Raw genomic sequence first — 269,952 nt, forward strand, 5'->3', positions numbered from 1 at the left:
AGAAATTAACTCTTGAGCTACAAAGACTGAAGATGGTGGGCATGAGAGAATGGACAACATACCCACGTTCATTCTAGGGACAGGATCATGAATATTAGGATGCTGATTCACTGTAACAGAACCATAATATTTCAAGTACATTACAGAATTCTCAATTAGATTTTTAAAATTTCAAGTAGAAAAAAGTAATTTCAAAATATGATGTTCAGATTAACTCAAATATTCAAAAAGTTCAGCCAGTCCCCATTCAGAAACAGATAAACAGTATATTTATTAAATGAGTTAAGACAAATAAACTTTACAAATAGACAAATAATAAAAGGCTCAGTGGCTAAAATAGATGGTAAGCGTCATCGAAAGAAATCAACAGCATCACGGTATCTCAGTTGGCTTACACGTGTAAAAAGAAATTTTCAAAGAGCAGTTTCACAGAAATGAAGCCAGTTTTTTTTCTTATAAACAAATTGCCATTTCTTGGTTCAAAACTGACATCTGTTATGAAAATTACCATATCACATATTTATAAGATGACAAGGAGTAACTCATCTTCAAAGTGCAAGTAAGTCTATTTACAACCACAAAAAAGGCAATGATGAGGAGAAAAAGATTTTTAAAAAATATACAAAGATTAAAAACATTTGGGATGCAAAATTAAACAATTTTTTGGTTAGAGGATAAGAGAGAAAAAGTGATTGAATTACAGAGGCTGATTTCAGCTATACATCCTATATAATGGGATCCAAGATCTTTAACAGCTTGCTTGCATTTTTTCCTACTTACATAATGCTCTGGAAATTTCTGGTAGAAATTACAGTGTCTCAAAGAGAGAAATACACACTAAGCATGTCTTGCTACTACTTCATGGATGTCATAAGACCCGTTTATGGATTAGAGTTGGTGTAAAAAGCCATTGCCTTGAGTTGAAAAATGAATACTGTAAAAGCTCAATACAAACCCTCCAAAGCACATGCACGTCTATATCTTTTGGTAATTACATTCATATTTAAGCGTAACCAAAATAAAAAATAAAACTGAAAACGCTTCCCTTTTCTCTATTCCCTATGCCTTGTAGGCTCTCCAGTTGATAGGATAAATTTTTAGAGTTGAAAAGGGTTCGTCAAGATAGTCTAGTCCACCACCCTCATGTAGGGGAGACGATTTTCCCAAGGTCATGCAGCACATTAATAGCAAAACCCAGACTAGAAACCAGGTCTTGATTCCTAGCCTAGTACGCTTTCCAGCATATCATGCTACCTCTTTTTACAGTATGATTCACTCTAAATACCTGATGAGTAATGTACAATTACAAATGCTGACAGAGCCAATGTGTTTCTAAGTCTTGCAGAGGATAACTGCGAAGGATTGATGGAGAGAAAAAGATTCTCCCCCACCCACCAAAAATATCAAGCACCATCAACTAAATGTTTCTTTGCTGGGTCAGCATTTTCAAATGTTGTAGTAGTCCTCGTAAACTTTATGTCAGCCTGAGGATTGTGTATCTGGTGAAATCTGGGCCCTAAACAGTGCCAGTTCCTAAATGGTAAAGACAGAGGCCAAAGGCGGGAGAAGGCAGACAAAAATAAAGACTTAAAAAAAATCCAACTGGCTTAGAGACAGGCATTCCAGCATATGGTTAAGTAATATATCTAAATATATATTTTTAGGGCCTTTCCCATCTTTTCACATTATCATTTTAACTAATTTGTTATTTGGCCACTTAAGAATGAAAACAAATGTATCAAAGACAACGGCGGTCGCTATTATTATTTTTTTAAACTCTGAGACTATTTTAGGCCAACTAAATAAACTCTATGAAGAACATGTCAAACTGCAATGATTTTCTTAATCTGGTTCTAGTAGATTGCCACCAAGGAATTAAAGAGGGTACCTCATGGGGCTGTTACCATCTTGAAATTTATTCCAATTGCAGTTAAAGAGAACAGACCGATGTATCACATAGGCAGAATTGAGTAAAGAAGCTGAAAGTTCTTTTTAAAAAAAATTGCTGTGTATTTATTTAATAAAAGGGCATATTTATTTATGTTTACAAACAAGTTTCAAAAACAAAAGGAAAACATGTATGCTTCTACTTATTAACCTTTTTCAAAATGCCAACAGCCCTCATGCTCTATGAAGATTTCTAAGGATTTATTAGAAAAAAATAAAATCAATACAGTTCACTCACAGTTCACCAAGACATCACTGAACTAACATGTTTAGACAAAAACAAAAAGGACTAAAATTCTCTTGTAGTTTGATAGTTTGATTTAATTTGATTTGCCTGAAATAACAAAAGCATTTCAAGCATCTTTCATTATGTCATTGATGTCCTGCATTAAACAATCTACTAAATTCTGAACAAAGGTTATTAGCAAGTTTTCAAAAATTTTAAAAATTAAACAGTTGTTTCAAAACCATTAAGTAGTAAATGTATTTAAGAAACTAATTAAGACAGATGCCATAACTTCATTAGAACACCACTGCTCATGTTTTTTTTGTTTTGTTTTTTTTTGTTGTTTTTTTTTAAACAAAGCATTAGTGTTATCTATTTGGCTATTAGTATTAGCAATTTATCTACAGTATTTAACAAGGTAAATTGTAGGCAAAAATTTAGTACAGTTTCAATAGAAACACCCCTCCCCCCCTTTTTTTCCTGAAAATACAGCAGTATTTGAAGGACTAATTTTATCTCTGCGTCAGTTATAAGGAAGCGTCCCATCTATGAACAGGAACAAAAAAAGTATCTACAAACCTTGTAAACAGATCTGCATCATTTATAAACATAAATAATCCAAATTATTAACAGCCAACAGCAGAAATTAAAGCATCAATTCAATGATCCAGGGCTCTTTGCTTGCTTGCCCAGCTTTACTCCTCCCTCTCTCCCATCAAGGATTGAGATCAACTAAAATTTTGCTAATATACTGTTCAGGACCATTCTTAGGTTCTACTGATGATCCACAGGTCGACTTATGCTGAGTTACTGTTCATCTGTCAGTTCATTTCTCCCACCCCCCAAAAAGCACCCTCAGTCTGGCAGAAAGCTTTGCTTTTTTTTTTTAAAAAAATAAATCTACATTCGTACAAGTGTGTCTTCTGTTGAAGTCCAGAGACAAGAATACTATCTTGTCTGTCACAATATGTGAAAAGACCCAGTTTCAATTTGTTTCTTTACAATGCAGCTAGTGTGTTAACATTCAGCTTACAATCAGAGTGACGTTTCCAAACTATGTAGTGGGCTTCCTGGGGATGAAGAGGTAGCAGACTTGTTCATTTCTATTGTAAGGTAAACCCCGCTGTCAACAGCATTGTTATTTTTGTTGGGAGAGGGCGGAGGACTGGAGTTACGTTTTGTAGGAGCATCATCTTCAGCATCAGTGTCATCGATAAGGGGAATATGAGGCTCTGAATCTTCTATCCTAAACTCAGGATGTGTCATAAAGTTGTGAATTGAACTTCTTGATTCCGGTTTTTCTAACCCTTCATATAAAGAACTACGAAATGCATTCACCACTCGAATCTGTAAATATCAGAAAACACAGAAACATATCAGTACGCTGTTTCCTTAATTTAAAAATGGTTCATTTATGAGTCTGAATCCACAAACAGCTAGGGATGAGTGAATCATATTTGCATGTAATGCAGTGGAACTTGCAATACACTGTAAAAAAAATGAATATTTTAGTAGGACACTACAGAACAACAAAACCACATACTCTAAGAATTAAAGGGTATAGAATTCAAAGTAATACTAAGAATATCTCATTGTCAACTGGCTAAGAATTTAATAGCCATTTTATAGGATATTTTTCCCTAAGAAAACAAAATCAAAGAGAAAACAAACATAAAATTAACCATACACAAGCGTTAGCTGATTTTTTAAATAAAAGAAATATAATTTTAAAAAACAATTCAAATAAGTTAAACGAAGTCAAGCACAGAGGGTTACTACTCATCATGCTAGGAATTAGGGAGTCACCGACTATGAAAAAGCCAAGCAAATATAAGCTGAATGCCACAATGAACTCACATCTACCCCACTACGCCCTTAATTAAAAAAATAAAAATAAAAGACAAAACCCAAATAAATATCTATGAAATGCCATTAAACAGCTATAAATATTTGAGTATATGCCATTTGTCTATAAAGTGTTAGTGTTTTTCTCTATAATAATAAAACTTAAATAACTTTATGTACTATACTCCACTGGAAAGAACAGATTTAAAATAAAACAAAAAACTTGGAGGTTCTTCCGTGAAAAATTTCCCAAGGAGAAGACATAAAGTATTCTAGCATTTTCACCCTTAAACATGCAGCCCAACAATTCATCTTCCTCCTCAGAATTCTGCTACATGGGAGAAAAGAGGACAGTGAGTAATCAACTTAAACACATCACTGCACATGCAGACTCGGGTCTCGTCAATCCAGTACCATTAACACTTAAAGAAAAAAAGACAAAATCCAAATAACTGGATTATCATTATTTATTATAAACGTCAGTTATCCAGATGTAACTGACATCGACACTTCAGGAAGAAAGATCGCTAAAGTCATAAGTCACCAAAATCACCTCATAAAACAACGGTATTCAAAAAATAAATTTCTTCACAGGGATATTTCAATTTATTAAAAAAAAATGCAAAAATTTATGCCTACTTTTTTACTGCATAATTTAAGGCATACAAGACTATTTGATAGACATCTACAGCATGAAATAGTCGCTACAATCCAGGTAATTAACATATTCACTACCCCACATAGTTATCATCTGTGTGTGTGTTGAGAACACTTGAGGTTGGACTCTCCTAGCAAATTTCAAGTATACAGTACAGTACTGTTAGCTAGAGTCACCATGCTATATATTAGACTTCCAGAACTCATTCATCTCGCATAACTGAAACTCTGTACCCCTTGAACAACATCTTGCAATTCCCCCTCCCCCTGGTAATCCCCAGTCTACTCATATGCATCTGACTATTCCAGATCCCACTTCTGAGACTTTAACTAAAGGAACTGAAATCAAGATTTTGGAGCGATTCCTGCACTCCCATGTCACTGCTGTCAGTGGCCAGTAGGCACGAGAACACGAACTGGAGGACCAGCCAGCCTATCCGGCGCGCGGTGAACTGCTTAATGCGACTCTGAGGTTGCTGCTTATTGGACTTGTTTGCTGGTATTGCTAATGGAGCTGGAGAAGCAGTTGAGGTCTCTCTTTTGTTCTGACCAGTCTGGGTAGAAGACAGTACAAGAATCATGGGGAAAATAAATCAATTTTTGAAACATGGGGGCTACGGAATAACCGAAGTGAAAATATTCAGAGTTCAGAAGAAAGTTATGGCTGTAAATGAGCGACCTGGGAGCTTAGCAAAGCTCCAGGAGGAGCAGAGTGTAAAAAGTAATAAGCAGAAATGCTCCAAAGCAATACAATTTTCAAAAAAACAGTTCTCATATTAAGTACACAAAATAACATCTAGATTAACTAGGGGGTCACTGGAACAGATTTGTTTTACTTCCTACTCATTAAATAAGAAAGCACCCGATCTAAGGCATGCCACTGAGCTAGTTATATTTGCTCTCATCTCTATAACTTTCTATAGGTAAAATTCTCACAGTACAACAGTAATTTTGAGTAATGAAAAAGCACAATTGCATGCATTATACTGTAGGTAGATAGAAAATTATTTTAATACCAGAAATCAGTTTAAGCAGAAACTGATTACCTATTTGTGGCAATCCAACCCCTACTGTTTATTTAATCCAGTCTTTAAATGCTATTCTTTTAATAGCAATTAAGACCTACTATGTACAACACTATTTAAGGAAAATTCAACAATTCCTATGTTAAGAAAAATTTTTAAAGAATAAATTACTGAGAGGAAAAAATTCAAGGCATGAGGCACATATGGCAAACAATACATTGAAATGGTTATTAATAATAAAGTAATTTTAGGAAACTGAAAATGATTACTAAGGTAAATACTACATTAAATCTAGCAATAAGATCATGTACCATGCTAAACCACCCATTTTCTTAAATATAATCCTAACTTTTGATAGGAGAAAAGAATATTACTGACCAAAACATGGTACACAGGAGACAGTTCTATTTTACCTTCTACAACAGACTGATTTTTTCCGAAATTTGTCATCATACTTTTACTATGTGCACCATAAATTAAAGAATTTCAGTAGTAAAGTAAAAGATACTTTGCAACAGGAAAGAAAATTCTAGGTTGCTTTTCAAAGTTGTGTCTTTGTACATAGAATTTTCTCAAAGTGAGACCTGTGTAATAGCTAATGTTTTAATTATCTGGAATAGGAGTTGAAAAATATTTTCTGTCAAGTGCCAAAGAGTACCTACTGCATAGCACAGAGGACTATATTCAATATCTTGTAAAATCTATAATGGAAAAGAATTTGAAAAAGAATGGATGTATATGTATAACCACCACTCTGCTGTACCCTTGAAACTAACACAACATTGTAAATTAACTATACTCCAATTAATAAAAGAAGTTAAACGGAAGAGTCAAAGAAGTTTGACATAGATGTTCCTAAGATTATTCTCTACTAGGGCAGGAAGCCAGTGATAAAATTAAACCTTCCTTGAAATGTATTAACACCAATACTCTGGCTACCTGTACCCAGCAACCCAGAGGTTTCACACACAGCTGTGATCAGAAAAGAGTCTGCAGGAGGTGTGGGTGTGTAAGACTTAAAACAGAGCTTGTGATTGATTTGATATTTAATATAAAGCCTGGGACACAATTATACAGAGAAATACAGTTCATATGATACCACATCTAGTGAAAAAAGCAAACTATTTAAAATTTTGCTGAAATAAAAATCAACAGAATATATACCACCTAGTAGATAAAACCTGTCAAAAGAAGTTTAACATAAAGCTAATCAGGAGGAAACAATCAAATTCAGAATGTAGGACACTTTATAAAACAATCTGCCTGGATTTTTAAAAAAGAAAATCAATGTTATGAAAAATAAAGGTAGAGAAAATGGATCCAGGTTAAAGGAGAGAGACTCATAACATACACTATTGAATGTCCTTTCTTGGATCCAGGATCAAAAAAGCTGTAATATATGACATTTTGGGGGCAACTGAAGAAATCTAAATATGGACTGTTATTAGATAAAATGGTATATATTTATATTATAAAGATAAAGCAGACATCATAAAACATTAAGAAGTGGTAAATCCAGGCAAAGAGATTTTGTATGGATTAAACATTTCAACTTCTATCAGTTTGAAATTTTTCAGTTTTGAGGGGAGGAAATATATCAAGGTTAAGTCTCAGTTTGGCTCCTTCTTGTGGATATAAATGGAAGCTTACTTTCCATTCCAGCCTCATCAACTCCTTCATTTCATTACTTTTTTAGTTTTAAACTACATCAGCTGGGATCTGCTTTCCTCAACCAACAAATTCTACCAAGGGGTCAGCTTGCGAGTCATTTCCTTAGGTAATTTTCCCTGACTTCTCAGGGAGGGGTGAAGACCCTGTTATAACACTGTTTCATCACCATGTCAAAACTCCTATCTCCTCATCTGCTTCTCTCCCTAGACAACAAAGGCGGGAGGTTCCAGAGCATGTGGTAGGCCTTGCAGTGTTTATGAAATACAACAAAGTGAACAGCAAGAGCAGGAGGTGAAGGCATGAGTGGTAACATGCCCCTGAAAGCCAGGAATCATGTGAAATCCAGAAGAGGGAGGGATGCAAGTGACATCAGCCGTCCCAGGCATAAGGCATAAGGCTGCCTATTCCATGTCATTCAGGCAGGTGGCATGGTAACTTCTAAGAGGAAGATTCCCATCTGTCCACCTATATAAATGTAACAGCCTAAAGTCAGTCACCCTAAAGATACAACATATCTAAAGTTTCAGGGTCAGTTTGTCTTTTCAGCACCTGGCTGCCCTTTGTCCTACATCATGCTGCCTCTGCTTATTAGCTATGGACACATCATGTAAACTCTAAGTCAGCTTTCACACCTGTAAAATGGGGATAGTTCCTATTCTGCCTGTTGTGCAACACTGTCAAAAATAATAAATGAAACTTACTTAAGCAAACAAGGAATAGGTAGACTCTTGAGTGAATAGTTTTTTGTTTTTTTTTTTAAGACAGCATTGTTTTCTCCCTTAATTTATCCTCTCCCCAGTTTCCCAATGGATGCGAGCTTGAGCCAACGCTGGAAGATGGTGAAGGACAGGGAAGCCTGGTGTACTGAAGTCCATAGGGTTGCAAAGACTTGGACACAAGTGAGCGACTGAACAACAACGTTTCCTTAGATTCCTCTTTAGTCTTTTACTGACTAAAGAGCAAATGGAAAAGATAAGTCACTGCCCAAATCAGGTATCTCAATTGAGTTGGAGGGTACGGATGAGGGGTGGGTGTGTTTATATCTTTAATGTTTCCAATATACTAAGAATCCACCATGGAATCAACAAGCTAATTCAGAGTAAGGATGATAAAGGTTATAAGACTTCTGGAGAGTTTACTAAAATGCAACAATCTGTTATATTTCTTTACACTAATAACTACATGAAAGGGAAATTAAGAAAACAAACCTCATTTACAATTGCATTAAAAATAATAAAATATCTAGGAATAAATTTAACCAAGGAAGTGAAAGACCTGTATATTGAAAACTACAAAACATTAATGAAAGAAACTGAAGACACAAATAAATGAAAAGATACTCCATATTCATAGGCTGAAAAGATTAATAGTGTTAAAATGTGCATGTTACCCAAAGCAATACAGATTCAATGTAATCCTGAGCAAAATTCCAATGGCATTTTTCACAGAAACAGAACAAACAATCCTAAAATTTGTATGGAATCACGAAGACCCTGAATAGCCAAGGCAATCTTGAGAAATAAAAACAAAGCTGGAGTCATCACACTCCCTGATTTCAACTGCATTACAAAGATATAGTAATTAAAACAGTATGATATTGGCATGAGTTTGTATAAATAGATCAACAGACAAGAACAGAGACCCCAGAAATAAACCCATGCATATGTGATCAATTAATTTATAACAAAGGAATCAAGAATATACAATGGGGAAAGTCAGTCTCTTCAGTAGATGGTATTAGGAAAGCAGGACAACCACATGCAAAAGAATGAAACTGGACCACTATCTTACATCATACACAAAAATGAACTCAGAATTATAACGACTTTTACATAACACATGAAACCATAAAGCTCCTAGAAAAAACATAGATGGTAAGCTTCTTGACATGGGTTTTGATGACAGTTTTTTGAATCTGACACCAAAAGCATAAAAGGAAAAATAAACAAGTGGGATTACATCAAACTGAAAAGTTTCTATGCATCAATGAAAACCATGACCAAAATGAAAAGGCAATATTTTGTTCTCACAGAATGTGAGAAAATATTTGCAAATCTATGTACCTGATATGGGGCAAATAATAAAAAAAAATATATAAAAATCTATACAAATCAATAACATAACTCCCAAATAATCCAATTAAAATATGACCAAAAGATCTGAACAGCCATTTTCCCCAAAAAAATATATATAAATGGCCAAGTGGTACATAAAAAGCTGCTCAATATTGCTAATCATCACAGAAATGCAAGTCAAAATCACAGTGAGGTATCACTTCACATCTATGAGGATGAAATGGAAACAACTATGTTAGCTGATGAATGAATGGATAAACGAAGTATGGTGGACACACACAGGAAGAGTATTTAACCATAAAAAAGAAGGGATTCTTGACATTTGTGAAAACACAGATGAACCCTGAGAGCATTATTATCCTAATGAAATAAATCAGACAGAGAAAGACACATATGATTTCTCTTACATGTATATGTGACATCTAAAAAAAAAACCCCACAAAACCAAGCTCACAGATATTAAAAAAACAAATGGTTGCTGCAAGAGGTAGGAGGTGGGCAGTGGTGGGAGATCTGAGTAAACTTAAAAAAAAAAAATGAATAAAAAAAACTTTTAATGCATTTTCCCTACTTCTTTGGAAAACTCAATAGAATATCTTATCTAGGAAGCAATTTTACATTGATTGTATAAATGAAACAAAACAAAACAAAAAAACACCAACCTCACATAAATACCAAAGAACTTAGACGCTTCTACAGGGTATCCACCTCAAAACAAAATAAATAAAAAATTCACAGCAAGCCCACAAAGTCCAGGCTAAGGAGGCAAGTGAGTGAAGTGAAGTCGCTCAGTCGTGCCTGACTCTTTGCAACCCCATGGACTGTAGCCTACCACGCTCCTCCATCCATGGGATTTTCCAGCCAAGAGTACTGGAGTGGGGTGCCCGCCATTTCCTTCTCCAGAGGATCTTCCCGACCCCAGGGATCAAACCCGGGTCTCCCACACTGGAGGCAGACGCTTTACCATCTGAGCCACCAGAGAAGTCTGAGAAGGCAAAAACACCTGGGTGTGTGCTCAGAACCCCTCTTCAGCACATCAACTTACTCTCTAAACCGAGCAAGACACAAGTCAAGGCACCAGCTTCACTTTCAGCTTTAAAAACACAATTTCTTGGTTCTGTTAGATCGGTTTCAAATCACATGCTTTTGGGAATCATGCAGAATGGAACATGTTTAAAGGCATATACTCAAAAATTTATAGTAGTTTCACAAATTCTAAGCTACAGTTTTATTCCCCATATTAACTATCAGAGTTAGCGCAGAGACAAAGATTTCATGTCTGATCTTTGGTTGCAATTGTTCCGCCTGTCATCTAGCCCTCTAAGAAATAAAACGACAACAACGACAACACTTTGAGGTCTCAATCCACTTTACGAAAAGAAAGCTTTATGAAAAGCCTGAACAATGAATTTAAACATTAAGGAGAAAATGAGAAACGTTAGGTGTGTGGAGTAGGAAATGTTAATTTCATGCACTTAGGAACACACACTCACACCCCACAGTAGTAGAAGCAGTAGAAGAGGAAAACACTACATGTGTAGGGGTAGAAATATTTGTTACATCATGATGCTGGCTGGCGATGGAGGGTTGCCGCCTTAGTGCCCCCTGAATGGAACTTCCACTCTGGAAAGCATTCACTACATCCATCTGCAAGGAATCAGAGATTGTGACAGCTTGCTCAGCAAGAGAGAGAGAGAACAAGAGAAAGGACCATTCCATCTATCAACATATAAAAAGTAAAGAAAAAGGCACTTTTTACAGAGCAGATAAATAGGCAAGAGGAGCATTTGGAGATGAAGGGGGTGGAAAAAAAGCTAGGAGAAAAGGAGCTTAGGGGCATACGGACACATTCTTTCGTGGTCAGTTAAAACTTGCACTCATTCCAGGCACCAGGACTATTTTTCAAAAGAGTAAGTTCTGTGGGTTGGGGAGGCTAGAAAGGAAGCGAAGGAGCACATTCAAACCTCCTCCCCAGCCCCAAAGGCCCTTGGCTCCCGCTCGCATCGTCTCTCCTACCTCTCCACCAGGCCCATACCTGTGTCTGGATTCTGTTCAGACCTCTAAACCACAAGATCTGGCCACGCCGTAACTCCCGCTCAGCGTGATCAATCTCTTCCACATCCTCTGCTAACTCCTCCTCAGGTATTTCCTCCTTCTGTGTGCCATGACCAGCTTCTTTGAGGAATTTTAAACGGCTAGTTGGAATTGTTGAAATAAGCTACAACACAGGGGAGAGAACTTAGAAACAAACCATATCAAAATACAATGAAACTGATCAACTTCAACACAGAAAAGGAATGAAAAGCTGCACTCAAGAGCCAACTATCTTTACCAATGAAGCAATGGAATCTTGTCCATCATAGGCCTTCTTTCTCAGAACAAAAAACATTCTTCTGTTAGCTACACAAAAGATTTAAGTTTGAAGGGCAAACGTTTCCCTGAATGAAATAACCTGATTATATTTGCAAATTTTATTTAAGACATTCAAGACCATGAATTATACAACCATGCTTTGATATACATATACATACAGACTTACTTAAACTCATATTGATTATATTTATTTCAAATAAAATGAAAATTGGTGATCTAATATGATGCAAAAGTAGTTTACATTTCATTAGCGCTTTAAGAATTCAATGAGGAAAAAACACACTAAAGTTCAGAAAACCTTCAAGGCTGCCCTGAAAATAGATCTTATTAAATGTATTTATTTTCATAAAGTATAACTATTTAAAATTGGATTAAAACTGATTGAGAATGATACCAAACAGGAACAAATGCTCCAGAAGACACAAAAGATAGAACACCACCAACATGTATTAACTTATAAGTGTTAACAGCCATTTCTTAAGGAAGTTAGGAGAAACAGGCATGCAGTGAGTATCAGAACTGCTCCGAGAACTTCTAGTTCAACCACCTCACTTGAGAGATGAAACAGGTTCAGAGACACAGAAAGTGACTTGTTCACAGAGTGACTAAGACCCTAGGTTTCCTGACTTAACAAATCAGTGCTTTCTACCATGGCACCTAAAAATCAATAGACAATGTCAACCAAAGACAGTTACTGATGCCTATTAGGCATGTACACTATACTGAATTTCCTCTTCTTGAAAATAGCCAGACGTAGGGGGAGGTTGGGGGGGTTGGCTTTGCCTGTGAGGGAACATTATAAAGTAACTAGAACAGTTAAAAAAAAAAAAAAAGAAAGAAAAAAAAATGTGGACCTAGTACAGATCCTACTTAAAACAAGATCTCAGTTAAAAAAGGTCTTTACAATGAGTAAGAAGAGAACCCTCAGGCCCTAGAAACACAAGAAAAAGATAAAAAACACATAAAGATTGAGTTAAGTACAATCTGAATGTTTAGTCTGACTTGCAAGATGACCATAAATTAGTCCACATCAATTACATACATGTGCTAGCTTGCATTTATGAAAACGTTAGTAGATTCTCTATCAGTTTTCTAGTGATTAGACTTAAAATGAACAAACACACTGTTATCATTTATCTTTTAAGAAACAATGACATACATATGCAAGTCAGCTACCCATAGTGAAGATGAAGAACATCTCTTTTGAGGCACTGTATTTTATATGTATACTGTTAAAGTCATTCAATCCAAATCATCTAAAATGTCATTTTGTGGCCTATTTTTCCAGACACCAGGAGTTTTATGGAAACATTCGTCATATCAACTGAAACTCAAGATTTTTTTAATGCTACATTTTTATGAAAGTATATAACAGAATGATAAAAAGGCTAAAGCATATAATATTTTTATTAAAATATTAATTCTGAAAATGCAAAGTAGGTCATAGAGCAAAAGATACAGATATTAGCATTCTGACCAGTTATAAATGTATCATTTTAATAACAGTTGTAAAACTTGTTCTAAAAAACAAGTTAAAAGACTGTATAAGAAATTAAGTGTTTTATTGCATAGGCATAATCATAATTAATACCAAGTGACATACTAGAGCAAATATTACATTAAAAAGAATCTCTGAATGTCCTTTCTTGACCCAGAACCAAGTTATAGAATTGATTAAAAGAATACACACACTAAAAATTAAAAAAAAAAATTTTAGGTTTGAACAAAAAGTGATGAGATTTTTTTTTTTACCTGGCCCCAGAGTAACGTTCCCATTCCTAGGAATATTGACCATAGCCACTGTTCTATTGAAAGTTCTGAACAACTGAAAGGTTTTCCACCAAACTGCACAATTATTATCTGGAGGAATAATCAAGAATAAATTTATTTAGTGAAGTTGTTGACTTACACTCTGACCCGTGCTCCTTATATCTCATTGTGGACTTGTAATGAACAAACAAAATAGCTGATCCAGACCATGCTTTGAGTCACACGAAAGCAATGAAGAATGGTACCTTACTTACATCAACTGTACTGGGTGTATCAGTCTATGCCAGCAACTAAGTTTTATCAGACTTGCTTGATAGAGAGACAAGAAGTTATGTTTTTGCAATCCCCATATATTAAAAACAGATAAAATAAACCTAACTTTGATAATAAGTAGGAACTAAAATTTTAGTGTATCAAGAATAATAGTTTTTTTCTAATAAAATTCTTCCAGAAACTATACAATAACTAAGCAAGCAACAGTTCCTCTCAAGTTGACAGAAAAATTGAAAGCTAAAAGAGAAACAGTTTGCACAGACATAAATGAGTTTGGGGTTTCAGAATCCACAGTGCCCAAGGTGGAGAATGAATAAACGATTCAAAATGATTAGACCTTTATTTTGAAACTAGCACCATCACGGTCTGATTTTATTCTTGAAAAGCTCACTTTTCAAACCTTCCTGTGCTTACTGACCTCCTGATGTGATCAGGCACCACTCACCTACCTGCTCTGATTCCAGATTCTGCTATTAACAGTCATTTGCATAGAAGAGTACCACAGAATCCAAGATGACATAAAACATAGGTATAACACATAATTACATAAAATTTACCATACGTAAAGTGATACTTAGTTTGCCCTTATTATGGTCTTTATAAAAATGGCAAAATTCGGTCCTTTCTATTCCTTCTCAACCTCACTGTTCATACCCCATCCTCCACTCCTCTTCTGCCTTGTTTTGACAATATTACAAAATATAAAATTGGCACATACCAACTCAGGATGCAGTCATTTAGAATCATGTAGATTTTAAAATACTTATTTCAAAACCTTTTATTACTTAATAATGAATTCAACTGTAGAAATACAACTGCTATTAATTGTTAGAAGCAATTAAGGGATCGCTCTAGGCAGACTAAGTGGTTAACTGTAAGACTGGCCTTAAATAAGATCAACATTATAACAGTTTTCATAAAAGCAATGTAGAATAAATAATCAGAAACAGAGTAAGCGTGAGCAAACACTGCTGTGAGCAGGGTCACAGCCACAGAACCAGTAGTGCAACTGAAGGAGTCCTAGTTTAATATACTCATTCACATGTAGAACTTCAGGATGGGGCAGATTTTCACTTGAGTTGTGATATTTAAAATTCTTCTTTGATGTCATCAAGGCAATACATAAAAGGCCGACACATTCAGGTCAAGTAATTTCTCGAATAAATCACCTGCTCACCTAAGATCTCCACACAATAATCATATTTGAAACTCTCTTTTACAATTACCCACCTGTACCACAAAAGTGCCTAAAACAATCGTGCAGAAGATGGCATTATTAAAGATTCCTTCAAACACATTTCTTTCACCGTGAATTTTCCGTGCATTTATTTCGTTGAAAAGTTGCATCAGTACAAAGGTATTAAAAACGATAGTATAATGTTCCGATGGAGGAGCATGCAAAGGAGCATTTCTTCCACTATCAATATCAAAAAACTTTTCTCCTGAAAGAATGAAAAATTATTGCTTTGTAATTATCATACAACATAACTGAACATTTCAAGGAAGCATGCAATAAAACCTAGCCAGACCTTTCTTTGCTCTCAAACAGCACCACAAAAAGAGTTGTGAGGGACCTGGGATCCTCCAGTATCACCCTCTCATCTTACATGGAAGGAGTCGGAAGCCCCCCTGAACTATGGTGACATGTTCAAGATCACATCTAAATTAGTGGTAGGGCCAAAGATAAGAAATCAGGACTCTCTTTACTTCCCGCTACTATCACACTGCCTCTCAAAATGCACTAAGCATCCACTGACAGAAGAAATTAAAGATAAATGTGGAGCCAGAAAGAAAAACAACATACATTCTTGAAAAATCTGCAATGTAAGCTCAGAACTAAAACAACTGAAGCTTTATGGGGCATTGAATTCTTACCAGCAAACAAGAGTGTAAAGACAACCACAAGCTGATAGAATGCATGACCCAAAATATTCTTCATCATTGTGCGCGAGATGAGAGGCTTATTTCTCCCATAAGGTTTCCGAAGCAAGAGAGATTCAGTGGGGGGTTCGGTCGCCAGAGCCAGTGAAGCAAGCGTGTCCATGATGAGGTTTACCCACAGCATCTGCACAGCCTTAAGCGGCGAGTCCTAGAAAAGACAGGTTTCTTAACAGACACTCAAACTTTCCAGGGATTCAGCAATTCCCAGGAAGCCATTTCTATTTAAAAACTTAAAGTACAGGAGTTAAAAATTATATTTCTATATTAATTAACACAAAATGCAAAGCTTGAATTCATTTAAATACTTAAATATTTAAAAAAGGCAGGTTATATATGTTTGTGCTCTAAAATAAGCAAGTTTTAATAAACAAACTGTCAACCTACTTGAGTAATACAGGCTCCCGTGAAAGCAACAATCACTGCTACTACATTAACGGTAAGCTGGAACTGAAGGAATTTTGAGATGCTGTCATAGACGTTTCGTCCCCACATAACTGCTTTAACAATGCTTGTAAAATTGTCATCCGTGAGAATAATATCAGATGCTTCTTTAGCTACATCAGTTCCAGCGATACCCTAATTAAAGAAAATTTCTGTGAATTAGACCGAATGTTTAAAATACAACTTTTAAATATTTGAAAGGATATGTATTTTACAAACAAAAATTTACTATTATACTTAATAATTATTGACTTACATTTACTGTAAAAGGAGGTAATATAGTTAAGTCTAAGATACTGTCTCTCAGAAAGACATTCATCTCAGTAGAAACTGAAAATAATAAATGAGACATTTACAATAAAGTTCAACGTGGGTTAAGAGAGAGAAATGGACACAGGCACTACCCCATGTTCCTTCCAAAAGTCACAGAAAAGATTTTTTTTTAATGAAAAAATAAAAACTCACAAAGGCTAAAAGTTAGTGGGAAAAGAGATACATCGTAAGAGGTTGGAAAGCAGATAACTAACTAGTTAAGAAACTTGCAGACCCAGAAAGCTGAACCCTAAACCAACAGTAGGGAGAGCAGAGGAGCAGCCTTTCTGCACCCCAGGACTTGCAGCACCGGATGAAGAGGTGAAGGCATGATTAAAAACAGGAGAAAGCCTGCTGAAGACACCGGAGAAGTACTTAGAAGGTCCAAACTGTAACAACACTGTCTCTCAGCAGGGGAACGGGATGGATGACCAAGTTGCAGATTAATAAAAATGAATGAACTGCAGCTATATGCAACCACACAGATGAATCTCACGGTAATGATGCATAAAAGAAGATGGACTCAAAAATAACATGTAATATATAATCCTAATGTACAAAGTATAAAAACAAAGGGAATCTTCAGCATACTGGTTTTCTCTATGGAGAGACACGGCAGTAATTAGGAGAGAGTGTGGGTGAGGAATATGGGAATATAGAACATATATTTCTTGCCTTGCATATAACAGGTCTGTTTAATTGGGGTAACCCATTCATTGCATACTTATGACAGAGAGACTTTTCTGTATGTGTTACATTTTAATAACAAAAGTAAAAGAAAAGGCAGCTGGAGCCTCAGAGGCCCTCCCCAAGGCCACACCACTGGGCAGTCTGCTACTCCCTCTGACCTGGCGGGAGACTGCCTGCTAACGGACTACAGAGGGTCCAACAGAGAACTTCAGACTGAAGGGCACCACGTGCTGCTGAGTCCCGTGTTCTTCTTCTGCTTGCTTCCCAGTGATCAAGACTGCCCCGGAGGCAGCAGATTTGAAAACTCTTTCCTGAAAATCTGGTCATCATAGGAGACAAGACCTAAAGATACTGCAAGATTCACGGTACCCTAAGCAAGTGAAATGGCCAAGCCAGATCACCTTACTGGGAAGTTTGTGGTTGATAAATCCTACGTAGAGGCCTCAGGCTTTCCAGCTTTTCAGCTTTCTACTGGTAAAAATATGCTGAAACAACCTACCATCACTTTGACATCTGATGAAAGCACTAAAGTAAAAGACACAGACTAAATTAAAGGGAGACAGAGACACAGACTCTACAGAGGGACAAAAGCTGATTTAAAAAAAAAAAAAAATCTGGGTTTCCCAGGTGGTGCTGGTGGTAAAGAAACCACCAGTGAATGCAGAAGACATAAAAAAAAAAAAAAAAGAATCAAATCCTTAGAATGACAAAAGGCACAGCAATGAAACAAGAACTCAGAGATCCAAAACCAACTCTTGGACATTAAATATATGATCACAGACATGAAAATACAACAGAAGCTGAGAAAATCACTCCTGTACTCCTGCAAGATGATAAAAGTACGGCAGACAGGGGAAAAAAAAGACAAAATAAGGCAAGCCCATGAGGTTAAAAAATCAGGGGGACAAATCCACAAAGAATACACACGGAGAAGAAATAAGACGACTATAAGGGACTTTCACAAAATTAAAGACAATGAGTTTTCACAGTAAAAGGCTGCCCTAAGACAAAACATCATGACATTTCAGAGGACTGAGAACAAAGGAAAGACTTAACATACCAACAAAACGGAAAGAAAAACAAAGAGAAGTTCAAATTTCAAAATGATACATAATGAAGGTACAAATCCAAAATTCTGAGTGAAAGTAATTTTCGATCTATATTTTTATACCAAGTCGGACTAAGTATCAAGGAGGAGTCTTTGAAGAAAGAAGAGATTTCACTCATAAAAGTTATGAAAAAGTTTAACTTTCATGAATCCTTTTTCTCAGGAGTCCACTGGAGATGGCTTTACTACATGAGAGAGTAAACCAAAAAAGATGATGATATCACACGACTTTGTTAATCAACTATACTCCAATAAAGTTTTTTTAAAAAGATAATTACACCAAATCTAAGAAATTCAAATGCAACATAATAGAGGGAAATGCAACATAATAAATGCAACATAATAAAGGAAATTCTTAGGTATGAAGAAAGAAGAGACAGCGGTGCAAAGAGCTCCGATGAAAGCATGTCAAAAGATCTGGGAGAGGTACTTGTGAGAAGGCAGGACTATAAAAGTGCCTGACATCTCTGACATAAGGAAAGGAGAAGATGGAGATGAATTAGTGTTAAGAACATTAAAAAAAAAAAACCTAAGGAAATAAACAGATAAATAAAGATTAAAAGGTGACTTGAAAATGTACAGAGAATACAAAACGTCACGCAAGGAAGTAACAGTAGCTATGAGACCACATGGCTCACCTTGGAACAGCATTTCCAATCACTATAACCAATCACAATAAGGATGGTATACTGGCTGATCTCTAACTCTGATGGAAGAAGACAGGCTCGAAAGTGTGCATGAATGTTTATAGATGTCTCTGTGTGTGCCTATCAAAGTGCTAAATCCTTACCTTCCTAAATGAAAAGTCATCAACAGATGCTGTTTATTAAACAAATTTTAAAAATCCTTGTTATTGTGCCACTTAGATACATGGAGGCAAACAGCTAAGGAAAAGAAACAGCAAAAATAGTTGGTTTTCTTTAGTCAAAAAATGAGCTGTAAGAAATGGTATGTGGTAGGGGATGTAGTTTATCAAGTCTTATACAACTGTCTGACTTTTTAAAAGCTATGTAATATTGTTTTGATAAACACAAAAACAAAGTCCAAATCAAGCTTTTCTTGAAATAGTTCACGAAGGAGCAACCTTAATGTAAAATTTTGGTCTCTAGCTCCTAATCTGAATATTTTACTTTCAATGTACAACATACTTAACACATCTAAACCCAACACAATTCTCTGCCTCTAATCGTTCTCCATCTTTAGCAAATGATCTTTTGAAATTTAAAAAGCAACTTTAAGATGTTAATTGGTGTCCAAATAAAAACTAGTCCCATCGTGAAACAAACTTGGGAAACTTTCTATCAGAGAGTTTAAAATAGCTTTTTCATGAGCTTCTTAGGGCTGTATGCTGGGCCTTTCCAGGTGGCTCAGTGGTAAAGAACCCGCCTGCCAATGCAGGAGATCTGGGTTCAATCCCTAGGTTGGGAAGATTCCCTGGAGAGGGTTGCCAATATCAAGAATACTACCGGCAACCTACTCCAGTATTCTTGCCTGGAGAATCCCATGGACAGAGGAGCCTGGCAGGCTGCCGTCCACGGGGCTGCAAAAAGTCAGACATCCGAAGTCTGCTTGGGAACTGCTGATCTACAGGATAAAAGAACAAACTGCTCAGATTCATAGTCAAGGCCCTCCTGATCCTCACATCTAGCACCCATCAACACCACACCCTATTCGAGTCAAGTTAGGCTACCTGTAATTCTTGGGAGTCTCTTAGCAGTACTTTCCTCCCTCCCTCAGCTCAAAGGGCGCCTCTCTCAGAAAACCTTTCTGCGCCTCTAGAGACAGAGTCTAGGACTTCCTCCTGGAGGCATGCCCAGTGCTGTTTTTAGTCCTTCACTGATTTACTCCCTTATGTGCTGAACCTTTAGGAGGCAGCAACTACTCACCTCTGGACCAGAATACTGGAAACAGCTTCTTGATGTTTGGAGAAGAAACAAATGTTTATTAACCCAAAGTTTGAAAGTATTTTAAATTAAGATATTTTAACTACCTTAGGGAAGATTTTATTACCACAGATGCATACCTGGTTATAGAAATATTAATACATCATGGCATTCAGGCTTCTGTAACAGAAATATCTGTAGATGTGTGGTTAACTGAATTTTGGTAAGAATGCGTGGATGCTAAGTTGCTTCAGTCACGTCCGACTCTTTGCGACCCCATGAACTGTAGCCCACCAGGCTCCTCTGTCCAAGGGATTCTCCAGGCAAGAATGCTGGAGTGGGTTGCCACGCCCTCCTCCAGGGGATGGTCTCAACCCAGGGATCCTGCATTGGCAGTGGGTTCTTTACCACTAGTGCCACCTGGGAAGCCCCTCGGTAAGAATAATGCAATATAATTTTTAAAATAATGTAATCATATTTTAAACTTGCCATCTAAAGGAATTCTAAAAGGAGTGGCTAAGTAGGGGGAAATGCCAGGTCTCTTTGTAAGCTAATGATGTACTCACATTAGAGTCCCTTTATTTTATTGCTGTAAATTTTAATGTTGAAATTGCTAAATATACATAGATACAGACACAGAGAGAGAAAAAGGGAGAGAGAGAAAAAAGGAGAGAAAGAGAATAGAGTGTTTTAAAATACTATTTCTGTCTGAAATATAAGAGACAGGTTTAGAAAGATCTAATTGATAGCAACTTTTGTGGGTCTCTAATAAAACCCCAAGATAATTTTGTCTTTCAGTTTTAAAATACGAAATTGAAGACATGAACAAACATACAAAGTAAATTTAAGCTTGAGCAAGAATGCTTTTCAAGTCCAAGCCACCAAGCACTTATTCTTTCTTCATACAGAAAAAAAAAACCCACTAAAATATATTTAGACTTTTTTTTTTTTGGCGTGCTACCGTTAAAAAAAAAGTTGGTAAAATGGGCTTAAAACTTTCATGGCTTAAAAATCAAATAAGATAAGTGGCTGTATGTGCTTTTGTTCAAAATACTGTATTTACCTGCCGTTATTTAAAGCCCTTAGCATCTGCCTTAAACACTTAAATTTTAGGAAGAAGGTTTTTTTGTTTTTAAATTTTAAAATGCATTGTACATAAATACATTCCTGGTCAGCTGTCCAGATGAGAGCAGAAGTATGGATCCTGTCTGTTTCCAAAGTGAACCTGTTTTGCTCACAGCCAAAGCAATGGCCCTGCATTATTCCTTATCCTCTCAGCTACTTTTCTCCACTCTTCAGAGGTTCACACCAACGTGCTGCTTACCATAATGACTTTGGGACAGGGCAGGATGGGAAACTCTGGGTTCACAGCTATTGGTTGAGGGTACTTTACTCATATCATTTCCTTCCTCCATCTCCCTAACATTTGCTGAAAGGCAGCCACCATGGTGATGGTTCATGCTAAACCTCTATTTTAGCAGCAAAATATCAGGGGGATAAATTATGCAAATAAACACTGGTACACATAAATATTCTTTTATCTGAAACACCTGGGGCCTGACTGTATTTCAGAATTCAAAGCCTGATCATACTTCAGAAGCACATACCTTCTATCACAAATTCTCCCAGACAAGGTTAGCATCCCATAAAAACACATTAATATTTCTATTTCTACAATGACTGTTCATATTAAATGTGATAAATAACATCCTCACATCATCCAGAATATTTTTTTACAATAAATGAGTGTGCTGCAAATTTAGGGGAAAAAATCCAGTTTTGTATTTTTGGATTTGAGAATTATGATTACGGACTTGTATATTCCAAAAGTTAAATCAATCAAATTAAAATTAAATAAAATACTTAAAGTTTCTATGGCATGGTAAGTACAAAGATTCATTCCAACACTGAAATATTAGGATTGGATTCAAAGATTCCACAGTCTAATTTTAATCACTAAATATTGATGTAGCATGTGTATTTCATGATATCTATTTTATAGTAAACACTTCATCAGTACTATGGCTATAGTATAAAGAAAATAATATTGAAAGGCTGATATTTCTGTGCACTTTTAAATAATCAAATATAAATTGAGAACTTGGGTGGGGTGAAGCAGATTTTTTTCAATCAAACAAGATTAGATTATATATGAAATGATTATTCTTAAAAGTTACTCAAGACATTTTCAGTTGAGTGCAAGATTCCTAATTTTATTCTTAATTTAAATACACATAACTGGACTAAGCCTGTCCCCTACAGGACCACTATAAGGTTCTGCTGACATATAGACACTTATGTACTTTACAGAGTACAACGTAAATGTATGATCTTATTATAACTGTTCAAAAGGAGTCTTCTTCCAGCATCATAAACAAGTTATTATATGAACTAATTAGACTTATAAACCAATTTCGGCTTATACACTGCTCCTCAAAGGTAGATGGACAGTGCTTAAAATCAATAGCAATTTAGCAACAAAGAAACCAAACAAACAGAAAACCCAGCCAGTAAATCACATCTGAATATTTGAATCAGGTGAGTCCCTACCATTGCAAATCCAACATCAGCTTTCTTTAATGCCGGGCCATCATTTGTACCATCACCAGTGACAGCTACAACCTGGCGTTGTTCGGAAACAGTGCTGTCAATTATACCTGGAATAAAAGTATTTGTGCTGTAAAAACAATTCGTTTCATTTAATAGTGATTCTGTAGGATACACCTTGGCTGACCAGTTTTACAGACTCAAAGTTCAAAATAATTAAACATAGAGAAATGGAAAATGCTGAGATGCTGGGCATGGAACAACTCCCGAAACTGTTGTATTAGCAATTATAACCTGTTTTACTCACGGAGAATAAACACAATCCACCCAAGGTATCAACAGGAAATGTATTTAGATTTTATTGGCAAAGATGACATCCATGATTCAATCTAATACTCAGTTTCTGTTACTATTTTAGGAAACAGTGCATTTCTGTATCAAGAAATTGTGGGAAAATTGCAAAACCTACTCACCTTTAACCAGTGTATGTTTGTCAGTAGGAGATGATCTTGCAAGCACTCGAAGCTTTGGCCAAATCTTGTCTATCCGCTCTTGCTCAATCTATAAATTTTCGTCAAAGTTAAAACATGCCCAAGCCTAATTTTCTAATTCCAAATTAGCTATCTAGCATTTGTATCAGTGGTTCTCAAAAGATGGTTACCAGACCAGCAGTATCAGCAACTCCTGGGAACTTGTTAGAAACGGAAATTGCTGAGCAAGATCCAAGGCCTAGCTGATAAAGATACTGTGAGGTGGGGCCTAGTAATCCAGTTATTACACAAAGCTCTCTAGGTCACTCTGATGCAGACTCAAGTTTGAGAACAATGTTATACACAAATTTTAACCATCTCCCCACTGCCTATGAACATGAAAACTCCTTAGCATAAGTAGTGCAGTTTGGGGCCTCCTAAAATATGGTCCACAGCAACCTGTCCAAAATCATATCCCCTTATTGGCTTACACATACTGTATTTCTTGGGCGTGGACTGAAAAAAAGAACCACTCATTCCCTTCAAGGCAAATTTCTTTATCACTTGTTCCCTCTACTTCCTAAAATGTTTTGCTTCTTGGGGTGAGGGCTGCACCTTTCCAGGTGTGATGCCTAACACGCAGTGCATATGCAAAGTGTATTTGTTAAATGAAATCCCTAATATACTAAAAATATAGCAGCTTAAAAAATAAAAACACCCTTACCTCTCCTTTTTCATTTCGTATTCTCCTGTTGAAATCTTTACCTTCTAGGCAAAGAAAATCTTCCCCAGGATGTAAAATACCACATTTGGTGGCAATAGCCCGAGCAGTATTAATATTATCACCAGTGACCATCCGCACAGTGATTCCAGCCCTCTGACATTTCTTTATTGCATCTGGCACCTGGTTAATGTGGAAAAAATTCATATCATGGAAGAAAATTAGAGTATTTCCAGGATGGGGAAAAAAAAATCCCACTAAACAAATATAGATGCCTCAAAGTCCCACAAATGACAACCTTCATTTCATCTCAAGATATTAAATATTTCTCGCAGTATGCCCAATAACCTCTTCTTTCCTCTTCCACTGCTACAGGCCTAGTTTAGGTTTCACTTTCAGTTATCATTTGACTTAACTTGCCTGCATTATTCATTTGCCGAAGGCCTTTCCCAGCACCTTCCCCCCTGGCAACCATTAGACAATTCTTTCCTGGTTGGCTTTCTACCTTTCAGGTTCTACTGCCCAGACACCAGGCGTATACTGTTGGTGTCCTTGGGGTAAAGAGAGACTCACTTTCCACCCAACCCTTCATCTTTTAAGGGTCATCTCTCCTATTCTAGAACCTCCAACCACCATCTACATGATTACTTTCAGAGCTACATGTTTTTCCCAGCTCATTGTGAGAGATGGATTCTTAGTCATACCAGAAAAGCAGACATCAGAATGTGGGTGTCTAAAAGGGAAACTATGCTTTCTATCTAATAGGAACCGAACGATGATCTGACCTCCTCCATCTCCCTTACCGTCTACATCCTTAAGGGCCAAAGAATCCTGCAGATTGGACCTCAAACCTTCCCTGACTTCCCGTCATCATGCTTGTTCCCCGAGCTATTGCAAAAGCTTTTTTTTTTTTTTTTTTAAATTGGCATCCCTGTGTTTATGTTTGTCTTCCCTTTAAAACATCTGATATACCTGACAATAGAGTTCTTTCTCTAATACACTTTCTTAAAAATACATGATGATTCCTCAACTGTTATACTATAAACCACAAAGTTCTCAGTATAATAGAGTATCACACTTGAGCTTCAGAATAGTTTCCTAGTAGATAAACAAGGATTTACTGTATAGCACAGGGAACTATATTCAATATCTTGTAATAACCTATAATGGAAAAGAATAAAAAAGAAAAAATTGTATAACTGAATCACTTGGTTGTACACCTGAAACTAACACAATATTGTAAGTTGGCTACATTTCAATTAAAAAAAAAAAAGATGACTAAACACTGTACTACTGGACACTCTTATATTAAAAAAAAACTGTTTAGATAAAATTGAAAATTTAGTTGGGTGTACTGTATTTTATCTGGAAACCCTACTCTAGATCTAACTTCCAGTTTACAGGAAACAGAAGGAAAGCACTCAGCAAAATCTGGAATGTAGAAAACTCTCCAGGATACATGTCCTTCTACAGATAATTTGCAAAAATATGGCAGTTTACTTGCTGATGAGAAGAAAATAAAACAATTTTCTTTGACAGGTAATCTGAAAGAATGGAAAAGAGAGGAAACTTATAGATCCTCTAGATTAAGACTTTGAGGGGCATGGCAATAAATTTAATGTGTGCCCTGGGTGATTCTGATTTGAATACATATTTGTGGTACAATTTAGGAAATTTTAAAAATAATGAATATTTAGGAATTATTGTTAAAAGTCTTAAGTATCATGACTGTGTTTCAGAAAAGAATTAGGAAAAAAATAGCTTCCAAGACCTAAATTTTCTCCTATTAAACACTTAATCTGTGTATAATTTTGGGATCTCTGCTTCTGCAGTTCCCTTTGCCGAGAAAATCCTTTCCTGTTCTTCTCTAACCAGAAAATCCAAGACGATCCTTCGAGAACAGAGGCTGCAAATGCCAATACCCAGCGGGCCATGCAGGTAACAGGAATGAGGAAAGCAGGCTAAGAGAGTGACAACTGGTCTTGGCTAAAGCTATGTGGCAAATGGTATTTAAGAGAGCAAACAATTATTAATAGCCCACTAATCACCAAATACATCCACTTACAACTCACAAGTTACCTCCAATTTTACAGAGAAACTGAAGAGAAGCTAAATCTTTTTTTAAAGCATCTATGCATATGCAATAAAGCTGGATTTAGTCCAGGTATCTAATTAATCAAGATTCTCTACATGAGGACTGCATGGTCCAGAAGATGAATTCTGGAAAGCTACCTCCTATTACACTGTCTCACTTTACTGCAAGCACTCATCTCGTTTTGCGATAATGAAGAAATCAATTGCCACTTCTGTGTTAAAAAAAAAAAATAAACCTATCAACCTCAGTGCCAAGAACACAAAATGAGCAATACATCTTCCAAAGGACAGAAGTTGAAGGAATCCTGATTTAACATTGTATTTAGATAAGATTTAAGCCATAAATCAATGTATAAAACTTGGAATGGTTTTCCTTTGACCAAAGGTTGGCAAACATGATCTGGATGTCTCACAAGCATCTGAAACTCTTGAACTCCAAACTGAATTTACCTTGACCTCTAAATAGGCAGCTTTGTCTGACTCTCTTATTATATTGGTAATACCATCTACTAGCCACTCAGCTTTGCAAGCTGAAGAGTGATTCCTACTCCTCTAGAACAGTTACTAGGAGATAGCTCTGTCCTAAGTCTCTAGCTACACATTTTCAAGAGATTCTCTTGCCTACTTCACCTTCAGGCCTCTAGTTCCAAATGTCTACTTGAAATATAACTGGCTGTTTCGGACACCTCCACAATGTCAGATATATATATCCAAATCCAACACATGAATATCTAGTGGTTCTACCTCCATTTCCTTTGAAATCAAACTTTTCCTTCCAACTTCCCTGGCACAACTGACTAAGCCATGATCATCTCTTGTTTGAGATTACTGCAATCATCTCATTGGGTTCTCTGTGTCGACTTCTCTATTTCTTACAGAGTACTCCACGTACAATTTTAACATGAATCATGTCACTTTCCAGCCTGAATTTCTTCAATGACTTTCCACGGCATTTCAGAATAAAATTCAGAGCCCTCACTGCCTGGTAAGGCCAAAGATAACCTCGTCTGCTCTTTCTTGGTCAGGCTTACAGCCACACTGCCCTCCTTTCTATCTTTGAAAAGCTAAATACTTCCTGCATAGCTCAGTCAGTAAAGCATTGGCCTGCAATGCGGGAGACCTGGGTTCAATTCCTGGGTCAGAAGTTCCTCTGGAGAAGGGAATGGCAACCCACCCCAGTATTCTTGCCTGGAGAATCCCACGGACAGAGGAACCTGGCAGGCTCCAGTTCATGGTATCACAAGAGCCGGACACGTCTTAGTGCTATCTTTCTTTTTTCTTGCCTTAAGGCTCCTGTATTTTTTGTCCCATTCTCCTGTAATACTGTTCTTGCAGCTACTTAACAAGGCTGACTCACTTCCAGCCATCAGAGCTCAACTGAAATGTTAAATCCTCAGAAGTCTTTAACATGGGGTCTCTGTTATCTTTATCACTCTTGTGCATATCCTTTATGGCCCTGATTTCACTTGTACTATCATAGCTGATGCCCCCTCATGCCCCATGCCAACTAGATTAGAAGGCCTATGATGGCAGGGAGCAAGTCTTAGTCCTTACAGAATGTGTTTTCACTTGGTAGGTACACCAAGTACTTTATCTGCTGTGTTACCTCTCTAGAGTGTAAGTTTCCTAATTACTGTGTTCACTGCAGTCTCCAGTTCCTAGATGGGTGCCTGGTACTACACATTGGGTGTTGAAGCAATTAGTTGATGATAGTCACTGAACAAAAGCTATTTTTGCCTTTGTGCTTTTTATTCATGGTGTTTCTTTGCTCAAATGTGCTTTCCTCTCTCTCTCTCGGTCTAGGTAATACCTCTTCATCCTGTAAGACTCACATCAGGTAATCTCTGGGAAGTCCGTTACTTAACACCTCTCGGGGTTAATACAGCACAGTCGTTTTTTAAGCACACATATCTTAAGGAGAGCTAGGTTTGAACATACTAGCTCTATGGTTTACAGCTAGCTTCTATAAATCTCAATTTTTTCTTCATCTTTCTGTAAGTAATAATACTTACAACTCAGAGGTGAATATTAGGTAAAATAATACACATAAAGCTCTAAGCATAAAAGCTGGCACACAGTAAGAAGGCATTAAAAATGTTATTACTTTAAAAGGTTGGGGGCTCATATTCTGTGCTCATGTAACATGCTTTCCATATGTATCTATGTACTAACATGCTGGTTATAACTATGTATTTGTCCACTCCCACCTAGGACAGTAACTTCTTTGAGGCTAGGAACCAGATCTCAAAAATCTTTATGTCTCCAGTATCCTAGTATAGTCTCAATAACTTTAAAAAAGTTTTTGCTCAATAAACTTAAGAAAAAAAAAAAGAAACTAAGGGAAAAAAAAAAGCAAAGTCTACAGCTGTGGACTGTCCAGTATGATAGCAAGATGCTAAAATTGAAAACAAAATTTTCTAATTCAGTTTTTCAGTTGAACTAGCCACACCTCAAAAGCTCAGTAGTCACATGTGGCTAGTGGCTGTGATATGGAACAACACAGAACAATTCCATGGCTGCAGACGGTCCTACTGGACAGTGCTGGACCAAAGAGCATGAAAACACAACTTAATGGTATTTACTATATAATATAAATATCAATGGAAAAAACCCTACCCAGTTCAAGGCACTGGTTATGGTGCTATATAAACATGGAGGGTCCCAAAGAGGAGTTATTGAATTTAAAACCATAAACAGGTAGCACATGCATCCCAAGCACTATTATTTCACTCATCTTGGATTCACACTGGAAAGAAAATCACAAACGCTAAGAATTTTACTAGAAAACCGGTTATAGTTAGTGCCTTCTGCACATGCAGAACACAGAATGTTTCACCACCTCAGGTCTCACAGGATCTTCAATGCCCACAACAGCAATGCATGTAAGGCCGGTGACAATATCATTTTCATTATCCCACTCTGGTTCTGGTTCTCCTGCTGGGAAATCTCTGAATGCAAGACATATGGTTCTCAAGCCTTCTGATGCCATCGGTTCAATCACAGTTTTTACAATATCATCACGGTCCCTTGGTCTGAATACTTTTGCCTCACCATTAGCACTCAAGATTTTGAAACACCTATAAGGAAATGTTGAATCCAAACATCAATAATTAACAAAGATAATAGTTAATGCCATTTAAGTGACTTGGACGGGCTAGAAATCATGTAATCTGATTATCTGGAATTCAGAGAACTATGTATGTTGCATTTTTACAGGCTTCAACCATATTTACTTTTCTCTCTCCACTTTAAAAAACAGTTCTCTTTTAATGGTTCTCATTTGATCATTCCTCATTGAATCAGCTACTCAAAATATTCTTAAAACTTCTCTTTAGGAAATGCAGGGCTTTAAAATTTTCACAAAAAACCCCTAGTGGCAAAGAAGAATAAACTATGTACCTGTACATTTTGGTATAGATTTAGATATTAGTCTTAAGTAACACAAAATTTCCAAATATTTCCTTCTTTTAAAGTACAGGAGAATGGGACTAAAAATACAGGAGCCTTAAGGCAAGAAAAAAGAAAGATAGCACTAAATTTCAATGCTTGTAATAACAGATAAGCATTAGGAAAATTATATTTAAACATGTTATGTCAAAACTAGGGCCACTGGTCTGTATATGGACAGTACAAAAAAAAAAGATTACCATCCAAAATGACAGCAGGTATTTAAATACAACAATACAGTAGCATAAGTATGATAAAACCTCACTCTGATATAAAAGGAGGAGCCTCAAGATCAAGTTTTAATGCTTTGTTATTCTAAAAACTAATGCGTAATTCATTCACCACTATCTACAATGTGGTATAGAAAACATGACCATTAATTTTTCTTCCCAGGAGGCTTTTATTTTTCGTGATCCTATACAGCAGTGGACTCAACACACCTAAGAACAAGTATCAATGTTCACTTTGTTAAACCATACAGATTGAACATAATGGGCTTATTTCCCTGTAACAAAACATTAAGAAATAAAAGAAGCTGGAGTATGAGAATGGCAGAACACCCTGGACAAAAGATCAATACCATTAAATAACACTAATAAAAAAACTCTGAAGGTCCTAGCTAACGCCTGAAGTTCACAAAAAGAAAGTATCAACAATAACGACAGAGTAGGTATTCCATAAAGCGACCATAGTGAGCAATTTATTCATCTAAGCATTTTACTCTTACTTTTTCAGTATTATCTCAGATGCACCCTTGCTGAATATTCGGTAACTTCCATCTGAATTTTTCAGGACAGTGCTCATGGACTTTCTGACAGAATTGAAGGTGTAGACTTTGTACAGTGCTTCTTCCGGTATTTCATTTCTAACATCCTGATAATCCCTCTTTAAATCCAAAAGAAGTCCCAACAAGGCACATTCAGTTTTATTACCAACATGACGAGGTAATCCACCCTCTTTCTCTGGTGGCTATAAGAGAAAAAGGTTTAGAAGCTAGTACCATACTGTTTCTCTATGACAGTTTAATTTAGAATCAAAACAGAGCAAGACATTCTAAACAAAATCATATAGGAAACTTCTATTAGTATCAGCATTTCAAAGTGGAACATAGAAAAAGAAAGGCTGAAAAAAGCTCTGGGGCAAAAATGACATGGATTCCACTCTCAGCCCTGCCAAATACTAGCTATGTGAATTTTTGGCAAGTAACTCAACTGCTGCGGTTTTTGGCTTCAACATCAGGACAACAGGAGCACCCAAGAATTAAATGAGGTAAGACGTGTAGAGCTTAAAGCTGGTTCCTGACACATGTTGCTGTTGCTTCGTCACTAAGTCATGTTTGACTCTTTGCAACCCCGTGGACTATAGCATGCCAGGCTTCCCTGTCTTTTACACTCTCTCCCAGACTTTGCTCAAACTCATGTCTATTGAGTTGGTGATGCTATCTAACCATCTCATCCTCTTCCTTCCTCTTCCCCTTTTGCCTTCCATCTTTCCCAGCATCAGGGTCTTTTCCAGTGAGTTGGCTCTTTACATCAGGTGGCCAAAATATTGGAGATTCAGCTTCAGCATCAGTCCTTCCAATGAATATTCAGGGTTGATTTCCTTTAGGATTGATTGGTTTGGTCTCCTTGCAGTCCAAGGGACTCTTAAGAGTCCTCTCCAACACCACAATTCAAAATCATCAATTCTTACAGTGCTCAGCTTTCTTTATAGTCCAATTTTCACATCCATACATGACTACTGGAAAAACCGCAGCTTTGACTATATGGACCTTTATCAGCAATGTGATGTCTCTGCTTTTTAATACACTGTCTAGGTTTGTCATAACTTTCCTTCCAAGTAGCCAGTGTGTATTAATTTCAGGGCTGTAGTCACCATCTGCAGTGATTCTGGAGTTGAAGAAAATAAAATCTGTCACTGCTTCTACTTTTTCCCTTTCTATTTGACATGAAGTGATGGGACCATATACTGTATCTTAGTTTTGCACATTTGAGTTTTAAGCCAGCTTTTTCACTCTCCTCTTTCACCTTCATCAAGAGGCTCTTTAGTCCCTCTTCCCTTTCTGCCATTACAGTGATATCATCAGCATATTTGAAGTTGTTACATTTCTCCCAGAAATTTTGATTCTGGCTTGTGATTCATGTAGCCTGACACATATAGGACTTAATAACTTTTAATTCCCTTCCTTTTCTCTTGTTTTCATAAGCATTTATATTAAATAGTTCAAAATTGAATCTACTTTACCATTTTTTATGGCTTAAAATAAAAGTATAGTCATTAAAATATAGTTGCCTTAAATACATATAAAACCTTTATTTCCTTCAGTGTATCTTCACAAATAGCTCCTTCTGTAATCATCACAACAGTATGAAGGGCAGATGAAACCATCTTTACTTAACAACTGAAGAAAGTAAAACTCAGGCTTTCAGCTAGTAAAAGACAAAGCTAGATGTAGAACCAAGATCTCATAACTTTCCAGTCCAATAATCCAATTCATGCAATATTAACTGCATTTACGGTCTTCATCCATAAGTCACTAGAACACATATCAGCCAAACAATCTCATGGTTTATGTTATAAAAAAAATTTTTTAATGTGCAAAGTTAAAAATATTTTATTCTAAGGTACCACAAGTCTAGAGTTACTTTATCCAGTTAGTCCCAAAGATTTAAGAAGCACCTTATAGGTACGATCTACTAAGAAACCAAACAGAGCCAACAGCAAGCATATATGACACATAGTAAGTTAAAATCTGGTTTCAAAATTTGCTCCTGGAGATTGAAAGTTGACTTGCTACAGTAAGATAGCCTAGTCTTTAAAGAAATGAATGAAGCAGAAATTTTAAATTGAGGACTTATTCTGGTTATGTGGCTCTAAAGTTTCTAAACACAAAAAATTCAAAATATAGGAGGAAAATACAAGTAAACATATATATATATGCTGATCAACAGATCTTATTTAAAAACTTAACTCATTTCTTCAATTTATAAATAACAGTCATAGAGCTTAAGAACTACATATAGTCAAATCATCACAAGTGGAAAAATTCATTTTTAACCATAAATTATTAAAGAGACCTTACCAATATTTTTGATGTATAAGCACAATTCACAGAAATTCCTGTTACAAGATAGGACAAAATATTTGGTGGAATGGCTTCAGGGTCAGGAATCTTTTTATAATGTTTCTCATTTATGTAAGCTTGAACGACTGTCATTCGGTTCATTGTCAACGTTCCTGTCTTATCTGAACAAATAGCTGTAGCATTCCCCATGGTTTCACAAGCATCCAGATGCCTTACTAAATTATTATCTTTCATCATTTTCTACAGTGACAGAAAAAAGAGGTAGTTAAGCTACACACAAAACCCATGACCTCATTATATCAAAATGATTGCAAACTGCTTTAAAATCAGAACTATAACTTTACCTGGATACATAGTATAAAGCACTGATTTAATACTGGAAGAATTTAATATAAATGGCCTATTCAAATAAGCTAAAGAAAGTACTAGCTTCCTGTGGCTTCAATAAGTTTCCCACTACATAACATAATCTAGTAAATGAAGGCAGATACCAACATGCAAATCATGCTGACATGCCTCCAAAAGCTTCTAGGAAGCAGCCTCAAATTGCAAGAGCAATGAGAACTTGTACTCACAGCCACGGAACAGTGTATTTACATGTAAGGTTTAAGTCTCCTTGTTAAGTGGAAAACAAAAGATTCTTGAATCAGCTAAGAAAAAAGTAGCTTTTGTCAGTTAAAATATAGAATTTGTGGGCATGTAGTTGCCTGAATTTTTTTTTCTTTTTGACTCTGACAGATTGAGGTAACATATCAAAACCAGCAAGGGTCACTTTTATCTTCTCCCTATGGTGGTACACTGGCATTCTCATCCTGAGGATCATCCCTTCCTCTTATTTACAAGAAAAAGACAGTTTCTAAAGAAAATAAGAGTTTTATTGCAGTTCCAAAGGGCATTTAGGTTAAAATGCTTAATAATTGATTCCTCAAACATGAACTGGAATGGGTTAAAAACTGCAGTTATTTTACAAAGTATGTTCTGTGTCTACTAATGTGCAAGATATTGCAAGAAGCTGGTTCCTTGAAGAAACAAGTTTGGGGAAGGAAGATTACTGCGATCTGCATTAATACTAAAGATTAAAAGAGTTCTGCAGTAAAAACAAAAAGGTGTTCAGTTTTGTGAAACACTAACGGAGGAGCCATAAGGAGGACACCTCAGTGGAAAGAAAAGTGGTAACGTTTGGGCTAAATAAACATTTAATGAAAGCTTAAAGAACAACAGTCAAAATGCTTCCACTCATTTTGTCAAAGAAATGCAGATCAATTCTGCCTATATCTTTTTGATTAACTGAAAAATCAGTATCATTAATGACTACTCAAAATAATCTAATTTCAGTACTAATAAAATGATTTTACCTATGTGTCTAAAACTTACATTTACCCTCAATTGTTTTCTAATTATTTTAAGACATCAAGTAGATGAACAGATTGTACCTCACTATTACTTTGATATATTTACTTCATTTTTGAAACAAAAGATGTGAAATGCCTGAAAATAAACTTAAACAGGAAGCCAAAAAATATTCTTATCAAGACAAATCTGCTGAAAATTCTTGGGAACACTGAAGATGAGAGTGCTAGAGCAGGAACTATGATTAATTACTTTGTATGGTTTCTGTCACCAATACTACTTAGGAAGAAATACTAATTAATAATAAAAAATTGACAAAAGCAGCATTCTTTCATTAGGTATAATTTTATATGTGAAGCCATTTTGAAAAAAAAGATCAAAACTATCCAGGCTGAAGACAAACTAGATGTCCATCAACTAGTAAGCAAACTAGATGTCCATCAACAGATGAATGGATAAGGAAGACGTGGTACATACATCCAAAGCAATATTACTCAGCCATTAAAAAGAACAAATTTGAGTTAGTTCCAGTGAAGTGGATGAGCCTAGAGCCTGTTATACAGAGTGACGTAAGTCAGAAAGAGAAAAACAAATATAGTATATTAATGCACATATTTAGAATCTAGAAAAATGGTATTGATGAACCTATTTGCAGGGAAAGAACAGAGAGGCAGATGTAGAGAATGAACTTGTAGACACAGTAGGGGAGAGAGCAAGTGGAATGAGTGGAAAAAGTAGTATCAACAAATACACACTACTGTGCGTAAAGTGGACAGCTGGGAAGAAACTGCTATATAACACAGGGAGCCATCTGGTGCTCTGTGATGACCTAGAGGGGTAGGATGGGTGGAAGGGACAGAGGCCCAAGAAGAAAGGGATCTATGTATAAATACGGCTGATTTGTGCTGTTGTATGGCAGAAATGAACACAATGGTACTGTAAAAATTTAAAAAAATAAAAAAACTGTCCAGGCTAAGTCTTTCAAAATCCAATTCGCTTTTACCATTTAAGATATAAAACTGGTAAAAAAAGGAAATTAATAATCTTCAAACAGAATATTCCTTTAAGTAAAACAGCAGTCAGCAAACACATCAAAGCTCATTTTTCCAGCACTCTGCTTTGAGAACTGGAGGACGGTGCCACTGCAGGCGGCGTGGTCAGAGACAGTGACACGTGAAGAGAGCTGAGCAAAGTCAGAGAGCTGAGGATTCAAAGGAAGGCGCACACGAGTGAGAAGGTCCAAGAGTGAGGGGGGCTAGAGCTTGTGAGAATCAGCAGGAAGGCTGCTGAGCTGGACCAGGGCGGTGGGAGATGAGCCGAGAGAGAGAGACTGGGCAGGCCCTGCAGGCCACGGTGAGGAACCCTGGATCTCATTCTGATGAGAAGCCACTGGAGGGTTTTTACACACGAGACAAAAACGATCTGAATTAGTTTTTAGAAACATGAACCTGCCCACCGTGTGAAGGCAGGACCGTGGGTCAAGAGGGCCAGGAAGGAGGCCTTAGAGTGCTGGAGTCAACCACTCTGCTCTTGTACCACAGGCAAACGACAAACACGCTGACTTCAATTTTACAGAGGGGAAATAGAAGGGGACCGGACATCTCAACCATCACATGAGGAAAAGTGAGCTGGAACTTCCCAGTGGAGTTCTGCAGAGCTCCGTGTCAAGGCTGCCCTTTCAGGCATGTACAGGACTCGGGGCAGAGATCGTCAACTGGGGAGAGGAGGGGGGGGCCAACGACAGAATTTCTAAAGGAAATAGTATAAATTTATGGATGTCCCCTACTTTCAGAACCAGAAAGGAAAAGGGTAGGCAGTTGTGCATGTCTTTTCTGCTTACCTTGACTGAGTAAGCTAGTGAGATAGTGACCGCAAGGGGCAGACCTTCTGGAACTGCCACCACCAAAACCGTAACTCCAATAATGAAGAACTTCACAAAATACTGTATGTAAATTGGCGTGCACTCAGCGAGCCATGGTCTCTTCTGAACCCAGAAGGTATCAATTACAAAATATAAGACAAGAATGATAACTGTGATGGCAGACATCAACAAACCTTTCAGCACACAAAAAGAAGGAAAATGTAATCATTAAATATTCCAGACAGGACTCATTGTCAGTTACATATTAGCTACAAGAAGAATCATAACGACTTGGGTGGTATTTAATTTCTCTGAGAAACTGTTACCTACTTTTTTGCACTAACTCATCCCTTGACATTGTTAGATTTAAAAGTTCTGCTTCTGACCAGGAGAACTGGAAAAAAGTGTTTATGACTCTTTTCTAGACTTAACTGCATCTTCGGTCTTTCACTAAAGCTGAGACAAAATAACAAGCAATGACAAGGAAATACAAAAGCTTAGCATAAGCTGCTTAATGACAAAAGAGAAGTTGGTAAGAATCTGATCAATGGGGAGACCTGCAATTAAATATTCAACCATATGTTTTTTAATGAAAAAACACACATTACTGAAATTAATTTTTTCATCTATCCTTACTGCTTTATTAACTAAGAAAACCAAGAGTCAATCACGTATTACAAATCATTTACCTTTCTATTCTGTGGTGTGTTTAATCTCCTTATAAATGAATATTACAAAATAAGGCATGTCCACATATGTGGGACTAATCCAATCTGATGTTTACTAAAACACCATCACCACCTTAAATCCATCCATTTCTTTATGATTTAGTATTACCATTTGGCTATTACAGAAAGCAAATATCTCCTAGATAATAAGCTTTCTGAGGACAGAGGTAAAATCTTAACTTTTTCTGAGATAATCCCAGGAAGTAACAGAATGATGCAATGTAAGTGACTTGAATTGTTGTTTAGTCGCTAAGTTATGTCTGACTCTTTTGTGACTCCATAGACTATAGTCCAACAGGCTCCTCTGTCCATGAGATTTCCCAGGCAAGAATACTGGAGTAGGTTGCCATTTTCTTCTCCAGGGTATCTTCATGACCAAGGGATGGAACCCGAGTCTCCTGCATCGCAGGTGAATCCTTCATCACCAACCCAGCAGGGAAGTCCCTATGTGACTTGAATAGTATATGCTGATTTAGCCACCTGTGTTCTTTCATAAAGATGATACAGTTGAAGGGCATGCTCTGATTTTAGCTACAGCACTGTTTTATTTTCCCCTGAAGAGTGGTTCTATTAACAGGTGTTTTCTAATGATGGTTCTAATTTATAACTTCAGTCTCACCAGGGCAATGCTCTAACTAATCCACTCAATTTAAGTAAACTGTAATTTTTGGAAAAACATGTACTTATTTTTTTTTCATAGTCAATAAAAAGATGAGAAGATGTGTGGTGAAATTTCTTTTTATTAAAATATAGCTGGGTAATTTGTATGGAGTAAGCCCTCTCCCTATTGCTCCCAGAAACTCAGATACAAGCTCATGGGCTTGTGAATTGGGTAGACTTAAGCACTAATCCTAAACTGACCATTTATTTATTAGCAAGTTGACAGAGGACACTCCCTCTACATAAAATGATGATAACCGTTCCCAAGTTTCAAAATATTATGAGGATCTCTAATAACTCAAAAGGTACATGTAGATAAAACTGAAAATACCGTTAACTCCCCTTCCACTCACAAAGCAATGATTTCCAGTCCTAAGTATCTCAAAAGATAATTTAAAATAGCAAGTCAGCATACTTTAAAACAAAACATCTTATTTTCTTATATATATCATACCTGCTTTGCCAATCTGAACAGCTAGTTTTGTCAGTTTCCCCTGTAAAACAGATTTTTCCTTTTTTGGCAAATTTGCTTTCTTTTTGTCTTTTTCATCACCATCTCCACCTTCTTCACTCTTCAAAGGCTGCATTTCCATGGCTGCACCATCCTGGGCTTTTGCTATATTGAAGTGCACACATAGCTGTTAACATTTTCAAGCAATTTGGTGTGTGTGTGGGGGGAAATCAATTTCTTACAGAAAGACAAAGATGTAAACATTTACCTTAGTGTGTATGTCTGTGCCTACCCAGAGAAAATAAGACAACAGTGACACTAAGCTTTTGAAACTTTGTACCTAATTTGAGAATGCTGTGCTACGAAAGAGATGAGGCATAAGAAGAAATACAGAGTCCTAAAAGAGCTAAATACCAAATCATTTCTCCTCCTGGATGTTGTATCATTCCCAACACCATAAATTCCTCCCAATAAGTTATAACCATAATGTAGAACATCATGTGAGAAACATACAGAGAAATGTACATATGCTTTCAGACTCTTAAATAGACGCCAACAAATCTACATTATATATTTTGTTGCTTATGCATTTCTGCCAGCAATGACATAGTGACCAGTGGTAAAAATGCCTGAAATGTCTAAGTTGAAAGTCACCTGCATCTGGAGCTTCCGAAGTTTACTACCACAGGCCATAATTCAGACCTTATCAAAATGTTAAGGCAACAGGAAGTCAGGCGCTGACCAGACAGACATATACCCAAGTAATACAGGTTGCTGATTTTCTCTGCTACAAGTATCCTACTTTTGGATGGATACAGTACACAAGAGATATAGTTTTGGATATAATAAGAATAAGCTAAGCGTACTTTTAACTTCCTGAATTTACCTTTGTTGCGATTCTCAATAGCTCCATCTTGTTTCTTATCTGTAGGAACAAAATGGGAATTAAAGCTTTCCAAAAGAAATGAATACAGCCATGCTAAATTATGCAAAGCTAGTTCACATTTCTATAACAGAAATGTTACACAATGGGGTGTGTGTGTACCGATTACAAAGCATTTGGCCTGTAATGGCCTGCTGGCTCAATCTCTCCCTAGGTCTTAACCATGGGGGAACACTACAAAATAATTTGGGGCATCACACTTGGGTTGATTTCTCCATAAAGCTTTACTCGTTTTTTATGCTGCAATATATCCAAATATGGTGCAAGAGGTTTTCAAACTAAATATAGATTCAAGCCTAAAAATGTAGGAAAGAGACAGGGAGAGAGGGAAGGAGAGTCCTAGGAGACCAGAGGCACACAGGGCAGCTTTGATGGGAAAGAGAAGCAAATCGGTGCGTGTAACAGAGAGGAGAGGCAAGCAGGTACACCTGGAACATGGAAATACAAGGTCAGTCTGACTGCTAGGTAAGGCAATTCCTAAATTAGCTTAGCTTAGAAGAACGCAGAAAGATGAGACCATCTGAAGTAAAAAGAAATCAGGGAAGGAATGGGTCTATTGTCTGGAGCAGGTAATATCATATTAATAATAAAAAAGAGGAAAGTGAACTTATCCATCAAGGAGTGCTACCTTCAAACTTGAAAACATGGAGCAAATATGGTCAAAGAGGAACAGATACTCAAGACAGGTAAGGGAGACAGAATACCTGCTACTCTGATGAGGTCAAGTCTGGAGTGAGACCAAACATTCACATTTCAGATTATGAAACAGATTACCCTGGACTATACTAACATATAATATTAATTTACTCAAGGGAATGTGAGAAGAGCTGAAAGTCCACAGAAGAAAAAATGGTCTCTGCAATTTACACACACACACACCTCCTAAGAATCAAAAATGGTAGACAGTCAGATGCTAATTCCTGGGAATACTCTTAACTGCATTAAAATAAATAGGTGTATAACAGATCTTAGAAAAATGGTGCTTACTGGAAAAGAAACTGGAGTCAATAAGAACAAGGTCATGATATGAACTTCCCTTTCTTTTTTAATAAGGTCTGTTGACTTTAGTCTCCTGAAAATTGGGATGCAATATAATATATGGTTAAGAATACAGACTCTTGAGTTTGACAAGTGGGTTTGGTCTGCCACTAACTAAGATCTTTAATCTGGAGCAAGTTACGCAACCTGCATAAACCTCAATCTACTCATCGTTAGAAAAAGGTAAATCTTAGATTATTGAGATAATGCATATAAAGCACTCAGTAAATGGTATCACCACTACAGTTTCTAAACTGACTTCTACTATGCCTTAAGAAACCTTAAGGTGGCATATGGAGGACTGTTGTGAGTGGGACAGGAAAACACCTAGAGTGTGGAGCCTGCCACCCTTGCCTGCAGGCAGAGCTTTTCAAACATGCTTCTGTTTGAAATAAAGATTTCATAGCTAAAGATAAAACTCAAAGAATAAAACCTAAAGATTTAACCTAAATATTAAAAGCAATGATGTAGATATAGCAAACCATTTATTTTAGAAGATTTCAGAATACTTATGTGTGTGAGAAAAATATGGGCTTACTAGCCTAAGTAAAATTAAATAAATCTGAGTGGTTAAACCTCAGTAAACTGCTATTGCCCTAAAAGGAGAAACTGGAGTAAACAGTGGTACAGTAAATATTAAAAGCAGAGTAGGGAAGGCTTTTTAAAAAAAGTGACATACTCCCCAGTGAGGATTCTGATAACTATTTCCCTATATAATAAAGCTTCTTATAAGATCCTTGTGGATAAACTATGGTTATCCAGCTTACTGATAATAGATCCCATGTAGGGACAGTAGATACAATGGATCAAGATTAAAATTTTAACACCTTGATAAGCTAGTGATGGGCTGAATATAACAAGACAAACATACCAGGTGTCAAAGTGAAGTCTTGATCGTGTGTCTAAGAGCCAACAAGTATCTTATGTAGTAAGATACTACATAAGTAGCAGGAAACTTGAAAAAGATGAAAAAGTTCAATAAGGCCAAAATGTGACATGTCTGACATATCACAGTTGATATGAAAGTAGTAAAAAAAAAGTAAATAGGAACTGGGAGTTTAATTCATTTTGCTGGTCAAATGCAAATGACAGATTTTTTAAAGTGTTCAAGGAGGTGCTGAATTTGTCTGACTATGGTAAAGGGGATGATGTCTTCATAAAGCCTTTCATGAACTCTTAAGTCTTAAAACAAAAAAATCCCTTCTATCAATTCTAACACCTGAAAGTACTACTTTGGGTAATGAACCTTCTGTAGAACTCTTCACAGCAAAACCTGATGAAAGACTGTATTTATTGGGTGAGCTACTACAATCCAGCTGCTGTATTTCTGATCATCAGTTCGTTCGGCACACTGCTATTCTTACTTTTCTTTTCCTTTTTCTTCTCATCTTTCTTCTCTTCCTCTTCACCTCCAGCTCCAAGTAAGGTGAAGATAATTCCAGTTTGAGAATTGACACCTACAGCAGTAACTACCATTCTTCCAGAGCCTTCCATTACGTGAGTACCTAAAACAATAAAAACTTTGGTTTTAAAATCCAGTAAGATATTAAATGAAGCCTAAGTTCTTGTGCTTAAGGTTTTATGTTCGTAATATGTCATCTGAGTTGAAAACTCACTCTTACCACTCATTTATCCTGTGATACGGGGCAAAGTGTAACATCTCAATGCCCAGTCCACAGATGGGGATAACAGTACATGTGCACTTTCTAAAAATGAGAATCAAGTATAATCTAGGGTTCAGTGAATGGTCAGTATTTAAATTATAACTGTGTTTTTATCATTAGGGACATTTCTCTGAGAAACCCGTCACTTAGAAAGAAATCTGCTTAGAACCAAAAGGATTACACAGCAACAACCGCCGTATCCCTAAGACAACCCCACAACCTCTCCCTAACCCAGGATGTCATGCCAGCCCACCTCGATCACTGCAGCAGCTTCCTAGCAAGTTTCTGTCTTTTCGGTTCATCCTGAAAAAGGTTTAACCTTCCTCAAACGTGATTTTATCCAAGCCTCCTGTGGCTCCAAACGGGAGCCTACACGGCCTACTCTATATAGGCTGACTGTACATGGCCTACTCCATAAATTCCAAAATTTCCACACGGAGACCAATCCACCTTCCAAATTTTCCCATCTATTGCTCTCACATAAAACTCCATTACAAAAAGCTAGCGGGCAGAGACGGGACGCGGACCGAATTCTGACTCTGTCCCTCACAATAATCTTGCAAGCTGGCAAGGCAGCTTCAATCCAGGAGGACAGCGGGCATATTCTCCTCATAATGCTGCTGATCTTGCTCACAGCTCTTCAACCTGCACATCCACGCCTCTGCATCTCTGCTTTCCTCACTACAAGGCTTCCCACCTCTCTGTTCTAATATTTTTGTGAATTTTAAGTAGCTTTCTAAACTGAAACTCTTGTTTAAATACTGCAAATCTTTATAGTTATCACTTATTTTATCTCCTACTTCACAACCATCAGGACGACAGGTCTGAAGCACCTACTAACATCCTGTGTAATAAATCAACCTTCAGTTGTTATTTGCAAAGTAAGATTGTGAAGCATGTGTACTTACTCTAGAACGTAAGGATTTGTATTTGGCTATTAATTACTGAGTGATTTATCCCATATAAATTTTAAAATCTTTGATTTTCTTGCTTTAAAAAAAATCTATATTCTGACTACTTCACTAATTATTAGCTCCTATGCCAGCAAAAATGCAAGAGAAACAAGAAATGAAGGACAATGAAACAATATTTACTGAGTAAGTTCAGTTCAGTCGCTCAGTCATGTCCTACTCTTTGAGACCCCATGAATCGCAGCACGCCAGGCCTCCTTGTCCATCACCAACTCCCGGAGTTTACTCAAACTCATGTCCATTGAGTTGGTGATGCCATCCAATCATCTCATCCACTGTTGTCCCCTTCTCCTCCTGCCCTCAATCTTTCCCAGCATCAGGGTCTTTTCAAATGAGTCAGCTCTTCACATGAGGTGGCCAAAGTATTGGAGTTTCAGCTTCAGCATCAGTCCTTCCGATGAACACCCAGGACTGATCACCTTTAGGATGGACTGGTTGGATCTCCTTGCAGTCCAAGGGACTCTCAAGAGTTGTCTCCAACACCACAGTTCAAAAGCATTAATTCTTCTATGCTCAGATTTCTTTATAGTCCAACTCTCACACCCATACATGACTACTGGAAAAACCACAGCCTTGACTAGATGGACCTTTGTTGGCAAAGTAATGTCTCTGCTTTTTAATATGCTGAGCAAGGACTAAGTATAAAAGACAGTTTCTTTTAACAATTCTAGCTTTTAGCAAATTTCAATTTATGCTATGTTTGTCTTTACCACAGGTAATCGAATGCTGACTGCTAACAGGCTCAGGCAAAGTAAACAGTGTCTGTTCTGGTTATATCCTCACTGCTAACTGAATAACTGCTTTTAACCATCTAAATTTAAAAAGCCAAGAACAGCAGTGAGAGATGGCATCATGAGAATAAATTTAAAAATAAATGCATTTCATGTTTTCAGTACATTTTTGGAAGAGGGAAATAAACGTAGAAAAACTTTCCCACCCATACAGTGATAAGCAACTCCAGAAAGTTATTTCAGTCTTTTCTTAAACATGGAAAATTTATCGAGTCCCTCTTGGTATATACTTGGTGTGTTGAGAACCTGAGTCTCCAAAAACTTAGCAGTCATCTCTGTTAAAACAGAAAAGGACCAAGGCTCCGTAACAGGATGTCAACCTAAGACACTAAGAACTAAGCACTGTGTGAATAAACTAGAAGTACCACCAGCAAAGTCCATGAGGTACATGTGGCAAAAACACCAGAGGAGATGGCCTCAGTTCACCAAACACTATGGCCTGGTCAGTCTATGGCTTAGGTCTGACCAGCAAGCTTCCCTCTCCTCTGGAAAGATCACAGATTTTACTTGGTTAACATGAACTGCAGTTTCTTAGAAGTATGGCAAGGAATAAGTAAAACAAGGAACATTAAACTTAACATATGGGCTTCCCTGGTGACGCAGATGGTAAAGAATCTGCCTGTAATGCAGGAGACCCAGGTTTGATCCCTGGGTCAGGAAGATCTTCTAGAGAAGGGAATGGTAATCCACTCCAGTATTCCTTCCTGGAGAATTCCATGGACAGAGGATATTACATAGCCAAGATATTTCTATCTGGAATGAATTCCAAGCACACCAAGATAAAGAAAAACTTAAAGGGTATAAATGGTCTTAGTAGTGCAGGACACTGAAGGTGTTTCACAGAAGAGAAAGTCTATATTACAAGTGAAACCTCCCCCCATACATAATGGTGTTTATAAATGTACATACATGAAATTACTCTGATCTTTAATGGCGGCATGTTTTGCAATAAGCCTTTTGGCACATATTTACAAATCTTAAAAAGGTAATGGTTAAACTTAGGTATATGCTCCACAGCTGTGATTCTAACGTAACTGACCCTTGTCACAGGTTTGACTTTGGGTTGAGTAAAACCATGTCTGACTAATTAGAATATAAAGTTCACACAGAAGACGTGAAAAAGCATAGCTGCCAAGTTATTAAACGGTTAAATAAGCAGAATCTCCTTACAATGTAGGAAATGTTAGCATTCCATTAACATCTGAAAATGATAATTAAAGACAAATAGGCAGCATTTTCTTACTCTAAATGCTAGTGTAACTCAATCTAAATCTATACCTAATCTAATCTATACCTAAAACAAATGTTTTACAAGCAATTTTGCAAATTCTACAAAGAATACTAGAAAATTAAGATAGGAAACTGGAAAACAAAAGTTAAGGAACTGGCATACTTCTGGAGACAAGTTGTGGTACTTTGGTTTCTTTTCATTTTAGAAGGTAGCTCGTAATTTTTTTCATCATCCTTTCCATTTCAATTTCAATTAACCTCAGGTCAAGTTATCAACAGCAAGTTGTTACAAAAGCCTTCTAAGTAGACACCTACTCCCCCCTTTCAGACAGTACCCTCACCTATACACACCCTTCCATTTTCAGAACATGTCTTAACCATGTACAAATTCAGGTCTGTTTGGCAGATGTGGTACTGCTCCTGGATCTATTTACTATTAACCATATTACCTTAGGTAAATAGTTAATGTCTCAGACTCATTCCTCAGCAGTTAAAATGAGGAAGTGAGATTAGGCTAATTTTAAGGAATTTACGAGCTTTTTTTTTTTTAAAGAGCTTTTTAAAAACAGAAAACTTGTCCTATGTAGATCATCACAGAAAATGCACTAATTTGCTTTAAACACATAATCATTCTTTAATTTTATATTTCACTAGGCCTGAAGAATAAATATGAACACAGAGAAAATGATCAATTCAGCAGAGATCATTAAGTTTATACTTTTAACTTTGTCATTATACAACATTAACACTGACTCTCAAATCTTCTGTGTTTTGGACTCGAGCTTCTCATTTATAAAAAACAGTTTTAGATTTAAAGATCTCTAAAGTCTCTGCCAGCTTACAAAAAAAAGTCTCTAAGGATTACAAGGATAGAAGCTAACACAAACTACAGAATCCTCTTCGCATTACTGGCTCTTAGGGAAACTACCGATAGGGGTGTACAGTTGTGAAGGAGGAAACAGTTAAAAGTTCTAAAGAAAACTCATACCTGATAAAAGTAAGGGATCTTTATCTAAAGACTTCTTAACATGATCAGATTCACCAGTCAATGAGCTTTCATCAATCTTAAGATCATTGCCTTGAATAAGTATGCCATCAGCAGGAAGAAGATCACCTAAAACAAAATAATAAAGGTAAGCCAAGCTGTGAACAAGATTACAATAAAATCACATCACATGTCACATGGACTGCCCTGTTTTACTTACCATATTTCACTTGAGCAATATCTCCAACAGTAATGTCAGCTACGGGTATCTGAATGACCTGACCACCCCTGATGACTGTGAACTTCTGTTCTTGTTCAATTCGACTCTGCAAACCTCTAAACTGCTTTTCCTTACTCCAGTCATTAAAAGCTGTTACTAACACCACACACACTACTGACAAGAGGATTGCAGCTCCTTCAATCCAACCAGTTTCACCTTCACCTTCTTCTTCTCCAACAGAAACGTCTCCACAAACTATTTGGAAAGAAAGAAAATGCTTATCAAAAAAGATTCTGAATTGATGGCAACAGACATGTAATTATGATGTTTATATGTTCCGTTAATTTTACTTAGAGCTCTAAACACCTTATTGACTCAAAGCATTCCACAGTGAGGATGTTGCTAACTCTGTTAATTTCAAGTTCTCTGCCTCCAAAGATTCTCATCTGCAGGCTAGGGAGGCAGTCCAAGGTGCTAGTTAAGAGGGAGGAAACTGGAAAGATTAAATCTCAACCTAAGGCAAGTTACTTATTTTTGAGACTCAGTTTCTTCATCTGTCAAGTTTGGAGACCACCACTTACTGCAGAGTTGTTGCAAGGATTACATGAGAAGACATTTATAAAGAAGGTTGAGCAGTTGACTGAAGCTTGTTCATCCTCGACCAATGGTTAATGCTATTAATTATAACATACAGTAGGCAAGCCACATATAGAAACGTTAAGTATTATGTGTTACCCATGAATCATGCTTATTTGACATATCAATACCACTGAAGTATGATAAAAGCTTAACTTTCATAAGATAAAATTTTAAGCCAAGTGCTACTCATTAATTCAACTATTTAAGCACCTACCCTCGGTGCCAGACACTGTTTTCAAAGCTAAGGATGTGATGATGAGTAAGACATATAAGCTCTCTCTCCTCAGGGAACCTATATTCAGACTGGCAGGTGAGGATAGTATATGAAGAATTCAGTTAATAAAACACAAATAGTTAATTTCAGATATTGTAAATGGCACAAAGAAAATAAAACATGATGATGTGCTATCAAATGAAAAAGAAGGCTAATCATGGTTAAGTGAACAGAGGCCCTTCTAAAGGGTCCATGACATTTGATCCAGGAGCCAAATGATACAAGGGAGCTAGCTGTGTAGATTTAAGGGATGAGAACTGCAGGGAGAGATTAAAGTCAGCATAAAAGGGTTTAGAAGAAGACAAGAGGAGGGAAAAAGGAAAGCTCAAAACTGCAAGGTCAGTAATGGTGAAGAAAGAACAAGGACAGTGCTCTTTTTGGATCTTGGGCTGTAGTCTATTTGTGAGTGTAAAATCAGTTCAGTGGCTTATGACCAAACTTTGAGAAATAAAACAGAACAAAACAGAGAAAATATACATGTAATAAAGATAAGTATTGTTTTCTGAAAGCTTACTTTGGTCATTTATAAACTCAGATGATAGAACATGTTCTGTGTTCCTATGTAAAGTTAATTCTTACTGAGGGTTGAGTTAAATTCTCTGAAAGTCAATGGTTCTCTTAGGACATTCAGAACAGGAAAAGGATTATTCACAAGGAAATAAGAAGGAAACATTAACACTAGAAATCATTAACGCATATTCCAGAATAGTGAGAATAACTGAAGAGAGGACTTGAGGTGCAAGGGTGCTGAATAAAGATGAATTGGTGAGAGGTATGTAGGACAGATGAAGAAAGAGAAGACAGAAATTGGAGGAAAATCAACTGGGGTGAAACGGAAGGGATGATGTGAACAATCATTAAAAATAGTCCTGTGAACATCAGTAGGATTCAGTGATCAATGGGTATAAAGTATGTTCTCCAAAAGAGATTGGCAGGATGATCTACTGAATGTGCCAGCCTAGACATTCAAATACTAAAACTTCTATTTTTATTATTTTCAAGCTGAACAAATAACCATGTATCATTGCATAAAATAACTAGTTAAGTGAATCTATGGTTGATATCATTTTAAATAGCAGAAGCTGTAAAGACAGCTGATCCTTACCTATACCCCTGCCCAGAAGACAGGAGATCTGTTTTCTGAGTCAGATAAAGCAAATCTGAATTCAAGAACAGGGAAAGGCTGAAATACCATATTGACCGCTTTACTGATCACTTTCACCCACTTGGAGGCAGTGCGAAAATGTAATCTTCCAAATAAAGCACTGCCGTGGGCTTTGCTCTTACTAGTTAAAAACATAACGATGCAGGACTTTACAAGAGTGTGTAAAAACAACAATCTGATATCAGAAGATGAAATTTACCAGTCATATTTCAACAAAAACTTTTACATAACTGGTGGAAGTATCATGGTGTAAGTATCACGATTCAGTGAGTGCACTAAAATATTCTACTTGGATTTGCCTAACATTATGAGTTTTTTCCTACCTATGAGAGACATTAAAACCAAGTTCTGAAAGAAAACAAACTTAAGACCCAAATCAGGCCAAATCAAGATTATAAAATATAATAATGTACATTCAATCATGCTATCAATAACGATGTCTTATGGCTACTAAATATAAAAATTTAAAACTTTCATCTTTTAAATCTATTTTTGTATATGTTTTAAAGTGCTCACATTATACATAGCTTTAAATATATATAAAACATAAATGTATCATTGGGAGACATGTACTCAGATCTTTTCTTTATAGGGTAAATAACCAAAAAAGTTTAAAGACAGAGAAACTGAGGTTAAAGAAAAGGAATTGTGAGAGAATTATTTAATTTTCAGTTTTAAATCTCACAAGCACATGTATTTATAACTAAACTATTGAGTATTTCTAAAGAGAGCAGTTAGTGACATATTTCATTTATATATAGTTCCACTTTATATCACACAAAGTTAGAATGATCTAGAAGTAGACAGTAGTAAAGTATTTCTAGAAATTAAATACTTCTCCTACTGATGACCATTATAAAGTTTTAAGGGAGCTGCAGGGAAAGATTAATCTCTAAAATCAAAGTCAGGAAAGGATTGTGGTTTACCGGTTACACATGGAAAAAAGAAAAGTAATAATGTTTTCAGTAAAGTCCGAGTATAAATAAAGTAATAAAAACCGATTTTACTGAAGATGCTCCCTTGTAAATATGTTCACCTGAGAGGTACTTACCATCTGAATTCAGCCTATGCTATATCACAGGGCAAATATGCCATTCTCAAATCCCCTATGTGATTCTTGGGTCATATGTGAAGTGTACATATGACTAGCGCAAAAAAGCAGTTCTCAAAGTATTGTTCAGGAACTCCAGGGGGATCCTCAAGGTCAAAACTGTTTTTACAATAATACTAAGATGCTCTTTGTCTCGTATTTCATGAATGTACAGTGAAACTTTCCAAAAACTCCATGAGCTAAAAACAACACAATGACTGCAGAAGCTGATGAGAATCCAGTTATCTTCAATTAAGCCAAACATTAACTAGACACAATGAAATTAAAAATACCACTACACTTCATTGTCTCATTTTATAACTTCATTCATTAATTATAATAAGTATAATTATATGATAACAATGTTTATTATTTTAAAATGCTCTGGTATTTTTTAATTTCTCAGTTTTAATTTAGAATATAGTAAATACCTACTGCTGTAACTCACATGATCAAAACCTCTTTGGAGTTCTCAGTACTTTGAGAGTGTAAAAGGGTTCCGAGACCAAGAGTCTGAGAACCACTAGTTGTATGGACTGAAGATTTCTGGGTTATAGTGCTTATTTTCATACCTAACAGCACTAGTAAGAAATTTTGATAATCTAGAGTTCTATGACTATAGATTCATAATTACTGGATTTCCTTTTAGGCAAGTGACCACTTCTTAAGTGTTAAATATGATGAAAAGATACATGAAATACATTGAAAGGCGTATTTTTTTTAAGTGCAAACACTAAATAACTTTTGCCACAGAGCAAAAACATCTTTATATTGTTTATCAAGACCTTCTGGTAGATCTTGAGTCTCTTTAAATGGCCCTAAAACACCAACAACTCTAGATTATCTTCTCAGTTGGATTAACACCAGTTATCTCCTTAAGCAAATTTGAAAAAGGGCCTGTCACTACATTGTACAAATGAAGTAGGCTGAATTCCAAGATGTGTCCAGATTCTGTGAATTAAAAAAACCCACTCCCACTGAAAACATTTTTCTTCAGTTTTCTTATAGTCCTGCGGAAAAAATTTTACAAGTAAAAAGTTTTTGATCATCTGCTAACTCACCTAAGGCTAGAACACCAATTCCCAGTATTCTATGACGAAAGCTGGGTAAACCAAGCAGTGAAGAATTTAGCTGTATGTTGCTAAACACGGTATCACCTCCTTTTCCAGATAAACAGACACACACATTCACACATCCTCAAGCCTATCCACTTGGGCACACACGCACATACATGAGCACCATCAGTGACAACTAAAAAATTCTTTTAATCTCAGAGGATACATATATCTCAAAACGGTACAGCAGTAATCTCTAAACAGTGGGAATTTCAGTAAACATGATTTACTTTGAAATGTCATTTTCCCTCTAATTTTTCAACAGCAAAGTATGTACCATTTATTCAACAAATAAAAGTTTTAAAAAATAATCTGGCTCAATATTGCCCAGAATATTGCCTAAATCCTCTTTTATCTACATCAGAGATTCTCACCCAGAGGCACTTCTGCCCCCTTAAAGGATACTGGCTATCTTTGGAGATATTTTGGCTTGCCTCAACTGGGCGATGGTACAATGAACAGGTGACAATGAATGTTCCAGTGCAAAATGTCAACAGTGCCGCTCTGAGAAACCCTGATCTACACAGACTTCAGCCTCAGGTAAATTTGCTTATTCTGTGACCAGCTGTCTCCTCCCACTCCCCCCGCCTCCCAACCCCCAAGAAGTTCTCTCTCACTTGAGCTCTAGACATACCTTTGAAGAATTAATTTAAATGATTACCTAAGCCAAGTTAGCAAATACTTATTAAAATTCTTCACAACTTGTAAGACAGAAGAATGAAGCTTTTGCAAACCAACATATTTTGGTGAATCCTTCTCCTGATATGTAAAATACCACTGGTTTACTCTATAGCTCCTTAAATATAGTGACCAAAACCCAAGCTAGATCTCCTGTCAGATATAGAAAGTACTGTCAGGAAAATCCACGTAAAATAATTTGCTCCAAAGAAAAAGAAGAAATTTTAAAAAGAAATGAAGGACAGAAAAGATAGGAGAAAAACAAAAACATCTGCAGCTACAGGTTAAAGCCAAGTTACCTAAAGTAGAATATTGTGTAGCATAAACATTTCTAAGATGGTAAAGAAAGTATCCAGATCATACACATAACAATAAAATATATACAATATTTAAAAAACTTGGAAAATAATAGCCTGGGAAAAAGAATAAATTTTGCTTTTATAATGATTTTCCAAAAGGTTTTTTTAAAAACCCCAAATTAAAAAATAATTATTTCACATTAGTGTTCTAAAGAACTTAAAAACCACCATGACACATAACACATCATACACATGCTTACCTCCTGGCCAGACACAGAGGATGCATATGCGGGCAAGTTATTTAACCTCTGTGTCTCACTTGTAAAATGCAGATGACACTATCTATCTTACAGGGCTATTGGGAAAACTATCTGAGGTAATACATTTAAAGAACTATTAAAAAGCACTATTAGAATGATACCTAGCATACAGCAAACTTAATAAATGCTGGCCTGCTATTTTTATTATGTACTAAGTAAGCAAATGAGCTGAACTTCACATCACACATAAGTCTTTTTTCCCCTACCAATTTACTTACGTGCATTATCCCCTTCTGGAGGTTGATAAAAAGAAAGGCCCAATGATACTATGGCTGCAATTTCTAATATAATTAAAGTGACATCTTGTAATGCTTCCCATACTAGCTGAAGAAAGGTTTTTGGCTTTTTAGGAGGTATAAAATTCTTTCCAAATACTGCTTCTCTTCTTTCTATATCTGCAGGGTTTCCACTTAAACCTAGTAAAAAAGAAAGAAATTTTAGTGAATGGTTTTACTACTTACAAATGAAAATATTTTATTCAAAACACAGTCATTCTCTACACTTTAGATTCATTACATTTAGACACAGTGCATAAGATCCTACCACAATGGTTTATTCCTGTGAGTTAGACTAACTGTACATAATTTAAATCACCAAAAAACATGCACAGTACTTGAAGAAAATATTTTAAGAAGACGACACAAGACTGAATTAAGAAATTCCACTTTCCCCAACTGCTGGTTTTTGGTCATACTATCTATACCATCCACTAGACTGACAGAAAACCAGAAATGATATGTTTGATAGTTTTAGATTGGGATTAAACATTTCTCCAATCTTTCCTTGTATTTTTCTTCCACAGAAAGATGTTTACTTGATTTACTTACATCTTAGTTAACAAGTGAAAGCTTTTTATTTTCACTCTTATTTGCTGAACAATGAAAAGTTCACCTATCACAAGTCTGAAAACTTCTAAAAGTTCTAATTCAAGTGATAAAAGATTTTTAAGTCACAAAAAACGGGAGACTTAGGATGACCTTTCCTTCAAGCTTGACTTTTAGGATTTATTTCCAATTGGAGAAATAGGTAGTGCTATTGACTGACTGTCACTGTTAAGGAAAAGATACATTTTGTAGGAAATATGATCTACTGCCTAGAGCATGAAATTAGCAAGCTATGAAGGTTAAGAGAAAGCTGCAGGATCAAATTCGCCTTTTCTTCACCTACCAAGTTACTCCTCTAATTTCATCCTGATGATCCCGTCAAGCCTAGGTCCATCCCAATGAGCTACTGCAAAGGCTGTCAACACAGATTATTAGGGAGGCAGGAAAACAAAAGCAGCAGTGACAAAGGACATTTCCCCAGTTTAAGAGCAATGAAGAAGGGGACAGAGATCCCGGGATGACATGCCTTTTATCATTATATATTTAAATCTATAATGAAGTAACCTCAACTCTTTGTTTTTTGGCAAGAACCCCTTCTAGGAGGACAGCCAGGGAGGAAGACGGGGGCAGCAGATCACTGGAAAGCTCTCGGCTTGCTTGAGCTACGATTCTGGATGTGAGGCAGGCAGAGAGAAGAAAGGAGAGAACAAAGCAAGCTCACTGTTAGAATAAACCATGACAAGTGTATATACAGATCCTTAAAGATTTACTTCGGTTTATCATTAATCATTTACTTACTTGTTAAAGAAACCAAAAAGCTTCCAGAGATGGTTGTCACTAGCAACTGTAACAAAGTCAGGTCCAGCCTGGGCAGTGTGCAAAGCACTTCTGATGACAAAAGTCAGCAACTGAAACTTCCACAGGGCCCAAGGCTGAGTCAGAGTCAATGGAAAGGCAGGCAGTGGAGGACCGCACTGACAGTGACGGGGGAAGGCAGTATGAGAGAGCAATCTCGCAAAGTGCGACTCAGATTTCACAAGCTGTTTCTACAGGTGAGAGCAATCCCTTCACCAGTCCTGGCTGCAGACAGTTAACAGCCATCCACGGTTTAACTGGGGGTTAACGGAATCAATGCAGTGAGGTTTTCCACAAAACAAAATGTATTTGTTTTAAAGAACTCTACTTTGAGATGTCCTGAAATTATGTGCTTACTGCTTTTCAAATTAAGCAGCCTTTCTTTTATGAAGCGATGATTACTAGACAGTGGGTAGGTTTGTTGTGTCTTCTATTTTAATGCCATTATAGCAAAAATAAAAGATGCTTGTTCCTCCCTATGTCAGTCTCCTTTTTTTTTTTCTTAAGAAATATGTTTGAAGATATTAGTTCCATCAGTTTAACTCACCCTTAAGAGTCAACCATCAATTACATACAACACCTCAGTTTTAAATATCATCACTGTAACTATAAAAATAATTAAATCTTAACTTATGTTGGTTGTTAACACGGGCTGATATTTTATGTTAATGCTGAAAAGAACAGCCACAGAGCTAAAGATTGCTTTCAAATGTTATTTTGGAGGGAATACAGGAAGTAAAAAAGCAACTGATCCAAAGATCAGCATAATTCTTCTATGCTCCCAGCACACATCTAGAACACTGCACTGCCAAAGCTGTCTGGTTTAGGAATCAGAAGACCTAGGTTCCAGTTTAACCTACTGAAATCTTGTGCAAGTCACTTACTCCTTTTGGGGCTGGGGCTTGGAGGGGCAGAATTAATATTTATTGGTATAACCTAGATTGTTTGGAAGGACCAAAGAAGGTACCGAGTATATAAATCATAAACTACAGGGCAACAGTTAATTAAGTAAGGAGGAAGACAAGTTACAAACTGAACACTATAGGTTTTAAGTCTATTTTGGGGACAACTGATTTCTAGTAATTTAAAATAACAAACTTACGGGACCTAGTTAAGAGTTTTGCAACAACAGTCTGTCCCGCTCTCCGATATTTACTGAATATCTACTATGCCCAGGTACTGCTTTACTTTGTTGAGAAGTCAGGGTGAACAAAAAAGTCTTACATTCAGCAAGCTTATACTGTACTGGAGGGAAAGAGAGTTAAAATAATAGAGAGAGAGGACTGGCATTTATTCTAAGTGCAATGGAAACCACTAGAAGGCTTTATAGGAGGGTAGCGGTAACTAATCTCACTTAAACTGACTGAAGGACAAACTGAGAAGTATGTATGGGAGCAGAGGAAAAGACCAGCTGGGAGACCACTGGTCTCTCCAGCACAAAAGGAGAGATGGTGGTGGCTGGCTCTGGGTTCCAAAAACGGAGGCAGAGCCCCTAAACCTTCCAGGCATCTTGTAAGGAAATCAGATAGAACTTGCTGAAGGACTGGATGAGGATGAAAGAAAAAAAAAAAAAAAGAAGGGTAAAGCACGATACCTAGATTCTTTTTTGCCCATGCACCTAAATGGATGGAAGATAGAGACATTTACCAAGGTAAGGCAGGCTTTGGGAACAGTAGAACTGGGTGGAAAAAGGGAGGCAGGAGTTCACAGTTCTGCTTTACAGGTTTAAACACGGCATGCCCATTAAACAAACAGGGGGAAATGTCTAGTAGATAGCTGGTTATCCATATTCAGAACTCGGAGAGATCTGAGCCAGAGAATCTCACTATACAGGTGATTCTGGAGCCATGGGCCTAATGGCAGCCCCTGGAAAGCTAGAATACATTGACAAGAAGGAATCCAGACTGAGGTTGGCGCCTTGGAGCACTCCAACATTTGATGGTCACAGAGGGTTGTGCAAACAACCAAAAGCAACTGAGAAGAAATCGGGGGACACAGACACAGGTTCATGGAGTACTACAGAAAGGCAGTTTTTAAAAAGATGATGCGGCCGATCATATCAAATGGTGTCACAAAGGTAGAATAAAATGAAGAAAGACTGGACAACTGGCCTTCACTAGATGGGGGCTGATGACTTTGATAAGGAAGCTTCAAGAGGTGGTATGGAAGCAAGTCTGGGAAAGAGGTAAGTGGAAACAATGAGCATAGGTAACCTCCAGGCGTGTGATGCAATAACAAGAAATAAAGCAGTCAAGGTAAAACATAGTAAAGGTAAAATAAAATGGCAACCCACCTCTGTAGTCTTGCCTGGAAAATCCCATGGGCAGAGGAGCCTGGCGGGCTACACAGCTCATGGGGCTGCAAAGAGCTGGACACGACTGAGCCCACACGCACACAAAGGCAAAATACAGCACGACGGCCTTTAGTGTTATATTTACCTTTACTGCTCTACTTCTTTATTTTGCTCCTTAATTCAAAATGGATAAATAAAACCATTCTGCTTTTTTAAAGATGAGCGACAGATATTAAGGCAAGCTATTTAGCAGCGGAAATGACCGTCCACACTGGTGACACAGGAGACACAGATTAGTTCATCTAGAGCTCCCCTCTGAAGAAGCCAGGGGAGATGGGATCCAGGGCATGGGAGTCAGGCTGCTACGGGTGTAGGAAGACAGTTCCCCTGGGAGGAGGGAGAAAAGCAATGTTTGTGGGCAAGAGAAAGGTAAGCCCTGTTGAGACGGGTAATGAGACTACACGGTCCTAGCTTTAAAAACAGATGAGATATGGTATCAATCATTTAGAAAAAATTACAGATAAACAGAATGAGAACTGTTTTGCCTGGACCTATTGGCTCCATAGATCGTAGTGGAGCAAGGAGGCCAAGGCATTGATCTTTCAATGGCCCAGTTAGCTTCACAAAGAGGAGACAGATTTGAAAACAGATTAAAAAACCATCAAAAGTAGCCTCAGACTTAATGCTTTTGGGGTCTGGACCCACCATTCTATGAATAGATAATGGCTCAAGAATACTGTCTTTATATCTGAAAGAGACAGCTTATGGGAAAAAATGCAAATGCTATCAAGATACTGATGTTTTACCAAAAAATGTAGCATTCCAACTGAGGCTAATAAAACTATGTCTCAATTTAGAAAATGAAGAGGAAAGAACACTGAAATGGTGGATTTAACTGAAAATCACGGCTAATACACAGCACATCCTAATCTCAAATTTTCTACTTGAGATTATGTCAGCATTTGTGAGCGTGTTCTGTCTGTGGACACCTTCTTTTGAGTGAGGGTCACAGGAAAACACAGCTTCCCAAGTGGGGCAGTGGTCAAGAATCCGCCTGCCAATGCAAGAGACGCAGGTTAGATTCCTGGGTCGGGAAGATCCCCTGGAGGAGGAAATGGCAACCCACTCCGGTCTTCTTGCTGGGAAATCCCATGGACACGGCAGCCTGGTGTGCTGCAGTCCACGGGGTCACAGAGTTGGGCACAACTCGGTGACTGAACAGCAGCAACAGAGGAAGAGATGCGGATCAAGAAAGCATGTGAAGGCCTGTGTCAATTCTTTTTGAAAAAAGGATCAATCATCATATTCTCATCACATTCTCCATTTCAAAAAAGGAGACGCCCCTCAAATTTAAGTGAATCACTATCTGAAGTCAAACTCAGGCTTTGTTCCTGAATGCCAACCGCAGGCCAGATAACGAGAGGCACAAACATCCCCAGGGAAATGAGTCAGGCGGGATGCCTTTCTCCGGCACTTGCCTTCAAGGAACTCGCAGTTTGGTGGGGCAGACCAACAAGCAATCAGTTAATCAAAACCCAGAGTGTTAAGCAGTAATGATGGGGGTGGTGAGGTTGCTTACGGAAGCCAGCAAAAGGAACTGGAATCCAAATTTAGGGAGTTGGGGTGGATAAGGGAAATATAAGATACCAAACCCGAGATCTCAGGAATGATTAAGAGACAGTCACAGGAAGGGTGAGGTAGCATGTTTAAGGTGAAGAGATCACAAGACCGGGAATAAGAATGAGCTTGGCACAACAGTATTTCAGAAAACTGAAAATTTTGCTATGCCTCAAACACTGAGGAGGAGACGAGATGAGATGAAGCAAGCAGGAGCCAGACCCCAGAGAAATTTGTTAATCTACGTGAGAAGTCTGAACTTCCTTCTAAGAGCAAGTGCAAAACCACTGCCAGCTTTCAGCAGGAAAGTAACAGGCAGTGTGAAGGGAGACAGGAAAAAACACTGGTTAGTATGTTGTTACCTGAATTATGCAAGAGAAAGGCAGCAGCCTCAACCAGGGTGGGGGGGAGATACAGAAGCAGACACCCTTGAGTTTAGAGGCAGGAGTCATGGAATTTGCATGTCGTGTCGACCCAATGAGTAAGAAGAGGTGAAAGATTCCTTTCAAAGTCAAGTCTACCTAGCAAGGTGAGTGACAGTTTCATCAGAGAGGGGGAATGGGGAAGTATGCTTTCTGAAGGGAAAGTCTGGAGAGGCTGGGAAAATGAAGCTGTCTACTAGCAACTGAGCTTTTGGCCCCAAAGCCTGTGAGAAAAGCCTGGACTGGAGCCACAGATGCCGGAATCAGATGGGAAGTCTTAGAAGCAGAGAGCATCACCCAAGGAGAAGGCAGAGATGAAGAGGCGAGTGCCCCATGATGGGAAACCCAAGGCCTGCCAACATAGGAAGGAAATCACAGGAGGCGGACGAAACCGGTCAGACAGGGAAAGGCAAACCTCAAGAGTATAATGTTATGAAAGAAGGAGAGAAGGCGTTGAGAAGGAAATATTCTATTCAAAAAATTGAACCCGAAAAAACAACACGATGCTGCCTCAGACTCTATCGAGTACAACTTTACAAAATCATGTATATGCTACAAGATTTGAGGAGTCAGTATTGCAATTATCTTCAACAAACTCATAAGCAATGAAAACTGATAACCAGAGCAAGTATTAAATGTATAATTCTCTATATTTTTTAACTGGGGTATGCAATTATCAGAGCAGGAATAAATTTCTAGGGCAAGGTCACACAGAGTCATCAATAGAACCCCCTCACCGGTAACCGTATGCAAGTATCAGAACATACATGGCTGGCATGTCACCACCATGCAAATCCTTGTCAAACATCTAAAATTGCTGTGCTGACTGCGTATCACCAAATACACACATCAGGGAATCACTGTGTTCTTGCAGCAGCCTGTGAGTCAATAATGACTTATTCTGGGCAAAGGCTGCCTTCTTAAGAGTTAAAACACATTTCCATGTGTGAATGCCCGCTTTGTTACATTACATCCTGAAGACATGGCCCAAGCACAAGGTGACCAACAGGCTCATTACCAGCACCTGCACACAGAAACTGCCATCTGAAACATTATGGAGACATCAGTCAGCCAGGGACAACTGCTGCTGGCTATCCTGCTTCCTACCGAACGCTACTTCTGTTTCTCTCTACCACTGTTTCCTTTCCTTATTTCCTCCCCCACCCTCTTTGTTCTCTTCTAATTTTAGCAACTACCACGAGAAAGCTTGGTGTCTCTTCTTGCTTTCCTACCCTTTATAAATTCACAAAGCCATGCCTCTTACAGAATACCATTCAGTACCTAATTTTTATGAATTCATTTTTATCCTTTGCTTAATACAGTGCTATGAATAAGAAATGATACCAAGGGCTGAGATCTGCATTCTGTAAATCTTACTACTAGAGTCTATTCTACCATCCAATAAAAAAATATACTATAAAGATAACACAAGGAACACACTAAAATGGAAAAGATACCAAAAGCTAGTGCAAAAATAAAAAGATCATGAGAGAAGGTTTAGAATAGGAAATGAGAAAGTTAATGTAAGGAAACAGTAATGTAAGGAAACAGAAGAGCAAAACTGTAATGACAATACAACTGTCATTAGGTTATTTTGTTATAAGGTTGTTTTGGCATAAAAGTTCTTTCTTGGAGTCTGGGGACTGTAAGCTAGGTGCTTGGTAACAGATTAAACTAAAAATATGAATAAGTCACAATTCCAGTTTACCTTGAAATTTATAGTTCTAATTCTTGTAAGAGTGACGATGATCAATAAGAACCACTAGTCCATGGGGTGGCAGAGTCGTACACAACTGAGCGACTGAACTGAACTCAACTGAGGAAATTTTTAATATGAAAATCACATCTGGCTTCAAACACTTCCTACTGATCAGTACATGAACGGTAAGGTTCAAACTGAGTCAAGCACTAGTCTGCTAGAAACCAAGCAGTGAGTTAGCAGGCCAAATGAGAAAGCACAGAAATGCAACTTCCTAAGTAGGGCATATTTTAAACACTAACTGATAAACCCCCCCCTTTTTTTTCATTATGCAATTCTTGTCATCAAAAAAATACTATTGTGAAGAGAGAACACAGACACTCCATTCTCAGTATCTCAACTCTTTTGCACGCTGAATGAGATAAGCTTTTATAACAGGCAGTACACTATAGCAGTTAAAAGCATGTTCTCTGTAGCTAGAATGTCTAGGTTTGAGTCCTTCCTCTGGGCTTAAAGGCTGTAAGACTTCAGCAAAGCTGTGTAACCCTTCTGTGCTGTGGGTTCTTGGGCTGTAAATTGGATAGGGTCGTTGTGAGGATAGGTTAATGTTTCTTAGTGCTAACTACCAGTGTGGCACAAAAAGCACTGTGTTGTTCTCAACATCTTTAACTGTTCCTCCAGACTTTCGAACAATCTAAGATCTACATCCCTACTGTTTCTGATTTTTCTTCTCCATTTTTCTCTTACGCATAAGTCACCAACATACCACACATCTCATTCCCCACCCCCACCCCCACATCTCATTTATTTGTCCTGTGAATTTGTCTCCCAAGTGGAAAATTAAGCCAGGCAGTTTTGTTTTATTCATTGATGTATGCCCAGAGGGCTTCCCAAGTAGTGTCAGTAGTAAAGAACTGTACTGGTTCGATCCCTGAGTTGGGAAGATCCTCTGGAGAAAGAAACAGCAAGCTACTCCAGTATTCTTGCCTGGAGAATCCCATGCACAGAGGAGCCTGGCCAGCTACAGTCCACAGTGTCACAAAGAGTTTGACAAGACTGAAGTGACTTAGCATGCATGCACATGCCCAGAGCCTAGAAAAGTGACAATCAGATAAAAGATACCCAATGAACACAATAAATCAATTCTAAAACACACATATTCTTACCTTTTTTAACATCTCTGAAATTGGAATGCAATTTAATTATACACTTACACCTCCCAACACTAATTCTTTTTTTAGGGATTACATAAAATATATGACAATTACTTAGATTTGATGAAAGACTGTATGTGTCAATGAAGAAATTAATGAATGAAAGAACTAAAGGGACAAATAAACATTTTTACCTATACACAATTACTGTACTCTGAAGAAGTGTGTTTCTATCTCACTTTCCATGATCATAAGCAGATCATACTAACAAAAGGCTCCTTATTGTCTAGATCATTTTACTCAGGCATAAAATCTCCCCAATGATGAGTCACTTGTTATCATTTGCCTAGTTGATCAGTGACAAATATTCATTAGCATTCTGAGTGAATTATTTCTAAATTAAACTATAACTATTCCTTTGGAAATGACATTCCTGTGAAAGCTGCTGTTGTTTATATTTATTCTTATAAGGAGTGTAAATACAAATATGCTTACAAAATTCTTTGAAAGAATATTTCACAATGACAAGCTATATATAAAGAGTAGAAGACAAAAGTTTGTACAGATTTTGACAAAAATTAAATTCACTATATTAGGAGAAAGCTGAGCAAGTTTTCTAGTAAATGAGGGGGAAATGGCATTCGCTTGTTTAATAGCACAAAACAGCAATAAAACATACACAAATTTGAGTGTTGAATACTTCTACAGATTATCCACAACTTCCACCACGTCGTAAAAGAGGTACATAATCATTCCCTTCCCCTAAATTTAGAAACTAATGTATTAGGTGTAACTTTTCAGTTAATTTAAGAAACTTCACTAATTAAACCAAAATCAATGTAAGGAGCACTGCCTGAAATAAGAGAAGAAAAGAAATTGCAGTGCAAACTAAACAGAAACTAAGTCCATTAAAAATAAGAACACACCATGGAGGGATTTTTAGTTATGAGAAGACAAAAGCTCTGATTAACTAATAGCAGGGAAACACAGAGCTGTGATTGGGGGAAGCGCAGTTACAGGTGGATTTCAAAGTAAAGTTCAGTATCACTTTCAGTCATATTGAGGTTTTTTTTTTAATGTTAATGCTTTTGATCAATTTGGTGATACTAAAACATCCAATGATTAGGTTTTAGACTAAATGTAGTTGAGTACAGGTGGCTGAATTACTGAATCTACCAACTGAGAATAGCAAAAGTAATGTACAAATCTCTAAAGTCATATGAAGGTAGCTAAAACTTTAAAGTAAGACTTGCATAATGAACAAGCTCTAATTTTGTCATATTATATCGATTCAAGTCCACGTGTCTGTTCCTGATTCCTTGAGGCAGCTCTTAAAATGGTACAGCATATTTAAGGTGTAACTGAGAAGTCCATGTTTCCAGTGGTTCTGATCTGAGGAAAAGATCCAGACCATCTGGAAGACTTTACAGAAAAAACAACATACTCCATGTGACCTGAGGAAGCCCTTTAAGGAAATGGGAATATTGACATCAGCTTCCTCAGAAAAATTAAAGTAACTAACTACCCATCATTAAAACAATGAGCAATTCACATAGAATTGTATAAAGGTTTCAAAGAATCTTTTGGTATGATTTAAAATTCTTTAACAATTTTGGAAATAACTTTTTGCTATTACCCCAAAATTTACCACAAGTAGTGGCATGGCATAAGATGCTTCCGGAAAAATGATTTCTCTAGAACTGGCTTTGGACAGATACTCCTTTCTACATATAAAGGATATATACTAATATCCTTAACTTTTAACATTACTAATCACCTATTCTTACTAAAATAAACTGTAACCACCAAACAACTCACCTTCATATATTTGCCTGCCGCTTCCTTTGCAGTGTGCAGAAATGCCTTCCTGAAACTCCCTAACCTTAATTTCATGTTTAACATGATCAGTGTATAAAAAAAGGTCATCCTTTGAAAACACTTCAAAGATCATAATGTAATGAAGTTATAATGAATTCTTCTGCTTCTCAAAAAGAAATTTACTACAAATCAAGAATTATGAAACCAAAGACTTCTTTGAACACGGAAATTGAATATAATTCTAAGATTGAAAACTATTTTTAATCAAAGGAAATGTCTGCTAAATAAAAAATTGCCATCTAATCTATTCCATTTGCTCTGGTACCTTCTGAACAAATTGCTTAAGTTTTAGGTTTTTTTTTTTTAAAAAAAAATACAACAACTCAGTCAGCTACAGGCAGTGAAAACTATTTTAAGCTGCCTGGCAAAATGAAGGATAGTGAGCAGGGTTTATTTCCACAGAATCTCCTGGGAACTACCAAGCCTGGTTCCACCCTCCAAAAGCTCAAGTGGCAAGACAACCATGCTCTTTAATAAACAAGCAGCAACATGTGTGACAGTACAAAATCCTTCCTCCCACCAACTTAAATTACTGTGCAATACTATTTTTTGATCTAAAGTTACTTTACACCAATCTGATAGCCAACCCATCTTAAATGTTAATGAAAGTATGGCATCATCAAACAGCAGCTAGGACAATTTAAGCATGCTTCTTCATGAGCCCGTCACAGCACTTGCTGAACAAAGCACTGAGAAGGGACGTAATACAGCTCACCTTCATTGGGAGATGTTTTTAACCTGGCGCAGATTCCATAGACGTCTCCATAGCTTTCCTGTATCTTCCGTAACGCGTCAGTGGACCTGAGCTCCATGAGGGCCCGCAGCTCTGCGAGCGTAATTCCAAAGTCTCCATCGTGATTAGCTTCCTTCAAAGAGTTTTTTACTCCACCATATGCAACCGAGTTGTTTGCCATGTCGCCCATTACAGGTATAATTTATTAGGAGGAAAATGTTTCCCAAAAGACTCTGTAATTTTCACTTGATTTATTTCCAAGATGAAAATCTCTTAAATAGGAAAATCTTTCTTAAACCAAACATTCATTGTATGACTTTGTAAAGGAGCATCAGCAGCATTTCCCAGGGAAGTATCTTGACCTTTGGCCCATGACTAGTTTCTTCCTATCAGTCATGAGAGGTACATATCTGTAAGAAGAAAATATTTAAAGTGAGTAAAATCCATCTGAGAGTGTTATGCATATAAGCATACTTTAAGTGTCATTAGGTACCTAATCAAAATATATCATTTAACTGCAAAAATAATAGTCTCGCACCCCTTAAAATGTTGTGCATGATCAAAGTTCAAAGTATAACTCCTAAATAAAACTGTGTATCAAGAGACATGATATTTCACCATTATTAAATACAACTGTATTTCACATGACTGATTGAGATTATTAATAGTTATCATTAAGCACATGTTGCAAGCAATACATTAGGTGCTTTAAATTCATTCTCTCACTTAATCATCACAATTTAATCCCATGAGGTGTTATTACTCCTTACTCTACTGAGAAGAATGGGCCTCAGATAAATTAAGGAGTTTCTACACAGCCAACAAATGACTGACATGAATGACCTAGGATGCTCTAAGCTCATGTTCCTTCAAATCCTCTCTCTCCAAACCTTTCATATAGAAGAGTACCTGAAAAGGCAAAATGCACCAGGAACCTTCTCACATGCTTTTCTGCAGTTCTCCTTGGCCACTGTGATGCCAGCACCTCTTGGCTTCCTTATACTATCTTTCACCTGTTTTACAGTTTTCAACTGATTTCTGTCACATGTTGCCTGCTCAGGTCTTCACTGACTAACTATCTAAAGAAATCCTCTACCCCTTAGTCACTCTTCACTGTTACTTTATTTTCTTTGCTGGCCCTTAGTATTACCTGTAATTGTCTTTTTCATTTATTTACTTATTTGTTGTCTCCCTCCACCCACAACATTAGTTCTGAAGGCTGGGCACGGGTTGGTCCATTTTTATATCCTGAGAACCTAGAACTGTGCCGGACCCATGGTAGACATTCAGTAAGCATTTCAAGAATGACTGAATGCATCACTGTAATTTTCTTCACAATACCGGTTGGTTGAATGGGCAAATGTGGAACCCATAGATAGACGGCCCACACGAGCATCTGCAGATTTTGGTATTGGGGAGTTGGGGGGCCGTTCTGGCCTAGAACCAATCTCCTGCCAATACCAAGGGACAAATGTACTTTCAAGTTCTCCTCTTACTCTAAACCAACTAAAAATGAGCCCTCAACTTTTCCTTCTCAATATATGTCCTTTTAAACTATGACCACGAAGTTAACACCCCTGACAATGGATTCATCTTATTCCCTAATTAGAAAGCTCCTTCCCAACTATCATTATCTTAATCATCTGGGCTTCAGCTCTTAAATCATCTTTGATTCTGTCCACCTCAGCTTCAGTGAGTTAACTGAGCTCAGTTAATCGTTCTTTTGAAAAGCCTCTTCTGTACGTCCCCATTTCTCCCCCATCTTCAAGTGCTCCACATAGATTATAATTACTACCCTCTACTTCTTTCTCATTCTATTATCTCCTATACAATCCCTTCTACATTTTGAGGCTATATTTAGTCTTTTAAATAACCATCGTGCCACTCTATCGAAACCTATAGGATGAAAATACAGTCTTAATGTTAATATCTGTTGGGCATTCAAGACTAAGGTCAATTTTACATACTCAATTTCTTTTGCTCCCCAGAATGCCCCATATTTAAGTAAGTAAGCGTTAAGTCACTCAGTCATGTCAACTCTTTGTGACCCCATAGACAGCAGCCCACCAGGCTCCTCTGTCCATGAGATTTTCCAGGCAAGGATACTGGAGTGGGTAGTCATTTCCTTCTCCAGGGGATCTTCCCGACCCAGGAATCAAACCCAGGTCTCCTGCACTGCAGACCGAGTCTTTACCAACTGAGGTACAAGGGAAGCCCATATTTAATAAATGCTTAGTGACTGGGCTTCCCTTGTGGCTCAGCCGGTAAAGAATCTGCCTGCAATGCAGGAAACCTGGGTTTGATCCCTGGGTCGGGAAGATACCTGGAAAAGGAAAAGGCTACCCACTCCAGTGTTTTGGCCTGGAGAATTTCACGGACTCTATAGTCCACGGGGTCGCAAAGAGTTGGACACGACTGAGTGACTTTGACTTTCACTAATGATGAGGACTCGAAAAGATTACTTGCAAGTGCAATTAATCTTCAGCTATGGAATTGTTACAGGGATGTTTGCAAACATGGAATGTGTTTCTCACAGTTCAATATCCATCAAAATTGGCTAGAGGACTTGTTAAACTACAGATTGCCAGCTCCACTTCCAGAGTTCAGCATGGTTAGGGTGGGCTCCACAGTTTCTTTTTCCAACAAATTCTCAGGTGACATCAACACTACTAGTTCAGAGAGCACAATGTGAGAACCGCAGGACAGGAGAACGGACAAGAACTTTGAACTTTTACCCGCTGGTGAGGGATGGTTGGTGGGGACGGCTGGCGGGGGACGGTGAGGGACAGCTGGTTGGGGACGGCTGGTGGGGGAAAAGTCCGCTTGCCTTGGTTTAAATTTACAAGGAAGTGCTAGTTATGAATTCTGTAAGACATTTTCTTTCGTTGCCTGCTTCCACCCAAATACTTCACTTCACAATTCCACTTCACAAATCCTTATGCTTGCCCAATTATTACTAATTTTACTCATCCCCTAGGCAAAGTGGGTTCATACTCACACATCAATTATTATAATAAGTCAACTTCAAAAGCTGGAGAGGGTGGTTATTTTATGATCTCTGAGTTTTCCTTCCTAAAATTTCTTGGCATCTGAACATCACACCAATCCTAAAGTAAATCATTATTTATTTAAGAAATAAACAATTAAGATTCATTAGTCTACGTGTTGGAAGCAGGTATGTCACCATTCCTCCGGTTTCCAGAAAGAGAAATTTTCAACAAGCTCTGGTCTCCTACCCCATTCATCACCATCGAGCTGAAATGAACTGCTTGACTGATTTTCAAAGAACAAGGAGGTTACTCACCAGCTTGCCTTCTTTGTAAACAAGATGTCTGTAAGACTCACGCAATCTGGTCTGAATTATTGGGGGAAGACCCCCCAGGTAAAAAATCCTATCATCCTTCAAAATGCCTGGGGTGGAGGTAAGTAACTGTTTAGTTCTGGATTCAATAGTAGACTCTCAGTTATCACACAAAACCTAAGTCATTCATTTCAGCTCTTGTCATTAATAAAACTAGTATTTTTATTCCTATGTGCCAACATTTGCCTTTTCTCTTGACAGAATTCAAGCAGGAGAGAAGGGTGTTATTTACTGGGTGGCCCTTAAATTTCTCAACAATAAGGATACATAACAGAGCTAGAATCTGAAACCTCTATTTGCAAATCAAAAGTCATGTTTCTTATACTATCTCTGCCTCTGCTTTAAGTCTTCATGTTTATCAGGTTGAAATGGAAATTTTTGTAGGTTAAACAGTCAAACAACACCAAATGTACCAATTTATATGATAAAATGAGAATTCAATAGACATTAGAGTGGTTATTTGTTATCTGCTATCTCTGCCCCTCCATCCCCATCCCCAGATACCGCCCTGACCATAAGGATGATGGGCTCGGTCATGTGCACGTGACTCAACAAAGGCCAACAGGTGGCAAGGAGGCTTCTGCTGTGACTCTGGAATACAGACTTGTGTCTTCTTACTGAACTTAAAACTGAGCTTTAAATGTGTTTTATGAGCTTTAAATGCATTAAATGAGTTTTAAATGCGTTTAAAAGGAAGGGAAGGAGAAAATATGAGTGTCAGTGCTGGATCATTTGGGCTCTTGGGTCAGTCAATACCTAAAGTCTGTGTCCTAACCATGATCTTTTCATTATTTGCCAATAAACTCCTTTTGGGGGTTCTTCTATCACTTTGCAAACCGCAGGGCTTTGATAAGTACGTGATCACCATGTTCTGGTCCCCCTACTGTTTAAAGAAAGAGAAGTCCAGAGACAACTACCAAATGCAAATAACCACTTTCCAAAAGTGGACAATATATCTGAACTACTAATTAACCCACAAATGATAAACAGATCTGTTGTCTATTTCTAGATTGTCTATAACCTCTTCTATTTTCCTCTCTTCCCTACTATTCACTCTTCTAGTCACCTAACTAGTAAACTGACAAAAATGCCAGGGACAACAGAAAAGCTTTGCTCTTTATTTGTCAGCTACACCATGACAATCAGGAGAGAGGTACACCATTTAGGACTGAGATACAACAACGTAGTATTTGCTTTGCTTCTCATTGTTCATGAAGAGATTCTGATCTTCCATTTGAAAAGTTTTAAGAAGAAATCTTGGAAGCTGAGGCTCCACAAGAGGGGGTTTTAAAGAAAACACCTATCTCCATACATAATTTTCCCAGAATCCCTAGATGATGTCTCTGATCCAAGCACTGTTGGTAATCTTTGAGTTATTACATAAAAAGACAGATGGTTTAAGACTAGAGTTGGGCAAAAATAGCCACAGTCTTCAAAAAGAATGAGATGGATTCCAACTGACACATACGCTTTACTGTGAATGGGCAGGCAGGACCCCAGAAGAAAACAAAAGGATGACTATGAAGTCTTAGGACTGAGTGAAGCTCATAAAGAGACAGTTTTGTTAATGTTACAAATCAATGCTTTCTTTCACAAGGTCACCTGATTCTGGATCATGGAATGGCTGTATGGATATTATTTAGACTCAACAATGATGAGGACAACAAAAATATCACACATTAGAAAAACTAAAAGAAATAGCTGGACAGTTAAATAAATTTGGTGATGAAATATGGAGTTGGATGAAACACTGAACTCTAGTGATTATTAATATTATACAGTAAAATAAAGATTCCTGCTGGCAAGAAAATATATGCTACTAGAACTAAGTGTATTAGCATAAGAGGAACAACCTGAAAGGTGTTATTTAATGCATTATTGGGTTCCAAATTCCTGACTGTTCTAAACTTCTATTAGTGATGTGAAAACACAGAAATTATATTTCTCCAATCTATAGATGACTTGAAGCTAGGTAACTCAGCAAGTAAATCAGATGACAGAATCTGGAAAGACAGGTAGGAATGGGAAGTTAACTATAATTAGTACAAAGGTATGATCTCTTATATTTAATTTCAAAAACATAACTGTACAAACATGACATACAAGGAACCCAACAGTATACATTCAAAGACAAAGGTTCAGTTTACTCAAAGCACTGGCTTGATGTTAATTAATTAACATGATGCAAGTGCTTTCCCCTCCCATTCCCAAGCTGTCTTAGGTGGCCCTGACAGGAGTATTAAAAACGAACAGAGGGAGTTAACAGAGCCTTTCTACCTTGCCTTGCACAAACACACTTACAATGTTACAGGCTCATACAACACAGACACAACCTAACATACCCCCCTAAATGTGTGACTGTGCATAAAACAGTGTGAACTCAGCCTGGCACACAGTAAATTGTGAGTGCATGTTAGCTATTTTTATTGTTGGGCTTCCCTGGTGGCTGAGTGGTAAAGAATCTGCCTGCCAATGCACAAGATGCAGTTCTACCCCTGGGTCAGAAAGACCCCTTGGAGAAGGAAATGGTAACCCACTCCAGTATTCTTGCCTGAGAAACCCCATGGACAGAGGAACCTGGTGGGTTAGTCCATACAGTCACAAAAGAGTTGACCATGATGGAGCAACTAAACAACAAAAACAAATTTTATTGTTAAGATTTCTAAACTTAAACAGAATTCTGATGATAAGTCTAATATAGGTGAAGCTCTGCTATACAGATAAAGCATATGATGACTGAATACATCAAGAAGACTAATGAACAGAAGAGAGGCACCAACTTTTATGTACTATAGACAACAGGCCAACTAGATTTTGCATTGGTCAGGTATGAATTACCATGAGATGCACAGTGTAAAAAATAATAAAGAGAATGCTGAAGACGTCAGAAAACCAGTCCATTACCGATATGGAAAGAATTTAGTCTAGGAGAGGAATATCTCAAGATGGCTATTTTCAAACATTTGAAATTTTTAAAAAACTTTCACTGAAGTATTGATTTAGAGTGCTGTGCTAATTCCTGCTATATAGCAAAGGGAATCAGTTATACATACATATATATATACATATATATATATTCTTTTTCACCAAATTCATTTATTCTGTTTTATCACAGGATACTGAATAAAGTCCCCTGTCCTACACAGTAGGACCTTGTTGCTTATCCATCCTGTGTGTAATAGTTCACATCTGCTAATCCCAGACTCCGAATCCTCTTCTCTCCCGATCCACTCTTCCACTTGTGTGTAGGCAACCACAAACCTGTTTGCTATGTCTGTGAGTCTATCAGTTTCATAGATGTGTGCATCTGTGTTGAATTGTAGATTTCTCATATAAGCGACAGCATAAAACATTTGAAAATTTAGAGTGCAGAACAGTGACTAGATATATTCTGTGGAGTAGTGGAGGTCACAACTAGTATGAAATGAAAGAAAGTTACAGAGAGGTAGATTTTGGCTGAGGCAGAACTTACTAGTAACAAGTTGTCCCAAATTGGAACGGATCTGTAACAGTTATTAATTTCATGTCAACTTGACTGGATCCCATGGTGCTCAGATATTTGGCCAAACATTATTTATGGGTATGCCTACAAGGGTGTTTCTGGACGAGATCAGCATGTGAATGAGTAGCCTACGTCAAGCAGACCACTCTGAGATGCAGGGGGGCATCACCCAAGCCAGTGAGCACCGAAACGAAACATAAAATGGTAACTCGCACCCCACTCCCTGCCTGACTGTCCAGTCTTTGGCTGTCAGACTGGGAATTTCCCATCGACTTCCTTGGCTCTCAGGCTTTCAAACTGAATGAAACCACAAGCTTCCCCGAGTCTTTACTTTGTAGATGGCAGATTGTGGGACTTCTCAGTCACTGTAACGGCCTGAGCAAATTCCTCCTGATAAATTACTACATAGGTTGATGATAAATCACTATACAGATGAAATCTTTTCTCTGGAGATGGAGAACTCTGACCAATAAAGGGTCCCTTGGTCAATCAGACTCTCTACCCTTGGAGTTGATAAAGCTATACTGAAAGAATGTATGGAGGAGAGTTCAATACTTGAAGACAGCCCACGCTGTTTTGGTGATGACTCGAGTCCTTCCCTACTGGCTCACTCGGTAGAGAATCCGTCTGCAATTCGGGAGACCTGGGTTTGATCTCTACGTTAGGAAGATCCCCTGGAGGAGGGCATGGCAACCCACTCCAGTGTTCTTGCCTGGAGAATCCCCGTGGACAGAGAAGCCTGGCAGGCTATACAGTCCATGCGGTCACAAAGAGTTGGACATGGCTGAGTGACTAAGCACATACACACACTAGTCTTGAAAGTCTGTCCATGTTTTAAAAGATAACACCATCAGTCCTGATGCAGTAAGTATGCTTTAAACATGTACACAATTTCTATTCAGCACTCCATTCCCATGATCCTAAACTGCTTAGCTTTTAAAAATCAAGATTCCTTTTAGACAAGATTAGGTCAAAGACAACATAACCCAGATAAGAAAACTTACTCCTTTTTGTATACAGTGTATGAAACATAACATCTAATTTGAAGATCTGCTAATTGTGGTCATCAGCTTAGGAAAGACATTTGATTAATTTCAACTTTAGGTTTATGCAAACTGGTTATAAATCAAAATTTGTTAGAAACCAATCTTTTCATTTAAACTTTTATTAATCTCTTAATGTGTCCTTCAAGTCAACCAAAGATTCCCAAGTAATTTTGATTTTTTCCAAAATCACTCCCAACTCAGTATGAAATTCCAAAACTAACAGAAAAAGTTACAGTCCTAAATTTTAGTCTTTAATTTTTTAATGCTTACAGATTCTGTAATTAATTCAGTACATTAAGTTACTTCTGATTTCATATATTCTTTCTCAAGAAAATTCCAACATTTCTCTTAAGGTATCTACACTGAAATAATTCAGTGTCTTCAAATTTTCATTCATATACCAAAGTAGTTTAAGTGTTAGGTCAAATTTCTATTTACTAGATCTATCACATGTCTCAGTAAACATGAAAGTAAAAAAAAAAAAAAGTATAAAGGTTCTTAGTCCATGACTCCTATAGGAATACAAATTATGGATCTGGGGTTTGGCAGGGGGCCTCTAAAGATAAAGACAGCTTATTTTCATTCACTTAATGATAAAACTTGTAAGTTTCTAAATCAATATACCAATAATGAACAAAATTTAGAAAGCCAGTATTCTGCTAAAAAGATTACATAACAAAGAATCAGAATTTAACAACTGAAAGGGATGTTGAAGATCAAACCCATGGTCCATTTTATAGCAGTGAAACCAAATACTCATCATCATCTACTGCCAAAAAGAAGAAAAGAAAGCAAGCATTAAATGCTCACAAAAACCATTAAAAGGGTAAAAAGATAAAAATTTAAAACATGGGATAAATCATAACAACATATAAGTTCTACGGCGCCTACTACGGAGAAAATAACTGGCAGTGTACCTCAGATGGGTACTGCTCCCTAAGCTGGTACACACCATTTGATTGACAAAAGTTTCTGACTGCAGCCCTTTCAAAAAAGAAGACTCAAGTTATCTCCATTTTCGTATTTTTTTAAAAACATAAATATTGATTCAAATCCTTTGTAGACAAGTAGCTATGAGAAGAGGGATACTATCTTTATAGCTGTTTCTCACTGTGGCTCCTATTGGCATTTTATTGACTGTGAGCACTATTTCATAAACTCAGAAATCCAGCCTCACCCAGCCCCTTCCTGCCCCACCCCATCAAGATACTAGCAGTAATGCTCAGCCAAGGTGAGCAATCTGAAACTCCCCACCTTACATGTTCCCTAAGGGAAGCAGACTGTGTACCTATGATTCAACTTAAGAGGAAATGGCAATCCACTCCAGTACTCTTGCCTGAAAAAAGCCATGGACAGAGGAGCCTGGCAGGCTACAGACCATGGGGTGGCAAAGTGTCGGACACGAATGAGTGAGTGACTAAGCATCCTTTCCGCATACTGAACATTTATTTAAAGACAAGAACCCTAGCTTATTTATCTTTGATCTTCATATCTTAAACAAGAGGTACTACCCTCTTCAAGTTCCTTATATAGTCACCTTCTGCAGAAAAAAACATTATACCTGACTCATATCCTATAATGGAGTTTTTAAAAACTTAAAACAATTTTAATAAGAAATAAAAATTTACTGTAAATTGCTGAACAGGTTTAGCAACTACTGTTAATATATGACTGCAATGGAGGAAAGAGCAGCTGATCTAGTCTCATACATAGGAAGGAACAGACATCACGAGCCCATGAGTGGCGGGAAGCTTCTTTTACAGGATTTTGTTATACTCATATTATTCCATTTAAACACTGTGAAGAACCAAGGGACTGTTCACTTTTAATATTACTCTGAACTGACTTTAATCGCATTTTAAGGGGCTTAGAGAAAACATACATACTTGCATAAAATATTAAGTTTGTTTAGAAAAGTAATTTACCTCAGGTGTGTAAAGAATGATACGCATATACAAGATAAAATCCACCGAACAGGATTTGTTTCATAAGAACTGACAAGCAGAAAATAAGCACTGTCTACAAGGCCTGATTTATAAGCCTCAAAAAATTCATGAATATCATTGCTGCGTCTGTGTTGACAAAAAAACTAGCCCTACTCCTCTCAGCAAGTTACTTATCCACCAGAGTCTTTGAGAGACAGACTAAATACAATACTTGGAAGGGCAAGTTACAGATGCTGCCAGTGATAAATTCAGCATGACCACTTTAGCAAATCTCTGTGTGGGAAGCAAGTAGATTAGAATAGTGGAGGCGCTAATTTGTTCTTCTAGTACAGCTTTTAACACACGGCTGCAATGATTTGTTTACCACTCTGTCTTCCCCAATGATCTGTGAACTCAAGGCAGGATCTGTGCCATTTATTTTCAACCCCCAGCACTCTCAGGAATATAGTAGGTGCTCAATGTTTACTGAATAGAGACATTCTTTTTTGAACCTTAGCTAAAAATCTATTTGAAAAGTAATCAATGCCAGTTCAACAGCAGAGCAAAACAAAACCTTCTAAACTTATGCTTAGAATAATATGCTAGGTGTTTAGTTTGTTAAGAGAAAGTTATAAGATTCAGAGTTTTCAAACCAGTTTAGTATGGAAATACACAAACTTTCCTTTAAATTCTTTCAGACAAAGTAAGTTCAGATTTGCAAGTAAATTATACAATGACTGCTACAAGGCAGTGGTTCTTAACCAGGTGCTAGACTCTACGCAAAGTAATAATGCTGAGTTTCAATACTTCACGAAGTCTAGAAGAAATGATGCATTTATTTGAGAAATAATTTTTTAGGATTACTCATGCTAAAATGATGCCAAATCAATATGGTAAGAAAGTTAGCGATTAGATCTAAATAATAAAGAAATAATCTTACCCATAAAAGTCCATGGGGAAGATGATCTCAATCCCACATCTAGCTATCGTCCTCTTAAACCGGCCATTTCTGTTTCATCTCCAGCTCACAGTTCACCCCATTTCTATCTAGCTGCTGCTCCTATGCCGCACTGAAACAACTCTTCAAGGGGGTCACTGACTTCTCCTTTCTAAATCTAATGGATACGTTTAGTCTCTTTTATCTGACCTAGTGGCAACCTCTGTTATTATTAACCACTACTTCGCTCTTGAAATGTTGCCTCCATACCTCTGATGTTTCACTCCCCTTCCCACCATGGTGCCATCTCTGGTGGCCAATTCTTTTTTCAGTGCTTGCTCCTCTTCTTGAATTAACTGTCAAGGGAATCAGTGGAGAGAGACTGGGCGGCACTGCAATCCTGACCATAGTTGTTTCCATCTATTTTCAGTTAGCGAGCGTGAGATCGGTTTGTAGGTAACAGCAAAAATTTATTTGCATGTGCATTTACAAGATTCATTTTTTTCCTTGCACAGCTCACAATTTCACTGTTCAGTTAAAATGATGAACCCACACTATAGCACTCTGGCTTAGTAAAAGTGTGGAAAAAACACCCAGTTTCCTTATCCTAGTTCCCAATACAGCTCCCATTCCTCTTAGTCTTTAGTTTATGAAGAAATGACTTTGTCAGCCCAAAGCAGAACACTTCCCCTTAAACTGGGGCTTTACCGCCGTCCTGGGGCTGTAAGACAATTACTCTTTTGATATCTGTCATTGCCAGCACCGTTGATTTGTTTATGACATCAAAGTCCTTAATTAAGCAGAATATATGATAAAACTGTAATGTGAATGATCCCCAACACAGGGATCTTCAGGTTCACTATAGATATTTTTGCTTTAGGTCAAATCAGTTGGAATCATCTTGCCCCAAACACCGATGATGCCTGTGTCTCTGGAAAGGTTGTCCTGACCACAGGTGAGTGCTTCTCAAACCTCAGCCTGCATCGGAATCACCCGAGGGGCTCCTTAATCCACAGACCACTGGCGGTTCAGTGGATCAGATTCCAGTTCAGCAGATCGAGGTATAGGACATAAGAAGAATTTACGTTTCGAAAAACTTCTCTGGCGACGGTGACGCTACTGGTTTGGACAACCACTGTTAAAGATACTAAATATTCCCTGAAACTGGATTAAGGAACAAACTGCTGGATTACCATCTTAACCCCAAATTTCCCGACAACAATATAAACAAATTACTCACAGTTCTTTATCATGCTATTCTTAATCTGCATGAATATTTAAAAGTAGACCATACTTTAAAAATAGCTGTTACTCTGATTTTTATTTATTTATTTTTTTGGCATTTTTTTTTAAAATTAGTTGGAGGCCAATTACTTTACAATATTGTAGTGGTTTTTGTCATACATTGACATGAATCAGCCATGGATATACATGTATTCCCCATCCCGCTCTGATTTTTAATACTAAATATACTGATGTATTACACAAATACTGCAAATAATTTCCTCCAAAGAAACATGAAGACATACTGCTTTATTCTGAATTTACGTACAATGATTTTAAACAACTAAAAATATAAAACTTTAACAAATTTAACAGAGAACTAACTACAATTCAGAGATCTACGTTCTCCTACCTGCCCCCACCCCTCTGAGCCTTTGAAAAGCTCAGAAGTAATTTTATATAATCCAGCGCTGCTTACCAACAAATATAAGAACATATTATATCTACAGTTAAATATGAGAACGAAATGTTCTATCATTTTCTAGCTTCCCTGGCTTGGAGCATTTCAGCTACAGTCAAGAAAGCGATTTCTAAATTAAAACAGTGTTTTTCCCCTTCTGTTCAGGAGCTCGAAGGCAACATGAACACTTGAATGTCACACCAGCTGCTCTCCCAGCCTACTCAGTTCTTAAGAGCTTCTCTCCTGTCAGTTCACAAGAACCTACACTTAACTGCTTAAGGAGGCAGGATGCTCATTATGTCACAGAACAAACTCACAAAAATAAAGTTGGCAATATTTAAGGAAGCATAACTCTTATCTGTAAATTTAACATGAGCTGTCTGTTTTCTTAATTAAAATTTCTAGATTTCAAGGACTATTGCAATATTTAAACAATGGCACACAGAACAAAGGGCAGAAGACCCTTTTCCACTCCTTTCTCTCCTTTTTTTCTTTAAACCGTTGTGATAGTAGCTGCCAGTCTTTTGCATTTTCCAGCCATGGATACTAAAGAATGGTCCGGTATATCAATACTCACTTCTGCAATGCGATCAAAGCATCTGGCTAAAATAGAAGATATTTTATGACGATGTGAGGCAAGAAGCTGATTTATACTTCACTCACCAAAATGCAAAGAATAAGGACATCAGTGGATGTGTTGAATCATGACCACCCCATCACATCACACGGATGATCCTTTAAGCTCTGGATTCACACATTCCTGACCTTCCAAGACTCCGGCTTGTACTCTGGGACTGCTATTCCAGGGTAGAGCTGCACATTACAAGTCAAGCTCACTGGGAGCTGTTCTATATTCAAGATTTTCCCTCTGGTACAACTTCTCTTTATTTCTCTTATACACAATGGGATCTCTGTAGACATGCTGACCTCCAGGCTCAAAGGCGATCAAGACCCTTTCTGCTCACACTTGCCTTCCTAAGAGAGCTAACTTCCCAGTGGTCAGTGACTGGGGCTTCGCTCTTCCGTCCCCTTCGCTTTGATTCTCATGCTACAGCCATCTAGGTCCTTAGCGAGCTCTGCAAAGACATGCCGACTGGCTGAGCAATGGTGGTTGAAATTTTAAAAACTGAGTTCTTGGTTCCATTAGAAGCTTGTTTTTCTCAGTCACATATGATCCACTGACACATCTCCAACGTCCGAGCCTGTTCCTTTTTCTATTCGGGGCTCCTATACTCACTCCTGCTCCTGCCTCTCCAGGCTACTCAAGTCTACTCCCAGACCTCATTTCCTGAACTGCCACTGCGAGCCCCAACCACCACTTTATACTCGCTCCTCCAACTTCCATATTCAGATACACTCTACCCCACAAGACTGTTCTCTCCTCCTCTTCCCAAAACGAGCCTCTCCTGGATTTCGTTAGCCAAACAAGATCTCCTCTTCCGCCTTTCCTTTTGTGCTTAGTCGCTCTGCTCAGCCATGTCCGACTCTCTGTGGCCCCATGCAGTGTATGTAGCCTGCCAGGCTCCTCTGTCCATGGGAGTCTACAGGCAAGAATACTGCATAGAGCGGGTTGCCATTTCCTACCCCTGGGGATCTTCCAGACCCAGGATTGAACCCACGCCTCTTGCATCTCCTGCACTGGCAAGTGGGTTCTTTACCCTGGTGGCTCAGCTGTTAAAGAATCCACCTGCAATGTGGGCGACCTGAGTTCAATCTGCAGGTTGGGAAGATGCCCTGGAGAAGGAAACGGCTACCCAGTCCAGTATTCTGGCCTGGAGCATTCCATGGACAGAGGAAGAGAAGACTGGCAGGCTACAGTCCATGGGGCCACAGAGAGTTGGACAGGGCTGAGTGACTTTCACTTTCTTTACCGTAAGTGCCAGCTGGTAAGTCCCTTCTTTACTGCCTCTGAATAAGGTCGATCTTCAGTTCTTCTTCCTGGATCATCACTCACCATGATGAGCAAACTGGAGCCATCCTCACTCCTGAGTTGGCTGCTTGTGGTGATTAGCAATCTTGGGCTTCTTCTCAGTCCTCATTCTCCTATATATTTTTGTGACATTTGACAGTATTCTTCCCTCCTCTCCATTATCTGGCTTACTTAGTTCTCCCAGGTCTCTAGGCAATTCTCAGCCCACGTATTTCCTGGCTTTTTACATTTTTACCATATCTTAAATGAGTTTCTCACCCAGGGATATCTTCACAGGCCTCTCAGAACAGCAAATACCACATCATAATCTATATCACAGTTTTTGACCAAGCCCCAGGCCAATGTTTTCAACTGCTTCACCATTTGAATGTCTTGCAGCAAATCAAACTCACTCACCAATATTATCCTTATCTTCCTGAATCTGTTTTCTCTGCAGTTCCTATTAGTCCCAAACAAGTTCCTAAAGTCCCCGAGCAAGGGCTTCCCTGGCGACTCAGATGGTAAAGAAGCTGTCTCCAATGCAGACTGGAGGATCAAACCGGGATTGATCCCAAAGAAAAGCAATGCCAAAGAATGCTCAAACTACTGCACAACTGCACTCATCTCACATGCTAGTAAAGTATTCTTTACTATTCTTTATTATTCACAATTCTCCAAGCCAGGCTTCAATAGTATGTGAACCACGGACTTCCAGATGTTCAAGCTGTATTTTAAAAAGGCAGAGGAACAAGAGATCAAATTGTCAACATCTGTTGGATCATCGAAAAAGCAAGAGAGTTCCAGAAAAACATCTATTTCTGCTTTATTGACTATGCCAAAGCCTTTGACTGTGTGGATCACAACACACTGTGGAAAATTCTTAAAGAGGTGGGAATACCAGACCATCTGACCTACCTCTTGAGAAATCTGCATGCAGTTCAGGAAGCAACAATTAGAACTGGACATGGAACAACAGACTGCTTCCAAATTGGAAAAGGAGTACGTCAAGGCTGTATACTGTCACCTTGCTTCTTTAATTTACATGTAGAGTACATCACGAGAAATGTGCGCTGGATGGAGCACAGGCTGGAATCAAGATTGCCAGGAGAAATATCAATAACCTCAGATGATACTACCCTTATGGCAGAAAGTGAAGAAGAAATAAAAGAGCCTCTTGATGAAAGAGGAGAATGAAAAAGTTGGCTTAAAACTCAAAACATTCAGAAAACTAAGATCATGGCACCTGGTCCCATCACTTCATGGCAAAAAGATGGGGAAACAGTGGCTGACTTTATTTTTCTGAGCTCCAAAATCACTATAGATGATAACTGCAGCCATGAAATTAAGAGACGCTTGCTCCTTGGGAAAAAAGTTATGACCAACCTAGACAGCATATTAAAAAGCAGAGACATTACTCTGCCAACAAAGGTCTGCCTAGTCAAAGCTATGGTTTTTCCAGCAGTCATGTATGAACATGAGAGTTGAACTATAAAGAAAGATGAGCACTGAAGAATTGATGATTTTGAGTTGTGATGTTGGAGAAGGCTCTTGAGAGGCCCTTGGACTGCAAGGAGATTCAACCAGTCCATCCTAAAGGAAATCAGTCCTGAATATTCATTGGGAGGATTGATGCTGAAGCTGAAAGTCCAATACTCTGGTCACCTGTTGTGAAGAACTGACTCATTTGAAAATACCCTGATGCTGGGAAAGATTGAAGGCGGGAGGAGAAGGGGATGACAGAGGATGAGATGGTTGGACGGCATCACTGACTCAATGGACGTTAGTTTGCGTAAACTCCAAGAGTTGGTGATGGACAGGGAGGCCTGGCGTGCTGTGGTTCATGGGGTCTCAAAGAGTCAGACACAACTGAGCGACTGAACTAAACTGGTGCCTGAGTAAAGCCCTACATCCAGGGTAATTTCTCCAAGAAGTTTACAGCTTAAATGAGGGAGAAAGACAAGTAAACAAGCTGGAATCAAGACTGCCAGGAGAAATATCAACAATCTCAGATATGCAGATGATATCACTTTAATGGCAGAAAGCGAAGAGGAACTAAAGAGCCTCTTGATGAAGGTGAAAGAGGAGAGTGAGAAAGCTGGCTTAAAATTCAACATTCAAAAAATGAAGATCTTGGCATCCAGTCCCATCACTTCATGGCAAATAGATGGGCAAACAATGGAAACAGTGACAGGCTTTACTTTCCTGGGCTCCAAAACCACGGCAGAGAGTGACTGCAACCATGAAGTTAAAAGACGCTTGCTCCTTAGAAGAAAAGCTATGACCAACCCAGACAGTGTTTGAGAGACAGAGATATCACTTTGCTGACAAAGGTCCGTCTAGTCAAAAGTATGGTTTTTCCAGTAGTCATGTATGGATGTGAGAGTTGGACCATGAAGAAGGGTGAGAGCCGAAGAATTGATGCTTTTGAACTGTGGTACAGAAGGCGACGCTTGAGAGTCCCTTGGACTGCAAGGGGGATAAGCCAGTCAATGCTAAAGGAAATCAACCCTGAATATTCACTGGAAGGACTGATGCTGAAACTGAAGCTCCAATACTTTGGCCACTGCAAAGAGCTGACTCACTGGAAAAGACCCTGATGCTGGGAAAAACAGGGCAAGAGAAGAAGGGGGCAGCAGTGGATGGGATGGTTGGATGGCATCACTGATTTAATGGATATGGCTTTGAGCAAACTCTGGGAGTTGGTGAAGGACAGGGAAGCCTGCTGTGCTGCAGTTTATGGAGCTGCAGAGTCAGACATGACTCAGTGATTAAACAACAAGCAAACACAAGTGGCTGTTGTAGAGAGCATGAGGAATGGTTTGGTGAGCACATAAAGTGTCAAGTGTTAATGCGGAAGTGGATCAGAGAAAGGCTTCAGAGAAAGGGACACACCCGGACTGAGGTGGGATGGGGCAGAGTGGATGACGGGGTTGAACACAGAGGGGTGGATACATCTGAGCAAAGGACAATAAAGAGGTAGCTTTATTAAAGGGTTGATACCATGTTAAAAAAAAAAAAAAACCACCACTATCTACTTGTATCTTTGGAAGGCTTCTTGAAAGAAACCTTATCTTTTCTTCTTAAATACAACTAAAGCTTTCTGAAGGAACCCCAACTACTGTTCTTTTTATAGTTCTTACAGAGGCTAATAAATCGCTTAACTATTCACTAGAATAAAAATGGTTAAGAGTCAATCTAAATTGTGGACGATCAATGCACTTAGAATCTTCAAACTCTCCTAGCAGAGTATTTAAACAAACAAGAATACACATGATAACCAAAACTTCAGGTTATTATAGTACTCAGGGAGAAAACATGCAGATTTCAAAAGCTCTTGGCTTTTTATTTCTTTGTGATAATTTCTTAATACAAATGATTTTAAATCATCTTATAAAACTAATGAGAGATTTTTATCACCTTTTGAGAAGGTCAGAATGTGTTTAATTTCCTTTCTTCTGTGCTCAGTCGCGAAGTCGTCTCCCGACTTCTTTGCGATCTCGTGGACTGTAGCCCACCAGGCTCCTCTGGCCAAGGAATTTTCCAGGCAAGAATACTGGAGTGGGTTGTCATTTCTTCCTCTGGGGGATCCCAGACACAGGGATGGAAGCCACATCTCCTATGACTCCTGCATTGGCAGGCAGATTCTTTATCACTGAGCCGTGTGGGAAATTTCCTTCCTCAGCACTAGCAAAAAGTAAAAGGAAGGAACCAGGAAGGGGATGAGAAGGAAGGGGGTCTTTGAAGATGGTGGTAAGACACTAGGCAGCATTCAGCCTGTGGGCATCTCCCCTGGGCAGAGGTCTTCAAAAGAAGAAACGGGGATGCCGAAGGCCTCAGCGTAGTATCATGTACCCAATCAACATCCCTTCTCTCATCTGTTTGTTTCGGTATTGCTCTCAGACTCCCTAACTCCTTTGTCTTTGCACATGTTTCAAATAAGTCTCTGAGCATCATCTTTCCTAATGAAACCTGGCCTATTTCCTTCACCTTTCTCCTAACCTCTCCTTCAAGGTAAAATTAACATGCCTGACTTTTTCGACCCCATGGACTGTAGCCCACCAGGCTCCTCTGTCCACAGATTCTCCAGGCAAGAATATTGGAGTGGGTTGCCAGTATGGGATTGCCCTCTACCAGGGGATCCTGCCCACCCAGGGATGGAACCCCCATCACTTAAGTCTCCTGCATTGGCAGGTGGGTTCTCCACCACTAGTGCTGCTTGGGAAGCCATACCTACTTAATTGTTAAATTAATAATTAGTAGTAACACTGACACTATAACACATTTTTAGTTTCCAATAAACTGTCACATGCAGTATACACTGTTTAATACTTAAGCCAGCCTATCAATATAGAAGGCACATAATATATACTTGTTAAATAAATGAAGACATTAAATTCAATATTTGAATGTGATGCCCTCATATATAATGACATATAATAGCATTTAAAAATTAAAAAGTGAGAGGCCTGGATCACATTCAGAATTTTCTAATAGTTGATCTACTTTAGAAAAACAGGGAGAGTTACACCCAGAGGGAGAAAAAGGTTTTCTTGCCACAATTAAAATTAGACAATTAACCATTAAGATTCTTCAAAACTTAAACATAATGATTAGGAAATCTAAACACCAATCTGGAAAACTCTTTGTGACACAATATTCAGGCAATAAACACAGATCTATGTCTGTATGATGATTATCACCATTTAGAATTCATATTGTAAATGGGCAAGAAGCAGAAACCACAAGGGAGAAATAGCCAATTTGTCAAAGCAGCCTTTAGATCCTTTTCTTTTCCTAAAAGCCAGTGGATGCTAGTTAAGTATTATAAAAGTGATGTATTTGCCTTCAATGATCAGGCCTTCTGACTTTGATCTAGTCAGCATTATGCTGAAATTCTAGTGCAATGAAGGAATCTGCCAACTTTGGTACTGATCCACAATAGGCTCACCAGAACTGTCAACATTTTAAAGTTAACGACCACAATCTAGGATATAAAACCAGCAGTCATGTACAGATGTGAGAGCTGGACCATAAAGAAAGCTGAGAGCTGAAGAAATGATGCTTTTGAATGGTGGTGCTGAAGAAGACTATTGAGAGTCCCTTGGACCGCAAGGAGATCAAACCAGTCCATCCTAAAGGAAATCAGCCCTGAATATTTATTGGAAGGACTGATGTTGAAGCTGAAGCTCCAATACTTTGGCCACCTGATGTGAAGAGCCAACTCACTGGAAAAGACCCTAGTGCTGGGAAAGACTGAAGGCAGGAGGAGAAGGGGATGACAGAGGATGAGATAGTTGAATGGCATCACTGACTCAATGGACATGAGTTTGAGCAAGCTCCGGGAGATGGCAAGGGACAGGGAAGCCTGGTGTGCTGCAGTCTATGGGGTCACAAAGAGTTGACGAGTCAGAGCAACTGAACAACACAAGGAATGTACAATGAGCAGCAAACAGTGGTTTAATAACTTCAACAGAAAATGTACCATGTAAAACTATCAATCAAGGGATTCATATAATCATTCACACGTTGGATGCTGGCCTGAGGAGGTAAAGAGTAAATGTAAAAAGAGGAGGAAAACTGGTATTACAACAGAAAGGACACAAGCAGACATACAACAGAAGAATCTTCTCAGAACCTAGTTACAGGAAGAGAAGTATACCGGTATACACACAGCTCTCTGCATTTAAAGGAAAGACTTCTGAATTCATCAACAGACTTAGCTTCTCATAAAAGAAACTACTGGGACCTCTTGGAATGAATTAACTTTAAAAATCAAGGTATTCTATTAAGCCATATGACACTGCTGTTTTTGTATATGAAAAGCAACAGAAAATCTGAAATTTCATATGGTTCAACCTAATATGATCAATTGAGCAGAGTATCCGTATCAAGCATACTAAAAAGGTTAAAATGGATCCCAAGACTCAAGATCAGACATCATCTAAATTGAATGAGTTAATTTAATGGGTGGGGGGTGAGGGGAGGGAAAGGGAGAGAGTAAGAGTCAGAAATGGGTTGGTCAACCGTAAAAGAACAAGGAAAGAACAGCTGTCAGAACAGCAAAAGAAAACTTGGTCTTTATCATTTAAGCAGGGTTTAGGGGAGTAGCCTCTGGAGAGGGCACGGCAACCCACTCCAGTACTCTTACCTGGAGAACCCCACGGACAGAGAAGCCTGAAAGATTATAGTCTGCAGGGCTGCAAAGAGCTGGGCACAACTGAAGCGACTTAGCACGCACGTAGGGAGTATTCTAAGCCACAGAGAGGTTCCAGGAGTAGCTGTATCCTAGCTGGGAGACGGGGAGACAGGGAAGCCTGGCATGCTGCAGTCCATGAGGCCACAAAGAGTTGAACACAACTTAGCGACTAAACAACAACTGCGAAGAACTATAAGACTGATGGTTACACGTGGCAAGAATTATGCTAAACAATGACAGTATGCCCCACTTAATCCTTTCAGCACCCTATGAACAAGGTGCTACTATTATTATCCCAACTGCCAGATGAGGTAACTGGTCTTTGAGAGCGTAAGAGAAGCCTGACTCCATGACACATTCCAAACATCGTACCACTTGTTCTGCCTACATACTCACTAAGCAACCTTCTAATTGTAATGTGGATTCCCATGTGGCAGCATCTATGGGAAGGAGAATGTGCTAGCCAGAACTTGAGAGTCTGTTTCCCAAGGCAGTTATTTTTTCCCAACTGTAAATTAATAAACTGACATTCTAATATATGAATCTTATGAGGCTTTGATAACATGAGCCTGATCCCAAAAAATCGATTATTAGGAGTACAGATCAACTGGGTTTCAGAACCTGCAAGTTCTCAAGTGCCTCTTTATCATGGTAAACTTACTACGGGATATAATAAACCCTATCCTGTGAGGGCCCCCGGGGGGACAGCCAGTCCTCATTCTCCCAAAAGACAGAGATACAGCAACATCATCATTAGCATTTCCTTCCCTTCTGACATCTCTAGAGGACAAAGAGGTAACAGAAGCGACCAGATTCTAATCCTGACTGTGCTGTGCTAACATAACTGGAGCCAGTTCCTCTCCTTCCTCGTTCTCAGTCCTTCATGGATAAAATGGAGGAGCTGGGCTCAATGATCTGCTATCCCTTTCTTATCTACACCACTGGCTGTCTATCCTGTTCAATACGCCTCCCTTGCCCTCCACGAGCACTCTCCAGTTTAACATTTCTTTCCCTTCGCATTGCTTCTGTTTCTCTGGCACCCCCATCCACTTTGTCTCCCCACCTATCCCAGTAGTCCGGGGTCCTCTACTCCTGCCTCCGCAACGCTCACTTATGAGTCTAGATCTGTACTCATCGACACTACCTATGATCCCCATTCTACTGAGCCTAGCATGGCATCTGTATATGCTTGTGGGAATGAAACACTGTGCCTTTATCTGAAAGACCCACATGCAATTCAACGGTCTTAGGTTCAGGATTTCAACTGGATATTAGGATTTCCTTTTCCAAGTTTTGTCTCTTGTTTTCACTTCATTTACCTACAAGCCTCTATTTCAGACCTCATTTCTCACTCATCTCCAAAATCCTGATAGTAATTTAAGGTTTAGTCCCAGCCTCAAGCTCAAACCTCACAATCCATTCCTATTACCAATCCCCAAACTCCTCTAGACCAGACTTCTGAACTTGTGTCCTAGAGAAGGCTAATAGCTATGATATGAAAAGGTCAGCACAGCAAACAAGCTTCTTTAGTCAGACTTCAAATAACCTTGCAATTGTGTGAAACTACAAGAGGGGAATAATGTATGTAGCATTTCCTGAACTTATTTTTAACTACTATTCCCCCCTCCCTCTCCATGGAGCACCTATTAATATCTCCTGGAACCAGTGTTTCACAGAATATTTTAGGAAACGGTGTTCTATTCTTTCCTAGTTTAGTCAGAGTATCCACCACTTAGGTTCAGAAGTGCCTCTGATCTCTCACTCTCTCCCCAATATCCAGTCATTAGCTAAATTCCTTTACCTTCTCAACCTAATCATTTCCATCCTTTCTATTCCCTCCTAAACATTGAATTCCAGACCCTGTCATAAAAGTGATAGATCATGTCTACAAAATAAATATTAGATATGTTGCTCTCAACCCCTCAAGGCTGTCATGAGGATTAAAAAGAGAATAAAAGTGACATCTTGAATAATGTGTCTCTCATAAGCATCCACCATTTCTCCCTTAGACTTAGGCAGAATCTGCGCTTTATAATGACAAATTTTAACTCGAAGCTCAAGGATACCATCTTCCTAAAAAAGGCAGCACTGGCCTTATACCTACCAGCCATGACTGGGAACTTTTAAACAGGTAAAGGAGAAATGTGAATAGTATGAATATGGCACGAATAACAACAGTGGTGGAGTGAATGTCACACCTAATAGGTCGTCACTCCCTTCAAAATCCAATCAGGAGGTACAGAATAGGTAACAGCTCACAGCTAGCAAGCATTTAAAGTCTGGCTTTTCTAACTCCACATCGTGTGCCTCCTCCACTACCCCATCAAGTCTCAGAAGAGGTGAAGATCTTCATTCACGTGCACTGATGTGCAGTACCTCAGTGACGTCAGCATGAGAAGAACAGGCAGGCGGACATTTCCCCTCACCCAAGGTGCATTTGAGTGCTAGGTGTCGAGGCCACAGTGGGGAACAAGAGAGAATCATCTCCATCTCCACAGATCTCACATTCTTCTGGAGAAGATACAGATGTGAAACTACTACAACTACTTAAATACAACTACTAGCTGTATGCATTAAACTACATATAGCTATTTAAGTACAACTGTGATAGGTATACATCAGTTGATTCTTTTTTAACCTTTAGTTATTCATAGTTCGGGAAGGAGAAGAGAGTGGGCATTAAGCTCTAAGAGGGTTCAGAACAGTATGCCTCATTAGAACCTTTTAAAAACTGCCAGAAAGCAAAAAAGGAACCTGGGATATTCCAGGGAACACAGGGGTGGCTAAGGGGGAAAGCTCTGGCCACAAGGTAAAATGAAAAGCAGGTTCCCTGTGACAGCAAAAACAGTAAGAGAAAAACCACCCAATCTTGAGTGTTTACTATACCGAGAGCACTGCGACAGTTTCACATGAAATTCAATGATGAGGATGATAGTAACAACAATAATTAACATTTCCATAGTGCTGTATGGAACACTATGGCCCTATGAGACTGGCACTATTACTTTCCATTTCACAGCTGAGGAAACTGAAGTGAAACAGGTTAAATAATTTGTCCAAGGTCACAAGGTTGTCATGGAGAGCTGGGATTCCCGCCCCGGCAGTGTGGTCTGCTCCTCCCCACTCTGCCCTGCATTCACAAACACACTGAGGCATGGTACAGACCTGAGATGTTCATCTGTTCAGAAATTCAGCACATCACTAAAATTTTCTGGGAATTTTAATTCTGAATGGTCATATGTTAAAGAGATCGGGAATTTTCATTATCATCAATATTTCCTGAAGCTCATTATGTGAAAAGAATTACACTACATTATGAAAAAACAAAGAAGCTAAAAAAAGGAAAAGGTGTTATCTATACAAACCATGAAGAGAATTCTTCAATAAAAACAGAGAGGAAAACCTCAACTTGTTCTACTAGTTAAGCTTATGCTCAATGCTTTTTACAGTTAAGACATACATGTAACAGTATACAGGGAATCATATTACATAAACGTCAACAAATCTCTTTCAGAGCCCAAATACTCATCCATTATGAACCATTACATACTTGTATCTGAAAGCAGCATTACTATTCATCCTTTTACATATTTTATTCTGAACTCTGAGAGTATTTGTGTTCTTTCTTTATTAACAATGAGCCGAAGCGGTACATCTTTTACCCATAGAGAGGAGTATGTGGTTTGGAACAAGGCAGGCACGTGAATGTTTGATAAATGAACAAATGGCACTATTTAATTATAGTGCTAGAAAAGCCATGCAAATATAACATGTGTACCTGCCCCAATATTACTTTTACATAACTTAAACTGAAGCAATGAGGTGTTTACTACATTCCAGAAAGGTGGCCCTTACAACTTAAGATCATAACCATGAAAATATTTCACCTGATTCAACCTGAGTGAGGGAAAGTCGCTCAGTTGTGTCCGACTCTTTGCCACTGCATGGACTATACAGTCCATAGAATTTTACAGGCCAAAATACTGGAGTGGGTAGCCTTTCCCTCCTCCAGGGGCTCTTCCCAACCCAGGGATCGAACCCAGGTCTCCCGTACTGTTGGCAGATTCTTTACTAGCTGAGCCAGCAGGGAAGCCCCTGATTCAACCATTAGTTACCACTATAATAAAACGGGTAAGAAAAGAGTCCTTCCCAAACTGCCCCAGAATCCAATTGGGTTCCAGTGACTGATGTACTATTGCTTTTTTACCTTAAAGCCCTAACTACCTAGAACTTATTTTTATGTGTAATTATTTCCCCTCAAAATGATAAAAGGTTCTCAGAAAACAGTACTACTTAAGGAATACCTAACAGATCTAGTTTAGGCCAGAGAACCTTTTTTACAACCTCAGAGACTTGTTGTCATCAAAATGTTACCTGAGTGGAGAGAGAGGGTAAGTAGTAAAGAGGAGTCTGCTTTGAAAGCAGTTGAAAACCTGTTGTTTGTGGGTGACCAGCATGTAAAACAGAAACTCCACGCGGGGGGGTGGGCACTGTGAGAGGGAAGCAGTGCAGGAATGGAGAGAACCTTCCAACCCCCCCGCCCCACAGGTTCTGCAAGGACAAATTCAAGGGAAGAACCCAAAGGTCTTCAATTTATTTTCAACACTATTTCACCCTGGATGTACAGAAACACCTAAGGCTCTCTCTGCACAAGAGTTACAGACATGGTTTATCCAGCTGATGGCTGGCAGAATTACTGGGCAGTGCCAGCTATAACTGCATTTAAAAATTATAATGTTCTCTTAGAAAAGATCTGAAAAATAAGCATTTACTATATTTCAGTTTTTAAGTGAAACTACTGCTGCAGTTTCTGCAGGTATTATTTACATTAAAAGGACAACAAAGTGTGTATGCAAAGATTGGGCACTACTTTACTATGTGAAGACACCACTGATACTTATCCAAGGGTATAAAACTTGCCAATAGTTGCAGCTTTTATAGCTGTGGCCACTTCTTATAATACAAAATAAAATTTTCTGGCTCCCACAGTCTTACAAGATAAGTACCCTTCTAAATTCACATTTTTAAAGCAATGATAATTCCCAGATTCACAAAGCAGTCCTTTTTATTATTACTACTACAATATTATTACTATTATTACTACAGAACACAAACAAAAGAAAAAAGTATCCTTTTTTTTTTACAGCTTCAAACCACCTTCTCTCCTTAGAAGAAAACCCTGTAGGAAAACAGTATCCATTATGGATCAAAAATTTTTTCATCTCTCTCAAAAACAAAAAATAACCACTATCGCTCCAAAAAACCAGTCACAGTCCTCGTCTGAAAAGGAATTCACAATTCTGACTATTAACGATGCCGCATACGATCAGCAGTGCCAGGAAAGCCACATAAGGATGGGCACAGACGCCTTCTCTATCACTGCCAAATGATACTGAGTACATACCCTGCAGGATATTAAACACCTTGTATTTTTCAGGGATCCAGGGCCCAGCTTTTGAGACACTCCTATGCAAAGCCCAGCTGTTTTGAGTGATTTATCCACAGGAGTTTAATTTCGATTGTGTGCTAGTAAGTGGGAGGCAGTGATTATACCCTCCCCAAATCTTTCTGGCACACTAATGAACATTTTAAAGAATAGTTTCCAACTGAGATTAATTTGTCCTTCAAATACTCTCCTCCTAACTCACTAATGGCACTATCTGATTCACCATCCTCTAAATGGAAGAACACAGGACCAAGTTTCTAATGAAACTGATGCTTTCTTCATTTGAAGACTTAAAATGACACAGAACAAGTATACTCTCTTGTGTCCTCCCTACTAACTTCAAAAGAAAAGTGAACTGGGACAAATACCACTTACACTTCCTTGAAAATACATCACCAGGTTCCTTCACCACTTTCTGCTCTTGCTGATTTCTCCTGGTATTAGACTGCAGCAATGTTCATTTCTTCTTCTCTATAGGACCAGAAAATCAGGTGTGGCTATTCCTAAGCTTACCAGTAGTAGTCTATCACATCAATTAAAATATATATTCATTCTGTCCAATGCTTTTAATCAAAAACCTAAAGGCAGATGTAAAAGATGTATGATTTTCAAATGCTACAACCATGGGAGATCTCATATACCAGATGGCAGGCTACATGTTCAATAAAAGGGACAGAAAAAGACAGACATGAAATATTATAAATACTAAATCCAGCATTTAGATTTTCAGGAGGGGGGGGAGCCTTAAGTACAGAATGGAGAAATCTTCAAACAATATTAGGAGTTTTAGTTTGTTATACCCAAAGCCTGCCTGCATTAACATTATACTACAAAAGAAGGTTATAATGCAACATGGGAGACCAGGGTTCGATCCCTGGGTTGGGAAAATCCCCTGGAGAAGGGAATGGCTACCTACTCCAGTATTGTTGCCTGGGAAATCCCATGGACAGAGGAGCCTGGTGGGTTGCAGTCCACGGGGTCACCAAGAGTCAGATATGACTGAGCGACTCAACACGCTGACTAATGCTTTTGGGGGCTTCGCTGACGGCTCAGTCGATAAGGAATCTGCCTGCAATGGTTTAATCCCCGGGTCAGGAAGAGTCCCAGAGGAGGAAAGAGCAACCTGTTCCAGTGAGCTTGCCTGGAGAATTCCATGGACAGAGAAGCCTGGCTGGCTACAGTTCATGGGATTTCAAAGTGTCTGACATGACTGAGTGACTAACACTTTCACATAAGAGGAGAGGCCAGCAGTGATCTTCAAAGTCTCCTGAGCATTCCCTAAATAGGTCTTAGATACTGAGGACACCTGGCCCGTTAGTTTTAAAAGCACTTGACCACACATTCATGGCGGATGGGGTAGGCGTGGTGCTGAGTGTAAGACTTGACAGTACCGATTCCTGGGTCAGGAAGATCCCCTGGAGAAGGGACAGGCTGCCCACTCCAGTATTCCTGGACTTCCCTGGCGGCTCCACTGGTAAAGAATCCACCTGCAACTCGGGAGACCTGGGTTCAATCCCCGGGCGGGGAATATCCCCTGGAGGAAGGAAAGGCTCCCCACACTCCAGTATTCTGGCCTGGAGAATTCCATGGCTGGAGGAGCCTGGCAGGCTACAGTCCACGGGGTCACAAAGAGTTGGACACGACTGAGTGACTTTCACTTTCAACAGAGACAAGGAAGAAGCCTCAAGAACATGGGAGGGAAGAGGCAGTCCTGTGGAGGGAACAGTAAGGTCCGAAGGTAGAAACAAAGTTGAGATTTCGCCCCAGAGGGACAGGAGGGAGCCCAGCGCAGCCAGCGCACAGCCTGTGAGCAGGCAGAGGCCGGCTGGCATGAACGGGAGAGCTGGAGGGGGCCAGATACGGAGGGCCTTGCAGGCCATGGCAAGGCGTTTGAACATTAATTACAAGGTGATCTGATCTGATCTGTGCTTTACGACTATGCTGGCTTCCATGAAAAATGGACCACAGCATCAGGGTAGCAAACTGCTTTTGTCCATTTTTCTTGTTTGGCCAGGAAATGAAAATCATAACACCTCCAAAAAAGTGGAGGAGTGAAGGACAATGCACCAAGCAAAATCACTAACCTCCCACTGTCCCTTCCTCCTGCACAAAGTAAGAGTCTGTGTGAAAGGCTTCCACACACTAACTGCGGCAGTGAATAATGAAGATAAACAGGATGACTTGTCACCAAAAATAAAGGTGACTAACATCGTGCCTTTTTTTTTAACTCCATGCTTCAAACCACAGCGATTTCACAATGGAAATCCATCTCCTCATGGATTACAGAAAGATTAAGCTATGTGACTCCTGAAGTTTAAAAATGACCTTCCTTTTATGGGGCCACTTTGACCTCCATTTCATGTTTTCTTGGGCTTCCCTGGCGGCTCAGTTGGTAAAGGATCACCTGCAATGCAGGAGACCTGGCTTCAAACCCGGGGTTGGAAAGATCCCCTGGAGAAGGAAATGGCTACCCACTCCAGTATCCTAGCCTGGAAAATTCCAAGGACAGAGGAAGAGGAGCCTGGAGGACTATAGTCCATGGGGCCACAGAGTCAGACACAACGAGCAACCAAGACTTTCACTCTTCTTTCACGTTTTCTTACAGTAGGGGAAAGAGAACCTGTCAGTGAATGGCTTTCAGAGATGGCTAAAGACTAGTAACGAGTCTGCTAATTAAGCCTTATTCTTTCGTACCTCTGTATCTCCACAACACTGTTATTCATGTTACTTCACCTTCCAGAATGATCTCTCTGCTCCTCGTGTTAAAATCGTGCTGTAAAAGCCTGTTTAAAACTACTGCTGGAGAATCAGAAGCGGTAAGGGCGGTTGTCGACACAGTACTAGTTCATGCACTTTCTCCAATACATTTACAGACAATAGAATAACAGCTTTACGACTAAGAACATGGCCTCTGGTCCTGGGAAATATAAAGCTATTTTGCGCCTGCCTTACTAACAGAAATCAAGAGTTGCCTTAAGAAGCAACTGAATCTGTACGTGGTCAGAAAAGTTCATTGTCAGCTGTGCAAAAAGTCAAAGTAAATTTGGTATAAATCCTTAAAATTTAAACAAATAACTCGAGGGATAATTGTGACTCTGAGGCTCCTGATCCCATATTAATACACACTGTGCTGGTCAACGTGCTAGGCATCTACCCAAGCGCAGTATTCTGTGAAATGAGCTGGTTTACGGGAGTCATATAAAGTGCTTTTGTTCTGGAAGCAGTTAGCCAGCAACACCTACATTTACCTTTTCCATTTCACATCATTCCTTCCGTGCTTTCTGGCTTGTACCTCAACCCATCTCTTGGTTTACACACCTGAGGAGATCCAAAGCTGCTTAAGGCACCGAACGGCACTGAAAACATTCACTGTTCCAGGCTCTCAGAAAATAGTAAACATTAGTTAGTAAATGCTGGCTTTCAAGCCAAATTCATAAAGAGGCAATTGAAGATGTTCTGTGGCAGGTTATTGGCCAAACCTGCCTTTACCCTGTTTTTGTAAGGCCTAAAGCTAAGATTGAATTTTTAAATAGTTTGAAAAGGTTAAAAAAAAACACAAAAAACAGAATATGCCGCAAAGCCTGCAAGGGCTCTTGAAAGCCTAAAATATTAATATCCATCCCTTACAGAAAAAGCTTGCTAATCCTTGGTCTAAGGCAAGCAGTTCCCCAAACTAGCTCTGTATCTAATCCAGATAGCTTTCACTTCACCCTACACCAACAGAATCAGAGTCTCCAGACCTAGGATCTGAGAATCTTCATTTTAAAAAGCTTACTGGAGTGCTGGAGAAGACTCTCGAAAGCCCTTGGACTGCAAGGAGATCAAATCAGTCAATCCTAAAGGAAATCAATCCTGAATATTCATTGGAAGGACTGATGCTGAAGCTGAAACTCCAATACTTTGGCTACCTGATGTGAAGAGCCGACTCATTGGAAAAGACCCTGATGCTGGGAAAGACTGAAGGCAGGAGGAGAAGGGGACGACAGAGGATGAGATGGTTGGATGGCATCACTGACTCGATGGACATGAGTTTGAGCGAGCTCCAGCAGACAGTGAAGGACAGGAAAGCGTGGCGTGCTGCGGTCCATGGGCCACAAAGAGTCAGACACGACTGAGCGGCTGAACAAGCACCACCGCCTCTGGGACTGCTGCGCCAGGAGGGTAATGCCAACAGCCCGAATCCCAATCTCTCTCTTCCCAAAATACATAAAAACATGAAGAGCGCAATTACGACCACACAGGACCTCCAGTATTAACAAGGAGACAGAACACCACAAACTTCAAATTACCTGGAAGTGGAAAAACCCACACCTAAATCCAAGAGAGTGCCCACTGGCCTGGCAAACCTATGGGAACATAACACAGGCACCTGAGACTCTGCAAAAAGGGAAGGGACCTCAGGACACAGATGAAGCACAGACCAAACCACCCAGTGAAGAAGGAAGTCCAACATCAAATGCTGGAATGACATGGGGTTCTGTAGTCTGCATCGCTGGCTACACATAAAGACAACAGCAACAAAAAATGCAAGCTCAAACAAGTAGCACTTCTGAGGAAGAAGCAGACTGAAAGAGAAGAGAGGTGCCCCTTAGAGAGAAAATAGTGAAGAAAGAAAATTTAAGGACACTGAAGAAACCAAAGAGGGGAAAAAAAAAACAAATTCCTGCTTAATTCTCTTCACTATTGCCATTATTCATTAAAAAAAAAAAGTCCTTTACTATTTTGATGGAAGGCACTTACAAACCAAGAATCTTGTCCAAAAAAAAATGTCTATGAAGAGATGGGGAAAATCACATCAATTCCATAAAGAGCTACTGAAAGAAGCAGAAAATGCAAATAACATTGTAGCCAATGAACACTCTCCCCACAAAACATGATAACATACAACAAAACCCATGAAACATTAGAAAATTACAAAGTGATATTTCAAGCTGAATTAAAGACCCTCAAGCAAGTACCTGAAGATATTGAAAACAAAACCAAAAATCACCTAGAATAAAACATTCAAAAATTAAAAAACAGAGATGAACAAAATTCTAGGAAGAAATGCAACGGGAACTAATCGATCTCAAAGAAGAAAAGATAAAACCATTTCTGAAATTAAGAATAAATTATAAAGTGATCTGGAGAGAATGGATTTGAGTAAAAATCTAATAAGAGACGTTTGAAGAAAAGGCAGGAAAATAAGAGAATGAAAATAAGAAAGGAATAAAAAGGGTCAGAAAAGAGTGTATGAAATATAAGACATGCAAGAGATCCAATACTGTACAATTGGAGTCCTTTAAGAAAAAGAGACTCAGATGTATAGAACAGACTTGTGGACTCTGGGAGAAGGCGAGGGTGGGATGTTTCAAGAGAACAGCATTGAAACATGTATATTATCTAGGGTGAAACAGATAACCAGCCCAGGTTGGGTACATGAGACAAGTGCTAGGGCCTGGTGCACTGGGAAGACCCAGAGGGATCGGGTGGAAAGGGAGGTGGGAGGGGGGACTGGGATGGGGAATACATGTAAATCCATGGCTAATTCATTTCAATGTATAACAAAAACTACTGTAATGATGTAAAGTAATTAGCCTCCAACTAATAAAAAAAAAAAATAAAAGAAACCAAAAAAAAAAAAAAAAAAAAAAGAAAAGAAAAGAAAAAGGGAACAGAAAATATTTAAAACTATTGTTCAAGAAATCTTTCCAGAAATAAGAGAAAATCTGAACTTGAACCTTGAAAGGGTCCACTGTATACCTGAGAAAGGTGATCTGGAACAATCTACTTCAAGATATTTCTTAGTAAAACGACAAAAACAAACACCACCAACAAAAGCACCAAACACTAAGAAACATTAGTGGAGCAGAGAAGCATTTTTGAGACATTTAAGAATGTGGGAGCCAAGCCTCCCTTCAAATATTAAGTCTACCAAAGAGAACAGTTGTGGATTCACAAAAACTCAGAAATATTAATATGCACATGCCCTTCCTGAAGAATTTACTAGACGATGAACTTCATCAAATCAAAGGATCCTTTGGGAATTTTCAGTGAAAAGTTCAAGGGTGAGCATTTTAACATGCTTAACAACAGATCTAAGAGAAAGATGGGAACGTGTTTAAAAGAAGAAAATGAACGTCATACAAGCTGACAAAGTAGAAAGAATGCACAAATATACTAAAGTGACGACAGGAAAAAACCATGCATAAGAAATTTCAAAAAACAGATTAAAGACCTCTATAAAGATAAATCTTAAAACCTAGAGGATATGGATAATTTCTTAAGAAAATACAGCTTATCAAAACTGACCACAGCAAAGATAAAGAGAAAACATTACCAAAGAAAAACCTCTACAGAAGAGCACCAGGTTTGAAGGTTTCACAGAGTAATTCTACCAAAACTTTGGAAGCCAGAGTCCCAACGATAATTTTCCTTAATCACTGAAGGTATTTTTTAGGTTGATGGGAAAAAGATCAAATATCCTATAAAAAAGTCAGACAATTCACTAAAATATAAAAACAGACCTTAAAAACAGGGAAAGATGCTCAATGTCATTTATAAGAGAAATGTAAATTAAATCTACAGTGAAACACCATCTTTCACCATGTGTGCTAATAAAAATTCAAAAGCTGGAACCTGTATTGTTTAGTAAGGCTTTGAGGAAACAAACTATGCACCAGCAATGTATGTAAAACATCAGGCCCAGTAGTAAAACACAGTTGCAAATTTTTGGAGACTACTCCCATGGAGAGGTGAAGTTGGAGTCCCTACCCTTGAATCTGGACAGCCCACTCAACAGAGGACCGGAGAAGCACCCTTAGGAGACCTGAAGCTTGGTCACAAATGGCCACTGTGCTGCTTCTGTCTGGCTGTCGTGGAATGCCTAGTCTCCTCACATGCATGCCCTCTCAGAATCCAGGCTGCCAACACTGGGAAGAAGCCCAGGGTCACTGTGAGAGCATGGGCACATATTCTGGTTGACCATCTGAACTGAGCCCAATTTCAGTCCAGGCAAAGAAGTATGGTCCCTAACAGTTCTAGTCACTTCCCACCATCTGAGACTTCCTGGTGGAAGCTCCAGACACCGTGGAGCAAGGGACGAGTTATTTTAAAGTCTCCTACCTGTATTTCTGACCTAGAATCTAGAAGCTTAATAAAGGAAAGTTACACAATTAGGTTTGGGGTAGTATATTAAGCAGAGAGATAACCAGAGCATGGCATATCCTTAACTAGACAATACTAATAAAATTACTGTTAACTGATGCTTCACATCAGCCCATAAATTTTACTTTGAAGTATATCTTAACAATTTAAAAATACATATGCATACTCATTACAGCATTATTTTTAACTTCAAAATGCTAGAAACTACCTAAAATGTCCAAACACAGGAGAGTGGTTACAGAAAATATATGGCAAAATTCTAGGAAGCTATAAAAAACAAAAAACCAAAGAAGCCTTCTACAAGCCTGTATGAAGGGATGTGCACAGAATGCAGAGTAGGGGAAAAAGCAGACTGTGTACACCACTTTCTGTGTAAGAAAAGAGAAATAACAAATGATATAGAAGTCTGTTTATTTTTCAGAGAAGAAACAGAAAGAATAAAGCAGAAAACAAAACAACTGGTTACTTGCAAAAAGAGCAGGGACAGAAGGGAAAAGGAAAAGAACCAACTATTTTGAGTACACTTCCCTGATAGCTCAGTTAGTAAAGAATCCGCCTGTGATGCAGGAGATCCCGGTCTGATTCCTGGGTCTGGAAGATCCCCTGGAGAAGGAATAGCTATCCCTCCAATATTCCAGGGCTTCCCTTGTGGCTCAGCTGGTGAAGAATCTGCCTGCAATGCTAGAGACTTGGGTTGGGAAGATCCCATGGAGAAGGGAAAGGCTACCCATTCCAGTATTCCGGCCTGGAGAATTCCATGGACTATATAGTCCATAGGGTCGTAAAGAGTCAGACAGAGTTGAGCGACTTTCATTTTGAGTACACATTTTTCATGTGTAGTTTTGGAAGCACATTAGATTTCTACATACTCAAAATATACAACTGAAATGAAAATGGTTGGGGGAGTTGAAAGAGGACACAACATAAATAAATAAGCCCAACTATATTTCAAATGAATAAAACAACTCTGAAAGTGTCTTTGAGGACACAATGCAAGTTAACTTTCAGACACACTATTATTTTTATTTCATAGCTTCTGTCTAAAAGAAAGGGGACTATAAACAAGTCTTAAATTGCTTAGTACCTCTGTCTGGCATAGCGGCATGGATGCAGATGTTCCCAAAAGAAGTGTTCATGTGAGGAGCTATATTTCTCCCTGTACAAGCAGAGAGAGAAAAAGATGGAAAAAGGGAAGGCAAAGAAGAGTCCTGTGGGCTGGACTGATATGGAAGCTATCAGTATGAATTCACTATTTCATAATATATATGTATGTATACGTATATGTACATATGTATGTATACATGTATATGTATATGAAACATACATACACACATATGTATGTCTATACACATCTTAAAATATAAGAACTTCTAAGGACGAGGAAAAAAATGATTTAGGACTATTTCAATATCCAGCCAAAATCAGCCGCACCAAGAGTCATACTTTAAAAGAAAAGTTGGCTATTTTGGAGTATCTAATACAGAGCTTTATGGTCACACTGTGAAACTCACTGTTCTCTCGCTCCCTCTGAGACGGGGTGAGAAAAGGGAAGTGGCCTCTCTCCCTTACCTGCTCCTCAGTTAATGAAATGGGGACTCCCAGATCTCAGGCCAGTACAGCACTAGTGACTGAGCTTCATTTTTGGATCTTCCTGACATACTGTTACAGTTCTGTTTCTATGAAAAAATTTTGTTTCAAGTTCTAAATCAACAAAATTGAACTTCTGAAGTACAACCCAATTTTAGTCACTGCCTATATTTCAACCCAAAAGTCTGTTTAAACTAGCAAATATTAAATGCTAAAGCATCAGTGACCACTCTATCTAATTTGTGTTTTTCACTTTAGCACCTACCTCTGCCCTCTTTTCTTGGGATAAAATCTGTAAATTCATAGATACAATTTAATAGGATGGTCAGGGAATGCCTGACCCAAGAGGGGGACATTTCAGGAAAGATTTCAAGGATGTGATAAATATTCTAGAAATTAAACTCTTTAATAACCAAGTCTAGAGTCCACTCTCCTTCCGTAACAGACAACATAAATAAGTGCTTGCTTTCCACACCCAATCAAATGTCTCTTGAACTTCCTGAGGGTAAACTTGATGACCAGCGAGCAGTATCGCCTCCACATTCCCACCAAGCCTTCTATTTCACACTGCAGCCCATTTGTCACTCTCACCCCAAGAACTCTCAGGGGTATTCTTCTCCAACTTCTCTCCATTCAGATGACAGCTAGAACCTCAGAGATCTCAGAGCAAGGTCTGCCGACCAGCAGCATCAGCATACCCCGGAGCTCGCTGTAAATGCAAATTCTCAGACCCACTCCAGACCCATTAAGTCAAGGCGCGGGACCCAAGAATGAGTTCTGACGAGCATCCGGGTGATTCTGATGCACGCTACAATTTGAGAACCATTTTCTGACTAAACTCACACTTCAAAGAGTGAACTTCTTTGGTTTTCCTGTTACCACTGGACTGGATCACCTCAAAATTCTTATGTGTAAGCCCTATCCCAAAAGGGGACTGTCTTTGGAGAAAGGGCTTTTTAAAGAGGTAATTATTGTTAAATGTGGTCATAAAGTAAGTGAAAATCGACTGTGTTCCACTTTTGGCAACCCCACAGACTGCAGCCCACCAGGCTCCTCTGTCCATGGAATTCTCCAGGCAAGAATACTGGAGTGCACCAGTTCAGTTCAATCGCTCAATCATGTCTGACTCTTTGAGATTCCATGAACTGCAGCACTCCAGACCTCCTTGTCCATCACCAACTCCCAGAGTTTACTCAAACTCACATCCATTGAGTCGGTGATGCCATCCAACCTTCTCATCCTGTCACCCCCTTTTCCTCCCACCTCCAATCTTTCCCAGCATCAGGGTCTTTTACAATGAGTCAGTTCTTCACATCAAGTGGTCAAAGTATTGGAGTTTCAGCTTCAGCATCAGTCCTTCCAACCAATATTCAGGACTGATTTCCTTTAGGATGGACTGGTTGGATCTCCTCGCGGTCCAAGGGACTCTCAAGTCTTCTTCAACACCACAGTTCAAAAGCATCAATTCTTCGGCACTCAGCTTTCTTTATAGTCCAACTATCACATCCATTCATGACTACTGGAAAAACCATAGCTTTGACTAGGAGGACCTTTCCTGGCAAAGTAATGCCTCTGCTTTTTAATATGCTGTCTAGGTTGGTCATAAGTTTTCTTCCAAGGAGCAAGTGTCTTTTAATTTCATGGTTGCAGTCACCATCTGCAGTGATTTTGGAGTCCCCCAAAATAAAGTTTGCCACTGTTTCCCCATCTGTGTGCCATGAAGTGATGGGACCAGAGGCCATGATCTTAGTTTTCTGAATGTTGAGTTTTAAGCCAACTTTTTCACTCTCCACTTTCTTTAGTTCTTCGCTTTCTGCCATAAGGGTGGTGTCATCTGCGTATCTGAGGTTACTGATATTTCTCCCGGCATAGCCATTCTTTCTCCACAGGATCTTTCCAACCCAGGGATCAAAGCCTGGTCTCCCACATTGCAGGTGGATTCTTTACTGTCTAAGCCATGAAGGAAGCCCTGCCATCATAAAGGTGGGGCCCAATCCAAGAGACTGGCTGTTCTCACGAGAAGAGAAGTCAGAGAGGAAGGCAGAGAGAAAAGGCCAGAGAAGGGCACAGCAAGACAGCCACCTACACGCCTCGAAGAGAGGCCTCAGGAGAAAATGCAACTTGCCGACACGTCCACCTGTGAGACTTCCAGTATCTAGAAGTGTGAGAAACACTAACTTCTGTTGTTTAATCCACGCAGTCTGTGGTTATTTTGTCATGGCAGCTCAAGCAGACTCTTACATTCCGTTTTACCTCAAGCACTACATAATTTGATGCTCTTTTTCTTTAGATATGAACTGGAAACACTGGCCATTGTTAAAATAAAATTGTCTGAAGCTTCCCTGGGCATCTGTAAAACTCCTTCTCCCAGTCACTCTTTCACCTTTCTTAGATGATAAAGGAAGGGTTACCTTTTACCCCACTTCCCTGGGAAGATCAGAAGCATAGGCAGCTTAATCTGCTAGAAATCTAGCTTCAAATACAAAATGATGCTGCTCCAAATATCTGTGATCCATACTGATTTGACTTTGGTCTACTCTTTACTTGTCTAAGCAAAGACTAGACCCCTTTCTCGAATTCTCATCCCCTATCTTCCCCTCACTACAAGAACCAGATAAGGAATATGCTTTTGAGCACACTCCCTTTTCTTTCAGTTTGCAGTTAAGGATTTTAAAAATCACAGCTGTATTTCCCACTTTATCCAGTTTACCTTGAATAAAATGTGATGTGGAGCACACCACTAAACCTTCCATAAATCCTAAGAGGAAATTTTAGCAAAAATAATGCAACATTGAGTGCACGCTTCATTAAGGAATACAAACATGCATTTCGTATACATGTTAATCAAATGAACATCAGCCAACCAACCAGATTCATCAGCAGCCTAAGAGCACTCTCCAGGCACAGGCCACTTCCACCATGTATACATCAGGGCACAACATAGTCATGTATACATCAGGGCACAACATAGTCCTTCTCAATCTCAGCATGAAACTACATGACTGGGAAGAGTTTCAGACTTCAAGTGGTGTGTGTGTGCATGCACAGACACTAAGAGAAAACTGGGTTCAGTTCAGTCACTCGATCGTGTCCGACTCTGCAACCCCATGGACTGCAGCACTCCAGGCTTCCCTGTCCATCACCAACTCGCGGAGCTTGCTTGAAAACTGGGTATTAAGCCAGATATAAGTATGATCCTGTCCCTACCATCCATAAATGATTAGCCACGGCCAACTTACCAGACAGGGAGGTCAAGAAAGTGGCCAATCTAACCCTCTAGTCCCTTCCCCACTTAAATAATACTGACAGTATCGTGTGTGCTCACTCGAGTCCAACTCTTTGCGACCCCATACACAGTTGCCCGCCAGGCTCCTCTGTCCACGGGATTCTCCAGATAAGAATACTGGAGTGGCTAGCCACTTCCTATTCCAAGGGGTCTTCCTGACCCAGGAACTGAACCTGAGTCTCCTTTATTGGCAGGTGGATTCTTTACTACTGAGCCACCAGGGAAGCCCTGACCTCTCACTAGCCAGCCCCATCTCACCCTCCGCTGCCCACTCCTCCTCCTGCCCTCAATCTTTCCCGGCTCCAGGGTCTTTTCCAATGAGTCGGCTCTTCGCATCAAGTGACCAAAGTATTGGAGCTTCAGCACCAGTCCTTCCAATGAATACTCTGGGTTGATTTCCTTGAGGATTGACTGGTTTATTTGCAATCCAAAGCATTCTCAAGAGTTCTCTTGCCCACAATTCAACAAGTTTTATTTTTTTAGATTCCACACATAAGTGAGACCCTACACTATCTGTCTTCCTCGTGTGACTTATTCAGCATAATGACCTTGAAGTTGATCCATGCTATCATAAAAGGCAAGGTATCCTTTTTTATGGCTGAATAACATTCCATTGTGAATAAATGCATGCCACATTTTATATAAATCATCAATATGGCTTCTTAATCCTCATTTATTCTCTAATTTGAAATTATAAATACTTATATTCATCTATCATACCCAATGTATCATAAACCAATTAAGGAGACACTTCTTTTGAATCCAAACCTTCATCTCTTATCCTACACCATACACACAGTACACACAGCATCATGGACGTTTAGCAAGTATTTTCTATATATTGAAATATGGTTGAACAGTATAGACACAGAAACTGTAATTGTCAGTACTAACTGCGTATTGATTCCACGACAAACCTGGAACTCACTTTTTGAATTAAATTTACATTGACTGCTTGACTCTGTAGTTTAAAAATAAAATGTATAGAAATTCCAATTATGAGCTTTCTGGAGAGTTGGATTCTTTTCAATAAGCATTTACTAAGCATCTAATAAATCTAGATTCTGTCCTAGATCCTTATTATGACTGTGTAGCATGACTATAAAAAAAATAGCTGATATATAAAAATATATAGCCTAAAAATATCTATTTTTACATTAAGAATTAATTATTAATACCTTAGTTCATCCTAGTAAGGCTGTCATTGCTAAAAACATTATAAGGACTCCTATTTTGAAATTTCTTTTACAGTCTGGGGCACTTTTAAAAGAAAATACTCTCAGTGACAGGCAAACTTCATTATTTTGAAGGATATGTCATTAGAAATAATTTTATAAGTTTCATTAACAAGTGAATTGTTCACACACTGTAAATTATAGGGACATGGTTTAAAAAAATCGTATCACAGAAACTGTTTTTTATCAGAGCTAAATGTCTATGAAAGGCAGAGTTTCATAACATAGAATCACTTCAATCAATTCAGAATGTCAACATCCTAAACCCAAATGAATTGTTCAACCTTATGGAATGAATTCAACAGAATTATGGTTTTTAAAATTAATAAACATCTGCTTTACCATTTACTATTTATCTCATTAATTTTGACATGAATGCTTTCTTGAATCTCCAGTGTTGTTTTCCTATTAAAGATCTTATCGTCAGACATACCACATTTGATTAACAACTACTACTTCCTAATATCTCTGGTAAGATAAATTTTCCTCTTAAGATCAAGATAATAGCAAATCTTTGTTGTCACTTCAAACTTTTTTTAAAAGTTAAAAAAAACTTCCTTCAACTTAAGCAGAACTACATGTAAATTTAGCTTTTCATAGACGATATTTAATCAGAATACTCCAAATCTCTAGCTTCCTGTACATTTTTTGTCAAACCCTAGGGAAACAGGTAAGCATGTCAAAAATCATCCAAAAACATTTTAATTCCAAAAAGAGAAAAAGGAAAAAAATTTAACCCTTGGTATTACTTTAAACTTCTGGTGACATGTCAGAGGCTCAAGAGTATAGGGCAGAAAGAAGAGCAGAGTGGAGAATTAGAGGGCTGGGTTCACAGGTCTTCTCTGCCACTGAGATCTGGACAGGTGAGCTGACTCATTTCTCTAGCTTCAGAGAAAGGAACCATCATCCCATCTTCGTATCTGGAGGGCTGCCATGAAGAATAAATGATACCGTTGCAACAAGTTTCTGACACGATCAATCCTCTTCGATCAAAGAAAATCAGATTCTTTAACCTCATGACCTCGAGTATTAAAGCCAGTAAGCCAAACCTATTTTCTTTAACTAAAGCAATGGTCCAAAGTCTGTGATTGTTTCCAGTATAATATTCAAACTCTTCATGATAAAAGCACTTATTTAAATGCAGCAGAATTGGGTTGTGAGATTATGTGCCATAAACTGAAGCTTCTCCTTATAAAGAAAAGTTTATTTCAAATATTTTTACATAAAAATCTTTCAACAACATACCATACCACAAAATTATCTTGGACAATTTGAAAAATTCAAACATAATTAAACCAGCAGGTAATCACTGAAGATTATTACTTAAAAAAAAAAAAAAAAACCTATAATGTGCTAGGTATTATCCTAGGTCCTGGAGACAAAGACAACCACCAACTTAAACCTAGCCCTTGAAGAACTCTGCTTATCTAGGAGTATGAACTTGACAGATAAACAGAAGATAATAAAAGATATTTTAGAAATGCCATATTTCTCTGGTTTAAATATATTTCAGAAATCATCCTCTCCACTTCCCAGCATTTAAAGCCCATAAAAAAGGAAATTCCACCCTTGTCGAGTTGATGAGAATTTGAATCCCAGTTTTCGCTTAAAATGTCTTTTAGAAGTTTATAATTAAGAAGCAACACCGAAACCCAAAGCTAGTTTATACAGACTCTTTGTTTTTAGGCAAAGTAATTAAAGGAAACAAAATTTGCCACCTCTCAGAAAAAACACAGAATTATCAAACTAAGAGAGGGCAGCGGTGCCTTCTCATGCATTAGCTCTCAGAGTTACGTTAAAGACAAAATTAAAACAAATTATCAAGAAGTCCATTTTCAATTTTGAGGGTACTATTTCTGCCTTCTTCTGAACAACCTTCCCAGTTTCTCTAAATCTGCTCTCATTTGTAGTGTGGTGGAAAGCCAGTTAGCAAAATGCTACAGAAATGTATCTAAAATACTAGTAAAAACACCAAGTAAATACCTAAAGTGGAATGAGGCACTGAGAGATTTGCTGCCTGGACTCCTGGCTTCTAAGAGGAGCTATCTGTCAATTTCCTGCTTTTCTACATGTTTTACATGGTTCAGGAAGTCAGATAAACAACAGCCTTCAGGCTAGCAGAGAAACTATCCCACACTTCTCATTCTCCTAATCTCCTTCCTCTTTCATCCTCTCCCTTCAGAGGCATTTCAGATGGCAATTAGTCTACTAAAAAGCATTCCACGACAAGACCACCATTATTTACCGACTCCAACATTAGAAGTATGTCATTACAGTTTAACTCTTTTACACCTTTAACTTTTCTAAGTAATTAAGAGGCAGGACTTAAGAGGAAAAAAGCCTGCTTTGAATATTCAAATATATATGATGTCTATCTACTAAGTTAGATTCAATGAACTACATATCTGTCCTATTTTTCCTCTGGTCATATCCCACTTCTGTAGCTGTCATCTTTAAAGTCCTCAACAATGCTACAATGTAGTGACTTCTGATGACTCTAATCTCTCTGCTTTAAGTTAAACTATAAACTCTCTAGATCCCAAAAACCACTCAAAATTTGTTGCTATCAACTCCCTGCAGCACCTGCCTTTTGGGGTTACCAGGCATTGAAGACTTTGGAGGGACGGAGCCAAAGAAGCTCCTTAAAGGAGGAGTTTTCTCTCTCTCTCTTTTTTTTTTTTTGGCAAAAAGACCTTCACCAACACAGCCTGGGCTTGGAGAAACATTCAATTTGAATCTATGGGCACACATCAAAAAAGGAGACTGACTACAGGGGCAAGTCCAAGATTATGACGCAACTGCGAACTGACAGGCTGGCTCTCTACCATGGCTGAATGAAGAATACAAGCAGAGCTCACTGCAACTTAAAAAACATCCTTTAAGAGTAATAGCAACAGGAGAGAGACCACCATCAAGCGTTCCAAGGACAGGAAATGATGGAAGCAAAACTACTGAGATGAAGGTTGGACAGCTGACTTCAAAATGTCTCTCTTCTAGAATAGTTGGAGACAATATATTCCTACTCATTATAGGAAGAGATCAAAGACTAGGAAAGCGACATGTGCATACACTTAACACTGGTTTCCTGGAAGCATAGGACACCTGATGAATCACCGCCCAAAAAAAGAAACCAAGAAGGAGCGCTGGCCACACCAAGTGTGACGGGCCGCAAGCTGTGCCTGATCACCTCTTTCTGGGAGGCCACAGGTGCTATTGTGTAGCACAGTGATCAGGTAACTATTTTTTGAAGGAAATTATTCATCCAAAATCATAAGTTTTCCAGTCAAAGACTGAGCATTAAAAAAAAAAAAGAAATCAGCCACGATGTCACAAGAGGAACCTACGAAGACACCTTCCTAAACCTTTATTAAAGTTTTATTTCATATGCAAACACAGAACCTCCACTTTTTTGGATTAACTCAGCATACACATGCACTTAAAAGCTTAATGCCAAACTTTTGTAGGATTTTCTCCTCTGTTAAAAAAAAAGATACATTAATCTGTAAGGAGCATTCTAGGAAAACTTTATCAAAATTATGAAATAAATAACAATAAAGGTAACATCCATTTCTGTGGGCTTCTTAATATTCTACTCCTTAGTAAAGTCTATCTTACTCTAAAAAAAAAAGCAGGCAGGGTGAAAAATTTCAGAAAGAATTAAACCTATATAGCACAGCTATGACAAGCTATTTCTCATCTTCAGTAGTATGATTCAGCTGTCATATTAGTTAGCTTAAAACGAGTGCCTTCTGATAAATTCTCAGAGCAAGCGTATTAGTTTCTAAAGAAAGACAAACATTTCACAGGAGTTCAATGTCAGTGCACTTAAGACCGAACACAAGATGCTCGTTCAAGAGTCATTAAGATCACTGCAGGTAAAAGGCACTGTGCCAGAGGGGAAAGAGAGAAAGATTAAGAAGACCGAACATGTGATACTCATTTGAGAGTCATTAAGAACATCACAGGTAAAAGGCATTGTGCCAGAGGGGAGATAGAAAGATGAACAGTCCGTGCCCTCAAACTGAACATCTCATGGAGGTGTCAAACTTGTAGAACAACAAATAATTTATGACATTGTAAGAGGGCTATGTGAATTTGAAGAAAATAAATGAAAGACCTAGAACTTGAATGGCACAAACTATACACACAGTGGAAAATGACATAGAATCCCAAATACTTAATCAGTCTCTCAGCAATGAGGCTAGCAGAAAATGCTAATCAAATGATAACTACCGAAATCTCTTAAACCTAATAATTACAAAATAAGCAATCATAAATGAAGATAAAATATACCAAAAAAACCCCCCAAAACCCAGATGTCCGCTGGAGGATTATTTAACATAAAAGAAAAATTTTAAAACCCAAACATCCAGTAACAAGGGACTAGCCATGGGATGGATTATCACTTCACTAAAATGATGTTAGTGAAAAAAAATTTGAAGACAGGAGAAAATGATGTAAACTTTTTTAAATCAAAAAATTACCCCTACATTATCTCAAGCATGCTAACAGGTGTACAGATTTTTTTTAAAGCTCAAAAATAAATCAAAATGTTAAAGCTGGCTATTTCTCAGAGGCAGTGATTTTGTTTCACTTTTAATTCTTCTGTATTTTCCCAAAATTATAGTGTTGTTACATTTTAAATTGGTCGAAAAGTTATGTAAGTCACTGTATTCCAGGACTCTCTTTTAAAACCATTAATAAGCCTTTTCATCTTTTTCGGCAGAGACTATCTCACCCCAAATTCCACAGAGCGTACTCACTGAGACAGGTTAATATCTGCAAGCTGCTTGGAACAGCATCTGGCAGATAGAGAGCAGCTACATCAGGACTCCCCGGATGGCTCAGTGGTAAAAAAAAAAAAAAAAAATCTGCCTGCCAATACAGGGGACGCAAGTTCAAGCCCTGCGCTGGGAAGTTCCCACATGCTGCACACCATACTAAGCCAGCGAGCCACGACCACTGAGCCTGCGCGCTGGAACTGCTGAAGCCCACGTGCCCCGCGGCCTGAGCTCCACGCAACAGAAGCCACTGCAAGGAGAAGCCCATGCACCAGAACCAGAAAGCGGCACCCAGAGAAGGCCTGCGGGCAGCAAGAGACCCGGCAGAGCCAAAGTAAGTAAATAAACCCTAAAAAAAAAGAAAGGAGCTATACCAGTGTTCACTTTATCCAGTATTTGTAAATTCCCTTTATCCAATACAAGTAATTAGTGTGTTTTAGAGCTGGTCTATTTTTCACGGCACTTTGACAACAGAACCATAGGCTTTTTTGTTTTTCCCCTATGAATTCCAGCATCTTTCAAGGATGTCAGCTGTCTCCCTTTTGAGAGTTCTCCCTCAAAGAAAGAGCAGGAGGAAGGAATTCTGTCAAATATCAAATTCTTCAAAGAGAAGATGGGAAATTAATGAAGGGGCTGGAATTTTAAAATATGGTAAACTGTTAAGACACGTGCACAGAATGGTATCCTTAACATATTAATAAAGAAGTCTCTCACAAATCAACATTTCGTAGGATGAAAGCTTAACATTAAGAATATATACTTATCCAGATGAAGAAATGGAGAAATCACATACTAAACTCTTAGTTTGGGACAGGGCTCTATTATTTGGAAGCAATGTCTTCATATGTTTTTATGAGCTGCGTGGAGAGCCTGTGGAGCAGTGGTGGTGCTGAGCGACAACCCAGGGGAAACTCAATCGAAGAAGGCAACCAGCTGCTCTACGTAATAAAGGAGGGGAAATGTGAGCTAGGAAAGCAGAGGAGGACTTGAGGGGGAAATCAAGGAACTTAAGTGGACTTGTGTTCCCGAAACAAGTATTCAATCAAGTCTGTAACATTTACTTATATGCTTTAGTAAAAAGGAATTCTTTTATCCAAAGTAGTACTGAATTCTGCATCTCAGTTGCCCCAGACTTCATGCAGACTCAAAAACAACAAGAGACATACCTAGTGGTAAAGAGCCTGTCTGAAATGCAAGAGACCTGAGTTCAATCCCTGGGTCAGGAAGATCCCCTGCAGGAGAGGGTATGGCAACCCTCTCCATATTCTTGCCTGGAGAATCCTACAGACAGAGGAGCCTGGAGGGTTACAGTCCACAGCGTTGCCGAGTTGGACACAACTGAAGCGACTTAGCGCACACACATGCATGCAGACTCAAGAACTGAACAAGAGGGGACATACCTGTCTTATCCACACACACAAACATTCCACTCATGTTTTCCTTTTCAGTTTCAACAAACTTATACATGCATAAAGTTTGTGTGAAACAGGTCTACAAGGCTTCTTAAAAATATCAGCCCCCTTAACCCATTCTCCATTCAGAAGCAACAAGGAACAGGTGACTTTTGTTTAAGTGTCTACTTCCACTTCTACAAAAAATACTTGAAGCGCTCCCATTTGCTTTTCCAGTTTGAGGTGATATATATCTGTATCGATAGATATAGACATCTTTTAACATCATTCCTGCCCCCACCCCTAGCACAAGTACACATGCTTTCCAAAGTACTTTTATTTAAGAGTATACAAAGAAATGACAACTCAATAATAACACAATCTAATGAAAAAGCAGACTGAAGATCTGAACAGACACCATAAGTTCCTGGAACACAAAAGGTCCATCAATGGCTAAGTGGATAAACAAATTGCCATGTATACATGCAATCAATGAAGGGAGTGGGATTTTACAACAGGGTAAAATTCTTGTTTTACCATAAACAGTATCAGCAGCAGTAAGAGTTGAAATATTAATATATGTAGCGTGGATGAATTTCCAGTAATTATGCTGAATGAGAGCCAGACCAGGAGCACATACCTTGTGATTCCATGTACATAAACCTTAGAAAGTTCAAATTAATCTAGAATGACAGAAAGCAGATTAGTGGTTGCTTTTAGAAAGAAGGTGGTGGGAGAGGAAGAGGGAGGGAAGCTGATTACAAAAAGGTACAAGGAAATGTTTAGGGGAATGGCTGTGTTCATGAATGAGACTGTGGAAGGAGTTTCACTGCAATACACATACAACAAAACTCAACTTTTTCATTTTAAATATAAGCACTGGACTATATATCAATTATGCCTCAAAAAGGCTGTAAGAAAATTTTTTTTTTTTAATTATGAGGGAAAACAATAGGACACAAATAAGTTAAATAGGAGTTCCTGACTCCATGTGGGGTTCTGACCAGGGACACTACCATAGCGCGGTCTGCAGGGGACAGGCTCTTTGGATAGCCCCTCCCTCAAACACAGAGTTGATTCAGGACTCTTTCGGTCCTTTCTCTTGAGCGTATCAGAGTCTCTGGTCAGCATCTTGAAAGCCAAGTGAGGGAAGGGGGCTGAGGATCTTCACAGATACTGAAAGCACACACTCACTCTCACTTCAGGGCACTTTGGCAGGGAGAGGGTTAAATGCCAGCGACAAGTCACTTCTGTAACTGGAAGTCTCAGATAAATATACTTATTGCAAAGCTAAACTGTCCCCATGAATGAAACAGCGTTATCACCGATGAAACATCACAAGATGAGTTAAAGGCAAAATTAGGTGGCAGACTCTGAAATAAGGCAGAGGGAGAAGACCTCCGAGTGTAGACATACATATTGTTTTAAAAGCCAACGGTTCCAGGAAAGAAAATTAACAGAACTCTGATTTTGCATTTTGTACTTCTGTGGGAGGTAACAAATAAACCAAGTGATGAACCCATGGTCACTTGGCTTTTTAGTGGCAACGATGAAACTCAACTTCAAATGTGGAGAGATCTTAGGAACAACATCACCGAATTAAAAACCAAAATCAGAAGTTTTAGGTCTGGTCACACATAGGAATACCACAAAGATACATAGGCTCAAGGACCTACTATATAGCACAGAAAACTATACTATTTTGTGACAACCTATAAGGGCAAAGAACCTGAAATTCAGTCATAACTATCAATCACTACATATATGTACACACACATATATATACACATACACACACACACATATATAGGGCTTCCTTGGTAACTCAGCTGGTAAAGAATCCAGCTGCAAGGCAGGAGACCCCAGTTAAAGTCCTGGGTCAGAAAGATCTGTTGAAAAAGGACAGGCTGCCCACTCCAGTATTCTTGGCCTTCCCTGCTGGCTCAGCTGATAAATAATCCGCATGCAATGTGGGAGACCTGGGTTTGATCCCTGGGTTGGGAAGATCCTCTGGAGGATCTACACTCACTATTTTGTAAGTATAGATCACTGGGAAGTATACTATTTTGTAACAACCTATAAGGGGGAAAGAATCTGAAACTCAGTCATATCTATGTATCACTATAAATACATATATAGATAAGATAGATATCTGAATCACTGTGCTTTACACCTGAAACTAACACAACACTGTAAAACAACTATAATTCAATTAAAAAAAAAATAAAGATATACATGCTCTGAGAAAGGTAGGCATTCCTGGCAAAAGGAATAAAGTAGCAAGAGAGTCCAGAGGCAAAAGAGAATCAGGTGAGTTCCAATGTTCGATATATATCAGTTCAGTTCAGTTGCTCAGTCGTGTCCTACTCTTTGAGACCCCATGGACTACAGCATGCCAGGCCTCCCTGTCCATCACCAACTCCCTGAATTTACTCCAACTATGCCCATTGAGTCAGTGATGCCATCCAACCATCTCATCCTCTGTTGTCCCCTTATCCTCCCGCCTCTGATCTTTCTCAGCATCAGGGCCTTTTCAAATGAGTCAGCTCTTCGCATCAGGTGGTCAAAGTATTGGAGTTTCAGTTTCAATATCAGTCCTTCCAATTTCCTTTAGGATGATTTCCTTTAGGACGGACTGGTTGGATCTCCTTGCAGTCCAATGGACTCTCAAGCATCCTCTCCAGCACCACAGTTCAAAACCATCAATTCTTCAGCACTCAGCTTTCTTTATAGTCCAACTCTCACATCCATACATGACTACTGGAAACACCACAGCTTTGACTAGACAGACCTTTGTCAGCAAAGTAATATCTCTGCTTTTTAATATGCTGTCTAGGTTGGTTGTTAACTTTTCTTTCAAGGAGCAAGTGTCCTTTAATTTCATGGCTGCAGTCACCATCTGCAGTGATTTTGGAGCCCCCCAAAATAAAGTCTGCCACTGTTTCCCCATTTATTTGCCATGAAGTGATGGGACCAGATGCCATGATCTTAGTTTTCTGAATGTTGAGCTTTAAGCCAACTTTTTTACTCTCCTCTTTCACTTTCATCGAGAGGGTCTCTAGTTCTTCTTTGCTTTCTGCCATAAGGGTAGTGTCATCTGCATATCTGAAGTTATTGATATTTGTCCCAGCAATCTTGATTCCAGCTTGGGCTTCATCCAGTGCAGCATTTCTCATGATGTACTCTGCATATAAGTTAAATAAGCAGGGTAACAATATACAGAGTTGATGTACTCCTTTTCCTATTTGGAACCAGTCTGTTGTTCCATGTCCAGTTCTAGCTGTTGCTTCTTGACCTGCATACAGATTTCTCAAGAGGCAGGTCAGGTATTCCCAACTCTTTAGGAATTTTCTACAGTTTGTAATTATCCACACAGCCAAAGGCTTTGGTATAGTCAATAAAGCAGATGTTTTTCTGAAACTCTCTTGCTTTTTCGATGATCCAGAGGATATTGACCATTTGATCTCTGGTTCCTCTGCCTTTTCTAAATCCAGCTTGAACACCTGGAAGTTCACAGTTCAGGAACTGTTGAAGCCTGGCTCGGAGAATTTTGAGCATTACTTTGCTAGCTTGTGAGATGAGTGCAATTGTGCGGTAGTCTGAACATTCTTTGGCATTGCCTTTTTTGGGGATTGGAATGAAAACTGACCTTTTCTATTCCTGTGGCCACTGTTGAGTTTTCCAAATTTGCTGACATACTGAGTGCAGCACTTTCATAGCATCATCTTTTAGGATTTGAAATAGCTCAATTGGAATTCCATCACCTCCACTAGCTTTGTTCATAGTGATGCTTCCTAAGGCCCAATGGACTTCGCATTCCAGGATGTCTGATCACACCATGGTGATTATCTGGGTCGTGAAGATCTTTTTTGTATAGTTCTGTGTATTCCTGCCATCTCTTCTTAATGTCTTCTGCTTCTGTTAGGTCCATGCTATTTCTGTCCTTTATTGTCCCCATCTTTGCATGAAAATTTCCCTTGGTATCCCTGATAATCTTGAAGAGATTTCTAGTCTTTCCCATTGTATTGTTTTCCTCTATTTCTTTGCATTGATCACTGAGGAAGGCTTTCTTATCTCTCCTTGCTATTCTTTGGAACTCCGCATTCAAATGAGTTTATCTTGCCTTTTCTCCTTTGCCATTCGCTTCTCTTCTTTTCACAGCTATTTTTAAGACCTCCTGAGACAACCATTTTGCCTTTTTGCATTTCTTTTCTTGGGGATTGTCTTGATCACTGCCTCCTGTACAATGTCACAAACTTCTGTCCATAGTTCTTCAGGCCATCTATCAGATCTAATCCCTTGAATCTATTTGTCACTTCCATCATATAATCGTAAGGGATTTGATTTAGGTCATACCTGAATGGTCTAGTGATTTTCCCTACTTTCTTCAATTTAAGTCTGAATTTGACAATAAGGAGTTCATGACCTGAGCCACAGTCAGCTCCCGGTCTTGTTTTTGTTGACTGTATAGAACTTCTCTATCTTTGGCTGCAAAGAATATAATCAATCAGATTTCAGTATTGACCATCTGGTGATGTCCATGTGTAGAGTCTTCTCTTGTGTTGTTGGAAAGGGGTGTTTTCTATGACCAGTGGGTTCTCTTGGCAAAATTCTATACGCCTCTGTCCTGCTTCATTCTGTACTCCAAGGCCAAATCTGCCTGTTACTCCAGGTATCTCCTGACTTCCTACTTTTGCATTCCAGTCTCCTACAATGAAAAGGACATCTTTCTGGGGTGTTAGGTTAGTTCTAGAAGGTTAGTTGTAGAAGGTTATAGTGCAGTTTAAGCTTAAGGGCAGGTGAATTTAAACTTTAATCTAAATCCACTCTTCATGCAAAAAAGGGCTGGTTGACTGACTGACGTTTGTTTTTCTCATACCTGACATTCAGAGGGTCTGAGATTGGAGGAGCTCCTTTTCCTAGACTTTGCCAGCGTCTCTTCCCCATTTCACTGACTGATCTTCCTTGTTCTCAGCCCCCTATATCTGCCCTTGAATTGAGCAGTTCTCCACTATAGTACTAATTATCTGGAATGTGCAAAGTAAAGTTCCTCAAGTTTGTGATTCACTTTTTAAACAAAAAAGGGTAACTAAGGCATTACTCACTTAATTTGGGGTAAAAGTAGAAGAAAAAAGGACAGTATTACAGTAGAGGAACTGAAACTTTAGCACAGACTTCTGCATAACTATAAGCAAAGCAGCATGGAGTCAATGGCAATGCCATCCATGTCTGTCCCAGGAGGAAAAGATCCTGCTCTAAGGATCACTTATTCCACTTCTGCAGATTCCACTGATGACTTGCCTTCACAGAACTTTAATTTTATTCACTACTAAAACCGTCTACACCTCTGTATGATTAAGAATTAATTCCTTCTACCATACTTTTTTGGAAAAAGTGAATAACCTATGAAGCGCAACTTTTTTAAGCATTTAAAGCTACAATAGCTTACACACCAAAACTACCTCGATTGTTAATTGCTTAGGTGTTTGAAATTATGACTCCATGTACTACATGAGCATTCAACAGAAATGACAAAGTCAAGGACAGGCTTTCCTGCCTTGACCTAAGGAAGGTACTTAGAAGAAAAACCACACTGCTGTGCTCCAACACTTAACAGAAAACACGTATCTACACATCCTCCTAATGCCACAGTGATACTGCACCAGGTCATGGGCCAAAAGTTCACTCTCCATTCATGAAAAAGAACTCTCAGAAAGTAAGAACCTGCAATAAATTGACATTTAAAAACTTGGCTCCAAGGGTATTCCTATCAATAAAGAGTAACTACAAGGGTATCATATTTTAAACTTTAGACCATAATATACGCTTTGAATTATGGCATTTTGCATCACACAATATGCTAATGGATAACAGATGCAAAAACATCTTAAGAACATCAACGCTGATGAAAGGAAAAGATGTCACAAGCTAAAAGAAAAGTGAAACTGGTCATTTTAGAACAAATTTTAGCTAAGAAAGGGGAAAGACTTCCTACATAGAAGCTAAATTCTACTGTCCTAGCAACATTCTATGAAATGTAGCTGCTCTCAAGAAGTAAAACAAGTTGTCCTATATGAATTCACCTGAGCAACGTTAAAATTTCAAAGTAAAAAGCCTTCAGAAATTCCCCAAGAAAAATTCCTCCATCTTATCTACTTTACCTTCATGTCAGCTACACAATGTCTAAGTTCTAATCAATATATACACACACAAAAAATACTGATGGAATGTTTGTGGGATAAAACTCTATATATCCTCAAGAACTCATGTTCTTATCTGAAGTCCCATATTATCCCCAAGACAAAAAGGATATACAATATGGAAAATATATGAACCAGATCTACCAACATAGTGAAATTCACACAAGAAAATTACTGAGCGATGACTGGAAACGGTCAACGAATGCTTGAGTTTTAAAGGATGGGAGCATTTTATAGGTAAGATCAAGGGTCCTATCAGGGAGAGGAAAAACAGGATGAAGTCACAGCAAAAGGAGGGACAGAGTACATGCAGTCAGTATCTACGGAGAGACTGCCAGACGTGACTGGCCCGCAGCAGGCAGCAGGACAGGACTGAAGCAGTGCTTGCAACTCCCGGAAACATGATTCACACTGTGAACAGCATCCCCCAGAGCTGTGCAAAGTGGTGATCCTGGTGAAGTAATCCAGAAAAGTAACAGGTGGAGGCTTCACTAAAAGGGATAAGGGAGCCAAATACTAAACACATTTAGACAGGTTCAGCCCATATTACCGTATCACAGTATGGGAGAAGTCCCAAACAGGAAACTGCATCAACCAGCCTAACTCAAATTTCAGTTTTGCCTCTCTCTCTCCATTACCCCGTCCTATTAATATTTCTTAGAATCAGTGTCCTAAAACCCACTGTAGAAAATTCCGAGCTACTTTATAAAAGGCCTTCAGAGCCAAGTTCCATCTTGATAAAGAGAAAAATGAGAAACCACTGAGAGTTTTAGTCAAGAAATGACAGCAGGCAAACTATTTAAAAAACAAAAGGAAACAAAAATTCCTGGCACAAATATCAAAGGTAGTTAAAGCAGCATAAAGCAGCAGATCTAAGAATTTTGAGAGTAAAAGACTGCTTAAGATCCTTCTGGGATCAAACTAACTCACTGAGTTAATACAATGGACAATCAATCTACATTGCTAATAATCAAGTTATTTAAAAAGCATCTTTTGAACAGTCAAATCCTTTTTAAGATCTACTTTTCAGAGCACACAACTTTTAGTCCTATATTTGTCAGATCTTTACAGTAGTCATACCAGTTTACAATGTATAATCTCAGATTTCACAATGTAAGCAAGCACTGGTCCATTCAAAACCATCATTTTTTCCTTCAGAGGCCCAAGTGACAAAAATATTAATATAAAGCAGGTATCCCACATATTGAGATGCCAATATTGTTGAAAGTTACCCAACTCAGAAATACTAAATAATATTCTTACCAAAGAGGTAACTGCATACTAATGTTTAGAATAATTAACACAGCCCTAGGAAAATTTTTAATAAAAATAGCTTTAAAAGAATAAAAGAAATAGCTTTAAAAGTGTTACCTACAATTTATCTGGATCTCCCTGCCAGAAACCTTTATTAGTTTAAATTTCCACAATCATTAGTAAATTATAGCTCATGATTCCTAAATATATTCTAAAGCATAGCCAATAAGCCTAAGTTTTTGGAACAAATGAACAAAAAAATGTTCAGCAGTCTTGAGATAGACCTGCTTTGAAATTAAGTTCAATATAAAATGTATTTTAGAAATAGATATACAGGCTATTTACTATAGTGTCATAAATGAAGCAAAAGTAATTGCATTTTAAATCTGGTCTTCAATAGTAATCTATATGGGATATATAGTATTAGACAAGATTAATTTAAAAGTCAGGTCAGTGAACTACATAAATTGTTATATAACATTTAAGTAAAGCAGCAGTAACTTTTGTTTTCATTCACAGAATGATAAATTATTATTTAGTCTTATGTCATTAATATTCTTGAAAGATCATAAAGGACTAACACTGTTTCTGAAGGAATAGCTACTTGTTAACTGAGATTAATAAGGACCACTACTTATCCACCAATTTATGTCCTTTTAGTTTGAAGGAACATTTGATATAAATGTTCCTTTCAACATAGAATCAGAGATAGACTAAAGCATAAATACACAGTACTGTACTGACACAGCATTCAATATTTTTACATAAATAGGCCCCCATTTTCAACTCATTTGGAAATGGCAGATACTGGGGCATGAAAACAAAGAGAAGAACATTCTCCACTTAGGACTTTTACAGTGCTTAATAAGTAACTTAATAACTGTAGATGGATCTTCTGCAAGAAGACAGTGCACACAGATATCACAAATATTTTCAATTTACCGGTTTTACAATCATCACAAAACCCACCAAGCCCACAAATCAAACTTGGCTACAACAGTCAAAACTACTTGAAAGCCCGATGTTCAAAGTCAAATAAATCAATAACACTCTTCTAATTTATAAAGGCATCTCTACCACACAATATAATTTTAACCTAGATGTAAATTCAACATCAGTGTTTCTCAAAATGCTGACTACTGGGCCCCACTCAGATCTGCTGAATCAGATGGGCAGGGGCAATGCCAGGGAATCTGCACTTTCAATAACTCTCCCAGGTGATCCTCCTGCACACATTTTAGAGAACCACCACCTTTCTTGTGAGATTTCCAACAAAGTTTTGGATTTCGAGAATGAAAATCTCTTCATTTGGGACCTTTTAAAACTAAGCTCCGTTATGTACCAAGTTAATATTTCAAAAAGCTTTAGGTAAAAAACATGCAGTGGCAGGAAAAAAAAATGCATGAAAAACCTTACAGCAGTAATTGAAAGAAATTTTCAGTATAGGCTGCTTTAGTTTTAACTCATGATTTAAGACATCCCTGATCATTTCAAGGACTAACAGGTCTTTGAGAACAAAATTCCTAACTTAAAAATAATCCAATTCACAACATTAAAAATACAGTATTTCAAACACGGTCAAATTCATTTACTCAGCTGTTAAGCAAATCAGGGTATGAACTGCTTACTTACATTATACCAAATACAAGCAGAGATTAAATTTATAAAGTTAAACCCAAACAAATCTGTTTATATTCCACTATTAAATTTACTCTGGTCGGAAACTGATTTTCATAAACTTATATAACTTTCACAAACTTACATAAACATTTATAATGGAAAGAGCAATGAAGCAAAAACTAGAAGCCACCCAGAGTCCAGTTCTAGTTAATCTAGCTGCTGACTATATTATATGACCTTAGGGCCTAGAGAAATCATTTTACCTATCTAAAAAACAAGGGAAGTACAGCTGTCTACTTTGCTCATTTCACAGAATTACTGACTGTGAGAATCAGATGAAATAGTATGTAATACATTCCAAAATACTGTAAAGCATTTTATAACTCAAAGGCATTACCATTAAGAGTGAAATTTAAGAGACACTATCTTTAGGTGTCTGCTATAAAAGACTATTACAGAAACAAGGAACATAAAAACTGACCTTTTAGATTCAATTAGATACTGTACATTATTGTATATATCCTAGAAATTATAAATAAAAAATGTAAGAATTTAATTCAGTCATCTGTCTTATGTCCCCACTTATATTTCTTGTTTAAAAATAGAAATGAAATTAGATGTGCCATGAATTGGTAACTGTCAAAACTGAACAGTAATTATATTATTCTACTTTCACATTCTGGACAATTTCCAGAATAAAAAATTTTAACAATACAACTGCGTATGTGTGTGTATAAAATATTTATAAAAACTAAAAAACCTTTAAGTTTTTCTTTGAAAATTATTTCCATATCTATTTTATCATTTTCCTTACATGTTACCTCAGAGTCTATATATTCCAAAATAAGCTACTCTCACAGTACCCTTCTACATATCATGACACCTATTAGAAAATATTCCCCACAACAGGGCAAGTAAATACTCTTACCTAAGCTGCAAAAACTTAATTCTTAAGTTTCTGCATCCTGATCTTACTCCTTAAATTTTTTGGTCATTCATTACAAAATTTCACAATTAAAAAGTGGAAATGACCAGTTTCAAATGCATGTATGTGTAAAAACATAAAGAAAAAAAGGAGTCTCACATACTTTTTGGTTAGTATTGCAAAAGACCACCAATAGTTGTAACTGGACATTCCTCTTAAAACCTATGAACCAATACAACTCAACTCATATGGCAAGAGAACGCTGCACCCAAAATGAAGTTAACATATCTGTCAGACAAAAGAAATCGGTATATTTTAGCCCCCAAATCAGGATTCTATCAAGATATGCGTAACACTCTATAATTACTCTACATACATCAACCTAATTGCTCAAATGATGTCCTTTAACCTGGGGCCATATTCCACAGACTTACAAGCATAAACTACTTTTCACCTCAAGCAGATTTTTCTACCTTAATAAAACTATCTGCAGCTCAATAGCATACCCTTTACAGTAGTCTATGAAGAAACTGCAAGCATTGAATTAAAAAGTAAACGCAGATAAGAATGCTGACAACCTTGTGGCTTGTGATTAAAACTATATTTAGTAATATTCACACATTTATTCATTCACTACTTGAAAGCTAAATCTTTTTTCTGTTACATCTGCAGTCACAATCATCAGAAGCTATCCCTGTCTGAAGAGACAGTGTACCTGAAGTTTTTGATTTGCGAGGGAGGGGGACAGGAAGGAGCAAGTGGTTGGGAAGGAAAGTCCATCCATTCAGCTGTCACTACAGCATTTGTTTCCTAAGCATTACAAACTCCATTTTTTAAAATAAGATATACATTTGAAAAAAGGCACACACAGAAACCACTTTTTCCAATAAGGTCTTCAATAACTCTGAGTGTTAAGTAGGCCTGCTGAAGTCCTTGTTTGCATTATCTAAAAACAAGTAATTGGACAACTCGCAAACCATAAAAGGCAAGCTGTTGGAAGATGAAAAACAAGAAAAGAATTACTACACCTTATTCAATTTTGCATATTTACTTTACAATTTGTTAATAGCACAGACGCTAAAAAAAATTTATAAAACCACTGTCATGCTAGTGAGTACTCTTATTTGTGGCAACACCTAGTTTTAAATATTTACAATGAAGCTGTTAGTTTCCTTCTTTTCCTAAACAGATCCAAACTATTATTGTCCATGTTATTTTATAAGCACAAATCAAATCTAGTTTCTCATCTCATCTCAGAGTTCTACATTAAATCCCAAGCTTCAATGAAAAAAACCACGATTTCCCATACAATTGCAGAAACCTCCTTAACGGAGTGAGGAATTACAAAATACAGAAAAATGAAGACAGTTTCATCGTACATATCTAAATGGGGATGCCAGTAATGACAACAACTCCAACAAAAATCAAGAAGGCGTAATCTGAATATTCACCATTTTAATAAACGAATATATCAAAATCTTAAAATTAAAGGTGGCGCTCTGTCCTCAACTCACCCGATTGTGACTCACTTTTGCAGACTGTATGGTAGGAAATAACTGTTACTTTTCAAAGATCTTTGCAGTTACACCCAAGCCAAAATCAGGACAGAGATCCACCCTTAATTACAGCAATTTAACTGTCTCATGCAAAGCAAGGTAGAAACTAAAACGTCCCCCTGAAATCATGGCTAAATAAGCCCATTTCATATACAAGTTCTCAAAGGCTCCCTTTAAGGAACATGTTTCTATTTACTTCAAATCTAAACTCACCAGGACAAAAAAAGAAAAAAAAAGGGGGGGGGGGAGGGGAAGAGCAGGGGGACCAAATGAAACGCTCAAGTATAAAAAGCAGATTCTCCTCCAATCCCTTTAATTCCCCTCAATCCGCCTCTGCCACACACAAGGGCAGGGAGTCTGGGGAAGAAGGCTGGCTGCAGGGCGAGCGGTGAAGGCCCTTCATTCACTCACGTGGGCCACTATCCAAAGGGTTACACACCCTCTGCCCGACGAGAGCCTCATACAAAGCAGAGCCTCACAAGTACTTCTTATTATAAAACACGCCCACGCTGAACAAGAGCTTTATTTTAAAATAAGACTGTCCTCAGGTGGGGGAGGTTAAACACAACAATGCCTTCCATGTTGAAAGGCAGACAGTCCAAATAGATGCATATACCTACACTCCGAGGAAGAAAAATCCATAGAACTAATTTATCATGAACAGCAATCGATACCAACTGGGGCCATTAGATTATTAATAAACCCAGAAAAGTAGTGTGCACAGCGGCCCGAGGTGGCTATCTGCTGCGCTCCCACCCCAGGAAGGGCACAATTACGCCTGCAGAGAAGGATCAAGGCTTCCGCTGGTTCAAAGACCCCCCTGGCACCTCTGGCCCGCCCGGGCACCGCTGCACCGCACTGGATTCGGGCACTCCCGGCGTTGCCAGTCCCGAGACGCACTCCTGGCATCTGCCAGGTGCCAGAAAGCTGGTGAATGAAATGCGCACAGACACCAACCTGGCCAGGGACCGCGGCGCAGAACCAGGGGTCGCTAACCAGCCTAAGCCAGAGGATTCTCCTACAGGATGGAATCAAGGGAGCACACCACCTCCCACCCCCGCGAATGCGGTTCCTACTGACCCTTCCAAAAAAAGAGTGGAGGACCCCAAGATTTTTTTTTTCTTTTAAACTAAGTCTAAGAACGCGAATCGGGCGGAAGCAACCATGAATATCCTGGGGGGCCAGACTGGAGACGCCGGGAGAAAGGCGAGGCGGTTCTCCAACTCCCGGGGAATCATCGTCCGGTGTGACACACATCAATCAGCTAGCCCTAGTCGGGGGTCCGCTCTCCGCCCGCGGAGCGCTAGAGGGGCCGAAGCCAGGGATTAGAGGGGTGACCCTCCTGGGGCGCGGGGAAAGAGTGCCGGGCACCGCTGCCCTCAAGGTCACCAGGCGCCGGGGCGGGGGCGGCCGGCCGCAGGATGGGCTACGGCGCGGCAGAGGCGGCTCGGAGAAGCCATAAAAAGCTGCGGGTGTAGACGCGAAGTCCCACCGAGCCCCGTCCCTCGAGCCCTAGGCGGGGACTCTCAGTCAGACACGGCGCTGAGGTGCACGCCGAGAAACCGGCTCACCTTTACGATCTGCAGGGGCGGGCGCGGCGGGAGACCACCTGCAAGAGGCCCCGCGGTCCGCCCCCGCCAACTTCTCTCGACATCGGCGCTATCCGCGGAGCACCCAGCTGTCAGGATCCCCGCCGCGACGCCCGGACCTCCGCGTTCCGCCCGGCCTCCCCCGCAGGTGACCTGCCCAGCCGCCCCCGCCGCTGGCGGGCGGCGGCCGCGACTCACCTCTCCCGGCAGCAGGAACCATTTTCCGAAGGGGAAAGAAAGGGGAGGCTGCAGGAGGGTCGGGGCAGAGAGCGGTGAGAGCTGCGGGAAGCGCGGAGATCGAGGGCTCGGTCCTCGGCTCCGTCCGCAGGAAGCTTGGAGGACTCGGGGCGCCACGCGGAGGATCGGCTGCACCTCGAGGATGAGGTGACCGCGCAGCCGAGAGGCTCGGCGTCCACCAGCCTGGGCTCCCTACTCACGCTGCACTGCGAGGAGGCGGCAGCGGCGGAGGAGGAGGCGGCGCCCGGGCCGGCCCCCGCCCAGAGCCCGGCAGCCGCCGAGTGGCCGCCCGCGTCCCCGCAGGACCCGCCTCCCGGGCTCCGCAGAGCCGCACATAGGGCGCGCCGCGCTCAGCACGGGCAGCTCCGCCGGCCTCACGCCGCCGTCCGCAAAGGCAGCGGCGGGCGGGGGTGCAAGCCCCCTCGGTGAACAACGCAGCCCGACCCGGTCGGGGCGGGACCCGCAGCCCCCGGAGAGCCGACCACCGAGCGCGAGGGGGGCTGCGCGAAGCTTCAGGCAGGGGCCCCGTTTGCACCGGGTGGCCCACAGGATTGCCGGGGGAGGCAAGGGGAGGAGGACGCTCACCCGTTCCGGTCTGGCGCTCCCTTCTCTCCACACCCTCTTGCCTCCCGCTCCACGCTGGCGGCGCAGCTGCTGCCGCTGCCACTGCCGCCGCCGCCGCCGCCGCCGAAGCTCGAGCCGCCGCCGCTGCCGCCTTGGCTAGGCGCGGTCACGTGACGCGGCCCGCGGGGAGCCTGGGGGCGGGCAGGCGCGCGCGCGCGCGGGAGGAAGCGCGACTCGGACGGAGACTGGGAGTCGAGCGTCGCGGAGAGGGCGTTTAAGGGGAGGACCCGGCGAGCGCGTTCCCGGCTAACGAGCACGCGCCCGGCGATTAGAACTTGCCGCGCGGCGGGGAAAGGGTGGCCGGAGTGAGGGGCGGGGGACTCGCGCCTCCGCGCGCCTCTCCCTCTCTTCCTCCGCTGAGCGCCCGGACCGGCCGCTGCCCCCGCCCCCTCCTGCTAGCCCCTTTCCTCCAGTCGCTGCCGGCGATTGGCTGAGAGGCTCTGACGTTCGTGTTTCCATGACGTATCGGGCCGGGGTGGGGGGCGGGGGGGAGGGGGTGGCTTGGGCCCGGGGGGCGGTGACTCCGTCAGTCACAGCCGCTGTTTCAGCGCGGCTCCGGGCGGCTCCCGCGACTTTGGAGGCTGGAAAGCGATGACTGCCGCAGGCAGACTTGGTCACCCTTCACCTTGGGGCCACCCCAGGGCCTGCGCCCCTCCGAGCTCGAGAGCCAGGCGGGCTGGCAGGCGGGCGACACAGGGTGAGCCCTCCATGAGAAGACAGGTTAACATTGACCCCCGCGTCCGCGGACATTAGAGCGGCTTCCTCGCCGCTCTCTGCTCCACTCACTGCTGGTCTCGGTGCCTGTCTAGGGCCGTGACTCTCGCGCCGGACGACAAAAGTGCCACCCAGCTCGGTCCCTCCTTGTGGAACGATAGCCCATACCCTGCACAGGCTCGGGGCGCACCATCTCTGTTCCTGCAGATCGGGCCCGTAGACTCCGGGGATCCCCGCTGCAGCGCCCAAAGGGTTAACCCAGTTGTTTGGTGGGTGCACACAGGTCCGAGATGGTCTGCGTTCAGAATCCCCGCGTTTTTGTTTGGGGTTTGCTTTTTCTACCTATGCCAAGCTGTTGGCTCTTTTAGTTCACTGTAGCATCTCGACCCAGCACTCTTCTTTGAGGGGGGTGTGTGTGGGGGGGGGGGGGGCAAGTTACACGGAGTAACTTGCGATAATTGAGATGCTGAAAGGTAACCTGTTTTTCGCCAACCTTCAAGAGATTTTGCAAGTTAATAAAAAACCACCGTAGTGACATCTTTAAGAATAAAACGGTTTGTCTTTCCTACACAACACATACACACGTGTAAAGACTTGTACCTTACCTAAGACATCCTGCTCCATCTTTGTCTCATCGCCTCTGACCTGTCGTCGCTGCTTTAGAGACCATGTCAGTGTTATTTTCAGTGCCACTTAGAGCAGAAAGATAAGCTCATCAGAGTCTCCTTTCTCCTCACTCCAGGGTTGGAAAAAGTAATGTTTGTAAGTCTTCCTGAAAAACAAATAGATGATAGGAAGGACTTTATTCTGTTCACGCTGATAGTGTTTAAAATAATTTTGAAGGATTAAAAACTAAATATGTGAAAAGTTAAAAAAAGAACCCAAGTTAACCTTGTTGAAAAATTTTTATCAATTTACCTATCTTTCCAGGTCAAACAGTGGAAACATTTTGCGCTGTGCCCTAGACATGCAAAATAAGCACTGGACAGGATGATACTTTTTTTTTTCTCTCTGTCTTTATTTAATCACTGTTAAGACATTGGTGGTGGGTACAACAGCCAGTCCTGACACTATTTCTAAACTTCTTAACAGAAGAACAGATTAACTTTTCTAAACGGCTTAGAGACATTTAAGAATCACTGGCTTTTGTCCAACTTTTCTTCCAATAGAAAATTGAATTATGTATTCTACTTTAATCAAGAATTTGACATTAAAGTAATATATGGTTCATTACTATAGTGCACTAGCAAAATGGGTAATAGATTAAACTATGATCTGTTCACTTTGTGGGTTTGTTGCAGTCCCTGATAATAAAATATATGCTGTTAAAGTGTTGTGGTTATGAAAAGTTACTCAACATCTTCACTTTAGGACATGATTTCAATAGAGTTTTCATGTATGGTGCTCATATATATATATGGCTGGTGGCTTAGTTGCTAAGTCCTGTCTGACTCTTGTGACCCCATGGGCTGCAGCCTGTCAGGCTCCTCTGTCCATAGGATTTTCTTATACAAGAACATATTTATATGCATTTTAATGATATGTGTGTTACATACAATAGTATATTTTTACTGTCATAGTTAAGATGATTATACTGTGTCATTTGGTTTTTATATTTTCATTCAAGTAGAAAGCGATATATAAATAATTGTACACATTAAATTAGGAAATTCATCTTTTTCTCCCAAAGGTTTAGCAATGAAACCTTCTGAATGGCATATTTTTTATTGTTAAAAGTCAAGAGTTTTGGTTTGCTTAATTAGCATTTATGTAAAAAATGGAGCTACTTACAAGATGCCACTGTGTTTGGTATAATCATATCCTTTTAATCTTATACTTCACTTATTTTATGGGTTTAATTGATCCGGAGATACATCACTGCATAAGAACAATATAATGATGCAATTTATTGTTGAAATACTTAATTTTGCAAAATTATTTGAATACAATTTAAATATCTTTTTTAGTTACAATGAAAACAGTATATAAAGATATTTAAATCCTATGGCAAGTTACCATTTGAAATGTTAACATTGTTTGAAGACAGACTGTGTATTCAAAATGATGTATTTTGCAAACTGTTAAAAGTATGTTCCATTTTGTTGTTCAGTCGCCAAGTCGTGTCCAACTCATGGCGACCCCGTGGATTGCAGCATGCCAGGCTTCCATGTTCCTCACCATTTCCCAGAGTTTGCCCAAGTTCATGTTCATTGAATTGGTTATGCCATCCAACCATCTCATCCTGTGTCGCCCTCTTCTGCTTTCAGTCTTTCCCAACGTCAGAGTGTTTTCCAAATGTTCCATTTAGTGTCATAAATCTAAACTATTGACATCTTTTCTGAAAAGTTGATCAATTCAATATGAACTATTTTGTATAACTCATGGAGAGAGTTTTCTAAAACCCTCAATGTAATTAAGTGTAAATGGAAGCATTTGAATTGTTATTCCCTCAAAAATTCTGTCACATGCATCTAGCAAGGGGACAAAATAAAGACATACCAACAGCAGCATATTTTTAAAACCATATCATTTCCCAAAATACACATTTATACATATGCGGATGTCACTTCTAATCACTGCAGACTGTTAAAGAAAGCTGACAGGTGTACGGAGGCAGGAGAGGAAAAATATTCAATGCTTCATAGAAAGTAGTTGTATGTGTTCTCAAATTCCCATTAACCTGGATCACCAGAGACAGATATGAAGAGAAACATTACTTAGCTGAAAACAACAGAGAACTGTTATCTATTAGTTCTGAATTAAATGATGGATGATTACAGGTAACCCTAGAATAAGAATTTTCAAGTCACAGAATGGAAAATTTTTATAGATGAAAAATGTGAATAGTTAGATGTCATAATTTGATGGAATTATTTAACATCCTGTACTCTTCAAGGTATAAGGCTTTTTTTTTTTCTACCCCATATGCAATATCTAGGTCATGGGTTATGATACTAAATCTAAATTTCAGAGAATCAAAAAAAAGGGGGGGAGCTCTTACTTAAATGTTGTTGAGGAAGATTTCCTACAGGAGGATTTGGATCTGATTTGTGCCACAAAACGTCTAGGAGATTCAAATTAATGCAAAAGAAGATGGGCAATAGAAATGCCAGGAAATGTACTGAGAATAAACATGTTTACCATGTCCATCGTCCTATCCTTGTATTATCTATGGGCTTCCCTCCTGGCTCAGGTAGTGAATAATCTGCCTGCAATCCAGGAGACCCAGGTTTGATCTCTGGGTTGGCAAGATCCCCTGGAGAAGTAAATGGCAACCCACTCCAGTAATTCTTGCCTGGAGAATTTCGTGGACAGAGGAGCCTGGTGGGTTACAGTCCATGGGTAAAAAGAAAAATTGGACACGACTGAGCGACTAACACTTTATTATCTATGAAACAGATTTCTACCTTTGTTATATTTCACCTCCTTGAGTAACTCATTTATTTTTCCATTAGTAGTGGTGAGTTATGGTGCATCTAGGCTTGTTGTGAGGTTTGGTGAGTTGTTTATGTACAGTTCTTAGATTATTTGGTGTGTACTAAATGCTCAATAAATGTCATTATTATTAGTAAGCGGGTAGTCTTTATCCCTTATCACAAAGTGAATGTGCTATAAACAAGAAAATATATTTTATTTCATTAATAAGTAGGGACTTATTCTCACATTAAAAGTTCAGGGGTAGTTCATAACATGATTGATTCAGCTGTTGAAGACAGACATCAAGGATCCAGACTCACAGCTTTCTGCTCCACCCTCCCTGATCTGTACTTCCTTCAGTATCTTTTTATGCTAAAATAGGAAAATCAGAAGGATTTTCTCACATCTGTGGTACATTTTACATTTTTCAGATTATTTAGTGCTTATGTTGTTATTGTTGTTGTTCAGTCGCTAAGTTGTGTCTGATTCTTTGTGACCCCCATGAACTGCAGCACACCAGTCTTCCTTGTCCTTCACTATCTCCCGGAGTTTGCTCAAGCTCACATCCACTGAGTCGGTGATGCCATCCCACCGTCTCATCCTCTGTCGCCCCCTTCTCTTCCTGCCCTCAATCATTCTCATCATTAGAGTCTTTTCCAGTGAGTCGTCTCTTCCCATCAGGTGGCCAAAGCACTGGAGCTTCAGCATCAGTCCTTCCAATGAATATTCAAGGTTGATTTCCTTTTGGTTGACTGGTTTGACCTCCTTGCTGTCCAAGGGACTCCCAAGAATCTTCTCCAGCACCACAGTGGTTATATATAATTTTTCTTTATTGCCTACCTTTCCTTTGAAACTCCTTTGCTTCTCAAGATATTGGAATGTGGGCAGAATCACCTGTGTGAACTTGGCAGTGCAGATTCCTGGAGCCAGAGTGGCAGAGCTTCTGATTCAGACTGTGTGGAGTAGAACAACAGGATCTACATTCTTTGGCAGTTCCTTTAGGTGACTTTGATGCACCTCACAGTCTCTGTTTCCCCACTTTGTCATGACATTCTCTTATTGTGTTTTTCATTAGTTCTTCTTTGTCTTTCCCTATTTCCAACAGTAAGTTCTTATACTTGAGCATTTCTACCCTAACTTTCATAAAATTTACCCATTTGCATGACTTCAGACCCTTGAGGATAAGGATAATGTTAATCATTAATTTATTCATTAATCATTTGCTGATCTTGACAGTTATCCTCCCAGCTTACTAAGGAAGAAAAACATGGAAGATACCTACTTAGGAGGCATTAGCATCAACATAGTAATTCATCTATCCTTTTATACAAAGAAACTTTTAGTAAATATTTATTACATGCCAGGCTTAATAAGATCTGGCACATAATAAGTGATTAAAATAAAATTAGTTTGAAATGAATAAGCAAATGAACTATCACCTCTCCAATGATGAATTCTAAATGTTTATTCACTGCCTTGTTCTTTTATTCTGGTGACCTGGAGGAACTCCTTTCAGGGTCTTTTTTTTTTTCTTCCAGGTAGAAATAAAGTTGAACCTGAACAACACAGCTATTAAGGGGCACCCACACTCCCAGAAGTTGAAAATTTGCCTATAACTTTAAAGTCAGCTCTCCCTCTGTGCCAGAGGTTCTGAATCCTCAGATTCAGTCAGCTGCAAATGGAGCGGTACTATAGTATATATGTACCAAAAAAATCCACGTGCAAGTGAACCCAAACCCATGTGTTCAAGGGTGAGCTATGTTGGAGGAAAAAAAAAAAAGTCAATTTACCAATCATCAAAAACCAGGTCAGAGAAAGTCAGTTTGTTGACTTAACGTGGTTTTGATGGTGAGGAAAGCTGATAATGCTGGGGAGTATGCAGATCAGAATAAGGTAGGTTCTAAAACAGAGGGGAGTCACCTTGGAAAGGAAAAGGAACATCTCTTTCTCTGATGTAGAAGAAAAAGGCAAGAAGGAAACAATGTGAGAAAAGTAAAACTTGAAGTTTATTTAGACGGGTGACACAGGCGCACAAATGCCATCCTACTTTTCATTATACAATCACAGGTGTTTATGGTCATCAGCCAGAACTGGCAAAGGTTAAGGAAGGGCTGGAATGGGCTGATGAAAGAAACTGAAGGGTGAGCAAAGGATAAATATTCCCCAAGGCCCAGGCAAATTTAGCATACAATTTTATAGCAATATAGTTTTGCACAACATTCTCTGGTGACTCAGCTGGGGATTCCCATTGTGGTTACAGTTGTTAAGAGTTCAAGAGAGTCTGGTGCAGTTCTTCTCAGTAGGGATGGTCATGGGCACTGATAATTGGACTGTATTAGTCAGCCAGGGCTGCCAGAATAACAGACCACATGCTGGATGGACAACTTAAGGTACTTACGTTTACTTTCTTAGAATTCTGCGGGCTAGAAGTCCAGTGAGTGAAAGTGTTAGTCACTCAACTGTGTCCGACTCTTCTGACCCCCATGGACTGTAGCCTGCCAAGCTCCTCTGTCTGTGGAATTCTCCAGGCAAGAATACTGGAATGAGTTGCCATTTCCTTCTCCAGGGGATCTTCCTGACACAGGGATTGAACCCAGGTCTCCTGCATTGCAGGCAGACGCTTTATGATCTGAGCCACCAGGGAAGCCCCTAGGAGTCCAAGATCTGACTCTTTGCTTTGCCTTTCTCTTTTGGAACCTATGGCTTTCAGGTTCTCACACTCTGCCAGTAACCGTGCTGGTAAATACTCTTTTCAGTAGCTCTTTAAACTCCAGTGACCGCGTCCTCATAATCTTCTGCTTGCCTCTCCAGTTTCTGACCCAGTGAGCAGACTTACTTCTCACATCTATTTATACTCACTTCTGCTTGCTTATTGCTTAGTTTCTGACCTCCCTGGTTCATCTTTAATTTTACTTACGCCTGTTTCTTAAAAAAATGTTCTGATGGCTGATTACCTTGTCTTCTCAAGATTTTCACTTGCTATGCCTCTCTGGCTTTCCCAGTTCCAAACTCTAGCCGCCCTTTAATGTTCTGCTACCATCACACACAGTCCCGGAATTGAGTTGTATGTCTGGCCACTGTCATTTCATTTCTTATATAATTCACCTAACTTTTTATATTTAAATTTTAAAATATTTCTTACATTCCTTGTTTCAGAGTAAGCCAGATGAAGCCACTTTACCACGGAACAAAGAGTTTATCACAGCAAAGTTATTTTCCCCAAGTAATAGTGCCTCGTTTCTAGGACTTCAACAATACTTCAACACTAAATAATCTACCAAAACGGATGAGAATTTTATTATTTTGGTTTGGGGTGTTAAATTCTCTTTGAGCTGTCATTATTCTACTGATATAGCATGCATACATGGCCTTCTATATTCCTGGGAACGTTTTTTGAGGTTGTCCAGTCACCAAGTCATGTCTGACTCTTTGTGACACCATGGACTGTAGCATGCTAGGCTTCCCTTTCCTTCACTATCTCCCAGACTTTGCTCAAACTCATGTCCGTTAAGTTGATGATGCCGACCAATTATCTCATTCTCTGATGCCCCCTTCTCCTCCTGTCAATTTTTCCCAGTACCAGGTGTTTTCCAATGAGTCAGCTCTTTGCATTAGGTGGCCAAATTATTGGAGCTTCAGCTTCAGCCTCAGTCCTTCCAATGAAGATTCAGGGTTGATTTCCTTTAGGATGGACTGGTTGGATCTCCTTGCAGTCCAAGGGACTCTCAAGAGCCTTCTCCAGCACCACAATTCGAAAGCATCTATTCTTTGGCACTTAGCCTTCTTCATTGAGGTAGTCCTATTCTGACTAAAGATCTCTGTAATCATACCCTTATAAAATCAGTGTAAAAGGTTGTATCATTTGTCCAAGTAGTTCTTGCTGGGAGGCATAAAAGGAAGTAGAACAGTATCTGGACCCCGGGAATATGTACATCTATTAGCCTCAACAAGTCATGAAGTAACAGTAAAAATAATTCCAAAGAAATACCTCAATATGTGACAGTATAGTACACATTTCATAAACTCATGCCAAGAGAATTAAATTGAATATTATGTGAAAGATGAATCTTAAACTTGGGTTTGAGGAGGAGGCAATATGACATTTAGAAACAGCTTGAGTTTTGATGGAAATCAGGCCTGGATTCAAATCCCAGTTCTGAAATTTGCCAGTTATGTGACTTTGAACAAGTGCCTTAACTATTCTGATTCTTTGGTTCTCCCCTGTGTAAATGGAGACAGTCTTCTAGTGTGGCTGCAAGTATAAAATTAAATCATGTAATTTTTTTCTAGTAAACACTAAATGAATAGGTATTTATATTCAACTCCCATTTAATCTGCCACATTTTATATTGTCTTCATATTTTGTAGTGTATATGCAAATAATACAATTCACTGGAAAATTTAGAAAATATAGTTAAATTGAATACAGCTTAAAAGGGATTTTATTAAAATATTATAATCTATATTCATCATCACCAGTAGTCATGTATAGATGTGAGAGTTGGACCATAAAGAACGCTGAGCACCAGAGAATTGATGCTCTCAAACTGTGGTTTTGGAGTAGACTCTTGAGAGTGTTTTGGACTGAAAGGAGATCCAACCAGTCCATCCTAAAGGAAATCAATCCTGAATATTCATTGGAAGGACTGATGCTGAAGTTGAAGCTCTAATACTGTGACCACCTGATGTGAAGAGTTGACTCTTAGAAAAGACCCTGATTCTGGGAAAGATTGAAGGCAGGAGGAGAAGGGGATGACAGAGGACAAGATGGTTAGATGGCATCACCAACTCAATGGACATGAGTTTGAGCAAGCTCTGGGAGTTGGTGAAGGACAGGGAAGCCTGGTATGCAGTAGTCTATGGGGTCACAAAGAGTTAGACACGATTGAGGGACTGAACAACAAATATTCATCATTAAAAAGGAGATTTTAAAAGCTTAGTGAATTTTGAAATAGTAAAGTACTTGAGATTTAGGCTCTATCTGTGTGACTTACATACTAGTTAAACTAGTAACTCAGATAATTTTTTTATCCCACAGGCTCCTTCTATGTCTAGAAGATTGCCACCATTTGTTACATTAAGGCCAAATCAACAGCTATACATTAATGATGACAAGATTACTAGTAAGTGTGTCTGAGTAATGATTAAGCATAGAGTATATGGTCTTCCCTAAAAACAAAGACAAGCAATTCTTTAAGAATGCTTAAAATGACCACTGAACTATGAACCAGAGCCCAAATAATGAAAACCAAGCTAACTCCTTAACAAGAAATGTTATCCCAGCAGTGCAGCTGTGAGCTAATTAAACAGCCTAGATCGCTGTGCTGAACTTTAGTACTGCATTTATAGAATTAATTCAGAGGACATGTTATTAAAGTCTGGGGTTTATCAGAAGAAGGCAGCCTCTTTTTTTGAGCAGCATTTAAAAAATTAACATACTGGATAAGCTGCTTATTATAGATGGAGGCTATCAGATCCTCCATATAGATGTGAAAACCACGCAATGAATTTCTAACCAAAACAATCAGGCTATTGCCTCCTGACACTAAACTAGTGCTTTAGATACCTTGAGAGCATGTTCAAAAATAAATTTATATTCTATATGATTGTTTCTAAGATTCTAAAAGACATATTGATAACCACAAATACACTAGAATCTAACAGTTAGATATATATCCAAAATATGTAGCAATTCTCAACTTAGCATAAATCAGTAATTGGAAGAAGTAAGTCAAAAGTAATTTAAATTACTGTGAAGTATAATACTTTCCCTCCTAATTAATCTTAGTAACTGGGCTTTAAAGTTTATCTCTAGAAGTCTAAATAGTAAACAAAAATTATTCTTTCTCAATAAATTCTGAAAGCTGTACTTATTTAAGTTATTATCCATGGGCTGTAGGGCTTCCCAGGTGGCTCAAGAGGTAAAGAATCTGCCTGCTGATGCAGGAGATATGGGGATCGATCCCAGGTCAGGAAAATTCCCTGGAGGAAGAAATGACCACCCATTAGTATTTTTGCTTGGAAAATTCCATGAGCTAGTCCATGGGGCCTCAAAGAGTTGGGCACAACCGAATGACTGAGCATGACACATGGGCAGTAAGGATAGAAGATATGAAGGGTTAATGATGAAACTTTTTGTAGGCCATAAAATGTTACCGTTTCAGGGACCTTGATGCAGTGATTCAGAAAGACACAGAGCCAGACAGTGATGCATTTACAACTACATCCACTCATCTCTAAAATGGAGAGAGCAGCACTTATCCTCCATTTCTTCCAGTGCTGTAAAAAAGGGAAAAAAGGGGACAATAGCTTTTGAAGAGTTAAATAGTTTTAGTACTTACATTGGAAGAGGTAAAAACCATTCTGAAAAAAACAATAGAAGCCTCAGTAGACACTTCATATTGACAAACAAATAAACCTCACATACAGTACATACTCTTATTTATAACTTTAATAGATGGGTAAGGATTTAAGTCAAGCAGTGGGGCAAGGCAAAAGAAAGTTTCTGCATAGCTTTTAAAAGTTATTTTTAGTTTTCATTTTGAAAATTTTAAAAATACAGTTAAGTATAGAAAAATAACGTCACAGGTATTCATGTGCCATATCTACTTTCAAACTGGGAAGGCACAGAAAGTCTGATGGTAATTTTGTTAACAGGTTGACCTTTTCTGAAAAGTAGGTACACGTATCTCTTCTCATTGTTCCATATAGACTTATTCTTCTATGTAGAATGTGGCGCCATTCTCCCAGGTGCCACTAGTGCTAAAGAACTCGCCAGCCAATAAGAGACTCTGGTTCAGTCCCTGGGTGGGGAAGATTCGTTGGGGCAGTGCATAGCAACCCACTCCAGGATTCTTTCCTGGGGAATCCCCATGGACCGAAGAGCCTATGGGCTCTGTGTAGCATATGGGCTACATATGGTCGCAAAGAGTCCAACCCAACTGAATGCACACCCACGCCATAGTTTGGTTAAGTATTTGATTTGCTCTTTAGATCCTGCAAACACCTTCCTAAATAATTCTAAGTAGGAATGAAAGACTTTTGTCAGGATTGGTCTTTCAGAGCTAATTATTAGCTTGGTAGAGTTTTCAGCAGTCTTAACTTTTTAAGCTAAGACATGTGTATGCACGCTAAGTCGCTTCAGTCATGTCGGACTCTTTGCAACCCTAAGGACTGTAGCCAGCCAAGCTCCCCTGTCCATGGGATTCTCCAGGCAAGAATACTGGAGGGATTGTGGTGCCCTTCTTCAAGGGATCTTCCCGACCCAGGGATCCAGCCCGAGTCTCCTATGTCTCCTGATTGGCAGGTGCGTTCTTTACCACTAACGCCACCTGGGAAGCCACTTAGCCGTAATAACTGTCTTCAAATAATTGTTTGCTTAACAGAAAGAATTTCTCATGGTCATTTAAAACTGAGTACCTAGCTATAGTTCGGCTCCTATAATAGTACTAGAGCCAACTCATGGAAAAGACCCTGATGCCGGGAAAGATGGAAAGCAAAAGGAGAAGGGGGTTGCACAGGATGAGACAGTTAGATAGTATCACAGACTCAATGCAGACGAAATTGAACAAACTCCAGGAGATAGTGAAGGACAGAGGAGCTTGGCAAGCTGCAGTCCATGGGGTCACAAAGAGTTGAACATGACTTAACAATGGAAAAAAATAGTAATATAGGTACCATAGGAGATGAGCTACAAGGCTCACAATCTAGTGGGAAAACCAAATAAGAAAAACAATTCTAATTCAGTGTGAGGAGTGCAAGGTATGCCTGTAGGCTGTGAGAGCTTCACAGGGGAAATGATATTAAAGCTGAATATTTGAAAAATTAGCTTGGCCATAAGATGGTTGAGGAGACGTTTCAGATAGAAGGAATCACACAAAGAAAGATAGGGAGGCATGAGGAAATGCTAGCTCTTTACAAGTTATTAGGTTATTCACAATGCTGGAATACAGGATGTAACTGAGGTTAGATATAGACATTCACTTGCCCGTGAGTGTCCAGGAGTTTCCAGTGGAGGCATGTGTCAGTGGTAGCCTGCCGCAGGGTTGGGGGCTCTGAGTATAGCCGTACATGCATCGGACCTTTTGAAGGAGGTCACCATTATCTTCATTACCTCCACCATAGTTTGGCCCCAAGTAAATAGCAGGAAGGAAACACAGCTCCACCCATCAACAGAAAATTGGGTTAAAGATTTACTGAGCATGGCCCTGCCCATCAGAACTAGACCCAGTTTCCCCCTCGGTCAATCTCTCCCATCTGGAAGCTTCCATAAGCCTCTTATTCTTCTCTATCAGAGAGCAGACAGACTGAAAACCACAATAACAGAAAACTAACCAATCTAATCACATGGAGCACAACCTTGTCTAACTTAATGAAACTATGAGCCATGTGTAGGGCCACCCAAGATGGTTGGGTCATGGTGGAGAGGTCTGACAAAATGTGGTCCACTGGAGAAGAGAATGGCAAACCACTCCAGTATTCTTGCCTTGAGAACCCCATGAACAGTATGAAAAGGCAAAAATATAGGACACTGAAAGATGAACTCCCCAGGTTGGTAGGTGCCCAATATGCTACTGGAGATCAGTGGAGAAATAACTCCAGAAAGAATGAAGAGACGGAGCCAAAGCAAAAACAACACCCAGTTGTGGATGTGACTGGTGATAGAAGCAAGGTCCGATGGTGTAAAGAGCAATATTGCATAGGAACCTGGAATGTTAGGTCCATGAATCAAGGCAAACTAGAAGTGGTCTAACAGGAGATGGCAAGAGTGAATGTCAACATTCTAGGAATCAGCAAACTAAAATGGACTGGAATGGGTGAATTTAATTTAGATGACCACTATATCTACTATTGTGGGCAAGAATCCCTTAGAAGAAATGGAGTAGCCATCATAGTCAACAAAAGAGTCCGAAATGCAGTACTTGGATCCAATCTCAAAAACAACAGAATGATCTCTTTTCATTTCCAAGGCAAACCATTCAAAGCACGGTAATCCAAGGCTATGCCCTGACTGTAATGCTGAAGAAGATGAAGTTGAATGGTTCTATGAAGACCTATAAGACCTTCTAGAACTAACACCCAAAAAAGATGTTCTTTTCATTGTAGGAGACTGGAATGAAAAGTAGGAAGTCAAGAAACACCTGGAGTAATAGGCAAATTTGGCTTTGGAGTACAGAATGAAGCAGGGCAAAGGCTAAGAGAGTTTTGCCAAGAGAACGCACTGGTCATAGCAAACACCCGCTTCCAACAACACAAGAGAAGGCTCTACTCATGGACATCACCAGATGGTCAACACTGAAATCAAAATGATTATATTCTTTGCAGACAAAGATGGAGAAGCTCTATACAGTCAGCAAAAACAAGACTGGGAACTGACTGTGGCTCAGACCATGAACTCTTTATTGCCAAATTCAGACTTAAATTGAAGAAAGTAGGGAAAACCACTAGACGATTCAGGTATGACCTAAATCAAATCCCTTACGATTATATAGTGGAAGTGAGAAATAGATTTAAGGGACTAGATCTGATAGACAGAGTGCCTGATGAACTATGGATGGAGGTTCATGACATTGTACAGGAGACAGCGATCAGGACCATCCCCAAGAAAAAGAAATGCAAAAAAGCAAAATGGCTGTTTGAGGAGGCCTTACAAAGAGCTTTGAAAAGAAAAGTGAAAAGCAAAGGAGAAAAGGAAAGATATACCCATTTGAATGCAGAGTTCCAAAGAATAGCAAGGAGAGATAAGAAAGCCTTCCTCAGTGATCAATTAAAGCAAAAGAGGAAAACAATAGAATGGGAAAGACTAGAGATCTCTTCAAGAAAATTAGAGATACCAAGGGAACATTTCACACAGAGATGGACTCAATCAAGGACAGAAATGGTATGGACCTAACAGAAGCAGAAGATATTAAGAAGCGGTGGCAAGAATACACAGAAGAACTATACAAAAAAGATCTTCACGACCCAGGTAATCACAATGGTGTGGTCAATCACCTGGAGCCAGACATCTTGGAATGTGAAGTCAAGTGGGCCTTAGGAAGTATCACTATGAACAAAGCTAGTGGAGGTGATGGAATTTCACTTGAGCTATTTCAAATCCTTAAAGATGATGCTATGAAAGTGCTGCACTCAATATGTCAGCAAATTTGGAAAACTCAACAGTGGCCACGGGACTGGAAAAGGTCAGTTTTCATTCTAATCCCAAAGAAAAGCAATACCAAAGAACGTTCAAACTACCGCACAATTGCTCTCATCTCACACGCTAGTAAAGTAATGCTCAAAATTGTCCAAGCCAGACTCTGGCAATAGGTGAACCATGAGCTTCAAGTGTTCAAGCTGGATTTAGAAAAGGCAGAGGAACCAGAGATCAAGTTGCCAACATCCGCTGGATCATGAAATAAGCAAGAGAGTTCTAGAAAAACATCTGTTTCTGCTTTATTGACTATGCCAAAGCCTTTGACTGTCTTGATCACAATAAACTGTGGAAAATTCTGAAAGAGATGGGAATACCAGACCACCTGACCTGCCTCTTGGGAAACCTGTATGCAGGTCAGGAAGCAACAGTTAGAACTGGACATGGAACAACAGACTGGTTCCAAATAGGAAAAGGAGTATGTCAAGGCTGTATATTGTCACCCTGCTTATTTAACTTACCTGCAGAGTATATCATGAGAAACGCTGGGCTGGATGAAACACAAGATGGAATAAAGATTGCCAGGAGAAATATCAAAAGCCTCAGATATGTAGATGACACTACCCTTATGGCAGAAAGTAAGAAGAACTAAAGAGCCTCTTGATGAAAGTGAAAGAGGAGAGTGAAAAACTTGGCTTAAAACCCAACATTCAGAAAAGAAAGATCATGGCATCTGGTCCCATCACTTCATGGCAAATAGATGGGGAAATAGTGGAAACGGTGGCAGACTTTATTTTTTTGGGCTCCATAATCACTGCAGATGGTGACTGCAGCCATGAAATTAAAAGACACTTACTCCTTGGAAGAAAAGCTATGACCAACCTAGACAAAAGGTCTGTCTAGTCAAGGCTATGGTTTTTCCAGTAGTCATGTATGGATGTGAGAGTTGGACTATAAAGAAAGCTGAGCACCGAAGAATTGATGCTTTTGAACTGTGGTATTGGAGAAGACTCTTGAGAGTCCTTTGAACTGCAAGGAGATCCAACCAGTCCATTCTAAAGGAAATCAGTCCTGAATATTCATTGGAAGGACTGATGCTGAAGCTGAAACTTCAATACTTTGACCAACTGATGCAAAGAAGTGACTCATTTGAAAAGATCCTGATGTTGGGAAACAGTGAATGCGGGAGGATAAGGGGACTACAGAGGATGAGATGGTTGGATGGCATCACTGACTCAATGGGCATGAGTTTGGGTAAACTCTGGGAGTTGGTGATGGACAGGGAAGCCTGGTGTGCTGCAGTCCATGGGGTTGCAAAGAGTTGGACACCACTGAGCAACTGAATTGAACTGAACTCAGATTAGATATAGGAATGAGTTTGGAGAGGAAGGTTGGCTGGGACCAAAGTCTTTACTGTAAATTTAAGAAGTTTGGTTTTAAGCAGCAGATGACAGGATCAGATGTACGTTTTCAAAAGCTACTCTGATAGTATCCTGAATTAATGGTTGCAAGGAGTGGGGACAACTCCTTGGGAAGTTTGGGCTATTTCAGTAATGCAATTGGAAGTGATGAGGGTGTAAAACAGGAAAGTGGTGATGGGCATGGAGATGGAGGAAAATATTAAGGAGCTGGAATCTAAAGGACTCTGAGATAAACTGAATTGGAGGGGTAGAAGGACAATGGAGAGGAAGAATTAAAACTTATCCCAGGTTAAGTTTGGAATTCTATGCTTACAAAGTAGTAAGTTCCTCACCTCTGGAAATGGGAAGGCTTTCAGCAAAATCTGCATTTTTAACTATTGGGGACTTGCATTGAATAGAGGCTTGGAATTCCATTATCTCAAACCCTTTTTATTCAAAGAAAAGTCCTATTTACATTTGTATTACTAGAAGGTTAAACTATCAGAGAGTCATTTTAAATGAACAACTTCTCTAAAGATGAAATCTATAGGTTTTCTTCTGTTTCTTCAGTAACTTACAAAGGACCATAGTGATTTCCCAATAATCATGTAAATAACTCCTCAATATTTCTCAATAGGAATTCCTCCTAATTCCTTGTTGTCCTTCACTCACTCAGTTGTCCCCGACTCTTTTTGACCGTGTGGACTGCAGCATGCCAGACTTCCCTGTCCTTCACTATCTCCTGAAGTTTGCTCAAACTCATGTCCATTGAGTTGGTGATACCACCCAACCATCTCATCCTTTGTCGTCCCCCTCTCCTCCTGCTTTCAATCTTTCTCAGCATCAAGGTCTTTTCCAGTGAGTTGGCTTCTCACATCAGGTGGCCAAAGTACTGGAGCTTCAGCTTCAGCATCAGTCCTCCTAATGAACACCCAGGACTGATCTCCTTTAGGATCGACTGGCTTGATCTCCTTGCAGTCCAAGGGACTCTCAAGAGTCTTCTCCAGCACCACAGTTCAAGGGCATCTGTTCTTCGGCTCTCAGCCTTTTTTATTGCCCAGCTCTCACATCCATACGAGAGTAATTGTCTAGATAGAGTGTCTTAAGATATTAAGTTAATGCTGTAAATGAGCATATACATTTGTTTGTTTCTTTCTCTATATATCTAGATAAAGAAAGTTAGTGATATCATATATATTTGAAAATTCTATCTATACAGAAGTTTCTGTATTATATACCTGTGGTTCCTATAAACATTCTATGTGAACCAAACTCCAAAGATTTAGGTAAAAATGTATTTTGGACTTGATACAAATCTTTGGGCTTCCTTGATGGCTCAGATAGTAGAGTCTACCTGCAATGCGGGAGACCTGGGTTTGATTCTTGGGTCAGGAAGATCCCCAGAAAATGAAATGGGAACCCATTCCAGTATTCTTGCCTGGGAAATCCATGGACAGAGGACCCTGGTGGTCTACAGTCCATGGGGGGGGGGGGTCGCAAAGAGTTAGACACAATTCAACAATTGATTACTTAATACTTAATCTCCATATTAAGACACTTACTCCATCTGAGCTGAAAGTTGTCAAAATCAATAGTCATTAATTGTGATTAAAAAGGAACAATCAGGAATGGAGCAAGTGGCAAAATCAGTTTCCTAAAAAAAAAAAAAAAAAGCTTCCTAATAAATACACAAAACACAACTTAGTAAGTGGCAAAAATAATTGAGGCCAAAATGACCAATTCAGTGAATGAGATAAAAGGATTGAAAATATCACTCTTATTCCCTTTGGACCAAATTTTTGGACAATATTAGTAAGATGTTAAGACTGCCTTTCCTGTCTGCTGCTGACCTTTCTGTGTCTTCCATTGAATACAAAGCACTTTCCTGTTGCCCAGACGCCTTCCTGGTGTTCCATTCTGGCCTCATCCCAACAGACCTAGGTTCTTCCCTTCCTTCTGTAAACCTAAAGTGATAAAGGATGGTGTGAATTTTAGACTCCTCAATAAATAGGAGACATGTTTTTTGTTAGAAAACAGGCACCCCTTCGGGTGAGTCTCAAATCAAAGAACACCCAAGGAAGTGCCGACTTTTATATACATGACACTTTCTTTCCAAAACTGCCCACTGTAATTCTACATCTGAACTGTCATTCACTATCTTCACTGTGTACACTTGACCTCTCTTCTTGCCTTTAAAAAAAAAACAACAACCAGGATGTGTGGCAATCAGCTGATTCATATTCTTGCCACAATGATGACTCAGGACATTGATAAGTTATGTATCTTTCATACTTCCCTCCACCCCTGTCACTTTTCCACTGTATCTCATTTAATGTGCATGCTAATCACAAAAATCCCCAGTGCAATAATACACAAAATTTTCCATGACTATAAAGAAAGATTGAGTTTTACAGGGCTTGAATACTATCCATGAGTCCACTTTCTTCTGATTTTATTTTCTTGCTTGCCTTCCAAATTTGGTGAATAAAAAGGGAACCCTCTTACACTGTTGGTGGGAATGCAAATTAGTACAGCCACTATGGAAAACAGTGTGGAGATTTCTTAAAAAGCTGGAAATAGAACTGCCATATGACCCAGCAATCCCACTTCTGGGCATATACACCAAGGAAACCAGATCTGAAAGAGACACGTGCACCCCAATGTTCATCGCAGCACTGTTTATAATAGCCAGGACATGGAAACAACCCAGATGCCCATCAGCAGACGAATGGATGAGGAAGCTGTGGTACATATACACCATGGAATATTATTCAGCCATTAAAAAGAATTCATTTGAATCAGTTCTAATGAGATGGATGAAACTGGAGTCCATTATACAGAGCGAAGTAAGCCAGAAAGATAAAGACCATTACAGTATACTAACACATATATATGGACTTTAGAAAGATGGTAACGATAACCCTATATGCAAAACAGAAAAAGAGACTCAGATGTATAGAACAGACTTGTGGACTCTGGGAGAAGGTGAGGGTGGGATGTTTCAAGAGAACAGCATTGAAGCATGTATATTATCTAGGGTGAAACAGATCACCAGCCCAGGTTGGGTACATGAGACAAGTGCTCGGGCCTGGTGCACTGGGAAGACCCAGAGGGATCGGGTGGAGAGGGAGGTGGGAGGGGGGACTGGGATGGGGAATACATGTAAATCCATGGCTAATTCATTTCAATGTATGACAAAAACTACTGTAATGATGTAAAGTAATTAGCCTCCAACTAATAAATGGAAAAAAAAAAAATAAAGACAACCCCAGAATTAAAAAAAAAAAAGAAAAAAAACTTAATAGGCAAAGAGTAGACCATTATCCCTTTAACTGACCTCCACTGGCTAATTCATAGGTGGCTTTTAGACATGCACTTATTATACAATTAACAGAGATTTGTGTTCTCCTTTGTAAGTCATTGGCTGTAAAAGCTTTGTTTAATATTAGGTTGGTGCAAACATAATTACAGTTTTGGACCATTAATTTCAAATCATTATAACTAGGCTCAAACACATCTTTATTAATCAAAATAGGAACCATTACAATCAACACATTTTTGCCAACAAGAAATGTTTGTTTATTATTACGGCATAAAAACGAGGCTTTGGGATCAGATGAAATTTTTGGAAAGCATTTTCTGCATCCTGCTGGTTGTGGAAGCATTTTCCCTGCAAAAAGTTGTCAGGATGCTTGAAGAAGTGTGTGTTAGTTGGTGAGCGGTCAGGTGAATGTAGAGGATGAGGCAAAACTTTGTAACCCAGTTTGTTCAACTTTTGAAGGCTTGGTTGTGTGATGTGCAGTCAGGCATTGCAGTAGAGAAGAATTGGGCCCATTCTGTTGACCAATGCTGACTGCAGGCATTGCAGTTTTCAGTGCATCTCAAGAATTTGCTGAGTATAATTCTCAGATATAATAGTTTTGCCAGGATTCATAAAGCTGTAGTGGATCAGACCAGCAGTAGACCACCACTGAACAGTGACCTTGACGTTTTTTTGGTGTAAGTTTGGATTTGGGAAGAACTTTGGAACTTATTCTCAGTCCAGCCACTGAGTTGGTCATTGCTGGTTGTCATGTACAATCCACTTTTTGCTGCACATCACAATCCAATCCAGAAATGGTTCATTGTTGTTGCGTACAAAAACAGAAGATGACACTTCACAATGAATTTTTTTTTTTCAGTCAGTTCACAAGGCACCCATTTATCTAGGTGTTCACCTTCCTGATTTGCTTCAAATGCCAAATCATAGAATGGTCAACGCTGAGTTCTTGGGCAACTTCTCATGTAGTTGTAAGAGGATCACCTTCCTTGCCAACTTCCCATGGCCAGTCACTGCACTCCTCATCTTCAAGGTTCTCGTCTCCTTTGCAAAACTTCTTGAACCACCACTGCTCTATATGTTCATTAGCAGTTCCTGGGCCAAATGCATTGTTGATGTTGTAAGTTGTCTTCATTGCTTAACAACTCATTTTGAACTCAAATAAGAAAATCACTCGAATTTACTTTTTGACTAACGTTATTTTCATAGTCTAAAATAAATATAAAATAAACAGCAAGTAATAAGTCATTAGCAAAAAACATAAAGTGAGACAAGCACATTAAAATGATGTATAACATAACCACATTTATATAGAATGCCTTCCAATATCAAAGGGCAAATTTCAACAATGCAAAAACTGCAATTACTTCTGCACCAAACTAACAATTGCCTATCACATTCAATTCCTGTGTCAACCACAGTTTCCTGCTCAAAGACTGATTTCTCAAAGTCTAGGCAGTCTCCTCGATCTTCTACATTTCTCTTAAGGTTTGCTGTGAAATCTTTCTCTTCAAAATCCCGATGCTTTTGCTGGTCTTATTTGTGACAAAACAAAACAAAACAAAACAAAAAACTTCGTATTTTCAAGAAGATTGGAATAATCCGACTTTGTTTCCCTGCCCATGTCTCTTCTATAATTATCATATCCTGTTGCTTTACAATGATCCTTCTACTCTAAGATTCATACTCTGGTTTTATAATTTAGGTAATTATGAAATATATTCCAGGCAACAATTCTGGTCTTCAAGTGAGGTGCTTGTAAATATAGCATTATTAGAATTCAAGAGTGTTCCATCTTTTTTGTTTGTCATATATTTGTCTTCGCCTCAACACTGAAATATTCTGCACTTGACTTGTATCTACTTTTCCTCCTCCTCCTTCTGATAGTTACAAGCTTTTTCCTTCCCTCACTGCAAGCTGTCCTATTTCTTCCCTAGTCTAATGGTGCCCTTATGTTCCATATACTTGGGCTGCCTGTTTGCTCTTGAGTTTATTTTTCCTCCCTTTTAAGAGAGTACAGAATTTGAGCATGGTAAATGCAATTGATATTCTCTGTTATTTGTCAGGCAAGTAGCTAATTTAAGACTTAAAATAGTAGTGTACATTGTTATACATAATAATTATAAGTGGCCAAGTACCAATTTTGTGCTTTTAGCTGTAGAAAAGAAAGTTTTCTTACAAAACCATGACTATATACTATCAGTAATAAAATATTCATGCTAATCACGGTAGTAAGATTATGAAAGTTAGATATGCTGATATTCTAATACCACCATCTTTCTCCCTGTGATACTTAGTAGAACATGGAACTAGGTACTAAATCTAGAGCATTTTTCTTTACAGTTAAATTTTACAGCTCATTCTAACTAAAAAGCAAGTCTTTTCTAAAACTACTTCTGTTATCACTGAACAATGTTGTTGACAGGCTGTTTCTACTGTGTCAGTGGTAACCTTGCTTTTAATAGAATTGATTCTATCGTCCACACTAGACAGGGCAGAAACTAAACTGGTGAAGGTTGATGTTGTTTAGTCGCTAAGTCGTTTTTGTGACCCCATGGACTGTAGCCCACCAGGCTCCTCTGTCCTTGGGATTCTCCAGGCAAGAATACTGGAGTGGGTTGCCATTTCCTCCTCCAGGGGATCTTCCCTACCCAGGGACTGAACCTGAGTCTTTTGCATCTCCTGCACTGGCAGGTAGGTTCTTTACCACTGAGCCACCAAGGGATAAGTCTAAATTTCTGGAGCATCTTTTTTTTTTTTTCTTTCAGAATAAATATTTAATTATGCCAGGAAAAGTTCTGAAAAAAATTGTGACACGCAATGGGATTGATTTTCCCTACAAGTAGGGCACTCATTATGTATTTGAGAAAGGAACTAACACTTTTTAAGTCTTTCTAAGTGATGGCTCTATTCTAGGCACTTTAAAATATTCACTTTCATCTTCACTGTATCCTCCAAACTAGATACCACCATCCCAGTTTTACAGATGAGTAATTAAGAAATAACTTGCCCATAGTTGCACAGTTATTACTATGAAGAGCCAGGGTTATGACTCTAAAGCTATGGTTCTAAAGCTCACATTCTTTTCACTTTCTTTAACTAGGCCCTTCCTCCTCTTTCTTAAGGAGAAATATCAGCCTTGAAGTATATTATGATGCCTACCTTGAGAGCACTATAGCTTGATGGATAAAAACGTAGGCTCTGGAGTTGAACTGCTTGGGTTCCTACCACTCACTAATTGTGTATCAATATCTTAAACAATGACTTGATGTATCCATGCCTCAGTTTCTTCATCTGTAAAATGGGGGTGACTATAGTTGACACCATAGTGTGGTTTTTGTGTGGACCAAGTCAAAGAATATGTGTCAAGTAGTCACTTGAGTGGCCGACATATAGAGAGTATTTAATAGGTCCTATATTCTAGGAGTTTGCTAAAAATTGGTCTTTCTGTGGGTAGAGAAAAGAAGTCTGGGTTGTAATTTATTTTCTCTTGGCTACTTATGGCTGGCTTATCTAGAAATCAGTGTTTTCTACCCTTACCCAATTTTACATATTAATTATTTTTGTTTCATGCAACATAGAAAATTAAAACATGACCATGTATTCTTTGCTAACCCTCCCATTGAGACATGGAGTCCAATTCTCCTTCTCTTGAATATAGGCTAGACTTGGTGACTTGCTTGATGAATAGATAGAGTGGGATATGGGAAGCTAATTAACAGAAAGTCTTGAATCTTCTGCCTATACCTCTTTGAATGTTCATTTTGTGAGCTCTCAATCACTGAGGAGAAACCTGATTGCCTTGAGGACTCCATCTTGGACAGTCAGATGGAGGCCCTCTGGTCATCAGGCCCATCGAAGCCCAGCTTTAGTCATCTCTGCCAAAGAGTCAGAAATGTGAGCATATCTGTCTGGGATCCTCCAGATTAGCCCATCACCAAGATGAATATCACTGAAGGTCCTCAGTTACTAGAAGAATCTCCCAACTGACCCTTGCCCTAATTCCTGACCCTCAGAAGCGTGAGATATAATAAAATTGTTGTTCTTTTAAGCCACTACATTTTGGGGTAATTTATTATATAACAACATATAACTGAAAATGCATCTATTTATTTAAAAAGAAAGTATTCTGCCAGTAGCTGTTGTAGACACTTGGGGGAAGCATCTGTGAATAACCCAGGCAAAGCCATTGTTCTCATGAAGGTTACATTCTACTGAGGGAGACAGACAATAAAAAATAGATAGCACATACATAATTTCAGATACACATAAATACTATGGAGAAAAAGTAAAGTAAATAAAAACACAGAGACGGACAGGGATAGCTGTGTGTAGATATTTAGGTCACCTGATGGGGAAAGACTTCTTTGAGCCATTTGAGCAGAAATTCAATTATGCTTCACTTACTCACTCACTCATTAATCCACCTACCTATTCAATGAGCAAGCAATTATTAACCACTGCTCTGAGTTGGGCATGGTAGTGAAGAATAAAATAATGATACTCTTGTGAAGTAAACCTACATGTGGTGATAATAACAATATTATATGAATGTGCTATCAAAGAGATAGGCACATAGAGCTTTGGAAGACAATAAAGAGGCATCTGGCCCAACCATGAGAAGCTAGGAAGATATAACACTTCTTTAAGTAATATACCTTTCAAAGGAATCAACTGGGGAACCCTAATATTTATTCAAATAATGCTTCTTACTCACATGCTATGGCTCAAAACATCAGCAGCTTCCTTTTTGCTACTGTGCACAGTGCTTAGCCGATAGACACTGCAGAAATATTTATTGAATTAAAATTGCTTTAAAATTCAGTTATAAATCGTAGAAGAAAATTTCTTGCTATTGCTACTCCCTTTTTTAAAATCAAAATGATCTTGATGATAATATGATTGTTCATTTCCTTTATTCATCAGACGTAGCCCGGAAGTTTTTCTTCCTCCCCCCCATCAAAGTTATACTAAATAATGAAGATTTGCCATCACTGAGGATGTTCAAAAGAATATCCTTTTCGCTTTTCAAAGGATGGCTTCCCCCAAAAAAGTGTTGAAAATATTTTTAGCAGTAGTAGCAGCAGAGACAGCATGAATGCAGGGCTTCCTGGGGCAACTCAGCTGAAGGAAGCATCAATTCTTTTGGATGTCTAAGTGAAGCTGTTTTTGTTTTGATGAAGCAATTGTAACTGTATAATCATGCCATGTTTTTGCAGATGAGTTGGGCTTGGTCTCATTTGGACCCCTGTTTTCAACTATCTTCTGTGCTCCACGTGTGTGTTAGTTGCTCAGCCGTGTTTGATTCTCATGACCCCACGGACTGTAGCCCACTGGTCTCCTCTGTTCATGGGATTTTCCAGGCAGGAATACTGGAGTGGGTTGCCATTCCCTTCTCCAGGAGATCTTCCCTACCCAGAGATCGAACCTGGGTCTCCTTCACTGCAGGCAGATTCTTTGCAGACTGAGCCATCAGGCAAGCCTAAGAATACTGGAGTGGGTAGCCTATCCCTTCTCCAGGGGATTTCCCCAACCCAGGAATCGAACCAGGGTCTCCTACACTGCAGGCGGATTCTTTACCAGGGAAGCCCCCAGTGCTCCATGGATTCCCTCAAATATATCTTCCACTTCAAACTTCTGATTTCTTATTATCTCTACCCAAAAGTTTCCCCAAATCCCCCAATTCTGCTTATTCTAAGCTTAGCTAACTTTCTTGGCTTTCCAAACATGTACTTTTCTTTTAATCCATACTTAATACATGTTGTTATTACCGCTGTACTTGCCTCAGGTAAAAATGCAGGAGTCGTTTTAAACACTTGTTTCCTCAATATTCTCGACCAATCTCTCAACATGCCATATTGATTCTACTTTCAAAATATATCTGAATTTCCAGTCACCCCCTCCCACTACAATTACCTGGATTCAGGATTTTAGTAGATTGTGTAACTATTATCTCTTCTGCATGAAACGCTTTACCTGATCAACACATTTTTCAAGACATGGGTTAAATTCACTTGTTCTGTATATTGTAGCATCTTGTTCATGACTCTGTAGTAGCCTTAACCACTTTGCAGTATTAATCATTTATATTAGGTCTGTCTTTAGTTTTCTTTTTTCACAGTTTATATGACATCTCATTAATTTCTTTAGTCAACAAGTATATATGCAAAATGGGGCAGGCAGTTTTCTAGATCCTGATGTACAAAGCAGACATTATCTTAGAACTCATGGAGCATATAAGTGACAAAGACGGATAATAAAGAAAATAATTATAGTATAGAACAATGAGCATAATGATAGGTGGATGACAGGCAGTCATGAAAATACATAATGTATAATCATATGCGGTTAGGAAAAGCTTTTCCTGAGGCAATAACGTTTATCTGAGACCTGAAAGTTGAGTTAGAATCAACGAGATTGAGAAATGGGAAGGTAGGATTAGAAGGGAGAATGTTCCACTCAGAGGAAATAGCATATGGAAACACTCGGAGGCCACAAAGAAAGGGAAAGGGCTGAAATAAAACTATAAAGCTGTCAGTAAACATCTACTGAGTGAATATCAGGGGACATGAGTCCATTTATACTGAGCATTCTGAAGAACATAAAGCACTTTTTGGTTTAATTACACAAAAATCTTTTACAATAGTTTGTGGACATCCCTGAATTCTTAAACAGAAACCACATAATTTCACTTCTATTTGACAATTCAAAATTATCAATAATAATTTCAGTAATTGTACTGATGTGGCAGTCATTATTAGCTGCCTTTATTCATATCCCCAAACTCTCTTTTCCTTTATTAACAAAACCTGATCTAAAATGATTTTATATGTGAAAATAACCTCTTTTATAGTCATGGTGACTCCTGCATGGATAGCACTGGTGTAATCTCCACACCTTCGACAGTGGCAATTCTGTACTTTTTTGGGTAGTCCTTATTTTCATTTTATATGAGCTCATGCTCCAATGCTAAGGCAGAAAGTATCCCAAATGTTCAGGAGAATTTAAAGGTACTATTAAAACTATTTCATTTACATTTTGAGCTTCTGTGAATATATCAATTAAGAATGCTTTCAGGTGCAAGTAACAAAAAACTAGAACCACAATGACTTAATCTCAAGATATTGTTTTCCCGACAAGAAATCTGGAGGTAAATGGCAGTTCAGTGATTTAATAAGAATCCTAGCTCTTTCCTTTCTGCCCTTCTACACTCTCAGCTGTTGGCTTTTATTTTCCAACTTAGACCCTCACAAGGACAAGATGGCTGCCACAACTTTAAGCACCATGTCCTCAAACAAGTATTCAAAGGAAAACAATGAGGAAAGGACTCAAAAAACTTTCTTCTTATACCCTCTCTCTTTTATTATGAAAGAAATATTTTATCAGAAACCTCTTAACTCACTTCCTCATATTTCATACTCAGCAAAAGTAGGTCACTTACGAATGACAGGATCAATCACTGGCAAAAGGGATTGGAGTTGCTATGTTGCCTTAGATAAGGGCTTGACAAAGTATGGTCCTGGACCAAACCCAGACTGATGCCTGTTTTTGTGAATAAAGTTTTATTGGAACACAGTCACACCCATTCACATACATACTGACTGTGATTGTTTTGTACTACAGTGGCAAAACTGACGGGTTGTGAGAGATCATATGAACTGCAAAGCCCAAAATATTTATTACTTGGCTTTTTGTTTAAAAAAACTGTCTTCCTCTAGTGTAGACTATGATTAATTCCCTAAAGCTGGCCATAAAGCCAGGATTCTTTAAACAAAAAGAAGAAAGAATGGCTCTTGGGAAGGCAACTAATACTGACTAGCCCCTCCCCCACTGCCCACCATCTTTCATAACATCATTTATATGGTAAGTAATGCAAATTTCAACAAATGGCCAAGCAGATCCACTTTTTGAAAACTCCCCCCTCCCAAATTGTCAGTGTGGACCCTTTACCTTGTATTTCTGTTGCCATTCCACCCAATCCTTAATTACATCCCATTATCTCTAATCTCTTTCAAGACTTTCTTTCAACCTTTAGAAATTAAGACAAATTCTTCAGAATCACAGGCCCTGGAGGGAGTGTGGCATGGAATTCAATTACTGAGTAAAATTGAATTTCATTTTTTTTCCATCCTGCAACACATAAGAAGACACCTCTCCCCTTCATGTTACTCTGGTGTCTGATTTCCTATTTCTTTCCCTGGAAGGACACTGTGGGCCTGGCTGGTGTTTTTCCCCCAAGTGTAGGCCACTTTCCTCAGAGCTAAGGGAAAAACACTAGAAAAAAATTTCTTAGAAATATTAGTAACAATTTGAAGATGCACCATCAAATGCTAAGTAAGAAGAGGTGTCAGTCCTTAAGTTGGAAGTAGATGAAAGAAGGAGGTGGTGGATGAATTTTCTGATGTGTGTTTTTCGTGGTGTGCAGGTTCCAAATCTCTGTTGTGAGTTTGGGCTGAGGCCCGTTGACGGAGCTTATGAGAGTCAAAGCATTTTTCTGTCACCACATAGTCTGCTACTCTTTTACCCCCAAATCCTACAGCTTTTTATCTAGATGTCACAAGGGAAGCTTTTAAAAATAGAGGCACTGGATGAGGAACAAGGGTCTGGAACATGAAGGGACTGTATCACTTTGTTCGACAGCTATCAGAAGTCAGTTTCAACTTTTTAGATCTAATGGTATGGAGAGGTTTAACCCACAGTTTGATGAAAAAGTTCAACCAGTATGAAATTTTGGAATACAGAATATCTATGAGTTAGGACGCACAGACCTTCTATGACCCATTTTATGGTTCAAACTTCAGTTCAAAAAAAGACAATTCAGTTGAGTTGATCTAATTGTGCTTCCGCTTTCCTTGGAACAATAGCCCTGTAGGGCAGGAGGGATAAAAAGGGGCTTCCGGGGTTCTACCAATTTAAGCCCCCTGACCTCTCAGCTTTGGAAGGACTGACGCTGAAGCTGAAACTCCAATACTTTGGCCACCTCATGCGAAGAGTTGACTCATTGGAAAAGACCCTGATGCTGGGAGGGATTGGGGGCAGGAGGAGAAGGGGACGACAGAGGATGAGATGGCTGGATGGCATCACTGACTCGATGGACGTGTGTTTGAGTAAACTCCAGGAGTTGGTGATGGACAGGCCTGGCGTGCTGTGATTCATGAGGTCGCAGAGTCGGACACGACTGAGCGACTGAACTGACTGAACTGAACTGACCTCTCAGCCTCCCCACATCTGCTTGTTCAGGCCCTCTCCACAGTGGCCATTTAGGATTTGTTCCTGTTGCTAACGCTCATTCTCCACCTGCTGTTGGCTTGAGTCTATCCTCTCACTATAGCTGTCAGCCCTTTCTTTCTCTTAGAAGTGTGCAGGCGATTCCGCCTCACCATTGCTCACAGCTCTGTTTCCCGATCCCAGCATCAGCCTGACTCTTATTTACAGGCACTTCTGCAAAAGAACCTGCAGCACTTCCTAGGGCCTGGGAGGAAGTCAAGTAGAGGGACATAATCATATGTCTTAAAATGTTCTCTTCCACACTGTTGTGAACAGGTATCACAGGATGGATTCTAAACATACTGACCTCTTTCCTATGTTAGGTGGGGTGGTTCATCATCCCTTTCTTTTTGGGTAAGAGTGTCAATCCTGGTTTCCTAGGCTTTCCATTTCGATTTTTCTCTCAAGGGGGCTAGTATATTCTTTAGCAGTTAGAACTCTTGGAAGCCTGTTTTTGTTTTTTTGTTTTAAATTCCTAATTCCCAATGTAAATATATTGATTCAATTCTTCCTCACTTTCCATCTTTCCTCATTTGCTGGTCCTTAAAGCACTGGCATCTTAAAGTAAGGCCATCAATATGCCATGGTAAACCTTGGTTTTTAGGACATTAAGAAAATAGTTCTGTGTGTTTTCTAGCTGGTGGCCTCTTTCCTTCCTACTGAGAACATCTCAGCTTTAATACACGCTGGCGCATGTTGGACTATGCAGGAGGTGCTAAAACATGTGTTTGGGTTTTGAAGTAGTGGGACGCCCAACACCCATGACTCTGGTATTCAGTCATTTATTCACTTATTAGACTTTTAGTAAATATTTGCTGTGTTTAAGATAATCTGATAATGATGTTGGAAAATATAAAGATGTAAAAGGCACACAGTCCAATTTATGTACAAGGAAGAGGATAATTTAGACAGAATGGGGGGAATTTGAAATAGAACCTATTTGAGTTATACATTTGGAAATATTTCCCACAGAGATGACATCTGAAGTTTTGCGACAGGCGATCATTCATTGAAATTGAAAGTGGAAGTGAAAGTCGCTCAGTCTTGTCTGATTCTTTGCTACCCCGTGGACTATACAGTCCATGGAATTCTCTAGGCCAGAGTACTAGAGTGGATAGCCTTTCCTTTCTCTGGGGGTCTTCCCAACCCAGGGATTGAACCCAAGTCTCCCACATTGCAGGCAGATTCTCTACCAGCTGAGCCACAAGGGAAGCCCAAGAATACTGGAGTGGGTAGCCTATCCCTTCTCCGGGGGATCTTGCCGACCCAGGAATCAAACCAGGGTCTCCTGTATCGCAGGTGGATTCTTTACCAACTGAGCTATGAGGGAAGCCCACACATTTGGAAATATTTCCCATGGAGATGACAGCTGATTTGTGACATGCAATCATTCATTAAGTCCACAAAAAATTATTAAGTACCTAAGTGGTAGGCACTTACAGAGCATGAGCAAACAGAAGTTGGGGAGTTATTGTTTAATGGGTACAGAGTTTGAGTTTTGCAAGATGAAAAGAGCTCTGAAAATGATAGTATGGCAGTGGTTGCACAACAATATGAAGGTACTTAACATACCTGAACTATACACTAAAAAATGGTTACAGTAGTAAGCATTATATTATGTGGGGTTTATCACACACAGAAAAACTGAACAAACAGCCCAATAAAAATAAATAAATAAACACATAATTTTAAAAATGAGGTATAAATGATGTTCAATGTTATTTAAGTTTTAGGTGTACAACATAGTGATTCACAATTTTTGAAGGTTATACTCTATTCACAGTTATTATAAAATATTGGCTATATTGCTTATGATGTATAATGTATCCTTGTAGATTATCTATTTGATACATAGTGGTTTGTACCTCTAATCCCCTACTCCAATCTTGCCCCTCCCTGCTTCCCTTTCCCCATTGGTAATCTCTAGTTTGTTCTCTATATCTATGAGTCTGTTTCTTTTTTGTTGTATTCACTGCTTTATTTTACTTTTTAGATTTCGCATATAAGTGATATCATACAGTATATGTCTTTCTTTGTTTGACTTATTTTTCTTAGCATAACACCCTCCAAGTCTGTCCATGGTGCTTCAAAGGACACAATCTCATTCTTTTTTTATGGCTGAGCAGTATTCCATTGCATACATACACTACATTTTTTTAATCTGTTCATTTGTTGATGGACACAGCTTGCTTCCATGGCAATTCTAAATGATGCTGCTATGAACATTGGGTTGCATGTACCTTTTTGAGTCAGTGTTTTTGTTTTTTTTTTCAGATGTATACCCAGGAGTACAATTGCTGGGTCATATGGTAGTTCTATGTTCAGTTTTTTGAGTAACCTCCATTCCGTTTTCCATGGTGGCTGTACCAATGTACATTCTCACTAACGGTGTATAAAGTTTCCCTTTTCTAGGGAACCCTCTTACACTGTTGGTGGGAATGCAAACTAGTACAGACGCTATGGAGAACAGTGTGGAGATTCCTTAAAAAACTGGAATTAGACCTGCCATATGACCCAGCAATCCCACTTCTGGGCATACACACCGAGGAAACCAGATCTGAAAGAGACACATGTACCCCAATGTTCATCGCAGCACTATTTATAATAGCCAGGACATGGAAGCAACCTAGATGCCCATCAGCAGACGAATGGATAAGGAAGCTATGGTACATATACCCTGTGGAATATTACTCAGCCATTAAAAAGAATTCACTTGAATCAGTTCTAATGAGATGGATGAAACTGGAGCCCATTATACAGAGTGAAGTAAGCCAGAAAGATACAGACCAATACAGTATACTAACGCATATATATGGAATTTAGAAAGATGGTAACGATAACCCTATATGCAAAACAGAAAAAGAGACACAGATGTACAGAACAGAATTTTGGACTCTGTGGGAGAAGGCAAGGGTGGAATGTTTCGAGAGAACAGCATCGAAACATGTATATTATCTAGGGTGAAACAGGTCACCAGCCCAGGCTGGATGCATGAGACAAGTGCTCAGGCCTGGTGCACTGGGAAGACCCAGAGGGATTGGGTGGAGAGGGAGGGGGTAGGGGGGATTGGGATGGGAAACACATGTAAATCCATGGCTGATTCATGTCAATGTATGACAAAAACCACTACAATATTTTAAAGTAGTTAGCTTTCAACTAATAAAAATAAATGAAAAAAAAAGTTTCCCTTTTCTCCACATTCTCGCCAACATCTGTTAATTGTGTATTGAACACATGAATTAAAAAAATACATGAATAAACAAAAACGATCTTCGCCTCTATGGAGCTTATAATCTAGTAGGAAGAGATAGACCACATGTAATTAAATTACTCCTATGTTAAAAGGTGATAAGAACTATAGGCACAAAAAGAAGAACAGGGTAAGGACAGATTAGACATCCTAAGGTGGGATGCTATTTTACATCAAATTGTCAGCATGGGCTTTTCTAAGGAGGTAACTTGAGCAGAGACATGGAGATGATAGAACTAACCACATGACTATCTAGGAAAGAGTCAGAACGAAGGTACTAAGAACCTCTAGGAAAGAGTCAGTACAAAGGTTCTAAGGTGGATGCATGCCTGGCGTGCTAAAGGGCCCACAAGCAGGCCAGTGTGGCTGGGTCAAAGTGAGTGGCCGGGGTGAGGGAGAGCAGCAGGAGTTGTGGTCACAGACATAAGAGAGTCAGTTCTTGATATCACTTGAAGGGGTTTTGTTTTTATTCTGAGGGAAATGGGAGCCACTGCAAGGTTGTCAGGAGAGTAATGCCATGGTGTGACACATTGTAAAAGGAGAACTCTACATGGATAGCATCGGGAGCAAGAGAAGAAGGAGACCCCTCAGCAGACTGTTGAATCATCTCTAGGTGAGAGATGATGGTGGTTTGGGCCAGGATAGTAGCAGTGGAGGTGAAGGGAAATGATTAGATTTTAAAATTTATTTTAAAGTTAGAGCCAACAGAATATTCCGAAAAAGTAGAAGTGAGCCAACAGAATATTCCAAAAAAGTAGAAGTGAGTGGAGAAAAGAAAAGTCAAGATGACTCCAACATGTTTGACTTGAGTAGCTGGACAGATGGAGTGCCATTATGGGAGCATGCTCTGAGCGAGCAGTATTTTTTGGAAGAGGGGATAGGTTGAGGGCAGACCAGGAGTTCAGCTTTGAATGCACTGAGTTAGCTCTGTTTTCAGTGCTATTCATTTTAAAGTTGCACCGGAGAGGGCCGTGGAAAGCATGAGTCAGAGATACAGCATCTGTCACATGGCATAGGCTCAGAGTAGGTGTGCCCTTTAAGATGTGGAAGAAAAAAAGAGGATGCAAGATTCTAAGAACCCCATGACTGACTCATGCTTTTCATGACTCTCATTTGTGCAATTTGAAACAATTAACTGCAGCGATAATAGGGCTAATGTGTTGATCTCTTACTGTGTACTTGACACAAGACATGTAAGTCAAGCCTATGTGTATAACTGGAAGAAGTGTTAGATTTCACTTAGAGACGACAGAAAGCAAAGGCGTAATTCTCCCCCTATCCAAATGCATGGCACCCTGTTTTGTATCCTTGGACCACAAGTTGACGATTCTAGGGTGCTTTATAGTTTACAAACACCTCTTCACATACGTTACACATCTTTAGAGCAATCTTATGAGGAGATCAGTGAGGTAATCCTTTCCAAGCTCAAGGGGCTGAAGCGGCCAAGAGAGAAACACCAGTTTGAGCTTCCAGGCTCTCTGACTTAAAGGCTCACAATTTCCCAACACCACCTTGTTGTCCAACTTTATTTCGAATGCTTTAAACCTATGAGCAGTTTATAATAGTACCACAAACACTTGTTCACTAATTATATTTTGCCACATTTGATTTATGTCTTTATACACACACACACACACACACACACACACACACACACACACAAAAGAGTTTTTTGGTGACCTATTTGAAAGTAAGTTGCAGACATCCTGTCACCTCCAAGTATATTTAGCCTGCATCTCTTAAGAATAAGGACATCTTCTACATAATAAATCTTTTCACACCTAAAAAACTAATAATAATGATTCAGTGACATTGCCTAATATATCATCTGTATTTACACTTCTATAACTGTCCCCCTATTTTTTTATTGCTCTATTTTTTTCTATCTAGGAACCAATCTAGGATCATGCATAGCATTTGGGTAGTCTGTCTTTTATCTTTTTTCACAGCACAGTTTCCCCATTTTTTATCTTTTATGCTATTATCTTTTGTGAAAAGTCAGGTCACTTGTCATGCAGAGTGTCCTGAATTCTGTATTTGTTTGATTGTTTCCTCATAGTTCGGTTTAGGTTAAAATATTTTGGGCAGGAATAGTACAGAGGTGAATGTCAGGTTGTTCCTCTGTAGGTGGTGCTTAGTTTGGTTACTTGATTAAGATGGTGACTGCCAGATTTCTCCTTTGGAAAGACAAATTTTCCCCTTTTTAATTAATAAGTCATCTATGGAGTAATACTTTGAGACCAAGGTTTCAGCATCCATTGATGACACTTGCCTAAATTACTACACTGATAGCTACAAAATTGCCATGATCCTCCTGTGCTACCTAAGGATCTAGATATTGCTTTTCTTAAAGCTTTACTTCCAGTACTGAGCCAACTGTGTCTAGGATATTCCTCTGGACACGGGGCATGCACGGAGGGAAGGAGCAGGAAGTGAGCCATGGGATCAGATAGCAGATCAGATAGCAGATAGAGTGATCTTTGTGTTCCAGAAATGCCAGGCAGGGCATATTATTGTGAAGCAATAGGGCTATTTGGTAACAGAAAAGTTTCAGTTCTGCAATTCTTGGGTGGCTACAGTTTGTGTTTTATATAATTTAGCCATCTTTCTCTTCAAAATAGTTTTTTTTTTGGGAGGGGAGGAAAAATAAAGCACATTACATTAGCTATAAATCTATCTTGATTCCTTTACTATCCTCTTTGCCTTCTTTTTCTCTTTTTAAAAAACACATGTTTATTTTTGGCTGCTCTTGGTCTTTGTTGCTGCGTGAAGGCTTTCTCTAGTTGCAGAGAGTGGGGGCCACTCTTCATCGTGGTGCACGGGCGTTTTATTGCCGCGATTCCTCTTGCTGTAAGGCAGGGTCTAGGCACGCATGCTAGGTGCTGTGGTGCATGGGTTTAGCTGCTCCCAGACACGTGGGATCTTCCCGGACCAGGGATTGAACTGGCGTTCCCTGCACTGCGAGGCGGATTCTTAATCACTGGACCACCAGGGAAGCCCTGTTTTCTTCTTTTTTTTTTTCTTCTTGTTTTTTATTCTTTCCTTTTATCTCTCTCTCAATGCCCTTCTTCTTTTTAAAATCTTCTTAAAGGTCTCTTTCTGATGTTTCTGTTTTTTCCACTTACCTCTTCCAGTTGACCAGTCTCTATTTTTTTCTTCTAGTTGATCTGTCACTCCTGCCTTTCTACGTAAAAAGAGGGCTTCAGAATTTAAAAGGTAATTTAAAATTAGGGCATATGATGTTCAACTCATCATATAATAAAGATTTTATTCTTTATTATTTTATTTATTTATCTTATTCTTCATATAATACCTGATTTTAGAAAACTTTAAAAATTTATTACATTATATTCTCAAACAACCATTAATGGACTTAGTTGTCTCAACAGGACATTTGTTACTTTAAAACACACTATTTTGTTAACCACACTCTTTCTACTATAAAGCTAAGAAATAAGAATTTTTTCTCTCTCTTTTTTTGTTTTTTGGTAGCTTCTAACTACATTTTTATTGTGGTTTCATGTAAGCATTTGATAATCAACTGATAGGTATTGTTATGTACAGAAGTTATGCTTATGAAGTATGGAAATGAGTGAAACAACATTTGAAAAAATGTACATTTAACTCTCAAAACTGTTATTATGGCAAGAAAGACAAATGATTTTTCTCTAATGTGCTCACCTGTTCCACAAACAGCCCTTTGGTTGTTCAAAGATTATTGTCATAGTCCACTTTGTAATTTAAAATAAAGATTAAAAAATTTTTTTTACCTCAATGTACTTTTGTTATTTATTTTAAAAATTCCACAGGCTCTAGCAACTCTCTCCTAATTTATAACTCAAAAAAATAATAACAGCAGTATAGCATATGGTATAGTTTTAAACTGATAAATATAATTTTGTTGATTGATGTGATTTACAATTCAAGTCTCTGAACCAAAGTTAGGAATGAGACTCATGTACATGGATTAGAGAAGGCCTTCTCTGTTGGCAGTGCATGAACCTGCTTGTCAATCTCTTTCAGTAGTTTGGAAAGAAAAAGTTGAAGGAGACTTTTGTTCTGCCCCCAGGACATCCTTGGCCTACCCCTGCCAGACAAGGAATGCTGTTTTTTTCCAAATGCTAACCCAAGCCTTAAATTTCTGAGGGTAGTAATTAGGGCAAATAGAGTAAATTATATTCCAGAAGAATAGATTTTCTGAAGATCAGCTTTGAATCCTGTTTAAGATTAACCAAGAGTTTCCTAAATTTAGTTGAACTTAGAAATTATCCTTCTTATTGAATAAAATAAAACAACTCAAAGCATGTGTTTTTTTGTTTTGTTTTAAATGGTGGTACTTGCATTCTGTGGAATTCACTCTGGAAATTAAAGTTTAACGACCCTATACTGAAAGTTAAGGCCTAAACCAGATAGCTTTTGAAGGTTCTTTCAGTTTCTATAGCAATAAAATCCCAGTATAATGTGTTAACAAGATCTCATTTTCAACCTGAAGTGTTAACAAAATACTATAGATTTTATAAATCTATAAAAAAAAGTGTAAAGCAAAAAAAAAAAAAAAAGTGTTGTTTACTAATATTAATGCAATTTTAAAGGGGATTAAAATAGTTTTGGTGGTTAAAATGACATTGTTTTAAATTGAAAGATTTAATATTTGATTATAATCTATTAATGGGTTTATGACTCAGATAATTTTATTATAATTTTAGAAACATTCTCCTGTAATCTTTTAAAATTCAAAATCCTTGGTCAAAATCTGCCAATGCAGATTTTCTGATGTCTAAGTCATTACCTTGAAATCTGTGGTACCACTTAGAAGTAACCTAAAAACTAAATTGCAGGTGGTTTTATCTAATTGATTGCTATGTTTCAATTCACAAATTTACAAGTCACCAAATCATGGGGTAAATAACAAATCTGATTTGTCTATGATACCTAAATATCCACAGTAAAGTGGAATTTATGTGAAGGAACCAATAATGTTTAAGAACCTGCCAATGAAAGATGATGTTGACGTAAATGATAGAGTCCTGTCTTAAAGTGATAATCACTCTGATTCTTTAATGACACAGGTTCTTTGTTAGTTATTTATTTACTATAGGCTCAAGTAGAGACACAAACCTGTAAACACTGCTACATTTTACCCGTTCTCAACCTATTCTTTTGGATATGTACTCGTATTCATCAGATTAGACCTCATCAGTACTAACTTTCGTCAGACTGAGTAGACTAGTTATGTTTTCTAATCTGGGAATATGGTATCAAATGTTGTAGACCAGGGATTGGGCAATCTGCAGCCTTCAGGCCAAATCCAGCTGACCATCTATTTTCAGAAATACGGTTTGATTGGATGTATAAGCATGTCAATTTACTTATTGTCTATGGCTGCCTGGCATGCTGCAGCTACACAGTTGAATAGTTGTGATAGAGACTGTATGGCCCACAAAGCCTACAATATTTACTTTGTGGTCTTTTATGGGGAAAGTTGACCAGTTCATGGTCTAGATGGCTCTGTGAGGGGGAAAAAAGGTGTTTGTTTTTCTGCTTATTTTAGTTTTTATTTTATAAGTCTACCAGGGACAGATTTTTTGGTTTTAGAGTAAAAAATGATTCCCATGTTACTGATGACCTGGACAGCATATTTCTGAAATGGAACACATGGGTTATATGTTTCATTGAGCTCAGATTTTCTTATTTACAGCTGCTTGTAATTAATAGTTATTTTGCTCTTACAATTACTAATTTCTATTGCAAATAGCTAGTTATAGAACTGAAAAATGGAAGGTTGTCCAGAGGCATCATGTGTTTGGAATACTTTTGACCTGATGTTTCTTGAAGCCAAAAAGATGCCTGCGCTCACTGTCAGCAGCTTCATTTCCTGAGAGGAAATCATGAAGGGCACATAATAGCGGGCTCAGTACATTCTTGCTGCTTGATTAGTTCATTGATTTAAAAGAACTGAAATAATGAAGAAAAGTATTTCTATTTTGGAAATGAATTAAAACAAAACATTTTTAATAATGTGACCTTAGAAATTTACCTCATCTCTCTCAGCTTCAGTGACTTTCTCTCTAAAATGGAGCTAATAAAAGCACACATCTCATAGTGTTTTGAAGATTAAATGAGACTGTCCACTTAAAAAAGTTTTTGACTGAGTATCTTGCATATAATTAAGGAATAATCTACTTGTGGTGTTATTATTATTGATATCTCTTTAACTTCATATCCTTATTCCCCCACCATATTTTAACTATACATACCATATTCATTCATCCATCTTGTTTGTTGATGCTTATTGTATTAGTCTGGGTCCTATAGAAAAACAGAACTCATAAGACACACACATGTATGCATGAATACACACATGTACTAATGCATATTATAAGAAAATTGCTTACATGGTTATGGAAGCTAAGAGGTCCCAAGAACTGTGGTGAGTAAGCTGGAGACCCAGGAGAGCCTGTAGTCTAGTTCAAGTCTGAGTCCAAAGGTCGGAGAAGACTGAGGTCCTATTTCAGAGACAGTGTGGTAGAAAGAGCCATTCTCCATCGTTTTACCTTTCTGTATGATGACTGGAACTTAAGAGCTTAGAGGTGGGGCAACTGGATGGTTATTACAGCTCTGGTGCAGTCATCGAGTGTGATGACAATGATGAGAATGGAAAAAGAGTTGATGAGTCTTGTGGCTAAATATTCCATGAAGTCTTTCTTCCACGAGAGTGCTGTGATTTTCATATTTCTGAGACTTGCATGTACTACCTCTGTTTGGAATACTCTTTCTTTTCCTCTGGAAAATTCCATTTGTTCTTCCACTGTAGATGCCACTTTCTCTGAAGAGCATGTACTGACTTTCCCCATAGAGACTGCTTATCCTTTGTGATCACATAGCACCTCATAATACTTTTGTCATGACACTTAGCAAATGGAAGAGGAAGTTCTGTTTATAAATCTGACTCTCCACGTAAACTGGGATGTCCCAGAATGCAGAGATTACACCTTAAATATCTTTGCTTCCATTCAATAAATATTTGTTAAGTGAATGCTCTCCTATTAGAACATGAGCAGATTAAGGGCATTATTATATTTCCAGTGCAAGTCACTATGTCCAACAATAGTAGAATGCCAATAAATATTTATTAAGGTCAACTACCACTTTTCAAAGGAAAAAAAAAAAGCCCAGATTCATTGAAAATAATTATTTTCAAGTGTCCCTAGTAGACAAACACTTGGTAGCATGAACAACCCAGTTAATATTTGATTACAGTAAAATATGAATCATATGTGAGCTTTTCTATCTATAAATCTTTAAACCATTCTAGCTGACTAATACAGGGAAATGGAAAGTTGAACTAAAGGGAACACTTACACAGTTAAAGTTTAGGAGAGAGTTGGAGGGATTTAGATTCAAAGGCTGGGGTGGTTTGCATTGGAAATATGCTTGGAATTTATCGCAGCTGCTGAAAGTGGGATAGCCTGGAGGTGCACAGATTGTGGAATTACAGCTGTTCTGTGGAACTGAGGTAACTCTTCTGAGAAGTGGTCAAACTCTCCTTATCAGGGAACACTTTAGTTTTTAGGCTTGCATGGCAATATCCTAACTAATTCCCTACAGAGAAAAGTGACTGAAGAACCATTTTTGTGTTTTTGAATTGCGTATATCAGAAATCTCAATCTTGTTTGTGCATTTAAGTCATTTGTAGAATTGTTTTTTTTTCCCCAGACAAATAAGTCCAGGCTACACCTTCGGAGGTTCTGACTCAGCAGGCGTTTTTATGAAGCTTTGCAAGTCATTCTGATACATGGTCAAGGTTGAGGACCACTGAAAGGTAGAGTCAAATTCCAGTGAAGGACTTTTACTGTGAATTACTTCTCCTAAATCTAACATTAAATGAAATCTTTTGTGCTTACTAAATGGTTTTAAAATTTCATGTTTAAAAAGTGTCAAGTTCTTTTGTGGGAAGGTCTATATTATGCTATGATTCATCCATCAGAAAGAAACATTTTAGTTTCTGTCATGCTGCACAGGTTAAACATGTTCATTTATATGGACAAGTCCCTGGGTTTCAGTTCTTGAACTTCATGACTAATCTGTGAGTTGATGATGGCTCTGTTCTGAGATAAATGTTCAAGAACAACATGTCTACAGAGGTAGAGAGCATTTGACACTCTTGGATGGAAAAACATCACATCCAATTTCTTAATAATATGGAAAATATTAAAATTTCAGATTTAAAATATCTTATCACTTAATCTTTTTTTGACTTCAGGGAGTACTCCTAATATTATCACAGAATATGAGATAATTTTTGGACTCTGTGTTAACAACTGATATATTAAAAATAACACTATACACTCTGAGTGCATCTTTCCTATATATCCTTTTACTCTATGTTTATCCAGCTTATATCTTATTATTTGTCTTAACATTATCCTTATTTCCTATTACATTTTTACTCTTCAAAGATAATGGTGTCCTTTTCTATTGTATCTTGTATCTTTTCTCTTGTATCAGGACACTCTCTAGCAGATCCTTTTCCTTTGTTCACGGTGTATTTAGAGAAGAACCATGCTCTTGCTGTATACCAAATTCAAAGCCGAAGACCTAGCTTTGAATCCACATTCTGCCATAACATTGTAACCTTACCCAGCATTTTTGAGGCTCCATTTCTACACATGCACACACGCACACATACACACACACACACACACACATGCCATCATCATACAGGTAATTCTAATTCTTGGGATTGCCTCTGTCCTTTGCTGTTTGCATTTAAATCATATTGGTTCCACAAACTAGTATTTGGTTTCTTTCTTTAATGACTCAGTGCTATTCTTGATATAAGGCTTCACCATGCCTCCATTATTTTGATGGCCCTTCTAATTCATCTCACACTTTGCTAATGAATTATCTTTTCTTTTACTCCCATTCCGTTTGTTTTGTTGAATCCAGGCCTTTTTTTTTTTTTTTTTTTTTGCCTCACATAAAACTCCCTGAGCTCCCCTTGTGGCTCAGTTGTAAAGATTCCGCCTGCAATGCAGGAGCCATAGGAGATGTGGGTTCAATCCTTGGGTTGGGAAGATCCCCTGGAGTGAATCATGGCAATTATCTCCAGTATTTTTGCCTGAAGAATCCTATGGACAGAGGAGCCTAGTGGGCTACAGTCCATAGGCTGTAGTCCATACAAAGAGTGGGATACAACTTAGCAACTAATCAACAACAATCAGTGAAGTAGGGTTCACTATAAATTGATGGAATTTAGATTAAAATACTGTTAGTTGGTGTTTTTGATACACTAACAAAAACACATGCCATTATAGCATACTCATTCTTACTATTAAGGTTTATTTTATTGGAGGAACACAAAAAGAATGAATGTTAGATATTACTAAAAATTCACTGAGGAATTCATAATAATATGGTGCACATCCATTGGTTTTGTGTTATGAAGTAGGCATTCAAGCTCCTACTACTCTAATAGAGTGCTTATGATCTGTTACTGGGAATCTAAATTCCTCTGACTGTGCATCAGTTGGAAAAGCAAAGGTATAAATGGTTTCATCTTTCCTCTGAAGATTTAGTCACTTCCATGACCGTTTCCTCTGCATGATTTAATTTTTTACATAAGGAATCACTACAAACTAATAAAATTTTTTTATATGCTTGCAGCTAGCATGTACAGGGAGTCAGATTAAAATCCTAGGTGAAGTTCTCAATGGAATCTCAGCATTTGATCATGCCACCAAAGCTTTAATTCTTAAAGTGTGACAAGCTGATCAGAGAGTTTTAAGATCTTGGTACCAGTATAGCCATGAAATCTATTACTTAGGCAGGCTACCTCCACTGAGGTGCTGACAAAGAAGTAGAATGTTAAGTAAAGAAGTTCAAAGTCAAATCAAGACCAATAAAGGATATTTGGAATGCTGTCAAACACACTCTGGACTTTATTAAGCACCAGACCTTGACCCAAATTAGGAAATAATAACAATTTAAGGCCTAGATTTAATATAGGTCCCATATATAACTCCAAGTAGTTTTATAATTATTCTCCCACATATATAATTTTAAATGTGGGCTTCTAGTGTCCTTTGCTCCCAGTCATTGTCCACCATAGCACTACCTTGATGGAGATCTACCTTGTCCAACAGTCAAATACACCTGCTCTTATCCATTTCCCTACAGATCTACTAGGGGACTAGTTACCAGCTTTCAGACTCCACATGGGCTGTTGAATTAATGTGTTACTACCCCTCTTCCACTTTTATATCATTTGCTTTTCAGTAGGATCTTCTTGGGAGAAGGAAATGGCAACCCACTTCAGTATTCTTGCCTGGAAAATCCCATGGACAGAAGAGCCTGGCGGGCTGCAGTCCATGGGGTCACAAAGAGTCAGACACAACTTAGTGACGAAATCACCCCCACCTGGACCTTCTTGGGGCTTCCCTGGCGGCTCAGTGGGTAAAGAATCTTCCTGCAGTGCAGGAGACAGAGGACACATGGGTTCGACCCCAGGTTCAGGAAGATCCCTTGGAGAAGGACATAGCAACCCACCCTAGTATTCCTGCCTTGAGAATCCCACGGACAGAGGAACCTGGCGGACTACTGTCCATGGGGCTGCAAAGAATCGGACACGACTGAGTGACTAAACACACTGCACAGGATCTTCTTAGTGTGTGTTAAAAATAAAATAATAATAATAATAGCTAATTTAATGACACTACATGCTAACCACTACCTTACACACAGTCACATTTAATGCTTATACCAAGTCTATGAACTATTCACTATTATTAATATTACATCCATTTTACACATCACAGACCTGGAGTGTAGAGATGCCAAGTAGGTCATAAACTGAGAAGCGGTTTTGGAACACTTCTAACAGTTTAACTCCACCATCCCTTTGTACCACTAAGCTGTCCTGCCTACATATGGCCAGGAATATAAAGTGGATAATGGGAAACACTTGTGCACTGGGGTCAGAAATACCTATTCAAATCTTGTCTCCTCCCTTTACTGGTATGCGGCTTGGGTAAGATATTTAATGTCTCTGAATTTAATTTTCTAAAATGTAGACTAGTAACAGTAGTACTTGTATTACAAGTTTAGTATGGAATTAAATAAATTAGTGCCTAGACAGTACCTGTCACCAAAATATGAAGCATTCTCCACATCTGAATGTATGACTGGGAAAAAACGGGGAAGGTATTTTTGTGCAAAGGGGTTTTGTGGAACCGCTCAGCTGCTCTTCCCAGCCTGTGGGAACAGGAGTGTCAGAGGAGTAAATCCAGGGCTCATAGTCAGAACTGGGAAAAGATATGGGCTTCCCTTGTGACTCAGCTGGTAAAGAATCTGCCTGCAACGCGGGAGGCCTGGGTTCAATCCCTAGGTTGGGAAGATACCCTGGAGAAGGGAAAGGCTACCCACTCCAGTATTCTGGCCTGGAGAATTCCATGGACTGTATAGTCCATGGGGTCGCAAAGGGTCAGACATGACTGAGCGACTTTCACTTTCTCAATGGCAATATAAATCCAAGAGGCAGAGGTGATAGTCACCGTGACTACAGGCCAGAGGAGATCCAAATTACAGTGTCAAGAGACTCTCCAATTGACATGCATTTGTGGGTAGTCAACTTTTAGAAGGAGATGATAAAAGTATCAGGCAGAGGTCCATTTAAGGAGGCTGTGTCCCCAACATACAAGTGTATATGATATACTTACTTCCCATGTATAAATATAAAATTTACACTTAAATAGAAACCGCTGTAAATGTTTTAAATTGTCTTTATCTTTGACATGTCAGGTAGAAAGTGAATTTTCTTTTTTTGTATTTTCTCCATATGTTCCTTAAAACACAAAATTTGAGCTTTTGTTTTTCTGTAATTCTTTTGAACTCTACATACTAACAGAAAAATCTGTCAGGAAGCTCTATTCTTTTTTTTTTTCTTCTAATTTTGTAAACATCAGGAAAGATGTTACATGTCAAAAAACTCACATTAGCCAATGAGATTATGGAGGCTGCACTCAGAAAAAACAGTAACTTCCTAAGTATTGATTACTGAGCTAATAATAATGAAGATATTTGTCTTTCAAAACCAAATTCTAATAGGCAAAATGAGTCTTGTTATTTTAAAGATTATTTGGAAAGAGTGAACATTAAGAACATTTTGCACTTGATACATGCCATTAATAGTTTACCTTAGCTTCCTCTATAAGGGAAGATCCTATCCTACTTTATAAATAGGTCTCATGGGAAAATTACTTCTTCCTTGAGGTTAAACAATCTGATATACATTTTTAATGTAGGGATAGTTAAAGGCAATTTGAAAGCTAACCCATGTTAGGTTGTAATATGCCAAATGTCTAAACAAAGACTTCATTAATCATGGTGTTTTAAAGACTCATTAAGTTTGGCCTCCATTCTTTATGGAATAAAGAAGCTCCATAAATAAAGGAATAAAGAAGCTAGAAAATGTACTAAAAAGATTAAATAATACTTCTCAAGAGTTAAAAAGCAGGCAATAGCTAAGTGAGATAAAATGCCACATAGGGGAGAATGTTTAGGTATTAGTAAATCCTGATAAAGTTAAACATGAAAATTATGAGGTAAGTGACAGTGATTACCAGATCTTTTCCTATTTAATTAAGGATGGAAAAGGGAGTGGTTTGAAATTGCAGTAGGAGAGATTTAGGTTAGATATCAGAAAGAACTTCCTAACTATGAATGTTGCTGATGAGTGTTAAAGGGCATATCACATTCTGAAAGAGCTCCTTGGAGACATTTAAGAGTGAGACATAAACCTTTTCCTCAGGGGTGGTTTAAAAGCCTTCCCACCCAATCACAGCGGAGTGGATGGTTCAAGTTCACTTGCTGGTGGCAAAGACTGGGACCTAACCTCAACGGCTGCTGCCCTGCCGCCTCCCCCTCTGCCCCACTTTTATGGGCTCTTTCTGTCTGTCAACAGCCTGGAGCGTTGGTTGCTGAGACAGTCAGTTTCCTCTCCAGGAATTCCCTCTTTCTCTAGGCACCGTCCTTTGCCAAAGGCAAGCTGCCTTGCTCAAGCCTATGCCTTTGCTCCAGGCAGAGCCTGCATTCCGGAACTGTCTGGTATCAAGGCTGCGGAAAATTCAAAGGACTAGCCTCTTTGCTGCAGTTCGGGACACTTCAAGACCTTTTGAAGGGGCCACTCAAGCTCTTCCACCACCACACCCTCCGAGGGATCAGCTGAGGCCTTTGGTTCAATTGAATCACAGTTTCTCCATCTGTCTTACCCTGTTCCCTCTGCTTCTCTTAGGAGAGACAGAATGAACTTTCTAGAATGTTTATGTTTCTTTCTGCGTTGTCACTATTAGGGAAGAAGACAGAGGAGGGAAGCAGTTACTGAAGGGTTAACATTGGAAGTGAAGTGGACAAATAGATGGAGAAGGCAAAAAAAGGAAGTGAAATCAAACTACTTGTTTCTTCCTCCATCTCGAGTTTCACTTGTGCGCAGAGACTGAGAGAAGCAGATCAGCCCCAGCGTCTTCCTGATTGGACATTGAACCTGTGTCTTTAGTGTCCCCCATTTCAGCTTCTTACCTCCTAATTCATTTCCTCTTCTCTACCCATCCTTCAGATTTATGTAAACTATTGGATAGTGTAAACACATTCAATAGTTGGCTTTGAAGTGTACAGTGAAGAGTTGGGCTTTTTAGCTCTAGGATGATCATGGCCTCAGCTTTTGTTCAGGTCTGCTCCAGCTTTTGGAGTCATCTTATGAACACCTCCTCTGTACTCAGAGCCACCAGCCCGCAACAACTCATGCATTTGCACTGAAGGGCTCACATCCTGATCACAGACCATCTTGGGTATCATAGCAGCTGTGCCAGGGTCTAGGGAGGTAGCTGCCAGCCACATGTGGACATTCAGTTTTAATTAAAATTAAATTTGCTAATTAATTAATAAGATGAAATTGACTAAAATTTTAAAGAAATAGTTCCTTAGTAGCACTTGTTGCTCAGTTGCTAAGTTGTGTCCAACTCTTTGTGACCCTAGAGTACGGACTTACTCTATGGACTGTAGCACGCCAGCCTTCCCTGTCCTTCATTATCTCCTGGAGTTTGCTCAAACGCATGTCCATTGAGTCGGTGATGTCATCCAACCATCTTATCCTCTGTTGCCCACTTCTCCTCTTGCCCTCAATCTTTCCCAGCATCAGGTCTTTTCCAATAAACTGGCTCTTTGTATCAAGGTGGCCAAAATATTCAACTTCAGCTCCACTAGCCACACTGTTATGGCTCAATAGCCACATGTGGCTAGTGTCAATCATATTGCACAGTTCCAATATAGAACCTTTATTTCACTGTAGAAAGTTCTGTTGGACAACTTTGTTAAATTGGAGGTCTTTGGAGTACAATCCTGACCATATTTTGCCCTATGTAGACAGAAATGATTTAGGGTGACGTATTTGGAGTGAAGATCTAGATTGAGTCAGGTTTTAGGCCGTACCAACTTCCTAAACAATTAAGTGTTAGTAATAAGTTAGAAAGTCTGGGGATATTTACTGTGTCCTAATCATATTGCCTGCAAAATGACCTTTGTCTCTTCTCTTTCCATTTCATTGCCGCCATTGTTAATAATCATGATGATAATGACAGTTAAAAGTTATTGAGTGTTTTCTATGCTAGGTGCTTCTTATATAGCAGTTCACTTAATTCTCCTGACAATTCCATGAATTGGATAATATCATCATCTTCATCTTATAGATGAGAACATTGAGTCTTAAAGTAATCAAGTATCTTGCTCAAAGGCAAAGAGCTGGTAAGGAAAAAGCCAGAATTTGGCCCAATATGTGTGAGACTCGAGCCAGTCAACTATTCAATTACACTGCCTTCATTATCACAGACTGAGATGGCTGTGAAGCATTTGGCTCTTTATCGGTCCTTATTTTCTTCCACTTACAGTTCAGATTGGGTACTGCTGTCAGACTAATTTTGCTTAAATTTCACTTAAAATTTAAATGTCTTAAATTTTAATCTCTCTGTTTTGCTTTGCATCTACTCCATGGCCTGGCCTTTTTACAAATGAGTTTTATCGACTTAATTTTGTAATTTATAGAAATTTATCAAAATGCATAAACTGATAACTTTTACTTTTCAGGATTTTTAAAAAATAAAAACATTTATTTTATTGTTTTTTTTTTTGTATATGACTGATCATGGCCAGGCTTTTACCATGTTCTCTATATTTCTGCATACAACCAACCTGAACTTACCATTCATCTTTCTTTAAAGAGCATTTTCTACTTCTAGTCAGAACAGTCGCCTTAGATTTCAGGAACATGACTGTTTGCAGAGTACAGTCTGGGCTCCACAATTTTCTATTTAATCACATATTCCCTTGAGTTGCCTATCAACATTTCATATTTATTAATGGGCTTAATAAACACTTACCGGTCAACAGAAATCACATGAAAATAAATTTGAAATTATGTTTCTAAATCCTAACAAAAAGATAGGAGCCTGGAAATACTATTTTCTAGGAAACGTGAAGTGATCAGTCCTATCTCAGATGAATGTTGAACATTTCAGTATTAAATTGCTAAGTACATCTTTTGAGAAGAATTGTGAGATAACCTAAATGTACCATGACATAAACTTCTTTTAGTGCTCAGCCCATCAGCAAATATATTTTCTTTATAGCTCCAGCTGAAAGTATCCAATTGTTGGCAAAATAATACTTTCAATGGTGTAAGTCCTGGAAGAAATTACATCAAAATCGGTAGAAATGCAACTAAACTTTGGCTTCTTTTTGGAAGCTTTGGAAAATGCATTAATTCCTGAAGAATGTCAGCCTTAAATATAGTTAAAGGAAGTGTGGGTTTACATGTGGGTGGGAGGGAGGGACGATGCAAGAGCAAAAAATGCCAAATTGCCTTTCAGAGGAAAAACTGTTGGGAGAACACTGACTTGGGTTTGGAGTAAAACAATTTGGGGATTTGAGTCCATTCTTTGCTGCATATTGTGCATTCTTTGCAAGGCTCTTATTCTCTTTGATCTCGTTATTCTTCTTGAAGATGTGGATAATGATAACAGTGGGAGGAAAATTAATGAATCTCCCAAGATGTTGTTGTTGTATTAGTTACTCAGCTGTGTCCAGCTCTTTGTGACCCCATGGACTGTAACTGGCCAGGCTCCTCTGTCCATGGAGTGCTCCAGGCAAGAATGCTGGAGTGGGTTGCCATGCCCTTCTCCATCTCCCAAGATGTCAGTGTCTTAATCCCTAGCACTTGTGAATGCATTATGTTACATGATCAAAGGGGCTTTGGAGGTGTGATTAAAGACATGGACTCTGAGATGGAGAGTTATCCTGGAGAATTCAAGTGGGCCCAATCTAGTCACACCAACACTTAAAACTGGGAAACTATTTCTGACTGAAATCAGAAAGATGTTGTGCCAGATGAGGAGGGAAAGATTTAAAAAATGATTGCAAGTCTGAAAGTGTTAGTTGTTTCAGTTGTATCTGACGCTTTGTGATCCTATGGACTGTAGCCAGCCAGGCTTCCCTGTTCAGGCAAGAATGTGGAGTGGGTTGCCATTCCCTTCTCCAGGGCATCTTCCAGATCCAAGGATCAAACCCGGGTCTCCTGCATCGCTGGTAGATTCTTTACTGTCTGACTCAGCAGAAAAAGCCTGAAAAAAAAAGAATGGGACTCACCCTAATGTTGCTGGCTATGATGGAAGAAAGAGGCTGTGAGCTGAGGAACAGGGCAGCCTCTGGAAGCTGGAATGGCTGTCAGTTGACAACTAGCAAGGAAATGGGGACCTTAGTCCTATGACTGCAAGGAACTAAATTCCACTCACAACCTGGGTAAGCAAGGAATTAAATTCTCCCCTAAAGCCTCCAGAAGGAAACACAGCCCTACTGACACCTTGATTTAAGCTTGGTGAGACCCCTGTTGGAATGTGCAGAACTATAAGATAATATATTTGTATCATTTAATTCAGTAAATTTGTGGCCATTTGTTATGAAGCAATGAAAAACTAATATAATCACACTATCCATCTACCTTACAGAGTTGTTGTGTGATTAGTGTATAAAATGCATCAGAAATTATTAAGCAGCATACATAACCTTACTGCTATCATTGATGTTCTTAGCATTATCAGTCTCTATCTTGCTCTTGAATCGCCAGCTATTAAAATGCCAGTCTTAGAAAATAATAGCTACTATTTGGGCTTTCCAGGTGGTGCAGTGGTAAAGAATCTGTCTTCAATGCAGGAGACTTAGGTTGGAGAAGGGAATGGTTACCCACTCCAGTATTCTTGCTTGGAGAATTCCACGGACAGAGGAGCCTGGCAAGCTACAGTCCATGAGGTCGCAAAGAGTCAGACATGACTGAAAAACTATTTACTAAGTGTCCATTCTGTGCAAGGTATGTATGTAATATAACTTCATGTGCTACCATGACTATGTGAGATAGAAAGCATTATGCTATTTTACATATGTGGGGCCTGACCGGAGAGTTGACCCTCCTGGATTTTATTATATTTTATCAAATTTCTAAAATGTAAAAACCATTGTAATTATTTAAAAAATCAAGTTGTAATTGGCATATAGCATTATGTTAGGTTTAGGAAACAAGAGTGGGAAAAATTTAGAAATGTAGTTCCAATGACAAAAAACTAGGAGAAAAATTATTGTAAGTTTTTCTTTCCTCTTTTTTTGATCACTAAAGATGAAAATTAAAATAGAAGTTACCAGAGAGAAAGAGAGGCAGCACTTGAAGTGATTAAATATAAGCCATTATCCAGAGTGTGTTCATGAGAACACTCATGGTTTACTTTCAGATCTTGGTTGGAAGATCCCTCCCGCTGAACTGTGGGCTCTGATCAGACACAGGTCCCAGGGAGCTCTCCACTATGTGCACACTCTGTGTGATGAGAAAATTAAAGAGGATGCTCAGTTTGAAAATGAAGCTTAAGGTACAATGCTTTGAATCCTGAAATGCCAAACATATCTCGATGGAAGGAAATGTTCTTTGAAAATTAATTGAAGAAGTCCAGCCCCATGCTTGGAGATATTCTTCCAAACAGCCACAGATTTCAGTGATGCTCTTTTATGTGGTCAGAGCAAAACTTTGTTTTTGGCAGAGAGAGAATGCTAGAAATGGCAGGTCATAGGAAGGTAAGCAAATAAGGAAGATAAGCAAACATCCTGAATTATTTTATAATTTTGATGCTACTTCCCACATTTAAAAGCATGGGTTCTGGAAATTCTAGTTATTATCTGAGTTCCTGCACTCTTGCTCCTCAGCTCTCATTCTGACACAATGTGTTTGTCAAAATTTGGGGATGTAGACTGTAGCCTTGGAAAAAAATTCCTCGACTGGACAAAGTTAAAGAAAACATACCATACACTCACGACCTTAGTTTTAGGGCCGGTCCCAGGGAAAGCTGTGAAGTAGGCAGATTTTTTTTTTTTTTTTCTTTTCAAACTTTGCACTTCCTTATTCTCCGCCCTTTTCTCCGTTTTAAAATCTTCCCCTTTCAGAGCTGACAATACTCTTATATTATCCTCATCCTTGATAATAGTTAATAAATTGATTTACCCTTCTTATAATTGACATACCTTAAGGGTATTTGCATTTTAAAGGAGACCTTGATAGGTGTGGTTATTCCAAAGCAAGGGATTTTTAATGGTAACCTTGCAGAATCCATGGTATTTAATGGTTACCTATGGGATTTAATGGTAACCTTGTGGAATCTGGGCTTCCGTGGTGGCTCAGCTGGTAAAGAATCTGCCTGAAATGTGGGAAACCTGGATTTGAGCCCTTGACTAGGAAGATCTCCTGGAGAAGGGAAAGGCTACCCACTCCAGTATTCCAGCCTGGAGAACACAGGTAAAATTCATATTCACAGATGAAATTCAGATAAAATTCGTATGCACTAGGCACTAAATCCATAAACACAATTAGTCACACAAAACCTACACTATTATGAGAAATACAGCAGAAAAGTTATACTCTTAAGTCTTTATTTCCTGCCAAGTGTGGGTTATACCTACCCGTAAATCTGACATTGATTGAAAGCTGATGTAATGGTAAGTGTTTGGTACGTGTTTGTAAAATTTGTTGAATAGACTGCACCTTAAAAAAACTGGCCTTTGTACTCTGGAATAGGACACATGGGATGATCAGATAAATGGGGCTAATTTCTCAAATTGGCGACTACTTGAGATTGATGGAAGCCTAGAAGACATATGATTTTCTTTCTCAACTTTGTGTTTTACATGAGAGAAGAAGAGTTTGGAATGCTCTCTCTTACAACTGGCTTCCAATATCAGTTTCAGGTAACTGTTCTCTCACAGGTCTGAGTTATTTTGCATTCAAACTGTTCTTCTGATGTTTAGAAAGACCTCTAATAGGCTCTGTATCCCTGGAGAAGAGGGACTGATTTGGCAGGGGCATTCTTTCACCCCTTGTTGGGTAAATTCACATTTGCTTGCTCTTCCGGGGGAAAGAATTAAACTCTTACTACTATTGATGATGGCAATATTTAGGATCTTGTTTTGAATCTACTAATATTTAAATGACTGTGTCAATCTGATAGGAAAATAGCAAATTATAGAAATAGACATTTAAATTTCAGCCAGGGCACATTTAGTATATTATTCAGATAACTTAACAACTCATGCTAACAATACCAAAAATGACGATATTCTGCACTATGCAGTGGCCAAAACCATATGTGTTATGTCCACTGTAGACCCCCCACTTAATTCATCACTTATATCAAATCGATGTTCCCTCCCACACTGTTCTTGCATATGTACCTTTCTCTCTAACCCCACTGCTGTTGCACCAGCTCAAGGTCTCATCACTTTTATCTTTATCCTTATTTTGACATAATTTTATACTTAAATTGCAAAAAATAGTAAAGGAACTTTTCTATATCCTTCACCCAAATTCCCCAAATTTTACCATTTTATAGTATTTTCTGTCTTTTCTTTCTCTCTGTGCCTTTTTCCCCCTGAACTGTTTGAGGGTAGACACAGGGCATCTTTACCCCTCAGTACCTCATTATGTAGTTTCTAAAAACAAGGGCTTTTTATTACATAACTGCAGTACAACAACCAAAATCAGGAAATTAACACAGATATAACACTGTTACCTGATTTGCAGACCTAATTCAAATTTCGCAGTGTGTCCTGCAATGTCCTTGTAGCAGGAGAAAACCCTGTGTTGTGCGCCGCATTCAGCCATTGTGTCTCTTTAGTCTCCTTTCACCAGGAACAACTGTGCAGTCTTTCTTTGCCTTTCATGACACTGACATTTCTGAAGTGGATGGACTAATTGTTCTGCAAGCTGCCCCTCGGTCTGGGTTTGTCTGGTGATTCTTCACAGTTAGACTCAGGTGTGCATTTCTTCTCAGTGAATCATACAGGGAGGCACATGATACCGCTTTGACTTGTGTCTGGTGATGCTGTCTTGATCATCTAGTCAAGGTGGGGTCTGCTAGTATCTTTTACTGTGAAGTTACTACTATTCCTGTAAAGAATAAGTATCCCATGGGAAGAACCTCATTGTCACCAGGATGACATGACAGCCTGTGCTGGATAATTTTGATCAGCTTTGCTGTGTCCCTATGCCAACCTCTGCATCCTTCTTTGTGGCCTACAACATTGACCTATATGGACTAGTTAAGCGGGTCCTCTGGCTGCAGGGTGGGTTTGGTCAATGAGGAGTCCTGCAGAAGAACTGAAGAGAGTTCTTCCCTGGAGAGTGCGTCCAGGGATATGCCCCTTCGATTTCTTCTCCATAGGTGGCCACCCTCCTTCCATCCTAGGGCTGATAATGTCCCTCAGTTGGAGGCTGGGGGCATCTCTCAGGCTGTAGTTATGGTTTTTGTAACTACCCCCTCCCTTTGCTATCCCAAGCCTAGAGGCGCAGCACACATCCTGTGTGGATTCTCAGGATTTCCTACATTCTTCCCACACCTTTGTAAACTCTCCTTAGGTTTCCCAACTTGAATGTGTCATCCACTTCCTGCAGGGAATACAGTTTCTGATAGCCCTGATGCTTCTTTTCCTTCCTGTTTGTTCAGTGGCCCATGTGCTGATCTTCACTGGTCTCAATCTTGACTTGTTCTTCTGTGAGTCCTGATCCAGGCAGAAAGTACTTCTGATGCTAAAGGCATCAGTGAGCTGGATCTAGGATGAGCGTTTCTGCTCTGTAGCCAGTCCTGCAGCATGCCTGGGGACTTTCTCCTCCTCCCACATCTCTGGCAGAACATGTGCCAGCAGACTTGGTTTGATGGTTAGCATCTGACTTCCTACGTGGGTGGAGTCCTCTGACGCAATTTCTGTTTTTTTTTTTTTATGAAGGCTGTAATATTCTGCTTCCCTCTGTTGGCCCCTTTCTCCGGATGCTGGGCCCTCATCCCTAGACTCCAGCATACTTTGGGGGATCCTGTTTATGTCACCATTTTTTTTTTTTGTTTGCTCTGCCAGACTCTTCTCCACCCTCTTCCACCTTGCATTCTTCCTCTCTCCTCTATACTGACCCATATGAACCTACCAACGCTCGCCCTCTGGTTCTGACTGGGTTTGGCCGGAATTTATATATTTGTATGTCTGGATTTATATCTCTGGATTCTTTCCTCTGGGCTTACCTGGAGCTGCCTGCCTCCTTCCACAGAAGGTCAGAGCTCTGTTCCAGGTGGTCCTCTGTTTCCAGATTCTAGGAACTGCTTTCACTTCTCACCCCTTCTGGCTAGGGATGGGGCTCCCCTGGTGACTCAGACGGTAAAAATCTGCCTGCAATGCAGGAGACCCAGGTTTGACCCCTGGGTCAGGAAGATCCCTTGGAGAAGGGAATGGTAACCCATTCCAGTATTCTTGCCTGGAGAATTCCATGGACAGAGGAACCTGGTGGGCTACAGTCCATGGGGTCATGAAGAGTCAGACATGACTGAATGACTAACACTTTCATTTTCAGGTATTGGGGAATTGTCTTTTCCCTTTTGATTTCATCCTGCAACTTTTGAAATAGTCCCTTACTTGAACTTTCTTGAATTTTCCTAACTTGAGTGTGATTTCTCTAGGACCCTGAATGCTGCAACCACCCTGGAGGATCACTGTGCCCTTTTAGACTGCTCATTTGACTGTAGACTACCTCCTTGGGCACCAGCCCTAGAGCTGGGATGCTTGCTCCCAGCTTTGTCCCTGCCCAGTCTTGACCTCATTTCCCTCATTACTTACTCACACCGTTGAAGTATTAGTATGCCTAATAGCAGAAGCAACACCTGCCCAGATAACAACAGGGGTCTCCTTGTCTCTAAGCCACATGAGACAGACTTTTTATCTGGACTGGCCCCTTGTGATGACAGAAAGACCTCAGAAAAGTGTCCTTCTAATCCAGTTCTCCAAAGGATGCAAAGAAGTATCTAAAACATTTATATATGAACCACCAAGGACATGCTTATCAATATGAGTGTATAATATAGTTTGCTAATTTAAATTTGTAGTTCTTTTAGATATGGAAAAATGAGTATAAATTAGCTTCATTCTAGAATAATTTACTGTCAAGAAAATCCTATACCTACTTGATAACTCTAAAAATCTCTCCATTTATGGAGATATTTGAAAGTGTTTCAAAAATTGAGATGGTAGATTACTAGTCATGTTTTAATATTTTGCAGCTTACTGTTTTTATGGTAATAAAAATTTCACCATAACCCAGACATGCATCTTTGTATCTTAAATTGTACCAGGTATGAAGGATAATTTGTAGTGAAATGCCCTAAATTACAATATGTTATTTTGAAGCACTCCTGGCTCAGACTACAGCACAAGATCATTACATTTAGAGTTTTCTAGTATGTTATTTTAATTGTACATTAATTTGTTTGTTGGTCATGTGTAAACTCTATGCCTTTTAATAGGATATTACCTACTAAAACATTTTGGAAATGCTATTTTGTACTCAGTTTTGAGTTGGTAGGTTCATCATTTGATAGGCTGTGCTATTTGTCTTATGCTAAATGATGAATGGTCTTAGTCCATTTCCTGATGGGCTTGTGTTTATTTTTGTTGAGGTTGGCATTAATAGGTCTTCTCAGCAAAGATGCCAAGGACTGACCTGGAACAGACTCTAAATTACCATTCAGCTTTGAAGATGTTCCTTCTAGGTCAGGATTGAGGCCAACTAGTAGCACAATGCCCTGGAGCAGACTTGTCAATGCTGTTTCTCTTCTTCGATGAAAGGGCGGCGGGGGAAGGGGGGTAGGCATGTAAACTCATCAACAATGTTAAATAAATTCGTCAGTTAGAAGGCAAGCAACCCTAGGTAGGATCTCACCTGAAACATTTTAAGGCCTAATCCACTTACAGTAAAGATAGATATATGAGGAATTTTCAATAAATTTCATAAGTGGTTGTGTGGAATCCTGATAATGGCCAGTGCTTTAATATTGAGAGATCAGCTGTTTGTCCCCCTCCCCACAAATTTATTGATTAATTGATAGATATAATTGTATATAATTAGTATGCAGCATGATGATATGATACACATATATGTTGCAGAGTAACTACCAACATCAATAAAATAAACACGTTCATCACTCACGTAGTTTTTTTTTTTAATAGTGATAAAGGTGAAGATCTACTGTCAGCAACTTCCAAGTATACAATACCATGTTATTAACAGTAGTCCCCATGCTGTACATCTGATCTTCAGAACTTACTCTACTTATGACTGAAACTTTATATTCTCTGACCTCTGTCTCCTCTGTCTATGTCATCTATTTGACCTTTCATTTCCATTTGTGCAACTACTAAAAAATAAGCAGGAAGAAGAGAAAAAGACATTTAGGGAAAGAAAAGCCAAAAATAAATTGATAAAATTAGGTTTTAGTATTATCAGTTATGTTAGATACATTAATTTCATCCCAATTAACTCAAGAGCTGTCTGCATCCCTTTGCCTTTTGAAATAGAATCATAGAGTATTAGTGCTTGGAGGGACTCCAGAAATGCTTGGTTCAATTCTTGATTTATCAGTTAAGAAAGTGCTTGGACATGTCACAGGTCAGTCTCAATTTGCTAATTATATTACCCTATTTTTTTAAATGGCTGTGATAAAATGATATAATAATTCTGCTTGCAGATTTTTTAAATTGTTTGGAAGGGAAGTCTAAAGCTTTATTAATTACTGTTTTACTTGAAGAAGCTCATGGTGATGAAGCAGAAAATAACTGTACAACTATCAGAAGCCTGGAAGAGGTAGAACTAATTAAAACGTCAGATTTTCTACCCCTGCTCCCTGGATTTTATTAAAGTTTCTGCTTCTCCACTGCTCATCCTCTAGTAGACTCGGTCTAGTCCATTGCTAGCCCTCAACCTGGGAATCTATGCTATTTAACTTTGTTGTGTTATACAATACAGAAGGTGAATGGAAAAATAAAAAGGAGCCTCGTGGTAAATGAGATTTGGACTCCCCCAGACATCTTTATCTCGGAGAAGGCAATGGCAACGCACTCCAGTACTCTTGCCTGGAAAATCCCATGGGTAGAGGAGCCTGGTAGGCTATAGTCCATGGGGTCGCGAAGAGTCGGACACGACTGAGTGACTTCACTTTCACTTTTCACTTTCATGTGTTGGAGAAGGAAATAGCAACCCACTCCAGTGTTCTTGCTTGGAGAATCCCAGGGACAGGGGAGCCTGGTGGGCTGCCGTCCATGGGGTCTCACAGAATCGGACACGACTGAAGCGACTTAGCAGCTGCAGACATCTTTATCTAGCCATGCAAACCAACCTGCTAATGGAAACACTCAAAGTCCTGGTTCCATATCTTAGCTTCCAGATATAATGTGTTTGTGAAGTGGCAAAGGTAGGGAAAAGTATCAGTTAATTTGTAGAAATTGTTCTTGCTATTTTAATATCTGAAAACTGAAAGCTGAAATTTTAATCACTGGCAGTGAGACTGCTGTCATGATGCTAATGTTTGAGCTGGTTCCATTTCTACCAGTAATGTTCTCATAGAACTATGCCCCTTCAATCCCAAAGACCAGACAAACATAAGATGATGCTACCACTTTCTGGAAAATAACTTGTCCCAGGTTGAATACCTATTTGACAAAGTGACCATGTCTTCATTCATGGACAAGGTTCCCTACCAGGTCCTTCTGATACCTGAATTGAGGAACTACCTTGCTACTCTAATTTAGTTGCTCCTTAAGTAGGTTAATAGTTTACCTTTAGGCTAAAATCAATTTAAATAAATGTGAGAGCCCTTGCTGAAATGCCTCCTGATTCCTAACAGTGACTTGACCTCACTAGGGTAGCTGAGCCCCAGCTGTTTGCATCCTGCCTCATTTTTCTTATCAACCAGCCTACAGGGTTGTAACATGTGATAGCTGAAACACTGTAATATTGAGGACAGCGGAAAACTGGTCTCCAGCTAAAGCTGAGTATCGCTGGCCTGCTGCTGATACCGTCCTGAGGCACCAATGGACTGATCTCAGCTTTACGAAACATTGAATAATTTTCAGGCCTAAGGACAGGTCACATGGTTTGGGCCTTTGAACCTGATGCTTTTATGTCAAAATTAGCTTTGGGGTATATATGAACTGCCATAACTAATTGCTTCATTTTCTGACAATGTGGCTTTAAAGCAGGAGAATATCAATTACTAGTTAAGTAAAATTGTATCCCAAATGCTTTGCATTTGCAAAATGCTTTCACAAGAACTGTCTTCTCTGATTCTCCTAACAATCCAGCAGGGCAGGCCAGAAGATATTTTTATCCTATTTTACAGATGAAAAAACTGAGAGTTATAAGGGCTAGGAGATTTTCCCAGGGACACTTTGGAGCTGATATTTGAGCTTCTGGCTCCTCATCCAGGACCTTTCCATTGTGCTACCTGGGCTGTCTGAGACAGAGAGACCTGCAGTCAGCCAGCCAGCTGATCAGCTAAAATGGATTAAGCATGGACTGGTAATCGTACCTAAGATATACAGAGATTTTTCTCTTTGGAAACCTAAAATGACTATAGGTAAATAATTTCACTTATTTGGTATTCATGTTGATCAAAGAATATGCAATATAGCAAATTCACAAATTAATTAACTTGAAAACTTTGGATAAGAAATCATATCCCATATTGCACAGAAGGATATTATAATTGAAAAATGATTTTGTGGAGATTTTCAGTTCAGCCTCCCTGAAAGACTATATTCAATATCATAGGGTCCAGGTTTCAGAATTTACACAAAAATGTTTCCATTCAGTGACCAGAAAGGCAAACTATTTTTGGTGCCCATAGAATAAAAAAAAGGGAAACATGAACAGAGCTAGAATATTATTAAGAGCAGTATACAAATATATAATCTTATATTGTAGAAATGAAGGAGGAGAAAGAAAGAAAGGAAGGAAGGAAAGAAGGAAGAAACTGGACAAACAGTAGAAGTATGAAATAAAAGGTTTTGTCAAATATGATTCTGTAATTTTCCACATCTGCTAATATACAGACCTTTAACTCTGCTGTTCCTAGACATCTGAAGCATGTTTTAACTCTGTCTTTTGTAGTTTCTATATTCTGGTGCATTTTTGCTCCCTGAAAGCTCCCCTTTTCTTTTCCATAAACGTGGTTTCACATTTAATATGGCATTTGCATTACCCGTGCTACATTCAGCCTACCATACATTCTGCAATCTTTATGAATAATCCTTTTACTTTCTCCAACAAAAACTCTAACTTCAAAGATTAGAGAGCAGGGCTTCCCTGGTGGTTCGGTGGTTAAGAATCTGCTTTGCAATGCAAGGGACACTGGATCGATCCCCGGTCCAGGACAATCCCACATGCTACAGAACAGCTAATCCCGTGCACCACAACTACTGAACCAGCACTCTAGATCCCATGAGCCGTAACTACTGAGCTCATGCACTGTAAGTACTGCAGCTAGTGCTCCTAGAGCCTGGGGTGTCCTGCAAGAAAAGAAGCCACTGCAATGAGCAGCTTGCACACCACAACTAAAAGTAGTCCCCATTCCCTGCAGCTAGAGAAAGCCTGCGTCAGCAACGAAGACTCACCATAGCCAAAAGAGGAAAAGATCAGAGAGCAGAATTTCAGAGTAGAAAAAGTAAGCATAGACATTCCCTGATTCAGGTGGGTCCAATGAATATTAAACATATAACTTTCGTGCCTACATCACTAAGATATGAAGGCCCTAAAAGTGGCACATCTTGGGGTGATCATATCCATCCCCACTTCCTTTTTGTTGTCATAGCTTTCTTAGGAAAGAAGTGTTCTTGGGAAACTTAAAGAAACACAGAGATCATTAGCAGGAAAAATATTAGGAGATTTTACTTATCACGTGGTGTTTACTATACAATGGAGTCAGACACTGAGCTAGATTAAACTTGATTCTACGGCACATTTTTATAAAGATTTTGAATTTATGCTTCCATTGTACCCAGTGAAGAGGTGTGATTGGTATCTCCAACTAAAACTCTGCAAGTGGCGATCTACTGGTATTACCACCAGAGTTCAATGATATTATCAGTTAAGGAGATTTCTGTGGGTTGCCACAAGGACCTGACTGTCAGGTTGATAAACCACGAAAGGTCAACACTGGTAACTTCTTACGGGCTCCATGCTGACCAAAGCCCAGAGACTCAACTGCTGAGGAGGTGAAACGCTGTTGCGATAGTGGTCTGGAATTTAAGTGAAGGCAGATCATTAGGCCTGAATCCTGAATTTCAGAATAAGAGAGGGGTGAGGGAAAATTCACTTGGATTCTAGACCTGGTGGCAGAGTGTTGAAGAAAAAAATGTGTCTTTTCATGAAAGTAACCTAAGTGTTCACCAACAGAAGGAACTGATAAAGAAGATGTGTGTATCTGTACATACACATACACCGTCTCACACACACACACACACATTGGAATATTACTTAGTCATGAAAAAAATGAAATAATGCCATTTGCAGCCAGATGGGTAGACTCAGAGATTATTATACGAAGTGAAGTAAGTCAGACAGTGAAAGACAAATGTAATATGGTACCCACTTATATGTGGCATCTAGAGATACAGAGAACAAACTTATAGTTACCAAAAAGGAAAGGGGGGGGGGATAAATTATGACTACAGGACTAACAGTACACACTTCTATATATAAAAGAGATAAACTATAAAGATTTCCTATATAGCGCAGGGAACTATATTCAACATCTTATAATAACTATAATGGAAGAGAATCTGAAAAACAAATAACTGAATCACTTTGCTGTATAACAGAAACTAACAACATTGTAAATCAACCCTACTTCAATTAAAATAAAATAAAATAAAGTCAGGAATAAGTCTGACCTGAGGGAATAGAGAAGTTGGTAAAGGGATACAAATTTTCAGTTATCAGTAAGAGCGGAGAATCTAATACATAACATAGTGACTATATATTGAATCATACAATTAAAATATGCTGAGAGTAGAACTTAAATGTTCTCACCAAAAAGAATAGAATAATTGATAAAACATGTATCTTTTGGCCATCCTTTCAGAAAAAAAACATGCCAGGAATTCTAATCAACTGGGTGGAGCACTACAGTTGGTGGATGCTACAGTTGATTAAAACTCTTCTTCTATTTGCTTGTCTGTTTATTTATTTATTTTTTTTAGCTTAGGATTCTTGGCTTATCTAGAGGAACATGAAAACTCTTGGTCTAAAATGTGGTTTTTGTTAGCCATATGACATTCATCATGTCACAGGAGTCAGATCAGGCTCTGATTGAAGCTAACATAAAATTTTGACAGGTGTTCTAATGGTATGGGGCTTTCCTCATAGCTCAGTTGGTAAAGAATCCACCTGCGATGCAGGAGACCCTGGTTGGATTCCTGGGTTGGGAAGATCTGCTGGAGAAGGGATAGGCTACCCACTCCAGTATTCTTGGGCTTCCCTTGTGGCTCAGCTGGTAAAGAATCTGCTTGCAATGTGGGAGACCTGGGTTTGATCCCTGAGTTGGGAAGATCCCCTGGAGAAGGGAAAAGTTACCCACTCCAGTATTCTGGCCTGGGGAATTCCATGGACTATGCAGTCCATGGTGTAGCAAAGAGTTGGACATGACTGAGCGACTTTCACTTCACTAATGGTATGATATTGTCATCTTCTCCAACCCTTCCTCTGCTCATCAGGGCAGCCCATTTTACAAGGGGAACAGTCTTGTCCGGGAACTTTGAATTATTCTTTGTTACTTACAGACACTCAATGCGGTGGGATCCTGATTATTGGAAGTTTATGTATCAGTTTCATCAGAGACAGCTGGAGACAGCAGAAATATTCAGAAGTGGCTAGTTGGGGCAACAGAAGCAACCAAAGGGACACAGCTTCTGTCCGTTCTTGGTTCCCCGCCTTGGTGTCCCAGCAAACTTCTCGCAGAGAATTAGAGGAAGGCAGTCAGTTCTACACCTCTTTTAAATATTAGAAGTTCAATCTCTCAACTCGGATGTATGAAATCTTCATTTAGCAATATCACTCAATATTGAGAAGGTCCTAAATCAACCTATGGGCCGTGGATCCTGGGCAACTGCTCTAGATTTTAGCCTCAAAATGTTGGGGTCCAACATAAGACTTCATCTGGGGGTTCGTAGGCAATCGTATACGTAATTACATAGAAATGTGTGGTTTTAAAACTGACAAGTTACAGACATTGCTTAGAAGCTGATGAGACTTTGCTTTTGTACAAGTGCTGAAGTGCGTTTGTGGTGGCAGAAAGCAAGAGTGTCTGATGGGCTCTGAGAGTCTAAGGAACTCTGCTTGTATCTCACTCAGGGTTATCTGTGTGACCTCTCTGGTTCCTGTCAAGTAAGGAGGTATATCAGTGTTTCCCAGCTTTCTTTCTGACTTGAACACCTTTCAGTGAGATAAATAATCTATAGAAGGTGCCTAGAAGTTAAAAATAATTATTATCTGTGTGAAATGTAGATTGGAAAGGCAAGGAAAGCTTCCAAATCAGTATGTCTTCAAAGAGCACTATACACATTTTTATTTTTTCTTAATATTGCTTTATATATATTGTGCATTAGTTACCATATATTTAAATATACCATTTGGCTTTAGAAAGCGTTTAATTTTCTTTTTTTTTTAAATTGAGGTATAATACAATATTCTATTAGTTTCGGGTGTACCACATCATGATGATTTGATATTTGAATATATTGCAAAATGATCACCATGACAACTATAGTTGATATCCATAGCTATACATAGCTACAGCATTATTTTTCTTGTGATGAGGACTTTTGAGATCAACTCAGTACTTTCAAATGTGCAATACAGTATCATTAACTATAGTTATTCTATACATTACATTCCTATGACTTATTCAGAAAAAGCTTAATTCTCTTTAGTTTTCCTGAATTTTATTTTATGAGAAAAAGCATAATCTGTTGGTGAATCAACTAAAAATAATATTACATCATGTTTCTTTGGGGATTAAATACATATTAAAATATACACTAAAATTTTACTGCCTATTATGCATCAAACCTTGACAAAAACCCACTTTTGTAGCTATACTTAGAATTTTAACATTTAAAGCAGTTTTGCTTTAAAAAAGAAGCTAGTTTATTTTCATAATTTTTTTCTTTTGTTTCTAAATGGTAAGATAAAAGAGAAGGCTTCAAGCTGCTATTCCCAACCACTCATCCACAAATAACACATTGAGAGTTTAGAAAGATTTTATTCCAACAAATTATAAGTCAGATTGGATAAAATGTTTTCCCTTTTCAACAATGATTTTTAAAGTACTAGAGGTACATTCATGCATTGTATAAATTTGTTTTGATCAGATATGCAATTTATTAATTCAGTGTTGATCATTTTGAAGGAAATGTTCATAATTATAATTTTTATGCTTCTTGTCAGGATTGTATGTTGCAAACCATAGAAACCTATTCTTGAAAACCTCAAACAAAAAGAGAATTGACTGGAAAGCCATGGGTGACTCACACATCAAAGGACGCTCAAGGGCAAGGTTAGAAACAGCAAGAACCTGGGAAGCTCTTGGGTTCTGTGAGCAGTAGGGAGTTTAATCATCGTGTTAAGGTGTCCTCACAGAGATGAATCAGCTCTGTCATTCGTTCCTGTCCCAGGAAAAGGAATTTCGTTGGCCTGTTGCGAGTCACATGTTCACTGCTTGGTGATGCGATAGAGGGACATCATGATTAATGTTGTTGCTGTTTACTTGCTAACTTGTGTCTGACTCTTTAGTAGCCCGCCAGGCTCCTCTGTCCATGGGATTTCCCTGGGTAAGAATACTGGTGTGGGTTGCCATTTCCTTTTCTAGGGAATCGTCCCGACCCAGGATCAAACCCGCATCTCCTGTGTCTCCTGCATTGGCAGGAGGGTTCTTTACCACTGAGCCACCAGGGAAACCCTAGTCCTGCTTATATTGCGCCCACTAGGAAAGAGGTGCTGGTTCTGTGCTCAGGCATGTCCGAATCTTTGTGACCCCATGGGCTGTATAGCACATCAGGCTCCTCTGTCCATGGGATTTCCCAGGCAAGAATACTGGAGTGGGTTGTCATTTCCTTCTCCAGGGGATCTTCCCAGTCCAGGGATAGAATCCATGTCTCCTGCATCTCCCGAGTTGGCAGGTGGATTCTTTACCACTGAGCCACCTGGGAAGTCCCAGAGTATCGGTACCCTCCTATAAGAAAACTGTGGTTCTGTCATCAGAAGGTGCTGGGTGAACATGAACAACACATCAATGTGTATACTTTTCTGTCTCAAAACAGTGGTCCCTTGTAGATGCTAAATTATACAATACACAACTAAGAATAAAAATTATCTTAAGGTGAAGAACAAATAAAGCATTAAACTAGATAATAAACTGACTGAATGATTGAGAGTATTGAGAATATCCGTCTGATGCCCGCTGGCTGCCATGAATGGTCATCTGATAAACTCTTGGAGGCTCTAAGATGCATCGAGTTTGAAAGAAAACATTTGAACAATTATTTTACTTGTCAATTTTAAAACACTCCCCCTCCCCCATGTGTGGCAGACATTTGCCATTTCAGGCTTCTTGGCATTCATTGCATTTTCCTATGGCAGTAGTATCTTAGTTTTCCATTTGTCTCATGAAAAAAACAACTTCAACCCTAGCTCTAGGACTTGGCCCTGATCGAGGTCCAGTTCATTCTCTGGACCACGAGGATTAGGTCCCATAAACCAACCTGGGCTAAAGAAAAACCAGAATATATTTTTCAAGGATTTCTAGAAAAAGAGAATCCTTGTTTTTCTTCTTCAGCGTTTATCTGGAGTGACACTTTCTCTTTGGATGGTATGGGATGTGATGAGAGGTCTGATATGGCTGCAGCTGTTTTGTGACAATGACGGACATCAAGTTTGACGTCAAAGTCGATTGACACAAGGAGGAGAGTGAAACCAAGAGAATGGCAGAGAAATGGAGCTGGGGCAAACTGCACCTGAAACTGTCATTAGTCGTGGACCTAAAATGAGTGAGCCTATCCGCTTGATCATTTAGGCTACTTTGAGTTGGAGCTACTGTTATTTGCATCCTTCAACTGCTACCTTGCCAGAAAACTTTTGTGAGCTCTTGGGTCCATGAATTACTGGTTGCAAAATGCTGGATTATATGATACCTAAAATCATTGCTAGCAAAGACTTTGTGCATTAGTGTGATTAAAGACAAGTTGGAGAAATGTATGTTAGATAATTGGACATGCATACTGCAATGGAGTTCAGTCTTATTGTTGAAGCACATTTACTATCTAGCTAGCTATTTTCAATTCAGAAAGGAGACATTTCATAATGTAGTTTGCTTTTTGTATTCTCGGTGATTGAATATTTGTGGTTCTTACATCTTTTTGTTTTAATGCATTGTCTTTCTGCATAGTTTCAAATTTTATTAATAATCTCACCTTCAGTTGTTTTCTTGGGCAATGGGAAATTCCAAAACATGGCAGGTATTAAATAATTGCATGTTTAATTAAAGTTATGATTTTATAGATAGCTTATCCCCAAACCAGCGGTTCTTAAACTCCACTGCACATCAGCATCACCTGGGTAGTTTTAGGATGTGTGCGCGAGCTCAGTTGCTTCAGTCATGTCTGACTCTTTGCGACCCTCTGGACTGTAGCCCACCAGGATCCTCTGTGGGATTCTCCAGGCAAGAATACTAGAGTGAGTTGCCACGCCCTCCTCCAGGGGATCTTCCTGACCCAGGGATTGAACCCACATCTGTGTTATAAGCAGTTCATTACCCATGGAGCCATCTGGGAAGCACCGGTTTTAGAATAGTTGCACTTAAAACTCCAGTGTACATCCAAACACCTGGTAGGCTTGTTGAAACAAAGATTTCCTGTGCCAACCTCAAAAAGTTTTTAATTCAGTAGTTATGGGGTGGGGGAGGAGAACCAACATTTTGCTTTTTTGACTAGTTCCTAGGTGATACTGATGCCACTGATCTGGGGACCCTCACTGTAAAAACTGTTCATCCTAGATTATTTAAATCAGAATCTCCTTGGTGGGAATAATTTTTAAGACTCTCCATATTATTCTGATGGAGAACCAGGTTGAGAAAGAAACAGAGAAGGCAGGCTGGCTTTTGTCTCCTAACTAAGCACTTACTGCACCCTTTTATTATCCCAATTGTGTTTCATATGTCAAAGGAAATCCTCGATCCACACACACTAGATCACTAGGAAAAGTTAATAAACTCACATTAAAAAAAAAAAAAGAAGACAATCACTGGATTTCCCTGATGGCTCAGTGGTAAAGAATCCGCCTGCCAATGCAGGAGATATAGGTTTGATCCCTGGTCCGGGAAGATCCCACAAGCTGCCGAGCGACTGAGCCGGTGTGCCTCAACTATTGAGCCTGTGCTCTAGGGTCTGGGAGCCACAACTCCTGAGCCCACACATGGCAGCTACTGAAGCCCATGCCCCCTAGAGCCTGCGCCCTGCAACAAGAAGGGCCGCTGCAAGGAGAAGCCCTTGCGCTGCAACGAAGAGTAGCTCCCGCTCACCGCAGCGAGAGAAAAGTCCCTGCACAGCAACGAAGACCCAGCACAGCCAGAAGTAAGTAAAAATTAGAAAAAAAAAAAAAAAAGACAACCACTAAAGTTGATTTTGAATCACAGGCTAAGTACAAACTATCTCTTGCCCCCAGGGGGGGAAAAATTGCAGATCAACTCAAAAGGATTATTGCAATAATTTTATCAGAGTCCAATCAGGAAAACAGAAATCATCATGCTGATTAGTAACTGCTGGAGAGCCTCAAGGAGGAGGTAATATTATCTGAGCCTAGTGTTCAGGGTTATCTGAAGGAAGGTGAAACCAAGATGGGCTTTTTAATGATAGCTGGAGTCAAGGAGGAAATATATATACTGCCAGAGATGATCCCCAAGGCAGAGAGGGAGAAATGTCCTCCCTTCTCTCTTCCTTTCCCATCCTCTGTTCAGCATTTCTCATTGACCACATCCAGCAAAAGAGCAGTTGACAAAGGAGTCTGGGGAAAACAGCCTGTGGGACAGCCCCTTTGCAGACAGAGCGGAGCAGAAAGGAGGGAGGGGGAGGTGTGGGTCTGAGGACAGTCTAAGAAGCAACACACTGTTCTTATTTCAGGGATGATTCCATCTCTTATTGACGAAATCATTGGAATGTGCATACCACTTCATTTCTAACAACATTTGGAACGTGTTAATCTTTCAGTCATGTCTTTGTGATGCTAGGGACTGTAGCCTGTCAGGCTCCTCTGGCCATGAGATTCTCCAGGCAAGAACACTGAAGTAGGTGGCCATTCCCTTCTCCAGAGGATCTTCTCCACCCAGGGATTGAACCTGCATCTCCTGCATTGCAGGCAGATTACCAGCTGAACTACCAGGGAAGCCCTCAAATATGATATATAGTCATATATAAATGTATAGTTTTCTTGGCTGTTACTAATCATTGACTTGTCAATAAATGCTATGTCTTATGAGAGGATCAGTTTTAGGAGTTTTTCTAATGGAATTAACTTTTTGATTAGCTTTAGTTAGGTGGATGATCACATCTGGGGCCTGTGAGTGAATTAGCAGCTACAGCATTGTAAAATTACTGTTCTTTGACTCACCCAACATCACTCCAACCTTTGGATCATGCATTATTGAAAACAAGCGGCTGGAAGTCAAAGCCTACATTTCACCATTTCCCTTATATTTGGGATTTTCCAAGTATAATTTTTGGAAGTCAGAAATGAGGTGATTGTGCTTCTGTTGTTACTTTGCACAAGTTTGTTTGTGAAATATTTGGTTGTGAAGCGTTTGTTTTTCTGCGAGAGGTTTGGTTGTTTCTCACTTCTAGAGTGTTGAGAAGTAGGACACGGAGCATCCATTGTGCTCCTGTGGATTGTGCTTAAGACGGTGTGTTCTTGAAATGAGCAACTGCGTTTTTCCTATTTCCTAGATTTCTGATGGAGAAACAGCAGTTTCCACATGGGTTCATTGTTGTACCTGGGAATCACTTCTGGAAGCTAAGATGAAATCTTGCTCCTCAAACTTCGTGTATACCTATGTCTCTGTATTAGTCATGTTTCTGACTATAAAGCTGGAGTGGTTCTGCATTCTAGAACTTAATTAACTATGACTAAAATCTTATTAACTGCTAAACACTAAAAATATAAATGGAAATATTTCCTCTAATTTCCAGAAACATACTGCATACTGGAGATCAGTGGAGAAATAACACCAGAAAGAATGAAGGGATGGAGCCAAAGCAAAAACAACACCCAGCTGTGGATATAACTGATGATGGAAGCAAGGTCCAATGCTGTAGAGAGCAATATTGCACAGGAACCTGGAATATAGATTCATGAATCAAGGAAAATTGGAAGTGGTTAAACAGGAGATGGCAAGAGTGAATGTCGACATTCTAGGAATCAGCAAACTAAAATGAACTGGAATGGGTGAATTCAACTCAGATGACCATTATATCTACTGTGGGCAGGAACACCTTAGAAGAAATGGAGTAACCATCATAGTCAACAAAACAGTCTGAAATGCAATACTTGGATGCAATCTCAAAAACGACAGAATGATCTCTGTTCATTTTCAAGGCAAATCATTCAATATCACAGTAATCCAAGTCTATGCCCTGACTAGTAATGCTGAAGAAGCTGAAGTTGAATGGTTCTGTGAAGACCTGTAAGACCTTTTAGAACCTATACCCCCAAAAGATGTCCTTTTCATTATAGGGGACTGGAAGGCAAAAGTAGGAAGTGAAGAAACACCTGGAATAACAGGTAAATTTGGCCTTGGAGTACGGAATGAAACAGGGCAAAGGTGAATAGAGTTTTGCCAAGACAATGCACTGGTCATAGCAAACACCCTCTTCCGACAACACAAGAGAAGACTCTACACATGGACATCATCAGATGGTCAATACTGAAATCAGATTGATTATATTCTTTGCAGACAAAGATGGAGAAGCTCTATACAGTCAGCAAAAATAAGACTGAGAGCAGACTGTGGCTCAGATCATGAACTCCTTATTACCAAATTCAGACTGAAATTGAAGAAAGTCAGGAAAACCACTATACCATTCAGGTATGACCTAAATCAAATCCCTTAAGACTATACAGTGGAAGTGAGAAATAGATTTAAGGGATTAGATCTGATAGACAGAGTGCCTGATGAACTATGGATGGAGGTTCATGACATTGTACAGGAGACAGAGATAAAGACCATCCCCAAGAAAAAGAAATGTAAAAAAGCAAAATGGCTGTTTGAGGAGGCCTTACAAATAGCAGTGAAAAGAAGAGAAGCAAAAGGCAAAGGAGAAAAGGAAAGATATACCCATTTGAATGCGGGGTTCCAAAGAATAGCCAGGAGAGATAAGAAAAGCCTTCCTCAGCCATCAATGCAAAGAAATAGAGGAAAACAATAGAATGGGAAAGACTAGAGATCTCTTCAAGAAAATTAGAGATACCAAGGGAACATTTCATGCAAAGATGGGCTCAATAAAGGACAGAAATGATATGGACCTGACAGAAGCAAAAGATATTATTAAGAAGAGGTGGCAACAATACACAGAACTGTACAAAAAAGATCTTAATGACTCAGATAACCGTGATGGTGTGATCAATCACCTGGAGCCAGACATCCTGGAGTGTGAAGTCAAGGGGACCTTAGGAAGCATCACTATGAATAAAGCTAGTGGAGGTGATGGAATTCCAGTTGAGCTCTTTCCAATCCTAAAAGATCATGCTGTGAAAGTGCTACACTCAGTATGTCAGCAAATGTGGAAAACTCAGCAGTGGCCACAGGACTGGAAAAGGTCAGTTTTCATTCCAATCCCAAAGAAAGGCAATACCAAAGAATGCTCAAACTACTGAACAATTGCACTCATCTCACATGCTGGTAAAGTTATGCTCAAAATTCTCCAAGCCAGGCTTCAGCAATATGTGAACCATGAACTTCCAGATGTTAAAGCTGGTTTTAGAAAAGGCAGAGGAACCAGAGATCAAATTGCTAACATCTACTGGATCATCAAAAAAGCAAGAGCGTTCCAGAAAAACATCTATTTCTGCTTTATTGCCTATGCCAAAGCCTTTGACTGTCTTGATCACAATAAACTGTGGAAAATTCTGAAAGAGATGGGAATACCAGACCACCTGACCTGCCTCTTGGGAAACCTGTATGCAGATTAGGAAGCAACAGATAGAACTGGACATGAAACAACAGACTGGTTCCAAATAGGAAAAGGAATACTTCAAGGCTGTATATTGTCACCCTGCTTATTTAACTTACATGCAGAGTACATTATGAGAAATGCTGGGCTGGAGGAAGCATAAAGTGGAATCAAGATTGCTGGGAGAAAGGTCAATAACCTCAGATATGCAGATGACACTACCCTTATGGCAGAAAGTGAAGAAGAACTAAAGAGCCTCTTGATGAAAGTGAAAGAAGAGAGTGAAAAAGTTGGCTTACAGCTCAGCATTCAGAAAATCAAGATCATGGCATCTGGTCCCATCACTTCATGGCAAATAGATGGGAAAACAGTGGAAACAGTGGTTGACTTTATTATTATTATTTTTTTTTTTTGTGCTCCAAAATTACTGCAGATGATGATTGCAGTCATGAAATTAAAAGATGCTTGCTCCTTGGAAGGAAAGTTATGACCAACTTAGATAGCATATTGAAAAGTAGAGACATTTCTTTGACAACAAATGTCCATCTAGTTAAGGGTATGGTTTTTCCAGTAGTGTATGGATGTGAGAGTTGGGCTATAAAGAAAGCTGAGCCCCAAAGAATTGATGCTTTTGAACTGTGGTGTTGGAGAAGACTCTTGAGAGTCCCTTGGACTGCAAGGAGATCCAGCCAGTCCATCCTAAAGGAGTTCAGTCCTGGGTGTTCATTGAAAGGACTGATGTTGAAGTCGAACCTCCAATACTTTGGCCACCTGATGCGAAGAGCTGACTCATTTGAAGAGACCCTGATGCGGGGGAAGATTGAGGGCGTGAGGAGAAGGGGACGACAGAGGATGAGCTGGTTGAATGGGATCACTGACTCAATGGACACGAGTTTGAGTAAGCTCCAGGAGTTGGTGATGGACAGGGAGGCCTGGCGTGCTGTGGTTCATGGGGTCGCAAAGAGTTGGGCACGATTGAGTGACTGAACTGAACTGTGTACTTATTAGAAACCCTATTCTAGAAGGTGGCACGAACATGAACTGGGTTACAAGATTCTGACCTGCTAAATTTTCTCATGGGTTTTAGTTTATGCTATTTAAAATTTTTAATTGTTTATTTTTATCAGAGCTATACACAAACACACACAGAGACACATACACACACACACATATACATGGTTTAAAAAGCCATTTTTTCTACTAGACTTATAACACGAAACTGTTGTTACCTGTGTCTACCTTTCTGCACCGAGATTCTTACCTTTCATAGATGTTATAGCAATTTCTTCTATTTAGGTTTTATTTCTAAACAGCATGCCTATCTTGAGTTTTGCAATTATTTTTAACATCCTTTTATGAAAGGTGAAAACTTACTTCTTCTCCCTTCTTATCTCACCAAAAAACACCTTCACACATTTTGTTTCTCATCATTTCTTGTACAGATACTGAAGTTTTATTAAAGTCTTTTGTGTTTATATTATATGACTATGTCAAAATTATTTATAGATGAACAATGTAGTATATAAGGCTCACATTTCTTTTCTCATATATTAAAAAAATTTCCCTGTGAGGTAATAAATATTATCTTACATTTCTTTTTGCTTAGTTTTTGCTTAGTTTTCTACATATCTCTTTGCTAATTTATCCCAAAATACTCTGCCAGAAATATAAGTTTTCCTCAAGATACTGAAACATATCTGATTACTTTTACTTTTTTTTACTTCTTTTATTCCCCTCTGTCTGCCTGAGACATCCTTTCTTGAGCCCACAGACCTTGTCCTCTGGACCAGAACAGTCCTGTTGCTTCATTGTGATATCTGTATCTCTCATGTACATTTGATCCTTAATTTCCTATGTCTTACATTTTCAGTTTTCTTGGTTTATTTCCCCATTTTGGTGGAACACTTCCTATAGTAGCTTTCCAAGGTCTGGAGAAGACTCTTGAGAGTCCCTTGGACAGCAAGGAGATCAAACCAGTCAATCCTAAAGGAAATCAACCTTGAATATTCATTGGAATGACTGATGCTGAAGCTAAAGCTCCAATACTTTGGCTACCTGATGAAAGAGCTGACTCATTGGAAAAGACCCCGATGCTGGGAAAGATTGAGGGCAGAAAGAGAAGGGGGTGACACAGAATGAGATAGCTGGATAACATCTCAATGGACATGAGACTCAATGGACATGAGTTTCAGCAAACTCTGGGAGATGGTGAAGGACAGGGAAGCCTGGTGTGCTTCAGTCCATGGGGTTGCAAAGAATCAGACATGACTGACTGACTGAATTAAACATATTTAGGTAAGCATATTTAGGAGTACCTCACATTTTTTTGTTCTATATTTTCATCTGAGTGATAGTTTAGCTGACTGTCAAATTCTAATACAACATTTGGTTGATAGATTTTTTTCACTTAATTCCTTGTATTCAGTGTGACATTCTAGTTCTCAGAGGTGCTTGGTGTTCTCCCAAACTAGAGGTCTTATAATTATCCTCTCTAGAGAGTAAAACTCTAATTCTCTTTTAGACTCAGAGAGGGTTGGTTTTGTGGATGCTTAAAGTTGGGGAGAAAATATGGTTTTTATGTAGATTTTCAATTCTCTTTTCAACTCCACCTATATCCATTCTGTTAGGTATCTGTAGTTCCTTCCTTCATCCCTCTCTTCTTTTTTCCTTCCTTTCTATTGCAAAATGAGGATTTTCTGCTTCTAATGTTCCTTTTGCATTTGCTAGCTAGAATTCTTCTATAAAGACCTTTTCTTCATCAATGTTAAGCTATCCAGAAATACTCCTTGTATAGGAAATGCAGGAAAATGGGAAATCAATCATTCCTCAAGCATTTTCTATGTTTTCCTTCTAGCTGAGATTTCTACATGAACTTTGGTTAATCTTGGAATTTATATTTTTCAAGAAAATAATTCACTTTGCCAAGATTTTACAAACTACTAGTACAGAATTATATATTGTATACTATAGTTCAAAAATCCTCTATGATTATATCCTTTGCATTCTAATTTTGTCCATTTGTTACTTTATATTCATGAGAAATTAATTTAATTTTTCAAAAAAATTTAAATTTATCTTTATTTTGTCTGATTTCTGTGTTTTAATATCTTGAATTTAATGATTACTTTTTATTCTTTTACTCAATAATAAATTATATGGTAATATACTTGCCTCTGTGTCATTTTGAGAATTATTTTATAAATTCAGGTATGATTTTTCATTATTTATTAACAAACTACTTTTTAAATTGTGGGTTAATTCTTATTCTAATCATTTATTTTTAAATATGAAAACTTTAAAACAATCTAAATGGTGATAGTTTAGAAAAAGTAGATTTTATAAAATAGATAAAGTAGTAAATAAAGTCAGAGAAATTCTGAGAGATTTTTCTGGATTCTCTCAAGAATTTTGTCTATGTAGCTTTGTAGTGCATTATAAAAAGTTCTGATAAAACAGAGAATGACTAAGAAAACAAAGAATATCCTGCATAAATACTGTTAGCACTTAGGGGTATTTAATACATGAATATATTATAATTTATTTAACTACATCTTTGTAGTGAATATTTAGGATGATAGGTATTTTGGTTTTATAAATAATAATACTGTGAATATCTTTGTAACTTGTCCAATATTTTTAGGATAAAAACATGGATAATTTGTTATCAGTATAGTTTCTATTATTAATAATTATCTGGTATTTGCTTTTACTTTTATGTGATAGTGATTACAATAATTATCTCAGTAATTTCATTTTTAATTGGATTTAATGCTCCTTGCTATCCTTCACCCTCTGTTTCTTTATTTTCTTATTTTCCTCTGTGTTGTTGTTGCGCAGTTGCTCATTCATGTCTGACGCTTTGTAACCCCATGGACTGCAGCACTCCAGGCTTCGCTGACCTTCATGATCTCCTGGAGTTTGTTCCAGCTCATGTTCATTGAGTTGATGATGCCATCCAACCATCTCTTTTCTCTCCCCCTTCTCCTCTGTGTTAGCTCCACGTATGAATACTTGACTGATACAAACTTTGCCTCTTAAAACTTTAGAAATATCACACTGTTGTCTTAAGATACTTAATACTGCAGAGAACTCTGAAGCCAGAATTCTTTTATTCCACATAAAACTTTATTTCTACATGAATACTTACAGGGATTTATTTATCTTTTTAATAAAAAAATTTGCTATGATGTGTTTTGTTATGGATCTCTTTTCATTATTTTTATAGTACAAAGCAAATCTTTTAAATTTGAAAATTTAGGTCTTTTTCATTTCAGTCAGTAAAGTTTTCTTTATTATGCTTTCAGTTTTGATTTTGCTCTTTTGGTTCAGGGTTTTTCACTAATACTAATTTATCCATTTATTAAACTTCTATTCTCTGGACTTTATTATCTTCACTTTTACTTTCACTTTTGTAATTTTTTTCAGTTTTGGAAAAGACTTCTTAATTTTGATCTTAGTCACTAATCCAATATCTTTTTTGTCTCAGTTTTGCTAATTATTAAGTTTTACTATAGTCTTCTATTTTAATTCAGTCTTTTCATTTATAATATCATTTAAATGTTACCTGATTCCAATTCTGTTTTTACATTTTTTTATTATGCTACCATTTGAATTCTATTCCTAATTCAAATGTTTCTTATCTTCTATTATCTTACTGAAAACATAGAGAAGCTTTCTTTTTCTTGTATTGTGGTAACGGTTTCCCTTGTGCCAAAGAAATTGTCATAAGTCACTTCCTGTTGGAGAGCAGATTAATGTCTACAAGTGCCAGGCTATTTAAATGCTGCAGATTGGCTGGATTTAGGTGGATTCTATGCCACTCAAAATATCTGGTGATATTTTGGACCTAGGGAGTAAAAGCAAAACTAGTCCCCAAGGTTAACTAATAGATTTGGTTATTCAGTCCTTTTTTTCATACTTGTTCATAGTACCTTACTTGTTAAATCTATGATTACAAGCATGTAGTATATCTTTTGTCACCACCATCTCTCCCTCCTCTTCCTACACACACACACACACACTCCACACTTATTTTTTGTGTTTTGAAAGTCTCATTATCTAAATAAAGGAAGACAATAATGAGAGCCAAATTGGAGTATAGCATGCTCTCTCCTTCCAAAGATTATTTTTGTCCTTGATGAGCTCCCTTGCCTGGTGTTCTGGCTTGTACTGACCCTTTGTCTTCGATCTGCATGATATACAGTGAAGGATAAAAGAAAGCTCTTCTCTATTCTTTCATGTTGTCAGTTTTTGTCCATGGAATTCTCTAGGCAAGAATACTGGAGTGGGTAGCCATTTCCTTCTCCCGGGGATCTTCCTGACCCTGGGATCAAACCCGTATCTCCTGCACTGCAGACAGATTCTTTACTAACTAAGCCACCAGGGAAGTCCCTCTCTATTTAAAGTGACTGCTATTATGTTTTGCAATTCACCTCGCTTGTTCCTGCAATTAATGGAATTTTCTGTTTCTGGTGGTAGGATGATTGTCAATTTTGGTTTCTGTTGTCATCAATTTTTGTTTTTCCTTTGCCTTCATAGGTATTTTAGCAATCTGTTTGGATTATCTGTAGCCTGGACTTCTAATCAAGTGCTAATATTTGAAATATATTCTTGAATTACAATTTTAGACATTGATATATAGGTCACAGCCTAGCATCTCTAAGTCACTTATCTGAATATCACCCTGATAAACAGTTCCTGTCTTAGCAAACAGGAAGACCAGCATCATCTATTCTGGTGGCATAGTTTTACTGTTATTCAGGAACAGAATAAGAACTAACTGAAATTGGTGGCTAATTTACTGAAAGTACAATTTCATGTCAATTGTGACAAAATTAGAATCATGCTCTTTAAACAACTGTTCTTCAGGATTCAATTTGATCAGGCTAACTATTCAACAGGTCAGTTCTTACAGTTATCAAAGATATATCTGTAACAAATTCATCTTTACTGGGCAAAAGGGATTTAATGTCACTCAAAATTGTATTTGGCAGGAAATGAGATACTTAATAAATGTTTAGATCAGCTATATACTCATATCTACCTTGAAATTCCAGGTTTGTATTATCTCTACTGTGATATATGAGGAGCCATTGGCCTTAGCCAAGTATTCATTGAGATACTCAACATGATGAAATGTTGCTTCTGTAGAAAATTTTAGCTCTATAGAGTTCCAGTAAGAAATGGAATAGTTGGCACTGTCCCCAAGTGAGACTACAAACTGTTCTTTTTTTGGCAGACTCCTTCTCTGAATTTGTATGGGAAGGTTGAGCACATGTAGAAGGAATTTGCTTTATGGGAGTACATCGGTTATCTATTGCTGCCTAACAAGCTACCCCAACAGTTAGCAGCTTTAAACAAGAACAATTTATTGAGCTCACAATTCTACAGGCTAGCAACCTGGGCTAGGCTCAGCTAGGTAGTTATTTTGATATCTGTGGATATTGCACATTTGTCTACAGTCAGCTGTTGGCAGGACAACTGAGGGTTGGTTGGCCTAAGATGACCTCACTCATTGGTCCAGCAGATGGTTCACTGTCAGGTTGGACAATGGAGGACACCTAGGTCCCTTGTCTCTTGCATCCGGTGGGATAGACCAGGCTTATTCACATGGAAATACAGAGGGTTCCAGATGAGGGGAAGAAAGCATGCAAGCTCTCCTGAGGCCCAGACAAGGAGCTGGGAGAATGTTGCTTCTGCAGCATTCTACTGGCCAAAGCAACAGACGGTGTGAAGAAACCAATCATACCTCTTAAGGAGAGGATCTGCTAATTCACATGGCAAAGGGGTATGAATACAGAGAGGAGTGGATATCATGATGATAATATTTTTGCAAGCTATCAGAGAATTATATCTAGTATGAGGTGGCTTGATAGATCAATAAGTGTACTAGTTTCTTATGGCTGCTGTAACAAATTACCACAAACTCAATTACTTAAAAACAACATACATTTATTCTTGTTCAGTTTTGGAAGTCAGACATCTGCAGTCAGTTCACTAGCTGAATCAAGGTATTAGCATTCATCTAAAATTATATAAGACAATGTCATCTTTGTCATGGGCAAATTTGGCACTAACAGAATATGGGCATTTTGGAACACTTATATTCCACATTCATTCATTCATTCCATAGCATTATGAGCACCCAAAGGGTCAGACATTAATACGCTAATCTAGGTTCTAGAGATATACCAGTGAATAAGAGTTTGCATTTTAAGTTATTCTGTCTAGTATGGCAGGCAACAGCCGCATGAAGCTATTGAACATTTGAATGTGGCTACTGAGAACCTGAAATGTGGCTCATTTGAATTTCAGTGTGTTGCCAATATAAAATAAACCCTGGATTTTGAATACTTAGCATTAAAAAAAGAATGTTAATATTTCTTTAATTTTTTATTGGTTGCTATTGAAATGGTAATATTTGAGATATACTGAGTTAAAGAAAATATATTACTGAAATTAATACAATTTCTTTATATATATGTATATATTTTGGTGTGACAACTAGACAGTTTAAAATTACAAGTGTGACTTGCATTTATGATTCACAGTGTATTTCTGTTAGCACAATTTCTAGAGGTTATGAGAAGAGAATAAATGAAATAGTAATAAACAGACTGAAAATAAAATCTAGTGATGCATTAGAGAGTATCTGAGTAGGCTTCTCTAGATTGCATGGTCAGGAGGAACTAGTTTGACTTCTGCTGGTATCTAGCCACATGAGAGCATCAGTCATGGAAAGAATTTTGGGAAATATTTTCTAGGTAGAGGGTTTTTTCCCAAGTGTAAAACCCTAATGTGTGGGGAAGAAGTTTGGTTGGTAAGAGGCATTTTATTTCTTTATAAAAATTCACTGAGGAAAGAGGATAAAAAAGTTAGATAACATTGGAAAGGCAGGAGTGGTGCAACTCATCTTAAAGACAACAGACAAGAATTTTGTCTTGAGCTCAAACTCAAGAATTTTATTATTCAACTGCTTTTGAATTCTTCTTGAATGAGATCAATATTTGAAGGAGAAAAAATGTAAGGGGAATATTACCAATGTTGCTGTGTGAACTGGGCAGGTTATTCACTTCTTTGCCTCAGTTTTCTCATCTGTAAAATGGGAATGGTACTGATTATACTGACCACAAAGTTTTTGTGAAGATTAAATGAGACATTGCATGTACATACCTTCTAAATGATACATGTTGGTTATGACCAGATTTGATTCCATATAAAGTTATAGCATCAGAGATATGGGTATATATTACTTGAATTTCTTATAGAAATGCATTTATAGGAATATAATGAAATATGTTGTCAGTTTCATTGATGATAGCTCTATGTATAGTATTTTTGTTTATTTTATTAGACCACATTTGCCTAACAGTTTATTAACATTCCTTGTATGAGTCCATGTGAAAAATTTCTGAGAATTTAGTGCAAAGAAAATGTGTCTCCTGATGAATTAGTATATATCATTTTAGACAATAAGAACTAAAAAAGAGGTTTAAAAAGCAAAAAAGAAAAAAGAATCTCATAATTTTCTCCCTTTCATATTGTATTGGCTGACAAGATTCTCAGTTATTTCTATGTGGTTTTGGGTTAGTGTAGGCTTATGAGATTTATGATATAATTACTTTCCATAGGCCAAATATATTTTTCATAGACTTTCTTTCATTGCTCTAATAGTTCATGACATGTGCATTTTATTATATACTACCTTAAATCATTTTAAAATAATTTAAGTCTAAATTAAATAAAATATATAAAACATTGTTTCTATGAGAAAATGCATTCCAAGTTTCACAGAACCAAGTTATAAAAGAATGTTTGGAACATGGCCCAATTACAAGTTCAGGAGTTCCTCATATATTTGTGGGATATTCTAAAATGTCTTATTAGATGCTTTCCCTAAAAGATTTATTTCCTAAAAAAAAGAAGCAAAATTTAAGACCCTATTTTTTTGGATGATACATGTTAAGTTTCAAAATAAAGAAGCCATGTGAATTTATTTTTGTGTAAAAATTATTTTTTAAAAATCTTTTTTTGATGTGGACTATTTTTAAAGCCTTATTGAATTTGTTACAATATTGCTTCTGTTTTATGTTTTGGTTTTTTGGCCATGAGGCATGTGGGACCTTAGCTTCCTGACCAGGGATCAAACTTGCACCCCCTGCATCAGAAGACAATGTTTTAACCACTAGACTTCCAGGGAAGTCCCTGGATAAAAATTACTATTTGTTGAAGATATATAAAATCAGCATAACATTTTTTAAAATCTAAGGACATCTTTTCCAGAATTCTTTCATTCATTCATTCGGTAGGTGCTTATCAAAGGCCTATATCGTACTAGGGCTGTAAATATAGAGATCAATATGTCTGTGAGATGCCAGATAATGAAGAGCCTTATATGGGAGACATACTACAGAGTTAAAATTTCATCCTTGAGGCAATGTGGAACCATTGAAGTATTTTAGGCACAAAAATGACATGATCAGATTTGGTTTATAGAATGGCCTTTGACAGCTTGTTTTAGAGATGAATTGAGTGGTGATGGGGAAACAGGGGCAAGTGAGTAGGTGGATCATACACAGGTAGACCAAATAAAAACCTTTTTCATAACAACCAGGAGAAGTATTTTGAGAGCAGCAGTGAGCATGGGAAAAATGGGCCAAATGCAAGAAATATTTAGAAAGTAGAATTGAAAGGATTTGGCAGAATGATCTGGAATGACTGAAGTTTCCAATGTAGCTAGATAATATTGGTATTCATGGGGACAGGGAGTCAATGATGTGAACATTGGTGGGATTTGATATAATGCAACTGATTTAGGGCATGCTGAAATTTCAGGATAGCTGAAGTGTTTGTGGATTTATTGATGGAGACCAAGATTTGGGAGACATTAAATCAATACTCATTGAAGGCATGGGAATATGAAAGATTGCCTAAAAGAGTGTGTAGACAGAAAAGACTGTTGATAATGGAGCCTTGGGGAATAAGAGCATTTAAGAGAGCGATGCTTTCAGTGAGAAGGGGTAAATGGGGGAAATCCAGGGAATGGGGTCTTCCAGGATGAGAGTTTTAAGAACGGAGTTTATAATGTCAAATGCCAAGGAGAGGTCAAATAAGATAAGAGATAAGAGGAATACTTTGAAATTGAAATTAGTATATGGTATCAGAAACTGGCAAGAACAAGTTTAGCAGAATAGAGGGTATGAAAACCGAGTCACAGTATGAAAAATGAATGAGAAATGAAGAACTGGAGACAATGAGTTTAGACTTCAGTTTCTGAATGGAAGGAAAGAGTGCAGTAGTTATAGGGGGATACCAGGACGAGCCAGGATTGTTTTAATATTGGGACTGATGGCTGTAATTTTACATTGAGTAAACCTACAAGTGAAGAGGGGGTATTTGATGGCAAAAAGCCCCCTAGGGTATGACAGGGGATGGAATTTACAGTGCAGGTGGAGAGGTACTTTTTCATTTTAATTTTGCTGAAACTTTATACAGCTCCACAACAATAGGGTAACTTATATGTGTCCTTCATCAATTAGTAATCTTCATTTATAACCAATGGGAACTTCAAGAAATGATTCATTTTCATTACGCTCTCGGAAAAGAATAATATCTACAGTCATGGCCCTCGTAAAGTCTCCAGAGTTCCGTTTTCCCTCTACTCATTCTTCAGATTTTATGTCCCATCAGGACTTGTTCTCCATTAATTCAACCAAAATTACACTTGGTGTCAGGGATATGATGATGAATGAATGCAGTGCTGGCTCCTGAGACCCTGCAGATGCACACAGGCCCGAGCTAGGAGTTACTCTCAAGGTGCTTGTGATTGCTGCTGGCAATAGCCACATGACCGTGACATACTGGTGATAATGATACAGTCCTCTGTTTGTCCGTTTAGTATGATAATGACAAAAGAAAGTGTCCACTTCTGCTTTGCACGTGCTGTTGGAAGTTCCACAAAACAGTCCTGTAGAATTCCTCTTATGAAAAGAAAATGAAGCAGCACTAGCAAAGCACAAATCAATCCTTCACACAAAAGTGCTTTCAAGGGCATCAGTTTTCTTCTGCTGTTAATCAGATATCTTGAGGATAAGGATATTGTCTAATATAATCCTTTCAAGGTAGGTTACTCTGGGAAAAACACAGTGTTTAGGATTCACAGCAACTGACGTCAACTAGTAGTCAGCTGTGCAATTTACTAGCTGAGAGACCTTGAGCACATGATATAATGACATCTAGAAGATGAAGGTAAGACCTGTCCTGCCCATCAGCCTACTTCTTTATCTATCTATCTACCTGCCTACCTATCTCAATTATCTATTAATAGCAATCCAATAAATGTAAACATTCTTTGTAACTTAAAAACTCTGGGCCCATGGTTTGGAAGGGTTCTTGCCTAAACTTTTCCATTTAGGAATGATAATAACTTCCCAGTTTTTCCTAAACAAATTTGAGCTGGGTTTCTGTCCTTTGTAACAGAAGGAATCCTGACTTACGTAGTCATCTCCTACAGAATTCAGGCACCTGCATTATCTGACAGTTCATCTGAATCAGATGAAAAGCAGCAAGGGAGCACAATGAAACCAACACAAATAGAATGCCTTCTGGGGCAAGTCCAGAGGCAGGCGCTTCCCCTCAGGACCATCTTTTAAAAGTGCAAGGGTGGCAGTGGGGACTGACCATACAGGTGTGATACTGGCTGGGAAGATGAGAGCAAGATTGTAACCATACCCTTCATGCATATACTCAGACTGATTCTCTAATTGGGGAAGGACCAGATCTTCTGGACCCTATGGGAACACTGGTCTGTTCTTGTTATTGGTAGAAAGAAATTCTCTTCACATTTTTAAAGTTCAAGATTATTCTTGGAGGAAATCAACATGTGTATCAACTTGTAAAGTTAGGAATTCTGGTTGATTTAGGGGAGCAGAATAGGCGTTGGAAGAAAATGCAATCAGGTTTCCTTGTAGAAAATTAGCAGTTACAATCTTGTTCAATGGTCAGTTGAGAAGGAACCATCCATGAGGGATGGATCGCTCAAGAAACTAAATACCTTTGCTACTCAGGTTACTATTTCAGGGACATTAATGATTGACAGTACAAGGAGAATGATCTGAGTTACACATCCTTCTGTAATCAAAGTTTTCTTTTGCCTTCTCTTGGTTTCTATGACTTGATACATATTGGTCAACTTTACCTTGTCTACATTTTTTGGGTTTGGGAATTGGGAATAATATCGACAGCTTCTGTATTTTGAAAGAGCCTAGATCCTAGATATTCAGTCATAGGGCATTAACTTTTGCTAAGCACCTGGCAAAACAAACCCACATAGATGCTTAATGAACAACAGCCTTTGCCCTGAGTTTCTTGGTCTCATAAGAAGGCTTTCCGTCCTCATATCCATCAAGTAAGATGTACTTTAATCAACCTACCCTTAGCAATGTTGCTTCCTACTTTTGGAAGCTTCATCTCTTTCCACATCACTTAAATAAGAAAATATAAATATTTACCAAGAAAATACAGTTTCCCCATGAGAAATGGCTTATATTGAATTAAACGATGATTATGCATGAATTCGTTAGGACTTGCTGCCTGTCTTTTTTCAGACATGCTTATTTTTTTTAATGCCTAGCCTAGTTTCATGGTTCATATAAATAATATTTACCAAGCAGCTACAGCCTTTAGATAGCTGTGTGCTTTAATCCTTCCTTCAGCTTCACCTCTGCAAGTCCTGTCTTCTGTTCAACAGAGAGTGGGGCTGTTTTGATCAGCTTATCTCACGTGAGCATGGACAGGAGGGGAGGTTAAGAGTGAAGACTCTGAAATCCTACAGAGCAGGATCCAGACGCAAGCTCTGCTTTATTCTGATTTGGAACCTGGGCAAGTGGCTTCAACCCTTTAAGCCTCCATTTCTTCATCTGTAGGATGAGGATTACTTGAACCTCCTCACTGTTGTAAAATTAAAGAAGTTAATATAGGCAAATAGTCTAGCTGGGTGCTTTCCACAGAGTAATCACGGATGACTACTACTGTTATCATTTATGGCTTTTCAGAAAATAATGGGATTTTGTCTCTAGGTTAAATCAGTGGTTCTCAACTGTGAGATGTTTGGCCCCCTGTACCCTGCCCCCACCTGGGAACATTTAGTGATGTCTGTGGACATTTTGGGGCTTCCCAGGTGGTTCAGTCAGTAAAGAATCTGCCTGCAATGCAGGAGACTCAGGAGATGTGGGTTTGATCCCTGGGCTGAGACCATCCCCTGGAGAAGGGTATGGCGACCCTCTCCAATATTCTTGCCTGGAGAACCCGTAGAGAGAGGAGTCTGGTGGGGTACAGTCTATAGGGTCACAAAGAGTCAGACATGACTGAAGCGACTGCACATGTATGTGTTTTTGGTTGTCTCACCTCATAAGGGTCGAGTGGGGAGGGGAGGCTGCTATTGACATCTAGGGGTACACATAGTGTGATGTTTGGTTTCTAAACATTCTACAATGCACAGGTGATCCCCACCCCTCACCTTCCACCTCTCAGCAAAGAAGTGTCTGGTTCATAATGTCAACAGTGCTGGGGTTGGCAGCCCTGAAGTAAATGGAAAGGAATCCTTCCATAGATGAGTCATGAAAAAATCCTAATCTTGAAACCAGTCTACCACAACTGTTTGTTGCTCTCCTGCTGTAGGTACAATACCGTCATTGCCTTCCAGCAGTGGAGCTTTTTACAGTTTATGTGACATCTTCACACATATTAGTCTATTAATTCTGACAAAAATCCTAAAAAACCCAAGCAGGACTGGAATTAACCATCCACTTCCTTATTTTTTATTTATTTATTTTTTCTTTTGCAGATGAGGAGTTAGGCTGAGAGGCTGACTTTCTCACAAAAGCACAGATGGTAATTAAACCCAGATGCTCTGAGTTTCAAATACAGAGCTTCTGCCACTCTCACATGCCCAGCATTGCATTTCTGTGGGGGAAGGCAGGGGACATTTTAGACACGGTTCCTCCTCTAAGATTCTTACTCAATTGTTAAAGAGATTTATACCCATGAACACTTATTTATACCTATTGGGCTATAATTAGTGCACATTCCCATCCCATCCCCATCCTTCAAGTAGAGAACACTGCAATACAGCTAACCTGAAACCGGAGTGTTTTCTTCCTCCTGAGTCTTAGAGGGCTCTTTTGCAACATAAATGTAGTTACTTGTCTGCAAAACAAGGGTGCTACCCTTCTTTACAATCTGTACTTTTATAGCATATGCCATCATGTTCCTTGTTCCCCAGCAGTCCTCCTACATAGCCCAGATGGTGCCTGGCCTGCTCCTGCAAACTTCTGATTGCCTCTGTTTCTTTTCCATACTCATCCTCTTCTGAGCATGAGAAGCTGAGGTTTATCCATACACATCCAACTTGATTCCCAGATGTTAGAATATTCCAAAATGCAACCAGTTTTGACATGTTAACTTTGTTTTCAGCTCAGCGGCTATCAGCATGTTAGCACCTGCAGATTATTTCATGAGGTTCTGGAAAGCACTGATTTTTAATTCAGATTTTATGAAAGTCACAGGAATTTATTTTTGAAAAATGAGAAATGTATTGCCTAGTCATTGCATAGCTGCTGGATATCTCCAAAGAACAATGTACCTTTTTCTTTGCACATGTTGTGTTTATGCTGTCAAATTAGCTCGATTATTTTGACAAATGAGTAAAACTGATTCTAGCTGACAGTCACAGAGAAGTTTTAATACCTAAGCTATTAAAAAAGGAGCTCAAATACTAGGTAATAATCCTTACTGCTGAGGGAATAAACAATTTGTGATTAATTTAGTGCAGTTATTATCAAAGAGTTATCAAAAGATGCTTAGAAAACTTTTTATGAGGAGTTCTTTGATGATGATAATAAAATTTGTCCTTGCATTTCTTATTCAAATATGTGTACCATTATCAACACAAACATTAGCGAATATTATATCAGTATATGACACCTCGACAGATAGCATATTAAGTTTAGAGCTACTTGTACCCAAACAGGGAGGTTTCTGTTTGTTCTTATGTTTATTTTACTTGGGAAAATATACCTTAATTAAAATCATTGAAAGTTCAATGTTGCTTCAGACATTTTCGAGATAAATGACTGGGAAAGATACAGACCATCCAAGCCTGTCTTTCTTCCTGCCTAAGGACACGCAGGGAAGTGAAGTATAAAACACAATCCTTCTTGATTTATTTTTACTTGAGTGACTTTGGAGGTTACTCAGAACTTACATGCTTCATAAAAGACAGAACTGAAAGTGTACAAGATGCAACTCAAGTGGAAACTACCGGCTAGAAATATTTTCCAGACTCTGCCTCTGACTCTCATGGGGGGCTATTAAGTCACTCTTAGAGCTAATCACATAAAGACAAGCTAAGTTATGCCCATCCTGAAGGATGCACATGATAATTCTCTCTGAGCAGTCCTTCCTTATGTCACTCCCCTGATCAGAGCCCTCCCATTGCTTCCCATTAAAGCTTTAACGGCTTTAATCCATAACATGTCATATAGACGTCTTTCTAGATCTGGTCTCTGACCAGCTCTCCAGTCTCAGCTGACATCACCCAAACAGGCAGGAGTGTGCAGGAAACTGCTTGCAGTTGGCTTATCAAATACTTGTGGAGTGCCTGCTCAGCCACAGGCACAGGGCTTGGCATGGCTGGCCATTATCAGCGTGTGAAGAAGGAAGCAGGAGATAGGGGAATGCAGCACTGGGCAGGGCTCTAGACACCAGATCTAGAGGCCTTGTGTGTCAGGACAAGGATCTTGAACTTAATTTTATTGGCGATAGGTAGTCCCTAAAGCCAGGCTTCAACAGTATGTGAACCGTGAACTTCCAGATGTTCAAGCTGGATCTAGAAGAGGCAGAGGAACCAGAGGTCAAATTGCCAACATCCGTTGGATCATCAAAAAAGCAAGAGGGTTCCAGCAAAACATCTACTTCAGCTTTATTGACTATGCCAAAGCCTTAGACTGTGCGGATCACAACAAACTCTGGAAAATTATTAAAGAGATGGGAATACCACACTACCTGACCTGTCTCTTGAGAAATCTGTATGCAGGTCAGGAAGCAGCAGTTAGAACTGGACATGGAACAACAGACTGGTTTCAAATAGGGAAAGGAGTACATCAAGGCTGTATATTGTCACCCTGCTTATTTAACTTATATGAAGAGTACATCATGTGAAACGCCAGGCTGGATGAAGCACAAGCTGGAATCAAGATTGCCAGGAGAAATATCAATAACCTCAGATATGCAGATGACACCACCCTTGTGGCAGAAAGTTAAGAAGAACTAAAAAGCCTCTTGATGAAAGTGAAAGAGGAGAGTGAAAAAGTTGGCTTAAAGCTCAACATTCAGAAAACTAAGATCATGGCATCTGATCCCATCACTTCATGGCATGGGGAAACAGTGTCAGACTTTATTTTTTGGGCTCCAAAATCACTGCAGATTGTGATTGCAGCCATGAAATAGAAGATGCTTGCTCCTTGGAAAAAAGTTATGACCAACCTAGACAACATATTAAAAAGCAGAGACATTACTTTACCAGCAAAGGTCTGTCTAGTCAAAGCTATGGTTTTTCCAGTAGTCATGTATGGATGTGAGAGTTGGGCTATAAAGAAAGCTGAGAATTGGTGCTTTTGAACTGTGGTGTTGGAGAAGACGCTTGAGAGTCCCTTAGACTGCAAGGAGATCCAACCAGTCCATCATAAAGGAAATCAGTCCTGAGTGTTCACTGGAAGGACTGATGTTGAAGCTGAAACTCCAATACTTTGGTCACCTGATGTGAAGAAGTAACTCATTTGAAAAGACCCTGATTCTGGGAAAGATTGAAGGTGGGAGGAGGAGGGGATGACAGAGGATGAGATGGTTAGATGGCATCACCGACTCAATGGACATGAGTTTGAGTAAACTGGGAGCTGGTGACGGACAGGGAGGCCTGGCGTGCTTCAGTCCGTGGGGTTGCAAAGAGCTGGACACGACTGAGTGACTGAACTGAACTGACTGAGTCCCTAAAACATTTTAAAATAATTTTGTAGAATGAATTGCTTTGCAAGGACTTAGTTTATATGGTGGTGAGAGAGGCAGCATTCTCAGCATTAGAGTTTAAAAAGAAATGACTTGAGTTTAAAAAGAAATGACATAAAATAATTTTCCAGTATGACCTCTTCTTGGGCATCAATTAATTTACCAAACAAATGTTTATTGAGAATTTGCCAAAGGCAGGCACAGGGATATGTACTCACTCTACGGTATAGAGCTACACATTCTGATCCCCTTGCCATGGAGCATGCAATGGGATGGGGGTCAAATAACCAGGCAAATGACAAATGATGGTATGTGTTAAGAAAAACACAAAGAAGGAACTATTCCTATTCCTCAAATAGGAACTAACAAGGAGGGTTCCTATTGTGGTGAATTACTGGGAAAGGCCTGACTGGGAAGGTGACATTTAAGCTGAGGCCTGAGTGATAAGCAAGCCACCATTCAAGGAGCGGAAAGATAAGCATTCCAAGAAGAGGGGGAAGCTAGGTTAGGGCTAGATATGGTTGTGGAGCTGAGAGATCAGTGTGGCTGGATTCTATAGGGTGGGTGAGGAGGAATAAAGCATGAAAGGAAACTGCAAACACAAAAGCCAAAATATTAAGGAAGCTGTAGACTGTAGTCTTAGTGTTCATTGTTCAGTTGTGTCCGACTCTTTGCGACCCCATGGACTATAGCCCACTGGGCTCCCCTGCTCATGGAATTCTCCAGGCAAAAATACTGGAGTGGGTAGCATTCTCTTCTCCAGGCGGGGGATCTTCCTGACCCAGGGATCGAACCCGGGTCTCCTGCATTGAAGTTTAGATATAGTTTTCATTTTCTATTTGGGGACAGGATGCAGGGTCTTTTAAACATGGTTACATAGGAATTTTTACCTGAATTGTCCTATATATATGTATTTCCATAAGTATTTTAAAACATTTAAAATAGATTGAGAATGTAATTATTTTATGTGAAAAAGTTTAAAATATTTATAATTTTAAAATAATCTATTTTATTTTTTGGATAAAGAAGGAAAAAAAAAAAAACTATCATTGGATAAAACAGGAGAAATAACCACCATTTTAACTGGTCTTCTAGGAAAAACCTAGTACTGTCTAAATCTTCCAGCTGATCATTTTTTGCTAAGACTATAAAAGAGGATTTTGACTTTCAGAAGAGATTTTCTGAGAAAGTTTTGGTTATACAATCTGAAGGTTATATCTTTTCTTCTGTAAACTACCAATCAATTTCACTCTCTAGTATATGTCATACTTGACAGAGAAGAAAATTCTGTGAAGCTGATTCCTAAGTCAGGAGGCTGATACCATTTACAGCACAGCCTCTTAGGTAAGGTTTCATTCCCTTTAGTGCAGTAAGTCTAATGATGCTGCTTGGACCATTGTGATTTTGGCCATGGCAGGGTTCTAAGTACAAGTTATGGGTAGACTGTAGATTTCAAAGTGACTTGAGAAATAGTTTTACAAGTCTTATTTCCTTGAATGGCACCTCCCCAAACACACATATTAAAAATCATGGTTGCCATTAACTGGATAACACTTATAATGTAATGATTGCAATATTTGATAGTAATTGGAGCAAATCCTAAGGTTGTTTGAAAACTAAAAGGCCACTTAGACAAATTAAAAACTCATTTACCAATGTCTGACATGTATTTAATACAGAGTGAAAAAGACCAATGACTCCAGCTTGTCACCAAGAGCTGAGTAAAAATTACCTGCCATCGGATTTAAAGCTGTGTTCATGTCCAGCTAAATTTATAACGAAGCTATTAGAGCATATGAAAAATGACAACATGTTTGATGCTCTTTTATCCCAAACATTCTCCCAGGATTCTTTCATTTTCTTTGTTTCAAAAATGTGCTTACACTGAAAGAACTTTATTCCTTTGTCACTTCTCTATTAATGAGATTCTGGTTTAACAATATATTGGAATTATAATAGAGTTAATACAAGCTGCCCTGTATGTGAGTTACATAATATGCTGAGTAGATCCCTACAAAGCCATACTTATCTAATTATAATGAGACCAACTCCTTGAAGAACACATGTTTGTGTCTCATATGACTAATTAATGAAGACTGAAATAATTGATGGCCAATGTAACAGAAGTATACCAGTAGATACTGAAGTTTATCTCCTTTTTCACCATTGGTTCTTTATTGGTAGTGTTAATATTAATTGAATAATGTGATGAAACTATAGTTTCGTTTATATTTTTTATCCAAACGGTGCAACATTCCTGCAGGACGCAGTATATAAGACTGAAAATTAAAAAAATAATGAATGGTGGATTACTGTAGAAAATTAAAGTTAATATCAGATAGTCATTTTCGAATCAGTTTCTTAAGTTTCCAGATCACGGTGGTCTCTTTTCATGGGTAAGTAAGTGTTGTCTAAGAGTCCAAGCTCAGTTTATTCATTTTTAAATGACTGGACTTTTCACTTTCATTAAGCTTGACACAAAAAGACTGCACTGATTGATCTTTCCAGAAGGGAAACAACCTTCATTTCCATGAAATAAATTCTAAGACCTCCCTTTCGCAGCCACACAATAGCATCAGCTGGTTAACTAGGCCTGTCGATACCTTTGTAAATACAGTGTTGGATGAGTGAATTTTTAATAAAGTTGAGAATAGGAGATAAAGATAAAAAGAAGAAAAAATAAAAGGAATGATGTTTCATGAATTATGGACCCACAAATGGTAAATAATAAAGCCAAATTAGCTGAGAGGCAAAATAGGATGGAGATTCCTATAACTGTAAAGAAATTTTATAAGAATGACATTACAGTTTGTTTTGAAAAGCAGTGAGAGATAAATGATGAATAGTACCAGTATCCAGATCCCATAGGAAACCACATACAGGACAAGGGTTTTTGAATGAAATGAGTGTTTGTCCCTCCACATTTTTAATCTTTCCTTTCCCATTCAGTATTGGGATTTCTTTCCAAGTAAATACTTAGCTAATTGAGGTCAAAAAGCGTTTAGCAAAGGTACTGGAAAAACTAAGAACTTTCCTCAAATAGTTACATATACATCAAGATCTTACATCTTTTTAACTGTGTTAGATTGAGTTTTCTAAATTTGCCCATTTCTTGGAAAAATTTTATTGGATTTATGCAGATAGTTTTCAAAAAGAACATAGTCCACAGTTCTTTTGTAGTTGTTGTAGGTAATAGGAATTTACCTTTTTCCCACTTTAAGCTACTGTGTATTTTTCCTTCTGACGTAAATAGAACAGGCTGTAGTTATCAATCTTCTTCCCTTTTTTTTTTTGGTGCCTCTTTTTGGATGGATAAAGGGAGAGTTATGTAAGTTTCTGTATATGTCTTTGGCTTACAGTGCAGAGATAATGGATCACCTTTTCTGAGGCCCTGACTCCCACATACATATATACATGTATAGCTGCATCAATACCTGCTTTACTGAAAAGGAGACACCTTAATTCATCTCTTAAACTTTTATCAGAATGGCTGTGACCCTGGGAAAATGATTATTGCCAAATACTCATTGTTCATACAGAAATACTTTTGCAATAATGTAAGGTATGAATGAAAAACTTGAATTGTATATAATTCTTAAAGGAAAACCAGTTTATAAGCAATGAACATTTTTAACTTACATTTTCAGATTTTATTAAATAGTTTAATAGAAACATTGCAAAGTCACAAGATATTGCAATTTTTTTCTCTTATTGACGGGTTAAAAAATGCAACTCTGTGGAGGGAGGCTCAAGAGGGAGGTGATGTGTGTATAAGTATGGCTGATTTGTATTGTTGTATGGCAGAAGCCAACATAACATTGTAAAGCAATTGTCCTGCAATTAAAAAATAAATTTAAAAAAAGAAAAAAGAAGAAAATGCAACTCTGAAAACTTGACCTATTTACTTTACAATCTGAGATGTAGATAACAAACTTCATGAACTTTTGATTCTCTGCTGTTCTCAAATAAGCCACAATTTAATTATGAGTAATTACAAAAGTCACACATTCATTCTGAGTACAAATTATATAAGATTTCTAGAACTAAGTGAGTGAACACAAGTACTGTGCACAATCTCATGGTAGGTAAACTGTTAAATTTTTTTTTTCCAGATCAGTTTACATAGTGTAACTATAGCTTTGCTTTATCTACCTTTAAACTCACTTCACCCAACAGTAGAGGATCTGAACTGGTAATACAGTCTAGACAACAGATAAGATTGTGTCACGTGGTACAAATGGAGGCTTCCATTCTCTTTTTTAAAGAAACCTCTTAAGACAGGCACTTGACTTAAAGACATTTTTGTACACCACAAGCCCAAGGCAACATTTGTAACCTGTGGTGACAAAATCAAATTATTTCAAGCTGAGAAACATTTTCTCCTATAGGATAAAGACAATTTTATTTGTGGACAAAATGCCCTACGGAGAGGCTCTTAATCAGATCACCCATGATCACAATCATCAAATGCATACAACATCTACGTCCAATTAGCGGAAGATGGGACCACATGGACGTCTGTCACAACGGCATGGTAAGAAGATAACGCTTCATGTCTTCAGCCCAAGTGCTTTGAGTTCAAGCATTAAGCTTCTCAGTACCTTTGTGAGCTAGGTAAGCAATTTCCTAGGCTCCATTATCCCTTTGTGCCTCAATATATCCAAGGTAAGTCTGCTGCTGCTGATTATCTTTGAATGTGTAATGATAACTATGAATTTAAAATGTCTAATTAAGTTTCCTCAGGAGGGACCATAGCTCATTCTATGTTTTACGTGATGTCTTAATGAGGAAAGGACCCACATCTCTTCATTATATCACTTCTACTGTGCTTGTTAAAGTGACCTCATTCACAAAGTCAGTGCTCAGGCCAAGGCAGCTTTTATCACAGACATACGTGAGGATGCATTCTGTGGGCTCTCCGCTGAATGTGGGGGAGGTGAAGCACCTTTGACACAAAAGGTCAGCTCAGGTGACTTTGCCCTTGCCCTCTTTCTATCTGCCTGTCTCTGCCTGTCTACCGTCTAGGGAGGAGCTGGGAGCTGGCAAGAACCAGTGGCCATGTGGCCGTGATGGCTCTGCATCTGTATGCTCAGGGCTGTCAGCTGTATGAAGGGAGTAGGTTGCAGGGCAGCGAAAGAATGCTTTGCTTAGATGCGTGGCTCAGGTGGTAAAGACTGAGCTTTGCATCTGCCTGCAGTGCAAGAGACATGGATTCAATCCCTGGGTTGCGAAGACCCCCTGGAAAAGCGAATGGCTACCCACTTTGTTATTCTAACCTACAGAATTCCATAGACAGAAGAGCCTGGTGGGCTACAGTCCATGGGGTCTCAAAGAGTCAGAAGCAACTGAACGACTAACACTTCCACTTTTTCACATAAATAGGTGCAAAGGTTTCTGAGCTCAAAGGAAGGATGCAGGGCACAGATGTTGTATAATGCTGTGTACTATCGTACAAGTCAAAGAAATGCTGAGCTAATGTGGACAGTAGGCATCATGGAATACATTATTTTATGGCTTGATGGCATTGATATGATGTTTTTACAACTTGTACACATAGTGTCAGTGTTAGTCAAATGAAAGTTTGATTCCTACACAATATTTGTAGATATTGACTGTGATAATTCTGAAAAAAATTACTATTTTTGAATTATCCTTTACTATTGCCCTATTGACTTCCATAGATGCACAACCCAAAAGTTGGGCACATAATATCACTTCTTTTTTTGTTGTGCAAATGATATTTAAGACATTGTTGATTCTGTTTCTTCATAAATCCACTGTAACATATGGGTTTTAGAATTTGATAACAGAAAAAATGTTTTTCTCAAAGTCTTGATATAAGAATTATGCAGCTTATCATATTTACTTTGTTGCCTTGGCTCCCATGCAGCTTAAAGATAAATAATAACTATGATGATACAGCCTTTACATAATGACAGAATTTATTTTCTCACTTATATAAAAAGTAGTCACTTCAGGCAGACTAGAAAGACTTACAGTTTCTCTTGAATTTAACAAATTCAAGATTTGGCTGGCAAATCTTTTGGCATTAATTTGGTTAACCTCCACTTGAAGAAAAATGTAATGACAAAAATATTGAAATTATAGTGTCCTTGTTACTAATAGAAGGCAGTAAAGTGTGTTCACTGGTAGAAAGATTCGAATTCAGAGTCAGACTGACTTGGATTTGAATCACGATTCTACCTTTATTGGTAGGATTAGGGCATATTGTTATCATTTCTGAGTTTCATTATTCTATTTGTGGAATATGTGAAACTCTTAAAATGGTGCCTGTGAAGTGAAGTAACTCAGTCGTGTCTGACTCTTTGCAGCCCCATGGACTGTAGCCCACCAGGCTCCTCCATCCATGGAATTTTCTAGGCAAGAGTACTGGAGTGGGTTGCCATTTCCTTCTCCAGGGCATCTTCCCGACCCAGAGATCGAACCCGGGTCTCTGGCATTGCGGGCAGACGCTTTACCGTCTAAGCCACGAGGCAATCCCAAAATGGTGCCTGGTACATGAGAAATCTAAAAACATCCTGTTTAAACTTTAATCAGTATTATCTAGTCTACATTTTAATCAATAATTATTAAAAAAACCTCAGTTGTTCTGTCACGAAGTCGTTTCCAACTCTTCGTGACCCCATGAGAGATAACAGTAGTCAATATTTACTGATTATTTATCATAAATGGTGCCTGGTACATGATAATCAATAAATATTGACTACTGTTATCTTTCATGGGATCACAAAGTGATCCCAGCCTTCCCTATGGTCCAATTCTCACGTCTGTACATGATTACTGGAAAAACAAAGCTTTGACTATATGGACTTTGTCGGCAAAGTGATGTTTTTAATACGCTGTCTAGGTTTGTCATAGCTTTCCTTCCAAGGAGCAAGTGTCTTTTAATTTCTGGCTGCAGTCACTGTTTACAGTGATTTTGGAGCTCAAGAAAATAAAATCTGTCACTGTTTCCACTTTTTCCCTTTCTGTTTGCCATGAAGTGATGGGACTGGATGCCATGATCTTAACTTTTTGAATGTTGACTTTAAGCCAGCCTTTTCACTCTCCTCTTAAGAGGCTATTTAGTTCTTCTTCACTTTCTGCCATTAGGCTGGTATCATCTGCATATCTGAGGTTGTTGGTATTTCTCCCCAAAATTTTGATTCCAGCTTGTGCTTCATCCAGCCTGGCAGTTGCATGATGTACTCTGCATATAAATTAAATAAGCAGGATGACAATAGACAGCTTTGATGTACTTCTTTCCTAGTTTTGAACCACTCAGTTTTTCCATGGCCAATTCTAACTGTTGCTTCTTGACCCACATACAGGTTTCTCAGGAGACAGGTAGGGTGGTCTGGTACTCCCATCTTTTTAAGAATTCTCCACAGTTTGTTGTGATCCACATAGTCAAAGGCATTAGCATGGTCAATGAAGCAGAAGTAGATGTTTTTCTGGAATTCTCTTGCTTTCTCTATGATCCAATGAATGTTGTCAGTTGCATTTTTATTTTATAGATCTTTAAATTAACTAAGTGTGAAGAAAAGTTTGTGTTCGATTAGAGATCATAATATGTGGAATCAAAAGAACTAGGGTTTGAGTCTTGACTGTATCCACACTGTTTCAGCTTCTTGTCCTTGGGTAAGTCATTTATCAATTACTTTGTTTTTGAGGCTGAGGTGGCAGTATGTGGATTCTCCACTGCTTTGGTTGGTGCCCCAACTCCTGTGTTGTTCATAGGTCAACTATATTCCATTACATATATTTAAACATTATATAGAATGACTTGATAATATTCTTCATTTTAGTTGTATGATATAGTTCACAGACTCATAGATATAGAGAACAAACTAGTGTTACCAGTAGGAAGAAGGAAAAAATTGGAGGAGGGGATTAAGAGGTAGAAACTATTAATACTATGTATGAAATAAATAAGTTGCAAGGAGTTGTTGTACAGCACAGAACATACAGTGAAAATTTTATAATAATGATAAATGGACTATAAGCTTTAAACATTGTGAATCACTACGTTGTACACCTGAAAATTATATATTACTGTAAATCTACTATACCTCAATATAAAAAAAGAAAAACAAACTGAATGCTAACACTATAGTCATTATTTCAATAGGATGAAATCTAATAAGTTATTATTAAAGAATACCCTAAGGTTTTATAGTTTCCAAAATCCAGAAACTATAGTACTGATATTTGGAGTTTACACATCTATATGTAGCCCCTACTCACCAACTTACAAATAAGTTATTTTCTAAAAGCTTCCTTATAACTTGCTAGTTTAAAACTCAAGATAATTATTGAACCTTATATAATATTGTTAATACAATATACAATATACATTATATTGCCTTAACAGAAAATACATTGTAATGCTAACTTGTTTTCAGTCTAGTTCTTCTTTTTAAAGCTGTTTTAATTCTCAATAATAAAGCTTAAGTTTTATGTTTTCAATAAAAGGCAGAAAACAATATTCTGGTCACCTTTTATCCTAAAGCTAATAAAATATATTCAAGCATATTGACCATTCAGGTATGACTTAAATCAAATCCCTTATGACTATACAGTGGAAGTGAGAAATAGATTTAAGGGACTAGATCTGATAGACAGAGAGCCTGATAAACTATGGATGGAGGTTCGTGACATTGTACAGGAGACAGGGATCAAGACCATCCCCATGGAAAAGAAATGCAAAAAGGCAAAATGGTTGTCTGAGGAGGCCTTACAAATAGCTGTGAAAAGAAGAGAAGTGAAAAGCAAAGGAGAAAAGGAAAGATATTCCCATTTGAATGCAGAGTTCCAAAGAATAGCCAGGAGAGATAAGAAAGCCTTCCTCAGCGATCAGTGCAAAGAAATAGAGGAAAACAATACAGTGGGAAAGACTAGAGATCTCTTCAAGAAAACTAGAGATACCAAGGGAACATTTCACGCAAAGATGGGCTCAATAAAGGACAGAAATGGTATGGACCTAACAGAAGCAGAAGATATTAAGAAGAGGTGGCAAGAATACACAGAAGAACTACAAAGAAGATCTTCACAACCCAGATAATCACAATGGTGTGATCACTCACCTAGAGCCAGACATCCTGGAATGTGAAGTCAAGTGGACCTTAGGAAGTATCACTACGAACAAAGCTAGTGGAGGTGATGGAATTCCAGTTGAGCTATTTCAAATCCTCAAAGATGATGCTGTGAAAGTGCTGCACTCAATATGCTAGCAAATTTGGAAAACTCAGCAGTGGCCACAGGACTGGAAAAGGTCAGTTTTCATTTCAATCCCAAAGAAAGGCAATCCCAAAGAATGCTCAAACTACCACACAATTGCACTCATCTCACACACTAGTGAAGTAATGTTCAAAATTCTCCAAGCCAGGCTTCAGCAATATGTGAACCGTGAACTTCCAGATGTTCAAGCTGGTTTTAGAAAAGGCAGAGGAACCAGAGTTCAAATTGCTAACATTCACTGGATCATCAAAAAAGCAAGAGAGTTGCAGCAAAACATCTATTTCTGCTTTATTGACTACGCCAAAGACTTCAACTGTGGGTCACAATAAACTGTGGAAAATTCTGAAAGAGATGGGAATATCAGACCACCTGACCTGCCTCTTGGGAAACCTGTATGCAGGTCAGGAAGCAACAGTTAGAACTGGACATGGAACAACAGACTGGTTCCAAATAGGAAAAGGAGTACGTCAAGGCTGTATATTGTCACCCTGCTTATTTAACTTATATGCAGAGTACGTCATGAGAAACACTGGGCTGGAAGAAGCACAAGCTGGAATCAAGATTGCCGGGAGAAATACCAATAAACTCAGATATGCAGATGACACCACCCTTATGGCAGAAAGTGAAGAGGAACTAAAAAGCCTCTTGATGAAAGTGAAAGAGGAGGGTGAAAAACTTGGCTTAAAGCTCAACATTCAGGAAACTAAGATCATGGCATCTGGTCCCATCACCTCATGGGAAATAGATGGGAAGACAGTGGAAACAGTGTCAGACTTTATTTTTGGGCTCCAAAATCATTGCAGATAGTGATTGCAGCCGTGAAATTAAAAGATGCTTACTTCTTGGAAGGAAAGTTATGACCAACCTAGATAGCATATTAAAAAGCAGAGACATTATTACCAGCAAAGGTGCGTCTGATCAAGGCTATGGTTTTTCCAGTGGTCATGTATGGATGTGAGAGTTGGACTGTGAGGAAAGCTTAGCGCCAAAAAATTGATGCTTTTGAACTGTGGTGTTGGAGAAGACTCTTGAGAGTCCCTTGGACTGCAAGGAGATCCAACCAGTCCATCCTAAAGGAGATCAGTCCTGGGTGTTCATTGGAAGGACTGATGCTGAAGCTGAAACTCCAATACTTTGGCCACCTCATGCGAAGAGCTGACTCATTGGAAAAGACCCTGACACTGGGAGGGACTGGGGGCAGGAGAAGAAGGGGACGACAGAGGATAAGATGGCTGGATGGCATCACCGACTCGATGGGCATGAGTTTGAGTAAGCTCTGGGAGTTGGTGATGGACAGGGAGGCCTGGCATGCTGCGATTCATGGGGTCACAAAGAGTCGGAGACAACTGAGCGATTGAACTGAACTGAACTGAAGCATATGGAATATTCATAAAGCATTTTATTAAAATATTTTCCTATTATGAAACTGCTGATCAAGAAAGACTGAAAAGAAACAATTATAAAATTTATTTGTAATGAATTTAATTAGATGTAGACAATAAGACCAGGAGGAACTTTGGTGTATATCTCGATGGAGAATTTTGAACCCTTCCAGTGGTTTTTGAAGTTCATTTCAATAAATATATTTTTCGATTGAACCTTCTGTATTGAGACTGTGAAGCATATTTTCAATGAAGGGTAAGTAAAACATCATCTCTGTACTTCTATACCACTGAAGATCAAGTTCAGCTGCATATCACAGGAAAATCCAAAATAACCTCAGATTAAATGAAAGAGAGGCATATTTCCCTCCCACTAATAGAGCAGTCTGGAGTGATACAGTTGGAGCTGGTGGAGGAGTTTCTTTCTTTTCCCTTCCTTTTCTGGTGCAGGTGGCTTATATTACCAAGGCAATCCCAAGGTCCTTGATGGGCTTAGGAATTTAGCCATCTTATCTCTGTCTACAGCAGCAGGAAAGAGGAAGGAGGCAGAGACAGGCACAGCCTTCATTAGAAAAAAATAATAGACTTTTTTTTTGTAAGAGCAGGTTTAGGTTCACAGCACAATTGAGTAGAAGGTACAGAGATTTAGCATATATCTCCTGTCCTCACACATGCGTTACCAACATGCTTTGTAGTCTCTTCATTTTTAAGGACAGTTTCTGGAAGTCTCGGTCAACATTTCTGCTTACCTCTCATTTGGTGAGAGCTTAGTAGTATGGGACACTCATATATGTATGGAAGACTAAGAGATGGGGTCTTTCAGCTGCTGGGTAACGCACCTAGCTTAAGTGGAAGATTGTATCGTAAAAGAAGGGGAGAGTGGCTATTGAGGGCAACGAGCAGTCTATACAGAACTCTCAAGGCAGTTCCAACATAGACGTTGGTTGGTCTGTATAACGAGAATGATAATAATAGTCATCATGAGCAAAGAATGATAAGAGAGGTACATAGAAAAGACAATGGGCTTCAGAGAGCAAATCCGGTTGGGAGTCCTGAGATGTTTTCATGACAGGAGCCATATCTGAAGACAACCTGGTGGATGTGCAGTGGGTCAGACCCTATTGCCCACCTCAGTTCCTCATGCTCTCTCATTTCTGGTTGGTAGACCCTGAATTTGAGGTCCCTGCTAACACGAAGCCCCTCTTAACAAGCAGCTTTTCCAAAGAATGGGGAAAGTACGTCAGTGGTAACCTAAGCCTCACTTAAGTTGAGAACTGGGCTTCCCAGTGTTTCCCTGGTGGCTCAGCTGGTAAAGAATCAGCCTGCAGTGCAGGAGACCTGGGTTCCATCCCTGGGCTGGGAAGATCCTCTGGAGGAGGGCATGGCAACCCACTCCAGTATTCCTGCCTGGAGAATCCCCATCCACAGAGGAGCCTGGCAGGGGCAGTCTATGGGGTTGCAAAGAGTCATACACAACTGAGTGACTAAGCATGCATGGGGCTTCCCAGGTGGTGCGAGAGGTAAAGAATCCTCCTGCTAATGCAGGAGAAGTAAAAGTTGTGGGTTCGATCCCTGGATCAGAGAGAGCCCCTGGAAGAGGGCACAGCAACCCACTCCAGTATTGTTGCCTGGAGAATCCCATGGACAGAGAAGCCTGGTGGGCTACAGTCCATGGGGTCCCAAAGAGATGGACATGACTGACGCGACTTGGCACACGTGCTGCATTGCAAGCTGAGAACTAAACATAAAATGAAAATCTTCTTGAAGAGAACCCCAGAGCCTTTTAAAAAACATCTGAAAGAGCCAGGGGGTCTTGAACTCTAGGTTGAGAAACTCTGGTCTAAGCTCATAAAAAGGAACAAAATATTTTCCTAACTATCAGGGGCAGTACGTTATGGTGCTGAAGAGCTCGGTCTAAGGCCAAACTGCCTACATTTAAATCTTAATCTTGTCTTGACTAACAGCAGGTTTCTAGGCACAGAAGTTAATGTTTTTATATTTCAGTTTCCTCATCTTTGAAATGAGGATAATAACAGTATCCACTTCATAGGTTAGTATAAGGATTGAATGAGCTGATATTTATGAAGTTCCTAGAACAGTGTCTGACATACATTTTGTGCTACATTATATGTGCTGAGTCGCTAAGCTGCGTCTGACTCTTTGTGACTCCATAAGACTATGGAGGCTCCTCTGTCCATGGGGTTTCCCGGGCAAGAATACTGGAGTGGGTTGCCATTCCCTTCTCCAGGGGATCTTCCGGACCAGGAATTGAACCCACATCTCCTGCATTGCAAGCGGATACTTCACCTGCTGAGCCACTGGGGAATAAGTGTTAATTAAATATATTAAAAAAACTTCAGATTGTTTCTCCGTCCACAAAATCAGTAATCCTCAACATTTTGTAAAGTCTAGTCCATTCCTTAGCCTCTCCTCCCTTTGTGTTTTCTGAGAATAGAAGAAGGCACCTTTTGCTGCCTCATTTCCTTTAAGGGCTTACTTCCGCAGTCATACGAAGAGAACCTTAGAGACCTGGAGTTCAGCGAAGATTCGCCTCGATGTTGAACCACTGCCCCTTGTTCTCGGATTCTGCGCTGGGGAAGAGAGGGCGTGGTTCCTTCTTTTTCTTTGAAAAATGAGCAGACCTGGGTTTGAATCTAGGCTCTGCAACTTCTATCTGCAGGTTCCCTGAAGCTTCTACATTTTTGTTTCTTCGTATGTCAAAGGGAATAGCAAGAACTCATAGGATTTGTGCTAACAGTTAAATTAAAAAAGATTCAAAGGGCGAATAGATAAATAAATTGTGGTACCTCCACAGCATGGAATGTTACTAGGGACTGCAAGGAGATCCAACCAGTCCATCCTAAAGGAGATCAGTCCTGGGTGTTCATTGGAAGGACTGATGCTGAAGCTGAAACTCCAGTACTTTGGCCACCTGATGTGAAGAGTTGACTCATTGGAAAAGACCCTGATGCTGGGAGGGATTGGGGGCAGGAGGAGAAGGGGACGACAGAGGATGAGATGGTTGGACGGCATCACCGACTCGATGGACATGAGTTTGAGTAAACTCCAGGAGTTGGTGATGAATAGGGAGGCCTGGCATGCTGCGATTCTTGGGGTAACACAGTCGGACATGACTGAGCGACTGAACTGAACTGAAAAAACAAACAAACAAACAAAACAATCTATCAAGACACAAAAACGTGGAAGTACCTTAAAAGCATATTGCTATGGTTAATTCATGTTGATATATGACAGAAATAAAACCAATATTGAAAACAATCATCAATTGATTAAAAAAAAAACTATGGAGTGATGTCAATTAATTTGTCCTTCCAAATGCTAAGCATATAGTAATGAGTGGGAGCTGGGAAATCACTGAGATGTCAAAGGGAAATCACGGGAGCTGAGGAGATGAGACATTAAGGGAAATCCTGATGACAGGGAGGTGAGTTCTTGGTCAGGTCTTACAAACCTGCCTTACAAATTGTACAGTTTTAACTTGAATACTAAACATGAACTGCTATATTTTTTTCCAAAGAGAAGTTTTGAAATGATGCAAAGATCAAAACTGAAATTTGGGCAAAGGGAATTTCTGATCATTTCATGAAGTGGAAACAATTGGCATGATGCATAATATGAGAACTCCAGGCAGAAATAATGGACTTTAACAACATATGAAAGTAACATTTCAACTTATATCTTGAAATTTCTGGGCAGAAGTGAGAATACCTTCAACATAATAAATTATGTAAGCAAATTAAAAAGGTCAAAACTGTCTTCTGCATAGCTAACGAATTCCTATAATGAACAGATAACTCCATAATGTGCTTTAGCTTTCTTTCATTATTTTGGATTCACAGATCCTTGTGATATACAGATAGCATTCTCCTTAGTTGAAACCAAATATTGGTCTAATCTTAGATTCAAGTTTTCTCAGATGGCATAGAAGAATTAAAAGTGATACAGTACACCATACTATCTAATTAATATTTTCTTTCTTAAGTTCAGAGAGACTTTTATAGAACCACATCTTTGGAAACATCTATTGCTGTGATGAAAGGATGTCACCATGGGATTTCCATCATTCAGGGAAACTGTGCATATAGTAGCCTGAGGTAGAGGCCCATTATTTTCTTTTCTGCTTTTTGATCTATGCCAGAAATTCCTTGGGGGAGGTTTAAGTAATATTCAAGTTCATTTTGTTGGCAAAGGCAAGATGTTAATGGTTGACACAGAGGCGTAGTGTAAAATTTCTAAAATTTTTTTCCATATCATCTCCTTGAGTTATTTTTGACAAAGGAAAGCTAGTACAAAATTTTATTTTCTTATAATTTTATAAAGAGATGACTCCTAAAGCACTACATTTTTGGTGCAAAAAAGCACATGTGAATTTGCTCTGAGTAGTACATCTGAACTTATGATGGCATTTGCCCTACAGAGGACAAAATGCCTAAACTATTCTTAGATCCCTTATTATGCAGCAGACAGGACAATGTTAGTATAAAACACATGGTTAAAGCTGAACAGAAACAGTCAGAATAAACTGTTGTAAACCTTCAATGAACTGAAGAAGTAACAATTTCCACCAAGAAATTGCTCTGTTTGGGGCCAAAATGATAGTTTTGTTAAGGAAGAAAGTTCACCAGATGGAAGGTTGCTGGAATTTATGACCATATATATCTTTTTCTTCTGAAAGAAAGAGGCATTTGTTTCCTGACACATCATCAGAAAAATTGTTCATTTTTATTCTTCATCAGTCACTCAGAGTTGTCACTACATTTAGTGGCTATTTATTCTGCACATCATGCCTACCTCTAATAGTACTGTCAGCCTGACTGGTATTCATATGCCAGTAACACATTTCTTTCTACTTCAAACACAGCTTCTGGAGAGTAACTTCCTCCTTCTGTTATAAATCCCAAACCAGTCATTGCAAGAAGTTCCAGTCTGTTCACCCTTCTTTCTGTTCCTCATTTTTAATCAAAATAGGAACTAGTGACATTTTCCGTGATTAGTGGGGCTTTGTTTTAAATTGTTCCTTGAGTTGAAGTGCTTGATTCAAACTAATCTTTCCATGCATTTCCACTGAGTCTTCTTTGGGACAAATGACACAAACTCAAATTTGAGTAGTGGAGGCTAAAGGTGCAAATTGATCTGTAATCTTCATATCATAAATGTTTAAATCAACTTAGCTCAACAGAAAATATTAAGAAATGGTAATATCAGTTTTTATTACTCATTTCTTTCACATTATCTGAGAGCTTAGAAGCATGCCCTCCTAGGGTGGATGTAGGCTGAATAACAAACTGGGCATTAAAACTAACTTAAAAGTATTTGCTTTGCAAAATAAAAGCAAACAAAACCAAAAAACAAAATTCAAACAAAACAAAAAACCGAGTACTGGAATCCTTTCTTTACCACTAGTGTACTGCATGATTATAAATAAGTTAATTAAACTCTCCATTCCAATAATTCTTTTGTCAGTGAAGTGAACACCAAAGTTACTGCATAGAACAAGAATACTTATTAAGATTGTTCTTGAGAGAGTTTAAGATTTCCTCATCTAAATGTCTATTATAATAATCTGTTTACCGAGACAAAGTCTTAACATGATTATTTGAAGCAACGATGATAATATTCTGAAATGTATTATCTCAAAGAGCTTAAAAGTAAAAAACGCCAGATGGCTTTAGAATTCCCATTTCCAAAATGGAATTTTACTGTTTGATCTTGTCTGCCTCAGAGAACAAGTGTTTCATCATGTATTACTGTAGCAATTATTTTCTACCTTATGATTTAGTGAAACTGGTTAGCACAGTCACTAGATACAGAAAGGCTAAAGTCTGTCCTTAGAAAGAAATACTCTCCCAAAGAAGAATTGACTCCTTCTCATTTACATAATGGTTACATTGTGTGATGCTGTAAGGAAGCACTGCAATACCGGTCAGGAGATGTAGGATCCAGTCTACTTCTGTCATTACCAAGTCCCTGGACCACTTTGGGTCTGGTCTCACTTTCTTCATGTGCAAAATGAAAAGGTTGGGCCAGGTAATTCCTAACATCTCTTCCAATCTAGAGATTTTATTTAAAAATTTGGAAATGCATTTATATTGCATACAAAAATGGAAAATAATAATAATAATAATAACTACTGTAAAATATTTAAAATAATAATTTAAATAATTAAAATTATTTAAATAATAATTTTAAAACTTGAGATCGTAATTTTGAATGTAAGGTGAAACCAACTGTGTTACAGTGTATTTAGTTAACACAACTGCTATGTAAATGGTGGTATTCTCATTCTTAAAAATAAAATCTATACTTTGCTTCAGATAATAAATTGGCAAACAAACCATCCACAAATAATGTTGGCAATGCTGATAACCTGATCTCAGAATAACTTTTTTCTGAACCAGGATTTCTCAACTTTAGTGCTACTAACATTTTGAGATGGGTACTTCTTTGCCATGGTTGTGGGGGGAACTCTCCTGCACAATTTAGGGTGTTTGGTAGCCTTCCTGGCATCTGTCCACTGCATACCGGTAACATTCCTGACCCCCCAAATTGTGGTAACCAAATCTGTCTCCATATATTTGTCTCTACTTGATAATCACCGCTATAAAGTGAACTAACTTTCTATGGCTTCCTGTCTTGTCATGTGCTCAAGCTACGAGAGTTGTCAGGATATTTCAACACCTCTTAAATAGATACACATATTTCTATGAACCAGAGCACCAAACACAAGAATTATTGCTATTAGTATGGGAGTTACAATACATGGATGCTTACTTGTGCCAGGCACCAAACAATCTTTACTTCTTCAAGCCAGTATCCATTCAGTTAACTCCTCCACTAGATGAAAAATAGAGCCTTTATCCCCAAAGACCTTACTTTATGGCATGGGAGACACACAATCCATGAGTATAAAATGGGCCTCAGACCATTTGCAAAGTAGGACACTGATGAAGTAAGTGTGACTACAGAGGGTGCTGAGTGAAGGGCAGATAAGAGTGGATGGGAGGGGAGGTGGCCGAGAGGAGTGGAGTGACCCTTAACAGGGAGGTTCCGCTGGACACGAGCCTGGCATTTTGTTTTCCAGGGTGGCAGTCCCAGGGTGATTTTGCAGTTTTTCCTTTCCACTCTCACTTCAAAAGGTGATCAGTATGGAAATTTATGAGTCTAACAAGCCTTATACACAACCGTTTCAGAGCAGCTAAATGATTCTGTGAACAAGACTATGCAGTAAGTATGTCTTTGTTGTAGGATGTTGGAAAGTGCCATAATTCTTGCCAAATAAATGCCAAAGACAGCAATACCAGAGTTATTCAAAGCAAGAAACCATGCAGAATACTGACCAGAGAATGAATGGTGCAGTCATGTGGATTTAGTCTTGAGTCCCGACTCTCATCACGTGCTATTTGTGATCCTCTACTTTTTCTTCTGTAAAATGGAAATAAGAGGAATACTGAAAGGACTCATAGTATATTGAAAATATTATATAAATCAATTATATATAATTTATACTATAAAACACTTAGCAGAATCTCTGGTGCCTACTAAGGAAACAATAATATAAGTCACATTATTATTCATTTTAAAATGTAAATACTTCTCTTTCAGGGTTCTACATGTGTACCAGAATCCCCTTGAGGTTGCTTTTCACGTGTGAATATGTGAATCCACAAAAGGAGAAATTTTTAGTATATGTTCTGCTGAAGAGAGCACGAGAAATTTTTAAATAAGAAGAAATTATATGAGAAGGTTTCAATTATGCCTGGAGAATAGAAAGTGATCAAAAGGGCTTTCTGGAAAAAAAAAAAAAAAAAAGGGCTTTCTGGCATAACAAAAAGGTTAGAGAAAGAATGAGCAGATCAGGTTCTGAGTTCTTGAGAAAGGGTTACCTAGAGAGGATAGGCTGAGGCAAAGCTGATGCATTGCATGTGAGCCCAGGGCGCATGTTGGGATGGTGCAGTCCTGCTGTGGGGGCCATCTTTTGGAAGGAGTATTAACTGAGTTCAAATTCAACATTTTGCTGCTTATAAGCCCATCCTCTAGAGACAAGTGTGAGTAGGAAAGGAAAGTCTGCTTTATTCTGGAGGCCAGCAACCTGGGGAAAAGGTGGACTCCTGTACAAGGCCAACTCCCAACTGCTTTTCAAGGGGAATTTCAAGGACTTCCCTGGTAGTCAAGTGGTTAAAACTTTGCACTTCCAAGGCAAGGGGGTGTGGGTTTGATCCCTGGTTGGGGAACTAATATCCCACATGCTGCCTGCTGTGACCAAAAAAAAAAAAAAAATTAGTAAAGAGGAATTTCAGGGTCAGGAGTGTATCTGGAGGGAGGGGGCAAGGTGCGGAATAGCACAGTCAGCTCCAAGAATCATCTTGGTTGCGTGGTGGTCTAACCAGCATCATCTTGACTGTGTTAAGTTCAGTTCATCTTTAGTTCTGGGGCTGGTTTGTGTTCATTTCTTTGAGGACAGTTCTTAAAACTGTGCAAGATGGAGCACATGCCATGGCTACAATCTGGTCATCGTGTGGTTAACTTCCATCTGGCGGTACATGCGTGCTAAGTGGCTTCGGTTCTGCCCAGCTCTTTGTAACGCTGTAGACCGTAGCCTGCCAGCCTCCTCTATCCATTTCCCAACTGGGGTGGGTTGCCATGCCCTCCTCTAGGGGATCTTCCCAACCCAGGGTTGGAACCCACGTCTCTTATGTCTCCTGTACTGACAGGCAGGGTCTTTACCACTAACACCACCTGGGAAGCCCCCTCTACCTGGTGGGAGTGTCAGTATTTGTAAAACAGCTTGAAGGATATGGCGTAGAATATTATCTATAGCCCTTGACAAGGAACGGAAAGATCCCTGACTTTGTTTAATGCTAAATTATTATGACTTTTGTTGCTTGACTATTTTCCTTTGTTTCTGCATTTTTTCACTTCTCTGATTAAATTTACTCTTTGACTAAGTGTTTTTCTATAGACAAGAGGCAGGCAGAGCAAATGAGGGGTGGGGAGTGTGCCCTGTCCTGGGAAGGCCCCTTAGAGTTCTACTCCGTTACAGGAGCTTTCAGAACTTTTGGGCATCCCTTAAGGTACTGTTTTCTCCATATTGTTTTCTGAATCCCCTTCTTCCTCAACTCCAAAGGAAATAGGAAGGGTTTTGAGTTGCTCAAACACATCTTGCTACTCTCAAACCTGGGAATGAATGTTCTTGTTTAAAATGAGCTGAGGACATATAAGAAAGAAAGGAGTGAGATATCTCTTGCATGAGTGAGGAGGTGGCCTTGGATATGGTAGTTTTAACCAGAGGTCAAAGGTTTCTATGAAGAATATAACATAAGTCAAACTTATTAACCAAAAGGGCATCTGACCTGTTGTGAAACTAGAGAATGGGAGGCAGGTAGATAGGAGAGAAAGACCCAACCCCAAGATGAGAAAAGTTGCTGGTTCTCAGGGAGTTGAATGAGAGGTGCTGGTTTACCAAATCCAGTGCATTCCTCTTTTTTAAAAACTTTTAATTTTGTATTGGGGTATAGCCAATTAACAATGTTGTGGTAGTTTCAGGTATGAGTTTCAGACTCAGCCATACATATACATGCATCCATCCCACTCACCCCCCAAACTCCCCTCCCACCTAGTGCTTTCATCTTAATCTCTTGGATCTATGTCCAAGATGCCAATCTGTGGATCTTGAGTCATCAGGAGGAATAACCTTCCATTTGAGGCAGGTCTCATTTCTTCAGTAGTGCCTTATCCTGACCTGATCTCTCTGGTTTCAGGTTCTTTGTCTGACTTGGACTCCACAGTTCCTTCTGTCTTTTGGTTTTTGTAGATCTCTGTCTCCAGGATATCTGTTCAGTGTGTTCTTATAATCTGGTTCCAGCTTCTTCCTTAGCTCGTTTTCTGCTACAGTTCTCCTGGGCCTGGTTTATAATCCTTCATTTCACAATCCACTGTTGCTCAAGCATCATCGTGACAAAGGGGGAGGGTCTACGGGGCCTCAGAAGAGACTCTGCAGTGTTGCACAAAAGAAGGACACAGGCTGACCGTCATGGATACTGAACTTCTCCTGTGAGTCTTTACACTGCTGAAACTGAGTTGAGTCCATGAACTGACAGTGTGTGCTGGCCTACAGGGTGTAGAACTTGTGATGAGGGGAGGCAATGGAAGAGGGGATAGTTCAGGAAAGACCTGATGAGACGGCACTGTGTGGTTCCGAAGGGAAGAAATCTTCCCTACTGTGCTTGCCCTTTTTGCCCACCTTTCTTGCACTCTTTGATGGTTATTCTGGAGCTCACTTGAGCTCAACCTGCGAATGAGATGGATTCCTTAACTGCTTTATTACTCAGATGTCATCCTGCCATTTGATGTTTATTAAGTATGGCATCTTGTTATTATAGACGACGCTTTCCAGAGACCAAGTGTGACAGCAAAAGTTGGTTCAGGTCTCACATTCATCACTATTTTGGAAAGAACATAACCTTTTTCACTGTTTAATTCCTGTCCATTCCTTGACATGAGTAAACACTCTCTGCCTTTCTTAAGATGTTTTTAACTTACTTAGAAGTACAATTGCATTGTTATATTGTCTGACAGCATATAGAGATAACACGATTCCATGTTGGCCCTGTATTCTGAGCTGTTACCTTGCATCTCTTTCCCCTCATTATCCAGTCTGTAAGTTTATGTCATGTTAGTCAAAATGTTACTTTTAACTAAAATGCATCATTCTCATTGGCTAAAGTTCTTCTAAAAGTGAAAAACCAGGAGTATAAACATAAAGGAGTAAGAATAGGTAAGTGGTGAAATTCAGTTATTACATATGTACCTTATGGATAACAGACAACCATTAAAAATCATGATTTCAGAAAATGTTTAATAGCATGGAAAATGCTTATTACATAATCTAAGAGAAAAAAAAAACCCAAGATGTAAAACCACACAAATTGTATAATTTAAAAACATAGATTACATTTGAAGAAAAACATTGGGAGGAAACACCAAAAGTTAAGGATGTTTATATCTGATAAAGTAAGAACTGGCTGACTTTGTGGCTGAGTTTATGTTTTTTAAAAATTTTTTCAAATTTTAAAGTACGCATTGTATCATAAAAAAGTAAGCACAGTAAAAATTTCCTTGATCAGATCTTACTTATAACACCCTTTCAGGTGACAGTTTCTTGTTCTATAATCTTCCTAGAAATCTCCTCTCCTTTATATTAATTGCCCGTTATATCTTTTAAATAGCCAAGCATTTATGTATATCTAAACAACTTTCACAGTAATATATTTAATAGCTATTTCTTTGTGTAAATAGTTTTATGCTTCATTTGTAGTAAACAATATATACGTTTGCTTGGTATACAGTCATCGGAAGGGCACTTGTAGTTTTTTGTTTGTTTAATCTTGGTTTCTAGGAAGCAGAACTGCTAAGGAGGTGCTGGTTTTACCCTGAGTTAGCAGTTAGAAATCAAAATAAAATGCCATGTGGAGAGAGAACAGGTGGCTATGGGGTGCTCTACACTAGGCCCTTCCATGAGTGACCTCATTTTCTCTTTAGACCCCACTCAAGAGGTAGATGTTCGCTCCTAATCACATATGAAGCTCTAAGACTTACAGAAGGCACACAGCTAGCAAGGGCTTCCTCTTCTAGGCCTGTTTTCTCAATTGGACTCTTCTGCTTTACCTGGTCATAAACACATCTGTCTAGCAACGTGTGGACACTGAGAGATCAACTACCTAACTGAAAATGTAAGTTTGTGAATGCATGACAGGAAAGTATGTGTACATATATTTTTTAATGCTTGTCATTTCACATCACAGCAATTTATTTTGTGTATGTTGTATATAAGTTCCTTGTTGTCAGAGGACAAATATTTTTGCTCCTTTTTAACTCCCCACAGTTAACAGTATGCAATGCCTTCAATCTAGATTCTCAATGGGTGCGCCCACCTAGCTATTAAATACTTATACTCATGGCACACTGCTATTGTGGATCCAGAGATGGTTCAATGAATTTCATTATGTTAGGACTTCATGCAGATGGATAATAGCTAATGAGACGACAAAGACTTCTAGACAATCGAAACAATTAGTGTGGGAGTTATAGCTATGATCTCATGTGTACCTTCACAAAACAGAGAATTAAAACTGGCCAATTTTGTAGCTCATTTTTTAGACAAGAATGGTGGAAAAGGCATGTGTTATTAATACTACTTATATAACTACTTCCTAGCAAAATGGTCTCTTAAACTAGTGATATTTTTTGAAGTGTTAAAATGTAGCAATAACCTTTGAGTTCCAGATGTATTGCTGAAATGAGAACATTTTGGTAAGGTCAGTAGGCAAAGTTGTAGTAATTAAATCACCAGTGACTAATGTACATGATAGTTCTTAGATTCCAATATATTGCTGAATTAGAATACGTCAAAGATCAATTAAAATGATAATATTTAAAATACCACCAACAAAACCAAAGCTATTTGGCTTTCTCTTCCTGAATTTTTACTCCTTTTATTTTTCAGACCTTTATGTGTATCCTAGAATGAATTGGTTGATTAGTTAACTAACTGAATGTATGATCATGTCCCGGGTGTTCTGCCAGATATAACTCAAAGACACAGTTCCTGGCATCAAGGATGTTACAGTCTAGCACATTATTTGTATATCAATGAGGACACAAATAACAGTAAGTGAAGATGGGGAAAGGAGAAGAGGCGATGTGGTCTGAGTAAAGAATGAGTCAGTCTAAATGGGTTTTATCAGCTCATCCAGGGGCAGTAAATCGTGCTGGCCAGATGATGGGGAAAGTGCTTTACAGCATCGAAACATGTATATTATCTAGGGTGAAACAGATCACCAGCCCAGGTTGGGTGCATGAGACAAGTGCTCGGGCCTGGTGCACTGGGAAGACCCAGAGGGATCGGGTGGAGAGGGAGGTGGGAGGGGGGACCGGGATGGGGAATACATGTAAATCCATGGCTAATTCATGTCAATGTATGACAAAAACCACTGCAATGATGTAAAGTAATTAGCCTCCAACTAATAAAAATAAATGGAAAAAAAAAAAAGAAAGTGCTTTTCATAACATTTCACCTTAAGGTGTGTAATGTTTATAAAGCCATGAGCCATGCAGTTCTGTCCTGGGGCAGGACTGTACACTAACGAACTCAGGTACCAAAAGTAATCTCAGTGTCTCAAACACCGCACTTGTGTTCTCAAGTACTATGAAGGGTACAAGTATCTCTCAGAAAAATTTCCTCAAATTTCCCCTTTTCTCTTTCCCACAAGCTGCCATCACACCCCACAGCTATTCTCACTCCTTGCTTCTTTTCTGAGCCGTTTCCTCTGCCCCCAGTTTGGGCTGTTTTTATTTTTCTCTTCCCACCCTCTCTGGCTCTTTATCATCACTGACTCAGTTACGTCTTCCTCTCTTCCTACCACCTCACAGACACTGCTCTCGGTTCGTCCTCTGATGATTCTCCATTACTAATGCCCAAAGCATTACTTTCTTTTCACAACTCTTCTCAGAAGATAAAGGAGGGGAAGAAGCAGCATAAAGTCAGAATCTTCTTTAGCAGCTTGAAAAGACTCTTAAACAAGTAGTTTTTGCCCTCTTATGGACGGTCAAAATCTTCTCTGAACCTACCCCATCCGAGGTCCTGCAATCCGAGTCCTTTAATCTCTTGCCTACAGAATCACTTTGTCAGAGTGCTGTTGTCGATATCCTTTCATACCTCTGATGCCGCACATTTCATTGCAGCTGTGCTTCACTCAGGAAACAGCCTTCAACTGTAGAAATGTAGGTCAGGATCATACATATGTAGGATGTCATTCATATGGAAGATAAAAGACAAAAATTCCTATTGTAAACTTCCTCTTTCCTTAATTCATTCTAGTATTTTCCAGTACTGGAGGCCTTGGTACTTTCATTGAACTTGGTTTCAAATGGAAAAAAAGTGGCTTCTTTCATATTAATATTCATAGAACTATGTACATGTTATGAAACAATCAATAAAACATCATTAAAATATTATTTGTGAAGAAATGACCCATTGGAAAAGACCCTGATGCTGGGGAAGATTGAAGGCAGGAGGAGAAGGGGACGACAGAGGATGAGATGGTTGGATGGCATCACCAACTCGATGGACATGAGTTTGAGCAAGCTCCAGGAGTTGGTGATGGACAGGGAGGCCTGGAGTGCTGCAGTCCATGGGGTCGCATAGAGTCGGACATGACTGAGTGACTGAACTGAAGTGAACTAAAAGAGATCATTTACCAAAATGTATTATTTTCCAAAATTGATCCAATAAGTACTGAATAATTATGATTTCAGCATATGTATTATAGTAATGAACCTGAAAAGCATTCATGGGTTATGGACTGAGGGATAAATTTTTGAGTAGTTAGAAGGCTCTATTACTGTGCTTATTGACAGATTACTTATATATATATACACATATATACATATACATATATACATATATATGGGCTTCCCTCATAGCTTAGTTGGTAAAGAATCTGTCTGCAATGCAGGAGACCCGGGTTCGATTCCTGGGTTGGGAAGATCCCCTGGAGAAGGAAATGGCAACCCACTCCAGTATTCTAGCCTGGAGAATCCCATGGACAGAGGAGCCTGGCAGGCTATAGTCCATGGGGTCGCAAAGAGTCAGACATGACTTAGCAACTAAACCAAACCAACCATATATATATATATATATAGTATAACATACTATATACACACCCAATTGTTTTAATAATGACATGAGGCTGAATAGAAAAATAATTGCACATGTATTATGAAATGTGTTATCCAAGTCCTTTCCCATTAAATCCGTCTCCAAACCAGAAATGGAGATCTGAGCTTTCCCCAGCTCTTTGTTTCCTCTTTTTCTTGCAGGAAGTGTTAATGAACTGAGGGCTTACACAAAATCTAGCACATCATTGTCACTCAAATTTTTACTGAATGAGAAATGAAAACCCCCAAATCAGAGCACAGAAGGATACAAGGTAGGAGGGGGCTGAGTGCATCTTGCTCATGTGTATACTGCATAAGTGTTCCCTGTATGATCACAGAGTGGCTGAGGATGATTCATCTGAAAGACCTATTTAAGGAAGGAAGTGAAAGTCAGAGGCTAAAAAATGACCCATAATCAGGTGCTGACAGTTGTGTGCTGAGAGGTTCTATGTAAAGCCAAACTTTCCAACCACAAAAAGGGTCCTGTTTTGTTTAACATTTTGGAGTGAAGAAATTAAGGGGAAAGTTGAGGTAAGGTGAAAGGTGTAGAAATCGTTTTAATGTTCTTGCTTGACACAGAGAAAGAAAAGAAATCTATTGAGTAAATTAAACAAATAAATGTTCAATCATGCATTTAATTTGAGTTCCCATGAAAATCTGTAGAATTTGTCGGAAGACTCCAAAGTTTATTTTTGATACAAGGTCGGCCATCTCGTCTGCCTCAAACTGAAAAGCCTTATAAAACTGTGTACAGATGACTTGACGATTCAGGGCAGAATGTTCAGATCGTCTGTCGTTCCCTGCTGCTTCTTTATAAGTTAATATATGCATTTATTCACTCATTCATTTATTTCTTTTTTAAAAAACTCAACAGATAGTTCATACTTCATGCTGAGCATTGTGCTAGGTTTGGGGGATACAAAAAAACGTGTTTCCCTCTGTTAAAGAACTTACAGTCTGATCTGTAAAACAAGAAACTAGACTGCATGGCTGTACAGTGCTATGAGTGCAGTGACAAAAAAATAAGCCCAGAATGTTAATTCAGACTGGGGGATGGAAGAAGCCTTCCAGGAAGTATTAATGCATGAGCTGTGCTTTAAATAAAAATGATTTTAACCAGATGAAGGCAAGGCACTAGAGCATGGGTGCTAAATGCACAGGTTCTACAGCCAAGCTGTCTGGGTTCAAGTCTTGGTTTTGCCACAAACTAACATAACTTCAAGCAAATGTCCCTCACTTTTCTCCATGAGTGGGGATAACAACTGTATCCACCATCTACTCATCCATCCCAGAGTTGTAAGGATGACTATATGACTTAACATTCCAAAGCACTCAGAACAGAGCCTGTGTCTCACCGAAGTGTTCTGTAAGTGTGTGATGAATAAAGGTGTTAAGTGTCCTAGGTAGTAAGTAGAGCTGGTACAGTGGCCTGAAAGGGCATGCATGCTGCTTTTAGGAAAGACTTAAGAATAGAGCGTGGGGTCCATACTGAAAAGAGTTGAAAGATAAGGCCAGAGAGATATGAATAATCTCTTATTAAAGAATGTGTATATTATCCTAGACACCATGAAGAATCATGGGATGTACTGATAAGATGAGATCTCTGTTTTAAACAGGTCACTCTGGCACTGCTGTGGAGAGTGGATGGTAAGGTAGGTGGCAACTCTGGTGTTTGGGAGGCAGAAAAATGTTTTCTCATATTTCCTGGGGTGCTTTTAAAACATGCATATTTCCAGGCTCCTTTCTGGGATGTTACAACGCAGAAGATCTGGGGCAGATCTGGTAATCTATGTTTTTAACAAGCATAGAAGCATATGCTTCCTGTCTTCAGATGATTTTTCTCTTCAGAGAGATTTTGCAGACACTGAGCTGGGTAGTAGTTGTAGGCTTATAGAAGAAGACTAGGGAGGATCTAAACAAAAGTAGTGGAAACAACATCTTTGGAAACCAGCAGGCTGATTTCAAAGGGAATATGTAATAGGACTTAGTGATCGACGGGATGGAGCCAAGGATGACACTCAGATTTCTAGCTTGGGTGACTGGGCAGATTGTGGAAGAACGTGGAAGAAAAGTAAGTCTGGCAGTGAGGTTAATGGGATCAGACTTGAACAGGTTGAGTATGGAGAGTCAGTGGGGAGAAAGTCCAGTCAGAGGCTCCATATATATATATGCCTGAAGTAGAGGAGAGAGATTTAGGCTGGAGACATAAAACCAGAAGACATCAGTGCACAGGTAGTAACCAAAGCTTGGCAAAAATCCAACATTTAATTGGTGGGTGGGGGTACAAAATCCTGTTCCATTTGTTCATTCATTCGTGGATTCAAGAATTCATCCAAAAAACCATTTAAATGCTTATTTTATACAAGGCACCACGCTACACACTTATTCCACAAGGGAGACTGTGAAGAAATAGCTAAAAAGAGGACAGTAAGGAAGGGAGTAGTGTTATCAAGTCAACAGAGAAGATTGTATCAAATGATGCCAAGATGCCAAATGAAATAATGAGTGAAACGGGCTCCCCAGATTTAACAAGAAACAAGTTCATTGGTAACTTAGGAGAGAACAGACTCTGCTGAGCGATGGGGAAGGAAACTGAACTTGAGGTATGGCTTGAGGCATGAATGGGTAGTGAGGAAGTGGAGGTAATGAAGGAAGAAAAAAGGTGGATGTGCTCGACTGCAGAAACGTGGTTACACAATCTTCCCCTACCTGAATACATGTCCCCCTGCAGTATTTCTTTATGGTTACTCCCATCAGGAGGTGGAATCTGCTTTTTCACCCCTTCCTCTGGGCTTCGTTATGTGACTTGCTATGACCAATAAAACACTAGCAAATGTGATGCAAACAGAAGCTCAAAAAGTCCTTAAACACTGGGGCTTGCCTCTCTTGCTGCTCTTAGGAACCCTGTGGCTGCAACCAGGTAAATATAAACCTGGAGTGATTCACTGGAGACCTGTGGCCTGTCATCTTCCTCATCCCACTGGGAGCCAACATCAACCGACAGCCAGCACCAGCCACCAGACACTGAGTGAGGTGTTGAATCAGCCCTTAGCCAATCTACCCACTGATGTTAGCACCAGAGTGAGCCTTGCCAAGCCTAGCAGAATGACCAGCAGATACTAACTTAAATCACTGATTCACAGAGAAGTGATGCTGTTTTAAATCAGTTAGTTTTGGGGGTAGTTTCTTACACAACAGGAATTAAAGGATAGAGTAGAATAGTGTCTGAGTATCAAAGATTTCATGTGTCTGAGCTGGATGGGAGATTAGAAAAACTCTGGGTTTTCTCAGTATCTTTTCTCTTTTTAACACACTGTCCCAGGCAGAAATAATAAAAGAGGTATATAGGAGCAGAATGGCTAGGTTATACAGTATTATTTATTCATGCCAAAATATGGACAAATCTTAAAATCATCACACTGAATGAATAAAGGCAGACCACCCCCCCAAGTACATACTGTGTAATTCCATTTTTATAAAATTCTATAAAATATATATGCATCTACAACAATAGAAAGCAGATCAGTGTTTGCCTGGGATGAGATGAGGAGGGAGGGATGGGTTACAAAGGGGGACAAGGAAACTTTTAGGGATAATGGGTGTATTCATTATATGGATTACAATGATAGATTTATGGTTGTATACTGTATGCCAATGTCAAAACTCATAAAATTGTACATTTTAAAGATGTGCAGTTCAATGTACATAAATTATGCTGCAATAAAGCTGTTAAAGAGAAAAAGGGGAACAAACAAATCCTTCTGTACTTTCTATTCATAAATGAAATTGCAGAATAATGTCCTCCAAAGGTGTTACTTGTTTCATCTCTGGACCTGGGGATGTGAGTATGTGGAAGTGTGTAAGACTATGAATGTTTTACTTTACCTGGCAAAGGAGCTTTGCCGGTGTAATCAAAGGTATGGAACTTGGGGTCAGGAGATTATTCTCGGTTAATTGCACAGGCACAGTATAATCACGTGAGTCCTAAAAAGGGAAGAAACTTTCCTTTTCCTGGATGAGTCAGAAATATGAAATGGAAGAGGAAGGAGGTGAGATTTGAAGGACTCAACTTGCCCTTGCTGGCTCTGAAGGTGAGGCAGGGGGCCATGAGCCGGGGAATGTGGTGCCTCTAGAAGCTGGGAATGGGCCTCAGTTTACAGGAAGCAAGAAGACAAAACTTCAGTCCTCCTTCCATCACAAAGAACTAAATTCTGCAAGTAACCCAAATGAGCAAGGAATGCATTTTCCCTTAAAATGTCCAGAGAGAAATACAGCTTGCAGACACCTGGTTTGTAGTCTGGTAAGACCTACACTGGAATGCTGACCTACTAAACTATGAGATACTTAATTTGTGTTGTTTTATTCTAACAAATTTGTGGTTATTTGTTATAGCAGTAATAAAACTGAAAGTTTTCATGGGCAGAAAGTTGAACTTATCAGCTAAAGTAGCTGTTTGAATGACCTGTATTTTCCAGTCATAAATCACAATCAAGAGGTGACTGTATTTTTGCTTCCATCTACTTCCATTTTACTAACTTTAGACTCATTCCCCTTTTAAAATGCTGCTCTGGACACGAATATTTGCTGCCATAGGCTGGTTGTGGAAGCCTAGTTCTTCTGATCCCCACCTCAAGACTGTAGCCAGGTGACATTTTCCAGCTATAGTTATATCTTCTCATTAAACACTGGTCCCATCCAACACCATTGTAAATTATCATTTTTGTGTGCAGACTTTGAAAGGCAACAGGCTCTAAGGGGAGCTATTATAGACGTTTCCAGACACCTATCTTTCTCTTGAGGCTTTAAAACCTGAAAACAGATTGCCTGGGTTTTAGTGCTGGCTCCACTCTACGTCTTATGACTTGCTTAGGCAATGGGGACAGGAGTGGTCCACTGAAAGTGAGGCTTAGAAGAGTCTATCCATGTAAAACCCTCTAAACAATGTCTGATATATATAAGCACTCAGGGGGTGTTGGGCTGCTGATATAATGATGATGACGACGACGATGTCTTTGGGGCCAAAAGGAAAATTTCTGTTTCCGTATTGGATTTGTATGTCTTGACTTCATAGGTCCTAGGAGACGAGACCTCCATTTGTCTCTCTTGTTTGCTTGTCCTGCTAAGATGCACATCATTTCCTCTGGCTTTCTTGCCCTAAAACTTCCCGTGTCCTTTTTCTTTTGAAGTTAGAAGCAGGAGGAAAAAGTCACACAGTGACGTTTGCTGATCACAGCAGAATTCTGTCTAATGGCTTTTTTTTTTCCAATTAAAAGGGTGTGCTGCCAGCACAGGGATCATTTTCATGTTCCTCATCTTTTCAGCCTTTTCCCGGACGGCTTTGATGTCCATACTGAGCCTTTCCTCCCCGCTGCATGACAATGAGCCAAAAGTTTCCTGAAATTCTGTTGTCTCTGAACACAAAACAGAGCATTCTGACCAAACCGTTTACAATCTTATTACATACCAGCTTTCCTGTGTGATATTTATTTGAGGAGAGGCCCTCCTCAAATATGAGGGACTTGGTTTTAGATAATTAAATCAGACAGATTAAAATGACGATCTGAGTCAGGAGAAGGAAAAGATACACTATGTGATGGAAGCTATTTTTAATGGGCTTATTTTCATGGCAGCAAGAACAGAGAGGAGAAAACATATGGATGATACTGCTAATTTAGTACCGTGTGCTTCAGGCTTCATGTGCGGTTTTCTAGGTGGGCAGCCAACTTTCTTCATTTTTTAGTGGAGTGCTGCAAGAGATGCTCCCCGACGTGTGGAACAGTCAACTACAAATAAAGTAGCAGAGTTAGTGCAGGCAGTTTTTTTCCCTGTGGTTACAAGATGACAGGGGCTTCCAAATGTGCCCACTGTACCTTGGAGTGGAAATGGGTGTCAGATCTGAGATCTGTGTGGGCAGCCTGGACTGTGGGTATTTCAGTTTGAAGATTTTGTTAGTTGCCATAGTAATTGTCACAATCATGTGGTTTTTGTGGTCTTTGTGATACCGAACACCTATTAGGAGCACCCAGCAAGCAGAAGTGGTTTACTTTTTTTTTTTTTTCCCTCTTGTGTATACTTACAGAGAAAAATAGTGTGTAGTCAGATTTTAAGTGGAATTAAAAGCATAACAAAAAAAATCACTTGCATATCTTTATGTAAAGCATGTTCATTTCCCAATTATTCTCTTAATTAGTGTTTTCTTCAACAGAGAATTTATCAGGAAGTGATTTTTTTTTTCCAAAACAAGGAGTCCCAGAAACCAAGGTTATAAAGTTTCATAAAAAGAACAGGAAACTCCTCTCTTGTTATGAATGTGCTGTGTCAGCATGATGCTGCTCAAGTTCAGACTGAAATTTAAGCAGAATCGAAAGTGGCTGGTACGCTGCTAATCCTTTTGCAAATGGAGCTCACCATTTGTTATTGTTCAGTCGCTAAGTCGTGTCCGACTCCTTGCAACCCCATGGACTGCAGCACACCAGTATGCTGCCGCTTCAGTATGTGCTCACCAAGGCCATGTGTTACTTAGTCCCTGGAGGCTATTCTCAAAGCTAGATTTTGCAGGTGGTTTTTGAATCATTGGCAGGCATTATTTGGCTAAACAAAGTATTGAATATTTATATTATATTGCTCTAAAAACTTGAATGCCATGGCTTAATCTTCACAGCCCTCCTCTTCTTTACCATAGAATTATAGTTTTTATCTATTTGAATATTGATTCTGAAGTTAAAGTACAGATATAATAATGACAAAAATAGGAATGTCTTCTTATGGTTATTTTATTTTTTAATTTTTTCTTCTAGTTTAGAGATATAATTGACATATAGCACTGTATAAGTCTAAGGTATACAGCATAATGGTTTGACATACATCATGAAATGATAATCACAATAATTTTAGTGAACCCCCGTTATCATATGTAGATCCATCATCAAAATTAAAGAAATACGAAATTTGTTTTCCTTGTGATAAGACTGCTTAGAATTTATTCTCTTGACAACTTTCATGTATAAAGTATAGCAATGTTAATTAATTTATCATATCATACATTACATCCTAGTACTTATTTACCTTATAATTGGAAATTTGTACATTTTCACTGCTTCCATCCACTTTCTTCTTGCTCCACCCACCTCCTGCCTCTCGTGATCGCTTTTTTATGAGTTTGTTTGTTTTTGAAGTATAATTGACCTACACTACTATCTTTGCTTGGTACAGATGGAAACTAGGCTTAGCATGGTGATCATTTTGAAATGTACAGAAATATCAAATCACTATGTTGTGATTTGACTATATATTCTTATTTTAATCAGAAGGGGATAGAACTGGCTCCAGCCTTTGGTTGAGCCATAGGATGTAGGAACTGAAGTGTCTCCATTGACATGCAGAACTTGTGAGATGAGAAGGTGGTACCAGTGGCTTCTTTGGAGCTAGGAAGATAGTGCATGCGTGAATGGGGTAGTAGGAATTGACCACCTCTGACTATTTACAATGAAATTTCCTGAACAAATTTGGGATGAATGATAAAACGTCATTTCTTACATTTAATACACTAGATATATACACTGATTAATTTAAATTTGGTAGCATATCATAACATGGGAATCTTTGCACAGCTATGGATTTCACTGCCTTCGAACTTTATTGTCAATAGATGTGTTCTAAGTGAGCTTTTATTTATTATTAAAGATACTTTGATCATAAGAATTCTGCCAATCAGAAAAAAATGACAAGGAAACTATATATTCAGCAAACCCCTGGGTTGGGTGTGTGTGTGTGTGTGTGTGAAACATTTGTAGTTGAAAAGTTATCAGTTTTTTAGCCTGGCTCTACTATGTCCTTTACTAACGGAAATATTTAGGATTATGGAAATCTTAAAATTTTATTAAAAAGGAAATAGTGTACAATTAGATGAAGACTCAACTAATGCCTTCAAAATTTTATCAATAAGATAATGCAAAAAATTAAGAAAATGAATTAAATTTTGAAAATTAAGAAAAACATAAGACAGTATTAGCTTCATAACTTTGTTTTCTTTTTTATTTAAGTTCTTTAAATTTAATTTTGAATAAATAAGGCATCCTTGTGGTTCAGAAAACATAAGAAGTTATAAAGTGAAAAGTGCCCTTTAGATCTATGTCTTTAATTTTTCAGTTTGCCCCCTAGGTCTAACCCTCTGTATAACAGCTGTTATTAACCCTAGAGTATTAATTTGTTGTTGTTCAGTCCCAAGTCATATCTGATTCTTTGCAACCCCAGGGACTGCAGGAAGCCAGTTTTCCCTGTACTTCACTATCTGAGAGTTTGCTCAGACTCATGTCCATTGAGTCGGTGATGCTATCCAACCATCTCATCCTCTTTTGCCCCCTTCTCCTCCTGCCCTCAATCTTTCCTAGCATCAGGGTCTTTTCCAATGTGTTGGCTCTTCGCATTAGGTGGCCAAAGTATTGGAGATTCAGCTTCAGCATCAGTCCTTCCAATGAATATTCAGGACTGATTTCCTTTAGGATAGACTGGTTGGATTTCCCTGCTGTCCAAGGGACTCTCAAGAGTCTTCTCCAACACCACAGTTCAAAAGCATCAATTCTTTGGCTCTCAGCCAAAGAATGGCTTTCTTTATGGTCCTACTCTCACATCCATACATGACTACTGGAAAAACTATTGCCTTGACTATACAGACCTTTGTCGGCAAAGTGACATCTCTGCTTTTTAATATGCTGTCTAGGTTTGTCATAGCTTTTCTTCCAAGAAGCAAGCATCTTTTAACTTTGTGGTTGCAGTCACCGCCAACAGTTATTTTGGAGCCTCCCAAAATAAAATCTATCACTGTTTTGAATTTTTCTCCTTCTATTTGCATTAAAGTGATGGGACTGGATGCCATGATCTTAATTTGAGTTTTAAGCCAGCTTTTTACTCTCCTCTTTCACCCTCATCAAGAGACTCTTTAGCTTCTCTTTGCTTTCTGCTTAATATTAGAGTTGTATCATCTGAATATCTGAGGCTGTTGATATTTCTGGTAACCTTGATTCCAGTTTGTGATTCATCTAGCCCAGCATTTCACATGATGTATTCTGCATGGAAGTTAAATAAGCAGGGTGACAGCATAAGCCTTGACATACTCCTTTCCCAATTTTGAACCAGTCCATTGTTCCATGTCTGGTTCTAACTGTTGCTTCTTGACCTGTATACAGGTTTCTCAGGAGGCAGGTAAGATGGTCTGGTGTTCCCATCTCTTTAGGAATTTTCCATAGTTTATTGTGATCTACACATCAAAGGCTTTAGCATAGTCAATGTAGCAGAAGTAGATGTTTGTCTACAATTCCCTTGCTTATTCTATGAGCTAACAGATGTTGGCAATTTGATCTTTGGTTCCTCTGCCTTTTCTAAATCCAGCTTGTATATCTGGAAGTTCTTAGTTCGTGTACTGTTGAAGTCTAGCTTGCAGTATTTTGAGCATTACCTTGCCAGGATGTGAAATGAGTACAATTGTATATTAGTTTGAACATTCTTTGGCATTGCCCTTCTTTGGGATTGGAATGAAAACTGACCTTTTCCAGTTCTGTGGCCACTGCTGAGTTTTCCAAATTTGACTGCAGCTCTTTAAAAGCATCATCTTTTAGGAATTGAAATAGCTTAAGTGGGATTCCATCACCTCCTCTAACTTTGTTTGTAGTAATGCTATGAATATTTCATTTAGAATTATAAGAAGTTCTTATGCTGAAATGCACATGGCCCATTTAGGTAGCACTTATTTCTTTAGCAGACATTTACTGATGACTTAGTGTCAGCACAGTTCTAGGAACTAGCAAGGCAATGATGAAAAAACAGATGCAGTCCCTGACCTCAAGGAACATATATTTTTTTCAGGTGAATATGATAATAAAAATAATAGATATAACTGATATTGAGCAAGTACATGTTCTAGGTAATGTTCAGAGCTTTTCTCACCTAATATCTCATTTATTCTTCACAGTTCTGTGAGATCAGTCTTATTATTACCCTTATCTTACAGGTGAAGATACTGAGTACATTGTCTAAGTTCTCACAGCAGGTAAATGGTGGAGTCAGGTTTAGCCTAGGTTAAATCAGTGAGCAGATAAAAATATGAAGAAATGTGTAAGGAAAAAGCGGTAAACAGGGAAAGGCTCTCTGAAGAGGTGTGTTTGAGCAGGTGCATGGGCTGGAACTGCACAAGAGCCAGAGTGAAAACACTCCTAGGCAGGGTGAATAACAAGTGTGAGGCTTGAGACCAGAAAGAGCTTGAAATGTGAGGAACAGAAAGGAAGTCTGGATGGCTGGAGCATGGGAAAGAGAGAAGAAAATAGTACAAGATGAGACTTGAGATCCAGCTATGGATTCTAAGGGCACAGCAAAATGGGAAACACAAGTTAGGAGGTTATTTATTGCAAGAGTTCATTTGGGGTATTGCAGCTCGGATTAGATAATGACAGTGGAGGTGGACAAAAGTGGATGAATCTGAGACATATTCTGGAGGTTAAATTAATATTCCTGTTAAAGTTAACTAATGATAGCTCAGACTGTATGACTGTCAAAATATAAAGTATATATTCTGTGGCCCATTACAGAAAAAGTTCACCAAACCCTGGTATAGATAACTAAGGTATGAGTGTACACAACAAAGAGAAAAATCGAAATGTTTAAAAAAAAGTGTTGTTTTGTATGCCTATCAAAAAACAGTCTGAAGCAAAGAAACAAAAAATAAACCTAATTAATTTAGTAAGAGGACTAATAGAAAAGAAAAACTAAAATATAATTCTTAGTTTAAATCTGTAAGAGTATCTGAACATAAATTTATTATATGAATTGAATAAAAATAATTCAGACTTAAACGTTTGAATTAGAGTGGTAGGAATGAAGATGGAGCCAGGTGGAGATGAATGAAAGAAAAAAAAATTTATTAGTTAAATAGGGGACAGACATTTCACATATAGAATCTTTTTTTGTGTGTGTCTTTATTATTCAATCATTCAACAAATATTTGAATGCTGGGCAATGTCTTAGGTACTGAAAAAGACATAGCAACTGGAGGGGGAGAAACCCAAAAACCTCAGATCATCTGCTCTCATGAAATATACAAACTGGTGGAAGCTTACATTCTCTAACTGTATTAGATATTATAATAATACCTATCTGTAGGTGTTCTTCTTCCTCATTTTTTAGGTGAGGACCCATGACTTCAAGTACATAAGTGATTCATCCAAGGTCATTTCAAGTGCTTTAGTGTCACAGGATCTAGATCTGACTTTGATCTTTATGATTCTAATGTTCACATTATTCTTTTACTGTTGAAAATACAATATCCACGGTGCCTGCCGTCTCCCCAGACGCGAGCGCTGTGCAGGGCAGCGAGGAAGGCGGCGGCTCCTAGGCGAGTTCTGCCTACGCGTCCCCGCCAGCCCGGAGCCCGCGGGGGGCGCAGAAGGTCCGTCCCGACCCGGCGAGAGGATGGTCATCCGCGTGTTCCTCGCCTCCTCCTCGGGCTTCGTGGCGGGCAGTTGAAGTAAAGAAGAAAGCTCTTTGTCAAGGAAGTGATGGGACGGGGGAGCCTGGTGGGCTGCCGTCTATAGGGTCACACAGAGTCGGACACAACTGAAGTGACGCAGCAGCAGCAGGAGTGAATGAAATGTGCTGGGTTGCATCTCAGCTTTGCAGGATCTTAGTTCCCCAACCAGGGATCAAACCTGCATCCTCAGCAGTGAGAACATGGAGTCCTAACCACTGGACCGCTCGGGAATCCCCTTGTTTGTTTTTTGTGCATATTTCCCAGAATCATCTAGAAAAAGCGCGTCTGTTTGCTTATGTCTTATATGCTGTGTTGGAGATACTGAATATTGTCACCCCGTCTTAGTCTGTTAATACATACCTTAAATGACAAAATTTGTAACAGTTGGAAAACCTGCACAGGTGTTGGCAGCCCTTCAAGGGCATACCTGACCCCTAGTGACGGGAAGGTCGTAAAGGTCAGAGAAACAAGGAGGGTTAAGAAAGGGGGTTCACAGTGAGGAGCTCCTTGGTGCTGACTCACCGTGGAAGTGGAGGACACCGTCCGCCTGTGAGGTGGTGAAAGGACGCGTTCATGACAGTGGCAACGGCTGTGGAATATCTGAAAGAGGCCGCTGAGGGGAATAGAAGTGTGGCCACTCCCAGGAATCAGTGAAGTATAAAGAAGAAACAGCAGGATGTGGTTAGATTTCTGGAAGCCAACAAGATAGAGTTTGAGGAGGTGGACATCACAATGTCAGAAGAGCAGAGACAATGGATGTATAAGAACATCCCCCCGGAGAAGAAGCCTGCTCAGGGCAACCCTCTGCCACCTCAGATATTTAATGATGACCAATACTGTGGAGATTATGACAGTTTTTTTGAATCCAAGGAGAGCAACACAGTCTTTTCATTCTTAGGCCTGAAATCACAGTTGGCGTCAAAGGCAGAACCTTAGCGAAGACAAGTGGAAGAGATGGAGATGCATTTCAGAGTCCCCTCTGGTACTTGGCGCACACCTGCTTACCTAATGCATCACTGTGACAGAAGCCACATGCGTTATCAGTAACTTTGCTTACCATGGAAAAGGTGTTTGGGGAAGACTTGGGTCTAATGGGCTTGCATGATTGCTTTAAACCAAATCAGGACTGTGGTGGGTTTTTTCCTTATTTTCAGAGTTACCTGCAGTTGCCTCAGTTTACCCAGAGGGACTGTCACCTGTTCGAGGTGTGCTTCCTGAATCTGAGTGATAAGCGGGTGGCACCATCAGAGAGAAAATACTGGGTCTGCCCTGGTTTGTAGTTGATGCCAGGATTGCTCAAACCTGCTTCTCTTCTAACTACCTAGGTGATATCCTTGAAATTAGTCTGCCAGGCTTTTAGAATATTTTGATCAGAAAGAAAAATAGCAATGTTGGTTGACAAAGGGCTGGAGGTCTTGGCTGCAGAATCACAAATATTCCAGTGCTTTGTCATAACTGTAGAAAAAGTTAGATGCTCTAGCCTCCTTTTGGTGATGGAAATTCTTACCCCTATAAATCCTCCAAGCTCTTCCTGATGTGTCCAGAAATCGTAGTTGATTACCGTATATGATCAGAACAGAGTTACAGGGATGAAAAGAATTGCTATTTTGAAAAATACATGCTTCTTTATCTCTTTCAAGGGGCAAGTCTCACTTAATGCATAAGATTGCATAAAAGGTATATTTCAAGAGGTGCACTAATTAGATAGTAAATTTATAGGGGACATTATCTGACTCATATCTGAAAGCATTTCAGCTCTAGCAACTTAGTATGCATAAGTGCACATATATTTTTGAATGCAGCTCCCCTAACTAGTAGCTGCTTATATATTTTGTGAAAGGATTATATTTTTTGAGAAAGGAAGATCTTGGTTAGATGTATTTTGGGAACCCTTGATGAGGCATATTAAAAAAATAACTAATATTGCTATACATTTTAATTTTTTTTCCCTGTGTTACTTTTCACTGGTCCTCTCACTCTGCCAACTCGTATTTCTGACCAGTGCGCAGTCCCAGGTTTTCAGAGAAATGTAGGTACATGTTCTTATTCCATGTATGAGCACCAGTGATTTTTCAGAACAGAGTGTGTACAAGAAAGAGGCTGTCAGAGATTCACTCTGGATAGTACACAGCATGTGAAGTCTCTGCTTCCTTTGAAGTGGATGCAGATAAATACTGAACCTGTCTACTTCATTAAGGCAGAGGCTCCTTTTACTGCATCCTTGTCCCTGCTCACACTTCTTAAGAGTTTTTAGTTGCCAAATCCAGGAATAGTCTTGCATAGGATAAGCTCTCAGAGGACTGTGTAAGATATTCTGCTATTCTCAGCATCCTGATGGTGGACCTGCCCTTTAGATTCTGAGCAGGACGTTTGTAAGAAAGGAAAAGAACAAAAGAATTGCGTTCTATCACCTGTGTTCTCTCTCCCTCCAACTTGCTAAATGTGGACTCTTCTTAAGAACCTGTTGAATGCTAAAGCTGACATCCCCAGCCTGAGGTTTGCAGTCCAGGACTACAACCAGAAGGAAAGCATTCCACTGATTCCTACTTGACTGGAACAGACACATAATCCACAGTTTTCTCTCCAAGGAAAGCTTCTGTGAAATCATGAGTATGACTGCTTAGTTGGCATTAAATACAATCCAGGTCACATTCCACTTGATAAATCCCAGGGACTATCCAGGAAATTGTTTTTGAACTGGGTATTGTGTTAAAGTCTGATAAGACTTAGTATTTCTTTTTAAGATACAGCAGTTTAAAACATTAATGTTACCGTGATCTAACTTATATTTTGTCTGCTCTTGCCGGTGAGTACCAAGAAGCAACTTGGTAAGAGTGAGTCTTTGGGAGTTAAATTCTGGGGTCATAGGATCAATACAATACTTGCCAGACCAAGAAAGCTACTCAGACTTGTTTGTCTCAAAACCTTTGAATTACTCTGATTGTAGTAGATTCTCCTAAGCAGACTAGATGAATAGGAGAGCTAAATTATTATGACAGTTACACACCATCTACCCTCACCTGTACTTTTTTTTTTGATCAGCAGAGAAATAGGAGAGACCAGCTTGAGCTGGTATTGTGCTTGTTACGAGTGAGCTTAGAAGCACATTGTGTGGTATTTCCCGTGGTATCCAGGCTCTGTGGAGTCCAGATGGTATTGCTATCTGGGCTTACCTGAGCCACACTGTGTTCAGATAATATCATGCCCTTCCTTGTGGTGTTTTACCAGCTAAATTCCAAACACATAATGATTTTCTTCATCCCTTCTTTAACTAGCTGCCTTTAGATCTGTATAATCACCTAGGAAAGAAGTGGATGGGAATTGTAGATATAGATATTATATCAGGAGCATTTCAAGACAGAATTTTTCTTTCCTATAGCAGGCTTGTTGGAGCAAAGGAAATGTGCTGCTAAAAGTCAGATTATGCCTTTTTAAAATTAGACAAAATACAGAGTGCCATCCTGCTTGGTATATGCAGACCAGAAGAAAATTTATTTGGGGAAGTACTTGTTTTTCCAGATTCTGGTGTTCTGTTAAAATCAAAGAGGAGAAAAGGAAGATTTTTTTTTTCTCTCAGGCTCTAATATATTTTAGATTTGTTTCTGTTTTATAGATTTATCCAACACTCCCACGTAGATGTTTTTATATTACATGAATTTAATAATGAACTAAACTTATTTGTTCTCTGTTGTTAAAGGGTACCAAAGCCTCTTGCTGTTTTGTTTTGTTTGTTTTTTTAATTTCATTCTGCTATATAGGGTTTTGCTTTTTCTACAGATCCTTTTCATTTAATATCTTTTCTAAAGTGTCAAGACCCACTTTGATCTGCAAAATTATTGTTTTTAGATTTCAATTTGTATGCATTTGTCTCTAAAGGCATTGGTGAAATCTCAGATTTTATATTCAGCATTAAAGAGGAATAAATTCCAGAAAAAAAAAAAAAAAAAAAAAAAAAAAAGAAAATACAATATCCAGATTTGGACCTAGATCACAACTCACATAAATCAATGCAGATAAATCTAGGAAATTGACGTTCTTCTACCGAGTGTGTTTGTATTTTTCTTTCTTCATTCCTGTTTAATTAAAATTTATGTTTAAATTCGGCATTTGCAATTACAGGATGCTGAGAACAACCTTCTGAATTAGGACTGAAGAAGTGCATCTAACACTCTGGAAAACACATCCCCCAGCCCCCCGAGTGCCTGAGTTGATGTAAAACAGAGTTTTTTCACTGTCAGGTTTCCTGCCTCTCTTCACTCCCACCGCTGTGTGTCTGAATATCAAAGCAGGGTTGGAGGCAGGAGTCAATTATTTTAGAAGGGTTACTGTACCTGGACTGTTCACTTTGTGGTAGAGGCAAAACACCGTGTAAGTAAAAAGAGTAATTTCGGACATGCTTGAGTTACTATTTGAAACTTCGTATATGAAATAAATTTATAATGAATTATCTGAGATTTTAAGGTCCCTAAATAATACAGTACCATAAGCCATCTCTACAGATAAATATGATTAGTGTGTAAGTAGAAAAGCTTCTTCAGCTTCTATCTCCCTCCGGGTTTTCGAACAGCTCTGTGGACCCTTTCAAAACCGCCTAATGTTGAAAGCCCATGTGCTTGACATTCTGACTTCCCCAGTGAGCCTCCTGGGATAAGAGCTGCATTTTGACTCGTCACTCCTGATAAAAACAAGAGTGCTCCATTCTTGGCTGACTGTGAAACCTTCCCTGCCATCTGCACGGGCTCCTTCGACTCCTAGGAAACCCTTGGAGGAAGGAAAAGGCCCACCACCCCCGCAGAGCAAGTCCTGGCTGAGTCACGCGTGGGATGAAGGCTGACGCGGATACTGACACATGCTCCTGGGAACCAGCAGGCGGGCTGCTTGGAAAGCTGGCACGCCCCCACGCGGGGTGGAAGTTTCTCCTCAACTTGTTCTTCTAGCTGGAATGGAAGCCTCCCTGTCTCCAACCAACTTTTCTGGCTGAAGTGGGGTGTGTGGAAGGAGGGGGAGAGAATCCTCTTGGCCACCTGGATTCTGAGAAGACCATTGCAGGAACCCAGCCTGTGGTCTGCTAACTGCAACCACCCACGCTGGCCTCAACGGCCACACCCTGAGTGGCCGAGTCCCAGGGAAGCTGTTGGAACTGCTTGTGTGATCATACCAGCCCTTAGGAAGAGATGGTCTGCCAAACCCCCGGGAACTTGGAGCTGAGGTCAACTTAATGCTTCCCCATTAGGCGCTGGGAAGAAGGGTTTCTAATAACACAAGTGCATGACAGTCAACGTAACTCTACTTCAAACATCTTCTGTTTAAGCCATATTGGTTTCTGACCAGCTGATTTTTATGAAGACTTATTTGGTATTAAATCTTGGTTTTATCTCTATGACAAAATGAAGTATAAATAATAAGTACAGTAAAGAAAGCTTTCTATTGGAGAAAGTCTATAAATCTTGTTGTTTACTTAACCAAATAAGGTTACTTTCACTTGACTTTCACATATGTTTTATACATGTAGGATGGTTGAAAATAACTAAGCACCTATTTTCAAGTTGGACATGGGTAGTTAGAGGATGAAGTGTGCCGGTGTGGTCTTTAGATGTCACACAGACCTGCATGTTCAATGCTGGTTCTGCCCCTTACCCTGTGATCTTGGACAAGCTACTGAATTTCTCTAAGCCTCAATTTCCTAATCTAAAGAATGGAGATAAATATTATGTAGCACTTGTCACACTGAATTGTTGAGAGGACTAACTAGATCATACCAATGAAATGCTTAGCATATTGCCAGTCACATAAAAGGCTGTGAGTGTCAAAAGTGATGTTGTTAATGAAGCTGATAACACCACCTGTAACGGGTAATTTTATGTGTCCACTTAGCTGAGGAATGCCCAGATAGCTGATAAACCACTACTAGTGGGTTTATCTATGAGGGTGTTTTCAGAAGACGTTAGCATTTGAATCGGTAGACTGAGTACACAGGATTGCCCTTAACAACGTGGGTGGGTATCATACCATCTATTGAAGGTTTGAATAGAACAAGAAGATGAAGGATGGGAGAATCTTGCTTGAGCTGGGACACCTATTTTTCTCCTGCCCTCAAATGTCTTCACTCCTTGTTCTTGAACCTGTGAACTTAGATCAAAGTACTTGTTGTGACCCCATAGACTGTAGCCTACCATGTTGCCCTGTCCATGGGATTTTCCAGGCAAGAGTACTGGATTGGGTTGCCATTTCCTTCTCCAGAGGATCTTTCCAACCCAGGGATCGAAGCTGGGTCTCCTGCATTGTAGACAGATGCTTTACCCTCTGAGCCACCAGGGAAGTCCATAGATCAAAATACACCGCAGGTTTTTCTGGGTCTCTTGCTTACAAATGGCAGATTGTGGTGCTTCTTAGGCTCCACAACTGTGTGGGCCGATTTATATGTGTAGGTATACATCTATATGCCTGTCTGTCTATCAGTCTGTATCTGCTATTGGTTCTGTTCCCCTGGAGAACCCTAATATAGCATCACTATGCTGAGTGTTTCCTTTCTTATACATGGATCCATAACCCTTGAGAGAGCACAGACTATTCAATGATTGGGAATATGAGATTTTGGTCATTAGACAAAAAGAAAATAAACACAACTAGATCACTGAATACATAAAGTCCTTCATAGACACGTTTCTAAATGCAAGAAATGAATTTTACCAAAGGTTTGATTAGTATGCAGGTGAAATATTCAAAGTGAAATATTCAAAGATATGAAAATTTCTTCTTTTATCATGATCAACTTAAGTTCAATAAACCAAGTGTGTATACATGTGTGTGTGTGTGTGTGTGTGTGTGTATGTGTATTTACTTTACTCATACTGTGAATGCTTTTTCTTGCAGCTGATATGGACGAATGACTCTAAAGAAGAGATATGCTGCAAGGAAGGATGCAGTTTTCAGCCAGGGGTGCTGTGTTGTGCTCTATGCTATGCTTAGTCGCTCAGTTGTGTCCGACTCTTTGCAACCCCATGGAGTCCGCCAGGCTCCTCTGTCCAAGGGGGTTCTCCAGGCAAGAATACTGGAGTGGGTTGCCATGCCCTCCTCCAGGGGATCTTCCCAATCCAGGGATCAAACCCAGGTCTCCCGGATTGCAGGTGGATTCTTTACTGTCTGAGACACCAGGAAAGCCCAAAAATACTGGAGTGGGTAGCCTAGCCATTCTCCAGGGGATCTTCCTGACCCATGGATCAAACCCAGGTCTCCCGCATTGCAGTTGGATTCTTTACCAACTGAGCCACAAGAGAAGCCCCCATTAACAAGGAGTGCCCTCTCATTATTGCCATAATGAACACTGCTGGAATTCAAGAGGAATTTATTAATTTCTATATTGATCAGGGGAAAATCTACTTAGTGTTTAAAAACTTAAGGCCATGGTAATTTACCACTTCTTGGGATATCAGATCAACTATTTACTTTTCAAAATTGTTGATATAGAATATTATAGAAGTTATAGGGTGTATAGCATAGTGATTCACAAATTTTAAAGGTTATACTCTATTTATAGTTATTATAGAATATTGTCTGTATTCCATATGTTGTATGCTGTATCCTTGTAGCTTATTTATTTATTTTTTCATTTATTTTTATTAGTTGGAGGCTAATTACTTTACAATATTGTAGTGGTTTTTGCCATACATTGACATGAATCAGCCATGGATTTACATGTGTTCCTCTTAATCTGCTACTCCTATCTTGCCCCTCCCTCCTTCCCTCTTCCAAATGGTAATCACTAGCTTGCTCTCTATATCTGTGAGTCTGCTTTTTTGCTATATTCACTAATTTATTATATTTTTTAGATTCCACATTAAGTGATATCATACAGTGTTTGTCTTTCTTTGTCTGACTTATTTCACTTAGCACAACACCCTCCAAATTCATCCATGTTTTTGCAAATAATGAAATTTCATTCTTTTATATATATATGTGTGTGTGTGTGTGTGTGTGTGTGTGTGTATAGAGAGAGAGAGAGCTGGGTAGTATTCCATTGAATATGTATACCACATCTTTTTTATCCATTCATCTATTTATGGACACTGAGGTTGCTTCTATATCCTGGCAACGGTAAATAACACTCTATGAACATTGGGGTCCATGTGTCTTTTCAAATTAGTGTTTTTTTTCAGATATGTACCCAGGAGTGGAATTGCTAGGTCATATGGTAGTTCTTACCCCACTCCAGTACTCTTGCCCAGAAAATCCCATGGATGGAGGAGCCTGGTAGGCTACAGTCCATGGGGTCGCGAAGAGTCAGACACGACTGAGCGACTTCACCTTCACTTTTCACTTTCATGCACTGGAGAAGGAAATGGCAACCCACTCCAGTGTTCTTGCCTGGAGAGTCCCAGGGATGGGAGCCTGGTGGACTGCCGTCTACGGGGTCACACAGAGTTGGACACGACTGACGTGACTTAGCAGCAGCATCATGGTAGTTCTTGGGCTTCCTTGGTGGCTCAGATGGTAAAGAATCCGCCTGCAATGCAGGAGACCCAGGTTCAACCCCTGGGTCAGGAAGATGTCCTGGAGAAGGGAATGACTACCAACTTCAGTATTCTTGCCTGGAAGAACTCCATGGACAGAGGAGCCTGGCAGGCTACAGTCCACAGGGTCGCAGAGTCAGGCACAACTGAGTGACTAACACTCCACTTTTTCACTTCATGGTAGTTCTATTGTTAGGTTTCTGAGAAAACTTCATACTGTTTTCCGTAATGGCTCACTAATTTATCTTTCCTCAAATTGACTACTCATTAAACTTTTTACAAGAAAACATTCTCCTAATCTCTTCTGGGTCCTTCTGTAGATAATGTGATTTCAAATCCTTTGCGAACTTTCAGAATTAAAAACTCAGCCAAAAGAGTAAAAACTTTCATCTGAAGGATGGAAAACTTCTTTGGAAAAGAAATGAAATTAAAGTTATCCAGCATCAATCTTAGTACCATAATTTGCAAAAGCTGATAAAATTCTCTTTCCTTTGGCTGATAAAATTCTCTTTTCCTTTCATCTCTTACTGGTTGCACAATATCAAATTGGTATCTATGCACTATTAAAACAAAACAAAACAAAACAAAATCATCTTAGTTCCCAGTGCTTCATTGGTATCAATCCATTCTGATGTTGGTGTGTTGCCAACCAGTTTGACAGATGCACAAGTCTGAGTGAACATACTCCAAGAACGTTGAGAGATGTTTAAATTGCTTACCATCCACGAGTGGGTATTTCAGAATATCTCCCAACTTTTGATTATCCAAGTATTGCTGACCAAGTCAGTATTAATAATCTGTCACTTTTCAGATATATCACTAACAAATTGAGAAATGTTATTTTATGCTAATCCATTCTTGGTAAACTTTGCCAGTCACTTTTCTTTCTGATAAATCAAAACTATCCTTTCACTTAAACGACTACTCATAGATGGGAACTGCCAACCCACAAACCCTGCCCGCCGCAGAGCTGGTGCTTTATCTTTGTCACTGATACCCAGAGCTCTATGTCCTCCCCCAAATTAAGACTTTTCAGGGTGTTTGTTGAGAAGGTTGTGACCCTTCTGGCTCAGTCTGCCCACAAGTACTAGTGTTCTAGTGAGAGTTTCCAGATTTGGGAAACACTAGCCATCAGGCAACAGGGCAAGCGGCCCTTCAAATGAGGGGGCCTTATTGAGCGGAAAGGAATGATCTAGAGAAAATTATATTTTATGACTCTTCTTGCTGCCCTCCATGAACTAAAATTTTACACAGATGACATCAGATTAGACAATGCCTTCAGACAGCCCAAAAGGGGGAGGAGGAATAAATCACATACATGAATGAATGGGATTACTCTATTCTCTATACTCTCATAACCATTTAAGAAACTTGTAGTTTACTATAACATATTTCCCTTTATAACTGGGTATGTTTGTATGCTTACCTCTTCTGCTGAGCAGCACTTCAAATTCAAGAAGGTGGAACATGGCCTCTTTTGCTTTTGTATTCAGTATACAGTTCAGCCTGGAGGAAGTCATGTCAACCCACTCCAGTATTCTTGCCTGGAGAATCCATTGGACAGAGGAGCCCAGTGGTCTATAGTCCATAGGGTTGCAAAAAATCGGACATGATCAAAGCGACTTAGCAGACACGTACGCATATGGTTCAGCACAGTATCTGGTCAGTGGTGCTCAGTAAGGGTTTGTTGACTGTGTAGCAGATGAGGGGGCATTATCATCCCTTTGGCCTTTGCCTTGGTCATGGTAGAAATTAAATGGTTCTTGTCACAGTGTGTATAAAAGCTATTACCTCACATCCATGGCACCTTTGCATTCGCCATCAGATGTCTCCCCTCTCACTATCCTCTTGAAGTTACTGTCAAGCTGCCATGCCTGTCAGGGCATTTTGAACCATCAGACCAAATCTATTCACCCAAGTCTGCCATATTTTAGTGAAGCAGAATCCAAGATTCAGGACAAGGGAGAAATCCATGGCTTGTACAAGATAAGTTGGTAATGAACACCTCAGAAGTCAAGATAAGGGGACATTAGCTTTACCAAGAATTGCTTGGTTAAGTGACTAAAAGAAATCAGATAGAGAGGCACAGAACAGAGGCATCCTGAAACAGAGGTGTAAAGACAGAAAGGGACATCCAACTATATACACATACAGACACACACCAGCATCCGAGGTCCAGGGCTGAGTCTGTGATGCATGTTCTTTGACTTGGCCTCTTCACGTGCTTTCACACCCCCTCCTGACTCCCAGTTTTTAAAAAAAGAGGTACTGCATTTGCACTTTCTTTTGCAGGAGTACTTTAAAAGTTATTTATTAAAAAAATTAAAGCCCTGTCAAACAGGATGAGCTCCTCAGAGACAAATAACAGCTCTCATCTATGAGGTACTCCCTTGAAATCATCCTAAGTGTTAGACAGTGGTAAGAGATAGATGTCTAGATAGAGTCTGGTCACCTATATGCTAAATAAGCAACCATCAGTGGCTAGATGAACTACTTTTTTACTTTTTTGAGATACCCCCACAACTATTTCCTGTGACCCTTTCTCCTTAAAAATTCCTTTATGAAGGAAGTGAGGGTAGGAAAAGATCAGGTCAAGAAAGTAAAAGATTTTTTTAATGATACAAATTTATACATAATAACATCTTTTGATAAAGCTGTTTAAGGATAAAAGAGTCTATGAACATCTTTGAAATGTGCGTCTTGCAAAAATGAATAAATATTGACATCTGGCTGCTCTGACTAGGAAATGGAAAAACAAATCTTATTGTTTGAAAATTGGTTCTTATATGTGATTTTAAAGATTTGTTACTTTTTTTTTTGTAGAAAGAACATGTAAAGTTTCATTTTAGAAATTTTAGTTGATCAATTTTATAATTGATTAACTTTGTTACAATTAACACATTTTATTGGAATAAAAAGAAAGGAATATGTGAGCATATATACAAAAAATAGTAAATTCTGTAGTACAAACTAATGAAAAAGTTACCACTTATTAGTCTTTTCTAGGTGATTTCCAAATAATTTTCATCTTAAATGCTTTAAGACTACATTTATTTTCTTTTAGGAATGTGAATTCTTTTAGGAATGTGAGTGAGACATTTCTAAATTCTAATTTTGAGTGATCCTTTTACCACTATCAGAAGTAACAAACATCTTCTAAATATCCTCATCAAAAATCTGGTGATGCAAGTCAAATGATTTGGGAAGAAGAGGAGCAAGTTGTTAATTTGTGTCATTCAGAAGAATCTCAACTGGAATTTAGGAACTCACAATTTGTAATTAATTATGATATTTTTGATAGATGGGAAAAGTAAAATAAGGGATTTTACCATCATCTACAGATGCATGGAACACTTCCTATTTGTTCTAAAAGCAATTACAGATATCAGAGTATATTCCTGAGAATTCATTTTCAGCTTGACTCTTGCTGTATCAACATTTTTGTTACTAATCCATTAATTCATCATAATGATCCAGGCACAGAGGCAGTGAAAGGTCCTCAAACACACACATCCCCTTATACACACACACAAACACACCAAAAGTCATAGGTTCAAGTATTACTAATCCAACATCCTTTAGTTTAGGGTCCAGAGTTTCTTATGCATGAAAATACCACATTATTCTCAGACTATATCAAATATATTAAAGAATAATGGTTCTTATAGCTTAGAAAGACGTAAAAAATGAGGGTATTTAAATTAAAAAAATCCAGATATCCCTCAGTCAATCATAAGTACACAAATATACTAGGACATACCACTTTGCAAGTGCTGAGGTTTTATTTGACCTCAATTCAATCTTCTGGTTTGGTTACAAAATAAAACACAAACAGAAGTAGCAGCTGCATCGAGAGCTACCACTTTTTGGGTGTCAGATCATCCTTGTACAGCCGCCATGTAATTTTCATAATAGGCCTGTGAAGTTGAGGTTATTATTCTGTTTCTAAGGAGTCAGAGATTCAAGAAGGTACAGAGCTGAATTTGAACTGAGTCCATTTCAGTTCAAGCCTGTGCTTTGTGGTTTCAGAACTGCGGTTCTAAAACAGCAGAGGCAGTCATGCCTTGTTTACTGGGATATTTGCATTTTGGCCAAGTTTGTTATAGAATGCATTTTTTTCTGAAGGAAACTCTATTTTGCCAGTGACTTATATTACACTATTTGAGACTGTTTACCAGTACACAAGTCTTATGAGGACTGAGACTGTGTCTTTTTATTAATTTTATTGCAGACACAGTGCTTGGCAGATAGGAGATATTCAATAAATATTTGTTAAATAAATTAACTATGGGAAAACATTTTCTTGAATATATAATAAAAGCATAGTTATAAATTCAGAAAAGAATCAGTTATGCATTTTAGTTTTAAAAAATGAATGTTACTCAAATATGGTTACACATTCAAAGTAGTAGTAAAATTCTTTGCTATACTTTAAACAATAAAGTATTTCTGATAGTCAAATATAATGTACATCAGGAATTTGGGTATTATGAATGCGTGCTTTATGATCTTCTCCCATTATAAAGTAGTCAAGCCTTAGAAATTGAGCAATTTCAATGTGATTGAAATTGATCAGCCTCAATTTTTTTGAACATATATAATTTCAATTTCAGAATAAATTTCTTTAATTTTTGTTATCACTGAAACTTGCTGAATTTTTTTCCATATGATAAATTTTATAACCTGCTTTAATTTGCCTAGGTAGTCAATGACTTACACTCTGAATTCCATCTCTTTTTATGCTGTGTTTAAGACGTTCTATAAGCATCTTAAATTTAGGGACACTATAGTATTCATCATTGTACCTTTAAGATTCAACATGGATCTACTGTAGAGACTCAAGAAATTTTTGTGAAGAGAAAAGGAGGAGTGTGAGAGATGGGGGGGGGTGGGGGGGAGGGGAGAGGAGAAAGGAAGGGAGAGGAGAGAGAGGAGGAAAAAAGAAAGTAAATTGGTTCTTGGATTAGAAGAGATAAAGCCAAGGATCAACAATGTGGAATCCTTGCTTAGAAGCAGAGATCTCCTGCAACATCTGCCAAGATGTTTATGTGTTAAAAAACCACCCACAGTCTAACAAAGCGCATGAATAACTGCCACTTTTGAGTAAGACTTGTGTCTTTACTGATACTTCAAATTGGATTTTTTTATTGAGCCTAAGGAAGTGCTAATTATCCTCTGGCATTTCACTACAACCCATAAATTGCAGATTAGTAAAAATCATTCAGAAGACTGTTGCCACAAGAAAACATTTATTAATTAGTAGCTATAAACCCTAGATTCTCCAGGTTTTAGGGGATGTAGTGAATTTTTGACTAGTGTTGTTTCACTAATTTTGACTCTGTATCACACACTCACAACACATGCCATTTGGTAATACTTTTTTTTAATGTGCATCTTAAGGACTCATATTTCCAGACCTGAACTTCTGTGTTGCTTCTATTGCTGGTACTAGCAAATATAAGGAGGCTTTTCAGAAAAAAAGGGAAAGAGAATAAAAAAACAGAACACAAATTTTGTGACAACAAATTATAGAATTTCTCACTAGTAAGAGACCATTTCTACCCCTCAAAATCAATCAGGCAGCAATCATTTATTGAAAACCTAAAGAATGAACTGTGTAAGGCTCTTAAATAGCAATAATCTTCAGGACAATTAATGCCAGCCGAATACTTATTTTCTATGTCACTCAGAAGAGCAGTCACATGATGCCTTTCTGAACAGCTGATTAAAACACTTAACATTGATTCACCTTTTATCTAAAGATAAAATAAATTGGGGAATTACTGAAGAGTTCTCAAATTTAGATTATGCGTGTGTCTAGTGCTCTTATTCTTACTCTCAGGATGCAAACAAATAAGAAATTATTGAAGGGTCTTTACCTAGAAAATGTACAAGTAGTAAGTAAATTATATATCATTTTAAAATTTGAGAATCATATATTTAGTGCCGATTATGTTGAGTAAGGATGTGGAATAGGGACATTGCAAATTTCATAAAAGTATCTGAAGCTCCTGTGAATATGATTTTTTACTTTAATAAAATTTTAAGAAAATATTTATTTATTTGGCTGCTTTGGGACTCAGCTGTGGCATGCAGATCTTTGATGCTTCATGTGTGACCTTTTATTTCGGTGCATGGATTCTCTAGTTGCCTTGTGTGGGCTTAGTTGCTCTTAGCATGTGGGATTTTAGTTCCCCAACAAGGGATTGAACTTGCAACCCCTGCATTGCAAGGTGGAAAAACCATAGCTTTGACTAGACAGACCTTTGCTGGTAAAGTAATGTCTCTGCTTTTTAATATGCCTTCTAGGTTGGTCATAGCTTTTCTTTTAAGGAGCAAGCGTCTTGTAATTTTGTGGCAGCAGCCACCATCTGCAGTGATTTTGGAGCCCAAAAAATAAAGTCTGACACTGTTTCCCCATCTATTTGCCATGAAGTGATGGGATCAGATGCCATGATCTTAGTTTTCTGAATGTTGAGCTTTAAGCCAACTTTTTCACTCTCCTCTTTCACTTTCACCAAGAGGCTCTTTAGTTCTTCTTCACTTTCTGCCATAAGGGTGGTGCCATCTGCATATCTGAGGTTACTGATATTTCTCCCAGCAATTGTGATTCCAGCTTGTGCTTCATCCAGCCCAGTGTTTATCAAGATGTACTCACATATAAGTTAAATAAGCAGGGTGACGATATACAGCCTTGATGTACTCCTTTTCCTATTTGAAACCAGTCTGTTGTTCCATGTCCAGGTCTAACTGTTGCTTCCTGACCTGCATACAGATTTCTCAAGAGGCAGGTTAGGTGGTCTGGTATTCCCATCTCTTTCAGAATTTTCCATAGTGTGTTGTGATACACACAGTCAAAGGCTTTGCCATAGTTAATAAAGCAGAAGTAGATGTTTTTCTGGAACCCTCTTGCTTTTTCAATGATCCAATGGATTTTGGCCATTTGATCTCTGGTTCCTCTGCCTTTTCTAAATCCAACTTGAACATCTGAAAGTTCCCAGTTCACATACTGTTGAAGCCTGGCTTGGAGAATTTTGAGCATTACTTTACTAGCATGTGAGATGAGTGCAATTGTGTGGTAGTTTGAGCATTCTTCGGCATTGCCTTTCTTAGAGATTGGAATGAAAACTGACCTTTTCCAGTCCTGTGGCCACTGTTGAGTTTTCCAAATTTGCTGGCATATTGAGTGCAGCACTTTCACAGCACCATCTTTTAGGATTTGAAATAGCTCAATTGGAATTCCATCACGTCCACTAGCTTTGTTCGTAGTGATGCTTCCTAAGGTCCACTTGACTTCACATTCCAGGATGTCTGGCTCTAGGTGAGTAATCACACCATCATGATTATCTGGATCATGAAGACCTTTTTTGTATAGTTCTTCTGTGTATTGTTGCCACCTCTTCTTAATATCTTCTGCTTCTGTTAGCTCCATACAATTTCTGTCCTTTATTGAGCCCATCTTTGCGTGAAATTTTCCCTTGGTATCTCTAATTTTCTTGAAGAGATCTCTAGTCTTTCCCATTCTATTGTTTTTCTTTATTTCTCTGCATTGATCACTGAGGAAGGCTTTCTTAGCTCTTCTTGCTATTCTTTGAAACTCTGCATTCAAATGGATGTATCTTTCCTTTTCTCCTTTGCCTTTTGCTTCTCTTCTATTCACAGCTATTTGTAAGGCCTCCTCAGACAACTATTTTGCCTTTTTGCATTTCTTTTCTTTAGGGATGGTCTTGATCCCTGTCTCCTGTACAATGTCACAAACCTCCATCCGTAGTTCTTCAGACACTCTATCAGATCTAATCTGTTGAATCTATTTGTCACTTCCACTGTATAATCATAAGGGATTTGATTTAGGTCATACCTGAATGGTCTAGTGGTTATCGCTACTCTCTTCAGTGTAAGTCTGAATTTGGCAATAAGGAGTTCATGATCTGAGCCACAGTCAGCTCCCTGGTCTTGTTTTTGCTGACTGTATAGAACTTCTCCATCTTTGGCTGCAAAGAATATAATCAATCTGATTTCAGTGTTGACCATCTGGTGATGTCCATGGGTAGAGTCTTCTCTTGTGTTGTTGGAAGAGGGTGTTTGCTATGACCAGTGCATTGTCTTGGCAAAACTCTGCCAGCCTTTGTCCTGCTTCATTCTGTACTCCAAGGTCAAATTTGCCTGTTACTCCAGGTGTTTCTTGACTCCCTACTTTTGCATTCCAGTCCCCCATAACGAAAAGGATATCTTTTTTTGGTATTAGTTCTAGAAGGTCTTGTAGGTATTCATAGAACTATTCAACTTCAGCTTCTTCAGCCTTACTGGTCAGGGCATAGACTTGGATTACCATGATATTGAATGGTTTGCCTTAGACAAGAACAGAGATCATTCTGTTGTTTTTGAGATTGCATTCAAGTACTGCATTTTGGACTCTTTTTTTGACTATGATGGCTACTCCATTTCTTCTAAGAGATTCTTGCCCACAGTAGTAGATATAATGGCCATCTGAGTTAAATTCACCCATTGCAGTCCATTTTCATTCACTAATTCCTAGAATGTCAATGTTCACTCTTGCCATCTCCTGTTTGACCACCTCCAATTTGCCTTGATCCATGCTCAGATATTTGGTTAAACATTATTCTAGGTATGTCTGTGAGGCTTTCAGAATGAGATTAACTTGAGTCAATAGACTGAGCAAAGCAGACTGTGTTCCTCAATGTGAATTGGTTTTGTCCAATCCTTCAGTCAGAGGCCTGCGTAGAACAAGAGGGAGGGTACTGGAGAATTCTCTATTTTAAGCTGAGACACTGGTTTTCTCCTGTACTTGAACTGGAAAACTTACACCATCAGCTCTTCTGGTTCTCAGGTCTTCAGATTTGAATGGGGTTGTGGAAAAGATGGTCATTACCTGGCAGAAGTTAAGAGAGCTGAGATGCATTTCAGAAGTTGAAGCTGGCAAGTGCAGGGTTGGGAACTGTGATGGGAACCTGGAAAATGAAGATCATTGCCACTTTAAATAAAGAAGTTCCAAATGGCCTAACAAGACTTCATCTTACAGGTTCATTTCCACTTCATTCTGGAGTGGAAAGAAGTCAGGAAAAACAATAAAAATATTGACAAATGGCAGAGGAAGGACCAGCAGTTACAGTGAGTACCTCATGATGTGCCATTTAAAGAGATGATGGAGGTCTCCATATCTCCACCCTGGTGCTACCCACTGAGACTTGTTCATCTATGAAGAGGCTATTTGACTTAATAGATTTCTTTTCAGTGCATCTCTGAAGTACTGTTGAGGTCAAACAAAGTAGTTCCTATACAGTTTTGACAACTCTCTTTCCTCTTTACCCTAGGAGAGCATCATCCACCAAAATGTGCTCAGTGGAATTCATAAGTGAAGTGTGAAAGTCACTCAGTTGTGTCTGATTCTTTGTAACCCCATGGACTATATAGTCCATGGAATAATTCTCCAGGCCAGAATACTGGACTGGGTAGCCTTTCCCTTCTCCAGGGGATCTTCCCAACCCAGGAATCAAACCCAGGTCTCCCGCATTGCAGGCAGATTCTTTACCAGCTAAGTCACAAGAGATATTCTGTTGGGTAAAAAGGGGTTCTACTGATAGCCAGGTTTAGAAACAGTAGATTAACAAAGATAAATGAGTTTCATTATACCAGGTTTTCTCATATCTTTCAATACATCAGTGCACATTGTGAATCTGCTTGAAACAGATATATCTGAAGCATCTTCCAAAAACTTTTGACCCTTGTGTTAGTCAGGATACTCTTAGTTTTTAAGTTGCAGAGGTCCAGCTTCAATAGGTATAAAGCCATACTGGGAACTTACTGGCTCGTAGAACCAAGGTTGAATCACAGGCATGGTTGAATCTGGAGGCCTCAAATGATGTAACCAGTGTCTGTCTCTTTCCATCCCTTGGCTCAGCTCTTCTCTGGGTCAGTTTTGTTCTCACGAAGCCTTTCTCTGTGCAGCTCCAGGTTACATTATACCTAAAGTTACATATTCCACTTTGGAAAAAATCTCCACAGAGAATGGAACTAAACTGAATTGTTTTTTAATTGAGAAGTATTTATACCATAAGCAATTAATTTACAATTATGAGATATAAAATATAATTTCTGAAGGCCTTGTTTTTGCATAAAAATCTTCTTGATGACAGCCTATGGTATTGGTGCATGCTGATACTATGACAGTTCCTAATGAAAGCTGTCCCTCAGAGGAATGAATGTGCTGGAGAACTCATCAATTGCTTACCAATTCCCTAACATTGTCATATCCTAAAAATAGTGCTTAATAATCTATACAGTGTTTTCTTACTGCTTCCAACATCATTTGGAAACACCTTGGTTTAAGGAAGTAGGTTATCAACACATTAAGGTAATCATTTGTTGTTGTTGTGCGTGTGTTCATTCGAGCCCAATTCTTTGTGACCCTATGGACTGTAGCCTGCCAGGCTCCTCTGTCCATGGGATTTTTCAGGCAAGAATACTGGAGTGAGTTGCCATTCGCTCCTCCAGGGGATCTTCCTGACCCAGGGATCAAACCCGTGTCTCCTGTGTCTCCTGCATGGCAGGTGAAATCTTAACTTCTGAACCATCAGGGAGGCATCGATTTAATAACTACATAATATAGTATTTAAAGTAGAACTGTGAAAAAATCTTAAGCTATTATTCTTATATTACTCTATAATCTCCAACCATGAACCTATTTAAATTGCATTGTTAAAGAAAGAAAACAACTACAGAAGATATGCCCATTTGAAAACTTTCGTTAGTTGTTGACTTTACTATAAATTTATGACTAGACTGCAGATATATTCAACTGTGAATCACAGGATTCTTCATTAGTGTCTCAAATTGGCTCTAAATCATAAACATCATATCTCGACACTGGTAGGAATTGCTGAATAGTCAATATGAAAGAAGCTTCTCTTTAATTGGTCAACTAGTAATCATTTTAATTTTGAAGTGCATAATGGTAATAACTCTTTTTACATATGGGATATTTTGAGGGATTTTGATATTTCTGACCTAAGGAAATTATTCCAGCAAGTTAGAAACTGAATTCCTTGGAGACGGTCATTACTTTTCCTATATATTTACTGTGTCTTTAAAGTTAGGTAGGAAGAGAACTATAATGAAGGCAAACCACCTGGAATTTTTATACCTGGAACCACGAACACTGTTCAATCTATTCCATGACACTGTTCAATGTTTTCTGATGACAATATCTTGAGAAATTTGAAGATTCTTTAACAGTTTCTGAATCATCAAAAGAGAGCATAGTATGTCTAACAAAAAACTAACAACTGAATATTACTTATAATATTCCTTGAAAGCTAGTTATCCATGTTAGCATCATATGTGTAATTCTTTGAATTGTTCTAATCAAACAGGTCACTCTGAAACATAGTAGAGTTTCCAACACAATTCTCTGTTTCGAAGCTTTTGAATAAAAGGTTTAAGTGTTCTTCTATATCAAAATATCTTTTTGGGAACATTTAATTTGTTTTTCAGTCACGAAGTTGTGTCTGGCTCTTTACGACCCCGTGGACTGCAGCATGCCAGGCTTCCCTGTCCTTCATTATCTCCTGGATCTTGCTCAAACTCATGCCCATTGAGTTGGTGGTACCATCCATCTTACCCTCTGTTGTCCCCTTCTCCTCCTGCCCTCAATCTTTCCCAGCATCAGGATCTTTTCTAATGAGTCAGCTCTTTGCATCAGGTGGCTAAAGTATTGGAGCTTCAGCTTCAGCATCAGTCCTTCCAATGAATATTCAGGACTGATTTTCTTTAGGATTGACTGGTTTGATCTCTTTGCTGTCTAAAGGACTCTAAAGAGTCTTCTCCAGCGCCACAGTTTGAAAGCATCAATCTTCAGTGCTCAGCCTTCTTTATGGTCCAACTTTCACATCCGTACATGACTACTGGAAAACAGTGCTAATTGATAAATAGCTATTAATTGATAAATGCCCTATTCATATAATGTAATTTAATCCTCACAATGACTTTATGAAAAAGGTAAGATTTTTTTTAAACCTAACTTTACAGAGGAGGAAACTGAGGCATGTGGAAGTTAGTTAAGTGCCTAATGTTACACACTTGCCAATGGCAGAGTAGGACTAGGGAATTCAACTCCAGAATCAGTGATAGTAACCACAGTTAATAGAATGGTTGATCGCCTTACCTATGAGCAGATTGCTTGACAACATGACCCAAGGCACAAGTACAATTCGAACATCGAGATTTATCTCCAGTGGAGCAGAATCCTAGGCTGAGGCACCCGCACATGTGGTGAGGCCTGCCTGATGGTTCAGCACATTATGGTTATTGCATGGCTTTTGTTTTCTTGACTTTGGTTAAAAAGACTTTAACAAAGCTCCCATAAATAAGAGACCAAGTAAATAAAGATCTCATATTTGTACTGTTACACTAATAAGCTTAATAACAATAATCCACAAACATCTGCAATCATAAAATAAAAACTTCATTACCATTTCAATGCAGTCACTACAAATCCTCAGGTTAGCCAGTGCACCAGCTGTGTCCTGGTGCTTCACAACACAAAACAGCAATTCATTCCAAATTACCCCTCTCTGTTAGTGACTCTTGCTCTCTGGCTCCCGTCCCAAACACTCCTGCTGTTCAGGTCTATTGTTTCTTCTCACTAGAAGCCTTTTATTTCCTGGGAAAGCTTGAAGGATTGTCTTCAAGAAAAACTAGGCCAATCTTCTAACTTCTGATGTCCCACTATAGGTCCTTCCAATATTCTGGGCATACTTAGCCTTTCTTCCCCTCCATCCAGTTGCCTCTAACATCCATTTCTAGGGATGTGAATAGAATACATTACCCAGAGAATGAAACTGAAGGGGTTAAGAAAGCTTATGCTCTTTTGCGGCTTTGTAAAATGAACTAGTCAAAGATTCAGATAATGAGCTTTAGTCTCTATTGGAGCTTTAGAGTTGAGAAAACTCTCTCTCCATAATTCCTGCCATGGGCCTCTAAGTCATCAAATTCCATATAAAATTACAGAGGACTTCCCTTTGAGAGTTTATGGCCTTGGAACAGCAGGTTAAAACCAGATTGGGGGAAAATGAAGGACTGCCTTTGAGCCACATGTTAACACATATACCAGCTTATAGAAATTTTATACTACTTATGAGATTATACTTACTAGGCAGTTTATTTTTATGCTGCAAAATAATTATTTATTCTCTTTTATTTGCATCTTAAATGTTTTTGTGATCCTGAATACAATTGAAGAGAGGGAATGAGAAGATATTTGATTTTAGCCTTACTGGTGATATATAAGATTTCAGGAAAACACTGTCTTTTGCACTAACTCTTTCAGTGTATAAACATAACTAAGAGATTTGTTTCTTTTAGGATATGGAAATCCAAGTCTACTAACTATCAAAAATAGTGGTCATTTATGATTTCTAGTCAGACAGTAGAAAGCATAAGGAGAATACTTTTTTTTGTACTATATTTTGTTTTGTTGTCGTAACCTAGTATCTTGTATAGATGATTTCACATTGTTTTTCTGGGGACTTGGGGATCTGTTTATAAAGCTTCTTTAGATCATCATCTGGGAGCCTTTTATGGGGCAGGTAGATATCCTACTAGAGCTGTGAGCTGGCTTTAGAGACCATCTTCCCCTTGGAGTATGGCAACTGACTAAAATGAGATTACTCTAAAGCTTGTACCACAGATATTTCACCTCTTTGGTGATGTGCCTATTTTGACCCCATCAATAAAAGAGAGCCACTCTGCCTGCTGACACAGAGTAGAACTGCTGAGAAGAAATGCGACAGCCATTCATAAAACCATACACCCTGTCAACCTGTTACATAAATGAAATGTCTGTACATGGCAGATTAACAAGGGCAGGAGGTAAGAGAGTAGAAAAGACAGCCTACAGGGTTCCATTGTACATTATAGGGACAGATATTGGAGAAAAATGGTAATAGACATGGTAATGGGCTCATGTTCATGTGAGTTCCTTAATCTTCTCTAGGGCTGCCTTTAAATCTTGACCACAAATTTGCCACAAAGAAGTGGAGGCACTGTGATATGAAGAATGTAGTAAATGGGATGCTCTGAAAAGTTGATTCATTTTGAACACCAAGCTAAGGGTAAGCTAACCTATTTCTTATTACTTCTATGTAATCTCTCTGGTAGCTAGCACATGGTTCTTGACATATTTGTCAAGATAGAGAAATAAAGCAACATCTATTTACAGAGTTCACTGGCAGATCCACAAGTTGTGGGCCGTTTTGACAATTGGTTTCTAGAAGTAGATTGAGGACAAATGTAGGCCTTCTTTGGCCTGGTTTGAGTCATCCCAGAAGGCCTGCATGAGCTTCTCCTGGCACCTGAATGCCTATTTTCAGGACTCAAGGACTGAGTTGTGGTTACTCTGTAGCCGTCTATGAAGTCGCCTGTAACTCTTAGATGATGGATTTCAATTCTGAACTCTCAGAAATAAGATTAAAGGACTGAAAACACTTATTAAGCACTACCTTTGAACATTGTTTCACCATTCCAAGATATTGTGTTATAACATACCATTGCACATTTCTGTGACTGTGGTTTTGAGTCTGACTGCCCTCTGAGAAGGATAAGAGGCTTTTGGAAGCTTCCTGATGGGAGAGACTGACTGAAGGGGAAAGGGGGAAACTGGGTCTTGTTTTGATGGGTGGGGCCATGCTCAGTAAATCTTTAATCCAGTTTTTTGTTGATGGGTGGAGTTGCGTTCCCTCCCTGCTATTTACCTAGGGCCAAACTATAGGCTTCCTTGTTAGTTTAGACTGGTAAAGTGTCTGCCTAAAATGTGGAAACTCCGGTTCAATCCCTGGGTTGGGAAGATACCCTGGAGAAGGAAATGGCAACCCACTCTAGTACTCTTACAGTCCTTGGGGTTGCAAAGAGTCAGACATGACTGAACAACTTCACTCACTTCACTTAAACTACAGGTGGAGGTAATGAAGATCTAAACACATGGACCACAGCCTTGTCTAACTCAATGAAACTATAAGCCATGCCGTGTAGGGCCACCCAAGATGGACGGGTAATGGTGGAGAGTTCTGACAGAATGTGGTCCACTGGAGAAGGGAATGGCAAACCATTTCAGTATTCTTGCCATGAGAACCCCATGAACAGTATGAAAAGACAAAAAGACAGGACACTGAAAATTGAACTCCCCAGATCAGTAGGTGCCCAATAGGCTACTGGAGATCAGTGGAGAAATAACTCCAAAAAGAATGAAGAGTCAGAGAGAAAGCAAAAACAACACCCAGTTGTGGATATGATTGGTGATGGAAGCAAGGTCCAATGCTGTAAAGAGCAAAATTGCATAGGAACCTGGAATGTAGGTCCATGGATCAAAGCAAATTGGAAGTGATTAAACAGGAGATGGCAAGAGTGAATGTTGACATTTTAGGAATCAACGAACTAAAATGGACTGGAATGGGTGAATTTAACTCAGATGGCCATTATATCTACTACTGTGGGCAAGAATCCCTTAGAAGAAATGGAGTAGCCATCATAGTCAACAAGAGTCTGAAATGCTGTACTTGGATGCAATCTCAAAAACAACAGAATGATCTCTGTTCATTTCCAAGGCAAACCATTCAACATCACTGTAATCCAAGCCTATGCACTGACCAGTAAGGCTGAAAAGCTGAAATTGAATGGTTCTATGAAGACCTACCTTGATGAAAGTGAAAGAGGAGAGTCAAAAAGTTGGCTTAAAGCTCAACATTCAGAAAACTAAGATCATGGCATCTGGTCCCATCACTTCATGGCAAATAAATGGGGAGACAGTGGAAACAGTATCAGACTTTATTTTTTTGGGCTCTAAAATCATTGCAGACGATGACTTCAGCCTTGAAATTAAAAGACGCTTATTCCTTGGAAGGAAAGTTATGACCAACCTAGATAGCATATTAAAAAGCAGAGACATTACTTTGCCAACAAAGGTCCATCTGGTCAAGGCTATGGTTTTTCCAGTGGTCATGTATAGATGTGAGAGTTGGACTGTGAAGAAAGCTGAGCGCCGAAGAATTGATGCTTTTGAACTATGGTGTTGGAGTACACTCTTGAGAGTCCCTTGGACTGCAAGGAGATATACAACCAGTCCATCCTAAAGGAGATCAGTCCTGGGTGTTCATTGGAAGGACTGATGCTGAAGCTGAAACTCCAATACTTTGGCCACCTCATGCGAAGAGTTGACTTGTTGGAAAAGACCCTGATGCTGGGAGAGATTGGGGGCAGGAGGAGAAGGGGACGACAGAGGATGAGATGGCTGGATGGCATCATGACTCGATGGACATGAGTAAACTTCAGGAGTTGGTGATGGACAGG

At 38.9% G+C, this 269,952-nt stretch overlaps 1 protein-coding gene across 4 annotated transcripts; it reads right to left on the reverse strand.

The window, feature by feature from the left end:
* Nucleotides 1-246: 246 nt before the first annotated feature.
* Nucleotides 247-122,363, reverse strand: ATP2B1 (ATPase plasma membrane Ca2+ transporting 1). 4 transcript variants are annotated; one of them, XM_070454313.1, is made up of 22 exons: nt 121,947-122,363; nt 62,531-62,958; nt 51,292-51,489; nt 45,494-45,748; nt 45,277-45,402; nt 40,997-41,137; nt 38,538-38,576; nt 37,655-37,816; nt 35,792-36,006; nt 32,599-32,841; nt 30,244-30,485; nt 28,909-29,146; nt 23,979-24,158; nt 23,258-23,345; nt 22,788-22,894; nt 16,188-16,379; nt 15,738-15,951; nt 15,093-15,304; nt 13,572-13,679; nt 11,482-11,664; nt 11,007-11,093; nt 247-3,520 (listed from the first exon to the last, which is right to left on the reverse strand). In XM_070454313.1, exons 2-22 carry the CDS (start codon nt 62,736-62,738, stop codon nt 3,209-3,211), a joined length of 3,750 nt encoding a protein of 1,249 aa, XP_070310414.1. In that variant the 5' UTR covers nt 62,739-62,958; nt 121,947-122,363; the 3' UTR covers nt 247-3,208. The 4 variants fall into 4 exon arrangements, with proteins under 4 accessions (XP_070310414.1, XP_020738121.1, XP_070310415.1 ...); XM_020882462.2 differs by lacking the exon at nt 121,947-122,363 and adding an exon at nt 121,323-121,724; XM_070454315.1 differs by having other exon boundaries at nt 3,309-3,520; nt 10,942-11,093.
* Between the last annotated feature and the right edge of the window lie 147,589 nt (nt 122,364-269,952).

Source organism: Odocoileus virginianus, chromosome 24 (assembly GCF_023699985.2).
Source record: "Odocoileus virginianus isolate 20LAN1187 ecotype Illinois chromosome 24, Ovbor_1.2, whole genome shotgun sequence".
Taxonomy (NCBI): Eukaryota; Metazoa; Chordata; class Mammalia; order Artiodactyla; family Cervidae; genus Odocoileus; species Odocoileus virginianus.

Coding starts and splice junctions, on each gene's coding strand:
- ATP2B1 (XM_070454313.1), bottom strand. CDS start 62,738: ATGGGCGACATGGCAAACAACTCGGTTGCATATGGTGGAGTAAAAAAC. Junction 36,007..37,654: donor TGTTCAGATTGGCAAAGCAG/GTATGATATATA, acceptor GTGTGCTGAAAG/GTTTGTTGATGTCTGCCATC. Junction 11,094..11,481: donor TGAACAGAATCCAGACACAG/GTATGGGCCTGG, acceptor GATTCCTTGCAG/ATGGATGTAGTGAATGCTTT.